At 41.0% G+C, this 288,358-nt stretch overlaps 8 protein-coding genes, 2 long non-coding RNA genes and 9 other non-coding genes across 21 annotated transcripts; 10 read left to right on the top strand and 9 right to left on the bottom strand.

Moving 5' to 3' along the window:
- Positions 1–26,463: 26,463 nt before the first annotated feature.
- PATL1 (PAT1 homolog 1, processing body mRNA decay factor) lies at positions 26,464–59,847 on the top strand. Of its 2 annotated transcripts, none has more exons than XM_033207106.1 (19): positions 26,464–26,765; positions 28,663–28,774; positions 36,438–36,655; positions 36,965–37,045; positions 38,181–38,375; positions 39,307–39,408; positions 39,858–39,947; positions 40,162–40,379; positions 41,745–41,834; positions 42,789–42,969; positions 43,527–43,650; positions 44,453–44,550; positions 45,588–45,647; positions 47,031–47,179; positions 48,719–48,878; positions 53,522–53,677; positions 57,176–57,267; positions 57,359–57,508; positions 58,143–59,847. In XM_033207106.1, exons 1-19 carry the CDS (start codon positions 26,751–26,753, stop codon positions 58,162–58,164), a joined length of 2,313 nt encoding a protein of 770 aa, XP_033062997.1. In that variant the 5' UTR covers positions 26,464–26,750; the 3' UTR covers positions 58,165–59,847. The 2 variants fall into 2 exon arrangements, with proteins under 2 accessions (XP_033062997.1, XP_033062998.1); XM_033207107.1 differs by lacking the exon at positions 26,464–26,765 and adding an exon at positions 28,420–28,586.
- A 1,087-nt stretch (positions 59,848–60,934) lies between these two features.
- LOC117081273 lies at positions 60,935–79,345 on the bottom strand. Its single transcript, XR_004436147.1, has 3 exons — positions 78,884–79,345; positions 76,885–76,942; positions 60,935–61,154 (listed from the first exon to the last, which is right to left on the bottom strand). It is a non-coding gene; the product is annotated as an uncharacterized LOC117081273 (long non-coding RNA).
- A 1,529-nt stretch (positions 79,346–80,874) lies between these two features.
- On the top strand, positions 80,875–121,906 carry OSBP (oxysterol binding protein). The gene is made up of 14 exons (XM_033207108.1): positions 80,875–81,710; positions 86,403–86,611; positions 88,254–88,504; positions 95,547–95,745; positions 95,997–96,099; positions 96,782–96,836; positions 97,031–97,162; positions 104,272–104,517; positions 104,805–104,925; positions 114,792–114,895; positions 116,078–116,173; positions 118,008–118,189; positions 119,271–119,491; positions 119,577–121,906. The coding sequence occupies exons 1-14, from the start codon at positions 81,355–81,357 to the stop codon at positions 119,717–119,719; spliced, it is 2,418 nt and encodes an 805-aa protein (XP_033062999.1). The 5' UTR covers positions 80,875–81,354; the 3' UTR covers positions 119,720–121,906.
- An 8,729-nt stretch (positions 121,907–130,635) lies between these two features.
- Positions 130,636–130,708, top strand: TRNAF-GAA. The gene has a single exon. It is a non-coding gene; the product is annotated as a tRNA-Phe (tRNA).
- A 6,509-nt stretch (positions 130,709–137,217) lies between these two features.
- Positions 137,218–137,290, top strand: TRNAK-UUU. Its single transcript has one exon. It is a non-coding gene; the product is annotated as a tRNA-Lys (tRNA).
- A 1,509-nt stretch (positions 137,291–138,799) lies between these two features.
- Positions 138,800–138,860, bottom strand: LOC117081841. Its single transcript, XR_004436317.1, has one exon. It is a non-coding gene; the product is annotated as a U7 small nuclear RNA (small nuclear RNA).
- Positions 138,861–140,083: 1,223 nt separating this feature from the next.
- Positions 140,084–140,156, top strand: TRNAF-GAA. The gene has a single exon. It is a non-coding gene; the product is annotated as a tRNA-Phe (tRNA).
- A 1,333-nt stretch (positions 140,157–141,489) lies between these two features.
- TRNAK-UUU lies at positions 141,490–141,562 on the bottom strand. The gene has a single exon. It is a non-coding gene; the product is annotated as a tRNA-Lys (tRNA).
- A 4,528-nt stretch (positions 141,563–146,090) lies between these two features.
- On the bottom strand, positions 146,091–146,173 carry TRNAL-UAA. Its single transcript has one exon. It is a non-coding gene; the product is annotated as a tRNA-Leu (tRNA).
- Positions 146,174–146,549: 376 nt separating this feature from the next.
- Positions 146,550–146,635, bottom strand: TRNAR-UCU. Its single transcript is given in 2 exon segments — positions 146,550–146,585; positions 146,599–146,635. It is a non-coding gene; the product is annotated as a tRNA-Arg (tRNA).
- Positions 146,636–146,873: 238 nt separating this feature from the next.
- Positions 146,874–146,946, top strand: TRNAV-UAC. Its single transcript has one exon. It is a non-coding gene; the product is annotated as a tRNA-Val (tRNA).
- A 290-nt stretch (positions 146,947–147,236) lies between these two features.
- Positions 147,237–147,309, top strand: TRNAV-UAC. The gene has a single exon. It is a non-coding gene; the product is annotated as a tRNA-Val (tRNA).
- Positions 147,310–157,171: 9,862 nt separating this feature from the next.
- On the bottom strand, positions 157,172–158,109 carry LOC117081268 (olfactory receptor 4D9). The gene has a single exon (XM_033207098.1). It carries the CDS (start codon positions 158,107–158,109, stop codon positions 157,174–157,176), a length of 936 nt encoding a protein of 311 aa, XP_033062989.1. The 3' UTR covers positions 157,172–157,173.
- An 11,699-nt stretch (positions 158,110–169,808) lies between these two features.
- On the bottom strand, positions 169,809–170,847 carry LOC117081508 (olfactory receptor 5A1). The gene has a single exon (XM_033207561.1). The coding sequence runs from the start codon at positions 170,826–170,828 to the stop codon at positions 169,881–169,883; it is 948 nt and encodes a 315-aa protein (XP_033063452.1). The 5' UTR covers positions 170,829–170,847; the 3' UTR covers positions 169,809–169,880.
- Positions 170,848–191,827: 20,980 nt separating this feature from the next.
- LOC117079806 (olfactory receptor 5A2) lies at positions 191,828–192,847 on the top strand. Its single transcript, XM_033203868.1, has one exon. The coding sequence runs from the start codon at positions 191,843–191,845 to the stop codon at positions 192,815–192,817; it is 975 nt and encodes a 324-aa protein (XP_033059759.1). The 5' UTR covers positions 191,828–191,842; the 3' UTR covers positions 192,818–192,847.
- Positions 192,848–211,624: 18,777 nt separating this feature from the next.
- On the top strand, positions 211,625–212,902 carry LOC117080717 (olfactory receptor 5A1-like). The gene is given in 2 exon segments (XM_033205953.1): positions 211,625–212,195; positions 212,490–212,902. Coding segments are annotated over 2 exon segments (984 nt in total).
- An 11,656-nt stretch (positions 212,903–224,558) lies between these two features.
- On the bottom strand, positions 224,559–233,012 carry LOC117080683. 2 transcript variants are annotated; one of them, XR_004435917.1, is made up of 3 exons: positions 232,966–233,012; positions 227,878–228,085; positions 224,559–224,753 (listed from the first exon to the last, which is right to left on the bottom strand). It is a non-coding gene; the product is annotated as an uncharacterized LOC117080683 (long non-coding RNA). The 2 variants fall into 2 exon arrangements; XR_004435918.1 differs by lacking the exon at positions 232,966–233,012 and adding an exon at positions 231,014–231,084.
- LOC117080682 (olfactory receptor 5AN1) lies at positions 225,325–226,581 on the bottom strand. The gene has a single exon (XM_033205891.1). It carries the CDS (start codon positions 226,538–226,540, stop codon positions 225,605–225,607), a length of 936 nt encoding a protein of 311 aa, XP_033061782.1. The 5' UTR covers positions 226,541–226,581; the 3' UTR covers positions 225,325–225,604.
- Positions 233,013–263,576: 30,564 nt separating the features above from the next.
- LOC117080718 (cytochrome c-like) lies at positions 263,577–272,603 on the top strand. The gene is made up of 2 exons (XM_033205954.1): positions 263,577–263,646; positions 271,971–272,603. Exons 1-2 carry the CDS (start codon positions 263,577–263,579, stop codon positions 272,360–272,362), a joined length of 462 nt encoding a protein of 153 aa, XP_033061845.1. The 3' UTR covers positions 272,363–272,603.
- The last annotated feature ends 15,755 nt before the right edge of the window (positions 272,604–288,358 follow it).

Consider the following 288,358-nt stretch of genomic DNA (forward strand, 5'->3'; position numbering starts at 1 on the left):
AAGTTGTGATTGTCTTTTATGTATGTTATCTATTTCACTGAAGAATTTTCCTTTCATATCCTGAACCATGTACCATGTTTTTGATTTATTTAAATTAGACTTCACTTTTCCCTGCTGCCTCCTAGATTACCTTAATAATTGACCTTCTGAATTCTTTTTCTGGCAATTCAGAGATTTCTTCTTGGTTTGGATCCATTGCTGTTGAGCTGGTATGATCTTTTGGGGGATGTTAAAGAACCTGTTTTGTCATATTAGCAGAATTGTTTTTCTGGCTCCTTCTCATTTGGGTAGACTATGTCAGAGGGAAGATCTGGGATTCAAGGGCTGCTGTTCAGATTTTTTTGTTCCCCGAGGTCCTCCCTTGATATGATGCTTTCCCCTTCCCCTATAAATGGGGCTTTCTGAAAGCTGATCTATAGTAATTGTTTTTGCTCTTCTGGGACTAGCCACCCAGTGGAGCTACCAGGCTCTGGGCTGGTACTGGGGAGTGTCTGCAGAGTCCTGCGATGGGATCCGTCTTTAGGACTTGCAGCCATGGGTACCAGCACCTGCTCCAGTGGAGGTAGCAGGGGAGTGAAGTGGACTCTGTGAGGGTCCTTGGTTGTTTTTGTTTAGTGCGCTGGTTTTGTGTTGGTTGACCTCCAGGCTACACCATGGAATACTACTCAGCCATAAAAAGGAATGAATTAATGGCATTCACAGCAACATGGATGGAATTGGAGACTATTATTCTAAGTGAAGTACCTCAGGAATGGAAAACCAAACATCATATATTCTCACTCGTATATGAGAGTTAAGCTATGAGGGCGCAAAAGCATGAGACTGATGCATTGGACTTTTGGGACTTGGGGGGAAGGGTGTGGGGTGGTGAGGGATAAAAGACTACACATTGGGTACGGTGTACACTGCTTAGGTGATGGGTGCACCAAAATCTCAGAAATCACCGCTAAGGAACTTATTCATGTAACCAAACACCACCTATTCCCCAAAAACTTATTGAAATAAAAACATTTTTTAAAGAAATGAAAACCAATCATGTCCAAATCTTGTACACTAAATGTGAAACTTCTTACTCATTATTATTGCAGAATATAGGTGTTCCCGCTCTTGGGGAGAAACTACAATCAGAAATTTTCTCTTTTCCAATTCCTAACAAGATCCTGGTTGAGTAAAACAGTGTTCATGGAGCATTTCTTGAAATACTTGCTGGCTCATCGGGCTCTAAAAGTTTAGGTTTATTCCCTAAAATCAAGTTAGACAATCAAATAGCTGTATCCTTTTACCGATTGTGATGGCCCATTCCAGAACTGCTCAAAGTGCCTTGTATGTCAATGACACACCATTAGCCTACATTGAGAATTAGTGGTTAAGGTCACAGGCTCTGGAGTGAGGCTGAGCCAGCACTTAGTACCTGTATAATCTTGGGAAATTTGCTTACTCTCTCTGAGCCTCAGTTCTTTACGTGTAAAATGGGAATGATAATTGTACCTACTCCATAAGATTTTGTGGAATCAAATGAGTTAACATGTTAACTAAGCACCTAAAACAACATCTGATACATACTTAAATGCCCAATGAAAGACAGCTAGTGTTATTATCATTGTTAATGTGTTTTAATATATGGTATATTCTCCTTTGAAAACTGTAGGAAAAGACCCTTTTACATCGAAAGGTATGCCAAAAAACTTAGATTTCTTCATATACTTGTATGTTATTATATGACTTTAAAATTCTCAAACTTAATTGTGTTTTATTCTTTCTCTTGGCTACTGGGAAGCTCAGATGCTTATAGATGGCCACTCTCTAAACCACAGAGGAGTGCATGCTTTACCTTTCTGCATAGCAATCTTACTACTGTATTTTTTACAATCCTGACAGATTTTTTTCTTTACCCCAATCTTCTTGACCATGTGTTTTTAACTTTTGGATTAGATGTATCTTTAAGCTGCTTCAAATCTTTTGTGGAAGGATATTGGGAATAGAATAGATTAAAAATAGAGAAGTAATTTATTAAGTTCAACAAATGCCATTGTTATAGATCAAATATTTATCAAATCTTCTCCACATTAGCACCATTAAAAATAATTGTGCTAAGACTATGGTTGATCCTTGTAATCCCAAAAACTCAGGAAGCTGAGGTGGGAGAATCACTTGAGGCCAGGAGCTCAAGCTGCGTGAGCCATGATTAGGCCACTGCCCTCCAGCCTGGGTGACAGAGTGAGACCCCGACTCTAAAAAAATAAAGCAAAATAAATAAAATGCTTGTATGGCCCTGCACTTCTTAATGTCGTTGCCCAGCCAAGGACCCCAAGAATTCTTGCCACTGGGTTTCCATATTGGTTTTCTTCATTTTTTCCCTTTTTTGTATATTGCAGAATCAGATACAGGATAGAGTGGCTTCTATCATCTATTGCGTTGCATTTGCAACATCAAGAAGAGAATGAGGGGCCAGGCATGGTGGCTCACACCTGTAATCCCAGCACTTTGGGATGCCATGGTGGGCGGATCATTCGAGGTCAGGAGTTTGAGACCAGCCTGACCAACATGGTGAAACCCCATCTCTACTAAAAATACAAAAAAAAAAAAATTAGCCATGTGTGGTGGCGCACGCCTGTAGTCCCCGCTACTTGGGAGGCTGAGGCAGGAGAATCACTTGAATTCAGGAGGCAGAGGTTATAATGAGTCAAGATTGCACCACTGCATTCCAGCCTGGGTGACAGAGGGAGACTCCCTATTGAAAGAAAAAAAAAAAAGCAGAAGACAATGTTTTTTTTTTTTATCTTATTAAGGAAGGTATCTTGCAAATATCTTTCCCTACTCCTAATCTTCCATTTGAGCCTCTCCACCAATCTCCGTAACAACTCTGTTCATTGCCTATTGTGGTTTTGGCATTCCCCTGGAAGGATTCCAGGACCCAATATACCGCCATAAGAAGCAGCTGACTCTACTACATATTTTGGGAAGGGCTGATATGACCTTCAGGAAGGTGGGACTTAAACAACTCAGTGAGAGCTATTCGGTTGCAAGTGAGTAAGGACCTTAAAGATACACACACACACACACACACACACACCACACAGCTTATTGTGTACTTTCCTGTTATATTTTTGCATACCCATTATCTCATTTGACTATCATCCCAATCCTTTGAGGTAGGAAAGCTGTCATTATTATTATCCTCTTTTTACATAAAGGAAAGATTAGAGTTCAAATTTGTGCCCTGGACCCTAAGGCTAAGCACTTACTATGTGCCCAGCACTGTGCCAGAAAATACAGAGAAAAAGTAAGCCATGTCTTCTGATCCAAGGGGCCTTATAGGCGTATTATAGAGGCAATACCAAAACCTATGAAACTCAGTTTATAGAAAGAAGTATGATTTAATGAAAAGAGAAAGATCACCAGCAGTAAAGTTGCCAGACAGATTTTCTTGAAGCAGTGGAACTCGAGCAGGCCTTAAAAGACAAAGGGTCAAAAAGACATATGGATATGTAAATCCATTGGGTCTGCAATGCCTTCAGGGATGTAGGCCCTCAAAACAGGAGACAGGAAGGCATCCACTCTACCACCTGCTCCCACCATGCATCCATTCATTCATTCTTTTTTTGTTTGTTTGTTTGAGACAGAGTCTCGCTCTATCGCCCAGGCTGGAGTGCAGTGGTGCAATCTCAGCTCACTGCAAGCTCTGCCTCCCAGGTTCAGGCCATTCGCCTGCCTCAGCCTCCCGAGTAGCTGGGACTACAGGTACCCACCACCAGGCCTGGCTAATTTTTTTGTATTTTTAGTAGAGATGGGGTTTCACCATGTTAGCCACGATGGTCTTGATCTCCTGACATCGTGATCCGCCTGCCTCAGCCTCCCACAGTACTGGGATTACAGGCGTGAGCCACCGTGCCTGGCCACATTCATTCTTTTATTCGTTGACCTTCCTGTGCCAGTCCTTATTCTAAGCCCTATGGTGGGAGAGGAGTTTGGTGGAGGTGGTACTATCAGAGGTGTTTGAATCAGAGCAACACCATCTTGAATAGAGGCTGGGTAAAATAAGGCTGAGACCTACTGGGCTGCATTCCTAGAAGGTTAAGCATTCTAAGACACAGGCTGTGATAGGAGGTCAGCACAAGTTACAGGTCACAAAGACTTTGCTGATAAAACAGCATATGGTAAAGAAGTCAGCCAAATCCCACCAAAATTAAAATGGCAATGCAATGAAAGTGACCTCTGGTCATTCTCACTACTCATTATACACTAGTTATAATGCATTAGCATGCTAGAGGACACTCCTACTGTTCCCACACCAAACTGAGGGTTGAGCTGCTATTTCTCATGGCCCAATAATGAGATGCAGATAAACAGGGAGGAAGAGAGTTTTCATTTCTGTAACCGGAGAAGGGAGAAGGCCTGGAAATTATTACCAGATCAACTCAAAATTATAGTTTTCCAGAGCTTATATACCTTCTAAGCTGTATGTCTATATGTAAGTGTGCATTCCTGTAAAGACACAAGTGATTAACTTTTTTTTTTGAGACGGAGTTTCACTCTTGTTGCCCAGGCTGGAATGCAATGGCACAATCTCAACTCACAGCAACCTCCACCTCCCGGGTTCAAGCAATTCTCCTGCCTCAGCCTCCCAAGTAGCTGGGATTACAAGCACCCACCACCACACCCAGCTAATTTTGTACTTTTAGCAGAGACAGGGTTTCTCCATGTTGGTCAGGTTGGTCTTAAACTCCCGACCTCAGGTGACCTGCCCGCCTCAGCCTCCCCAAGTGCTGGGATTACAGGCATGAGCCACCACACCTGGCCAACTTCTTTTAATCTGTAACTAAGATCTGAGCCTGAAGACCTTTTTCTGGAGCCTCAGTCAGTTTATTTACTCTAAATGGGTCTAGGTGCTGGGGTGATTACCCTTATCATGTCTCCTGCTAAATCGTAAAGGTCTGGGGAGTTCCTTTAGACCCCAGTAAACTTGTTTGTGGAGGCCTGGGGAGTTTCTTCAGACCCCCAATAAAACTTGGTTAATCCTAAAAGGGTCCTGTTAAGAATTCCTTCATTACCCTGCCATGCTTCAAGGCCCAGGAAAAGCCAAGGCAAAACTCTTGGTGGGCTCTTTGTTACATTCCAGCCTTTGTATAAGGGCACTGGCTCGATCAGCTTTTAATGTTTAACCTAGCTACTCAGTCAGTTCTGGGACAGTTGTAATGGAGGCCTGCATTAGTGAGACCTGGCCTGCCATAATACCAGTGCCATGGCAGTTTACAAATGCCATGGCAATGTCAGGAAGTTACCCTATAGGGTCTAATAAGGGGAGGAATCCTCAGTTCTGGGAATCGCCCACCCCTTTCCCAGAAAAGTTATGAATACTTCACTCCTTGTTTAGCATACAATCAAGAAATAACCATAAAAATAGCCAACGAGGCCGGGCGCGGTGGCTCAGCCTGTAATCCCAGCACTTTGGGAGGCTGAGATGGGCGGATCACAGGGTCAGGAGATCGAGACCATCCTGGCTAACATGGTGAAACCCCGTCTCTACCAAAAAATACAAAAAACTAGCCGGGCGAGGTGGCGGGCGCCTGTAGTCCCAGCTACTTGGGAGGCTGAGGCAGGAGAATGGCGTAAACCCGGGAGGTGGAGCTTGTAGTGAGCTGAGATCCGGCCACTGCACTACAGCCCGGGCGACAGAGCAAGACTCCGTCTCAAAACAAAAAATAGCCGACGAGCAGCCCATTCTGCTGCTCTGCCTATGGAGTTGCCATTCTTTCATTCCTTTACTTTCTTAACAAACTTGCTTTCAGTTTACTCTGTGGACTTGCCCTGAATTCTTTCTTGCACAGGATCCAAGAACCCTCTCTTGGGTTCTGGGTCAGGACCCCTTTCCATAATAGCGGGAGCCAATCCAGGGATTCATCATTGGAATCTAATAAAAAGTGGAGAAATTACTGCTGATCAGCATTTCATAGGCCGACAGCCATCAAGGGGTTTGGATCACAATCTCGAACACCATACAGAATCCCAAATGTTGAAATCCTGAAAGATCAAAATGTCTAAACCAAAAATCCCTTATATTTAAATTCCCCAAAATCATAATCATGTGACAGTTGCATCACATTAGGCAGAACTATTACCTTATTATTGTACCTATCTGGAAATTAACTGTGGTTTAAAGAGATGAATATTGGTGCCAAATTGACAAGGGTGGACTTGTGGGCTCAATTTTAGGTGTCAACTTGTCGGGATTAAGGGATGCCTAGAAACCTGTTAAAGCATTATTTTAGGTGTGTCTGTGAGGATGTTTCCAGAGGAGATTAGTGTGTGAGTCGGAGTGGATTAGGTGGGGGAGATCTGCCCTCAGTGTCAGCTGGTACCATTCAATGGGCTGGGGACCTAGAGAGCCCAGAGATACAGAAGGCAGGCTGAGTGTAGTGGCTCATGCCTGTAATCCTAGCACTCTGGGAGGCTGAGGTGGGCAAATTGCTTGAGCCCAGGAGTTCGAGACCAGCCTGGGCGACATGGCAAAAAATCCTCTCTCTACCAAAAAAAAGAAAATAAAAGAAAAAATTAGTCAGGCATGGTGGCTCATGCCTGTAGTCCCAGCTGTGCAGGAGGCTGAGATGGGAGGATTGCTTGAGTCCAGGAGGTGGAGGTTATAGTGAGCCAAGATCATACCACTGCACTCCAGCCTGGGTGACAGAGCAAGATCCTTTCTCAAAAAAACACACACACCCCCCAAAAAACAGAAGCAAATTGGCCTCTCTCTGAGATCTGGGATATACTTTTCTTCAGATGCCTTAGACATCGGAACTCCAGGCCAGCAGCCTTTGGACTCCAGGACTCACTAGCAGTCCCCAGGTTCCTGTCAGCCTCAGACTCCGAGTTACACCAGTTTCCCTAGTTACGACAGATTTGGAATTAGGTGCAATCAAGACTTCTAAAAATGAATTTCAAGGTGTTACCTATAAAAAGTTTTTATAAAAAATTCATCCCAATGCATTTGGTGAAAAATTCAGATGAGTGAATTGGCCACATGATATGACAATGACAACAACTTTAGTGTGAGAATGGATAATTTGCCTGCATTGACATTCCTTTCAGCTGATGACATTCCAGAAACTTTGAACAAATTAAAGTTGCATTTGCCTGAAGAAGTCAGTGAAGTTACTGATTGGTTCAAAAATAATTATGTGCAAGGTAAGATAAGAAGACACACAATGGTGTTGCCGTTTGATCACCAGTATTGTTCCTGCCAAATTTATGGTCTGCATGTAAGTGTATGAATTTCCACATGCCCAAAACAATATAGATGGATGGCACAGAAGATGAAAAAATGTAATAGGGAATGCTCATGTCCATGTATATAGAATCATAGAAGAATTTCCAAAAAAGCAGCACCACATAGAAAATGAATGCGAGCGTATTCTCCAAGAAGAGCCATGTCCTAAAAGAAAAAAAAGCAGCTATTTATTGCAATGCAAGACTTCAAAACGTAGTTAATGATTATGAACTCAGAAAGATCTTATGGACTTCCTTTGTGTAACTGCCCATAATCTACTCCTGAAATACGCATTTTCATATGTCCAACTTTCGTTTTAGTTTTGTTTTGGTTTTGGTTTTTTGTTTTGTTTTGTTTTTTTCAACCTCTAGATACACACTGGCAAACTGCATTAAAAAAACTTACTAACTTCTATTCCCACAAGCTATTTACAAAGTGTTCACCTTATGGTCAACACTGAACTGACTAGCTTGCTTTCTCTCTTTTTCTTTCCTTTTTCCTTTCTTCCTCTCTTCTCTCCCTCCTTCCTACTATTTTTCTCCCTTCCTTCCTCCTTTCCTCCCTTCCTTCCCTCCTTTCCTTCCCCTCCTTCCTTTCTTTCTTTCATTTGTCAATTTGATGGTTTACAATGTCAACTATTTATCTTGTTTACATTTATTAATTAAATTGATCTAATCACATACTTTATAGCCATTTGCAATGTTTGTGTATTTTTCTAAAGTGCTTAAAGAATTTTGAGACTGATTTTGAAGTCTGTATTTTATGCTAACACTCTAAAATGTGTGTAAAAATCATTTTGAAACTTTGTTAATTATTTTTATGTATGTTTTATTATGGAATTCAATAATCAACATTTTGTTCTGTGACTTTTCCAGTGTTATCATACATTCTAAAATTTTATCCTGAAGTCATATAAATATCCATTCATATTTTGTTCCTGCTGCTTTATGATTTAAAATTTTACATGAAACCTATTTATTATTCTGGAATTTATTTTGTTGTATGCTATGGTACAAATCTTGAACTTTTCTACCAGTTGCATTAGCACAATTTTTAAAATTATGTTTCCTTTTTCCATTGAATTGAGGTATCATCTTTATCACATACTAAACACACATTTACCCTAAGGGTTGATTATTGTTGGCTACCTTTTGTGTTCTATAAATTAGTCTGTATCATTCTACAATTGTTCCTACAATTCCACATTGTTTGCATCACTGGTATTTTATAACATTTGTATCATAATGTCATAATCTACTTTTTAGTGTTATTTTATTTTTGGTTGACACATTATGATTGTATGCTTTTATGGAGTACAATGTTATGTTTTGATACATGTATACACAGTGTAATGAGCAAATCAATGTAATTAGCATATCTATTACCTTAAACAATTATGATTTGTGGTGGGAACATTCAAATCCTCTGGTCTAGCTATTTTTAAATATACAATACATTATTGTAAACTATAGTCACCCTACTGTGCAAAAGAACACCAAAACTTATTCCTCCTATCTAACTGAAACCTTGTACCAACTGACCAATCTCTCCTCACCTTCCCTCACCCTCCCCAGCCTCTGATAATCACTATTCTACTCAATTTCTATGAGATCAACTATTTAAAATCAGTATTCTGGCCGGGCGCGGTGGCTCAAGCCTGTAATCCCAGCACTTTGGGAGGCCGAGACGGGCGGATCACAAGGTCAGGAGATCGAGACCATCCTGGCGAACACGGTGAAACCCCGTCTCTATTAAAAATACAAAAACTAGCCGGGCGACGTGGCGGGCGCCTGTAGTCCCAGCTACTCGGGAGGCTGAGGCAGGAGAATGGCGTAAACCCGGGAGGCGGAGCTTGCAGTGAGCTGAGATCCGGCCACTGCACTCCAGCCTGGGCGACAGAGCGAGACTCCGCCTCAAAAAAAAAAAAAAAAAAAATCAGTATTCTACTCTATTTCTATGAGATCAACTTTTTGAAATCACTATTCTACTCCATTTCTATGAGTTCAACTTTTTTGGAGTCCATACATGAGTAAGATAACGTGGTATTTGTCTTTCTGTCTGTGCTTGGCTTATTTCCCTTAACGTAATGTCCCCAGGTTCATACGTGTTGTCACAAATAACTGGATTTTGTCTTTTTTATGACGGAATAATGTTCCATTTTGTATATATACCATATACTCTTTATCCATTCATCCACTGATGGATACTTAGATTGATTCCATAACTTGGCTTTTGTGAGCAGTGCTGCAATAATAACGGGAGTACAGGTATCTCCTCAACACACTGATTTCATTTCCTTTGGAAATATATTCAGTAGTGAAATTGCCGGATCATATGATAGTTCTATTTTTAATTGTTTGAGGAACCTCCATTCTGTTTTCCATAATGGCTATAATAATTTATATTGCCATTATGAGTGTGTAAAGTTTCCTTTTTCTCCACATCTTCATCTTTTTTTTTTTTTTTTTTTAGTAATAGCCATTCTAATGAATGAGGTGATATCTTATTGTAGTTCTGATTTGCATTTCCCTGATGGCTAATGATGTCGAGTATTTTTTTTCATATCTCTGTTGGCCATTTGTATGTCTTCTTTTGAGAAATGTCTATGCAGGTCTTTTGCCCATTTTTAAATTGGGTTGGTTTTTTTCTATTGAGTTATTTAAGTTCCTTATATATTAGATGTATACTTTGCAAATATATTCTCCCATTCTGTACGTTGTCTCTTCACCCTTGATCATTTCATTTGCTGTTTAGATGCTTTTTTCATTTGCTGTGATCCCATTTGTCTATTTTTGCTTTTGTTGCCTGTGCATTTGAGGTTTTCTTTTAAAAAAAAAATATTGCCCAGACAAAGGTCATGAAGCTTTTCCCCTAGGCCTTCTTTTAATAATTTTATATTCTCAGGGCTGACATGGAACTCTTTAATCCATCTTGAGTTGATTTTTTATATATGATAAGAGATAAGGGTCTAATTTCATTCTTCAATATGCAGATATTGAGTTTTCCCAGCACCATTTATTGAAGAGACTATCCTTTGCTCAACGTGTGTTCTTGGCACCTTTGTTGAAAATCAGTTGGCTGCAAATGTGTGGATTTATTTCTGGGTCTCATTCTGTTCCATTGGTTTATATGTCTGTTTATGCCAATACCATGATGTTTTGGTTACTATAGTTTTGTAATATATTTTGAAGTCAGGCAGTATGATGCCTTCACAACTTTGTCCTTTCTGCTCAGGGTTGCTTTGGGTATTTGGAGTCTTTTGTGGTTCCATAAAAATTTTAGAATTTTTTTTCTATTTCCATGAAGAATGTCATTGGTATTTTGATAGGAATTGCACTGAATTGGTAGATTGCTTTCAGTAGCAGAGACATTTTAACAATACTAATTCTTCTAGTCCATAAAAATAAATGGAATATCTTTCCATTCATTTGTGTCTTCTTCAATTTCTTTCATCAGTGTTTTATAGTTTTCATTGTAGAGATACTTCATCTCTTTGGTTAAATTTATTCCTAAGCATCTTATTTTGTGCAGCCATTATAATTAGGATTGTTTTCTAGATTTCTATTTCAGATACTTTTCCATTATCATACAGAAGTGCTACTAATTTTTATATGTTGATTTTGTATCTCACAACTTTGCTGAATTTGTTTATTAGTTCTAGTAGTTTTTTGGTGGAGTCTCTACGGTTTGTATATACAAGATCATGTCATCTGCAAACACATAAAATCTAACTTCTTTATTCCCACTTTGGATGACTTTCTTTCTTTCTCTTGCCAAACTGTTCTGGTTACAACTTCCAGTACTATGTTGAATAGAAGTGGCAAAACTGGACATCCTTGTCTTGTTCCACATCTTAAAGGAAAAGCTTTCAACATTCCCCCATTCAGTATGATGTTAGCTGTGGGTTTGTCAAACATGGCCTTTATTGTGTTGAGTTATATTTTTTCTATATCTAATTTGTTGAGAGTTTTCTATACCTAATTTGTTGACAGTAAGAGACGTTGGATTTTGTTGAATCTTTTTCTGCATCTGTTGAATTGGCCATATGGATTTTTTGTTCATTTTGTTAATGTAATACTTTACATTTATTGATTTTATATAATGAAGCATCCCTACACTCATGGGATGTATCCCACTTGATCATAATGAATATTTTTAATGTGCTGGTGAATTTGTTTACTAGTATTTTGTTGAGGATTTTTGTATCTGTTTTCATCCAGGTTATTGGCCTGTAGTTTTTTTTATCATTGTGTCCTTGTCTGGTTTTGTAATCAGATTAATGTTGGCTTCATAGAACGAATTTGAAAGAATTTCCTCCTCTTCAATTTTTGGAAATGATTTCAGAAGAATTTTATTAGTTCTTTAAATGTTGGTAGAATTCAGCAGTAAAGCCATCAGGTCCTGGACTTGTCTTTAATAGGAGACTTTTTATGACTGATTCAGTCTCCTTATTCAATATTGTTCTATTCAGATTTTCTATTTTTTTATAGTTCAATCTTGGTAAGCTATATGTGCCCAGGAATGTATCCATTTTTCTAGGTTATCTAATTTATTGGCATATAATTATTGATAATATTCTCTTATGATTCTTTTTCTCTGGTATCAGTTGTAATTTCTCCTTTTTCACTTTTGATTTTATTTCAATCTTTTCTCTTTTTCTTAATCTAGATAAAGGTTTGTCAATTTTGTTCATCTTTTCAAAAAACTTTTGTTGATCTTTTGTATTTTTTTAGTCTCTATTTCATTATTTCTGCTCTGATGTTTATTATATCCTTCCTTCTATTCATTTTTTCTTCCCACTCATTTTTGGTTTAGTTTGTTCTCTTATAGTTCCTTGAGGTGCAACATTAGGGTTAGACAGCATGTAGTTTGGATATATATATATATATATATACACACACACACACACATACATACATGTAGATAGATTCAGCAATTTTATGTGTTTTAATTGGAGAATTTAATTCCTTTACATTCAGGTAATTATTGATAGGTAAGAACTTATTACTGTCGTTTTGTTAATTGTTTTCTAGTTTGTATTGCATATCTTTTCTTTCTTCCTCTCTTACTGTCTTCCTTTGTGGTTAAGTGTTTTTCCCTGGCAGTCTGTTTTGATTCCTTTTTATTTTTAGTATATTGATTATACTGCCATTACATTATCAGAATGTTCTGAATTTTACTATATACTTACTTTTACCAGTGAGTTTTGTACTTTTAGATGTTTTCATGTTACTCATTAGCATCCTTTCATTTCAGCTTGAAGAACTCCCTTTATCATTTTTTTGTAAGGCAGGCCTAGTAGTGATGAACTCCCTTAACTTTTGTTTATTTGGGTAAGTTTTTATTTTTCCTTCATTTCTGAAGGACAGCTTTGCTGGGTACACTGTTGTCAGTTGACAGGGTTTTTTTCCTTTAGTACTTTGACTATATCATCCTATTCTCTCCTGGCCTACAAGGTTTCTGCTGAGAAGTCCGCTGCTAAGCGTACTGCAAAAGTCCCTTTTATGTTGTTATTTTCTCTTGCTGATTTCAGCATCCTCTCTTTGACATTTACCTTTGACAATTTAATTATAATATGTCTTAGGGTGGTCTTCTTTGGATTAAATTTGATTGGTGGCCTATGACTTTCTCGTACTTGGATATTTGTATCTTTCTCCAGGTTTGGAAAGTTTTCTGCTATTATTTCTTTAAATAAACTTTCTACTCCTTTACCTTTCTCTACTTCCCCTTGAACCCCAGTGAACCATACATTAGCTCTTTTGATGTTATCCTATAAATCCCATAAGCTTTCTTCATTCCTTTTCATTACTTTTTCGTGTTTCTCCTCTGACAGTATATTTTCAAATAACCTATCTTCAAGTTCACAGATTCTTTCCTCTGCTTGATTAATTCTGCTTTTGATGCTCTCTACTAATATTTTTCAATATTCATTGTTTTTTAGCTCCAAGATTTCTATTTTTTTTCAATTGCAATATCTCTGTTAAATTTCTCTGATAAATTTTTAAATTGTTTCTCTGTGTTTTCTTGAACTTCCCTTTAGGGTCAGTCACTGGCATCTTATTTTGTTTGGTGACGTCAAATGTCCCTGCTTATTCTGGATGCTTGCAGATGTGCATCGATGTCTGTGTATTAGGTATTTATTCTAGTCTTTGCATTTTGGCTTTGTTTGTCCCTGTTTTACTTCAATAGGCCTGTCTAGAAGTTTTAAGCAATCTGACTTTGTGTTTCCTAAGCCTGTGGCTCTTGCAGCCACTTCAACACTAGAGGGGGCCCTAAGCCCAGGTTCACCACAGGTTTTGCAAGGGCTTTGAGGTTGACACAGCACCCCAGCCGGGATGAACCTGAGGAAGATTGAAGGAAGGTACCTAGGCTGTATAGATAAGCTAGCCAGGGACCCAAGCCCAGAAGCCTGTCCCAGTGGCCTGGACAGACACCCCTCCCAGTAGTTCCCTGCACAGGCAGGATAATCCCCACATGTGGAAAGAGGGGCTGGAGCTGAGATTGGGCCCCCTCAGGCACCCCTATAGAACAGAGGTCAGCAAACGCATCCCATTGGTTTAGATGGGTGTGGGGCCAGACTTAAGACTGGGTCTCAGAATCTGCTGTTGGACAGAGACTGGAAAGCCCATTGCAGAGGATCAGATGAACTCCTGTGAGATACGGACAACTTTCCCTTTGGGAAGCAACTTCCCAGCAAGTAGTACTAAGCTGGGACCACAGCTAAGGAGGGGTGGAGCTGAGCCACAAGACAACTTTCAAGTCCAAACTGCCAAAACCAATGTCAGCAGGCAGATGAGCCTTCCCTGCTGAGGCACTGGTGTGCACGATTCTTCCTGCACTCCCTGGCAGACGGTTTTGGTGGCAGCCTCAAGGCCAGTAGGGGCTGTTGCCAAGCCCCTTGGGGAATGAGGCCATTTCCCCAGGCTTGACTCTGGGAGCACAGTTGATGGGTCTGCCAACTGGGTATAGGTTTGCACTCTCAAAATCACCCTCCTAGGTCTTAGGCTCCATCAGGCTTCCACAACCTTCTACCTGAATCCTGAGACTTACACAAAGAGACTTTTGTCTAGATGGGTGAAGAATTCTTATTGTTGGGGCATAAAAGCAGGTGACCTCCTATACCACCATCTTGCTGACATCATTCCAACCCTGGAATCTATTTATCTGCCCAGAAAATTTGCCATGATTAAAAGGTCAGTTGTTCTTCTTCAAGTAGGCTCTGGTGGTTCTATAAAACATGTCCACAAATTCTTTGAAACTCCTCCCGTTACACAGTGGAGCCTAATTCCTCTCCATTTGAGTATGGGCTGTACTTAGTAATTTATTTCTAGTACATAGAATGTGGCAGAAGGAACAGTGTGTGACTTCTGAGGGGGGGGGGTCATAAAAGGTATTGTGGCTTTAGCTTCTACCTCAGATTACTCACTCTGAAAGAAGCTACCATGTCCTGAGGACAATCAAGAAGCCCTATGGAGATGTTAATGTAGCAAGGAACTGAGGTCTCCTATGAACAGCCAGGAAGGAACTGACACCTCTTGCCAACAGCCATGTAAGGGAACCATCTGGAGCACAGATTCTCCAATGCTAGGCAAGACTTCAGGTGTCTGGAGCCCCAGCCAACATTCTGACCGCAATCTTTTGAAACACTCTTAGCCAGAACCACCTAGCTAAGTTGCTCCCAGTTCCTGACCCCTAGAATCTTTGTGAGATAATAAATTATTTTTGGTTCAAGCGCTTGTATTAGTCCATTTTTACACTGCTATAAAGAACTGCCCGGGACCGGGTAATTTATAAAGGAAAGAGGTTTACTTGACTCACAGGTCTGCATGGCTGGGGAGGCCTCAGGAAACTTATAATCATGGCAGAAGGGGAAGGGGAAGCAAGGCACCTCCTTCACAAGGTGGTGGGAAGGAGAATGAATGCAGGAAGAACTATCAAACACATAAACCCATCAGATCTTGTGAGAACTCACTCACTATCACAAGAACAGCATGGAGAAAACCACCCCCATTATTCAATTACCTTCAGCTCTTCTCTCCCTTGACATGTGGGGATTATGGGGATTAAAATTCAAGATAAGATTTTGGGTGGGGACACAACCAAACCATATCACTGCTAAATTTTAGGGTAGTTTTGTATGCAGCAATATATAACTAACAGCATGTTAATGAACATAGCCCCAATTGTCTTGGGAGTTACTGAAATGAACACAGAAACCATTGACATAGTTCACCTAGTGACATCTTCATTTTTCATCTCTAAGTAGCACATAAAACACAAACTTAAACCTTAAAATTTTTTTATCATTATACTACCAGAAATGATTTTTTATACCCCAATGACTCATACATAACACATGCCATAGGCTAAAAAATGGCTCCCCAAATATTTCCATGTCCTAATTCCAAGAACCTGTGAATATATTATTTTACATGGTAAAAGGGATTTGGTAGATATGATTAAATTAAGAAATCTGAGATGGGGAGATTATCCTGTATTATCCAGGTGCACACAATGTTATCACAGGATCTTTATAACAAAGGAGCAGGAGAATGGAAGAGAAAAATATGACAACAAAAGCAGAGAAAGAAACAGTTTGGAAGATCTATGCTGCTGACTTTGAAAACGGAGGATGGGGCCAAAAGCCAAGAAATGCAAGCAGCCTCTGGAAGCTAAAAACAAACAACAAAAAGCAAATTCTCCCCAGTGGCCTCGAGGAAGAAATGTAGTTCTGTAACCCATTTTAAACTTCTGACCTATAGAAATGTAAGTTGGTTACAGAGACAATAACAACCTAACATCTCATTTTATTATACTTCACAGATAATTGTGTTTTTTACAAATCGAAAAATTTTGGCAACCCTACATTGAGCAGGTCTATCAGCACCATTTTCCCAACAGCATGTGTTCACTTCATGTCTCTGTCTCACATTTTGGCAATTCTCACAATATTTCAAACTTTTTTAGTATATCTATTATAGTGATCTGTGATCAGTGATCTTTAATGTTACTATCTTAATTGTTTTGGGGCACCAGGAACTGCACCCTTATAAGACGGTGAACTTACTAAGTGTTGTGTGTGTTCCACTGACTAGCTGTTCCCTCATCTTTCTCCCTCTCTTTGGGCCTCCCTATTCCCCGAGACACAACAATATTGAAATTAGGCCAATTAATAACCTTACAATCACCTTTAAGTATTCAAGTGAAAGAGTCACACATCTCTCACTTCAAATCAAAAACTAGAAATGATTAAGCTTAGTGAGGAAGGCATGTCAAAAGCAAGAAGGGCCAAAAACTAGGCCTTTGGGCCAAGAAGTTAGCCAAGTTGTGAATGCAAAGGAAAAGCTCTTGAAAGGATTTTAAAATACTACTCCAGTGAACACACAAATGGTAGGAAAGTGGAACAGCATTGTTGCTGTTATGGAGAAAGTTTTAGTGGTCTGGATAAAAGATCAAACTAGCCACAACATTCCCTTAAGCCAGAGCCTAATCCAGACACCCTAACTCTCTCAATTCTATGAAGGTGGAGAGGGGTGAGGAAGCTGCAGAAGAAAAGTCTGAAGCTAGCAGAGCTTGGTTCATGAGGTTTAAGTAAAAAAGCTATCTCTATAACATAAAAGTGCATGGTGAATCAGCAAGTGCTGATATAGAAGCTGCAGCAAGTCATCCAGAAGATCTAGCTTCATCATTGATGAAGGTGGCTACATCAAACAACAGATTTTCAATGCAGACAAAATGGCCTTATATTATTGGAAGAAGATGCCATCTAGGACTTCCAATGCCTAGGTTCGAAGTTTCAAAGGGCAGGCTGACTCTTTTGTCAGGGGCTAGTACACCTGGTGACTTTAAGTTGAAGCCAAGGCTTGTCATTCTAAAAAATCTTAGGGCCCTTAAGAATTATACTAAATCTACCCGGCCTGTGCTCTATAAATGAAACAATAAAGCCTGGATAGCAACAGCACATCCATTTACAGCATGATTTACTGAATATTTAAAGTCTACTGCTGAAACCTACTACTCAAAAAAAAAAACTGGTTTATTTTAAAATATTACTGCTCATTGACAATGTAGTTGGTCACCCAAGAACTCTGATGGAAATGTACAAGATTAGTAGTTTTCATGTTTGCTAACACAACGTCTATTCTGCAGTCCACACAGCAATTTCAACTTTCACGTCTATTTCAGAAATACATTCTGTAAGGCTCTAGTTGTCATAGATAATGATTCCTTTGATGGATCTGGGCAAAGGAAATTGAAAACCTCTGGATACTTCTGGATGACTAGATAAAGAAAAAACAAAACAAAACAAAAAACCTGGAAAGGATTCACCATCCTAAATGCCATTAAGAACATTTGTGAGGCCGGGTAGGGGCAGCGTGGCGGGTCGCCCTGTCCCTACAAAAAAATACAAAAATTAGCCAGGTATGATGGTGCCTGCCTATAGCTTCAGCAACTTGGGAGGCTGAGATAGGAGAATGGCTTGAGCCCAGGAGGTGGAGGCTGCAGTGAGTTGAGATCATACCACTGCACTTGTCTGCCCCCTGCCCCCCAAAAGAACATTTGTGAGTCATAGGAAGGGGTCAAAGTATCAACATTGTCATGGAAAAACTCAAACTGCATTTGTCCTCTGCTCTCACACCACGACAATCAACACAGAAGACTTCTGTGACCAAATGCATGGGGGATTTTCCCCACCAACAAGGACTGGAGACCAGCTGGGTATCCTCCAATTTGATTCTGACACTACCTGGAGATAGTGTCAGTTCCCACAGGTTAAAGGCCCAGTCCCCAAGATGACTCCCTCCTCCCTCCAGACACCAGTTGCAAGTCTCTGGAACTTCTGACCAACCAGCTTCAAGTTGAGGTTCCCATGACCCCCTCTTTGGGTTCAATAATTTGCTGGAGTGGCTCACAGAACTAAGGAAACACTTACATTTACCAGTTTATTATAAAGGACATCACAAAGGATCCAGATGAAGAGATGTATAGGGAGAGGTACAAGGAAGGAACATAGAGCTAACAGGCCCTCCCCGGGTGGTCATTCCCCAGAAACCTCCGCTTGTTCAGCTATCAGGAAGTTGTCCTCTTGGATTTTTATGGAAGCTTCATGACATCAGCATTCCTTCTCCCAGGCCATGGGTTGGGACCCTCTCTGAAATGAGTCTTTTTTTTTTTTTTTTTTTGAGACGGAGTCTCGCTCTACCGCCCAGGCTGGAGTGCAGTGGCCGGGTCTCAGCTCACTGCAAGCTCCGCCTCCTGGGTTTACGCCATTCTCCTGCCTCAGCCTCCCAAGCAGCTGGGACTACAGGCGCCCGCCATGTCGCCCGGCTAGTTTTTTGTATTTTTTAGTAGAGACGGGGTTTCACCATGTTAGCCAGGATGGTCTCGATCTCCTGACCTCGTGATCCGCCCGTCTCGGCCTCCCAAAGTGCTGGGATTACAGGCTTGAGCCACCGCGCCCGGCCTGAAATGAGTCTTATGATCCACAATTATAAAAGAATAAGATTAGAGTCCTGCTTTGGAGTAGGTGAAAGGAAGGCAGGTAAAAAGACGGCAGGAGAAGGTCAAAGAGATTCTGTTTCCTGTGTATGAAGACCTATAAATATATATATTTCATAACACTACAAACATTAACAGGACTTTGGAAGAAGTTGATTCCAACCCTCATGGATGACTTTGAGAGGTTCAAGACTTCGGTGGAGGAAGTCACTACAGGTGTGGTGAAAATACCAAGAGAACTAGAATTAGAAGTGGAGCCTGAAGATGTGACTGCATTCCTGCAATCTCATGATTAAACTTTTAACAGGTAAGGAGGTGCTTCTTATCCTGAGAAAAGAGTTTCCTTAAGATAGAATCGGCCGGGCACGGTGGCTCAAGCCTGTAATCCCAGCACTTTGGGAGGCCGAGACGGGCGGATCACAAGGTCAGGAGATTGAGACCATCCTGGCTAACACGGTGAAACCCAATCTCTACTAAAAAATACAAAAAACTAGCCGGGCGCAGTGGCGGGCGCCTGTAGTCCCAGCTACTCGGGAGGCTGAGGCAGGAGAATGGCGTGAACCTGGGAGGCGGAGCTTGCAGTGAGCTGAGATCCGGCCACTGCACTCCAGCCTGGGCGACAGAGCAAGTCTCCGTCTCAAAAAAAAAAAAAAAAGATAGAATCTTCTCCTGGTGAAGATGCTGTGGACATTGCTGAAATGATAATAAAGGATTTAGAGTAGTACACAAGCTTAGTTGATAAAGCAGTGTTTGAGAGAATTGCCTCCAATTTTGAAAGTTCTACTTCATGGGTAAAATGCCAAACAGCATTGCATGCTACAGAGAAATCTTTCATGAAAGCAAAAGTCAATTGAGGTGGCTTACTTCCTTGTCTTATTTTAAGAAATTGCCATAGCCACCCCAACCTTCAGCAACCACTGCCTTTATCAGTAAGTAGCTATCAACATCGAGGCAAGACCCTCCATCAGGAAAAAGATTAAGATTCGCTAAAGGCTCAGATGATCATTAGCATTTTTAGCAATAAAGCATTTTTTAATTAAGGTATGTACATTGGGTTTTTAAAGACATAATGCTATTGTACAGTAGGCTATAGTATAAATATCACTTCTCACCATTTTACATAACAGATTCTCGATAAACATGTATTGAGTTGAATTCCCTGCCAAAAAAGAAAAAAAAGTTTAATAGTTTGCCAAAGCGTAACTTTTTATTTTTTTATTTTTTTATTTATTTTTTTATTATACTTTAAGTTCTAGGGTACATGTGCATGACGTTTATATCATGTATAACTCCCCAATGCAATCCCTCCCTCCTCCCCCCTCCCCATGATAGGCCCCAGTGTGTGATGTTCCCCTTCCCGAGTCCAAGTGATCTCATTGTTCAGTTCCCACCTATGAGTGAGAACATGCGGTGTTTGGTTTTCTCTTCTTGTGATAGTTTGCTAAGAATGATGGTTTCCAGCTGCATCCATGTCCCTACAAAGGACGTAAACTCATCCTTTTTTATGGCTGCATAGTATTCCATGGTGTATATGTGCCACATTTTCTTAATCCAGTCTGTCACAGATGGACATTTGGGTTGATTCCAAGTCTTTGCTATTGTGAATAGTGCCGCAATAAACATACGTGTGCATGTGTCTTTGTAGTAATTTATAATCCTTTGGGTATATACCCAGTAGTGGGATGGCTGGGTCATATGGTACATCTAGTTCTAGATCCTTGAGGAATCGCCATACTATTTTCCATAATGGTTGAACTAGTTTACAATCCCACCAACAGTGTAAAAGTGTTCCTATTTCTCCACATCCTCTCCAACACCTGTTGTTTCCTGACTTCTTAATGATTGCCATTCTAACTGGTGTGAGATGGTATCTCATTGTGGTTTTGATTTGCATTTCTCTGATGGCGAGTGATGATGAGCATTTTTTCATGTGTCTGTTGGCTGTATGGATGTCTTCTTTTGAGAAATGTCTGTTCATATCCTTTCCCCACTTTTTGATGGGGTTGTTTGTTTTTTTCTTGTATATTTGTTTGAGTTCTTTGTAGATTCTGGATATTAGCCCTTTGTCAGATGAGTAGGTTGCAAAAATTTTCTCCCATTCTGTAGGTTGCCTGTTCACTCTGATGGTAGTTTCTTTAGCTGTGCAAAAGCTCTTTAGTTTAATTAGATCCCATGTGTCAATTTTCGCTTTTGCTGCCATTGCTTTTGGTGTTTTAGACATGAAGTCCTTGCCCATGCCTATGTCCTGAATGGTACTACCTAGATTTTCTTCTAGGGTTTTTATGGTATTAGGTCTAACATTTAAGTCTCTAATCCATCTTCAAAGCGTAACTTTCAAAAAGCTAAATAAAAATTATTCTCTTTCAATTATATTATGAGCATGTGTCAAAATATTTATTTATCTTATTAATGAAAAGACACAGCAAGGTGGTGAAGCTGATTCAAAGGAGGATACAAGAAACTATGAACTATATAGAGTGGGGGAAAATGCTGAATTAAGACTCAAAAGTTAAATATAATATTGGTTAATGTTCTGTGTGGCAATAAAACTGTCTCCTTTGAGATGATCTTTCCTACCAAAATGAAATTATCTCCACTGGACAAAAATAATTTGCAACTTGTTAATCTTCTATAAACTAATATCTAACTTTACTGAGTCTGGTCTCATTAATAATAAACACTAAGTCAAACAAGGTTACCTCTCTGTAGAACTTTAAATGACCTTTAGGCAGGCTTGTTAGATAATGCTCTTATTACAACACTGCAAGGCACACAACAATCCTTTTTCCTTATTTCCAAGTTTTGTATAATTTTTCTAAATGGACACATTCCCACTATCTATTAGTGAGCAATAAACTACTCTAAAACTTTGTGGTTGAAATGTACATGTATATATAGCCACATGTGGTGGCACGTGCCTGAAGGCTTGGCTACTGGGGAGGCTGAGGTGGGGGAATGGCTTAAGCCCAGGAGTTTGAGGTGGCTGTGGGCTATGATTGCACCATTGCACTGCAGTCTGTCTCAAAAAACAACAAACAAACAAAATAAACAATACAATTTGTGGCTTAAAACTACAACCGTTTTATTCTATATATGTATACATATATATAAAATACTTCTATGGGCCAGGAATTTGGGAGTAGCTTTACTAAGTGATTCTTCTGCTCTACATGGCATGGAATGGAGTCACAATGTTCGGTTGGTAGCTGAACAGGTGTGAAGAGTCCAAGACGGCTTCATACACATACTTGGTGTCTTGACTGGGATGGTTAATAAGCTAAATACAGCTGGACCCGCCTTCCTCTTTATGTAATTTCAGTAAATGTGATCTCTTCAGCAAAGCAGCCAGATATTTTACATGGACTTACACTGCCAATCTTTTTAAAGGTGACCCAGAACTGGCAGAGCATCTCCACTTCCATATTCCATTAGTTAAAGCAGTTATAGCCCAGTCGAGATTCAAGGAAAAGGGAACATAGATCCTACCTCCCAATGGGAGAAGTAGCAGGGTGCGCTGGTTTGCGCCTGTGAACCCAGCTATGCAGGAGACTGAGGCTAGGAGTTTGAGACCAGCCTAGGCAACATAGTGAGACCCTATCTTTACAAAAATAAAAAATAAATGAGCTGGGTATAGTGGTGTGTGCCTGTAGCCTCAGCTATTCAGAAGGATGAGTCAGGAGAATCTCTTGAGCCCAGGGGTTTGAGGCTGCTGTGAACTATAATCACACCATTGCACTACAGCCTGGGCAACACAGTGAGACCCTACCTCTGAAAAGTAAATAATAAAAACTAATCAGTTAGTTATTAAATGTGAGAACTGTTAAAAGAATTTGTGGCCATGTTTAGTCCGTCACAAATTTTGCCTTGTAAACAGTTATTTTTATTATATGGGTAAATCTTTTCCCCTAAGATCTGTTGCACTAAGGGTTCCCATTACTTTCTGGGAGGTTTGTCATAACTTTTTTCACTACATGAGAAATGACCCTGGGTGCAGCCCACTACTCTTTTCTCCCTCTATAACCCTGCAAGCACTAATGGACAATGTGGGGTTTCAAAGTGTAGTCACAGAACTAGTAGCATCCGCATAATGTGGCAACTTGTTACAAATACAAATTCTCAGGCCTGACTTCCCTCCTACTGAATGTGAAACTCTGGGGATAGTCTATGTTTTAACAAGCCATCTTGGCAATTCTAAATGCATGCTAAAGTTTGAAATCAGTGTTTTAGAGATGTAAGTTACTTGATGAAAATATCTGAAACTAGTCTCACAAGAAAGTAAATTTTATGTCATTTTTTTTTTACATTTAGAAAAGAAACAGGCCAGGTGTGGTGGCTCATGCCTATAATCCCAGCACTTTGGGAGGCCGAGACAGGAGGATGGCATGACACCAGGAGGTCGAACCTCAGTGAGCTGTGATCATGCCACTGTACTCTAGCCCAAGTAACAAGAGTGAGACCTTGCCTGGTTAAAAAAAAAAAAAAAGTAAAAAAGAAACAATGTATAGTCTGTAAATACTATAATGGCTTACAGAACCTCCAGAAAGCACAGATAATGACAAAGAAAGCTGGTGTGGTGGCTTTTCTCTAGCTGATGGTCTTCCTCAGCTGTCAATAACCTTTCCCACATACTTGGCATGCAGGAGACACCTCCCTTCTCCCACCCACTCAAGGGACACTTCCCAGAGGCATCACACCTTATGTCTAAAGAACTACCTGTGAAAAGAACTTGTACCTTCTCCATCTTAATGATGGGCCTATTAAGCAGCTCAAATATATATATATATACACACATACACATTATTCTTTTTTTTTTTTTTTGAGATGGAGTCTCACCCAGGCTGGAATGCAGTGGTGCAATCTCAGCTCACCACAACCTCCACCTCCTGGATTCAAGCAATTCTCCTGCCTCAGCCTCCCGAGTAGCTGGAACTACAGAAACGTGCCACCATGCCAGGCTAATTTTTGTATTTTTAGTAGAGATGGGGTTTCACTATGTTGGCCAGGCTGGTCGAACTCCTGACTCTCGTGATCCACCTGGCTCAGCCTCCCAAAGTGCTGGAATTACAGTCGTGAACCACCAGCGCCCGGCCTAAAAATACATTATTCTTTTAAAGGAACTTTCAGTCTCCCTCACAGACAGGTGTATAAGAGAAAATGGGAAATTTTGTTGATCCTGTCTATGACACTTTGTTTTTCTGCTCCTTTAATTTCTGCTCTACAGTATTTCTTTCCTTGTACTTTGGGTTTATTTTATAGTTAATTTCTATTCAGCCTTCCCTATTTTCGTCCTCAGTCTCCCGAGTAGCTGCTGGGACTACAGGCACAGGTACACACCACTAATACCAGAAATAATGCAGAGTAGCTAATAAAAAAAATTAACCCAGCTAATTTTTATATTTTTTGTAGAGGCGTGGTTTTGCCATGTTACCTAGGCTGGTCTCCAACTCCTGAACTCAAGCAATCCACCCAGCACAGCCTCCCAAAATTCTGGTATTACATGAGTGAGCCATCACACCCATCCCCTATTTTATTATATAAACTGTTTTGTCAGTGTCCTAAAAGTTTTGATATATTAATACATTTATCACTTAGTTGTAAATATTTTCTGCTTTCCATTATTTTCTCTTAAGTAGTCAATGAATTAGAGGGGTTTTTGTTTTGTTTTTGTTTTTGTTCTTTTTGAGAGGAAGTCTGGCTCTGTGGCCCAGGCTGGAGTGCAGTGACCAGATCTCAGCTCACTACAAGCTCCGCCTCCCGGGTTCACGCCATTCTCCTGCCTCAGCCTCCCTAGTAGCTGGGACTACAGGCACCCGCCACCATGCTCACCTCGTTTTATTGTATTTTTAGTAGAGACGGGGTTTCACCATGTTAGCCAGGATGGTCTCGATCTCCTGATCTCGTGATCCACAGGCCTCGGCCTCCCAAAGTGCTGGGATTACAGGTGTGAGCACCACGCCAGGCCTAGACGGGTTTTTTTGTTGAAAATTTAAGACTTTTTTTCCTAATCTGTTGTTACTATTGATACCTTATATAATGATCAGAAAACATTATCTGCAAGATCAGGGATCAGCAAACTCTGTAAAGGGCCAAATAGTAAATATGTTACACTTTACAGGCCACACTGTATCCGTTGTAACGACTCAACTCTGACTTTACAACATTAAAGCAACCAAAGACAATATGTAAATAAATAAGGTTGGCTGTATTCCAACAAAGCTTCCCTTACAAAAACAGGTGGCTGGCCAGATTGGGCTGTGGGCCACAGCCTGCTAACCCTTGATCTACATGGAACCAATTCTTTGGTAATTATTAAGAGGTAATTATTAAGAGGTACTGTTACTTAGTACTTGATATTTTATAATGTTCCATGCATGTTTGAAAACCAATAAATCATCTTGTCCCTAGCCTCCTCCACTTCTTTAAAGTTCAGGCCTGGCCCATGTCAACATTTGCTTTTATCTTGGCACAGTGATTACAACACTGGGCTTTTAACAATCAGACAAATCTCAGCTACTAGCTTTGCCACTCGCCATTGGGTGGTTGGAGGCAAACTACTTAATGTCGCTAATCCTCAGGTTCCTCAACTATAAACTGAGAAAATAACAGTACCTACCTCATGGGGAGCACATAAGGAAGGATTCAATGAGACAATCCATACAAAGCGCCTAGCAGAGTCCCAGGCAGCCTTCAATCGTTAGTAGTAGTGTTAACATCATGAGGCAGGTGTAATTATACCCATTTTACAAGAAACTAAGGCTTAGAGAGGTTTCGGTAAGTCGCCCAAAGTTTCCTAGCCAGTGGCAAAGCACGAGCTCCCACCCAGAACTTTTCTTTACAAATTCAACGTTTCCCGTACTCAAACTGATCCAGATACACTAACATTTAGGAGATTTACTGTATGCCATTCCGAGGAGAGGAGACGCCCAGGGAAGAAACGGATTGCGAAACCCACAAGAATTCACTCGTTGTGGTACAAGTTTTGTCTGAAGGGAAAGGGGCAAGAAGGGCATGGAACGTGCTAGAAGTAACAAACCACCCAACAGAATTCTGGAACCAGGGGTCCGCAGCTTCTAAGCTGGACACATTCCTCTCTGGGCTCGATCCTCTAAGGAAGTGGCGTCACCCAGCTGCGCATCCCGGCCCGAAGACCCTGCTGCTGCGTGGCCCGCTGCCTGCCCATGGCCATGCTGCCCTTCAAGGCTCTGCACCTCCTCGCGCCTGATGAGCCTGGCGCCTAAAAATACCACCCTAGTTAAACCTCCCAGAATCTGTCTTCGGCATTTCAAAAAAAAAAAAGGGCGCCGTCATCGTTTAGAGCCACATAAATCACAGCCCTGACCTGCTGCGGATTCAGCAGGCGACGAGCCGCTGAAAGCGGCGAAGAAGTCTGCCCCTTTCGAAGACCAGCAACTTTCCATTCTTTTTTCCCTGCGCAAGGCGCAGATCGTAACGTGGAGACCCCCGAGCAACCCCAAGAGTGAGTCGGACGTTGGAAAAACAGCTAGGGAATCTCCATGTTTCCCAGCCCAGGCTAAGCCCAGGATTCTTCAGAGCCATACCCTGTGACAATCACAAGGGTTTTCTCCGCCCCGCGGGTGACGGAGAACTCGTGACCTACCCCTCAGCTCCAAGCCGAGCGCCTAGCGGGCGCGGAGAAAGAGGGGGCGGAGCTGCAAGCCCAGATCACCAGGCAGCCGAAGACGGGCAGCGCGTGCGCAGTCTCTCGCCACGGGACCTCCTTCCCGCCGCTGAGCCTAGGAAGCAGGACGCCAAATCTGTCCCTGCGCAGCCGCCGCCGCCGGGCGCCGAGCCGGGTGGCCGCCCTGCCTGAGGCGCGCCTGCGCACGTCCCCACGCACGCTCCGGCGTACGGCGGCGGCCAGGGGTCGCGAGCCGGTTGAGGACCCGCGCGCGGAGGAGCCGGGGAGTCAGCGCTGCTTCCCTCCCTCCCCCTCTCCCCTCCCCGCTCCCTGCCCCCCTCCCCAAGAATGTTCCGCTACGAGGTGAGCTGTTGCGACCGGAAGTGACCCCTCCCTCCCTCCCGCGCCCCTCTCCCTCACTCCCCCTCCGCACGCCGGTCCCGTGTTCCTGCGGGGCAGGGGGCGGGCTGGGGGAGTCGCAGGACTTAGCTGGACGCGACTGGCCTGGGGTCGCAGGTCTAATTCTAGGGCTGGGAGCTGGCTTCAGGGATCGAGACAGTCCCATTAGTTGCCGCTGGGGAAAGTTGGCCTCCGTTTTGGGGTGGGGAGGGCCCGTTAAGTGCTGTAACCAGACCACACCCCCGCCCCCACCCCTAGAGGAGCCATCGAGGGTACAGTATTGCATCTACCCGGGTGCTTTTCTTGAGTAGGAGTCACCCGGGAATTCCCAGAGCCGAGTTTCCCGCCCTGGACCCGGAACCACCCCCCACCCACCTCCACTCGAATTACACTGACACACACCCCATTCACACAGGCTACCTTCAGGTCAAGGGGGCCTGGGCTTGTCGTTGGACTAGGGCCCCAGCCCGTTTACTAAAGAGGGCTCCGAGTTGGGAGGGGGGCGTGTCCAGCAGAAGTTCCTTCTGAGCTAGTGCTGGGAGACGTGGGTTTGGTGACGGTCCCGGGAATGTGGCAATAGCAACAAACAGTGCTGACCCTGTCACCAACTCACTGTGTGACCTTGAGCGACTCCTAATCTCTGGACGTAAACTTTCTGGGTTTGTAGCATGAAAGAACTGATATAAATGATCCTTAAGAATTTTTAATTGAAAAAAGCGGTGATTTGGTAAAGTAGATCTTTGTGATTTGGAAGGGAGTACTGCTGGAAGTTGCCTCTGATAAGGAGGCAGCTGCATGCCTATTTCCATAAGTTTGGAAGGGCTCTGGCATGAGAATAATGCCCTTTTACCTAATCTTTCCTTTGTAAACAGGGTAGCTAAGAGGTAGCCAGGCAAGGTGTATCACAAACGTATCTACTGATGGACTATGGAATTCTGATTCCGAATTTTTGAAAATTGAGGACAGATATACTTGATAGGAATGATCCAAGACCAAACCGAAAGGAAAACTTGGGGAGTAAATCAGTTGAGTAAAATTGAAGTGAAGGGGGGAAAATAGAACATACCTAGGATGTGGTGACCTCTAGCCTTTATTCGATAATCTGTAATGTTTGCCTGCTTTGATCATCACAACTCTCTGCCATGGTTGGTATAGTCCCTGCATTACGATGTAAGAGACTGAGCCTTACAGCCTAGCACAGAGCCTTAGACACAATAGGTTCTTTAAAGATATTTGATGAGCTAATTAGAAATTTTCTGGGTTGCCCATGTTCACATTGACTGTAGAAGTGGAGCCAGAACTTGAACTTGTCATATCACAGCTTTTCCAGAGTTCATTTTATTGTGATTGAAGACCTAACTTTAATCACTAGAGTTTAGGCCTATAGGGAGGATAAAAAAGATGGAAAATGAAGACAGAGCTTTGAAAGGGAATAATAGTTGAAAAGATGACATGAATATAATGAGAAAGATGAGAATTTTGCTAGAAAAGATACATAAAGATACAAGAAAATAAAGGGTTCATTATTAGTTGTCATCACTATTCCAACCAGTGATATAAGGGAAGTTGTGGGCTTAATTTCTTGGTTGCATGAGGAACTGCTGTTAGTGGATTCTTGATAAAATAGAGAAATGGAATGCTGTGAGGTGGGGCGAGAATTAAATAAGGAATAGGAAATAGAAAGTGAAAGAAAGTTGATGAAATCTTCCAGTGTCAGGAAATTGGGAAGTAGAAAATGCCATCTTTACAAAAAGTCCTAATGAAGCAATTATGTTCATTGAGAAGGTAAGATGAACATTTTTAGAACCTTTTTAAAATGAGGGTGTGAATTTCATGAATAATGTCTATCTTCTTTTTTTAGTCTTTGGAGGATTGTCCTCTGGATGAAGATGAAGATGCATTTCAGGGACTGGGAGAAGAAGATGAAGAGATTGATCAATTCAATGATGATACATTTGGGTCAGGTGCAGTTGGTAAGTGACATCTTTCTCTTATAATATCATTTTGGCTTCTTGCTCTTTTCAAGTGCTGTCTTTTAGAAGTGCTGTATCTTATTAGGGGTAACCTCATTCACTAACTTGGCAAGATATTCTTCTATTCCTCATCTTAGTCAGAATGTTTCATTCTTCACTGGAAACAGCACCTATCCTGCTCCTCTGAGTGTCTTTTTGCCTCACCTATAAAATCAGGTGTTCTGTAACCCTTTCCCTTTCCAGCTATATGATCTATGGCTACAGGTTGCCTCTATGAAGGATTCAAATGTTTAGAGAAGTGAACATTTAAGGGAGATTTAAACTAATCCTAGATGAGAGGAATTTTTATTTATATGACATATAACTTAAGGAAAACTAGTGAACTAGTAGAAAAGTATGTGGGTGTATGTGTTTTAAAATTTAGTCTATCACTAGTATATTACATAACTTTGGAACGTATAGTATCTTCAACAAAATGTAAAGCTTTTTATACCAAGAATTTTGGGGGTCAAGAAAGGTCTCGTAAGTTAGAAAAGTATGCACAGATGAAATTTTGTCCCTCCCTGGATATAGATACATATTTTTTATTTATTTATTTATTCTTTTTTTTTTTTTTTTTTTTTTTTTTTTTTTTTTGAGGCGGAGTCTCGCTCTGTCTCCCGGACTGGAGTGCAGTGGCCGGATCTCAGCTCACTGCAAGCTCCGCCTCCCGGGTTTACGCCATTCTCCTGCCTCAGCCTCCCGAGTAGCTGGGACTACAGGCGCCCGCCACCTCGCCCAGCTAGTTTTTGTATTTTTAGTAGAGACGGGGTTTCACCGTGTTAGCCAGGATGGTCTCGATCTCCTGACCTCGTGATCCGCCCGTCTCGGCCTCCCAAAGTGCTGGGATTACAGGCTTGAGCCACCGCGCCCGGCCTATTTATTCTTTTTTGAGATGAAGTCTTGCTCTGTCACCCCGGCTGGAGTGCAGTGGTGTGATCTCGGCTCACTGCAACCTCTGCCTCTCGGGTTCAAGCAATTCTCTTGCCTCAGGCTCCCAAGTAGCTGGGATTATAGGCGCCTGCCACCACACCCAGCTAATTTTTGTATTTTCAGTAGAGACGGAGTTTCACCATGTCGGCCAGGCAGGTCTCGAACCCCTGACCTCGTGATCCACCTGCCTCAGCCTCCCAAAGTGCTGGGATTACAGGCCTGACCACCGCACCCGGCCTATAGATACATATTTTAAGAGTTGGAAAAAGTTTAAAACATAAAGAGCCAAACTAAGCTTACAGACCACAGGGTTATAAATACCGAGATGGAAAATTTAGGAAGCAAGCTTGTATGATAACGTTCGAGAACACATGTTACTTAGAACAGGTGTAGAACAAGTGGATTAATAAGTTAAAATTTAAACTTTTAAACTATATACACATACATATACATATACGTACATTTGATTTGAGACAGAGTCTTGCTCAGTCACCTAGACAAGTGCAGTAGCATGATGTTGGCTCACTGCAGCCTCTGCCTCCCCAGTTCAAGCAGTTCTTCTGCCTCAGCCTCCCAAGTAGCTAAGAATACAGGCGCCCGGCTAATTTTTGTATTTTTTAGTAGAGACAGGGTTTCTCCATTTTTAGCCAGGGTGGTCATGAACTCCTGACCTCAAGTGATCCCTCCTCAGCCTCCCAAAGTGCTGGGATTACAGGTGTGAGCCACCGCGCCTGGCCAAAACTATATATTTTTAAGCAAATGAATAGGTAAGAGTCAATGCAGATATGTTTGCTTAGACTTGGTGCTGGAAAGCAGAAATAACAGTGTTTATCTTCAAATGTATAAATATGTATGATTCTTTGGAGTCGCAACACTTCTGTCTGCAACAAATGCTCCAAGTTAAGTCATAAGGAAGAAGAGAAAATTTAGCAATAGTTGGTAATCCCAAGATGTTGAACATCAAAAACAAATAAGAGACCTTAAAGTATTATAATGGTCACTGGTTTTTCAGTGACCTAATACATTTATTAAAGCTTAGACTGAATTGAATACACGGGCAAAAATGAAGGTGTTTTAATATTGTCAGTTGTTTGTAAAATTCAGTAGAGAACTAAAACTTTGTTGTGATTAGAAGCAGCAAGAAAAGTGTTGAAAGTGGAAGCTAAACTCATGATGGAAGGGTATCAAAGACGTTTTGGATTATAGGCATGGGTTGGCAGATGAGATTGTCCAGGAGGATAACTTGATCCAAGATGCTATTTCTCTCCATGGAGATCACAGGCAAAGAGATGTAGAGTAGAATTACAAAAGCGGGAAACTGATGTGAATTGCAAATTATATTTGGAAGATAGTTTAGTGATAATCAGTAGAACACAATAAGCTATTTGTGGTGGCTCAAGCCCACAGCTCTCAGCACTTTGGGAGGTCAAGGCAGGAGGATCACTTGAGACCAGGAGTTCAAGACGATCCTGGGCAACATAGTGAGACTTTCTCTACAAAATTTTTTTTGAAAAATATCCAGGCATGGTGGTATGTGCCACTTAGGAGGCTGAGGCTGGAGGATCCCTTGAGCCCAAGAGTTCAGGGCTACATCAGCTATGGTGGTGCCACTACATTCCAGCCTGGGTAACAGAGCGAGACCTTGTCTCTAAAAAGTTAATTATCAAATAATTTAAAAATAGAATACCATAGAAGCTACCAACATGTACTTGTTTCTAGAACTCTTTTTCTATTAAAATACTGAACTGAATGTTAACCATTTTTTCAACAAGTTCCTCAGTATTAAAATGAATTAGCTAGAATTGATTTATAGACATTAAAATGAGGCAGCATTGACTTCCAGAGTGCTATGGACGGTCTTTTTTTCCTGAGTTTCTATTTTTTCTCATAAGATGGGAATAATATTGCCTTAAAAGGATGTTAGAGTGTCCAGAACTGTGTTTTATATGACGGAGAAGAAGGAAAGTGCACATGTGCTGAAAAAGCCATTAGGTTTACACAGTAAAAGAACAGGTAGTACAAAGTAAAGGCAATGAAATGGCATATGATTAACCCACTTTGTACCTTAGGGCCAAAGGGTGATTAGAAGGACTTTTTGCCCAAGAAAGTTTATAATGGAGAAAAGATTTCCAAAGGTGAGCCCTTTCTGTTGAGAGTGTAATGTACTTGAATTGTAAGATCTTAATTCCTCATAACAGCTTGGTGTAAATACTATAAAAAGAAAATTGTTTTTCAAGTCAACCTGTGACTTCTTTGATACTCGTCTGCAGGTTGATACAAAGCTGGTATAGAGAGGTTAAATCTAGAGGTGAAATGTCAGACCTTGACATTTGTTTTGATTTTATGATTTTTAATTCATATAGTGGGCATCTTGAATAATACTTGCTAGTACAGTGGACATTTTAGGTCATTGCCTACAAATGGTCACCTTTCCTTAAGAAACTAGTCATTGTCTTTTGCATGAAAAAATGTTTGCATCATCTAAGAGCAATAAATAGTGTTGCAGTAATCCCAACTCCTTCTCTAAAAATAAAAGCTTACACTTAGCATGGTGCTTATTATGACTAGGCACCATTCTAAATGTTTTACATATATTGTTAATCCTCACAGCAACTTTGTGAGATAGGTACTGTTATTATCCTCATTTTAACAAATGAGGAAGAGTGACGGGTTAAGTAACCATAAATACAATTACTGTAAAGTACTAGTTATATTAAATAGTTTTTGGGGAGTCTTTGGAAATCTCCTGCCTCCACTTGGAAGGAATCACCCTCCTTCCTACCTCTCTTTTATTGATAGCTACTGTAGTCTTTAGAGATTAAGATTGCCTTGAAATTAAATCACTTCTACTTCCTTTTTATTTTGTTTTCATTCAAAACTATCCCTGAGACAGGCTTCAGGGGTTGTTATGACAAGTATAAGTTTATAGAAGCAGCCAGAAATTCAGTAACACACATCAGGGTATAGGTTAGTTCATTATTACAGATAGTCTCTTTCCCTTCATTTCTCTGTTACTCTTTTGCCTACCTTTTATCATTTTGACCAATAATGGACTCAGGTCAAGCACTGGCATATCTAAGTAACTATATTTTTAGGTCATTGGAAAAAGATACAGGGTGAAGTATTCTTTTGTAGTAAGGGCATAAGATCTCTAAAATACTACTTCAGATAATTTTTTATAAGAATAAGAAAAATCTAAAATGATGATGATAGTATTTTATGGCATAGATTCCTTTGTTTACATGTGTGAAAATTTAACACTCAATTCACCAGAGATCTATTCTCACAGAATATGGCAACTTAACCAATATTTTAAAAATATTATTATTAAGGGGAAGTAGATTATCCATATTTGATAGGATTTGGTAAAGTTAGCAAGCATGAATATGGGAAGTAGTGACAGAAAAGCATGCAAATTAGAACTCTACCGTATTAGAACAAATCCACTAACAAATTAACTTCTTAAATTTGGGAAATAAATGTTTTTACAAATTCCTCAATTCAAGATGATAGATTCCCACTCTTGTGACATTGCTTAGTAAAGTTACAAAAAACAATTTATCCTATCTCAGCTTACTATTCCTTACCAAGGATGACACAAATATGAATGTCACATTTGGTTTTTAATTACATTCTTCTTTAAATATTTTCTTTCAGATGATTAGTCATTTAAATTAATACTGTAATTTTCATTTAAAGTGGATTTTTCCATTTTTTGGAGCACATCGGGATAGACTTTATCGGAGACCATCATCATAAAATAGCTACCTTAAATTCTTTTTTGTAAGATGACAATTTAGGAGAAGAGTGTCACCTGACTAGTCACTCAGGTAAGAGGAAGCTGTTGGGTAGGCAAAAAATACCACATAATTATAAAGAAGACCCAGGTCCCGGAGGCTTAGGTAAGGATATTTTTATAGCTTTTGCCCGCAGCCTTTATCCCAGTGATGGCAAAGTGATCCATAACTTAAGGAATCCCTTACCACAACTAATACACTCAAATCTACCACAGTGCCCCCAAACTAGGCAGTGGGTCCTATGATACCAAAATTATATATTTGAAAGTCCCACTTTCCTCACTCTGCGGATCACTAGTATTACGTGATACCTTGTTGTATGATAAAAAAATACATATAGCAAATTTTAACTGTTAATATAATCTGATTCTAAAAGGAAGTTAGTCTATTTAAAGTCACATAAAATGTTAAGATATGTATGATGTTCATTACAGAATTATTATATTGGAAAATTGTAAATAATCCAAATCTTTACCAGTAGGGGATAAATTACATTATAGTTTAGCAATAAAATATAATCTTATGTAGGTATTAAAAAGAATGAGATAATATCAGTAGTTATGCCTGTGTGCATGCATGAAAAGATGTCCAAGACATATTGCTTAAGTAAAAAGAAACAAGTTAACTTTATAAACTTAACACAACTTAAAACTATTTAAAACTTAACACAGCTGTGGAATTATGAGGAACTTTCACTTAAGTTACATGTGTTTATGGTGTTTGAATTTTTTAAACATGTATTTTCTTTGAAAGCGGAAAAGAGAAAGTCCCGTTTCTGTGTTATGACCTGTTATCCTTGTCTGTTGAATTATGTAAAACATGTAACTAAAAAAGAATACCATATAACATGTACAAAATAATACTTTTTGTGGGTTAGAAAGTAGTGCATATTGAGATGAGGTAAAGGAAGAAATAAAATGAAAGGATTATTTAGGAGTACGAATGAGGAGGAAGAAGTTTCGCGTTTGAATACCTGAAAAGAAAGGCTGGATGCAGTGGCTCGCGCCTGTGATCCCAGCTCTTTGGAAGGCCGTTGCGGGTGGATTGCTTGAGCCCAGGAGCTCAAGACCAGTCTGGGCAACATGGGGAAACCCTGACTCTACAAAAAATACGAAAATTAGCCTAGTGTGGTGGTACAAACCTGTAGTTCCAGTTACTTGGGAGGCTGAGGTTGGGGGATCACCTGAGCCCGGGAGGTCGAGACTACAGTGAGCCACATCACGCCATTGCACTCAAATCTGGGCGACAGTGAGACCCTGTTTCAAAAAATAGAAATAAAAAAGAATACTAAAAGGAGCAAAACTGTGAGTACAGCTTTCATGATGGAAGCAGAATGGAATAAGATTGGAGAGAACTGGAGTGAAATGTGATGAAAGTAAGGTCTAGCTCCACAGCAGCTGATAGAGGGTTCTGAAGATTGTAATCTGTGCTGTAATGGGATTCAAAAACAGAAAAAATGATGCCAACATACCAAATGCAAAAATAACCTTAGTGTCAGTGCTACAGACTTTATAGTAGTGTGCAGTGATAGCAGACATAGTTAAAAAAGGAAATGCCCCTTCCTCTTTCCCAGCCTGTTTTCAGCACAGCAACCAGAGTGATTCTTTTAAAAGTTAAGCCAAATGAAAATTTTCATTGGCATAGTGGCCCAGAATGAGCCCCCTCCTCATGACTTTTTGACCTCATTTTCTTCTACTCTCCCCACCCTGCTCATTCCATTCCAAACACAGTCCTCCTTGCTCTTTCTCAAAACCATCAATCTCTCACCTTAAGGCCTTTCTTTATACTGACTCTCCCTCTGCCTGGAACCGTCTTCTCCCAGATATCCAAATTGCTAACCCTCTTACTCTTTAGAGTCTTTGCTCAAATATCATCTTCTCAATGAGGCCTACCTCTGACCATCTATTTAAATTTTCAATCTGCCTTTCTTCCTTTATATTCCTATAGCAATTTCATCTTCTGGCATAGTATCTAATTATTATGCTTATTGTCTATCATCTCTCTCTTTCCTGCTTGCATGAAAGTGTTACAAAGGCAGAATCTCTGTCTCTTTGTACACCAGTGTATCCCATGCATCTAAAACAGGGCTTGTCACATAATAGATGCTTACCAAATATTTATTGAATGGAACAAATGGATTCAAAAGCATGTAAAGAATGTGGCACTTATAATCTAAAGGAAAGTTGTGTGCTAATGCTATGAGTTTTAACTTCCCTTTAAAGTTTTTGCTTGAAATGTCATAGAATCTCAAAACCAACTAATAGTACTATACATATCAATCACCAGTTTAGGAAACAGTTTCAGAATATAGTTTGGACATTATTGATATTTTAAGCTATTAATTCACATTTTTGAATTTTATTCCTGGTATAATGTTATTTGCTTTAAATAGTAAAAAGCACGCTTTATGTGTCCCTTAGTTTAAACCTTATATCCTGTTTCTAAGTGGAAACTTAACTTTCTGGCTATCTTCTGGAATTATTCATTTGGTTAACAGAATTGTGTAGGCCGGGCGTGGTGGCTCATGTTTGTAATTCCAGCACTTTGGGAGGCTGAGGTGGGTGAGGTGGGTGGATCATTTGAGGTCAGGAGTTCGAGATCAGCCTGGCCAACAGGGTGAAACCCCACCTCTACTAAAAATACAAAAATTAGCCAAGTGTGGTGGCAGGTTCCTATAGTCCCAGCTACTCCAGCTACTTGGGAGGCTGAGGCAGAGAATCGCTTGAACCCGGGAGGTGGAGGTTGCAGTGAGATGAGATCACACCACTGCACTGCAGCCTGGGCGACAGAGTAAGACTCTGTCTTAAAAAAATAATAATAATAACAGAATAATTGTGTAAAATTTTTTTGTACCACTATGAACTATTTCTTACATCAACTGTGTCATCTTATAGATGATGATTGGCAGGAAGCACATGAGCGCCTGGCTGAATTGGAAGAAAAGCTACCAGTGGCAGTTAATGAACAAACAGGCAATGGAGAGAGAGATGAAATGGACTTGTTGGGTGACCATGAGGAGAATCTGGCAGAAAGGCTCAGTAAGATGGTGATTGAAAATGAACTAGAAGATCCAGCTATCATGAGGGCAGTGCAGACCAGGCCAGTTTTACAAGTAAGTAAGTTACTCTGATTTGAGAACTATAGCAGACTAAAAATTAAAGTGAAGTATTGAACTTTGCCATTTTATTTTATCTATTCTAATGAGAGATTTACATATGCCAGAGAAAATTGATAATATATTTCCTGATGATAGCAGTTCTAGAGATAAAGTTGGGGAATAATGTATATTCTGGAGCCCCATAATTTCTTATTCTAAAGCAGCTTGAGGCTCTTTTGGAACCTTGCTCCCCAACAGCAGATAAGTCACCCAGAGAGTATACAACATTTCAGACTTTGTGTGTATGTTTTCCTTTTTTGTTAGCCCCAACCAGGAAGCCTGAATTCCAGTATCTGGGATGGATCTGAAGTTCTGAGGCGAATCCGAGGACCACTGCTTGCTCAGGTATTAAATACTTTCTCTTTATATAAAATTTCCAATATCCAAAAATTTTAAATGGGTTCCTGTTGTCATCCTTTCCTTACTGAAGGGGTTTATAGGTCTTTCATTTGCTAGAATTATGTCAACTACTGCATCCAGCACTTAGCTATGCCTTTCTTTAGCCTCCAGGGTAAAGGTTGCAAGGGAGCCATTGGAATTTACATTTGTTAGTGTATGATTATGATTTGAATCACTTAAAAAGTCATTTCTGAGCCAGGCATGGTGGCTCACGCATGTAATCCCATCACTTTGAGAGGCTGATGCGGGTGGATCACTTGAGGTGAGGAGTTCGAGACCAGCCTGGCCAACATGGTGAAACCCCATCTCTACTAAAAATACAAAAATTAACCTGGTGTGGTGGTGGGTGCCTGTAATCCCAGCTACTCAGGAGGCTGAGGCAGGATAATCACTTGAACCTGGGAAGTGGAAGTTGTAGTAAGGCAAGATCGCGCCACTGCACTCCAGCCGGGGCAACAGAGTGAGACTCCGTCTCAAAAAAAAAAAAAATCATTTCTATGCAAAACTATAGGGACAGAAAAGTCATCAGTGTTTACTAGTGGTTGGGCATGGCAGGAGGGGTTAACTGCAAAGGAACAATACAGTGGAATTTGTGGGGAGTGATACAGCTATTCTTGCTCGCTCTCTTTTTTTTTTTTTTTTTGAGATCAGGTCTTGCTGTGTCAACCAGGCTGGAGTACACTAGTACAGTCATAGCTCTCTGTAACCTTGAACTCCTGGGCTCAAGTGATCCTCCCACCTCGGCCTCTTGAGCAGCTGAGACTACAGGCACATGCCACCATGCCTGGCTAAGTTTTTTTATTTTTGTACAAACGAAGTCTCACTGTGTTACCCGGCTAGTCTCAAACTCCTGGCTTCAAGTGATCCTCCCACCTCAGCCTCCCAAAGCGCTGGGATTTCAGGCATGAGCCACTTACTTACCAAACTCAGAGAACCATATACCAAAAAGTAAATTTTACCATATGTGAATTAAAAATAAAGTTTAAAAATTTCTTAAGGTGTTTTTTTTGGCATCTGTAGAGATTACTAAAACATATCAAGTTAGTTAATTTCTATTTTATTTTACCACTTCCTCAATTAGGAAATGCCTACAGTGTCTGTATTAGAATATGCCTTGCCTCAGAGGCCCCCCCAGGGTCCAGAAGATGATCGGGACCTTTCTGAACGTGCATTACCAAGGCGGTCAACTTCACCTATCATTGGCAGTCCTCCTGTTAGAGCTGTCCCCATAGGCACCCCACCTAAACAGATGGCTGTACCCAGCTTCACCCAACAGGTACCTCTCATTAACAAGCACACAGCCCAGGATATTGGGAATCTGGGCAAAATTATTTGGAAAATTGGTGATGTTGGGTGGAGGGTGGAAATTTTGGGTAGGCATTAGATTAGAAAGAAAAGTAGCTAGTTAGAGGATAAATTAGTACAAATAAGAGACACATTCCCTGATACCCTTTGCTGCTGCTATTGCTGCTGCCTTTTAATTGGGGGAGAAAAAAGGGTAGTTAGCCACATTTAGCACATGTATCCTTTTTAAAGTGTTTTGCTGGCTGCCCAAAACATTGTCAGAGAGATAACTGAAAGCTGGGGGGAGTGGGAACACACAGCATTGTCCACATCCCTTTTTACCTTTAAGATATCCCTGCTTTCCCTAGAGCCTGTGCAGTCCTGTTCCATAGACTTTCCTCCACCTGAAACCAGCAGCTGAAAAGGAAGGCCAATTTGGAAGGTATGGGGGGAGGGTGGTGTTGGTATGGCCTAGTTAGGCTCAACATCCTATGAAATGGTGGAGTCACAATGTATCACAAAAGTGCTGAGCATGGCGGCCATATCACAGGGGCTTCAGAATAGGACTTAGTTAATCCTCCAGCTTTCTTATCATTCCTTCTCCCTCAGTGCTACCAAAATATATCCTCTTGGAGAGAATTTGCAAGTCAGAATATCTGCTGGTATCTCCCTCAGACAGCATGGAAGGGTGGGGATAACTGGAGAATTAGCTAAATCTTCCTCAGTTAATGCTGACACTGTACTTGATTTGTGAGAGAAAGTGGCCCAAGGTTCTGTATTTGAACCTGTAGCCATAGCAATTTGCTTAGAAGTAGGGCTTTGCATTGAGTTCTGTGTCTCTACCAGTACTTGAGGGGAGGGAGTGTAGGTGGAAGAAAAACTGATTTCATTGAGTGTAGTTGTATATATGTTTGTCCTGATAGATTCTGTGTCCGAAGCCTGTCCATGTTCGGCCCCCAATGCCACCTCGTTATCCTGGTCCCTATGGTGAGAGGATGTCTCCAAACCAGCTCTGCAGTGTCCCGGTATGTCACTTTAAGCCTAACAAAAATGTGCAGTATGTATTTTCTGATTGCTATTTGTGTGATCACTGCCAGTATTTAGGTTTGCTGACATCTCCTAAATTATACCTATTTTTTATAATCTCCTTACTTAAATTTCTGGATCTAATTGTCCCCAGGTCAGAGGACAGTTGTTTCTTACATCAACTCTTTTCTCATCTTTAAAAATCTAAACTGCTTGTGATCATCTAGTTCCTACCGTTTCAGTCCCACATTCTGCTGCTTGCTTTTTCATGTCACATGGTCATGGTGTTTTTGTAATTCCTAGCGTTACTCTTTTTTTATATTCCAGAGCCTGACTCTGTAATTTGAGAGTTATTATACCCATTTATACTGCATTTCTGCTGAGTTTCCTTATTATTATATTGATGTACCCCCTGTTTTATAGCATATTCTTTTTTTTTTTATCTTAGAACTCTTCCCTCCTGGGTCACCCTTTTCCTCCTAGTGTTCCTCCTGTTCTCAGCCCCCTCCAGAGAGCACAGCTTCTTGGAGGAGCACAGGTAAGCCTGTGATTAACCCTACTCATAAAGAACTCTCCTACTTTCCTGATGTTCATTAGATGATAGCCCCTTTTTTGCTGTTAATCACTACTCTTATTTTTGCCTTTACTTTTTCAAACAAAGTTATTGATGGAAACAGTATTCACCTTTCTGTAGACAAAAGCAAAGGGACTTACTTGCTAATTGTCTAAATCTAAGATCTTCCTCTTTGTAGCTACAGCCTGGACGGATGTCTCCCAGCCAGTTTGCACGGGTGCCTGGATTTGTTGGTAGTCCACTTGCTGCCATGAATCCCAAGTTGCTACAAGGGCGAGTTGGGCAGATGCTTCCCCCAGCACCAGGCTTCCGTGCCTTCTTTAGTGCTCCACCCTCTGCTACACCACCTCCACAGCAGCACCCTCCTGGCCCAGGACCCCACCTGCAAAACCTAAGGTATACAAAATCAGTGCCACTATTTATCAATTATCAGCCAAGTCTCTTGATTGTGGATGTGTAGTTTTATAAGTCGCTTGATATTTGCTAACTAATACATTTTAAGATGTTATTGGATCCTCAGGTTGACAAACATGGAAATGTTTGACAATCTCCAGGCTTTCTTGTGAATCACATTTTTCTCACATTACCAGAAGGTATGGAATAGAGCGACAGATGCTGAAAAGTCAGCTAATCTTCACACTAGCTAAGTTGTTTGCTTTTATCCTCTGGTTTTATAACAAAAGGGGTTCAAGTTCCTGTTTTGGTGAAGTTGTGTTTTATTACATATCGTATTGTGGCAGTCAGGATTTTCAAGAGACACCCGAGAACCAGTAGAGGAAAGAGCAAGAATGTTCATGTGAGCGAGTTTTATTTTAAGAAGTCGGCTCATGTGATTGTACAGACTGACAAGTTCGAAATCCGTAAGACAGACCAGCAGGCAAGAAACAGTTTTTAAAAGCTCAAGTTGCAGTCTTGAGTTTGAAATAAGTATAGCAGGTCAGCAGTCAAGACACTCAAGCAGGATTTCTGTGTTCCACTCTTGAGGCAGAATTCCTTCTTCTGGGAAACTTTAGTTTGTTATAAATGTTAATCACATCTTTACAAAATACCCTCACAGCAGCATCTAAGCAGTGTTTGACCAAATAACTGGGTACTAAGGCCTAGTCATATTAACTATCACACATATATCTTTAATGATATTCACACAGTTGAAACTGAGTACGATAAACCTACTTGGAGACTTCTGTTAAAAAGTTAAAAGCAAAAAGAAAAAGAATTATACTGCTTTACTCCTAATCATTCAGATTTCATGATCACCCTTTTAGAACTTGGTCTTTGTGGAAGATATGTAAAAATATGACTATCTTTTGCTTCTAAAAGGTCTCCTTAGAATAGACTTTTTTATTTTTTTATTTTTTTGAGACAGAGTCTCACTCTGTCTCCCAGGCTGGAGTGCAGTGACCCACATGATCTCGGCTTACTGCAAACTGTGCCTCCTAGGCTCAAGCGATTCTACTGCCTCAGCCTTCCAAGTAGCTGGGGGGACTGCAGGTGCCTGCTACCACACTCAGCTAATTTTTGTATTTTTAATAAAGACAGGGTTTCACCATGTTGGCCAGGCTGGTCTCGAGCTCCTGACCTCAAGTGTTCCACCCGCCTTGGCCTCCCAGAGTGCTGGGATTACACACTGCATCCAGTCCAAATAGACTTTTGTAGTGCCTTAAGTTAACCTGTATGAAGTTATCCTGTACTGACAACATTCTTTAAAATTTCAAATCATCAGGATGACCAAACTGAGAACCTCTGTTCCGTTTTTCTTAGATCTCAGGCCCCAATGTTTAGACCAGACACGACTCACCTTCATCCACAGCACCGTCGACTCTTGTATCAGAGACAGCAACAGAATAGAAAGTAAGTACTCATCCAACTCCTTTATGCTTCTTAATTCAGCTTTTAATTTTGACAGTGTAACAACATGCTATTTAGTTGTTTTTTTTTTTTTTGTAAGTTTACTTCATTTCCATAAGCCTGGATGTATTATCAACATGTAAATATGAAAAGCATAATATTGAGTAAAGAAGCAAGGAGTGGAATTACATGTACCATTTATGTAAAACTAAAAGGCACACAGAATAATACTGTGTAATATTTAAACACAGACACACAAGTAATAAACATACAAAAACATTTCAGGGAGGATACATACCAAGGCATGATAGTGGTTCCTCTACGAAGGAAGAGAAGCTGGAAACTGGGTCTAGAGGGGTACAACAGGGCCTCTGTTAGTGTAACACTGTTATTTTAATATTACTTTAAAATATTTGAAGCAAATTCAACCAAATACATTTTTTTCTATTAGGTCTAGGTGATGGGTAAATGGATATTTATTATAATATTTGCTGGGCTTTTTCTCTGCATTTGAAATATTTCGTGATTTTTAATGAGTTTAAAATATTTATGTAGACTTCAGAGCTAAATCGCCTGCGTCAAAATCCCTTAGTCCACCACTAGATGTATGGCTTTGGACAAGTTACTTGAACTCTCTTGGCGTCGGTTTGTTGTCTTAAGTGGGGAAGAGAAAACTACGTACCTCACAGAGTTATTCTAGAGCTTATACAAAAGTCCATAGGTGAATATGCTTAGCATATGGAAAGGTACTCAGGTCTTAGTTTTATTTCTTGATTATGTATTACATAGCTCTTTCCTCTTAAATTCTATTAAGACTTAGTTCTTTTTCACTCCCCTTTTAAGAAAAGCAAGGGGAATCTTTAAAAAAAAAAAAAAAAACTGGCCTGGTTTATTCCTCTGTGTTAAAAAGCGTAATTAATTTGCCCACTTGGAGTGAATGTGGTGTATGTTTTTCAGTCAGCATCGGAATCTCAATGGTGCAGGAGATAGAGGAAGTCACCGGAGCAGTCATCAAGATCATCTCCGAAAGGATCCATATGCCAATCTCATGTTGCAGCGGGAAAAGGATTGGGTCTCCAAAATCCAGATGATGCAACTGCAAAGCACTGATCCCTACCTGGATGATTTTTATTACCAGGTAAATACTCTGTGCTAGTTTTGAGGATAATAGTTTGGTCCCCTCCACTGGTAAGGGTATTCATTTAAATATTGGTACAATTAAATATTTGTAAAAAAAAATTTTTTTTTTTTTGAGATGGAGTCTCGCTCTGTCGCCCAGGCTGGAGTGCAGTGGCCGGATCTCAGCTCATTGCAAGCTCCGCCTCCCGGGTTTATGCCATTCGCCTGCCTCAGCCTCCCGAGTAGCTGGGACTATAGGCGCCCACCACCTTGCCCAGCTAGTTTTTTGTATTTTTTAGTAGAGATGGGGTTTCACCGTGTTAGCCAGGATGGTCTCGATCTCCTAACCTCATGATCCGCCCGTCTCGGCCTCCCAAAGTGCTGGGATTACAGGCTTGAGCCACCGCGTCTGGCCTGTAAAATTTTCTTTTGAGATACTTAGCCTCTTGCACTATTCACTATCAGTACATTTCTAGAACTGAACTTGTGTTACTGTCACTGGCATAAATTATTTGATGGTAAACAACAGTCGTGTTCTGTGCTTGTGTTACAACTGAAATCATCTTTTCATGGTAGAATTACTTTGAAAAACTGGAGAAACTGTCAGCTGCTGAAGAAATACAAGGTGATGGCCCTAAGAAGGAGCGCACCAAGCTTATCACCCCTCAGGTGGCCAAACTGGAGCACGCCTATAAGCCAGGTAAGGTCCTCATAAGAAAAATACCCATAATAAAAGAAATTTGAGAAGCTGCTGATTAAATATAGACAAGTATATATGTGGAAGGATATGTAAAGACATTTCAAAGTGATTTTAAAGTACTATTGTCCTTAATAAATGCAAAACTCAGCCTTTATTCAAGCCTGGACTGAACACTTTGACATGTGCCTTTTCAGGTCCTTTTCTACTTGAGATTTCATGATTTTTAAAATGTATTCTAATTTTCAGTACCCCTAAAATAAAGGGGGAAATACTTTAGATTTTTATCGTGATAATTATTGTAACAAAAAAAGAGAGAAAGGATAGATTTTGGTAAGGGATTGCTTTAAATAATACATTGACTTTTTTTTTTTTTTTTTTTGAGAAAGAGCCTTACTCTGTTGCCCAGGCTGGAGTGCATTGGTGCCATCTCAACTCGCTGCAACCTCCACCTCCTGGGCTCAAGCGACTCTCATGTCTCAGCCTCCTGAGTAGCTGGGATTACAGGCGTGTGCCACGACATCCAACTAATTTTTGTACTTTTAGTAGAGATGGGGTTTCGCCATGTTGGCCAGGCTGGTCTCGGACTCCTGGCCTCAAGTGACCCATCCACCTCGGCCTCCCAAAGTGCTGGGATAATAGGTGTGAGTTACCACACCCGGCCTAAAGAACACATTGACTTTTGCAGTAAATTATTAGACTGTGAGTAAGGCACAGAGGAAAGTAAAAATCTTATTTGAACACTGCCTGCCTGCATTGCTGACTTTTTATTTTGTTGGATTTGTGTGTGTGTGTGTCTTTGCAGTGCAATTTGAGGGCTCTTTGGGAAAGCTTACCGTTTCTAGTGTGAATAATCCCCGAAAAATGATTGATGCTGTTGTGACATCTCGGAGTGAGGATGATGTAAGTGTCAGCACCATTGTCTGTTTAAGAACATCTGATTTGTGACCACTTCTTTTGGGGTCACCATGGAATGAGATCAGGCATGGTAGAGTTGTTTGTAGTCTAACCTGGGACGCCCTACCTTGTCATGCATTCTCGTTTTCCACAGATGTGCTGAAGTATTAACACCTTCATTTCTTTTTTTTTTTTTTTTGAGACGGAGTCTTGCTCTTTCGTCCGGGCTGGAGTGCAGTGGCCGGATCTCAGCTCACTGCAAGCTCCGCCTCCCGGGTTTTACGCCATTCTCCTGCCTCAGCCTCCGGAGTAGCTGGGACTACAGGCGCCCGCCACCTCGCCCGGCTAGTTTTTTGTATTTTTAGTAGAGACGGGGTTTCACCGTGTTAGCCAGGATGGTCTCGATCTCCTGACCTCGTGATCCGCCCGTCTCGGCCTCCCAAAGTGCTGGGATTACAGGCTTGAGCCACCGCGCCCGGCCAACACCTTCATTTCTAAGGCAGCCAGGCAGGGACTAGGATGGCAGGAGTCTTTGGACTGGGTAGCTCTGGCTGCAAACAGCGTGTATTTACTCCAGTTTGATGTTTTAAAAAATTATCATTTTCTATGTGTTTTAAGATTTTCAGAAAGAGGATCGGAAAAAATAATTACAGGGTATGAGGCTTAGTACCTGGGTGATGAAAGAATTTGTACAACCCCCATGACACAAGTTTATCTATGTAACAAACACATGTACCCTATAACCTGCACATGTACTCTTGAACGTAAAATTAAAGTTTAAAAATAAAAAACAAGATTTTCATATTTCATACGATTTCCTTATCCTCTACTAAGATTACCCTTTGCCTATTATGAATGCAATTTAATAGTTTGTGGGTTAAGTCAACTTTGACCTTTGTTCATAGTAAGGTTGTTTTAGATTAACTTTCAGAGACTCAATTATCTTCTCAAAGTATTGTCACAAATGAACCTACAGATGCACACTTGGTAAATTATTTTGACAGAGGTAAAGAATTTGCATTGAATAGTCTTCTCTTTTTTAGGAGACAAAAGAAAAACAAGTTCGAGACAAGAGGAGAAAAACCCTTGTCATAATTGAGAAAGTAAGTTTAGAATTTGTTGCTGTAGTTTGTTTCAAATATGGAACTGTCACATGTATGTATACACTAGAACTGAAACAGTGAGCAATCCATCAGTGTTGTTTGGTTTGAATTCATGAATATATTCTTGGTAAGTGACTGCTGTGTACCAGATAACTCTGGAGAGGATTATGGTATGTTTCACCTGTTGGCATCGTAGATAGAACACTGCAGTTAAAGTTGGAAGTGTACTGGGTTTTTGTCCAAGCTTCTTCAGTTCATAGCTGAGTGTCTTTGGGCAAGTCACCTCTCTAAGCCTGATAAAATGGGAATAAAAATTACATTGTCCTACCTATGGATTAATTTAGTTCACAGATATTTACTGGGCACTATTCTGAGTGCTGAGGAAACTAATGGATATTAATAGTTGATTTGTAAAATGTAAACACCACATTGTAAGGCCATACACCATAGTGGTTAAAAGCATGGACTCTAGAACCAAGCTGCAAATCATGTCTTTTCCATTTCTGAGTCTGTAACTTAAGGCACGTTATTTAACCTTTCTATGCTCAGTTTCTTTATCTGTAAAAATGGAGATGATAGTAGGAGTTTTCTCTTTGGATTGCCCTTTTTTTTTTTTTGAGACAGAGTCTTACTCTGTCGCCAAGGCTGGAGTGCAGTGGTGTGATTTCGGCTCACTGCAACCTCCACCTCCCGGGTTCAAGCGATTCTCCTGCCTTAGCCTCTTAAGTAGTTGGGATTTCAGGTGCAGGCTACCTCACCTGACTAATTTTTTTGTATTTTTAGTAGAGATGGGGTTTTACCATGTTGGCCAGTCTGGTCATGGAAAGTATAATTATTTTACTATCTTTTTTTTTTTTTTTTGAGATGGAGTTTCACTCTTGTTGCCCAGGCTGAAGTGCAATGGCGAGATCTTGGCTCACCACAACCTCCGCCTACTGGGTTCAAGTAATTGTCCTGCCTCAGCCACCCGCATAGCTGGGATTATAGGCATTTGCCACTACGCCTGGCTAATTTTGTATTATTAGTAGAGATGGGGTTTCTCCATGTTGTTCAGGCTGGTCTTGAACTCCCTATCTCAGGTGATCCACCCGTCTCGGCCTCCCAAAGTGCTGGGATTACAGGCATGAGCCACTGTGCCTGGACTATTTTAATATCTTTGCCTGGTAGAATAGAGGTCAGAGAGAGACAAAGAATGGTGGTTTGAGGAACTTTTTAAGTTATTTCATATGGTTTTCTACATTTAAAAAAAAATCTCAGTCTTTCTATAAAAAGTTTGTATTATTTTGTCTTTATCTAGTAGTCAGTCCTAAACAGTGAAATTGTTTAACTAATACTCTGGTTCTGACCCAGCATGCTGTGGCCTGCTTTTGTCTCCCTTCTTAGACCTACAGCTTACTCCTTGATGTGGAGGACTATGAAAGACGTTATCTCCTAAGTCTAGAAGAAGAGCGACCTGCCCTAATGGATGAGAGAAAGCACAAAATTTGTAGCATGTATGACAACTTGAGGGGCAAATTGCCCGGACAAGAGAGGTAAGCATTATGCACTTTGAGGAAAACATTATAACTAACTGGACTCCTTCCTCTGTCATAACTGGACTTCATACATTTCTGCCTTTTAGGTACACTTCCCTACCATCTCTGTAAGCTCAGAATCTATCCTTTTAGCCTAACTCAAATGCCACTTTATTTAAAATATGAATTATCTTTTCCAGTGAGGAAAGAAAAAAAACCTCTTTATCCTGAATTTATTCATTCAACAAATACATAGTCAGTATCTGCCAGGGACAGTGCTAGGCACTAGAGATATAGTGGATAACATTATTGGGTTTTTGTTTTTGTGCTTACAGATTGCACCTGATTTATGATTACTAGCATGTTTAACCTTGTAATCTTTATTATTACTAAGATCAGATGTACAAACATTTATACTTCGTGGGATTTCCGCAAAATATTTATATCCTGTCGAAACCATTCAGTCTTCCAATGGGGAATCCCTCTCCTACCCCATTATCTGCAAAAGAATCTTGCTCATGTTAAATGTTCTATAAATCCTAAATACTTATTTGATGTATTCAAGAGAACTACAACTTCTAATGACTCCCTTTTCTTTTACCCATTCAAGAGAATCGCTGATCCTTCTAAGCCAGGACATACACAAAACCAAACATAAGAATAAGTACTTTCTTTTCAACACATCTTGTCTGGAGTTAGGCTGACAGGGAACTGGTTGAATAAATAGTTTATCCATAGATTGGAATGTTATCTAGCCATTAAGATGTATGTAGTTGAAATATATTTATTGACATGGAAATAAGTTGTTGAGTGAAAAAAGTCAAGGTACAAAACCATCTGCATTCTATGAGCCCATTGTTTTATGAAATAAAAAAATATGTAATACAAAGCAAAATGTTGTTTAAAATGGTAACACTAATTAACTCCGAGTTGATGAATGTTTTTATTTTCTTTTTGGTTTTTTTTTAAAGCTATTGCTCTGTTAACCTATGTTATTTGTACGGTTACTTAAAAGTTAAGAGAGGGAGGCCAAGCACTTTGGGACCCTGAGGGGGTGGATCACTTGAGGTCAGGAGTTCAGAGACCAGCCTGGCCAACATGGTGAAACCCTGTCTCTAGAAAAATACAAAAATCAGCTGGTCGTGGTGGCGGGCATCTATAGTCCCAGCTGCTTGGGAGGCTGAGGCAGGAGAATCACTTGAATCCAAGAGGTGGAGGCTGCAGTGAGCCAAGATAGCGCCACTGCATTCCAGCATGGGTAACAAAGCGAGACATTGTCTCAAAAAAAAAAAAAAAGTTAAGGAAATTAGTGCATACAGTTGGCCAAGTTTTTTTTTAACCGTATAATTTGTGAAATGATGATTTTCTACATTTGTAAAACCTGAAAATTTTACTTTTTATTTGGTTGAGATTTGGAGAAGTAATTCCTACTAATTTATTTTATTGTAGAATGAAAATGAATGCAGTATATTCATTCAGTAACATCTAAGAGGGAAAAAAATGAGGGTTTCTTAAATGTTCTTGCTGACCTAGGTTGGCATTTTTCTTCTGTTGCAGGCCTAGTGATGACCACTTTGTACAGATCATGTGTATCCGAAAAGGGAAGAGAATGGTTGCCCGTATTCTTCCTTTCCTCTCCACAGAGCAAGCAGCTGACATTCTCATGACAACAGCCAGGAACCTCCCTTTCCTTATCAAGAAGGATGCACAAGATGAGGTGACTATGCAAGATGGGACATCTTGCCTTTGAGTCTTTATAACTGATAAGATTTCTAGAATGCAAACTTATTTTCCTCTCCTCTTCCCTTTTGTATTTTTGTCTAATCTTTGGCCGTGTGATTTGATTATTTAAAACAAAACCTTTAGTATTTCAGGCCTATATTTTTAATCCCATATTTGATCAAACAGACTATGTTTCTAAACATGAGAAAAACAACAATTCCCTATTACTTGACATAGTTGTGAAGATGTGGTCTGTATCAGAATTACTTGTGTAGATAAGTCAGTTCCACCCCAAACTGCTGAATCAGAATTTACAGAAGGATTAGGGTTTTTGTATCTTAGTCTCCAGCTGAATCTGATGTTCACTGAAGTTTGAAAACTTTTAGTCTTGGTTACTTTGCTAGATATAAAGTATCATTATTGGTCTGTTATCAGTAGCGTAACATTAGCCTGTAGACTTGGTTAAATGGTATCCCACAGCAGTTGAGCTAGTCCCCTTTTGGTTTCTTTTTTTTTTGAGACAGAGTTTTGCTCTGTCACACAGGCAGGAGTGCAATGGTGTCATCTTGGCTCACTGCAACCTCCGTGTCCCAGGCTCAGGTGATTCTCCCACCTCCTGAGTAGCTGGGACTACAGGCATGCGCCACCATGCTCGGCTAATTTTTTTACCTTTTGTAGAGACGGGGTTTTGCCATGTTTCCCAGACTGGTCTCAAACTCCTGGACTCATGCAATCCTCTTGCCTTGGCCTCCCAAAGTGCTGGGATTACAGGCTTGAGCCACTGCGTCCAACCCGAGCCAGCCCTTTAAATAATTTTTATCATGATCTAAACTGGGCTGAAATTTTAACATGGTTATCACATGTGCAAGTTAATTCTTGGTTAGAGTTTTTCTCTCCTTATCCTTGTCATAGCACACCTGAAAGATGAGCAAAATTTAGAATAGTCTTAAGAAGTTCAAAATAAGAAATTGATAAAAGTAGGACAAAGGATGAATATTAGTGCAAGATTCAGAGTAGTAAAATATATGAGTGAACCTGTTATAGACTACAAGTTGAGTAATAACCATCTAAGTAATGAGTCCCCAGAAAACACAGAACACCAGAATACCTTACAAATGGTATGCTACAAAAGGGAAATTATTGCTTCGTAGATCCTTGAAATGTTAGCATCTGCAGAAGAAATGAAAGAGAAGTTTAGGTCTCATTGAAAGAAGTGAAGTGGGTTGGGACAAGTATATATTTAAAAGATTTGGCTGGGCACAGTGGCTTACAGCTATAATCCCAACACTTTGGGAGGCTGAGGCAAGTGGATCACTTGAGGCCAAGAGTTCAAGACCAGCCTGGGGCAACATGGTGAAAACCTGTCTCTACTAAAACTAGAGAAAAAAAGAAAAAAAACTGAGCCAGACACAGTAGTGTATGCCTGTGGTCCCAGTTACTCAAAAAAAAAAAAATTCCACAAATGAAAAATGAGTTGGGGAAAAGTTCCAGTATTTGAGGTTTATCCTAGAAAATAGAAGACCAGACTGAAAAAGTAACAGCTACCTTAGAGCATGTAAATTGTACGCAGTGTAATGGGCACTTGTAATCCCACTAGAGCTCTTCTGTGGAAACAAGTTTGGGGGATATTTGCTGAATACTTCTATGTGCCACGCACTATTTTACTTCCGAGAAATACAGCACCTAGTTCTAGGTGCTAAAAGATAACAGTACAAAAATGCCTGCTTTTGTAGAGCTTGCTAGGGAGGAAAGTTTGGCTAAATACCAAGGCTGATTTTTACCTGTATGTTTTAAGGAGTAATAAACCATATCTCTAAATACCATTTTCTTGAAGTAATAGCTGGTTCTAGGTCTGAATCATGAAATGTACAAGATATCCTGGAATATGTAGTGCCAGAAAGCAAGGAAGTTAATAGATTACTAGGGTCCTGTCTAAAGAATGTACAGACCAATTTCAAGGGACTCACATTGGCCAAAAGTGGAATAATTTTCATCAGAAAGAACAATTACAGCAGTAGATTGAAATATATCAAATATATTTAATGAGTGAATAATGTTTAAACATATATTGATCTCCTTTGGAGACTACTAGACCATCAACTCACTATTCAGAAAATTGGTAAATAAAGGAAAAGAAAAGCATTTATCTTACCTTTCCATTACAACCAAATGTCATGGTAATCAGACAGTTGATAATACAAAGTTCTTCTTTGTAGAAGAATTTTCGCTAATAAATACAAAAGAAATGATAAAATTAGAAAATAACTGTTTTCATAAACCTCAATGGAAAAGCAGTTAATCTAGACAGCGCTCATTACTGGCTGCTAAAAGCATTAGGTAAAAAGTGGATGGGGAACTTTACAGTGGTTGGAGCAGCCTGGCAACACGTGAACCCATTGATGAACTCTTAACACCTCTAAGAGTGGACAACCAAGCACTGTGCTTTTTTTAAAAAAAAAAAAAAAAAGGAAACAGAGTCTTCCCGTGTTTCCAGGCTTGTCTCAAGCTCCTAGGCTCAAGCAGTCTTCCCATCTCTGCTTCCTAAAATGAAGGGATTACGGGCATGAGCCACCATACCTAGCTCTTCTTGACATAATGCAATGGAAAACACACAGTTCTATCCATGACATTTTCTCACATGTCCCTCCCACACCCTACTGAACCTGAATCAAATAAACCTGTTATTCTAACTATCCGTTTAGGAGGGAAACAAAGGATAGCAGAACCTGCTAAGTGATACTGCCAACATGCAGTTTGCCAAATTCAAGCTACAGAACAAATGACCCAGTTTCTTTAACAGTTAAATAACAAGAGAAAAGGGCCAGTGGCAGAGGACCTGTTAGAGAGATTTTAAAAACCTTACCAGGCAAATGCAATGTGTGGATCTTGTTTGAACCATAATTAGCACAATAATGGTTCTAATACAAAGTTCAGCTGCTAAAAGACATTTTTAAAGGCATTTGGGGGAATTTGAATTTGGAACAGATACTAGATGATATTTTAAAATTATTTCTTGAGAAATGTTCTGTGAAAAAAAATTATTGTTAGGTATGATATTGTGAGAGATTTTGTTAGAAATACAAACTGGTGTATTTTGGGATGAAATTATATGATACAGGAGGAATATGGATTTAATAAGATTGGCAAAATGTTGATAATTTGGTTGACATTGAAATTGGGTGATGAGTACATGAATGTCATTATGCTGCTGTTTATATTTTCGTGTATGTTTTAAAATGACCATAATAAAAGCTTTTTTTATTTATAGTAGTAGACCACAAAAAATATTTTACTCCCCATTTGCGGGTGCCATTTAAAGTAAAACCAACCATCACTTTATACCGTGGGCATTAATTGTCTGGAAGCACTCTTGATTTCCTTTGTTGTGTTATAACCTAGTTATTTATATTAATAGTTCTGTATTTTAACTTTCCAGTTGGCTACATGACAAAAGAAATAAATGACTAGAAGACTGGAATTCAACAGCCTTGGGTTCTGGCTCTAGCTGCTGGCTGTGTAACTCTAAACACTGAGTTTCTCATCACTTTATAGATTCTCTAAAAATCTATAAAAATTGGCTAATTATTTCTCTTCTTCCTCACTGAGCTTTTATAAGAATAAAAGAAAATACAATTAAATCTGAAAACACTTCTTTTGAGACAGGGTGGGTCTTACCCTGTCACCCAAGCTGGAATGTGGTGGTGCATTCATAGTTCAATGTAACCTTGAACTTCTAGACTCAAGCAAACCTACCACCTCAGCCTACTGAGTAGCTGGGGACTACAGGTGAAATTTTTTTTTTTTTTTTTTTTTTTTTTGAGACGGAGTCTCGCTCTGTCACCCAAGCTGGAGTGCACTGGCCAGATCTCAGCTCACTGCAAGCTCCGCCTCCTGGGTTCACGCCATTCTCCTGCCTCAGCCTCCCGAGTAGCTGGGACTACAGGCGCCCGCCACCTTGCCCGGCTAGTTTTTTGTATTTTTTAGTAGAGACGGGGTTTCACTGTATTAGCCAGGATGGTCTCGATCTCCTGACCTTGTGATCTGCCCGCCTCGGCCTCCCAAAGTGCTGGGATTACAGGCTTGAGCCACCGCGCCCGGCCGAAATTTTTTTATTTGTTGTAGAGATGAGGTCTCACTACATTGTCCAGACTAGTCTTGAACTCCTGGCCTGAAGTGCTCTTCTGCTTGGCCTTTAACCTATCTTAGAGTGCTTCTCACAGTATATTGAAATTGCCAATTAACCCATATCTTCTCCGCTGTACTTTAGATCCCTGAGGTTCTGTGTCCTGTTTGCCATTTGTTTTTAGCCCATGGGGCCTGGCACAGTGTAAGCGTTTAAAAATATTTATGGAATGAGTTAAAATATTGATGTTTTAGCATAACTCTCGGTATGTATTTGCGAGTGATTTTTTTTTACACCCTTGGTTCACACAAGTCGTGGTGTTTTCAATGCAAATTGAGATGAAAAAGTTCTCAGTAGATAGCTTAGAATTCCTTGTTAAGACTCTAGTCATATCTGCCAGACTTGTGCCTTAAGTGGTTGGATATGCAAATGAGCATCCTTCCATCCATGCCCGTGATGGAGGGTAACTGAAGTAACACATGCCAGGATATAATGCTTTTATTTATTTTTTGTAGGTGCTGCCATGCTTACTGAGTCCCTTCTCTCTCCTCCTCTATCATCTTCCATCAGTGACTATCACCAGCCTTTTGCAACAGCTAATGAACCTACCTCAAAGTGCAGCTACACCAGCACCCTCCAATCCTCACCTCACTGCTGTGCTCCAGAACAAGGTAATCTTGCCCTCTTCAGTCCTTGAACTTTGTGAAGTGTCTTAATTTGCATTATAGATTAAAATAATGGCTGCTGTATCTCTAGCAACTTGTGAAAAAGGCTTCTTTCTGTCAAGAGTTACATTAAGCTCCTAGTAACAGAGGCTAGAAATAACAGTGGTTTCAACAAAATAGGATTTTATGTGTCTGGTGTGAAATAAATTTCATTTAGTAGCTCCACAGTCATCAGGGATCCAGGCTTTTTCACTTTTTTTCCTCTGCCATTCTTAGCAGTGGCTTCCATGTTCATTATTCCTCATGGTCCAAGATGGCTGTGGAATTCAAGATTCAGCTTTACATCAAGAAGGACAGATGGATTTTGGGGGGCAAAAAGGTGTGGACCAGCTGTCCATCTTCCTTATTGAGACTTTTTCCAGGAGTTCTAACCAAAAACTTCTACTTACTGTTAATAGCCAGGACATTGTCACATGGCCACACCTAAGTGCAGAGAAGGCTGGAAAATACCTTTTAGTTTATGCCATTGTCATGACACATAAGAGTTCTGATAATGGGTAGGAAGGCATATTAGGTAGGCATTTAACAGTCTCTGTCATAGGAGAATCATCCATTTCATACTTTATTTGCATCAGGTTAAAGATTCAGAGATTCCTAGGGGAAGTATAATATGAAGTGAAGAATATGAATTTTTAGTCCTTGCCTGCTACTGTCTAGCTTTGTGACCTTGGACAGATGATATCACATTGCTGAATCAGTTTCCTGGTCTATAAGATGGGGGTGATGATGTAGACTTCAGAGAGTTGTCCTGGTACTTAAATGAGATAACAGTTGTAAGTGCTTCAATATAATACCTGGTACATAGTAGTTACTCATTAAGGGCCATTCTATGTATAGTAGAGGTGAAAAAGTGGTCTCAAGGCCTCTTGCTCCTTTGCACCTGAAAATCTGCCAAAGCATGACACTAAAGGGCAGTATATCAGAGGCAGAAGAAGTGACATTGCCTCTGGGGATACTAAATGGGGTTCTGGAGTGATCAGGAATGCGTCTGTCGGTTATTTGGTCTCTTAGTTTTAATTTTAGTAAAGGCAGTAGTATTTTTTTTTCTGAGAATAACATGAAAAGGGATTTTTTTTTTTTTTTTTTTTTTTTTTAATCAGTGTCTGCTCTGTCACCCAGGCCAGAGTGCAGTGGCAAGATCTTGACTCACTGCAACCTCTGCCTCCTGGGCTCAAGCCATCTTCCCACCTCAGCCTTCCAAGTAGATGGGACCACAGGCACATGCCACCACGCCCAACTAATATGTGTATTTTTTGTAGAGGTGGGGTTTCGCCATGTTGCCCAGGCTGATCTCTATCTTCCTTCCTCGGCCTCCCAAAGTGTTGGGATTACAGGCGTGAGCTACTGTAACTGGCCATGAAGGGAAATTTTGTGGAAAAGTGAGGTTACCTATCCTCTATGAGTGAGCTTAGAAAGTTGGGATGGAATCCCACAGTACTGCCAGCCTTCCTTTTATGATCCATTTATAGCTATGAGTCATATATTTAACCTAGATCTTGTCCCTATTTGTATTTTCTTTTTTGAGACAGGATCTCACTCTGTCACCCAGGCTTCAGTGCAGTGGCACAGTCACAGCTCATTGCAGCCTCAACTTTCTGGACTCAAAGTGATCCTCCCACCTCAGCCTCTTGAGTAGCATGTGCCACCATGCCCAATTGACTTTTTTTTTTTTTTTTGAGACAGAGCCCTGCTCTGTCACCCAGGCCAGAGTGCAGTGGTGATACCTTGGCTCACTGCAACCCCTGCCTCCCAGGTTCAAGCGATTCTCCTGCCTCAGCCCCCCAAGTAGCTGGGACTACAGGTGCCCGCCACCACACCGGGCTAATGTTTGTATTTTTAGCAGAGACGGAGTTTCACCATGTTGGCCAGGCTGGTCCGGAACTCCTGACTTCACATGAGCCTGCCTCAGCCTCCCAAAGGGCTGGGATTACAGGTGTGAGCCACCACACCCAGCCTCTGATTGATTTTTACATTTTTGGCAAAAACGGGGTCTCACTCTGTTGCTCTGGCTGGTCTTGAACTCCTGGACTCAAGTAGTCCTGCCTTCACCTCCCAAAGTGCTGGGACTACAGGCATGAGCCACCATGCCCATGCCCAGTCCCCTGTTCATTTTTTTTTTTTCTTTTGAGATAGAGTCTCCCTCTGTCGCCCAGGCTGGAGTGCAGTGGCATGATATCAGCTCACTGCAAACCCCGCCTCCTGGGTTCACGCCATTCTCCTGCCTCCCGAGTAGCTGGGACTACAGGTGCCCGCCACCACCCCCGGCTAATTTTTTGTGTTGTTTAGTAGAGACGGGGTTTCACCGTGTTAGCCAGGATGATCTCGATCTCCTGGCCTCTTGATCCACCCGCTTTGGCCTCCCAAAGTGCTGGGATTACATGCGTGAGCCACTGCGCCTGGCCCATAATTTTATCCTATACCCCAAATACTATATTTCCTGATTTTACTGTCCACTAAATAAAACACATTTTTATATATTACTTTTTTTTTTTTTTTAAAGATGGAGTTCCACTCGTGTTGCCCAGGCTGGAGTGCAATGGTGCGATCGTGGCTCACTGCAACCTCCACTTTCCGGGTTTGAGCAATTCTCCTGCCTCAGCCTCCCAAGTAGTTGGGATTACAGGCATGTGCCACCATGCCTGTCTAATTTTCTCTTTTTAGTAGAGATGGGGTTTCACCATTTTGGTCAGGCTGGTCTCAAACTCCTGACCTCAGGTGATCCACCCACCTTGGCCTCCCAAAGTGCTGGGATTACAGGCATGAGCCACCACATGTGACCATTTTTATATATTTCATACTCTAAAGCATGTTTCTGAATTTTAATTATAGATATAGTGTATATGTCTGTTTACCCTTTCTCATTTTTTAGATTTTCATTAACATTCTAAGACTTTATATTTCCAGATAGAGATGTGCTTTTTAATGAAAAGTTTCCCTTTATACCATGTTTATTTCAGTTGTCCTTATTTGTATATTTTCCTACAGTTTATACCTTGTTTCTTAATTCAAAATATCTTACTGTATTTAATGCTTTTTCTTTTTTTTTCCTGATTTTAATTTCTGTATCAAAGTTGGTCTTCATTGACTTTCCTTTTTAGCCTATTTCAGTTCTCATAAATAGGAGAAAAGTCAAATTCTGCATTATCCATGGCAAGGAAAAACCATCTTTTAACCTCAGCATGGGGAACAGAGAGGCGTGTTGGACACCATGACTTTCCGTTTCTGTTGGCTGTGCCTGGCCACTGCTATCTGAGAATAAAACCTGGAGAGACACATAGCCTTTCAACTCATGCTTGTCTGATCTTTGTCTGGTTTCACAGAAAAGCACAGTGGTGAGGTCATTTTGATTTAGAGCCGTTCCCCATCCGATGCCAGGATCCCTTCAACAGTGGTGGAGGCTTTCGATGCAGTGTTGAGTTTGATTCCCTCTGTCTTCTCTCGTAGTTTGGCCTGTCACTGCTCCTTATCCTCCTGAGCCGTGGTGAAGACCTTCAGAGTTCAGACCCTGCTACAGAATCAACGCAAAATAATCAGTGGTCAGTGTGGACTGTTTCTTTTATTTTAAGTTATTTGAGGTAATCTTTTAAATTTTTGTCTCATAATATTATTATGGGTCTTCCCTGTCAGGACGGAGGTGATGTTCATGGCAACACGAGAACTTCTACGAATTCCCCCAGCAGCCCTGGCCAAGCCAATCTCTATACCTACAAACCTAGTGTCCCTCTTTTCTCGCTATGTTGACCAGCAGAAACTGAACTTGCTGGAGACAAAACTGCAGTAAGTTTGAAACAGGAGAGTTTCACATCTCACTAAAGCTGGGACTTAAGAAGTTATGGTGGGGAGGCTGGGTGCCGTGGCTCACACCTGTAATCCCAGCACATTAGGATACCCAGGAGGGTGGATCACTTGAGGCCAGGAGTTCCAGACCAGCCTGACCAAAATGGTGAAACCCTGTCTACTAAAAAATACAAAAATTAGCCAGGTGTGGTGGTGCATGCCTGTAATCCCAGCTATTCAGTAGGCTGAGGTATGAAAATCATTTAAACCCAGGAGGCAGAGATTGCAGTGAGCTGAGATCGCGCCACTGCACTACAGCCTGGGTGACAGGGCGAGACCCTGTCTCAAAAAAATAATAAATAAAAAGAAGTTATGATTGGGGTGCAGGGGGGAATAAAACTGAATTTGGTGGAAGAGATTGATTTTTTATTAACTATTTGTGTATCTGTTAGATATAAAACACTGAACTGGGTACAACAGGGCCTTCATAAAAGATGACTAAATGCTAAGGGTAGAGAAATATCTCGGGTGTTTTGTTATGAGAAGTCTTACAAAGATGTAATTGTAATATGAAAGATTGCCTTTTGTTTTAACTCATTTATACAATTTTCCTTTCTCTCCTTTGTACCCCTAGGCTAGTTCAGGGGATACGATAAAAGATCTCCAAATGTGTCCTGTACCTCCTTTTGGCTGCCACCTGCACTGCTGCCATCACCAATGGAGTGTTTTTAATGAGGGAGGGAAGGTAGCTTTTTCCCCAAAGCAAAGTCTTGTGGGATCGATTCCTGTTTACAGGGGTTGCCTCTCTAAATGTCAGATATTTCCCCACTGCTCTATGAAATTTGGCTGGGTGATACTTCTGCTGGTTTCTCCTTTACCTTCTGTGTTACAGTTCTGCATGTCCTACTTTTACTCAGTTCTCAATTTTGCATTTTCTTTGCCCTAGAGACACAAGTGTAATCTCTCCCTTTATCCCATCACTACTCCAGCTCAGAGTAGATTGTAGCCTGCCAAAGGATTCCTTCCCTCATCCTACTGAAGTTGTTTTTTCATTGCCCCATATTAATGACTATAGAAGAGCCAATTAAGTAGAAATCAAGATATACACACACACGTAGATACACACACACACACACACACACACACACCATACATGTATTTATGTGGTCTTCAGAGGGTCCTTAAAGAATGAATTTTAGATTGAAAAATATTTAGTTGTCTCATTACTTCCTCTAAACACAAACCAGCTGATGTATTTTAATCTGTTTCTGTTCTATCTTGTAATTAATTTGGTGGGTTCTACTTGTTTTAACATAAATAAAGAGTATGCAGCACGTTTAATAAAATCAGAACTCTTAATTGGCTTATGCCCAAATCTAGGCTGAGAAGTCCTTTTTCTTCTTCCCACCTTTATTTCCTTAGTTTCTGTCCACCTTAGTGGAAACAGCACATGGTTATGTCTTTTTCCTGCTACAACTACAATGTACTTGAGCCTTTCCCTCAAGTGCATTCGAAGTCACCCAGGATGATCCTCACTAGTAGCCTGCTTTGGCAGTGTGGCTTTTTGCACACTTGCCCTGTCTTCCTGAGACTACTTCAGTAAGCCATGCTTCCTTCTTCCCTACTTTTATTTGGTGTCATGAATAGAAACTTCCAGCTGTAACCATGGAAGCTCAGTTTGGCCTGCTTTACTTTTTAGTCTCCACACCATGGGCAGAACTGCTGTCCTTACTACTTCATCTCACCCAAGTCCCGTTCCCAGGCAGCCAGGGGCCTGGGTTTGAATAATTGCAGGGCCAGCCTGCCATGATCTTTCTCACTTACTCCTATCCCATTCAGCAATCAACCAGACTAAGGAGTTTTGATCCCTAGTGATTACAGCCCTGAAGAAAATTAAATCTGAATTAATTTTACATGGCCTTCCTGATCTTTCTGCTGTTCTTACCTTTTCGAATGTAGTTGGGGGGTGGGGGGGCAGGTTATGATATTTAAAGAGAATAAACATTTTGCACATACATGTATTGTACAACAGTAAGATCCTCTGTTAAAACCAGCTGTCCTTGTTCTCCATCTCCATTTCTTCCCATGCTGTAACCCCAGGCTCCACCAGCTGTTCCCCAGTGACGTTACCTAGCTTCCCTCTACCGTTACCTACTGACCATTTCCACTACACGCCTTTCCTACCTTCCCTTCACAACCAATCAAGTGAATACTTGATTATTATCTCTTCCTTACTGTGCTTTATCTTTTTTGTTTTGTTCTAATTAATGAAAATAAAAGTTTCTAAATTTACATTTTTATAGGGTATTGTAAATAAAAACAAATTGTATACTTAAAAATGAGTGCCTGCATTTCTACTTTGTTACCTCAGAATATGATTTTTATGTTTCTCGCATATTTAGATAGACTGGCAACTTGATGTTGGGGATTAAAGATATTATTACCTATATTTTTACCTTTTTAATTTTGTTGCGAAGAAGACAAATATTTTTATATAGTAACTTTTCTTTAAAAATCTAAGATGCTTTCAGTTTCTCCTCCCCCCATTTTAACTATACGATGAAATTATAAATTGTAGTAGATAAACTGTAGTTTGTCTTCTCCATCCTGCCCATCTCTGGGCATTGAGGAATCTGTCCCCCTTTAAGAGACTCATGTAGCCCAATGAGGCATTCAGCTGCCTTCATGGATAGTATGTACTTAGTTCTGAGTATATTGTATTTCAAAATTCATCTCTTCAAAGGAGATGGGAAAAGGTTGGTCATTCTTTATAGTAAATTTATTTTTATTATTTCCGACTTGAGTATCATTTTTACTCTAAAATGCTCAAGATAAAAGATTGAGCAAACACATAGAAAGGGGCAAAAAAAGTGGGGTTTTGTTTTCAAGGCAGGGTCTCTGTTGCTCAGGCTGGAGTGCAGTGGCACAGTAGCACAATCACCACTCACAGCAGCCTCAATCTCCCAGGCTCAAGCAATCCGCCTCAGCCTCCTGAGTAACTGGGACTACAGGTGTGCACCACCACACCTGGCTAATTTTTATACTTTTTTGTAGAGTCAAGATCTCCCTATGTTGCCCAGGCTGGTCTCAAACTCCCGGGCTCAAGTGATCCTCCCACCTTGGCCCCCCAAAATGCTGGGAGTACAGGTATGAATCACTGCACACAGCCTGAAGGTTTTTTCTTTTTTTGAGATGAGTTTCTCTGTCACCCAGGTTACAGTGCAGTGACACAATCACGGCTCACTGCAGCCTCTACCACCCAGGCTCGAGCAGTTCTCCCACCTCAGCCTCCTAAGTAGCTGGGACTACTATAGGCGGGTGCCATCATGCCCAGCTAATTTTTTTGATTTTTAGTAGAGATGAGGTCTTGCTACATTGCCCAGGCTGGGCTCAAACCCCTAGCTCAAGGGATTCTCCTGCCTTGGCCTCCCAAAATGCTGGATTACAGGAGTGAGCCTCCAAAGTTTTAAATGATAAAGAGACAGGAGATCATTTAACATTATGAGGTGCCTACCTACATAAGGTTTTTTTTTTTTTTTTTTTTTTTTCCTGATGAGGAGATGGGTTCCTTGAGGTTCAGTAGTAGCTTGCGGAGGTAACACAGGTAATGGGCAGCAGAGCAGGAGACTCACACAGCATATTATTGCTATAAGGAAATAAAATTATCTTCCAGTAAAATATTTATTCACACCTTTTAACATGAAACAACACAAGGTGTTAATAGATAGCCCGGCTTTGTTAGAGTGGATAAAGGATGTCCAAGGATGCCCCTACCTTCACAGTAGACTAGATTCCAAAGTCAGATGTGAAGAAATTCCTAGAGATCATGTAGTTCAGTCCTCACAATTTGAGGAAGCCAGATCTCTTGAGAGAGCAGTGACTTGCCCAAGGTGCCACAGCTGGCTAGTAGTAAAGCCAAGAAAAAAAACTCATATGTGAAGCCAGGTGCAGTGGCTCATGCTTGTAATCCCAGCACTTTGGGAGGCCGAGGCAGGCAGATCACCTGAGGTCAGGAGTTTGAGACCAGCCTGGCCAACATGGTGAAAACCCGTCTCTCCTAAAATTACAAAATTAGCTGGGCATAGGGGCACATGCCTATAATCCCAGCTACTCGGGAGGCTGAGGCAGGAGAAGCGCTTGAACCCAGGAGGCGGAGATTGCAATGAGCTGAGATTGTGCCATTGCATTCCAGCCTGGGGAACAAGAGCGAAACTCCATCTCAGTCTCAAAAAAAAAAAGAAAGAAAAGAAAAATTTGAACATGGGACTTTACTGTGTTGCCCAGGCTGGTCTTGAATTACTGGGTTCAAGTGATTCTCCCGCCTTGGCTTCCCAAAGTGTTGGGATTACAGGCATGAGCCACCGTGCCTGGTCACAAATGACTTTTAAAAGTCATGAGCCACCACGCCTGGTTCTGGGCAACATAGTAAAATCCCATGTACATGGCCGGGCGCGGTGGCTCAAGCCTGTAATCCCAGCACTTTGGGAGGCCGAGATGGGCGGATCGCGAGGTCAGGAGATCGAGACCATCCTGGCTAACACGGTGAAACCCCGTCTCTACTAAAAAATACAAAAAACTAGCCGGGCGAGGTGGCGGGCGCCTGTAGTCCCAGCTACTCGGGAGGCTGAGGCAGGAGAATGGCGTAAACCCGGGAGGCAGAGCTTGCAGTGAGCTGAGATCTGACCACTGCACTCCAGCCCGGGCGACAGAGCGAGACTCTGTCTCAAAAAAAAAAAAAAAACCATGTACAATTTTTTTATTATTATTTCTTAAAAAGCCGTTTGTAAACCTCAGAGTAACTAATGAGGACAATATTAACTTCAAAAAAAATTAAGTGATGCACTAAAATAATCTACAAGAATAAGGCACAGAGTTGAAAACTGATACTAATGCAAGTAATATCCTGTGTAAGAAAAAGAAGACCCTGATAAATACATAGGTAATTAACCCTAATGGGTAATAGGTACAACCTTGTGAATAATCATTCATAAAATAAAGTACAAGTGAATAATATTAAGAACCTCACCCCCACTGGTAATCAGAGAAGTAAAAAGTAAATGTTTTTAACCTACCGAGTTAATAAACACTTTAAAAATAATGTTAGTGAGAATTTGGGGCTGCCACTCACTGGCGGGGGTAAATGTCTACCTTTCTGGAAAGTGCTTTCACTGTGTGGAGCACTTCAAAGTATTCTTAGCCTTTGAACAATGACTTTGGCTTTATAAATCTAAGGAAATATAACAAAGCAATGGTACTTACCACAGCTTTACTTATTTTATTTTTTGAAGACAAGATCTCGCTTTGTTGCCCAGGCTTTAGGGCAGTGGCGCAATCATAGCTCACTGCAGCCTTGAACTCCTGGTCTCAAGCAATCCTCCCACCTCAGCCTCACGAGTAGCTGGGACTACAGACACATGCCACCTTGCCCGGCTAATTATTTTAGTTTTTGTAGAGACTCTGTTACCCAGGCTGGTCTCAAACTTGCCTTGGTCTCCCAAATGATTCATTAGAGGCATGAGCCATTTCACCCTGTCAGCTTTACTTATAATAGAAAAATTAGAAATAATCTAAATGTTCTAAACATTACAATAATGATTAAGTAAACAATGATCCATGTGTTGTGGACAATTAGGCAGAATATTGGACTAGGTGCAGTGGCTCATGCTTGTACTCCCAGCACTTTGGGAGGGAAGACTTCGCAAGACTTTGCAAAAAACATTTAAAAATCAGCCAGGCATGGTGGCATGTGCCTGTATTCTCAGCTAACTCAGGAGGCTGAGGCAGGATTGCCTGAGCCCAGGAGTATGAGGCTATAATGAGATTCACCCTGGGAGACCGAGCAAGACTGTCTAGAAAAATTTAAAAAGGCAGAATATTTAATCATGAAAAGTATTTGATACAGTATGGTGAAAAACCATAGATATGCTTTGAATCCAATTGTTAAGAAAAATGCATGTATGAAGAAAATATTGGAAAGATGTTTCTAAAGATTACTGGTATCTGTAGGTGATGGGATTATGGAGAACTTCCTTTTCCTTTTGGCTTCTCGATAATTTTCAAGTTTTCTATAGATAAAATGTATTGCTTATGTTGTTAGAAGAAAAAATGTTTTTCAAGAAAAAGTTGTTTTTGAAGAATTTAGTTACATAGGAAAATGTAAGAATATAATGTTAAGTAAAAAATAGGTTCTGTATATGTACATGACAATCTCTGTGGAGTAAAAAATATATGGGAGGCTGGGCGTGGTGACTCACGCCTGTAATCCTAGCACTTTGGGAAGCCAAGACAGGCAGATCACTTGAGATCAGTAGTTCAAGACCAGCCTGGCCAATATGGCAAAACCTTGTCTCTACTAAAAATACAAAAATTAGCTGGGCGTGGTGGTGTGCACCTTTAATCCCGGCTACTCGGGAGGCTGAGGCTGGATAATTGCTTGAACCCAGGAGGTGGAGGTTGCAGTGAGCCAAGATTGTGCAACTGACCTCCAGCTTGGGCAACAGAGTGATACCCCGTCTCTCTCTCTCTCTCTCTATCTCTCTCTCTATATATATATGTTTTATATTTTTTCATATATATGTCTATATATCTATCTATATATATCTCCATATATATACACACATATATATATATGGGCGAGAAGAGTGAAATCAAAGATGACCAAATAGTGGTTGCCTTTAAGGAAAAGGGCTGTGGAGGATTTTGTGAGTAGATGATTGTTCCTGCTTTTTCATATTTTCCCAATTTGTCTTCAATGAGCATGTATCATAACCTTAAAAGGGGGATATTATCTTAAAACTGCTAAAGATAGGCCGGGCGCAGTGGCTCATGCCTGTAATCCCGGCACTTTGGGAGGCTGAGGCGGGCGGGTGGCCTGAGGTTGGGAGTTTGAGACCAGCTTGGCCAGCATGGTGAAACCCCATCTCTACTAAAAATACAAAAATTAGCCAGGTGTGGTGGCACATGCCTGTAATCCCAGCTACTTGGGAAGCTGAGGCAGGATAATCGCTTGAACCTGAGAGGCAGAGGTTGTGGTGAGCAGAGATCCCGCCATTGCACTCCAGCCTGGGCAACAGAGCGAGACTCTGTCTCAAAAAACAAAAACAAAAACAAAACAAACAAACAAAAAAAACACTGCTAAAGATAGTAGCTATTTCTAGTTAAAAAATAAGTCCTAACTTTTTAATGATCACCATTCTGACTGGCGTGAGATGGTATCTCATTTTAATTTTGATTTGCATTTCTTTAATGATCACTGATGATGAGCTTTTTTTTTTTAGACGGAGTTTCGCTCTTGTTGCCCAGGCTGGAGTGCAATGCACGATCTCAGCTCGCCACAACCTCCACCTCCCGGGTTCAAGCGATTCTCCTGTTTCAGTCTTCTGAGGCATGAGCCACCATGCCCGGCTAATTTTGTATTTTTAGTAGAGACGGGGTTTCGCCATGTTGGCCAGGATATTCTCGATTTCCTGACCTTGTGATCCGCCCGCCTCAGCCTCCCAAAGTGCTGGGATTACAGGCATGAGCCTCCACACCCGACCTCTACTATAAACATTTAAGATGATATACCAAGTGTGGGATCAAAGAACCACTTTAACAAATCCCCAAATATAGCTTCCATATTTAAATTGCATTTTTTCCAAACTGTGGCTGTTAAATCGCCCAAACTGCCCTGCTAAACATTAGGAAGGACAAGACATGACTTTCTGAAATTTTTTTTTTTTTTGAGACAGAATCTCACCCTGCCGCCCAAGCTGGAGTACAGTGGCACGACCTTGGCTCACTCCAACCTCTGTGCCTCCTGGGCTCCAGTGATTCTCCTGCCTCAGCCTCTTGAGTAGCTGGGATTACAGCTACTGAGATTACGCCCAGCTAATTTTTGCATTTTTAGCAGAGATGGGCTTTCACCATGTTGGACAGGCTGACTTCAAATTTCTGACCTCAAGTGATCCGCCCACCTTGGCCTCCCAAAATGCTGGGAATACAGGCATGAGCCAGTGTGCCTGGCCAACTTTCTGAATTTGATAGCCGTCTACTTTTGGGGGGTCGTGAAGTTCATTGTGTGAGAAGCAGAACTGGGAAGACTGAAGGGGTCTTATATTTTTCCTCCTCTCCCAGCTATGCTTAAATACATTTAATATTGTGGTCCCTGAGAACTTAGCATGTGGGTTTTTAGGAAACAAGTCTTGGTCTGGGAAATCAGTATCTTAAAATCACCTAATAGCATTTTGACCTTCTTCCTTCTTGCATCAGAAACACAGTTGTGAATAGATTGCAGGTCTCATGACAGCCTCTGCTTTGCTTCTTATTTTGCAAAGGTTGCACGTAAGGCTGTTCTGAGGAGCTTGTTTGTTATTCAGCATGACTCTCCAAGCTCTCAGTTCAGCCAAGTTCATTCTCCAAAGCAATATTAACCAAAATCAGACTTGAGATCTGTGAAATATCTAGCAGGGAGCGAGGTAATCAGTGACACATGTACTTTGCCAGTTGTGAATATAAAATTTGTTAAATTACTTAGATTGCCCTACTCTAACAAATGAGAAACAAATCTGCATATAACTAACAAAAGGAAGGTTTCTCAAATTTGACCCCCCAGAAAAAACACTGCTAACAGTTTAGTGTATTGTTCTCCAAGTGATGTCTGCATGCACATGCATACATAGATAGAATTACAGTTTTACTTTTTTCTCTCTTAATATATCATGGGCATCTTTCTGTGTTGGCATATAGAGAGCTACCCTGTTCTTTTCTTTTTGATACAGGGTCTTGCTCTGTTGCCCAGGCTGGAGTCCAGTGGTGTGGTCATGTCTCACTAGACCCCCAACCTCCACCTCAGCCTCCTGAATAGCTGGGAAAACAGGTGTGCACCACCATGCCTGGCTAATTATTTTATTTTTTGCAGAGACAAGGTCTTGCTTGTTACCCAGGCTGGTCTCAAACTCCTGGGCTCATTCAGTCCTCCCAACTTGGCCTCCTAAAGTGCTGGGATTACAGGCACGAGCCACTGTACCCAGTCCCCTGTTCTTTTTCATAGTTGTATAGTATTCCACTGTGTACCATTATGCCATCATTTATCTGATTGTTCTCCTGTTAATAGGATTCAACCTTCAAATACTTTTTTTCAGTTACGGTTGTTCATCTAACAGTAACAAAGGTAAACCCACAATGTCACATTTCTATAGTTATTTTATAGTGTACAAAGAACACATTCGTATTCCAATTCAGTCTTCTCTATAACCTTTTGAAATAGGATGGGCAACTATAATTGTACGGTACCAAAACTAGATCAGCAAGACCTTCCAGCTGGTAAGGTCTAAAACTGGGATTTAAACCTTAAGTTTTGAGCTCCATTTCTAGTGTCTTGGCTGCAAGAAGGCTCCTATTCCTGGACCCGTGCTTCAGAGGAGCAGCTGAAAAGCTGCAAGGCTTTAACACTGCATCTGCAAACTCTTCTGACTGGATTTTAATGCCTTCATTTTTGGTAAGCAGAGCAGGCAATTGCCTCTCAGTAATGTCAAAAAGGGAGCAATTCAGGTTGTAATTATCAGGACCAACTGCAATATATAAGGATCAGTGTCACAGCGATGCAGCTGTCATGCATCTTTATGGTCTTTTTTATTTAAACATCATCTAGGGAGGGCAAAAAAAAAAAGACTCCTTGCTTCCACTCTTCCTCATTCCCAGTATTTTAGAATGTACTTTTTACATTCGATATATTGTCACAGCAATTGGTTTTTTCATCAATTCTCTGCATTAATATGGGAGTTTCACAAATACAGAAATAGTCTGTCTTGTTCACAGCTGTACCACAAGCCCAGCACAGAGTCAACACCTAGCAGGCACCCAACACATACCTGGTCATGAAATAGTTTTGTTATTAAGAAACAAAGCTGGCCAGGCCCAGTGGCTCACACCTGTAATCCCATCACCTGTAATCCCAACTTAAAATTCAAAGCTGGGCACAGTGTCTCATATTTGTAATCCCAGCACTCTGGGAGAGTGAGGTGGGCAGATCACTTGAGGTCAGGAGTTTGAGACCACCCTGACCAATGTAGTGAAACCCTGTCTCTACTAAAAATACAAAAATCAGCCAGGTATGGTGGCTTGTGCCTGTAGTCCCAGCTACTTAAGAGACTGAGGCAGGAGAATCGCTTGTACCCGGGAGGCAGAGGTTGCAGTAAGTTGAGATTACGCCACTGCACTCCAGCCTGGGCAACAGAGCAAGACTCCATTTCAAAAAAAAAAAGAAAGAAAGAAAGAAAAAGAAAGCTTAGCTGGGTGCAGTGGCTTACCCTTGTAATCCCAGCACTTTGGGAGGTTGAGGCAGGAGGATCATTTGAGCCCAGGAGCTCAAGACCAGACTGGGAAACATAGCGAGACCCCCATCTCTACAAAATTTTTTAAAAAATTAGCCAGGCATGGTGGCGCATGCCTACAGTCCCAGCTACCTGGGAGGCTGAGGTGGGAGGATCACTTGAGCCCAGGAAGTTGACGCTGCAGTGAGCTGTGATTGCGCCACTGCACTCCAGCTGACAAATGAGACCCTATCTCACAAAAACGAAGGAAGGAATGCAGGGGAGGGGAGAATAAAGGAAGGGAGGGAAAGGGAGGGGAGGAGAGGGGATGGGAGAAGGGAGGAAAAGAGGGGAGGAGAGGGGAAGGGAGAGGAGAAGGCTGGGCATGGTGGCTCACACATGTAATCCCAGCACTTTGGGAGGCTGATGTGGGTGGATCATATGAGGTCAGGATTCGAGACCAGCCTGCCAACATGCTGAAAACCCATCTCTACTAAAAAGATAAAAAATTAGCTGGACATGGTGGCAGCACCTGTAATCCCAGCTACTTGGGAGGCTGAGGCAGGAGAATCGCTTGAGCCTGGGAGGTGGAGGTTATAGTGAGCCGAGATCGCGCCACTGCACTTCAGCCTGGGTGACAGAGTGAGACCCTGTTTCAAAAAAAAAAAAAAAAAAGAAAAAAAGAAAGAAGCAAACAAAGCTTAAAGAGATTATTCAGAGAATAGAGCTCGATGTAATAAATTAGTCTGTGTGTACAAGACTCATTTCAAAATACATTGTCACTCACGTTATCACAACAACCCCTAGATCAGGAACAATTGGATAACATAAGTCAGTTAAGCTCTTGTACGTCCCACATGACTCCAGATACAGTAGTGACAAAGACAAACTAAACCCCTATTCTGGTGCAGTTTGCATTCTCAGGGGGATACTTACAATGATAAGTGCTAAGAAAAGAACAAAGTGATCTGAATGGGGGAGATGTACTTGTACTGTAGACAGAGGAGCCAGGAAGGCCTCGATAAGCAGGTGACATTCAAGCAGACATCTGAATAATGAGAAGAGACAAATATGCAAAGGTCTAGGAAGAGCACCCCAAGCAAAATCAAGAAGGTAGCCAAGCCCCTGAGATGAAAATGAGTTGGAGTTCAAGGAACCACAGAAAGTCAATGTCACTAGAGTGAATGGAGTGGGGCACAGAGTGACCACGCAGGGTCTTGAAGGGATTTATTGTTATTGCAATGGGAAATCTTTGCAGAGTTTTAAGTAAAAAACACAAAATGTCATATAACTTATACTTTTAAAAATCACTCTGCTGTATGGAGATGGAAATAAACAAAAAAAGGGAGCACTTATCAGAGAGCCTCATATTGTCACTGGTGTACAGGATGAATCCGGGCCTTTAAAAGGCAAAGTGGGCCAGGCGCGGTGTCTCAAGCCTGTAATCCCAGCACTTTGGGAGGCCAAGACGGGCGGATCACGAGGTCAGGAGATCGAGACCATCCTGGCTAACATGGTGAAACCCCGTCTCTACTAAAAAATACAAAAAACTAGCCGGGCGAGGTGGCGGGCGCCTGTAGTCCCAGCTACTCGGGAGGCTGAGGCAGGAGAATGGCGGGAACCCGGGAGGTGGAGCTTGCAGTGAGCTGAGATCCGGCCACTACACTCCAGCCTGGGCGACAGAGCGAGACTCCGTCTCAAAAAAAAAAAAAAAAAAAAAAAAAAGGCAAAGTGACTGAGAATAATTTTTTAAACATAGATTTAGCAACAAGCAAAAAACAAATACTCCAATTTAAAAATGGGCAAAGGACGTGAACAGATACTTCTCAAAAGAAGACAGAAAAATGGCCAAAAAATATGAAAAAATGCTCATCATCACTAATCATCAGAGAAATGCAAATCAAAACCACAATGAGGTACCATCTCAAACCAGTCAAAATGACCATTATTTAAAAGTGAAAAAAAATAACAGATGCTGGCGAGGCTGTGGAATGCTTATACACCCTGCTGGTGGGAATGCAAATTAGTTCAGCCACTGTGGACTGCAGTTTGGAGATTTCTCAAAGAACTTAAAATGGAATTACCATCTGACCCAGCAATTCCATTACTGGGTATATACCCAAAGGAATATAAATCATTCTACCAAAATGATACATGCACACATATGTTCATCTCAGCACTATTCACAATAGCAAAGGCATGGAATCAACCTAGGTCCCCATCAACAATGGTGGATTGGATAAATAAAATGTGGTGCATATACACCATGGAATACTACACAGCCATAAAAAAAGAGCAATATGATATCCTTTGCAGGAACATGGATGCAGCTAGAGGCCACTGTCCTAAGTGAGTTAATGCAGAAACAGAAAACCAAATACTGCATGCTCTCACTTACAAGTGGGAGCTAAACAATGAGTATACACGGGCATAAAATTGGAACTATAGACACTGGGGGCTTCCAAAAGTGGGGGGAGGGGTGGACATGGGCTGAAAAACTATTGGATACTATGCTCACTACCTGGATGACAGGATCATCTATACCCCAGACCTCAAAATCACATAATACACCTGTAAAAAACCTGCACATCTGAATCCAAAATGAAAGTTGGAAAAAAATACATTTAAGACAACAGTTACTTTTGGAAGTGTTTAGGGGAGTGGTATTGGGATAGGATGTAGAAAACTGGTCATTTTGTATTTCTTATGCTGAGTGGTGCATTGAGCAGTATTGGTTTGACTATTGTGCTTTGTCACTTTCACGTATCATATGTATCCTGTGTATGTTATGGGCTAAATTGTGTCCACCCCCAAAACTCTTATGTTGAAGTCCTAATCCCCATACCTCAGAATGTCACTCTATTTGAAAACAGGTTCTTTAAAGAGTTAATTAAGTTAAAATGTAATAGGCTTGTGTTTGGAGGAAGGAAGAAAAGAAGGGAGAGAGAACATGTACATGTGTCCAAGATTGCAGTGAGTGAGTGGCAGACAAAGAAAACCTGATGACAATCATTTTCCATCATTTCTCTGTCCCACAAAGAATAAGGAGACATGTTGTGTGTGACTTCCAAAAATTCTCCCTAAGGGGAAGGCACTACACTTTTGTCCTCTTTCCTTCCCTCTTCTTGCTGCTTAGAATGCAGATGTGATGACTGAAGCTCTAGCAGCCACCCTGGGGCAAAAGGTAATAACAGAAACAACATACAACGGGGAGAAAGAAGTCTGTGTCTGGCCGGGCAAAGTGGCTCAGGCCTATAGTCCCAGCACTTTGGGAGGCCAAAGCAGGTGGATCACTGGAGCCCAGGAGTTCAGGACAAGCCTGGGCAACATAGCAAGACCCCATCTCTACTAAAAATAAAAATAAAAATAAAAAAACAGCCATGAGACTGAGGTGGGAGGATCCCTTGAGACTGGGAGGTCAAGGCTGCAGTGAGCCAAGACTGAACCACTGCACTCCAGCCTGAGTGACAGAGTGAGACCCTGGCTCAAAAAAAAAAAAAGAGTCTATGTCTCTGAAGACTTCATTTGAGTCACCATTCCAACCTTGAGCTTCTTATCCTGGGATTTCTTTCCTGTGTGAGAATAAACTATTATGGGTTTAAACCAATGTGAATTGGACCTCTGTTACTTCCAAATAAACCTAATCCCAATTATTATGAAGGACTTTTTCAATCATTTGGTACAGGTTGAGCATCTCTAATCTGAAAATCTGAAATCCAAAATACTCCAAAATCTGAAACTTTTTGAGTGCTGACATGATGCTCAAAAGAAATGCTCGTTGGAGCATTTCAGGTTTAGAATTTTCAGATTTGGGATGCTGAACCAGTAAGCACTTATATATAATGGAAATATTCCAAAATCCAAAACATAAAAATCAGAAATCTGAAATTCTTCTGGTCCCAAGCATTTCGGATAAGGGCTATTCAACCTGTATTAGAGTTCATTAAGTGTAATCAGACAAAATTTTTTTGAATTTAGTTTTATTTTATTTGCTTTATTTTGAGATGGGATCTCACTTTGCCACCCAGGCTGGAGTGCAATGGCGCAATCTCAGCTCACTGCACCCTCCACTTCCCGGGTTCAAGCCATCCTCTCACCTCAGCCTCCCAAGTATCTGAGACCATAGGCACGTGCCACCATGCTTGGCTAATTTTTTTTTTTGAAATGGAGTCTCGCTCTGTTGGCTAGGCTAGAGTGCAATGGCGCGATCTCAGCTCACTGCAACCTCCACCTTCCAGGTTCAAGCAATTCCCCTGCCTCAGCCTCCTGAGTAGCTGGGATTACAGTCACCCGCCATTGTGCCCAGCTAATTTTTATATTTTTAGTAGAGACGGGGTTTCACCATGTTGGCCAGGTTGGTCTTGAACTCCTGACCTCAGGTGATGCGCCTGCCTCAGTCTCCCAAAGTGCTGGATTTACAAAGGTGAGACACTGTGCCCACCCTTGAATTTGAAGTTATTACAAATTCTAGGGAATTCTAGAAGCTCTAGCAGCCACCTTAGGGCAAAAGGCAATAACAGAAACAATATACAAAGGAGGAGAAAGAAGTCTATGTCTGGCCAGGCATGGTGGCTCAGGCCTGTGGTCCTAGCACTTTGGGAGCCTGCATTTTCTCTGTGAAGTGCAAAGCATGATTATCAGTTGTGAAACAGAAGGGTTTCTGTGACATTTTGGTTTAATTTTGATGACAGAAAATATAATACATCTCGACTCCTAACTTATTTGAATTGTTTTGTTTGTTTTGAGACGAGGTCTCACTCTGTCGCCCTGGCTGGAGTGCAGTGGCATGATCTCGGCTCACTGCTGCCTCCATCTCCCAGGCTCAAGAGAGCCTCCTCCAGCCTCCTGAGTAGCTGGGACCACAGGCGTGAGCTACTACACCTGGTTAATGTTTTGTATCTTTGGTATAGACGGGGTTTCACCATGTTGCCCAGGCTGAGCTCAAGTGATCTGCCTACCTCAGCCTCCCAAAATTCTGGGATTACAGGCATGAGACATTGCACCCGGCACCTCAAATTACTGTTGTTTTAAAAACGATTCCAAGGCACACGTAATATTAGGGACTACAGCCCTATTCATATCTGTGTTTGAGTGTTAGCTTCACCTTTGCAAGTTGCTTTATTCATGAATCTCAGTTTCTCTCCCTGTAAAAGGGGAGATAGAACAAGTGGGATTATGACAAAAAATTGATATGTGTGAAAGTGCTTAACACTCAATAAAAGCTGGCATGCCTTCATTATATTAATCCATTTTTACCTCACATAAAGTCCCAGTATTTCCGGGTTTTTCTACGGTACGTCTAATGCCCTCAAGAAAGACATGTGGGTCCCCTTAGGGTTAGTTACATTGTGCTACAAAGATAGTCTTGCATAATTAGTAATTACAGTCAGCATTTATGATTTACCATATGCCAGACACATTTCATGTATTTTTATTTAATCCTTTCCCAAAACCTTGAGAAACAGATGCTGTTAGTATGGTCATAAGGAAACTGATGAGAGGTTAAGTAAACAGTCCAAGATTGCATCACTTAGTCAAAACAGGATTTGAAGTGAGGTGGTCAAGATCAGTGGTACATTTATATAATGCAATACATAGAGGAAACTTAAATGCATACTACTAAGTGAAAGAAGCCTATTTTATTTTATTTTATTTTATTTTATTTATTTTTTAAAATGGAGTCTCGCTGTGTCTCCCAGGCTGGAGTGCAGTGGCACGATCTTGGCTCACTGCAACCTCCCCTTCCCGGGTTCAAGCGATTCTCCTGCCTCAGCCTCCTGAGTAGCTGGGACTACAGGCATGCGCCACCACGCCCAGCTAATTTTTGTATTTTCAGTAGAGATGGGGTTTCACCACGTTGGCCAGGATGGTCTCAATCTCTTCACCTTGTGATCAGCCTGCCTCAGCCTCCCAAAGTGCTGGGATTACAGGCATGAGCCACTGCACCCGGCAAGAAGCCAATTTTTAAAAGGTTTCTTTTCAAACTACAGTCAGCCCTCCATATCTGTGGGTTCTGCATTCATGAATTCAACCAAGGATCAAAAATATTCTCCCAAAAAGAGACGCTTGTGCCTGTACTGAACATGTACAGACTTTTTTCCTGTCATTATTCCCTAAACAATATAGGATAACAACTATTTACATAGCATTTACTTTGTATTGGGTATTAGAAGTAATCTAGAGATAATTTGAAGTATAAGAGAAGATGTGTATAGGTTATATGCAAATACTATACTATTTTGTATAACAGATTTGACCATCTGTGGATTTTGGTATTTGCAGAGAATCTTGGAACCAATTCCCCATGGATACTGAAGGACAACTGTATGTGTGTGATTCAAACTATATGACATTCTGGAAAAGGCATAACTATGAAGACAGTAGAAAGATCACTGGTTGTCAAGAGTTAAGGAAAAAGGAGGAATGAAGAAGTGGAGCAGAGAGGTTTTTTCGGACAATAAAACTAATCTGTATGATATTATAATCCTGGATAAATGTCATTATACATTGTCAAAATCCATAGAACACTAGGCCGGGCGCGGTGGCTCAAGCCTGTAATCCCAGCACTTTGGGAGGCCGAGACGGGCGGATCACGAGGTCAGGAGATCGAGACCATCCTGGCTAACACGGTGAAACCCCGTCTCTACTAAAAAATACAAAAAACTAGCCGGGCGAGGTGGCGGGCGCCTGTAGTCCCAGCTACTCGGGAGGCTGAGGCAGGAGAATGGCGTAAACCCGGAGGCGGAGCTCGCAGTGAGCTGAGATCCGGCCACTGCACTCCAGCCTGGGCGACAGAGCGAGACTCCGTCTCAAAAAAAAAAAAAAAAAAAAAAAAAAATCCATAGAACATACAATGCCAAATAAACACTAATATAAACTATAGGTTTGGGATGGATAATGATGTGTCAGTGTAGATTCATCAATTTTTTTTTTTTTTGAGACGGAGTCTCGCTCTGCCGCCCAGGCTGGAGTGCAATGGCCGGATCTCAGCTCACTGCAAGCCCCGCCTCCCGGGTTCACGCCATTCTCCTGCCTCAGCCTCCCGAGTAGCTGGGACTACAGGCGCCCGCCACGTCGCCCGGCTAGTTTTTTGTATTTTTTAGTAGAGACGGGGTTTCACCATGTTAGCCAGGATGGTCTCGATCTCCTGACCTCGTGATCTGCCCGTCTGGGCCTCCTAAAGTGCTGGAATTACAGGCTTGAGCCACTGCGCCCGGCCAGATTCATCAATTTTAACAGTTATACCACTCTGGATGTTGACAGTAGGAGAGGTTGTGCATGGAATTTTGTAATTTCAGCTCCATTTTGCTGTGAATCTAAAACTGCTCTAAGAAAACATAGAGTCTATGTAAAAAAAATCAGGAAAGCAAAAATGTCCAATATATTGGAGTCTGGCAGGTAAACCAGTATGGACTGAAAAGAGTTATAAAAAGTGGGACAGGAAAGCAAGATTAGGACCTGGTAGGGAAGGGCCTTAGATGGCAAAGTGAGCTATCAGGACTTTATCCTATAGACCAGAGGGGGTCATTGAGGATTACGGAGCAAGAAACTCAGTTAAGAATAGACTATTTTAAGAAAATCCTGACTGGGCATGGTGGCTCATGCCTGTAATGCCAGCACTTTGGGAGGCTGAGGCAGGCAAATCGCTTGAGCTCAGGAATGCAAGATCAGCCTGGGCAACATGGCAAAAACCTGTCTCTACAAAAAATACAAAAATTAGCACAGCGTGGTGGCATGCACTTGTCGTCCCAGCTACCTGGAAGGCTGAGGCACAAGAATCACTTGAACCAAGGAGGCAGAGGTGGCAGTGAGTCAAGATTGTGCCACTGCACTCCAGCCTGGGTGACAGAGAGAGACCCTGTACCAAAAAAAAGAAAGAAAGAAAGAAAGATCCCTTTGGCAGTTGTGAGGAGAATTCTGGAAGATAGGCTAAAGGCAAATAGACGAGTTTAAAAGTGAGAAGAATGCACAAGAATCTAGGCCAGTAAAGAAAGGGGTGCTTAAAAGATCATCCAGTTTTTTGTTACTGACTGGACATAGGGATGAGAACAATGACTTCATGAGAAAAATAAAACACCAATTTTTAAAATGTGTAATTATTTCACACATTAAGCATTAACTGAATCACTATCATGTGCCCGGTCCTATCAGTTGTATCTCCAAATATATCTGGAATGTATCCACTTCTCTCCATCCCTGTTTCCACCACATTCAACCAAGTCATCAATATTTCTCTTCTAAAAGATGGTAGAAGGCCAGGCATGGTGGCTCAGGTCCATAATCCCAGCATTTTGGGAGGCCGAGGCGGGCGGATCACGTGAGGTCAGGAGTTCCAGACCAGCCTGGCCAACATAGTGAAACTCCTTCTCTACTAAAAATACGAAAAAATTAGCCGGGCATGCTGGCGGGTGCCGGTAATCCCAGTTACTTGGGAGGCTGAGGCAGAAGAATCGCTTGAACCTGGGAGGTGGAGGTTGCAGTGAGCTGAGATGGCGCCACTGCACTCCAGCCCAGGCAATAGTGCAAGACTCCATCTCAAAAAAAAAAGATGGTAGAAGTTTCCTAATTGCTGTCCCTCTCCACTCTTGTGACTCCACACATCAGCCAGTGATCATTTTAAACAAGAATTGAGGCCAGGTATGGTGGCTCCACTCCCAACACTGTGAGGCTGAGGTGGGAGGATCACTTGAGGCCAGGAGTTTGAGACCAGCCTGGGTAACACAGCAAGACCTTGTCTCTACAAAAAATAAAAATTATCTAGGCAAAGTGGTGCATGCCTGTAGCCCTAGCTATCTGGGAGGCTGAGGCAGGAGAATTGCTTAAGCCCAGGAGTTCGAGGTTGCAGTGAACTATAATTACACCATTGTACTCTAGCCTAGATGACAGAGCAAGGCCCTGTCAAGAAAAAAGACAGAAAGAACGAAAAGGAGAGAGAAAGAAACAAAGACACAAAGAATGAATGAATTGGGGTCACTTGCCCTAATCCCTTCAATTGCTTCCTGTTGCAATGAGAATAAAACTTGAACTCCTTATGAGGTCTTACAGCCCTTCGGGGTCTTCACTTTCCATGCCTTATGTACCCACCTCAGTTACTGCCTGTCTTTTCTTCCTCAGGCCTTCACAGGAAAATGACTGATTTTAGCTACGGAGGAAAAAAAAAGAAAAGAAAGACTGATTTATTTCCTTTGCTTACTCCTCCCCAGTTCCCAGATGGCAGCTTAAACAGTGTATCCCTTTTTGAAACAGGTTACACCTGTTGTCCTCCATATTACTGTGCATATGTGTATAATTACTGTACATATTTTTTCACTACAAATACTGTGTATATCCCTAAGATCCTTTACGTTTCACGAGGAGCCAGAGCCTATTTGTACATTCACTAGTTTGTCCCTAAGACTTGGCTCAGGCCTGAAGACATATAATAGATACTTGATAAATATTTGTTAAATAGATGAATATGTTAGGTTGTGTGCTGTCACAGGGGAAACAAAGATGAAATAGATACAGGTTATACATTAGAGAAATTGACCCTCTAGTAGGGGAGATATGATTGAAACACAGATAATTATAAGGGAAGACAATTAACATCACAGGAAACTGCAATTCCTGAGGAAGGGGCATTACTTCTAGCCAGGAAAATCGAGGAAATTCTGTGGAGGCAGTTCACTGGGCATTTAATGGAGGGAAAGCACACACAAAGGCATCAGTTTGAGAAAGTGTAGGGTGAATGTAGAAAGACGTGTGGATCAATTTAACTGGACTGCACAGCACACCAGCACAGAAGAGAGAGGCCAGGTGTGAAGCATATATACTTACCACATAGATTTAACAATTAACATTTTGCCATATTTGCTTGATTGATAGGTAGGGAGGGCGGTAGACAGACAGATAGATGTGTGTGTATGCATTTCAAAGCCACCACTGGGTGGCTCACATCTGTAATCCCAGCACTTTCAAAGGCCAAGGCAGGCAGATCACCTGAGGTCAGGAGTTCGAGACCAGCCTGGCCAACATGGTGAAACCCTGTCTCTACAAAAAACATAAAAATTAGCTGGACATGGCGGTGCATGCCTGTAATCCCAGCTACTCTGGAGGCTGAGGCAGGCTAATCACTTGAGATTGTGCCACTGTACTCCAGCCTAGGTGACAGAGTGAGATTCTGTCTAAAAAAAAAAAAAGAACTGGAAAGGAGAGGTGACATCAGATTGTCATGGGTCTCATTTGCCAGGCCAAGAATTCTGCCAGGCCAGAATTCAGGCCAAGAATTCTGGTCTGTATTCTGGAGGCAGTGTTAGGTAACAACAGTTGGTCAAACTAGCCTTTCAAAACCTTTTTCAAAATGATTATTCCAAATATACAATAAAAGTAGAAATAATAGTACAGTAAACACCTATATACTTACCATACAGATTTAACAATTAACATTTTGCCATATTTGCTAGATAGGTAGGAAGGGAAGTAGACAGACAGACAGATAGATGTGTGTGTATGCATTTTAAAGTATATATCTTTCCTTGGCTGTGTGTGTGTGTGTGAGAGAGCGAGCGAGAGATAGGGCCTCACTCTGTCACCCAGGCTGGAGTGCAGTGGCACACTGTAGCCTCGACCTCCTGGGCTCAATCAATCCTCCCACCTCGGTCTCCCAAGTAGCTGGAACTACAGGAAAAGGCCACCATGCCCAGCTAATTTTTTTGTTTTGTTTTGCTTTTGTTTTTGGTAGAGAGAGAGGTTTAACTATGTTGCCCAGACTGGTCTCTTATCTTTCTTTTTTGCTGAACCATTTCAAAGAGAGTTACAGATATCATAACTCTTCACTCCTACGTTTCTCCACGTTGTAAAGATGTTTTCCCCCATCTCCAGCATACCATTATTGCAATGAACAAATGTAATAACTAACAACATCTAATACGAGTCCATTTTCAAATTTCCCCCAATTGTCTCAAAAATGTCTAAAAGGCTGCTTTTTCAGAACCAGAATCCAATTAAGCATTTGATTGTATCTTTTTACGTTTTTTTTCAAATTTAGAACAATCACCCATGACGATTTTTATGACATTGATTTTCCTTGATCTTCATGTCTTACCTTCTATAAAACAGTTGTTTGTAGAATGCTTCACGTTCTTGATTTATCTGATTATCTCCTTGGGGTTATGGTTCAACTGGTTCCTCCAGCCCTGGTAAACTGGAGCTTAGATCCAAAGCCTTGATAAGATTCACTTTCAGTATTTTTGGCAAGAAAACACCATTAAGTGATGCTGTATATTTCATGCTGCAGCACACTGGGAACCTCATAAAAATGTTGGTTGTCCAAGGGTTACTGATACTAAATTGGATAACTGGGTTAAGGTGGGGACTGCCAGATCTCCCCGTTGTAAAAGTATGTTTCTCCTTTGTGATGGCAAGTAACCTGTGAGATGTGTTTGGCAACACAACTCACATGTTTGTAGCTATCTACAGTTTATCAAACACATTCAAACGCACTTAATCACAACAGCATCCCTGTGAGGTTTTATTCCTGTTTAACAGAAGTGAAAACTGAGACTTGGAGTGCTTAAATAACTTTCCCAAAGGCATAGACCCAGTAAGTAGCAAAAGCAGGACTCAAGCCTAAATGGATTAACTCTCCATAAAAAAAATCCCAAATAGCCTACATCTAACAGGAGATTTTATTTTGCTCTACACATTCAGGGAAATTCACTAGTAATGAGCTATAGAAATGATCCCTGATAGTAAAAATTGCAGATTTTTAAGGAGTATTCTCTCTCCAGAATTCAATAAATAATTCTCTTCTTTTGAAACCATTTTCTAAAAAAGGATACTTTAATTTATTGACACTGGGAAGCACATTGGCAAAGAAAGTCAATTTCTTTTACAGTATCTAATAGCTATTTCTATTGCCTGTTCAAACTAGCAAAATGTAACAGATGCCAGATTCCCCAAAGTACAGCGCTTTGGGCTACATTTGCAACAAGAGCTTACATCTAAATGTTACATTAGTTACTGAATTTGTAATCTTCACAAATGTGTGAATAGTCAGTTGATCAAAAATAACAATTTCCTGCTACAAGAGAAGGCATAGCAGAAAATGTTCCCAACACAAAGACAATGTTTGAGATGATGGATATCCCAATTACACCGATTTGATAATTGTACATGGAATACATGTATCAAAATATCAGATGTATCCCTGAAAATATGTACAACTATATCAGTTTAAACATACAAAAAATAATTTTCTGTCCAAAGTTAAATATGTACAACTACGATATATCAGTTTAAAGATACAAAAAAAGTAATAATTTTCTGTCCAAAGTTAAGCATTACATGGCACCTATGATGCTAAGACCAAGGGCCTTTAGGTCTGGAAGAGACACATAAAGTCAGGTCCTCGCGAATCTACTTCTGAAGGGGACAGAATTAGTATAGGCATACGACAGTCTAGAATCAAGACACAAGGGGTGTGGAGCGATAAAGAGCAAACAGGGAAGGGAACTAGGGGGACCATGGATCCAGAAAGCGGCTGGAGAAGCCACTTCTGGGCAGCCCTGGAATCTGGGTGTCCAGCTGCGAGTTAGAAAGGGGTCCTTCAAGGGAGCCTCAGGCGGGGGCTGACTGCCGAGAGTTACTCTGTCCGCCAGGTTCTTCCTAACAAGAAGCTACAAAGGTCTTAATTCAGAAAACGGGAACACGACAACACATCCATGTCAAAAGAACGCTTTTAAGCGGCCGAGTCACTTTCACCTCCCACCAACTTCCCAAAGGCTGAAAGCAGGCGGACACGCCCCCAAGCGCTCTTCTGGGGTTTCGTTGGTTGCCCTGGCCTGCCCCTCTCTCATTAGGTATCTCTCATTGGTCAGCAATGCCGCTTTCACGCCAATTCTCAGAACCAATCATCTCCAACTATTGCCTCGCCTCTCCAGCACGTGAGTGGCATAGGTGCTAACCAATAAAAAAAGAAAATGAGGATGTAAAGACAAGACTCCTTCCCTTTTTCCTCAACTCGTTCAGTAAATGGTAGAAAATGTGGAGCAGCTGATACCAACCACCAATCCATAAGGGCGGAAAAGGATGATGAGAAGAGTGATGGGAGGGGGTGACGTGGCAGTGACAAGAGCATAAACTGAAATGAGTGGCGGAAACACCAGCCAATCGGCGATCAGATTGGCCGGGCACCCCGCATTCCCCGGTCCTCCCTGAGCGCTGGAAACTTCAGGAAAGCACCAATGAACTGCTTCATAGGTCTGATTGGCCTTTATCTGAACCAATCGACGGTGGGCCAGGAAGACGCGTCCCACCCCAAGCTCTCACTGGGCGCTGTAGAATGACAGGCCCGAGAGAAATGCCAATGTCCGCAGGGTCTTCCTCAAGTGACACTCAGCGGCACCAATCGACGTCCTTCTTCCCGGCGGTCGAGCCCTCCTCCCCGCGGCTCGCCTGGCGGGGCGGGGACGCTGCGCGGCGGTGGCTGATGCGGTAGCGTTGTGGGGCGCTCCGGGCGGCGACGGCGGCTCTCGTAGGCGGTTCCGGTCCTGTATCTCCAGGCGGCGGCGGCTCATGGCGGCGACGGAGCTGAGAGGAGTGGTGGGGCCAGGCCCGGCAGCCATTGCAGCACTTGGCGGCGGCGGCGCCGGTCCCCCAGTGGTGGGAGGAGGCGGCGGCCGCGGAGACGCGGGGCCAGGCTCCGGGGCCGCGTCAGGGACAGTGGTCGCGGCGGCGGCGGGAGGCCCGGGGGCCGGGGGAGTGGCGGCGGCTGGCCCGGCCCCTGCGCCGCCGACTGGGGGCTCGGGCGGCTCGGGCGCTGGAGGTTCGGGCTCGGCTCGAGAGGGCTGGCTCTTCAAATGGACCAATTATATCAAAGGCTACCAGCGGCGGTGGTTCGTGCTGAGCAACGGGCTCTTGAGCTACTACAGGTAACTGCTTCCGGGGCGCCGTCGCTCACCTTGCCTCCCATCGCTGCCGACAGTCCCATCGCCGGCATTACCGCCAGCCGGCACAGCAGCCAGGGTTGCCCCAGGCCCCTTTTCGTCATCTGTGCGGATTGACCGCCCGGGGGTCGGAGCCCGCTGTCACGAAAGTGAAAAGCCCCTGGACGTACACCTCACCTTCCCTCGGGTTACCCACTCTTGGTGCCTTATCTTCCCTTCACTCCGGGCCTTTCCGGTCAGCAATTGTTTGGAGAGCGTCTGTTCTTCCATTATATGTCCACCAGCACGTGGGTGCAATTATTAATTCTGCAAGCAAGGCACTGGTGTAGGTACTAAGGGAACACAGCAGAGCAAACCCGAGGCACTCCTCCCAAGGAACTTACATTGAAAGTCCCAAGTTTTAGCTGTCAGTGCCCAGTCTCCAAAACTCAAGGTTATTCGTAGCTCTTGGTGTGCCCGTCCTTGCTCCCTTCACGTCCAGACACAAGGGCATCACTCACACTGGGTGGCTTCGATATTCCGTCCCCTTTCTGCCTTATCTCTCCAAGACTTTGCATACGCTTTCGCCTCTGGACAGCCCAGAATGGAGATGTGCACCCCAGTGCTGCTTTTATTTTTGCTTGCCCCACTTCCTCCCGTGGAAATGATTGTTTTACCCAGTATTTCTGTGATTTTTTGGTTAGTTAGGATTAACATTTATTAAAAGAAGAATCCATGTCTTTGGTATGATTACTTCTGTTCAAGGTATTTTGGACTGTTTAATATATATTTATGGTGACTTATAACTTGGCCATCGCCATCACATAGCATGCTTTGGGGCTAAAAAGGATAGAGAAGTTAAGATAGGTGATTTGGGGCCAGGGCGTAAACATTTCCTGAGGGCTGCACAAGGTGTCTAGGTGTTTTTTGTACAGTATTTCATTACAGTATTTTGTTGACTCCCAGCAACAACCCTAGGAGTTGGGAAATATTCCCATCTTACTGATGAGGGAAACAGACTTAGCATGGGCAACTTTCCCAAGGTTTTGGAGGAGTTGGGATTTGAAACTACTTCTGGTCACACTAATCTAACCTAAAACTCAGGTTAGTGTTAAATGAATCAGTCAGTTACAGAGATAATTGCTTATCAATAGCGAGTAATTTTATGGATCATGCTTACTATGTGTATTTTATGCAAAAAGTATAAAAATCTCCTTTAAGGGATATTTTGCTTAATGACATTCCAATGGAAATTTTTTTTTCCCGGAGACCATTGTCTTTGAGACCGAAAACACTGATGTTGAAGAGCAGTTCACTCTATATTTCTTTTCCTTTGCCAGGAATCATTCTGCCACCTGGAGAGTTAGGCTGAACAAGTCTCTTTTCCATTAACTCCACTATATTGGCTCTTAGAGAATTCTGAGGAGAAATTGAAGGTGGGAGTTGGAGGTAGTTGGCAGGAACACATTCTTCTTACCTGTCCTCTTACAGGGCAAAATGCGTTAGATAGCTCATCCTCACTGCTTCATCAACAGTTGTGAATAATTGTATATTTCATTTGCATTACTGTATTCAGAATTGATTTTAACTGTAACCCTTTCTAACTATCCAGGACCATCCATTTAAACTCAGATTACAAATCTAAAATTTTAATTTCCCCAGATTTTTCTCTCATTCAAGTTCACGTGTTCCTGTTATTATTGACCATCATTTTAATGTTTAATTGCTTTATATCCTGACTTGGGTAGCAAGTCAATATTACTATTTTTGCATTTTCAAAAATTGTATATCACCTCAGGGCCTTCATGTGTGGTCATTTCTCATCCAATTTCTTACCAGATCTACTTTCCAGGCCAGTGGATTCTTTGATCAGTACTTGTGTTGATCAGTAGCGATCTTAGACACTAATAACTTATATGTTGCTGTCTCTTTAAGTATTTTTTACCACTTTTCTCCCTTACAAGAGCTAGTGGTACCTGTCTGAGTACAGATACAACTCCTTCCCAAACATACCAAACCACATATTGGGAAATATGCCATAGGCCTGCCCTAGCCAACTTAGATGGTCCCACCCATAAACAAACCAGCAGGATCCAGAGTTATCAATCTGTGCACTACCCTCAAAATTGCACTGAAATATTTCCTATCAAGTATACTGGCAGTTATTTTTTCCTGCAGGGTTCTTCTGGTCCTCATCTTCCTCCAAGAATTACTTAGACAGGTGTCATTCCTCCTGCTTTTCATACCTCCAAAATCTGCAGTTTCTTATATATGCTGTTTCCAAAATACTGTTTTCCTTTTAAGTGGGATTGTGTACTTCCTAGACCCATCCTCGGATGAGCTGTCCTAATAGGCCTTGGCAAACCATTTCCTTCTTTTTACCTATCCTGGGCTTCCTTACGGACCCAGTTACTTAGATGTCCCATTATTTAAAACCTTATATGGAATCCCAGCCCTCCCAGAAACATCATGACAGGCCACAGTATTAGTTTTCCTGACTGGCTTCTAGAGATTGAATTACTATTTCAGCTAGCCTTTTCAGGGAAGAATTTTCTGGTCAGAAAATACCACCTAATATTGCAGTGCCTGAAGAACCTCTCTTGTACCCTGAGATTCGTGTCTTTCCAGTTTCCACACTAGTCATTTATAATCATAAATGTATCTGCCCAAACCCAAGAGCTCCAAGATCAAGCCTGCCTTACTCCTAGAGTTCCTTGGTATTTTTTAAACTGCTACAGACTTTTTGTAATTTGAGAAACTTCTTTAGTTTACAATGATGACCCAGGCAGAAGAGATTCCTAAGAAGTGGTTTGTGAAAAGCTCCAATAAGGAGGAATGTGGAAGAAGGTCCAAGTAGTATCCTTGGAGTAGAGAACATAGCAAGCTGGCCTGTCAGCTGTGCATCTGTAATTCAGCCTGCATTATTCATAATGTAACTGAAGCTTGGGGGTGGGGAGGTAAGAATAGAAAAAACGGATTCATGTTACAGTGTGGCAGGTGCAGGAGATGGAAAATGGCCCAGTCCATTGAGACCCCTCTGGCCTTCCCATACTACTCATGTGTGCATTTGAGGAAGGAAGAATAGTTCATGTGAGAAAGTGAACAATAACAAACCTGTCTTCCAGACTTTCTCAGACATACCAAATCTTATGGGGTGCGTGCCATTTCTGGCATGCAGAAATTCTGGATATGCCAGGTGTGTTTGGCTGCTTAACTCCACTAAAAGGGAAATGGCTTTGTTTTGTACTGTGGCAGTTGGCAAAGGACTTTGACCTCTGTGTTCCAATTTATACAGGGAAAACTGCAGTCTCAACATGCAGGTTCCTGGGCATAACCAGCGGGTGGTAGGGAAATGACACCGTTTGTGTTAGACACTCGATTGTGCTAGAAGCTTGATATTTTATGTGAAGCTTGGTGTTTTATGTGAAGTGTCTTATAGCTTGTTGTCACCAAGTAATGCTGTAAAGTTCAAAAGTTAGTCTATTAATAGAACTGTCAGTCACTAGAGATCGGGAAAATTTTTACACCCAGGCCTCTGAGAGCAGATCTGCTGAATCTTTCCTAGCTATTAATAGACGGCTTAGGAGTTCCCACCAGTAAAGTATGGTGGGCCTTAGGAATGAACATATTCCAGAAAGATTAAAACACTTGGTGATTCCTTTTTACTTCCCCAGAAAGCTAGTTATTCTTATTTTGTATCATTTGAACCATAGCCAATATTTCATACTCTAAACATTTAAGTGTGCTTTTTTACACTTCTGCAATATAATTCTAAGCATGGTATAACAGTTCTCATTTGGGCTGAGTTACAGTCGGGAGCGAGATGGTTTGGTATATATAAAATGGAGCTATTCTTAGGAAATGAGACTGTTGCATGAGGTTATAGGGCAATTTATAATTATAACTTGCTAAGTGAAAGATAATTCCTGACTGCAAAAGGGCATGAGGGAACTTATTGAGACGATAGAAACGTTCTACATTTTGATTGTGGTGGTGGTTACGCAATTGTGTACATTTGTCAAAACTCATTCAGTTGTACTTTTAAAATTGCTAAATTAACATTGCATGTAGTTATACCTCAGTAAAGCCTCTTTCTGTCTGTCTGTCCTTCCTTCCTTCCTTCCTTCTTTCCTTCTTTCTTTTTTTGAGATGGAGTTTCGCTCTTGTTGCCCAAGCTGGAGTACAATGGTGCGATCTCAGCTCACTGCAACCTCCCCCTCCCGGGTTCAAGCGATTTTCCTGCCTCAGCCTCTTGTGTAGCTGGAATTACAGGTGCACACCCCCATGCCTGGCTAATTTTTTGTATTTTTAGTAGAGATGGGGTTTCACCATGTTAGTCAGGCCGGTCTGGAACTCCTGACCTGAGGTGATCTGCCCATCTCGGCCTCCCAAAGTGCTGGGATTACAAGCGCCTGGCCTGTAAAGCCTATTTCTAAGAAGAAAATGGTAAGAGGGACAGCAAAGCAAAAAAAAAAAAAAAAAAAAAAAAATCTGACTCAGAAACAATACCATAGGCTCTGAAAGGAAATCCCCACTAATTGTTTCTTGAATTTTAGGAACCTATTTGAGGGACCAGACCTTGCTGATTCCTAAGATTAGCGTATTTTCAGGGAGCTCGGAGTTATGAAAAGAAATGGAATGTGATAAAGAATAAACCATCAACTTTCTGTTTAACTTGTCTTTGTCTTGTTATTGCAGATCAAAGGCAGAAATGAGACATACCTGCCGTGGTACCATCAACCTCGCCACAGCCAACATCACCGTGGAGGACTCCTGCAACTTCATCATTTCCAATGGGGGCGCTCAGACCTACCATCTGAAAGCTAGTTCAGAAGTTGAGCGGCAGCGCTGGGTGACGGCCCTGGAACTGGCCAAGGCCAAAGCTGTGAAGATGCTGGCAGAGTCAGGTCAGGAGCAAAGAACACCTACCTGGGGAACTTTTTGTTTGCCCCTTTTATGCACAGATTTTGTTTGTCATCGTTATGCTGTGTCATTTGATTATCACCTATATCCTAGATGTCTCAAGCTTCTCGTCTTCATGCAGTATTTCTGCTGGAATGATGGTTCTCAACCAGGGTTATTCTCCTCCCCAAGGGACATTTGGCAATGTCTGGAGACATTTTTGGTTGTCACAGCTGAAGGGAGGGATGTGCTATGGCATCTAGAAAGTAGAGACCTGGGATGCTGCTGAACCTCCTATACTATGCCAAACAGCCGCCAAAACAAAGAATTATCTGGCCAAGGTTGAAAAATTCTGTCCTAGAGGCATAACAGTTGTTCTTTTGCCTTTTAATTGGCTACCTTAAAATTTTGAGAAGTAATTATTTTTTTGCTGGGTCAGTCTTGGGAGTATTATACCTCACAATTTGGAGCTATTCATGCTTTTTCTCCTGGTATCTTCTTATCTAACTCTTTGTTAGTTAAGTTGAAACAATTTTAGTGGACTGCCAAAAACTGTATATGTGATATTTTCTATGAAAAATCTTCATTTTGCTGCATTAGTTAACTAAAAGGAGCATTCAAGTTATGTTTTGATTATTCTTCAAGGAAAAAGGTAGGATTTTCCCCTGATATGTTGATAGTTTAATCATACTGAGTTTGTTTACCTAGCATCGACCAAGATGGTCACCTGCTGACTTTGTTATCTTATCCCCTGTCATTTCCCGTACTGTGTGTTCATTCATCAGTGAAAGGAGAATTCATTGGTTTGTAAATTTTTGGTAGTAAGTTATATTTTGACTTTGGCCCTGTCTCTCTGTCTAGCATAAAGGACAGGTCTTTTTTTTTTTTTTTCTTGCTTTGATTTTAGTGCTGATGTTAGCTCCTCCAAAGGAAGTGACACTGCTAGAAAACCACTTCGCAGTTATGAAGTGTTGAGTATGAGAGGTACAACATAGCTTCTATACTTGACTTATTATTGGAGAGCTATTTAAAGTGAGTTTTTGCATTATTTTCATGGTGGCTTTAGTCATGAAGTTTCTGAGCTCTCTTTCAGAAGACAAATTGATGACCTTTTTTGTGATGTGGACTTTGTCTACAAAGAGCTAGACTGTGATTCTCAACTCATTTAATACAGGTCCCATCAGTCACCTATCAGATGATAGTGGATTTGCAATAATAGTTAGCTTGGACTAGATAGGAATCCTCAGGCTAGAGTTAAAGAGCTCAGTAATTACTTCCCAATTCCAAGAGCCTTTCAGCTTTTCCATTCTGTCTTGTGGGTCAGTGGTGTTCAAATTTCAGTGTGTATCAGTTACCTGGGCAGCTTATTAGAAAGGCAGGTTCCTGGGCTTTGCCTCACACCAGCTAAATCAAAGTCTCTAGGGGTGGGCCTAGAGACTCTGCCCCTTTGAGAAGGACCTAGGGTGTTTGTGGTATAGGTGATCTGTGGACCACACTATAGAGAAACCATCTGGTAATGGCAAGTTGTCAGTGAGTCAGAATGCACACAGCATGAGGAATGTTGGTTTGTTTCTGGACAGAGTAGGTAGGGTTCCAACTCTTACTCCTGGTTCTGGATTCATGTAACCTTTCTTTTCATTCCTACAGATGAATCAGGAGATGAAGAGTCTGTCTCACAAACTGACAAGACGGAGCTGCAGAATACCCTTCGGACCCTCTCCAGCAAAGTAGAGGACTTGAGCACGTGCAATGACTTGATAGCTAAGCATGGCACAGCTCTGCAGCGTTCCCTCAGTGAGCTAGAGTCCCTGAAGTTGCCTGCTGAGAGCAATGAAAAGATCAAACAGGTCAACGAACGAGCCACACTCTTTAGGATAACATCCAATGCCATGATCAACGTGAGTGCAGATGGTGTCTGTGTTGCTTTTTGATTCATTCCCTCTTTGAAACATAATTCTTCCCAAATGCCTAAAAATTGTAGTTGATAAAGCGCAGAACATTAGGGCCTGCTTCACTGCTCAAGGGCTTTAAGTTACATTGTTTACTGCATGAAATAGAACAGGCTGTACAGATTGAATGACTTTCATGCTCTGCTCCGGTGATCAGGAGGTCTTTGCTTCAGCTGGGAATCAGGAGTTCAGGGTTCCTGCACTGACTGCTCTACAACCACTAGGACATCTGATCAGTATTAGCTGAGTCCCTTAATTTCTCTAGGTCGTGATTTTATGTGTGTATTTATTTATTTATTTGTGTCTCACTTCATCTGTTGGAACTAAAAGATCTCCCTAAGTCCCTTCCATTGTCATGTTCTTTGAGCTTTAAGTTGGAGTCATATCCTTACTTTACTAATGCATTCAGGCATCAAGAGTGGTAAGTGAGGCTAGATCAGGTACTAGTGAGAACCTTATAATACTAGTTATTCCCATCTTTAGTCCTTGAATTCAAGGATAATTTTGGTGATAAGACAAAATATTCAACTTTGGGCACCTTTCTTTAAAAAGAGTGGTAAAACTTCAACCTCCTTATGACTCCTAACTTGGGTGGCTGTTGTTGGTTTGCAGAACATTTTAGCTACTTGGGTGCAAGACTCTGAGTAAACAGAACACCAATGGCATTACCAATGTATTGATATGTATGAAATGAATACATGTTTTAAACAGTGCTGCTTTTCCTCTACTGATTCTCGCCTGGCAGGTTGTTTTGGGTACCTTCTACATAACAACACTCAAAGGCATTTCATAAGTGAGAAGAGTACTCTGTGAGAAATTATGCAGGGTAGATTTTTTTTCCTAATTAAATGGGGTGAAATTACCTCTCTAGTGCCAGACTTTTGTTTTGTTTAGGGTGCTATGATATGTCATAGTAAGATATATCATCTGCTTTGAACTAGTTTAGTTTGTGTCACCCCTAAACGTCAAAGATATTTTCCCATGACCATGGGAAAGTACGTTTTTCTCATTTAACCCCTTTCTTACTTAGAAAGTTGTTATAACCTTTATTTTAACATCATTTTTCTGATGTGTTTAACACTTCATTCAGTGCTGTGATTCACACAAGGTAAAAAGACATATTCTCCACTTAGGGACTGCAGGAAGATTATCTTCTAGGACTGACCAGTCAGCTAGTCAGGGTGCCTGTGTTTCTGATGTCTGGTCGTGTGTTCCTGGAGACTGTGTGTCTGGTTTTCCAGTCCCCTTGTGATCAGGAAAACCTCATTAAGTCATACAGTCAATTAAATAGTAGATATGTATACTTTTTAAATAAAACAACTTGGCACAATGGTCTCCTGAAAGTGAATGCCACCTTTTATCCAAATCAGGTGAACACCCCACTCTATAATTTTTTTTTTACTCTGATGTAAAAATTTTGCTAAGTAAAGCACCCCTTTATAAAACTAAAACTTTAGTTTCAATTTTTCTCTTGAAAATGTACTCATCTTTGTTCCTTGGGGGACATTCTTCCCTAAGTTCTAAGTGTCCAGAGTGTGTGTTAAAGGGGATGATCTCTTAGAAGTCAGAGGTGAGTTCTGTTTTCATTCTTTACTCTCTTGCTGCACTGCCTATGCCCTTTTCCTAGCCAGTTATTGTTTAAAATACACTTTTTTATCCCTGTGTTGTTTCCTTTGTACCTTTTAGATGATACTAGCAAGGCCTTAAGTATAATACACATGTTAAAAATTAACATGCTAGAGCATCACAGCTCCAAACTGGCAAAGTTATATCAAAGGAAGAATATATTTCACTCAACTTCTTCTTTAAAAATTAATTTAATTTTTGATTCAAGGGGCATGTGTGCAGGTTTGTTACATGGGTATACTGCGTGATGCTGAGGTTTGGGCTTCTAATGATCCCGTTGCCCAAGTAGTGAACATAGTACACAACAGGTAGTTTTTCAACCTTTGGTCCTCTTTTGGTCCTCCTCCCCACTTTTGGAATCCCTAGTGTTTATTGTTTCTATCTTTGTGTTGGTGTGTACCCAATGTTTAGCTACCACTTATAAGTGAGAACACGTATTTTTTTTTTTCTGTGTCTGCATTAATTCACTTAGGATGTTAGCCTCCAGCTGCATTCATGTTGCTGCAAAGAACATGATATTGTTCTTTTTTTTTTTTTTTTTTTTTTTTGAGACGGTGTCTCGCTGTGTTGCCCAGGCTGGAGTGCAGTGGCCAGATCTCAGCTCACTGCAAGCTCCGCCTCCTGGGTTTACGCCATTCTCCTGCCTCAGCCTCCCAAGTAGCTGGGACTACAGGCGCCTGTCACCTCGCCCGGCTAGTTTTTTTGTATTTTTTTTTAGTAGAGTTGGGGTTTCACCATGTTAGCCAGGATGGTCTTGATCTCCTGACCTTGTGATCCACCCGTCTTGGCCTCCCAAAGTGCTGGGATTACAGGCTTGAGCCATTGTGCCCGGACAATATTGTTCTTTTTTATGTCAGCTTCAGTTTCTTGACTGCTTAGGACAGAACTTTTCTAACTCTCAAAGTGAATCTAACCAGAGAAGTAAATTTGACACTTTTAATATATTCATCTGTCATCTATTGAGCATGAGCTGTGTTTCACAAACTGTGCTAATGGATATTGCTGAGGGCAGATATGGTCTGTGTCCTAAGGAAGATCACTATTTAGTGAGGGTTGAAGAATTAAAGGGATCATTAGGGACTATGCTAAGTGACTTGATAGAAATGAGCACAGGCCACTGTGGTATAGCACTTCGGAAGTATTTGGCTCAGACTAGGAAATTTCTCTAATTTCCTCAACTAAATTCTGAAGGAGCAGTGAGAGTCTTCCTATGAAGAAAGGCAAACTAGAGCTTGGGGCCTGGAGGCCAGTTGCCTCCATGACCTATCTGTGTAACTTGAGGCAACTTGCATCCTGTCCAACTGCCTCTGTGACCTATCTGTATCACTTAGGGCAACCTGCATCCTCTGTGACATCAATTCCTTATCTGTAAATGGTAATGATACTAGTAGATACTTCAAAGGCTTGTTGAAAGACTTCTGTCAGATAGTTGATGTGAAGTGCTCATCGAAGTGCCTGACATATGATTGTCTCTGGCAAATTTTAATTGCAGTCAGCATTACTAAACGGGAATGAGACCAGGCATGGTGGCTCACACCTGTAATCCCAGCACTTTGTGAGGCCGAGTCAGGTGTATCACCTGAGGTCAGGAGGTCAAGACCAGCTTGGCCAACATGGTGAAACCCCATCTCTACTAAAAGAAATTAAAAAATTTGCCAGACATGGTGACTGAGGCACGAGAATCACTTGAACCCAGGAGGCAGAGGTTACAGTGAGCTGAGATCACACCACTGCACTCTGTAGCCTGGGCAACAGAGCAAGACTCTGTCTCAAAAATTAATTAATTAATTAATTAATTAATTAAAATGAAAGGGAATGAGGGAGAAACTTTCATCCAGGTACTGGTATGGGATATTCAGATCCATCCCTTTCCCCAAAGTCTGGGAACGGCTGGTAATTGACTATTAGTCAAGCAAGGAAGTAGCTAGCATGAGGCTTGGGAGGAGTTAATTGTGGGGGAAAGGAAGGGGTGCAGATCATACTAAACTTGGTAGTAGTGGATTAGAAGATGAGACCAATTTTGATGCAGTCATAACTTTTTTCTTTTTTTTGAGATGGAGTCTCGCTTTGTCACCCAGGCTGGAGTGTAATGGTGTGATCTCAGCTCACTGTAACCTCCACCTCCCGGGTTCAAGCAGTTCTCCTGCCTCAGCCTCTCAAGTAGCTGGGGCTACAGGCTCACACCACCACACCCAGCTAATTTTTTGTATTTTTAGTAGAGATGGGGTTTCACCATCTTGGCCAGGCTGGTCTTGAACTCCTGACCTCATGATCCACCTGCCTAGGCCTCCCAAAGTGCTGGGATTACAGGCATGAGCCACCGTGCTTGGCCTTTGTCTTTTTTTTTCTTTTTTTTTTTTTAGAGACAGAGTATTACTCTCTCACCCAGGCTGGAGTGCAGTGGCACCATCAGAGCTCACTGCAGCCTTAAGCACTCAGGCTCAAGTGAGTCTCACTCCTTAGCCTCCTGAGTAGCTGGGATTATAGGCAGAGCCGCTACACTCAACTTTTTTTTTTTTTTTTTGAGACAGAGTCTCACTTTGTCACCCAGGCTGGAGTGCAGTGCACGATCTTGGTTCACTGTAACCTCCACCTCCCAGATTCGAGCAGTTCTTCTGCCTCATCCTCCCAGGTAGCTGGGACAGGCACACATCACCATGCCTGGCTAATTTTTGTATTTTTAGTAGAGATGAGGTATCACTATGTTGGCAGGCTGGTCTCAAACACCTAACCTTGGTTCATCTGCCTGCCTCAGCCTCCCAAAGTGCTGAGATTAAAGGTGTGAGCCACTCTACCCAGCCTCTTTTTAAAATTTTTGTATCTTTTTTGAATTTTTTTACAGAGATGGGATCTTGCATGTTGTCCAGGCTGGTCTCAAACTCCTGGCCTCAGGTACTCCTTTTGTCTTGGCCTTCCAAAGTGTTTTACATACGTGCGCTACCATGCCCAGCTTATGATGATAATAACTAACACCTTATTGAATGTTTATTGTGAGCCTAATATGGTTATAAGTGCTTACATGTAAAACAACAACTCTATGAGGTACTCTATTGTTATTATTTGTTTATGGAAAAGGAAGATGAGGCACAGAGAGGTTAAATAACTTACCCATGTTTGTACAGCTAGATAGTGGGAAGGATCTGTGATTTGAGCCCCACCAGTCCAACTCCAGAGTATGCACTCTGTACTGTTTCTGAGTATGGAGGATGGAAAGACGTGTACAGATTTTTTGAATATTAAAGAAGAATCAGTAGGACTTGATTACTGGCTGTGAGGAAGGAAACAAAAGTAAGAGAAGAATGCTCCTTTATTTTCTGACTTGGACAACTGGGAGGGCCCTGAAAGTTGGGTTGGGGAACATCAAAGGGAAAAGCAGAGATAACATAGGAAACTGATGAAGCTGGGCATGGTGCCTCACACCTGTAGTCCCAGGTGTGGATCCCTTGAGCCTGGGAGTTGAAAGACTAGCGTGAGCAACATGGCAGAATCCCATCTCTATAGAAACTACAAAAATTAGCTGGGCATTGTGACTCATGCCTGTAGTCCCAACTACTTGGGAGGCTCAGGTAGGAGGATCACTTGAACTTGGGAGGTTGAGGCTGCAGTGAGCCATGATTGTGCCACTGCACTCCAGCCTGGATGACAGAACAAGAACATGTCTAAAAAAACAAAACAAAACAAAAAAAAACAGAAGGTAATGAGTTCACTTTGGGACGCATTAATTTTGAAGTTACTTTGAGCCATTGAATAGGGGGTTGGATATTCTATTCTGAATCTCAGTGAGTGCTGGGCTAGAATTACTGATTTAGTAACCATTAACCTATAGACAATGGTTGAAACCATGGGAGTAAATATCCTGTTTACCTTTTAGCTTCTCTATAACAGAGGATAGACTTTTAAGCTTACGTTGCTTGCCTCGTTCCTTTGTTTATTTATTAAGCAAACTTTATCAGGTCCCTGTTATGTACAGAGCAACTAAATTAGGAGCTGGAGATCTGTATATGAATAAGCTCAAAAATGTGTCTTTAAATTGCATATGATCCATCTGGAGAGATAGAAAACCAGTCACGATACTGCCGTGCATGTGTAAAATAGAAGTTTGTGCAAAATGCAATGGAAATGTAGAGGAGAGACTGGCTGCTTATGAGACTGGTGGGGAGATGTCACAAAGTAGCATTTGCCATAGATCTTAAAGAAATATTTCCCCTTTCTTAGAAACAGGGGATAGGGATGGACGTTCTAGGTAGAGTGAATAGCATATGCTGAAGTAGGCAGGCCTGAAAGAAATCTGTGTCCACGGCCGGGCACGGTGGCTTATGCCTGTAATCCCAACACTTTGGGAGGCCGAGATGGGTAGATCGCTTGAGTCCATAGGTTCGATACCAGTTTGGGTAGCATGGCAAAATCCCATCTCTACAAAATACAAAAATTAGCCGGCCATGGTAGTATATACCTGTAGTCCCAGCTGCTTGGCGGGGCTGAGGTAGGAGGATCACCTGAGCCTGGCGAGGTTGAGGCTGCAGTGAGCTGTGATCTGCGTTCCACTCCAGCCTGTGCCCTGAAATCTGTGTCCACGAAATGGTGAGCAATTCACTGCGGCTGCATTGTAGGGTGCAGTGCTAAGTACACCTGCCTGGCGAGGAGAATACAAGGCAGTATTGTGAAGGTCCCTTTATGTTCATAACCAGTAGTTAGTATTTGATCCTCATGTTAGTGGGGAGCCAGTGGAGGGACTTGGTATAATCATATTTGTGGGTTTTTTCTCTAAATGCCTTCTTTGATTTTTCAAGTAGGCTTCTAATATTTTTCTTTTTAATCCTTCTTCCTGCACACTGGAAGGCTCCTAATTTTTAAGGTCAGTTGTTTCTCTTGGTGACCAAAATAAAAACAAAATGAGTTTCCCTATACTAGACTACCTCAGTGTAGATTCTCTGTTCTTGGTGTCTGAATTCCTTAGCTTTCAGTTACTTGAGTTTAGTCAAGAATTTGTTGAAAGTAGTTATCCTGTGTGTGCTCTCATCCTTCTTTCAGTCAGCAGTTCTCTACTTTTGGTGCAGTTCACATACCTGCTCTTTCTGGTGTTGCCACAAATACTTTGTCTAGGTTTACTGCCCACGTGGCGTTTGTTTGGTTCTTATGACCAGGAAAGTATAAAAGAACTGTGATAACCATATTTACTTTATTTCTGGGTTTGACCTTGAATTCAGCATGGAGCTAGCTGTCCCTGATACCTTGGCATAAAAGGGAAAGTCTTTCATTGTAATTTGTCAAAGTTCACGGAATAAGGTTACTCAATGGGCTTGCAGAAGCTTGCGGGGAAACTCTGACTAGTTGAGGTGACGCAGTTAACGCTTTCTCCATACAGGCCTGCAGAGATTTCCTCATGTTAGCCCAGACCCATAGTAAAAAATGGCAAAAGTCACTACAGTACGAAAGAGACCAGCGTATCCGACTGGAAGAGACCCTTGAGCAGCTGGCGAAGCAGCATAATCACCTGGAGAGGGCCTTCCGAGGAGCCACGGTGCTGCCGGCAAACACTCCTGGCAGTGTGGGTTCTGGTAAAGGTAAGACGCTTAGCTCTCAGGTAGCCTGGTCTAAGGTGAGCCAGATGGTTTTCTGCAGTTGATAGAACTCCAAACTCTCCACAGTCACTGACTCGTGTGAAATGGAATTGGAACCCATTGATTTATTCTGGATTTTCCACTGCTTTCTACCATTTTTTGCTGTGTTTGTGGTTAGTGTTTAAAAGAACTTGCTCTGTCAGACATTTGGTAAAGATAACCAAAGTTAACAAATGGAGCTTTTCTTCTTGTAGATCAGTGCTGCTCTGGCAAAGGGGACATGAGTGATGAAGATGATGAGAATGAATTTTTTGATGCACCTGAGATCATCACCATGCCTGAAAATTTGGGCCACAAGTAAGTGATCCTTGATTGTTGAAGAAAATAAACATATTTGGCCATCTAAAGGTTAAAAACATTTCAGTGAGAGTATTATAATTGTCAATATTCAATTTGGGCTCTTTTCCTTTTTTTTTTTTTTTCTTTGTTGTCTCAAGATCTGTTTGTAGAATGGGCCCTTTTTTTTTTTTTTTTTTTTTTGAGACGGAGTCTCGCTCTGTCGCCCGGGCTGGAGTGCAGTGGCCGGATCTCAGCTCACTGCAAGCTCCACCTCCCGGGTTCACGCCATTCTCCTGCCTCAGCCTCCTGAGTAGCTGGGACTACAGGCGCTGCCACCACGCCCGGCTAGTTTTTTTTGTATTTTTAGTAGAGACGGGGTTTCACCGTGTTAGCCAGTATGGTCTTGATCTCCTGACCTCGTGATCCACCCGTCTCGGCCTCCCAAAGTGCTGGGATTACAGGCTTGAGCCACCGCGCCTGGCCAGAATGGGCCCTTTTTAAGTGAAAAAGTGTCAGCTTTTTTACATAAACAAATTCTCCAGAGATATTTAAATTTATTCCTATTCTAAATGTCATCATTTGATCACCCATCAATAAGTTTATACAGTATACTTGGCATTCTGCTTTGTAAAGAAATGTCCAGGACCAAACTCTAGTTTTGGTTTTTGTTCTCATCCTCCTGTGTTTCCCATCTGTACAGACGTACTGGCAGCAATATCAGTGGAGCCAGCAGTGACATCAGCCTTGATGAACAGGTAACTCTTATATGGGAGTTGTCAGAGGTGAGGGACGTGGGTTGTGATTCCCAAGGATTTTTTTTTTTTTTTTTGTGACATGCTAAGAGAAACTGATTTTTTTTTTCTTTTTTTAGCACGGGGGAAGGGAAGGTTATAAATACCAGGTTTTCTGTTCTTTGTGGGTGGTTGAATGGCTTTGTTTTTTCTCTCAGTACAAGCATCAGCTGGAGGAGACCAAAAAGGAAAAAAGAACCAGAATACCATACAAGCCAAACTATAGCCTCAATTTATGGAGCATCATGAAGAACTGCATTGGAAAAGAACTCTCTAAGATCCCCATGCCGGTAAGGTTCTTGCACACTGGAGCTGCTGCCAGGAGTTCCTCTCAAGCCTCGGTGGGAAGAGTGCTGATATGACAGCCCCACCCACTTGTGCGGCAGTTTGTGGCATGGTCTTTTTTACCTGTACAGTCATAAACTCTTCCTTAAATTCAGCTACTTTAATTTTGGCTCTGGATCTGATATGTTCCCAGATCACCTAGAATCAGATGTGTATTTTCAGTAACAGTTATTTTTGAGCAAATTCCTATGCTAGATGCACTGGGGACATGCATGCAAAGATAAATACATCGTAGTTTTTGTTTTCAAGAAGCATGTAGTTTAAAAGAGACAGACATGAAAACAGGTAGAAAACATTATTTTCTGTGATAGTATTATGGAAAGTACAACACAAACAAAGGCTTAGGGAACACAGAAGCAAAAATCGTTCATTCAAACCAGAAAGATGAGGACCCTCCCCATGGCAAAGATGGTATTTGGGCTGACCTCCCTGTCCCCTGTCATGTCTTCCTCCAATCTGTCTACAGTGTTGTGAAAGTGATTTTTGAAAAATGGCAAATATCAGTCCTCAGCTTAAAATCCTTTACTGGATCTTCATTGCTTTCAGCATAGTCCAGATACCTTAGGGGGCTTGGTAACTCCTCCCCATGGGCAAGGCTCCACCCCACATATCCTGAGTTCTAGTCATTAGGATTACCTTCAGACATCCTGTCCTTTCCCTCAGGGCATTTGTACATACTGCTCTTTCTGCATGGACTCCCGTCAGTTCCCTATCAACACTTGCCACCTCTTTTCTGCTGTGGCTAATACCCATTTCTTCAGGATGCAGCTATAGTGTGTCTTTTTCAGCAAACCTCCTCCAGTGCTTCCTATCAGGATGAAATGTCTCTCCTTTGTGTTCCAACAAGTTCCACTGTTGATGGTGTAAACAGTGTGTATCACTGCATGTTCATTTCACAAGCATTTTCTGGGTGCCTACTGTTTGCCTGATGTTGCCCTAGTTTTCAGTTAGGTATAGAAGATAGAGGTTCGATTTATTAAAGAAACAAATTATTGAGGCCAACTGTGGGGTTGGGGAGGCAAAAAAAAATCAAAATGTATCAGTTTAAGCCAGGGCTCAACAAACAGCATAATAGTTTGTGATGTGGGCCGGGCGCGGTGGCTCAAGCCTGTAATCCTAGCACTTTGGGAGGCCGAGACGGGCGGATCACGAGGTCAGGAGATCGAGACCATCCTGACTAACACGGTGAAACCCCGTCTCTACTAAAAACTACAAAAAAAACTAGCCGGGCGAGGTGGCGGCACCTGTAGTCCCAGCTACTCGGGAGGCTGAGGCAGGAGAATGGCGTGAACCCGGGAGGCGGAGCTTGCAGTGAGCCGAGATCCGGCCACAGCACTCCAGCCTGGGTGACAGCGCGAGACTCCGTCTCAAAAAAAAAAAAAAAAAAAAAAAAAAAAAATAGTTTGTGATGTGAAAATTAGTTGAAATTCAGATGTTAACGTCCATGATGTTTTATAGGAGCAGGGTGATACTCTTTCATTTACATATCATCTGCAGCTGCTTTCATCCTACAACAGCAGTGTTAAGTGATTGTGGCAGAGACCATATGGCCCTCAAAGCCTAAATATTTACTATCCAGCCCTTTACAGAAAAAGCTGTCAACCCTCTGCCTTAAACAAATGTTGGCTTAATTCATTATTGTGTTCAAGCCCAGAAGTAGGTGGTCCAGGGCTAGTGCCATACTCTGTGGTGTCAGGGCCAGGCTTCTTTCTATCCTGGGGCTCTGCTGCCTTTGGCCTCAGTCTGCAGGCCCAAGTGGCTGCTCCAGCTTGAGTCATCAGAGCCTCATTCCAGCCAGCCGGAAAACGGAAAAAGAGGAAAGGCTATACCTCTTAAGGGTGCTTCCTGGCTGGGTGCAGTGGCTAATGCGTGTAATCCCAGCACTTTGAGAGGCCGAGGCAGGTGCATCACTTGAGGTCAGGAGTTAAAGACCAGCCTGGGCAAAATGGTGAAACTCTGTCTCTACTAAAAATACAAAAATTAAACGTGCGTGGTGGTGCAGATACTCGGGAGGGTGACGCAGGAGAATCGCTTGTACCCAGGAGGCAGAGGTTGCCGTGAGCTGAGATCACACCACTGTACTCCAGCCTGGGTGACAGAGCTAGACTCTGTCTCAAAAAACCAAGAAGATGCTTCCTGGAAGTTGCATAAATCACTATCACTTAAATCTGTGTGGCTAAAACTTAGCTATATGGCCAGAGCTAGCTGGAGAGAAGGCTAGAAATGAAGACTTCTGTTCTAGATGACATGGCCTTGTGAAAAATTAAGGGTTCTACCAGTTGTAGAAGAAGGGAAGAATGGATAGTGGGGATGGGCAAGTGGCTACAGATTTTGTCCATAGCCAGCTACTTAGCATACAAAAATACAAAAGCATTCTCCCTACCCTCTTGAAGCTATGGACCAATGTGTAGTTTCTGCCTCTTCGTAGACTGCGTTCCTCATGATCAGGGGCTACATCTTGATAGTCTTTATATCCTTGATGCTTAGCCCTGTGCCTGGCATGTGTAAATCATTCAGCAAATGTCGAAGTAATTAATTAACTGGGTCTTGGAAAACAAATAGGTTTATGTATAAATATGTAGAATTTTTGTTAGGAAAGTGTTGGGCTGGGTGCATGCTAACACTTGGGAGACTAAGGAGGACTGCTTGAGCCCAAGACTTCAAGACCAGTCTGGGCAACATGGGGAGACCCTGTCTCTGCAAATAATAAAAAATTTGGCTGGACATAGTGGCTCATGCCTGTAATCCTAGCACTTTGGGAGGCCAAGGTGGGTGGATTGCCTGAGCTCAGGAGTTCGAGACCAGCCTAGGCAACATGATGAAACCCTGTCTCTACTAAAATACAAAAAATTAGTGGGGCATGGTGGTGTGTGCCTGTAGTCCCAGCTACTCGGGATGCTGAGGCATGAGAATGGCTTGAACTCTGGAGGTAGAGGTTGCAGTGAGTCGAGATGGTGCCACTACATTCCAGCCTTGATGACAAGCGAGACTTTGTCTCAAAAAATATATATATATAATAATAATAAGTTAGCCAGGCATGGTTATGTGTGCCTGTAGTCGCAACTACTTGGGAGGCTGAGGTGGGAGGATCACTTGAGCCCGGGAGGTTGAGGCTACAGTGAGCCATGATCTCACCACTGCATTCCAGCCTGGGTGAGAGCGAGACACTGTCTCAAAAAAGGTTGACCTTCAGATAAGAAAAGGCCATGAGTAGCCTTAGGATAAACCTAAAATAATAATTAGTTTATTGGGGGCTTGAAAAGAAACCCCACTTACCTGGAGTATTAGGTGCCTTGAAAGGAGTAGTGGGAAAGTGGACTGGAAAGGCGTGTCATTGCAGTCTCAGAAATGTAGTTCCTGCTTAGAAACAGCCTCTGGTGCTGGCCGGGCACAGTGGCTTATGCCTGTAATCCCAGCACTTTGGGAGGCCAAGGCAGGTAGATCACGAGGTCAGGAGATCAAGACCATCCTGGCTAACATGGTGAAACCCCATCTCTACTAAAAAATACAAAAATTAGCTGGACGTGGTGGCAGGCACCTGTAGTCCCAGCTGTTCGGGAGGCTGAGGCAGGAGAATGGTGTGAACCCGGGAGGCGGAGCTTGCAGTGAGCTGGGATTGCACCACTGCACTCCAGCCTGGGCAACAGAGTGAGACTCTGTCTCAGAAAAGAAAAAAAAGAGAAAAAAAGCTTCTGGTGCCATGCGTGGTGGCCCACACCTGTATTCCCAGCACTTTGAGAGGCTGAGGCAGGCAGATCACTTGAGGTCAGGAGTTCGAGACCAACCTGGCCGTCATGGTGAAACCCCATCTCTACCAAAAATATAAAAATTAGCCGGGCATGCTGGCGCACGCCTGTAATCTTAGCTACTCGGGAGGCTGAGGCAGGAGAATTGTTTGAATCTGGGAGACGGAGGTTGCAGTGAGCCGAGATCGTGCCACTGCACTCCAGCCTGGGCAACAGAGTGAGACTCTCTCTCAAAAAAAAAAAAAAAAAAAAGAAATAGCTTCTGGGTGTAGGTGACTTCTCTCTCCTCCTTTACCATTAGTTCCTTGTTGATACTGCCTTTAGGAATGTATAATCCTGTACCTGTTTTGCCCACAGATCAAGTCTTCACCCTTCCCCTACTCTGGGCTGTGACACGGGAAAACTGATCCTTCTAGGAAGTGTTTTTTCAGGCTTTCGTGGCTACTGGATTCTGGCTGGGCTTCACTAATGCAAGATACCAGTAGGAGGTTATGGCTATGGGAAGTCTCTCCCTCTATGCCCTCTTGAGTGGTGCTCTGGCTTTCACTGGACAGGCCTCCCCTGCCTTGATGTTTTACATTCTCCTGATCCTCCTCTCTTGGACCTCCACCTCTGAGCTGTAGTAATACTGCTACTTCTCCCCATCTCTCCACCCTACCAATGGTTATAGCTTCCTGCTGCTGCTAATCTCTGGGTTGTCTTTTTTTTAGCTGCCCAATTTTTCATCAACTGTGTAAATCCTTCCTTCCCCTTTAAATACTCAGACTCATTTGTTTCCCTGCTTGGCTTTTGAGTAATAAAATGACTATTATAAGAAGCTTGGCACTTTTGGAGAAACTGGTTGTTGATGGGCAAGGCTGTGTGTGTGTGAAAAGCAGTGATAAAAATGTGCTGATTCTAGTCCCATGCACTGCTGGTATGTCTAGTACCACCAGTGGAGTACACTGCCTGTCCCCAGTTTTCCTCAAAATGTATGGAAATGTTACTTTATGTTGCCTGAAATTCTGCCACTGAGAGATTTTGTTGGGTGTAGTTAATAAATGCCCTCTTTAAAAAGAATTGAGGATTAGGGCTTTCTCAACCCACCACCCCTCAGTGTGTGTTCGTGTCCTCATACTGCTTGTCTGTCAGTGTGGGGAAGAGGGCTCAGGAGTATGGCACACTGTTTTGGTAGGTCCTATTTCTCAAAGGATGAGTGTTGTTGGTCCTGTGGCTCTGTGTTCACTGGAAAATGTTCACAGAGAAACATGTGGGATATTTCTCAGAGAAAAAGCAGGCTGTAGTTTATGAATTTAATTTAATTTAATTTATTTATTATTTTATTATTTTTTTGAGACAGGGTCTCACTCTGTTACGCAGGCTGGAGTGCAGCGGCATGGTCTTGACTCACTGCAACCTCTGCCTCCTGGGCTCAAGCCATCATCCCACCTCAGCCTCCCAATTAACTGGGTCTACAGGTGCACACCACCACACCTTGCTAATTTTTGTATTTTTTATAGAGATGGGGTTTTGCCATGTTTCCCAGGCTGGTCTCAAACTGCTGAGCTCAAGCAATCCACTCGCCTCAGCCTCCCAAAGTGCTAGGATTGTAAGCATGAGCCACCACGCGTGGCCAAGTTTATTACTTTTAAAAGTGTATGAATGTATAGAAACAAACTGAAAATGTTAATGGTGGTGATCTCATTTCAAGAAAATTTTTTCCTTGATACTTTGTTTTCAAAGTTTTTTATAGTTAAAAATTATATGATATTAATTTCACAATTGAGGGGGGATAGCAAGTATTAGGGTAATATGTAGCTCAGAGGTTGGTGAGTAGGAGGGTGAACAAAAATGCTGAAAGAGGTGGAACATCAGAAAGAAAAGTGTTGTGTTTTTTCTGTTTGTTTAACTAAAGTGTTGCTTAAGGCCAGAACCGTTCACTAAAAAGGGAATTTTTTTCTTTTTTCTTCTCTAGACTTAGAACTCAGGCTAATAATATTTAGACTTGTTCATCTATGTTGTTAATTAAATAAGCTTTATGGACTAACTTGGGAACCCGACTTGTTTTATAGTGAATTTTTACATAGTAAAATCCTTTAAAATTTCAAGGAGTTAATTTAGAAGCTGAGTTTTTTGGGGAGTAGATGGGTGGGGAGCATTAACAATGTTTCTCACTCCCTACCCCTCCACTCCCCAAAAAAGTCAGCTTCTCTTGTTCACTTCTCTGTACCCAGTGGGTAGCATAGGGTCTGGCACACATGGGTACTCAATAAACATTTGTGGAATGAGTAAGTGAATAAATGAATGAATGAACATCTCCCGCAACAGAAGCCCCCAACCCCTGCTTCATAGACATATACACACACATGCTTGCTTTATCCAGTACTTGGTTGCCTTAAGCTGGCTTCAAAATTAGAAAAGTAAGAGCATGCACAGCCCCCTTTCAACCCCCATCATGAGCATTTCACTCCCAGAAACACAATTATCCAGCCTCAGAGGAGAAGTCAGAATCCTGGCCTGATGCAGAACTGAACTGAGTCTTAGCAATTGTTTTGTCCAGGATGGAAGCTAACTTTTATAACTAGTCAGGATACAGCTGTACTTATAATTTACTACTGTTTCTTTCATTCTCCAAGAATTTTAAATACCTGACTTCCTCTCTGGGTATACTTGTGCTAAAATACATTACATTTCTTTTTTTAAAAACTTATCCAGGCCGGGCGCGGTGGCTCATGCCTGTAATCCCAGCACTTTGGGAGGCCGAGACGGGCGGATCACGAGGTCGGGAGATCAAGGCCACCCTGGCTAACATGGTGAAACCCCGCTCTACTGAAAATACAAAAATTAACCGGGCGAGGTGGCGGGCGCCTGTAGTCCCGGCTACTCGCAAGGCGGAGGCAAGAGAATGACGTGAACCCGGGAGGCGGAGCTTGTAGCGAGTGGAGATCGCACCACTGCACTCCAGCCTGGGCAACAAAATGAGACTCTGTCTCAAAAAAAACAAAAACAAAAAAAACTTACCCAACACTTATTTGATGATGGTCTTCTGTGGGCCAGGCACTGATGGAGCTTGGATATGTAGTGCTCAACAGAAGAGGCATGGTTCCCATCTCAAAGAGCTTACAGTTAGTGAAATGAAAACAGTGATTTCTGCCACTCACAGACATGAACAGTTGACAAGGAGAATGGGTTGTTTGCGGATTAAATATTAGAGCTGCTCTACTGAGCAAAGCCCTCTTTCCCCAGTGATTTATTTCCTCAACTGCAAAATAAAACTGTCTCGTATAGATGGGTAGGCAGAGTTTTTTTAACTGTTCTTTTCCTTACAGGTAAACTTTAATGAGCCCTTGTCCATGCTTCAGCGCCTTACCGAAGATCTGGAATACCATGAGCTGTTAGACCGAGCTGCAAAATGTGAGAATTCTCTAGAACAGCTCTGTTATGTTGCAGCTTTCACCGTGTCCTCCTACTCCACTACTGTCTTCCGCACCAGTAAGCCATTCAACCCACTGCTTGGAGAGACCTTTGAGCTGGACCGATTAGAGGAGAATGGGTACCGATCACTCTGTGAGCAGGTAAAGGAGCCTCAGGACCATAACGCATTTCCTTTCTGAAGAAAGAGATAATTTTTTGGTTAATCCCCTGGGTCTTAATGTTTGCAGAAATTCTAGTCCCTGTCATCCCAGCTTTTGTTCTTTTTCTTCAGAACTTCAGCATTGGAGACACTGGAGGTTCTGGGATTCACCTACTGTTGTGGGTGTAAAAACATCAAGTGTGAATTTTGGGTGTTTCTCACCAATTTATAGGCAGTATCTTTTTCTTCTCCTTTCTGCCTTCTTAATTTGAACCTGATTTCTTCAAGGTGAGTCATCATCCCCCTGCTGCTGCGCACCATGCTGAGTCCAAAAATGGCTGGACATTGCGTCAGGAAATCAAAATCACCAGCAAGTTTCGAGGCAAATACCTCTCCATTATGCCCCTCGGTAAGGTTCCCATCTTTGTCAGAATTAATGCTCCTGGAATGAAAGGTTTTCTGGCACGATGGAGGAGGACACTGGCTCAAGAGTCAGGAGACAGGAGGTCTGATTCAGGCACTGACCCTCACTGACTGGCTTTGGGCAGGTATTTAACTTTTCAGCTATCAAATGAGTGTGGAGGCTAGAAACTCTTTAAGGACCCATCTAGTCCTAAATTCTTTATCCTCTTAGCTATATTTAATGCATCTCACCTAAGCACTATTTAGAACACAAAATCTAGCATGCATTTTTTTAAAAAATTCTGTCTCTTAACTGGTGGTGTTTTTCTCCTTTCTCTAGCAATCAGGTTCTCTCTGTAAATCAGAACTCATGATTGCAAGGTTAGGTTTCTCAGCTTAATCCCTCCACTTTTCCCTCTCCTTCCTCCCTTTTCTCTTCCTCTACCTGATGGGTTAGGTATCAATTTTGTAATGGCTGAATTCTAAGTCAGTGAAACTTTATTTTAAAAAGATCTTACTTGGGGCTGGGCACAGTGGCTCACACCTGTAATCCTAGCACTTTGGGTGGCCAAGGCCGGCAGATTGTCTGAGCTCTGGACCAGCCTGGGCAACATGGTGAAACCCCCTCTTTACTAAGAATACAAAAAAATTAGCTGTGGTGGTACACGCCTGTTGTCTCAGCTACTCGGAGGCTGAGGCACAAGAATTGCTTAAACCCGGAGGCAGAGGTTGCAGTGAGCCGAGATTGCGCTGTTGCACTCCAGTCTGGGCTACAGAGTGAAACTCTATCTCAAAAACAAAGAGAGAAAGAAAAAAAACCCCAAAAAACAAAAACTCTTATTGGATTACAAGTTAATTTTGTGTCAGAATCAGTCCTGGGAATGGAATCCTAATATACAATGTTAGAGATCCTATACCTTAGAAGAAATCCAATTATTAAAAAAGTGTAGTAGAGCTTCTCAATGCTTTCTTGAACTTCTCAATGCTTTCTTAAACCGTGTTTGGCCAAGTGTGTACTGAAGAGTAAAAGCTGCTCTACAGAAAGAGATCAAAGCATAAAGCAATTAGAGAAACCAAGTAGCTCCCAAGAGACAGAGCTGACCATGACTCCCTGAGCTGCTGGTGGCTTTCCATTTCCAGGTTCTAGTCTTTCACGAAGCATAGCTACAATTCTTAAGTATTGCAATATAGACTGCTTCTTTAATGAATTCACCTTTGCTCAGAAACACAAATGCAGCAAACATAGTGCAAACTAGAAATTAGCCAGAAAAAAATTCATAAATGTTTTGTAACATATGTAAACGGAGAAAAGAAATTGCAGTGTTCCTTCTAATTTCATGATTAATATGCAGAAGATCCCTAAATGAAAAGGAGACTAAGTGATACATCAGTCTTGATCTTTACCGAGGAGCTTTAAAAAGCTTCTACATGCTTAATTGTCTTTGCAGCTAACAATTTCAGAAGTATTAGCTTAAGAGTAGTAAATGCCTGGGATGTTACCATCTTATTTGCAGAATTAGGGTGTCAGTGGCCATATTGCAGTGTGACGTTTTGCCATAGAGAAGAGTTTCAGAGGCCCCTTGAGGATCTCTAAAGGGATGAATTATATTTCATTCCATGGATGGTTAGGTACAGTCAGCTGTCCGTACTTGGGTATTCTGCATTCATGGATACTGAGAGTACTGGGGGCCAGGCGTGGTGGCTCATGCCTGTAATCCCAGCACTTTGGGAGGCCAAGGCAGGCGGATCACCTGAGGTTAGGAGTTCAAGGCCAGTCTGGCCAACATGGTGAAACCCCGTCTCTACTAAAAATACAAAAATTAGCCAGGTGTGGTGTCGGGTGCCTGTAATCTCAGCTACTCGAGAGGCTGAGGCAGGAGAATTGCTTGAACCCAGGAGGCGGAGGTTGCAGTAAGCTGAGATTGTGCCGTTTCACTCTAGCCTGGGTGACAAGAGCAGAACTCCCTCTCAGGGGGAAAAAAAAAAAAGCCTGTAATCCCAGCACTTTGGGAGGCCAAGACGGGCGGATCACAAGGTCAGGAGATGAAGACCATCCTGGCTAACACGGTGAAACCCCATCTCTACTAAAAACTACAAAAAAGTAGCCAGGTTAGGTGGTGGGCCCCTGTAGTCCCAGCTACTCAGGAGGCTGAGGCAGGAGAATGGCATAAACCCGGGAGGCGGAGCTTGCAGTGAGCTGAGATCTGGCCACTGCACTGCAGCCTGGGTGACAGAGCGAGACTCCGTCTCAAAAAAAAAAAAAGAAAAAAGAAAAAATACTGGTGGGAAAGAAATAATAAAAAATAATGATACAAAAAAAGACCAAAAAAAACCTATTTGTGTAGCATTTATATTGTATTATGTATTACAAGTAATCTGAGTATACGAGGGAGAGGATATGTGTAGGTTACGTGCAGATACTCTGCACCATTTTATATGAGTGACTTGACCAAATTGTGGTATCTGCAGGATGTTCTGTAACCAATCCCTCACAAATACCAAGGGAAGAGGATTCATCTAAAAGATAACAATAAACTTAACTAATGAAATATTGTACATTTTCTCTATAATTTGACTAATCTAGATTTCTTTGAGGAATGAATATATGAACATGGTATAGATGGTGGATCTAATTTTTTTTCTAAGTTTTAGTAATTTGTTAAGGATCTAATTTTTTAACGTTAAAACATTTATCCTAGAGAAATTTCATTTTAAAAATAAATTAATGGCCGGGCGCGGTGGCTCAAGCCTGTAATCCCAGCACTTTGGGAGGCCGAGACGGGCGGATCACGAGGTCAGGAGATTGAGACCATCCTGGCTAACACGGTGAAACCCCGTCTCTACTAAAAATACAAAAAAAAAAAAAACTAGCCGGGCGAGGTGGCGGGCGCCTGTAGTCCCAGCTACTCGGGAGGCTGAGGCAGGAGAATGGCGTAAACCTGGGAGACGGAGCTTGCAGTGAGCTGAGATCCGGCCACTGCACTCCAGTCCGGGCGACAGAGCGAGACTCCGCCTCAAAAAAAAAAAATAAATAATAAATAAATAAATTAATTAATTAAATAGGAAAACAATTAATTAAAAAGAAAACAATTTGATAGTATTTGCATTCCTATGGTTATTTAAGATTTGGATCACCAGGATCCTGTTAAATTCCTCCGCATATCAGCTGCTTAACTGAGTACCTGCCATGGGGCGGGCATGGTTCTCAGTGTTTGGAAAGTGTAAGTGAACAAAACAAAAATCCCGGTCTTCATGGGGAGATTGAAGAAAGGATTGACTTTGTGATAGGAAGCTGAATATAGAAATCTAAAGAATGGAATTTCTAGATACCTGCCCTGGGGATGGCTGTATTTAACACTTTTAGGCTCAGTGGCTTGGAAGGCGAATCATGCAGTGAAATTTTTACATTTGCCATGGCACTCAGTTCTCAGAGAGAAAATTATTGTTAAACCAGTAGATATAACTAAAGAAAAATTTATGGACAAGGTTGTGAGTGAGTGAACAGATGGATGACTGGCAGTTTAATACACTGCTCTGGTGTGTTCAGCATAAAGTAATGCATCTCGGGAAAAGTAGTTCAAACTTTTATGTTAATAATTGAAGTAGCATTTGTTGAGTGTTCATTATGGGTCAGCCATTGATAGTAGTGCTTTTCATGTATTAATTCATTCAGGCCCAACAATAATTCCATGAGATAGACACCTTTATTGCCATTTTTTAAACAAAGAAAACTAGGTATAGATAGCTTAGGTTGTCAGGGTCAGCTTAATCAGCTAGTATGGGATCTGAGTTGAGGCAATCTGGCTTCAGGGACCACTGTCTTTATCACTAGGGTGTACTGAAAAGGAGAGACTACAAGCCGTCAGTTACAATTACAGTGCAAAAAGGACACTGAAGACATCAGCCCAGTATTCTCACGGAGGTCTGACAAGATAAGACAGTTTTAAGGTTATTTGGTAGCAGGACAACTTTGTACAAAATTATGGTTCTGTTAACTCCACTGTGAAAAAGTCAGCCAGGACTGAAGAAAATCGAATACAGACCAATGAAAGTGCCTAAAGATACTTGGAGGTAGTGGCAATGAGTTTGAGTTTCCCTATAAAATAGGCTAAAAAGATTAGAACCCTTGACATTTGGAAAAAAGAATGCTTCTAGAAAACATAACTGAAGTTTCCAAATAAGGCTATTGTAAGGGGCAAATATGAATTTCTTTTTTTTTTTTTTGAGACTGAGTCTTACTGTGTCACCCAGGCTAGAGTGCAATGGCGCAGTCTTGGCTCACTGCAACTTCACTGGGTTCAAGCGATTCTCCTGCCTCAGCCTCCTGAGTAGCTGAGATTACAGGTGCCCACCACCGTGCCTGGCTAATTTTTGTATTTTTGGTAGAGATGGGTTTTCACCATTTTGGCCAGGCTGGTCTCAAACTCCTGACCTCATGATCTACCCACCTCGGCCTCCCAAAGTGCTGGGATTACAGCCGTGAGCTACCATGCCCAGTGCAAATAAGAATTTCTTCATCAAGTTCTAGGATATAGAAATTAGCTGATAATGCTTGAAGTTTAAAAAGGTGCATTTATTTTTATTTATGGATTTTTTTTTCTTTTTTTTTTTTTTTTTTTTTTTTGAGACAAAGGCTCGCTGTGTTGCCCAGGCTGGAGTGCGGTGGTGCAATCTCTGCTTGTTGCAACCTCCGCCTCCCAGGCTCAGGCGATTCTCCTGCCTCAGCCTCCCAAGTAGCTGGGATTACAGCTGTCCACCACCATACCCAGCTAATTTTTGTATTTTTGGTAGAAACTGGGTTCCACCATGTTGGCCAGGCTGGTCTCGAACTTCTGATCTCAAGTGATCCACCTGCCTTGGCCCCCCAAAATGCTGGAATTACTGGCATGAGGCACCACCATGCCCGACCAAAAAGATAGATTTAATTAAGACTCTTGGCCCGGATGCAGTGGCTCACGCCTGTAATCCCAACACTTTGGGAGGTCAAGGCAGGAGGATCACTTGGGCCCAAGAGTCTGATAGCAGCCTGGGCAACATAGGGAGACCCCCATCTCTACAAAAAAAAAAAAAAAAGAATGATTGCTTTGACAGTCTTTTCCTTTCAGCATTTTGCTTATATCATCCCATTGCCTTCTGGCCTCTATGACTTATTTTTCTTGTCCTTTTTCCAGTTTTTTTATTTCTTTTTTTTTTTTTTTTTTTTTTTTTTGAGACGGAGTCTTGCTCTGTCGCCCAGGCTGGAGTGCAGTGGCTGGATCTCAGCTCACTGCAAGCTCTGCCTCCCGGGTTTATGCCATTCTCCTGCCTCAGCCTCCCGAGTAGCTGGGACTACAGGCGCCGCCACCTCGCCCGGCTAGTTTTTGTATTTTTTAGTAGAGACGGGATTTCACCGTGTTCACCAGGATGGTCTCGAACTCCTGACCTCGTGATCCGCCCGTCTTGGCCTCCCAAAGTGCTGGGATTACAGGCTTGAGCCACCGCGCCCGGCCATTATTTCATATTTTTTATTTTTATTACTTACTTTATTTTTTATTTATTTTTTTTATTTATTTATTTTTGTTTTTGAGACGGGGTCTCGCTCTGTCGCCCGGGCTGGAGTGCAGTGGCCGGATCTCAGCTCACTGCAAGCTCCGCCTCCCGGGTTTAGGCCATTCTCCTGCCTCAGCCTCCCGAGTAGCTGGGACTACAGGCGCCCGCCACTTTGCCCGGCTAGTTTTTTGTATTTTTTAGTAGAGACGGGGTTTCACCATGTTAGCCAGGATGGTCTCGATCTCCTGACCTCGTGATCCGCCCGTCTCGGCCTCCCAAAGTGCTGGGATTACAGGCTTGAGCCACCGTGCCCGGCCTACTTACTTTATTTTTTTCAGACAGAGTCTTGCTCTGTCTCCCAGACTGGAGTGCAGTGGTATGATCTTGGTTCACTGCAACCTCCCGCTCCCGGGTTCAACTGATTATCCTGCCTCAGCCTTCTGACTAGCTGGGACTACAGGCGTGCACCACCACAACTGGCTAACTTGTATTTTTAGTAGAGACGGGATTTCACCATGTTGGCCTGGCTGGTCTTGAACTACTCACCTCAAGTGATCCACCTGCTTCGGCCTCCCAGAGTGCTGGATTACAGGCATGAGCCACTGTGCCTGGTCTCTAATTTTTTAATTGTAAAATACACGTAACATAAAATTTAGCACCTTACCAATTCTTAAGTGTAGTGGTCAGTGGTATTACATACATAATGTTGTGCAACCATCACCACCCTCCATCTCCAAAACTCTTAATCTTGTAAAATGGGAACTCTATATACATTACAAAATAATTTTCTTTTTTTTTTTTTTTTTTGAGACGGAGTCTCGCTCTGTCGCCCAGGCTGGAGTGCAGTGGCGCCATCTCGGCTCACTGCAAGCTCCGCCTCCTGGGTTCATGCCATTCTCCTGCCTCAGCCTCCTGAGTAGCTGGAACTACAGGCACCCACCACCATGTCCCGCTAATTTTTTGTACTTTTAGTGGAGACGGGGTTTCACCGTGGTCTCGATCTCCTGACCTCGTGATCCACCCACCTCCACCTCCCAAAGTGCGGGGATTACAGGCGTGAGCCGCCATACCCAGCCTCCTTTGCCCATTGTTGACTTGAGTTCTTTAGTGTCAGGGAATGCTGGTCTCATAGAATGAGATGGTAGAGGAGGAGGTATTGGTTAAGAGATTTAGGCCGGGTGCAGTGGATCGTGCCTGTAATCCTAGTATTTTGGGAGGCTGAGGTGGGAGGATCATCTGAGCCCAGAAGCTCAAGACCAGTTTAGGCAACATAGTGGGACCCTGTCTCTACAAAAAATGAAAAACTTTAGCTGGGCGTTGTGGCATATGCCTGTAGTCCCAGCTGCTTGGGAGACTGAGGAGGGAGGATTGCTTGAGCCCAGGAGGTCAAGGTTGCAGTGAACTATGATTTCACCGTTGCATTCCAGTCTGGGTGACAAAGCAAGATCCTGTCTCAAAAAAAAACAAAAAAACAAAAAAACATTGTGTGTGTGGTGGCTCACGCCTGTAATCCCAGCTCTTTGGGAGGCCGAGGTGGGCGGATCACGAGGTCAGTAGTTTGAGACCAGCCTGGCCAATATGGTGAAATCCTGTCTCTACTAAAAATACAAAAATTAGCTGGGTGTGGTGGTGGGCGCCTGTAACCCCAGCCACTCGGGAGGCTGAGGCAGGATTGTTTGAACCCGGAAGGTGGAGGTTGCAGTGAGCTGAGACTGCACCACTGCACTCCAGTCTGGGTGACAAAGCAAAACTCCATCTGGAAAACAAAAGAAAAAGAAAAAGAAACCCAGAGATTTAGAATATGTTTAGGTGGAGCAAATATTTCGAATGTGTTTGTGAAGATTAAATGAAATAATGTGGCCGGGCGCGGTGGCTCAAGCCTGTAATCCCAGCACTTTGGGAGGCCGAGACGGGTGGATCACGAGGTCAGGAGATCGAGACCATCCTGCCTAACACGGTGAAACCCCGTCTCTACTAAAAAAATACAAAAAACTAGCCAGGCGATGTGGCGGGCGCCTGTAGTCCCAGCTACCCGGGAGGCTGAGGCAGGAGAATGGTGTAAACCCGGGAGGCGGAGCTTGCAGTGTTGCAGTGAGCTGAGATCCGGCCACTGCACTCCAGCCTGGGCGACAGAGCGAGACTCCGTCTCAAAAAAAAAAAAAAAAAAATGAAATAATGTATGAGGAGGCAATAGCACGGCGCCTAGTACACAGCAAGTGTTCTCAGTGGAGTTGCTGTTATTATCATTAATGTCATAGCCTTCATTGTTGTTATCCTTATCTGCCAAGGCAGGGCTACTTTAATTTTTTGTATAAGAAACATGTCTAAACCACAACTGGTGAGTTATTTTTATTAGTGCTTACAGAGAGAACTTAGGGTTATACTTTTACTGGAATCGACTTTTTAATTTTTATTCTTTTATTTTATTTTATTTTATTTTATTTTATTTTATTTTTTTGAGATGGAGTCTCACTCTGTTGCCCAGGCTGGAGAGCAGTGGCGTGGTCTCGGCTCACTGCAAGCTCCGCCTCCTGGGTTCACGCCATTCTCCTGCCTCAGCCTCCCGTATTTTTATTTTTTATTTTTGAGACAGTGACTCACTCTGTTGTCCAGGCTGGAGTGCAGTGATGTGATCTTGGCTCACTGCAACCTTTGCCTCCTGGGTTCAAGTGATTCTCCCACCTCAGCCTCCCGAGTAGCTGGGATTACAGGCACACACCACCACACCCAGCTAATTTTTTGTATTTTTAGTAGAGATGGGGTTTCACCATGTTGGCCAGGCTGGTCTTGAACACCTGACGTCAAGTGATCTGCCCACTTTGGCCTTCCAAAGTGCTGGGATTATAGGGGTGAGCCATCCCACCTGGCCTGGAATTGACTATTATTAACTATCTTTTTAAATTTTTGATTTTTTTGAATCCTCAGTTATCTCTCCTGTGAAACCACTGATTTTGTTATTCATTGAAGATTGACTCATAGGAACAGGAGTCAGCTATATGTTGCAAGCATTTTATTAGGCAAATAAACAGACATTTACTGCACAATAGGACGGATTATCCTGAGTTCACAGATGATAAAACCAAGGCACTTGAAACATTCATAGTGCAATACTGTAATGCAATTCTGACACTAACCACCCAGAGTTCCCGCACATTCCCTAAGTTAAGGGCATAGTACCCAGCAAGATTGCCCTTGCTTCAAATGCCAGCAACAAGTTGGAGGCCCTAGGCCACCTGCACTTCTGATAACTGGCTGTAAGTTCAGGAGTTCCCACAACTACCTCAGGTTTGATAATTCATTAGAATGACTCAGAACTCAGGAAAGTGCTCTAGTTGTCATTACCGTTGTATTATTCAGGGTACAAATCAGGGCCAGCCAAACGAAGGGACCCATAGGGTGAGGTCTGGGAGGGTCCTGAACACAGAACTTTGTGTCCTGTCACCATGGAATCAGAGCACATCACCCTCTTGGCACACTGATATATTCATCAACCAGGAAACTCCACTGAGCTTTGGTGTCCAGAGATTTTAGTAGGGCTTCATTATTTAGGTTTGATTGCAGGATTTAATTCAATATCCAGATCCTCTTTCATCACCGGAGGTCAGGAAGTTAACCCAGTATCAGGTGACTCAAAACCCTGTCTCTAATCACATGGTGGAGCCTGGCTTGTTCTCATCCTAAGTTATTAGCATTAGCTCTCTGGGGCCCACCATGAGTCACCTCATTAGTATAAATTGTCAAGGTCCACCATAAATAACAGAGATACTCCTGTCACTTGGGAAATTATAAGGGTTTTATTCTTCATTATATAAGAGAGGGTCATACATCTAATGAGGACTAGAGCCAGGATTTAATCCAGTTCTGTCTGATTTCAAAGCCCCAGCTCTATCCACTATTCCATTTTTACAATTAAGGGGCCTTAGATAAGTGGTTTGTTTAAGGTCACACAGCTAGTAACTAACAATAGAGCCCGGTCCCAGTACAGACTACCAATGTGTGCTCCTTCCATAATGCAGTTACTTCCACGATGCATGTTGGGGCACATTTGACTTGTTTCTGTGAATTTTGCAGTTGTGTTATAGAACACAGCGCCCTGGCTGAGGTATATCAGTTGCCAGGGTTTGTCATCATGTAGTTATGTTTTATTCATAGATTGCTAAAAGTCAAGTGAGAAAAATTCAGTCAACACTTCCAGCATTTAAGAAAGTATAAGTCATTTTTATTGTTTTATTTCTAAAAGTAATAAATATCAATAGAAAGAAATTAATCCATTACTGTTTTGAGGCTGCATGATGCTATTTTTCTGACATTTGGCTTAATTTGGATACCTCTTTCTGCTTCCAGGTACCATTCATTGTATTTTCCATGCAACTGGGCACCACTACACTTGGAAGAAAGTTACCACAACTGTACACAACATTATTGTGGGCAAGTTGTGGATAGATCAGGTGAGGAAAGGTACCTAAAGTGCGTGTGAAGTTTAAAAGAATATCTCTTTAGATATATTTCTGCAGTATTTAGGACATGTGAACTGGTCCCAGAATGTTCCTACTGATTCATCAGTTTCTCCTAAGGAATTTCTCTCAGGCAGTAACCCTACCTCTACCTCCCCAAGTTTCTGTACCACAAATTATTGTTTATAAATGACCAAATTATAACATTCATCAGTGACTATTCTGCTAGGACTGTGTTGGGTGCTACGACAGGTAGAAAAAACAAACGTGGCCCCAACTCTTAATCCTTTCATTATTCATCAAATATTTATTGCCAGGCAGTATGCTAGGTCCTGGAGATACAAAGCCTGATGAGATGTCCCTCAAGAAGTTATTATATCATTAGAGATATATGACCAATGTGTAGGTTGGAAAGTATGCAGCAACATACACTAATATAAAAGATGCCCTACGATAGTATCTGATTAATTGTCAGTTTGCTCTTAAGACAATGGTTGCAGTAAATTTAGAAAAGAGGGAATACTGTCTTCTGAGCAGTCAGGAAAGACCTCACAGTAGATATGGGAATTAAGCTGAATCTTAAAGTGTGGTTTGGGATTCAGAAGATAGAAAGGAAGGGAAAATGGGCCGGGCATGTTGGCTCATGCCTGTAATCCCAACATCTTGGGAGGCCAAACTGGGAGGATCACTTAAGCACAGGAGTTTGAGACTAGCCTGGGCAACATAGTGAGACCTTGTCTCTACAAAAAATTTTTTTAAAAAAAAAGAAGAGGGAAAATGAAATGAATAAAGTATAGAAAGACCCACCATATGTAATTCGAAATTGTGAGTAGAGTATTTTGATTTAAGCAGAAGAGTTCATGAAGGGTACTAGTGAGGGATTGGTTTGGAAAGGTAAATTATCATGTGAATTTCAGTATATGTGCTGAAGGTCAAATCATGCCATCTAACATGTGAGACACAATTCAAAACAAGTGGTCACTTGGTCTTGATCTCAACCTGGAAAAGCAAGGTTACATAGGGATTCTATAGCATTCCCAAGGCTAGCTAAGATCGGAATCTTAAACAAGGGGATTACTAGAATGTAAGATTGAAAAGTAAAGAATTATGAACCATGGATTTGGCAGACATTGAATTTATCCAGTCTTAATAAAACTGAATTTTTTCATTTTACAGTCTGGTGAAATTGATATTGTGAATCACAAGACAGGAGACAAGTGTAATCTTAAATTCGTTCCTTATAGCTACTTCTCTCGGGATGTAGCAAGAAAGGTAAGGGAAGTTTAAATTACATCACTTAGCTTGTATCTCTTAGAAAGCATACTCCTTTAGGACTGGAATGTATATACATGTGGGGAGGTGTGGGGGGGTGTGTACATTATATATAGTGTATGTGTACATATAGTGATTCAAAAAAAGTACAGGTGAAAGGCTGGGCGCGGTGGCTCACAGCTGTAATCCCAGCACTTTGGGAGGCTGAGGCGGGCAGATCGCCTGAGGTCAAGAATTCGAGTCCAACCTGGCCAACATGGTGAAACCTTGTCTCTACTAAAAATACAAAAATTAGCTGGGTGTGGTGGCACGTGCCTGTAATCCCAGCTACTCGGGAGGCTGAGGCAGGAGTATCACTTGAACCTGGGAAGCAGAGGCTGCAGTGAGTCTCGCACCATTGCACTCCAGCCTGGGCGACAGAGTAAGACTCCGTCTCAAAAAAAAAAAGGAAAAGAAAAAGAAAAAAAAGGTAGAGGTGAAGGAGAAAGTCAGCAAGAAATACTATATTGTATTACTAAAACAATTCCTTCTCTTTTCTGGGAATGATAATAAGTGAGGAAGTGAAAGTGTCAAGAGCAATGAGAAATTGAAAATGGGAAACACAGCCGAGGCAGGCGGATCACCTGAGGTCAGGAGTTCAAAACCAGCCTGACCAGCATGGAGAAACCCTATCTCTACAAAAAATACAAAATTAGCCGGGCATGGTGGCGCATGCCTGAAATCCCAGCCGCTTGGGAGGCTGAAGCAGGAGAATTGCTTCAACTGGTGAGGTGGAGGTTGCGGTGAGCCGATCACACCATTGCCCTCCAGCCTGGGCAAAAGAGAGAAACGCCGTCTCAAAAAAAAAAAGAAGAAGAAAAGAAAAAAAGAGAAAGTAAATGGGAAAACACAGAGGAAGGACTAATAAAAGATTTCAGGAAGAAGGGATTTGATCCCTGAGAAGTTTGAGAAGTTTAATGGGGAGTTGTGTGATACCACCATAATGATTTGTGTCATGAGTTTCTGTGGGAGACTGAAGAATAGCTGGGGATTTCAATCTGTTTATGGGTCCCTATGAATTTCTGGAGAGAAGAAAATATAATTCTGAGTACCAGTCAGATGCTTTTTCTGCATGTATCTTTGATACAAAACTCCCTGGGAAGGGTAGTGAGGAGAGGGGACAGAGAGCAGGGAGGAAGTGGGGATAGTTAATGGGTACAAAAAAATAGAATAAAGTCTAGTATTTGCTGGCACAACAGGGTGACTGCAGTCAAAAATAATTTAATTGTACATTTTAGAATAACAAAGAGTATAAAATAAAAATAAAAAGTTTACCAAAAATCCCCATATGACAAAAAATGGTAATGAAATCCCCAAGTCATGGCTCAGTTATTTCAAGTAGCAGAAAAAAAATACAACAAAATAATTTGAGGCCAGGCATGGTGGCTCATGCCTATAATCCTAACACTTTGGGAGGCAGAAATAAGAGGATTGCTTGAGCCAAGGAGTTCAAGACCTGCCTGGGCAACATAGCAAGACCCTTTCTCTAAAAAAATTAAAGAATTAACCAGATGTGGTGGCACATGCCTGTAGTCCTAGCTAGTCGAGTGGCTGAGGTGAGAGATCACTTGAGCCCTAGAGTTGGAGGCCACAGTGAGCTATGATTGCATCAGTGTACTCCAGCCTGGGCAATAGAGCAAGATCCCATCTCTAATAATAATAATAATTTGGATGACTCCCTGGTGTTTGTTATAACAGGATCTAACCAGTAATTATCCTAGGACTTCCAGTATAGTCAGGTAAGCTAATTCACAATGAATTCTATATAGCCAAGCCCTGTTCTCCACCCTTGCAGGTGACAGGGGAAGTGACAGATCCATCAGGAAAAGTCCACTTTGCCCTTCTGGGGACATGGGATGAGAAAATGGAATGTTTCAAAGTACAGCCAGTCATTGGGGAAAATGGGGGTGATGCTCGACAGAGAGGCCATGAAGCAGAGGATAGCAGGGTCATGCTGTGGAAAAGGAATCCTTTACCGTGAGTATCAGCATGCATGCTGCCCAGATACCACTTTGCCCTTGACTGTGGAGCAATATCGAAGGCATTTCTGCCTGCCCTCTCACTTAATTGTGTGAGGAATTGAGCAAGGGAAATTGAGACCTTTGGAGAGATTAATAGAGGGTTGTCATTGTGTGATTTGACTTGCAGGATATGCTTATTTCAAACCAAACTACATCTGACAAAAAATACTTTGTGCTTTGGTCCTTTGGATTGTGATTCAGAAGGATATTTTTCTACTGTTTAGAGCAAAACTGTTCAAAAGTGGCTAGAGGAGGAAGGTGCCTACCACCTGTTAACAGTTTAGCTTAAAGGCCCATCAGCAGCCAGGTGCGGTGGCTCACACCTGTAATCCCAGCACTTTGGGAGGCCAGGGCAGGTGAATCCCTTGTGATTAGGAGTTCAAGACCAGCCTGGCCAATATGGCGAAACACTGTCTCTACTAAAAATACAGAAATTAGCTACATATGATGGTGCGCACCCATAATCCCAGCTACATGAGGATGACTTGAGCCCAGAAGTTTGAGGTTGCAGTGAGCTGAGATCATGCCACTGCACTGCAGCCTAGGTGACAGAGTGAGACTGTCTAAATAAATAAATAATAAAAAGAGAAAAAAGCCTAGCTGAAAAGAACGATCCCTGAGACAATGTGCAGGACTTTGGAAACAAGATGGAGGTCACTTATTTCCTGTCATCATCTAATACAATCAATTTGTAGTGATAGCCAAGATTATCCCAGAGAGAGGTTAAAAAGAAAACTAAGGAAACAGGAGTGAGGAATTTTCTATGTTTCCTTCTTTCTAGTGAATGTAGATAATTTCAGCTGGGCGCCACACAACACCAGAAGACTGTGGAACTGAGTGATGCCGGGGAGGAGATGGGGAGTGATCTCTCCTTTAGTTAGGGCAACGTGACATGGTCCTGGATCCTTTTCACAGACCCTGTTTTTGTAGAACAGCCTTGGTGATGTGGCCTTGGCAGTGTACTTAGTTGTTGTTGCTCCTTAAATAGGGTCTGGGCTCTGGGATTACCATTTCTTTTTCTTATCTTCTACTTTTAGGAAGAATGCAGAAAACATGTATTACTTCTCAGAGCTTGCTCTGACTCTCAATGCTTGGGAAAGTGGCACTGCCCCCACAGACAGCCGGTTACGACCTGACCAGAGACTGATGGAAAATGGGCGCTGGGATGAAGCAAATGCGGAGAAGCAGCGCCTGGAGGAAAAACAAAGACTTTCCAGAAAGAAGAGAGAAGCAGAAGCTATGAAAGCCACAGAGGATGGTAATGAACTTCCCTTCTACTCTTCTTTCTTGATGCATAGAGAATGCCAGCACTAATTTTTTTCTTTCCTCTCTTTTCCTTTTAGGCACACCATATGATCCCTATAAGGCACTGTGGTTTGAGCGGAAGAAGGACCCTGTTACCAAGGAGTTAACCCATATTTATAGGGGAGAATACTGGGAGTGTAAAGAAAAACAGGACTGGAGCTCATGCCCGGACATTTTCTGAAATGGCAGTAACAAAAAAGAGGAGCATCTAATGGAGAAGAGGACAGAGGATGTGTGGGAAAGCTGGCAGTTGTGACTCTCTTGCCAAGTGCTTTCCTCAAGTTTGTCTCTCTTGACCAATCATTTTTTCCAAATCAATCACCAGAAGGAGACATCAGTGGTGGTGATTGGCTGGTTGCCTTAGCCGATTGAAACTGAAATCGACATATGAGATACTATGTCTGTAAGGGAGAGGTTTAGTGGCTGAAGGTTAGTGTATTCCACATCCACAAAGTCAAGTATTCTGGGCTCTTCTTTCTCCCTCTGCCCCCGTTTAAGATGATGTCACTTACCCTCCCCTTGTAGTATCCTGCTCAGCCAAGATCTGCGTGAGATTATGATTCAGGGGCATTTTGGTGCTGTTCAAAGCAAGAACCGAATTTAGAAGTTCCCTTAAAAAGAAACATGTAAGACTTACCAATGGAGGCATCGTGAATGGTTGCAGTGGAGCTTAGGTATAACATCATCAAATGTGTTCACACGTGGGGTCGGTTTCATGGAGTGTCCACGCGGAGATAACTGCGATATTGGAACACCTGTGAGAGAGATTGTTCTATAGGGCTGGAATATTCAGAGTTACATTCTTGGAAGTTTCTGTTTTTACTTGCATCGAACACCCCTCTGTTGTTCTCCATCATCTTTAGTAGCAACTGGAGACCACTTTGGTGGTTGGTAAGAGGGGTGCATTCTCCTCACAAAGGGGTTTTATGGACTTTCTCTGGCGGAGAACTTCTGAGAACACAGGCAGGATGGGAAAAGACTACTAGTCACTTTTGCTTTCCCAGCCCCCCTCAGTGCCATCCTTCATTGTCTTTCTGGCTTCTCTTCTTTCTCCTGGCACAGTACCATTTTGGGTCTGTGCCCCAGTGTGGAGCAAAACATTGCCTGTCCCATTCTGATATACTTCAGAATTTGAGAGGAGAAGTTAATCTGAAACAAAAGTTTTCACCATCTCTCAAGCCCCAAGGACTGGAGCCACCTCTGGAATAATGTGTTAAATATCTGTATATTATATATATGTAGAGAAAAATCTAATTTTTTGGTTTGATTTTCTTCCCATTAAGAATCTTGTTTTTTGATATCCCTTGTCTCCCTGAGACTCTCTCTCGGACACGTGTTGATGTGGATGGCACTCCTCTGCTCTCCATCTTTTATGGGCAGAGAGATTCAAAACCTGAGTAGGATCATGTCTGGCAGTTACTAAACAGGGACTTTGTCCATGGTTTGTATCATGGGGTGCCTACTGCTGTCTAAACTCTGCTCTCCTAATTAGCTGACTCTTGAAAATGAAATCCTAACCTCTTTCCTGCCTCTTTTCTTTCTCTTTTTAGGAAGAGTATGGGTAGAAAGTCCGGAGGGCAACTTCCAGTTTAATTCTGCTCTGTCTGGCACATGGGCTAAACCCCAAAAGAACTTTCTTCCTAGTATATGGGGCTTAAAGCACTGTCATGTGGGGTGGATCAGATAATTGCTCCTGTGGGGCCCTGGCTTCCTTCTCTGTTTGTTCTGTATTTGTTTTCGTTGTCTTGTTGAGAAATATCCCTGTGCAACCCACCCTTGGTTGAGGATCACAAATTGAGGTGCCTTCCTTGTATGCTTTTTGTTAGTATTTTTTGTTTTGTTCCTTAACTGCTGAGCCTCAGCCAGCGTGGGTCCTGGGGGAAAATATCATTCCAAAGGAAGCCATCCCTGCGAGAAAATTGGTTTTACTGGGTAAATTAGTACTTTTATTCCTTCCCCTATCCCTTCCTTCCTAGTTGTGATAAACATGGGAGAGGAGTGACTTTGACTGCTGGGGAATTTCCTCCTAAGAACCTTATTCCCAAAATAAGCCAGGGGTTATGTCAAGGCTTCTTTCAAGGAGGCTCATAAAAGCAGTGACCTCATCTGGGGCTTTGGATAGAGGGAGAATTCCCCAACTAAATTGGACTTCTCTGCTTTATCCCCTTTCCTTCCTTCACCATCTGCACTACATTTCTGGCTTGATCCCCAATCAGATTCCTGCTAATGGAAGAAGTTTAGAATCTTTCAGGTGGAATAAAGTCACATGAAAACAAAACACAACTATATATATTTTCAGTTTTTTTGCCTTATTGCTTTTTTTCCAAAAAAAAAAAAACTACTAAATTAAATAATTTTTTAAAAGTCATATTGTTTGTCTGATTCACTTCTGCTGCTAGGCAGGAAGTGGTGTTGGGGAGGGGAAGGAGAACTGGTCCAATGGTAATTTGTTCTGCTCGAGAATCTGAGAGCCCAGAAGCCCTGGTCTTTATGAGAAATGGAAAGAAAAGCTGTTCACCACCACTCTGGAGGGCCGTGAGCAGAGGAGTCGTTTTAACAGCCCCTGCTGCTTCAATTGACAGTCAACATCCCACCTTGGTACAGGGGAATAGTTTTTAGTGTTTTTGATATTGGGCCTGCTTCACTTCAAAAAAATAAAAATTTTCCCTATAAATTGAATTTATCTTGTCCATTTAGATTCTCAGATTGTTGGCTGTTTTATGTAGGAATTCAAATTCTGTTTTTTGTTTGAGACAGGGTCTCACTCTGTCGCCCAGGCTGGAGGGCAGTGTCATGACAGCTCACTGTAACATCTGCCTCCTGTGCTCAAGTGATTCTTTCCACCTCAGCTCCCCAAGTAGCTGGGACCACAGGTGCATGCCACCAGAACCAGATAATTTTTGAATTTTTAGTAGAGACAGGGGTTTTGCCATGTTGCCCAGGCTGGTCTTGAATTCCTGAGTTCAAGCAATCCACCAGCCTCTGCCTCCCAAAGTGCTGGGATTACAGGTGTGAGCCACTGCACTTGGCCTCAAATTCTGTTTTTGAAACAAGCAATTGAGTTTTGATTTGAAGACCTTTGAGAAAACTAATGCTAGTGAACATGTTTGTACAAGTTTTCACTGGAAAGTTCAGGTTCAGGGAGCGGATAGGCTCCCTATGGTCCTGGCGGAGGCTCAGATCAGAGCAAGCGCAATTCCTGCCCGTGGGAGGGACCTCACATTTGCTGAGCATCTTCCTACATGTACAGGGTGCTGAAACAGGAACTCTGACCATGCTCTGGCTTACGCATGAATAATTTTAAGAGGAAAATATTGCAATCATTTTGAAGATGAAGGAAACCTAATTTAAATAAATTCACTCATGGTCATGTAGCTGGTCAGTTAGTCACAGTGTTGGAATTCAAAGCTGAGTTGAGTTTGTGACCTCTACAGTCCTGTGCTCTGGAAGAAACTCTGGGTTGGAAGGCAGCTGATAAGCACTTTCCTCCTAGATTGTATCACATAATGCATAAATGCACATTCCCATTTCCAGAAGCTAATTAATGTCAATACCACCATTTCTTTTTTTCCTTTTTTCCTTTTTTTTTTTTTTGAGATGGAGTCTCGCACTGTCACCCAGGCTGGAGTACGGTGGTGTGATCTCAGCTCACTGCAACCTTCACCTCCCGGGTTCAAGTGATTATCCTGCCTCAGCCTCCTGAGTAGCTGGGATTACAGGCACCTGCCACCACGCCCAGCTAATTTTTTGTATTTTTAGTAGAGATGGCATGTCACCATGTTGGCCAGGCTGGTCTCGAACTCCTGACCTTGTGATTCACCCGCCTCAGCCTCCCAAAGTGCTGGGATTACAGGCGTGAGCCACCGTGCCCAGCAGCACCATTTCTTTTAAGGCTGTACATGAAGAAAGGAGCATCCCTGCAATTCAGCCTACAGGCTCCTTGATTGATCAAGGCCCTCATGTCTACAAAGTTGGCTCTGATGTCAGGGGTGATTTTCTAGCCTGGTTCTTAGGAAGGCCACCTAAGTTCAAGTCATTTGCCTGATTCCCATTGGCTGGATTTGATATTAAGTTTCAGCAAAGGTTTTTTTTCTGGCAAGCTAAGGAACCACTGCAGTAGACCCCTGACATTTGTGAGAGCTGCATCCTGCAATCTTGAATACTACCATGGCATACAATGTCCTGCATTAAGGACAATCAAATGTAGCTGAAACATTTAATGATCCCTCATTGAATCCTTTATTATTTTTACTTTTTAAGATGGAGGTCTCACTATATTGCCCGGGCTGGTCTTGAACTCCTGGGCTCAAGCGATCCTCCCACCTTGGCCTCTTGAAGTGCTGGGGTTACAGGTGCGAGCCTCCGTGCCCGACCCCTCACTGAATCCTTTAATGTGACATGATGGACTGGGATGTGGATCTTGAGGGGTCTACCATGCTCAGTCAATTATTCAAAATTATGACTCAGCAAAATGATAAATTATTAAATTTGTCAGGGACCTCTGCATTTGCACAAAAATGTTAAACCTATACATTTCTTGCTCTACTTTCAGCAAGATAATTGAGAACCAACCTACAGTATTGTCCTAAAAGGAGGTATAGAAAATCTTTGCAATTCATTCACTATAGTTGTATATTTTGTGCAACTCTAAGATTGTTATCAAAATTTATAACTTGCTTCTAAAAGTTTATAAAACTCTTAGGGCCAGGCAGAGTGGCTCATAATCAACAGCATTTTGGGAGGCCGAGGTGGGAGGATCACTTGAGATCAGGAATTCCAGACCAGCCTGGCCAACATGGTGAAACCCCATCTCTACTAAAAACACAAAAATTAGCTGGGCGTGGTGGCAGGCACCTGTAATCCCAGCTACTGGGGAGGCTGAGGTGAGAGAAGCACTTGAACCTGTGAGGTGGAGGTTGCAGTGAGCTGAGATCGTGCCATTGCACTCCAGCCTGGGCAACAGAGTGCAAAAGAAGAAAAAAAAAAAACTTTTGCCAGTATCTCTACCATACCCAGTGGGAAGCATCCCAAGTCTTTCATGGCGCTCCCTTCCAAAGCTCATAATTTGTGGTTAAATTCTCCCCATAATTTTTCGTTAAACTCTCCTGCTCACTGATCCCTCAGGGGAAGGAGACAGGGTAGCCAGATGAGGCTTCTTTAAAGGAAAGAAATTGAAGGTCTTGGATCTTCTACAAAGAGTATTGCAGAGGTCACATCTAAGTTTGACCAGGTGACGTTAGAGATTGCTAAAGAATGAGTTGGTCCTGAGATATGGCTAGAGATTTTTAAATTAATTATTAATTCCACATTTACTCCAGCCTGTTATGTGACATACATTGGGGATACAAATAGCAAGAAAGAGCGTAAACAGGCAATTGCAATCCAGTTTTTTTTTTTGTTTTTTTTTTTTTTTTGAGATGGAGTCTCGCTCTGTCGCCCAGGCTGGAGTGCAGTGGCCAAATCTCAGCTCACTGCAAGCTCCGTCTCCTGGGTTTACGCCATTCTCCTGCCTCAGCCTCCCGAGTAGCTGGGACTACAGGCGCCCGCCACCTCACCCGGCTAGTTTTTTGTATTTTTTTAGTAGAGACGGGGTTTCACCATGTTAGCCAGGATGGTCTCGATCTCCTGACCTCGTGATCCGCCCGCCTCGGCCTCCCAAAGTGCTGGGATTACAGGCTTGAGCCACCGCGCCCGGCCTGCAATCCAGTTTTATAAGTGGTGTGAAAGCACCGTAGGGACAACTATTCTCTAGTGAATTAGGAGGGAGGGGATAGAGACATGTCTGAGAAGACTTCTAGAACTAGGAGAATGTATGTGAGCTGAGAGTTGCAGGTTACATAGGGATTAGGAGAAGGGCAACGTCAAAAATGCTGCATGGAGGAAGATGAAATGCAAGGCCAAAGCATTCTGAGTTCAGATGACTGCATGAATAGCTTGCGTTTAGGGTCAAAGAGAGAGCACTGAGATATGCTACCGGAGAAAGGTTAGCCCCAAGTTATGGAAGCCTTTACATACCCTATGGAGAAGCCATGTAGCACCTGCCTGCAATTCTAACATTTTGAGAGGCCAAGGCAGGAGGATCCGTTGAGCCCAGGAGTTCGAGATCAGCCTGGGTAACATGGTGAGCCTCTGGTCTCTGTTTATATTTAAAGCGGGGGAAAAAAGCCTGGGGTTTTTTTCTTTGCTTTTTATTTTATTTATTTATTTGTTTGTTTATTTATTTATTTTGAGATGGAGTCTGGCTCTGTCACTCAGGCTCCCAGGCTGGAGTGCAGTGGCGCGATCTAGGCTTGCTGCAACCTGCCCCTTCCAGGTTCAAGCAATTCTCCTGCCTCAGCCTCCTGAGTAGCTGGGATTACAGGCATGGTAATTTTTTGTATTTTTAGCAGAAACAGGGTTTCACCATGTTAGCCAGGCTGGTCTCGAACTCCTGACCTCAGGTGATCCGCCTGCCTCGGCCTCCCAAAGTGCTGGGAATATAAGCCTGAGCCACCGCATTCAGCCCAAGAGCCTGGGTTTTTGTTTTCAACTAGAGAGCTAGTGAAACATTCTTAAGCAGGGTGGAAAATGATTGGAGAGAGGCTGGGTGTGGTGGGCTCATGCCTGTAATCCCAGCACTTCGGAAGGCTGAGGCGGGTGGATCACCTGAAGTCAGGAGTTTCAGACCACCCTAGCCCACATGGCAAAACCCCATCTCTACTAAAAATATTTAAAAAGTAGCCAGGCATGGTGGCAGGTGCCTGTATTCCCAGATACTCGGGAGGCTGGGGCAAGAGAATCACCTGAACCCTGGAGGCAGAGGTTGCAGGGAGCCGAGATGGTGCCACTGCACTCTAGCGTGGGCTACAGAGCGAGACTCCCTCTCAAAAAAAAAAGAAAAAAGAAAAAAGAAAAAAAAGAAGGTTGGAGAGGATACGAAGATGAGAAATGGAGGGATTCCAGAAAGGATGAAGTAGAGTGAAATCATTTCATGGCTTTCCCATAAATGGAGGGCAAAGGGAAGAAGGAATTCTTATCTTTCTGACTTCGGAAACCTAGATGGAAGACGGTGGTAAGATAAGCAAGTTTAGAAGGAAAATTAGGTTCATTTTTTATTTAGAGACAGGGTTTCACTGGGTTGCCTAGGTTGGAGGGTAGTGGCATGATCATAGCTCACTGCACCCTCCAACTCCTGGGCTCAAGCAGTCCTCCTGCCTCAGCCTCTCTAGTAGCTGATTTTTTATTTTTTGGCTAATTTTTTATTTTTTGTAGAAACAGGGTCTCACCATGTTGCCCAAGACGGTCTCAAACTCCTGGCCTCATGCAATTCTCCCACCTCAACCTTCCAAAGCGCTGGGTTACAGGTGTGAGCCACAGTGCTCAACAGGTTCATTTTTAGACATGCTTGTAGGGCATGCCTGTTCAGAGGTCGAGTAAGCAATTTTTAAAAATGGATCTTAACATGTGATAGTGGCATTATATGAGAACTGAGGAATGAGAGACAGAGAGCCTGCACATAAAATCAACTGGCCAAGTTAAAAACACATATAATACCTTGACACCATCTGCAGCGATTCTAATTCAATTAGGGGCTAGGGCAATTTTAGACACACACACACACACACACATACATATTATAATTGATATATATATATCTATCAAACTGGGATATGTATATATATGTATATATACACACATACACCCTGGGATATGTATATATTATATGTTATTTCTATATTATATATCATAGATCATATTGATTATATCAATATATATTAATAATATATAATATATAATTATATATATATATATGTATCACACTGGGACCAGGCGCAGGGGCTCATGCCTGTAATCCCAGCACTTTGGGAGGCCGAGGAGGGTGGAACACCTGAGGTCAGGATTCAAGACCAGCTTGGCCAGTGTGGTGAAACCCCATCTCTACTCAAAATACAAAAATCAGTCCCGGGCAGGGCACAATGGCTCACACCTGTAATCCTAGCACTTTGGGAGGCCAAGGTGGGCAGATCACGAGATCAGGAGTTCGAAACCAGGCTGGCCAATATGGGGAAATCCTGTCTCTAAAAGTACAAAAATTAGCTGGACGTGGTTGCACCCGCCTGTAGTCCCAGCTACTCGGAAGGCTGAGACAGAAGAATCGCTTGAACCCAGGAGGTGGAGGCTGCAGTGGAACCCAGGAGGTGGAGGCTGCAGTGAGCCGAGATCCTGCCACTTCACTCTAGCCCGGGCGGCAGAGCGAGACTCTGTCTCATGAATGAATGAATGAATGAATGAATAAATAAATAAATAAATAAATAAGCAAGCCAGGTGTGGTGGTGGGCGCCTGTAATCCCAGCTACTCAGGAGTCAGGCAGGAGAATTGCTTGAATCCGGGAGGTGGAGGTTGCAGTGAGCCGAGATAGCGCCACTACACTCCAGCCTGAGCGGCAGAGGGAGACTCTCTCTCAAAAAAAAAAAAAAAAAAAAGAAAGAAAAAAAGAAAAGAAAAGAAAAGGAAAAAGAAAAGAAACGGACTTAAGCATAAACAAGTAAGTGACTCAAGAACATAGGCAAGTAAGTGACCAGAAGAGGACTTAAATCCACTTTTTTTCATTAATGTACCTAGAAACCGAGTTAAGCATAGACAAGTAAGTGACTCAAGAACAGGCAAATAAGTGACCACAAAAGTACTTAAATCCACTATTTGTCATTAATATACCTAGCCTATGGCAAGTCTATACGATGGCATTAATTTTCCATAGCTGCATAACTAATTACTATAAACAGTAGCTTAAAACAACACCTGTTTTATCTGTTCACGGTTTATCCGTTCATCTGTAGATGAGAAGTCCCACATGATGTGACTGGGTTCTCTACTCAGGGTGTCACAAGGCTGAAATCAAGGAGTTGACTAGCTTAAGTTCTCATCTGGAGGCACTGGGGAGAAAACTGCTTCCAAGCTCCTTCATGTTCTTGGCTAACTTAGGTTTCCTGCAGTTGTAGAAATGAAGACCAATTTCCTTGCTGACTGTCAGCTGAGACCCACCCTCAACTTCTAGAGACTGCCCACATGTTTTTGCCACATGGTCCCCTCCATCTTCAAGTCTTGTGTTTTCAGTCTCTGACTCCTTTCTGCAACCAGCTAGAGAAAACCCTCTGCTTTTAAAGGGCTCAAGTGATTGGTCAGGCTCACCCAGATAATCACATATTTTAGAGTCATCTGTACTATATAATATCACCTAATAACAGGTTATAAATTAATATGATGAATTTCATAGTCCCAGGGATTACGCAGGGTTTTGTGGGACTGGGAGGGTGTTTTGTGGGTCATTTTAGAATTTTTCCTAATTCAACTACCAAGGGAAACCAAAAGGGTGAAATTTAAGCTAAACAAATGGTAGGCTCTTGAGTCTGAAAAAACCGTAAAGTCACCTACTTTAGGCGTGACAGCCACAAACATCTCATTTCAGATGTACTCTTTTCTTAATCTCTCTTGAGAATGACAGTTTATACTCATCCTCCATTTTAATCCTATTGTTTATAAATTCTAAACTAAGATTATGTTTTTATTTCAAATTATAATGAGCCCATGCTGGCTCCTTATTTATGAAACAAGTGAATATGAAGCGTTGAATTATTCTAACAGCCTTATGGAGTTTATATAAAATCTTTTTTTTTTTTTCCAACAAGAGTTTTGCTCTTGTTGCCCAGGCTGGAGTGCAATGGTGCAATCTCTGCCCACCGCAACCTCCACCTCCTGGGTTCAAGGGATTCTCCTGCTTCAGCCTCCTGAGTAGCTGGGATTACAGGCATGTGCCACCATGCCCGGTTAGTTCTGTATTTTTAGTAGAGACGGGGTTTCTCCATGTTGGTCAGGCTGGTCTTGAACTCCCAACCTCAGGTGATCTGCCCACCTTGGCCTCTCAAAGTGCTGAGATTACAGGCATGAGACAAGGCGCCCAGCTAAAACATTTTTAAGTGAATAAATGCAAGAGATGAAAATTATGAAATGGGAGGTGGGGGAGGAATAAAATCGGCATATTAGAGATATTATTAAACCACAGCTTACTTCTTAGAGTTGGAGGGAAGCCTGAGTGAATTCTATTTTTTGACTATATATATTTAAAAATGAAAAATGCCAAGATGGTATTACAAAAATTGAGGTATATTTTTAATGCTAGGTTTAGTAAATCAATGCTTTTAACAAATACTGTACAGTGACTGTATGTTTACCTCCTGTGGAGGTAGGATTGAAAGTTTACATTTGAAGTCTTTACAAGTGGCCTTCCTTACCTCTTCTATATATCCTGGATTTCAATCTGAAGATATCTGTAAAAATCACAATGTTCATATATATCTACCTTGCAAAATCTGCCTTTGCACAAGAACAACAAATATATATATATATATATTTTTTTTTTTTTTTTTTTTGAGATGGAGTCTCGCTCTGTCACCCGGGCTGGAGTGCAGTGGCCAGATCTCAGCTCACTGCAAGCTCCGCCTCCCGGGTTTACCGCCATTCTCCTGCCTCAGCCTCCGAGTAGCTGGGACTACAGGCGCCCGCCACCTCGCCCGGCTAGTTTTTTCTATTTTTTAGTAGAGACGGGGTTTCACAGTGTTAGCCAGGATGGTCTCGATCTCCTGACCTCGTGATCCGCCCGTCTCGGCCTCCCAAAGTGCTTGAGCCACCGCGCCCGACCAACAACAAATATATTTTAAAAATTAATTGCAGTATTGTTTTTAATAATGAAACATAGAAAAACGTAAAAAAGCTGATAATTGTCAGTTTGATTACACAGATTACATTATAACCATACAATCCAATACTGGTGAACGTGGATTAAAAAGCACAATAGGTCTACAAAACTGCCATGAAACAAGTCCATAATATATTTTTAAATGAAAAAAGCGAATTGCAGGGAACTTAAAAAAACAAACAAACAAAAAACCCTGAGAAAAGTGATTTATCACTTCTAGTTTGTAAACAAGGGCCTTGCCTTATCACCTTTGTAACATTTGTAAAATGCCTACCTCTAGCTGAATCCATATAATCTGTTACCTTGGAACAAATACTATTTTATTATAATTTTGTAGAAAAAAAGAAAAAGTTCTTTTAATACAGCCGAAATAGCTCAGTTGGGAGAGCGTTAGACTGAAGATCTAAAGGTCCCTGGTTCGATCCCGGGTTTCGGCAGGGCTTCCGTTTTAGGCGTTAGTCATCACTACATGTGATTTCTGCACAGTCAACAGGTCACTACATGTGATTTCCGCACAGTCAACAGGGTCAACACCCTGTGGGATTCTCACTTGGGCTGGAGCAGTTAAGGGAAGACTGACTCATCGGCATTTTCCTCTGGGAGGGAGGATACTGGGGACATATGTCCTGCCTGTTAAACTGCCCAGTACGAAGTTTCTGCCCTGACTTGGGGCCTGGTTTGAGACGAGCTCTCCCGGAGCACTGCGCACAGCTCACTTTCTTGAGCAACCCTGGACCCCGCATCCCGCTCCTCTTCTTTTGGGTTATAGGCAGCCGTGGGCGCTGCAACCTTTCTCTCAGTGTCAGAGGGGTGGGAGCTCTCGGCCTGCGCCGCCTCCGTCGCCTGCTTGGTCGCGGGCTCGCCGGGAATGGTAACAGCCCGGCCCCCTCTCGGCCAAAGAAGTTCTCGAAAGCGTTAGGCGCACGGGCTTCCTTCAGCTGTTTAACCACGAGGGCCGGGGCCGGGTGCAGTGGCTCATGCCTGTAATCCCAACACTTTGGGAAGCCGAGATGGACGGATTACTTGAGGTCAGGAGTTCGAGACCAGCCTGGCCAACACGGTGAAACTCCGTCTTTAAAAAAGAAAACAAAAACAATAGCAATGATCCTAGAACAGCTCTTGGGTGGGGTGGGAGACAGGGATTGGAAGCCCTTTCTGGTTTAAATCTACACTAGGGTTAGGAGACCAAATACAGGACGTCCAATTAATTTCTCTCCTTTCTTTCTTTCTTGACGGAGTCTTGCTCCCTGGAATGCAGTGTCGGGATCTCAGCTCATTGTAACCTCCGCTTCCGGTTCAAGTGATTATCCTGCCTCAGCCACCCCGAGTAGCTGGGATTACAGGTGCCTGCCGCTACGCCCGGCTAATTTTTGTATTTTTAGTAGAGACAGGGTTTCACCATGTTGGCCAGGCTGGTCCCGAACTCCTGACCTCAGGTCATCCGCCCGCCTCAGCCTCTCAAAGTGTTGGGATTACAGGCGCGAGCCACTGAACCTGGCCAAAATTTGAATTTCAGAGAAACAACAAATACTTTTGAGTGTAAACATGTCCCAAATATTGCATGGAACATACAAAGTATATACTTGTTTCTGTGAAACTGGATTTAACAGGACGTCCTGTGTTTTTACGTGCCAAATTGCAAGTCACTTGTACATCATATCCTCGCACCCCTCTGAGCTCTATGCACCACCCTCTCCGCCCCAGCAAAGATATCCAGACACTGTACGCAGGAAGAACTGGATTTCAGAGGACACCGTTGGATCTTCAACACCTGGCAGTTTACAAAATGGGTTTGTATCCATTGGCTAATTTGTTATCAACACTAATAGAGAAGCTCCTGGCAGAGATCACTGGGAAACACCCCAGGAATCGGCCATCCCATCTGTCTCTAGGCTTCCAGAGTTGTCCACCCTGGTCCGGCATGGAGGTGGATGTCAGTGGAACTCGGAGGATCTGGATTGAATTCCGGTAGAAAGCCTCATTAAGATGATGAACCACGCCGGGCGCGGTAAACCCAGCACTTTGGGAGGCTGAGACGGGCGGATCACGAGGTCAGGAGATCGAGACCATCCTGGCGAACACGGTGAAACCCCGTCTCTACTAAAAATACAAAAACTAGCCGGGCGAGGCGGCGGGCGCCTGTAGTCCCAGCTACTCGGGAGGCTGAGGCAGGAGAATGGCAAACCCGGGAGGCGGAGCTTGCAGTGAGCTGAGATCTGGCCACTGCACTCCAGCCCGGGCGACAGAGCGAGACTCCGCCTCAAAAAAAAAAAAAAAAAAAAGATGATGAACCACACCTGGGCACAGTGTCGCACTCCTGTATTCCCAGCACTTTGGGAGGCTGAGGTGGGCGGATCACCTGAGGTCGGGAGTTCAAGACCAGCCTGACCAACATGGAGAAACCCCGTCTCTACTAAATATACAAAATTAACCAGGCGCGGTGGCGCATGCTGGTCATCCCACCGACTCAGGAGGCTGAGGTAGGAGAATTGCTTGGACCCAGGAGGCAGAGGTTGCCGTGAGCCAAGATTGCGCCATTGCACTCCAGCCTGGGCAACAAGAGCGAAACTCCGTCTAAAAAAAAAAAAAAAAAGCAGATGAGCCATTGAGCCACTCCACTTAAGGCAAGGCAATGGAATAATACACTTAGGGGGTGCCTTCTTTTTAGCAAGGCTGGACCATGGAGAGAGAGAGGAAGGAGATCCATGTGTCACATTCTAAGAACTCACAGTGTGGTAAAAGGCAAAATGAAACCAGCCATATGGTTTTTAGGCCTATTTATACCCCGTCCCCTTTCTGTTAATGTTTGCCAATATGCTATCTGATATGGGGCTTCACCCCCAAAATCGTTGAGTTCTTGGGTGGAAAGATGTATTTTGATGAGGGGCTCTTGAAAATTCAATGATGGGCCGGGCGCGGTGGCTCAAGCCTGTAATCCCAGCACTTTGGGAGGCCGAGACGGGCGGATCACGAGGTCAGGAGATCGAAACCATCCTGGCTAACACGGTGAAACCCTGTCTCTACTAAAAAATACAAAAAAACTAGCCGGGCGAGGTGGCGGGCGCCTGTAGTCCCAGCTACTCCGGAGGCTGAGGCAGGAGAATAGCGTGAACCCGGGAGGCGGAGCTTGCAGTGAGCTGAAATCCGGCCACTGCACTCCAGCCTGGGCGACAGAGCAAGACTCCGTCTCAAAAAAAAAAAAAAAAAAAAAAAAAATTTCAATGATGATCAATAAGAAGAAACCCCAAGTGATCATCTATTAGACTAGAGAATTAAACTTTTCATGAGGTTTGGTCGAACACCATTCTAGATGTTACTAGGAAGGTGTTTTCGGTTTGTTTGTTTGTTTCTTTTGAGACAGGTTCTTGTTCTGTTGCTCAGGGGTGGGGGTGCAGTGGTGCCATCACAGTTCACTGCAGCCTCGACCTCCTGGGCCTCAAGTCATTCTTTGGCCTCAGCCTCTCGAGTAGCTGGGACTACAGGTACGCACCATCACGTCCAGTTAATTTTTTGTATTTTTGGTATTGAGACGAGGTTTTGCCATGTTGCCCAGGCTGGTCTCGAACTCGGGAGCTCAAGTGATACACCTGCCCTCGGCATTCCAAAGTGCTGAGACTACAGGTATGAGTCACAGCCCCTGGCAATGAAGGTGTTTTTTAAATGTGATTAACATTTAAATCAGTAGACTCCAGGTAAAGAAGATTACCCTTGGTAATGTGCCTTGTTAAATCAGCTGAAGCCTTTAAAGAACAAAGACTGGAGTTTTTGAAGAAGAAGGAATTCTCCTAAAAACTTGGCTATAGGCTGGGCACGGTGGTTCATGCCTGTAATCCCAGCATTTTGGGAGGCCAAGGCAGGCTGATCACCTGAGGTCAGGAGTTCGAGACCAGCCTGGCCAACATGGTGAAATCCCATCTCTACTAAAAATACAAAAATTAGCCCGGCATGGTGACGCATGCCTGTAATCCTAGCTACTTGGGAGGCTGAGGCAGAATAATCGCTTGAACCTGAGAGGTGGAGGTTACAGTGAGCCGAGATTATGCCACTGCACTCCAGCCTGGGCAACAGAGCAAGATTCCATGTCAAACAGAAACAAACAAAAAAAACTCTGGTATAGAAAACCTGCTTTCCTGAGTGTCCAGCTTACTGCCCTGCTGAATTTATTTATTTATTTACTTTTTGTGAGAGGGAGTCCTGCTCTGTCACCCAGGCTGGAGTGCAGTGGTGTGATCTGGGCTTACTGCAACCTCTGCCTCCTGGGTTCCAGAGATTCTCCTGCCTCAGCCTCCCAAGTAGCTGGGACTACAAGTGTGTGCCACCATGCCCAGCTAATTTTTGTATTTTTAGTAGAGACGGGGTTTTACCATTTTGGCCGGGCTGGTCTGGAAATCCTGACCTCAGGTCATCCACTCGCCTCCGTCTCCCAAAGTGTGGGGATTACAGGCACGAGCCACCGCACCTGGCCTGCCCTGCTGAATTTAAACTCAAGATGGCAACCTTAACTCTTATCTAAATTTTCAAACCGTTAGTCTGCCCTACAGGTTTTGGGTTTGCTGACCCCCACAATGTGTGAACCAAGCTCTTAAAATAATCTGTCTCTACCTCTGTTTCTATCTGTCTCTGTCCTATTGGTTCCATTTATTTGGAGAACCTGACAACATGCTTTAAAGTGTTATTTACACACCCGTAAGAGTGAAGAATGAGATTGTTACTATTGCTCTGAGCAAAAGCCAACCGCCTTGGGACCAAAAGTGGGAGGCATATTCCTAGGAAATGTTGGGCCTAGCCTTTGCCCTAAAAAGGCAAGCCCTGTCTGGTTTTCAGCCTGAATCCTGGTGAGAAGTATTTGGAATTCAAGCTCAGAGAAGAAGACTCGGTATCTCTGGCTGAATCACATTTCCTGCATGTCTGCACACTCCTACTCACCTTTCAAGGCACAGTTCTAATGCCTTTTCCACCCCTGCAAGGTGCTACTCTGCCTTCCTTCTAGTCATTCCTCTGGGTTACCAAAGGTCTTGTATATTTCTCTATTAAAGCATTGATTAAAGGCCATCTCGGCTCACTGCAACCTCCATTTCCCGGGTTCAAGTGATTCTCCTGCCTCAGCCTCCCGAGTAGCTGGGACTACAGGCGGGCGCCACTGCACTCTGCTAATTTTTGTATTTTTTGATAAAGACCAGGTTTCACCATGTTGGCCAGGCTAATCTCAAACTCCTGACCTCAAGTGATTGGCCCGCCTCGGCCTCCAAAGCGCTGGGATTACAGGCATGAACCACTGCTTTGGCCAAGCTGCATTCTCAAAGGTGTAAAAGGTAGCAGTATATACCACCCCAAAATATGCCACTCCGGCCTAAAGATTATTTTGCGCTAAAGGCAATTGGTAAGAAGCTGATTGAAATAAAGCTCCGTAGCCTCCCCCTATCTGCCTAAAAGCAGGATATACATTTACAAAGGCGTTCTTCCTCCCTTCTCTACCAGGAAGGACAAAGGTTGATAACCTAAGATAACTTTAGACCCTTAACAGCTTGGACACGGGACCAGCGGAGTATATTTAACAAGCTTTAGGAACCTGCATTTATCTACCTAAAATTAATTTCCCACATATTTGCTTTCCCACAGTTTGCTGTCCCTAGAGGCCCGAGGTCCTTTTCTTTTTTCTTTTCTTTTTTTCTTTGAGACAGAGTCTCGCTCTGTCTCAAAGCGTGCAGGCTGGAGTGCAGTGGCACAATCTGCCTCCCAGGTTCAAGCGATTCTCTTTCCTCAGCCTCCTGCGTAGCTGGGATTACAAGCGCGCGCCACCACGCCCGGCTAATTTTTGTATTTTTAGTAGAGACGGGGTTGCACCACATGTTGGTCAGGCTGGTCTCGAACTCCTGACCTCAGGTCATCCGCCCGCCTCGGCCTCCCAAAGTGCTGGGATTACAGGTGTGAGCCACGGCGCCCGCCCTTTAAGGTCCTTTTCCTTTGTGTTGTCACTTCTCCAAAAACGTATTGTTCTTTGTTGACGATGCTGTATAAAATGGAGTTCTCAGCCACACCTTTGCAATTACTCATTTCCTGGGTATGTCCCACACATTAATACACTTCTGTTTTGTTTTTGTCTTCATTCTGTCTGTTGTTACAGGAGTCCGGCTGAGAACTCAAACTGGTAGAGGGAAGATTATTTTTCCTTCTCTACAGGTGCTTGGAGTCAACGAGGGGAAAGGAGTTCAAAGGAAGGTGACATTTCAGTTAGCGATGGGACAGCACGTGCGAGGCCTAGAGGACTGAAAGTTCTTGATGTCTGTCGGCAGAAAATAGCTGCGTGTAGAGGGAAGAAGTGGGAGGGGCGGGCCGGCTCGCGAGCTGCGACAGAGCTGCGCGTGCGTCGAGGCCGGGGCCGTGGGGGCGGGGTGAGCCCGGAGCGCGTTCACCAGATCGCCGGAGGGCTGTGGCTACCACCCGTCATCTCTTTTCAGCTAATCTGCTTCGCGCTACATTTTGGAGGTGGGCACCTGGGATGGGGGCAAGGAATCACGAAGTGGCGTCTTCTCGGAAGGGGCAGCCCGATGTCGTTAAGCACTGAACTGTGGTCTCTGATCAGATGCGCTTTGGGTTCAGGGCTAAGACACGCGTAGGCGGTGCAGACAGTTCAATTCGTGGGCGGCTTTTTCTCTCCCCTGCTCGGTTTTGCAGAACTGAGGGTTCGCGTTTGCCGAGCAGTCTCTAAATATAAGGAGAGCGTGCTTTATTTAACAAATCTGTGTTCAGCTGCCAAAGAACAAGCTAATCACCCTTCGTCCCCACGCCCGACTTCGCCTCCTTCCAGTCCTCGCAGGATTTCTGCATCGGAATTGGATTGGATCACACACAAAAGAACCCAGTAACTCGTTCATCGTCGTGCCCATTAGTTCGCGGCATAATGATAACACAGTCTTCATTAATGGAAGCACTGTCTTTCTCGCGAGCCCGGATAGCTCAGTCGGTAGAGCATCAGACTTTTAATCTGAGGGTCCAGGGTTCAAGTCCCTGTTCGGGCGGCCTTCGTTTTTCTTCATTAAAAAGAATGAGAACCAATTTTAGGGTCTTTTGTTTGTTAACCCACTGCAAAAGAAGGCAATGAAGTCCTGAATTGTGTGAACTGCGACCCCAATCGCTTATAGGATGGTAAACCTGGGGCCACTATGGGGATAGGCCTTTGTGCAGAGGTGTACAGGAAACTTCCAGTCCATCGCTTTGGGGGCTGAAATAGGCAGATTATTCTGTAGCCAGCCGCCGAGCTGCTGTATCCCAACAGCGGATATATCAAGGACCGCCCCCTCCCCCCCCCCCCCCCCCCCGCCCCGCCAGTGACAGCCTCTCTTCGCTCCCCTGTGACGGCTCCTGCTGACCTTCCCTCTTGGGTTCTCTCTGATTGGGTGCCTGAGGAATATGGTTGGGATCCTGCACCTTTCCAGCCCTCCTTACTACCTTAGGAAAGAGTTTTATGTACCATAAAAAGGAAGAGATGATCTAGAAACTGAAGCCCCAGACAGAGCCATTCCTCTCGTTAAAACAGGTCAAATCCACCCCCGACTCCCCTCTCAAAAATGTGATCTGAACACAGGAAGAAGTTGAGGTGGAGACAGCAGCTTCTGGTGGGAGAAAGAGGGTGCATATTAAGAGACAGTGTATTCAAGGGACTGAAATGGGAAAAATGAAACGTTACTTCTCCCCTACTACAAATTATAAAGGGAAACAGGTAATCCCAGCACTTTGGGAGACCGAGGCGGGCGAATCACAAGGTCAGGAGTTCGAGACCAGCCTGGTCAATATGGTGACGCTCCGTCTGCAGTAAAAATACAAAAAAATTAGCTGGGTGTGGTAGCCGGCGCCTGTAACCCCAGCTACTCGGAAGGCTGAGGCAGGATAATCACTTGAACACGGGAGGCGGAGGTTGCAGTGAGCCGAGATCATGCCACTGTACTCCAGCCGGGCGACAGTGCGAGACTCTGTTTCAAAAAAAAAAAAAAAAAAAAAAAGGTGGGGTGTGGGAGAAACACCCGGCTCCTGCAGAGGTTTTTGGAATGTAAGGTAATCAAGGTGAGTTAATTTTCCCTGTGAGGTGAAAGGACCGGTTGCATCCCTTGCTTGGCTAATAATGGAGCCTTCCTGGCTTCAGCCAGGCAACAGAAGAAAGTCGGTCTTGATCTCCTCATTGACAGGATGGGGATGTGGGCTGAACGTGTAAGGGGCTGCCCTCTTAGCTGGTGGACTATGGTGCCCAGTGAGTCCTCATTAGTGGAGAAAGGCCAGGATGGAGACAGCACCCTATTGTGAGGCAGCGCCTTCACCCTGCCCACAGGAATGCTCTACTGTGGTGCACACAGATCCCAGCATTACCTCCCCCTTCTCTAGAGCTCAGCTTCCCCTGCAGAAAGGGAATAATAATAGCTTCCATCTCATAAGCTTGTGATAATTAAATGGGATAACAATGCATGTACTGTGCTTAATAGCCTACAAGCAAGCATTCAAAACACGGTAGCCATTATTATAATTATTGTTTTTATTTTATTTTCCTCTGAAAACCAGAAAACCTGCTAAACAAATTCTAAAAGAGCTTTAACACTGTTACCATAATTCTTAAAGGGTTTTCTATCTAGGGATGAAACAACAGATACATATTGTAACAGGAGAGGAACCATTACAAAGAAATGTGTGCCCAATATGCCCATATTCAGGTGACTTGAGTTGATTGGTATGTGCTGGAGGGACAGCGATCCTCGCTGCTCGTAGGAAGAGTGGGCTGGGTGGGCGAGGCGAGTTTCTTTATTGCGGAAAGTTAATCACGGGGGTCAGAAGGCATTCCAGGGAGAGAAACAGGTAAGTTTCTCGAATTTTTCTCCTTCTTCCTGAGGGAGTCCCTTCGAAAGCGATCAGTTCCACTTTTGGCTGTCTTGAAAAGAGGAATCTCTTTACTCCAACAAATTTCTGAATGAGCAAGAACGGACCAGGCTGGGGCGTGAGGACAAGGGTGGAGAGCTCTGGGCTCCCCCAGTCTTTCCTCCTTTCCCTCCTCCAGTTCATTCCTTCTCCAGCCATGGTGTTCCTCCTTTGATGCTTTGGAGCCTCCCAAATAGTTCTGGGTGATTGGTGGCACATTAGTAACTCATTTAAAAATTTGTATATTATATCAATTAAAGGCAGGCGTGGGGGAGGACGGGATAGAATGCAACGCTGTAGATTCCTGCTGGACACACAGTAGGTTCTTAGAAAGCGGCGGTTCTTAACTCTTATTAGGGCTCTGGGAAGAGAGAAAGCATGAGAAAGACAATACAATGTGGCCTAGAAAAAGGTAGAACGCGAAAGTTTCCTCACATGAAAGGAATTAATTTTCTCACTGATTGTTCTTAAAACCTCAGGGCTAAAAATAATACAGTTTGGAAGGTGAAATGAAGAACTAAAAGGCTGGAAGTGGGAGGAAACAGGATTTTTTTTGTTTGTTTTTGAGACGGAGTGTCGCTCTTGTCGCCCAGGCTGGAGTGCAATGGCGCCATCCTGGCTCACAGCAACCTCCGCCTCTCTGGTTCAAGCGATGCTCCTGCCTCAGCCTCCTGAGTAGCTGGGATTACAGGCTCGTGCGACCACGCCCGGCTAATTTTTTTTGCATTTTTAGTAGCGACAGGGTTTCACCATGTTGGCCAGTCTGGTCTCGAACTTCTGAGTTCAGGTGATCCACCCACTTCAACCTCCCAAAGCGCCGGCATTACAGACATGAGCCACTGCGCCCGGTTTCATCTTCTTTTTTTTTCCTTTTAAATTTCCTTGACAGGGCGGGATGTTCTCATGTCTTTGCCGAAATAGCTCAGTTGGGAGAGCGTTAGACTGAAGATCTAAAGGTCCCTGGTTCGATCCCGGGTTTCGGCAGAGCTTTTTGTTGGCTTAACCGCTTTGAACACACAGGGTTATAGTCCACTTCTTAGCCTCTCTGGAGGCTCGCATCCCTCCCCAGTCCCCGTGCACGTTTACCCTACGCCATACACAACCAGAGACAGCTGTTCTCCTTGTCTCCTAAGCGGGCACCAACTAATGAGACGATAGTATTTAGTAAGGTATAAGGATGCAAAGAATCAGCTTCTCAAGAAATCAGAAGTCAAAAGTCATTATGAGGATGCATAATGAGCTTAAGCCTCTCAAAGGAATCAGAAGTCGTAGAGCGATTTCTTCCCAATTCCGTAATCGCCCTATTTATATTGTTGGATGTTAAATGGCAATACGTGGCACAAGATTTTTTATTGAGGTGGCCAACACTCTTGTTCCACAGGAGGAAGGTCTTGGGTTTGATCACCAGTGTAGTCAGCTCTCTGGGGCTGCACGTTTTTTTAATCTACTACAGACATGAGGGCAGTGTCCAAAAGCAAAAGCATTAGTCTTTACCGCAAGAGACACAAGTCAGGGACCCACCGGAGCATGAAGAATCTGGTGAAGGACTTTGTCGAGTTGGAGATATAGGAATCTTGTGTCTTCACTTGTGTTCATTTGAAATATTTCTTTTCTTTTCTTTCTTTTTTTTTTTTGAGACGGAGTCTCGCTCTGTGGCCCCGGGCTGGAGTGCAGTGGCCGGATCTCAGCTCACTGCAAGCTCCGCTTCTCGGGTTCCCGCCATTCTCCTGCCTCAGCCTCCCGAGTAGCTGGGACTACAGGCGCCCGCCACCTCGCCCGGCTAGTTTTTTGTATGTTTTAGTAGAGACGGGGGTTTCACCATGTTAGCCAGGATGGTCTCGATCTCCTGACCTCGTGATCCGCCCGTCTCGGCCTCCCAAAGTGCTGGGATTACAGGCTTGAGCCACCGCGCCCGGCCTGAAATATTTCTTGAATCTCAGTTTCCTCATCGCACTTTCAACAAAAAGTGCCTGAAAACATTCCTCGGTGCCAAAAACTGCACAATTCTTGCCAAGAATATTACTATTGTGACTCTGACGACAAGTGTGTTTATTGATCTGTTTTGAATATAAAATAAACGCAATTTAAAAGAAAAAATATCCTAAGACAAAGCAACGTATAAAGGTTGGAAAAGAAAAGCCTGAGGCTGGAAGAGAAAGTTTCTTGGCACTTTCCACATGTTTCACTTTTTCCGGCAAAAACCCACTAGCAAGTTTTAGTTTCCCTCAAGGAGGGGGCAACCCAAACGAGTTTTGCATAACGTTCCTTTTGCTCAACCTCGCCCAAATCCATTTAGGTTGGAAACCAAAATAGCATCCGCCCGAACAGGGACTTGAACCCTGGACCCTCAGATTAAAAGTCTGATGCTCTACCGACTGAGCTATCCGGGCCCCTGAAGAAACGCGCTTGCCTAATTTATCCACGGGAAAATAGGCCACGTAGCCGCATTCTTTCCGCGATTACAATTCTGAGTCTTTTTGCTGATTTCTTGAGAGGTGAACCTGCAAAATTGACATTGAGCAGGGGTTCAGCAAAATCGAGTCTTCATTTCTCCTTTTCTCCCATCACAGACAATAAGACCCAAAGAGTAAACCGCCTGCCTGACCTGCCTCGCGCCCTAAGGGGAATTTCCCACGAGGAATCCCCCCAGATTTAAGACATTTGAGCGGGCCTCCGGGTAAACAGCGGGATTTCTAATTCCAGTTTTGTCTTTGAGGAGTCAGTCCTAGAGCTTCTTGTGGGAGAAGCAGTGATGAAAAATTAGGTTTCCAAGAATCGATTAGACATTTATTGAGTGCATACCGCACTCTCGGAACTAAGCAAGTACTGGGGCCGCAAAGACCAAGTCTCGGCCCTCAGTGGAACTGGAAGACGCGCAAAACAGAAGCCCCCAGTCACGCGCTTTGGTGGTGGGAGGCCAGCCTTTTCGGACACCGGAGGACTTGGTCGGCACCCGAAGTAAAAGCCAAGTTTTCCAGGGGGTGATCATGCCTGAACCGAGCTGTGGATAGCTACTGGGCACCTGAAGACTTGGAAAAAGAATTTCTAGCCGAGGGAATAGCAAATGGAAAATGACAATATTTACTAACCTTGGGCATCTGACCATTTAGCTGAAGCGTCCATTGAAAGATTTTGATCAGGCAAGCTACAGGATGGATTTTATCTTTTTAGGGAGTCTGTTACCTTGGTAGCTGGGTCTCAGACGTACCTAATCAGTCAATTCTATAATTCGACCTGCTTCTTCATAAATTCTTTGCCTTCTCATTTCTTAAGGTATTGGATCCCTTCAAAGAGAATTCAGCCGGACGCGGTGGTTCATGCCCGTAATCCCAGCACTTTGGGAGGCCGAGCCGGCGGATCACGAAGTCAGGAGTTCGAGACCAGCCTAGCTAACAAGGTGAAACCCCGTCTCTACTAAAAATATAAAATTAGCTGGGTGTGGTGGCACACACCTGTAGTCCCAGCTACTGGGGAGGCTGAGGCAGGACAATCGCTTGTACCCGAGAGGCGGAGGCTACAGTGAGCCGGGATTGCCCCACTGCACTCCAGCCTGGGTGACAGTCCACCATGTGGGGGAAACGATAAGGTTCCGATTTTTAAATAAAGAAATACATCAGGAGAACAATCGAGAAAGATTAAAAAAGAGCCATATGGGAAGAGGTTATGTTAAGGAAAAAAACAAAAACAAAAACAAAACCAATGGGCCAAACAATGTGAATGGCATAATACTTGTGAAGAAATTGAAATATTTATGTATTATGTATATGAGAGTATATAAACATGTATCCTTTAATCCTACATATAATTATATATAAATGTTGCTTGCATATACATAGAAGGTCTATAAAGATAGAAAACAACCTGTTAAAATGGCTACATCTTGAGGAATGGCAATGAAACCTGTGAGAGGATGTTCTGATTTTTTTCTTTTCTTTTCTTTTTGTCGCCCAGGCTGGAGTGCAATGGCGCGACCTCGGCTCACTGCAACCTCCTCCTCTCGGGTTCAAGTGATTCTCCTGCCTCAGCCTCCCCAGTAGCTGGGACTACAGGCGCCCGCCACCATGACCGGCTAATTTTTGTATTTTTAGTAGAGACGGGGTTCCACCATGTTGGCCAGGCTGGTCTGGAACTCCTGACCTCACGTGATCCGCCTGCCACGGCCTAGCAAAGTGCAGGGAAAAATATGATTTGTTATTAATAAAATATTCCATGCTTCTGGGATGGCATAGGTGGCACCTTAGATCAAAGCTTCCTTTGAAGTTTCTCTACAAAGAGTCAGAAGAGAAGGGTTAAATCACACACTTCCTCCTCTGGGGGACTCCCTCCATGCCTCATTGCTTTGGATGGGAGTTGCTGGTATTGAAAAATCACAAATTTGACAGGTACGGTTTTCACAAATGAAGATGTGGATCCCTACGCATCAGATGGCCAGTCTCGGCTCAAGGAAGAAAACTAAAACCAGATCCCTTGGAAAGGAGCTGCCTGTGCCTCGTGAGGTCAGTCCCACGGATTATTAGCCTTTGGTCTGTTTCTTTCCAAACCTCTGAACCTCCACTTTTTTTTTGAGACGGGAGTCTCGCTCTGTCGCTTAGGCTGGAGTGCAGTGGCGCGATCTCACCTCACTGCAACCTCCGCCTCCCGGGGTCAAGCGATTCTCTTTCCTCGGCCTCCTGAGTAGCTACGATTAAAGGCACACGCCACCACGCCCGGTTAATTTTTGTTTTTTTAGTAGAGACGGGGTTTCACCATGCTGGCCAGGCTTGTCTCGAACTCCTGACCTCACGATCCACCCGCCTCGGCCTCGCAAAGTGCTGGGATTATAGGCGTGAGCCACCGCGCCCGGTGAACCTCCAATTCTCACAAAAGTGCCAGGTACACTGAGTTACTGAGTACAGTAACTGAGTAACACTGGTTACTGAGTACAGCTTTGAATGAATAAGAGCATGAAGATGCGTTTCCTGTTCTAGGACAGACCAGCTTGAGAGGCACCAAACACAGACCAAAAGTCTCAAACTCTTAACTGTATCAAGTGTTAATTGTGTGGTAATGGACGGCTTAACACAGGGAAGTAGGCCGGGTGCGGTGACTCACAACTGTAATCCCCGCACTTTTGTAGGCTGAGGCGGGCGGATCGCCTGAGGCCACGAATTCGAGAGAAGCCTGACCAACATGGCGAAATCCCACCTCTACAAAAAATACAAAAATTAGCCGAGCGTGGTGGCACGCGCCGGTAATCCCATCTACTCGGGAGGCTGGGACAAGAGAATCGCTTGAACCCGGCTGGCAGAGGTTGTAGTAAGCTGAAGGGTGCAGTGAGTAGAGATGGCGCCACTGCATTTCAGCCTGGGCGGCAGAGCAAGACTCTGTGTCAAAACAAACGAACAACAACAAAGAGAACTGTGAGTATTTCATTTAGCACTCCATAGTGGTTTTTTTTTTTTTTTGGAAGGTTCTGGCTGATCTTTACAAACAGGGTTCAGGAGTTGCCCCAGATATCCCTGCTTGATCCTTTCCAGACAGGGTGAGGAACTGGGCTCTGAGCCTGTCTCTGTTGCTGTGCCCACTGAACCTACATTAAACACCTGTTTAATCAATCTGTTTTCCTCCTAGAAAGTTTCTGCTGTGAGGACAGGTACTCTCTGTATATCTGCAATCCCTGGGTCAGTGCCTCACGGAAAGCTCTCAGAAACTGTCCTTGAATGAAAGAATGGAGAGTTAGAAAGAGGGTGATGGGTCAGGAAAGGCTTTTAGTGGAGGAGGAAGGTCAGAATTAGTCCTTGGAAGTTTTTGTTGGGTAGAGAGAGAGAGGAAGAACATTTTCTGTCAAGCACAATGATTTTCATAGTCAAATGGAATAAGTTTGTTCTGCCATTCTGTTGGGCTGCCTTGTTTTATTTTCTCTATAGTACACATCGCTGTCTCTCAAATTCTCCAATTTGTCCACTTGTTTTTATTTATTTTTAATTAATTTTAACTTTAATTATTATTATTTTTAATAGAGACAGTGTTCCACGTTCTTGCCCAAGCTGATCTCAAACCCCTGGCCTCTAGCAATCCTCCTGCCTTGGCCTCCCAAAGCCCTGGGATTGCAGGCGTGAGCCAGGCACCAAGCCCTGTCTGCTTTTTTTTTGTTTTGTTTTGTTTTTTGAGACGAAGTCTCTCTCTGTTACCCAGGTTGGAGTGCAGTGGCACCATCTCAGCTCACTGCAACCTCCGCTTCCCAGGTTTAAGCGATCTTCCTGCCTCAGCCTCCCTAGTAGCTGGGATTACAGGCACGCACCACCATGCCTGGCTAATTTTTGTATTTTAGTAGAGATGGGGTTTCACCATGTTGGCTAGGCTGGTCTCAAACTCCTGACCTCTGGTGATCTACCCGCCTGGTCCTCCCAAAGTGCTGTGATTACAGGCGTGAGCCACCGGGCCCAGCTGTCTGCTTGTTTTTAAACCATATTTTTCTTCTGTCACGCATGTAAGTGATATTGGGCAGTGGTCTTGATTGTGAGGCTCTTGTATTTTTTGTTGTTTTGCTTAAAAAAAAGAAAAGAAAAGAAAAGAAAAGAAAACATGCCTGCATCACCACAACCCCACTGTTTAGAACAGTACGTGGCACGTAATAGGATCTCAAGTAATAACTGTCGACTCGGAGTGAACGTTTTTGCAGCACATTGTATCTCTCTCTGTGTGCTCCCTCACCCCCATGTAGTGTAGCTGGACCCAGACGTTTTCTTTTATTTCTTTCTTTTTTTCAGACGTTTTCTTTCTACTTTTCAAACCATAAACTATGAAGCTGTCGCCATGTTTAAGGTTTCTGGCAAAATGATATTAACTATAGTTATTATTATCTGGACGCCTAAGTTTGCAAAATGGATTGCCAAGGATTAGGAAAAAAGGTTTTTGCTCAGAAAAACAACTAACCTTTACCAGAAGTGGGGTTCGAACCCACGCGGATATGAATCCATTGGATCTTAAGTCCAACGCCTTAACCACTCGGCCATTCTGGTAACTGCGGAAACAACGCTTTATTTTAAGGCAACTCGGGTAACACTAGGCGACTAAAGTTTCAGAACAATTTAAAATTACTTTTATTCCTGATATGAAAGAATAGTATGGAGGAAAAAACTTGGTAACTTTGATTACATTTCCCTAATTTCTTTATCTCGTCACCAGAAACTGGGGCCACATAAAAGTGAAGGAGAAAATGTTCGATAGAGGAGTGGGATTCTTAACGCCTTCTAGTGAAGGGACATAACCAGGAACTGCAATTAGCTGCAATTCACATCCTTCTGGAAATTTTGAATGGTAGATAGTTTTCGTTTCATCTATTTTATAACCATTCCCTCTGCCTAACTTTCCGTTTGCCCTCCTTCAAACAAAAAGCGACTCTGGTGGGACTCGAACCCACAACCTTTGAATTTCTCTAACTATCTAGAAGTCCAATGCGCTATCCATTGCGCCACAGAGCCAGACGTGTATGACCTCTCCGCGATGAACACATCAGGGGAGGCACTTTCTTTCCACGAGTAAGTGTGGAACCTTTGTCTTTAAGGAGAGCGTGGGTAGGAATTACACTGGAAAAGCTGTAATCCTAGTGTAAGTTTGTCTCTCTGTTCACGATCGCTGAGCAGTAAATCCCTTTCGGCTCACGTTGCTAACATGGCTTTATGCAGAATTACTAAATCCAGACATCACAACTTTGCACGCGGTTCCATAGTGTAGCGGTTATCACGTCTGCTTTACACGCAGAAGGTCCTGGGTTCGAGCCCCAGTGGAACCATGGTATGGTCCTCGACTACCTTTTTTCTTTTCTTTCCTTTCTCTAAAATGTTTAGTATTAACATTTTGCGAGCCCAATCTTGGGTTTTGCTTCAGGAAGCTGGAGACGCAGACATTTCTACAATGTTTCTGCGCGGTCGTCTTCCTCTGAACACTGGAATACGAGGAATCCTCTTGAAAGTTTTTCTCTGTGCACAATCGCCGGATGTCAAGTCTACATAACCATTTCCCGGTGCTAAAATGTCTTTTGGAACAATTATTAAATCGTGGAGAAGCTTGTAACTCATGTAAGGTTCCATAGTGTAGTGGTTATCACGTCTGCTTTACACGCAGAAGGTCCTGGGTTCGAGCCCCAGTGGAACCACGGGGTATTTGTATTTTGTGAGCCAGGTGTTGGGTTTTGCACCAGGAAGCTGGCGACGCACCCCAGTTTCACGGGTTTTCTGCGGCTTGCTCCCCGCCTCCTGCACCAGCCGGGTTCCTCTTAGCGTTCGGCGCGGAGCCGGCCTCCGAGGCTGCCCCCGTGTGGCGCCTCTCTGGAGGTGCAGGCGGCTCCGCTCCACGGAGGCATAGCGCACCCCTGGGCCTGCGCCTTTCCACCGCCTGGCCAGCCGGCTTCTGGGTTCCTGGGTGTTGCACCTTGGCTCACCTGCCTTCTTCTAAGCCTTGCTTGGGCCATCTCAAAAAATTGCTACCACTAAGTCGAAGGACATCACGAAGGCTGCGCCCTCTTTGCTGATTAACTCCAAGTTCACTGCCCTCATACTGCATTTATTTAAATTAAAAATGCTTTTTGAGGCCGAGCGCAGTGGCTCACGCCTGTAATCGCAGCACTTTGGGAGGCCGAGGCGGGCGGATCACGAGGTCAGGAGATGGTGTCCATCTTGGCTAACACGGTGAAACCCCGTCTCTACTAAAAATACAAAAAAATTAGCCGGGCGAGGTGGCGGGCGCCTGTAGTCCCAGCTACTCTACTCGGGAGGCTGAGGCAGGAGAATGGTGTGAACCCGGGAGGCGGAGCTTGCAGTGAGCCGAGATAGTGCCACTGCACTCCAGCCTGGACGACAGAGCGAGGCTCTGTCTCAAAAAAAAAAAAAAAAAAAGCTTGTGAAAAAATTGATTTCATGCACAGAATTCAGAATTCCCCACGTATTTCACAGTGATGTTTCCGTCCCATCTTTCAACGGTTAGCTGTTTCTTTTGTGACCTTTCAGAAAATGGCTATGCATTCACCAGTATACATGTACATTTACTTTATAAGCCACTTGACACTTTTTGTACAAAGGTAACACACATAGGTACCGCTCCCATTTCCTCAACAATATTCTGAAAATCTTCCTATTTCGTTCATACATCTTGGCTTATCCTTTTACTTCCTGTGTTTGGATATATCACAATTCTTTATGCCTTTTGATGAACACTTAAATGGTATCTAGTCTTAGGAACAATGCTGAGCAGATTTCCTTGTTCCTTGGTTTTAGATAGGGCAATATGTAAAATAATCCTAGCAAAACCTTGAACAGGCACTTACATGGGTAGCTAATTTAATGTTTACAATGACTCTATTATTATTTATCCCGTTTTACAGACGAGGAAGACGAAGCAGTGTGAGATTAAGAAATGGCCCAGGGTTACACCCCTGGTCAGGGACAGAACACAGTACCAACTCAAGCAAGAAGAGGGTTGCCTTTTTGTCTTAGAAATTTAATTGATGGCTGGGCGCTGTGGCGCACACCTGTAATCCCAGCACTTTGGCAGGCCGACGTGGAAGTATGGCTTGAACCCAGAATTTCAAAACCAGATTGGGCGAAGAAGCGAGACGCCCTCCGCAAACCCGTCCCACCAACCTCCCTGCTGTCCCCACCAAACCCGCCACAGCTGCTTTCAAAACAGTTTGTATCAAATGACACTCACACCAATAGGAAAGCCCTTGTTCTTCCTGTCTCTCTCAAATGAAAGTAATTGAATTTTGAGTCAGCTAGAAATGGTATGTGTGTTTTATTGTGAGTTAGGTTGAACGTTTTTCATGTAGTTAAAAGCTTCCTTTCTTCCATCTGTTCACCTCTTTTGTTCAATTTTCTAATATATATATTCTGTTAATTTGTGTTTAAATTGGTTTTTAGGCCTGGCGCGGTGGCTCACGCCTGTAATCCCAGCACTTTGGGAGGTCGAGGAAGGTGGATCATGAGGTCAAGAGATCGAGACCATCCTGGCCAACATGGTGAAACCCTGTCTCTACTAAAAATACAAAAATTAACTGGGTGTGGTGGCCACGCACCTGTAGTCCCAGCTACTCAGGAGGCTGAGGCAGGAGAATCGCTTGAACCTGGGAGGTGGAGGTTGCTGTGAGCCGAGATCGCTCCGCTGTACTCCAGCCTGGTGACACAGCGAGACTCCATCTCTAAATAAATAAATAAATAAATAGGTTTTTAGGTGCTCTTTGTAAATTCAGATTTAGGATATATTTTGCAAATGTATCCAGACTTGCCATTTGTCTTTTGATTCTATTTTTGATATTCTGTGCGATGCAGAAAGTAAACATTTTTATGAAGTCAATTTCATCATCCTTTTGGGGGTGGGTGCGGGAGAGGGGCTTTTAACATTTCCTGCCTAGAAAATACTTCCTCACTTTGAAATTATATTTCAAAAATTATGCTATATTTTCTCCTGATTGTTGTATAGTTAAACATTTTCTAACGTTTCAACCTTTTGTCAGAGGCCTTGGAACCAGAGCAACTCCATCTTGAATAGGGGCTGGGTAAAATAGGGCTGAGACCTACTGGGCTGTATTCCTCGAGATGAAAGCATTCTAAGTCATGGGATGAGATAGGAGGTTGGCACAAGATACAGGTCAAAAAGACCTTTCTGATAAAACAGGTTGTGGTAAAGAAGCTGGCCAAAACCCACCAAACCAGGATGGTAAGGAGAGTGACCTCTGGTGTCCTCACTGCTCATTATATGCTAATTATACTGCATTAACATGTTAAAAGACACTCCCACCAGCACCATGACAGTTTACAGATGCCATGGCAATGTCAGGAAGTTATCCTATATGGTCTAAAAAGATGAGGAACTCTCAGTTCTGGGAACTGTCCCCGACTTTCCCAGAAAACTCATGAATAATCCACCCCTCGTTTAGCATATAATCAGGAAGTGACCATAAAGATGGACAGCCAGCAGCCCTAGTGGGCTGCTCTGCCTATGGAGTAGTGATTCTTTATTCCTTTGCTTTTTTTTCTTTTTTTTTTTTGGTTACGGAGTCTTGCTTTGTTGCCCAGGCTGGAGTGCAATGGCACAATCTCCACTCACTGTAACCTCCACCTCCTGAGTTCAAGTGATTCTCCTGCCTCAGCCCCCTCAGTAGCTGAGACTACAGGCAGGTGCCACCACACCAGGCTAATTTTTGTATTTTTAGTAGAGACAAGGTTTCACCACGTTGGTCAGGCCGGTCTCGAACTCCTAACCTCGTGATCCACCCGCCTCGGCCTCCCAAAATGCTGGGGTTACAGGTGTAAGCCACTGTGCCTGGCCAACGCCCAGCTAATTTTTAAAAATTTTTATAGAGACAGAGTCTCTCTATGTTGCCCACCGTGGTCTCAACTTCTGGGCTCAGGCAATCCTCCTGCCTCAGCTTCTCAGAGTGCTGGGATTACAGCCATGAGCCACCACGCTTGGTTTGTTATTTATTTTTATTTATTTCTCCTACTCCCAGGTATTCTTTTTTTTTTTTTTTTTTTTTTTTTTTTTTTTTGAGACGGAGTCTTGCTCTGCCACCCAGGCTGGAGTGCAGTGGCCGGATCTCAGCTCACTGCAAGCTCCGCCTCCCGGGTTTACGCCATTCTCCTGCCTCACCTCCCGAGTAGCTGGGACTACAGGCGCCCGCCTCGTCGCCCGGCTAGTTTTTGTATTTTTAAGTAGAGACAGGGTTTCACCGTATTAGCCAGATGGTCTCGATCTCCTGACCTTGTGATCCGCCCGTCTCGGCCTCCCAAAGTGCTGGGATTACAGGCTTGAGCCACCGCGCCCGGCAAATATTTTAGGTGGTTTTTCTTTTTTTTTTTTTTTTTTTTTTTTTTTTTTTTTTTTTTTTTTTTTTTTTTTTTGAGGCGGAGTCTCACTCTGTCGCCCGGACTGGAGTGCAGTGGCCGATCTCAGCTCACTGCAAGCTCCGCCTCCCGGGTTTATGCCATTCTCCTGCCTCAGCCTCCCGAGTAGCTGGGACTACAGGCGCCCGCCACCTCGCCCGCTAGTTTTTGTATTTTTAGTAGAGACGGGTTTCACCGTGTTCGCCAGGATGGTCTCGATCTCCTGACCTCGTGATCCGCCCGTCTCGGCCTCCCAAGTGCTGGGATTACAGGCTTGAGCCACCGCGCCCGGCAAATATTTTAGGTGGTTTTTCTTTTTTTTTTTTTTTTTTTTTTTTTTTTTTTTTTTTTTTTTTTTTTTTTTTTTTTTTGAGGCGGAGTCTCACTCTGTCGCCCGGACTGGAGTGCAGTGGCCGGATCTCAGCTCACTGCAAGCTCCGCCTCCCGGGTTTATGCCATTCTCCTGCCTCAGCCTCCCGAGTAGCTGGGACTACAGGCGCCCGCCACCTCGCCCGCTAGTTTTTGTATTTTTAAGTAGAGACAGGGTTTCACCGTATTAGCCAGATGGTCTCGATCTCCTGACCTCGTGATCCGCCCGTCTCGGCCTCCCAAAGTGCTGGGATTACAGGCTTGAGCCACCGCGCCCGGCCAGTGTTATTTATTTTTATTTATTTCTCCTACTCCCAGGTATTCTTAAACAAAAGATTATTACAAGAGAAGAGACAGATTGGGCTTAACTCCAAATGTGGTAGAGACAGCTGGGAATTTACAGCCAAGGAGCAGAATTGGGGTGGGGTGGGGTCAATGGATGGTAAATTAGGAACAGGAGACATCCAGGTTAAGGGGATTCTGGGTACACTGAATTAACAGGATTCTTGCTGAGGGTGGACCAGGGTGATCAGATATCAAGGGTCAGAGGGATTCTTGATACATTGAATTAGCAGGATACTTAATAAACCTGGACTATCTGCAAGCTGAGGATGGAACTGAGGCCAAGGTCTAGGCCTAGTAGAGAAGAGGGCTCAGAGAAGCCTGACTGGTGTTTGGTTAAGGACGGAATTTGTCAGTGCCCCAGCTGGTTCCCATTCTGTGATTGGCATGTGGTTCATGCATATCCAATTAAATGTGTTTCTGAGACAAAGACCTTTTTAATATTTAAGAAACTGGTCTTTCTTGTGAAGTAAATTTAATTCAACCTCTTTTGTAATTGATTTTTTTTTTGTTTTTGTTTTTTTGAGATAGAGTTCTTGCTCTGTCATCCAGGCTGGAGTGCAGTGATGCAATCTTGGCTCACTGCAACTTCTGCCTCCCGGGTTCAAGCAATTCTCTGCCTCAGCCTCCCAAGTAGTAGGAGTTCCAGACCAGCTTGGGCAACATGATGAAACCCCGTCTCTACTAAAATACAAAAAATTAGCTGGGTGTGGTGGTGTGCACCTGTAGCTCCAGCTACTCAGGAAGCTGAAGAACAAGAATTGCTTGTACCTGGGAGGCGGAGGTTGCACTGAGCCGAGATTGTGCCGCTGCCCTCCAGCCCGGGTGACAGAGTGAGACCATTGTCTCAAAAAAAAAAAAAAAAAGATATTAACTTTTAAAAAGTAGATAAGTCAAAGGATAAAACAGAGTACAAAGTAAAGAAACACTCTTTTTAACTTTTGTTGCCAAACATCACTTCTTGTAAATCCTAATTTAACTCCTCCTGCTTTTCACTCTGTTTTAAAAAGAACGTTTAAAATAAATACCACTTTGGGTACTGACAGGCTTACTGGATGTCTTTTGTGTTTTGCAGACTGCCTAAAATAAAATTGCCCCCTGCTTTGTTAAAGTATAACTTACACACTGTAAACTGCACATATTGAAAGGATATAACTTGATGAGTTTTGACACAGACGCACTTACACACACACACCTGTGAAACTGACACTACAATTAGGGTAATGAGTATCTCCATTATCCCCTAAACTTCATGCTCCTGAGAACTGCAGAACTCTTGGCATATAGCTCCATCCAAACCCCTGAACTAGACCAAACTCTCACATGGCTTCTAGCAGCAAAAGGCTGTGTCCTTAGAATGACCCCAGCCCCCCATTAAATGCCTGCCTGAGTAAGCTCAATACCGCCAGGAGAATTTACGGTTTGTTTTACCCAAACCCTGATGATAGGCCCCTGACCTCCCTTACTTAGAGCATTTACAAAAGAGGGCTTATGATTGTGAGCATGTATCTCTTAGAACTCAGAAATGTCTTTCTTAAGGACCTGGGAGCCATTCCTTTGAAACGTAATCATCAAAAAGGATGAAACCTCTGTCTTCCAGTCTCTATGGGAGGGTGGAATCCTAACTTGGATAATTGCCAGCTAGCAGACACAGCTGGCCTCATCGCATTGATACTGACCAACCGTTTGCAATTTTTCACTTCTCTGACTCTACTGAGACCTCACACTCGCCCATTCTTCATTCATTCTCCCTGTAAAATGCTCGAACCACCTCTGCACAAATCACAGTGGAGCCCAGCTCATTCCTCTACTGTCAGTAGTTACTGAATAAAATCTGTTTTTGCCGCTTTAACTAATGTCCCGCTGTGTGTATCTCTGATGTGCCTTTGTACACCTTCCCTCCATGTTCTGCCCATACTGAGGCCAATGTCTGGTCCTGCTGCTGACCGCTGACCTCTCTGGATTTCACAGTACTTTAGCTCTACTGTTTCATCAGAGCACAACTCCTACTCAGTTAACTTACCTCCTATGCTCTTCCCTTTGAAGTTCAAGCAACACAAAGCGAATTTTCTAGGCTGACTCCCAATTAACTATGAATCCATCAGTAACTCAGCAAATGTCATCATTTTCAAACATTTTTAGTTTTTAAAAGGCCAGGTATTTTCTTCAGAGTAATATTTAAAGTATTATTTAAATATTTATTCAGAGTAAATATTTAAAAGTATTAAGAAAAATCAGAACACAAGATAATACAAGTTTTTTTTTTTGCTTTTGTGTTGAACTATAATTAGAAGTAATAGGGTATAGAGAAAAGACACTTGGAGGTCATGAATTTTAGATGCCAATCTTGCTACCTTCATAGAGCAATGGTAGAATATTTATTTTTTCAAACTCCTGCCTCAGCCTTCCAAAGTGGTGGGATTACAGGCATGAGCCACTGTACCTAGTCACGAGAAAGATTTTTAACAAAATGTGGAAAGAAGGGACGTCTTTGTTAGCTTGGAGTTAGCTATAACATTCAAAGATTCAGAAATTCCCAAATGTAAAAGAAGGAGCAAGCAGGTTGAAATAGTCAGTTTTTCGCACCTTAAATCACAGTGGAGGGCTCCTGTCCGCAGGGACTTCTGTTAGAAGGAAGCAAAGGGTTAGTACCCCTGAGGCTCAAGGGCCTCTTCTTGCCATTCCAGGATCCAGTGGAAAAGTCCATCTCACCCCTGCAGATGCCATTTTGAATGTAAATGTGGTTTGTTTGTTAAACAGATTACTTGGCACCAATATATTCACAGGTCCGATTTGTCTAGAAATAAAACCTTAGTTTTGAATGTGGTTTATGCAGCACTTCACTGATACCTATATTATGAAATTCTAAAAAGATGAAATCTATGATAGACCCATATTAGTACATTTGACTCAGGCCCAGAGGTGCCAGTTCTGAGAAGATCTTGGTCTGGCTGGAGGATTAAAATTGGATTTCTCGTGAGGCTAACGGAGCTTAAGCCTTGTAGCCCCTTATTTGTGGAGCCCAAGGCCTTGGGAAGACCCCTAGCAATATGCCAGCTGCTATGGCTTGAGCTTTATCATAGTGGGGAACACAGTACAGTGAAGTCAATAGATCTTAGCAGAATATCAGTTGGATTGTCGGAGAAATCTCCTAGCATTATCCCTGTCTCTTTCACAACAGAGACTGGCAGATTCTCAGGTTCACTGATTAAACGATCATGCTTTTTTTTTTTTTTTTTTTTTTTTGAGACGGAGTCTCGCTCTGTCCACCAGGCTGGAGTGCGGTGGCGCTATCTCGGCTCACTGCAAGCTCCACCTCCCGGGTTTACGCCATTCTCCTGCCTCAGCCTCCCGAGTAGCTGGGACTACAGGCACCCGCCACGGCGCCCGGCTAACTTTTTTTTGTATTTTTAGTAGAGACGGGGTTTCACCGTGGTCTCTATCTCCTGACCTTGTGACCCGCCTGCCTCGGCCTCCCAAAGTGCTGGGATTACAGGCGTGAGCCACCGTGCCCGGCCGATCATGCTTTTTATACCCTTTCTCTACCTTCTAATAGATTGAGTGGCACAGGTAAAAGGAGTGATGAGATCCCTATGTACAGAAACAATGGGAAATTTGGGTCTGGCTAATCCTGCTATATAACGGGCAGTCAGTTGCTTCCCACGTGAGAACTTGGCATCTGCCTTTGCTCATTTTTTTCCCCGCACAATCAAAGGAGCTGTCCACAGCCTCAACAGTGATTCTTCTTTATGAACACTCTCACTAACAGCATTATCTCCTTCTCCTAGGAGGAAATTATGTCCTTGAAGTGAATTGGGGATTCTCTCTCTTCAACAGAAACCATGGCCTTGCATTGTTCAGGTGGTCATAAATGGAGTTATTCTTCCCAACTTTTCTTTTAAAGGTCCAGTACCGGTATTCACCTCACGAGTGTATTACACCATGGCTGCCCTGAGTTCATTGTTGCACAAATGTGGCACAATCTCGCTTCATTTTCTTCCTTTGCACATGCTGGTTTCTTTTTGTCTTTTCTTTTCTTTTTTTTTTTTGACAGGGTCTTGATCTGTCGCCCAGGCTAGAGTGCAGTAAAGTGAACATGGCTCACTGCAGTCTCAACCTCTTCTGCCTCAGTCTCTCGAGTAGCTGGGACTACAGGCGTGCACCATTATGTCTGGCTAATTTTTATTTATTATTATTATTATTATTATTTTTGAGATAGAGTCTTGCTCTGTCGCCCAGGCTGGAGTGCAGTGGTGCGATCTCGGCTCACTGCAAGCTCGGCCTCCCAGGTTCATGCCATTCTCCCACTTCAGCCTCCCCAGTAGTTGGGACTACAGGCGCCCATCACCATGCCTGGCTAATTTTATTTTTGTATTTTCAGTAGAGACAGGGCTTCACTGTGTTAGCCAGGATGGTCTCGATCTCCTGACCTCATGATCCGCCTGCCTCGATCTCCCAAAGTGCTGGGATTACAGGCATAAGCCACCGCGCCGGGCCTATTATTATGATTTTTTTGTAGAGATGAAGTTTCACTAAGTTGCCCAGGCTGGTCTTGAACTCTTGGGCTCAAGCATCCCTCCACCTCAGCCTCCCAAAGTGCTAGGATTACAGGCATAAGACACCTCATATGGACATGTACGTGTTGTTTTCTTTGCTTGGATTGTTCTTTTCTGATATTTTCCCCCTTGAAAATGTCTGTCTACTGGCTGTTAAATGTCTTTGGAAACTCTCGAGTAACATTGTGGCGACAGTTTCCCTAGCACTTTATTTATTTTTTATTTTTAAAATATCTTTTGAGATGGAGTTTCACTCTTGTTGCCCAGGCTGGAGTGCAATGGCGCGATCTCAGCTCACTGCAACCTCTGCCTCCTGGGTTCAAGTGAGTCTTGTGCCTCAGCCTACTGAGTAGCTGGGATTACAGGCATGCGCCACCACGCCTGGCCTATTTTTCTTTGTATTTTCAGTAGGGACTGAGTTTCTCCATGTTGGTCAGGCTGGTCTCGAACTCCCGACCTCAGGTGATCTGCCTGCCTCGGCCTCCCAAAGTGCTGGGATTACAGGCATGAGCCACCAGGCCCGGCCTGTTTATATTTTTTAAGAAGTATTTTGGGTTATGCCTCCAGGAAGGTGACTACATGTAATCTTTTTGCAACAATCTGAATCCCAGTACTTTCAGGCATATAGTGTATGTTCTGTAAAAATTTGTGGAATGAATAATTGAAAGTGAGTAGGGAAAGACTTGAACGCATTTTGTCTTAAAGCAGTATCATCCACGTGGTCCCCAGTACATACTATCGAACAACTTCTTTTAGGACTCGATGGTAGCCATAGGTATCTCTTGATTTTGGGCATGAACATGCTCTTTTCCCATTTTGAGAAAGTGAAATTTAATGTCTATTTTTAAATATGGGTACTCTCTTATCCTTGTTGAATTAAAGCCTTTCTGATTGTCCTAGCCGTTTCTTTAGTTTCCTCATGGCCAACTTCATTTCCTGATTCCTCAGCGTGTAGATTATAGGATTGAGCAAAGGGGAGATGACGGTGAAGGTGACAGAGATGGCGGTGTCTGTGGGGAGGGCAGTGAAGGGCCGGGCATAGACATAGATGCAGGGCACGAAATGCAGGGTCACCACAGTGATGTGGGAGGTACAGGTGGAGATGGCTTTCCTCCTGCCTTCTCCAGTGTGGGACCTCAGCATTATCAAGATGACCGTGTAAGATACGAGGAGAAAGAAGAATATAAACCAACTGACTAGCCCATTATTTGAAATCATCAGGAGCTCCAGAGTGAAGGTGTCAGTGCAGGCAAGTTTGAGGACCTGGGGAACATCGCAGTAGAAAGTGTCAAGAACATTGGGTCCACAGAAAGGGAGTGGGAGCAATAGAGAAATCTGCACTATGGAGTGGACAAAGCCCCCCACCCAGGAAGCCACGATGAGGGCTGTGCACCGTTCCCTACTCATGATGGTCATATAGTGCAGGGGCTTGGAGATGGCTATGTAGCGGTCAAATGCCATCACGGAGAGAGAAAAAACGTCTGCTCCCCCAAGAAGGTGGAAGAAGAACATCTGAGTGACACAGCCACTGAAGGAGATGGTTTTTCTCTCTGATAGAATATCAATCAGGACCTTAGGAGCTGTGATGGAGGAAAAGCAGATGTCGAGAACAGACAGGTTGCGGAGCAGGAAGTACATGGGTGTGTGAAGGTGAGATTCACAGGTAACTGTAACCATGATGAGGAGGTTTCCCATCAGAGTTGTCAGGTACACCAAAAACAGGAAGGTAAATAAGACCCAGCTCAGTTCTCGGGACTGAGTAATTCCCAGAAAGATAAATTCTTTCACTCTGGTGTCATTTCCCTGATCCATTGAATCACAGACCCTTTATCAGGTTCATCTCTGGAAGAAATAATAGTGCAGTTAAATTATATTAATATGTCCTAAAATCTAGTGTGGTCTTTTCTTTTAAGTTTTGGCTTAGAATTAGGAGGAAGTTCTTTTCTCTGTGCACTCACTGTGTCTGCAAGTCAGTATGCCACCACTGGATGAAAGATTACCCAAGTTTTTGATTCAGTCATCCAAAGAGACAAGGTTCTCTCACGGCTGCTGCTGAAACAGAGGTTGCAAGTCTGTGAATCTATTCAATTGTACTTTCACTATAAAATCTGACACCTAAAGTAATAAATAATAGGAAGAAATCTGAATATATTAAGAATTTCTGTTCATAAAGGCATCATTATGAGAATTCAAAGGTAACCTGCAAAAGGAGCAAGATATTTACAATACGTTTATCTGAGAAATGACTCACATTCAGAATATACAAAGAGCTTCTACAAATCAGTAAAAAAGCTGGATGACCCAACCTCAAAATGGCAAAAGTTGAAACCAGTACTTCGCAAAAGGGATATCCAAATGCCAATTTAACTTCATTAGTTAGAGCAATAAGCCACAATATACACACCAGAATGGCTAAATTGAAAAAGATAAACACTGAAAAGATGAAAAAGTGGTGGTGAAGATGTGGAACAATTGGAGCTCTAATACACTGCTAGTGAGTGTGTAAAATTGGTATAACCACTTTGCTATTTGAATATCTCTGCTAAGACTGTATATAGATATAGTTTTATATACACATAGGAGGATATCTATATATCTACATGTATGATGATATATCTCTTTTAAAGGATCTATCTGTATATCATTACCTATATATCTCCTAAGTACATATTTCTACTTCTAGAAAATATGTTCATATGTTCATCAAAAGACATGCCTTAGAATATTCATAGCAGCACTGCTATTTTTTATTTTTATTTTTTGAGACTCTGTCACGCAGGCTGGAGTGCAGTGGTGAGCTTATAGCTCACTGTAGCCTGTAACTCCTGGGCTCAAGTGATCCTCCCACCTCAGCCTCCCTAGTTGCTGGGACTTACAGGTGCCTGTCACCACACCTGAATAACATTTTTCTTTTTTTCTTTTTCTTTTTTTTATGCTGGAATAATTTTTAACTTTTTTTTTATAGAGTTGGGGTCTCCCTATATTACCCAGGCTGGTCTCAAACTCCTGGCCTCAGGTGATCTTCCTACTTTGTCCTCTTAAGGTGCTGAGATTACAAGCGTGAGCCACCACACCTGACCAGTAGCACTGATTATAATTTCTTCAAACTGGAAAATGACTCAGAAACCCATCAACAGTAGAAAAGATAAATAAATTGTGTTACATTCACACAATACTATACAGCAATGAGAATGATTTACACTATACATAATAATGTAAGTGAATCCCAGAAACATAATGTCATGCTAAATAATCCAGCAACCAAAGAGTATGCACTCTTCCATTTTATTCATATGTACAAAACTGAAGGGAGCCTAAGGGAGGCTTCTGGGTGCTGGTAATATTCCGTTTCTTGATCTGGGTGCTGGTTTACACCAGTAGGCATATTCCGCTGGTGTAAAAACATTCATTGAGTTGGCGGGGCGTGGTGACTCATGTAATCCCAGCACTTTGGGAGGCCGAGGCGGGTGGAGGCCTGGCCAACATGGTAAAACCTTGTCTCTACTAAAAATACAAAAATTAGCTGGGCGTGGTGGCACGTGCCTGTAGTTCTAGCTACTTGGGAGGCTGAGGCAGGAGAATCACTTGAACACAGGAGGTGGAAGTTGCAGTGAGCTGAGATCATGTCACTGCACTCCAGCCTGGTGACAGAGCAAGACTCTGTCTCAAAAAAAAAAAAAAAAATTCATTGAACTGTACATGTATGTGCATTTTTCTGTATGTTAGCATATTATACTTCAGTATAAAGTTTTAAATAGCAAACATATAACATTTATCATTTATAACACTTTAATCTCATGGTTAAAGAATGAATTACATTTAAAGCAAAATTTAATGGACAACTCACTTTTATAACAGTTATTTTTATAGTTACGTGGTTATAGTCTTCACCAGCTATCATCTGAGAGTAACCTTTTTGTTGTGTTGTTTTTTTGAGACAGGATTTCACTTCCATTGCCCAGGCTGGAGTGCAGTGGTGCAATCGTGGCTCACTGCAACCTCCGCTTCCTGGGCTCAATTGATTCTCCCACCTCAGCCTCCCCAGTAGCTGGGACTACAGGTTGTGCCACCATGCCTGGCTAATTTTTTTGTATTTTTATAAAAAGACTGGGTTTCACCATGTTGCTCAGGCTGGTCTCGAACTCCTGGGCTCAAGTGATCCACCTGTCTGGACCTCCCAAAGTGCTGAGATTACAGGCAGGAGCCCCTGTGACCATCCCGAGAGTTCCCATTTTATTTTTTACTCACGTATGGATTTTAGGTGTTCTTAAACTTTTGTGTTATGTAGGTGACCCTGGTGTCCATACGTAGTTCTTTCTCTGATTCTGGCTTCTCTATTTTTTTTTTCCATTTTACTCTTCTAAACTTAGGGAAAAAAGTCCTTAAAAGGCTATGCTTCCCTAAGCAGCACTCTTTCTTTTACTCACGTGGAAAAATAAGAGCTGTCTTTCCCATTCCCTTGGTATTTATTCAGATTCTCTCAATCACCCCCTAAGGTGGTTATGTCAACAACATGGGGTGGCAAGAATAAGTGTTCAGAATAATCACCACAGATTTCAAGTCTCCAGAATCCTTGAAGGAAGAACTGCCTACACTGTACTAACCAGGGCTGGAAAGTGAAGCAATCATCTAAGAAGGCACCTTTGGTTAATCTGGAATGCAGACACGTATTTTAGTAAATGACAGCAGCCCACTCTAGGAACTTTCTTTTGGATATTGCAATGATCAGTTGATAGTTTTCTTTTTTTTTTTTTTTTTTTTTTTGAGACGGAGTCTCGCTCTGTCGCCCAGGCTGGAGTGCAGTGGCCGGCTCAGCTCACTGCAAGCTCCGCCTCCCAGATTTACGCCATTCTCTCGCCTCAGCCTCCCGAGTAGCTGGGACTACAGGCGCCCGCCATCTCGCCCAGCTAATTTTTTGTATATTTTAGTAGAGACGGGGTTTCACCGTGTTAGCCAGGATGGTCTCGATCTCCTGACCTCGTGATCCGCCCGTCTCGGCCTCCCAAAGTGCTGGGATTACAGGCTTGAGCCACCGCGCCCGGCCAGTTGATAGTTTTCAAATCTTCTCCTCAGGAAACCACTGTGACAAGCCTAAGAGTGTCCTGTATCACCCGTCCTCTCCTTCCCTCCCCTCTTTCTTTCTCCTGTTCTTTACTTTTTTCTATATTCTTTCTTATTTCCTTCCTCTATGTATGATTTCCATAACACTAAGGTGGTTTTTTTGAGGGAAAGGTGACTCAAATTAGATTCTTTCCTTAAGAAGTTTACAGTTAAGATAGAAAGAGTGGGCTGAGCGCAGTGGCTCATGCCTGTAATCCTAGCACTTTGGGAGGCCAAGGCAGGAGGATCATCTGAGGTCAGGAGTTCGAGACCAACCTGGCCAACATGGTGAAACCCCGTCTCTACTAAAAATACAAAAATTAGCTGGGCTTGATGGCGTGTGCCTGTAATCCCACCTACTCTGGAGGCTGAGGCAGTAGAATCACCTGAATCTGGGAGGTGGAGGTTGGAGTGAGCTGAGATCATGCCACTGCACTGCAGCCTGGGCAGCAGAGCAAGACTCCACCTCAAACAAAACAAAACAAAACAAAAATGTAAATTAAATTAATTTTTGTGTGCAGTTGTAAATATAGATATTTATATTATAAACCTATACTGCAAGAATATACACCATAATCCTCAATAAGAAATCCAGTCATCCAAGCATCAGACCCCACAGATTCCATGCAATTTTCAAGGTCTCAGCATTATGGAAATGTGGGCAGAACGATGGAGCTCTGCTTTGCTAATTTTTTGTTTACTTTCAGAGAACACTTATGGGGTGATTCTCATGTGTTATACCAACTGCTTCATTTTATTTTATTTTATTATTACTATTTTTGAGATGGAATCTTGCTCTTGTTGCCCAGGCTGGAGTGCAGTAGCGTGATCTCAGCTCACTGCAACCTCCATGTCCCAGGTTCAAGCATTTCTCCTGCCTCAGCCTCCCAAGTAGTTGGGATTACAGGCGCCTGCCACCACACTCGGCTAATTTTTGTATTTTTAGTAGAGACGGGGTTTCACGATGTTAGCCAGGCTGGTCTCGAACTCCTGACCTCAGTTGATCCGCCCACCTCGGCCTCCTAAAGTGCTGGGGTTACAGGAGTGAGCCACCGTGCCTGGCCTCCAACTGCTTCATTGCATCTGTTTCAGAATGTGTAATATTCAGGTGAAATAGATATTATTATCCTGATTTTATAGATGAGGAAACTGAGGCACAGAAAGATTAAGTAACTTGCTTAAGGTCTCACAATTAGTAGAACTTTGTCTCAAATCAATATGTGTCTTATTCCAAAGACTGACGCTCTTATCTACTTCAACTACACTTCTTCCCGATGTTGATCAGTCCTTCCCAGAAGATGCTGCAAAAGAAATAGTTCACAAAAATTTTTAGCAAATCAAGTGAAAGTAGTATGAGTATAAGGTGGAGCTGTTAGAAACCTGCATATGGCAAGCGAGAGGTATGGCTGGGAGTGACTTAGCATGAGGGGATGTCAGAGGTGACTTTGAAAAAAATAAAGCAGAGTATGAAGAATCAGACTTTGCGATATTTAGATACATTTTCACAAAGAACCTGCATCAACCACATAGTGTTCCAATGGCAAGGTACAGAAATGAGTTGTGAGCAACATTATCTCAAACGTGAACTCCCCTTAAAAATAATAGACTGAGGCCGGGCGCGGTGGCTCAAGCCTGTAATCCCAGCACTTTGGGAGGCCGAGACGGGCGGATCACGAGGTCAGGAGATCGAGACCATCCTGGCTAACACGGTGAAACCCCGTCTCTACTAAAAATACAAAAACTAGCCGGGCGAGGTGGCGGGCGCCTGTAGTCCCAGCTACTCGGGAGGCTGAGGCAGGAGAATGGCGTAAACCCGGGAGGCGGAGCTTGCAGTGAGCTGAGATCTGGCCACTGCACTCCAGTCCGGGCGACAGAGCGAGACTCCGCCTCAAAAAAAAAAAAAAAAAAAAAATAGACTGGGCCGGGCATAGTGGCTCAAGCCTGTAATCCCAGCACTTTGGGAGGCCGAGACGGGCGGATCACGAGGTCAGGAGATCGAGACCATCCTGGCTAACACGGTGAAACCCCGTCTCTACTAAAAAATACAAAAAAAAACCTAGCCGGGCGAGGTAGCGGGCGCCTGTAGTCCCAGCTACTTGGGAGGCTGAGGCAGGAGAATGGCGTGAACCCGGGAGGCGGAGCTTGCAGTGAGCTGAGATCCGGCCACTGCACTCCAGCCTGGTGGACAGAGCGAGACTCCGTCTCAAAAAAAAAAAAAAAAAAAAATAGACTGATAGGTTCCTATAGAGTGTGTGTGTGTGTGTATGTGTGTGTGTGTGTGTGTGTGTGTGTGTGTTTGAGACAAGGTCTTGCTCTGTCACCCAGGCTAGAGTGCAGTGGCATGATCATGACTCACTGCAGCCATGAACTCCTGAGATCAAGCAATCCTTCTGCCTCATCCTCCCAAAATGCTGATATTACAGGTGTTAGCCACTATGTCCCCCAGAGGGTGTCTTTTACAGAGGGGGAAGGATACCTTGAAAGTATAGAATTATGCACACTGCATTGAAACACATGCACAATAAAGAGTGGGTGGGGGCCGGGCGCGGTGGCTCACACCTGTAATCCCAGCACTTTAGGAGGCCGAGGCTGGTGGATCACTTGAGGTCATGAGTTCGAGACCAGCCTGGCCAACATGGTGAAACCCTGTCTCTATTAAAATACAAAAATTAGCTAGGCATGGTGCTGCGTGCCTGTAATCCCAGCTACTTGGGAGGCTGAAGCAGGAGAATCACTTGAACTTGGGAGGCAGAGGTTGAAGTGAGCCGAGATCACACCATGGCACTCCAGCCTGGGCAACATAGAGGCTCCGTCTCAAAAAAAAAAAAAAAAAAAAAAAAAAGCGGGTGGGGAAATGAATAAAAATACAGTTTCATGTGTTTTTGCAAGGTCACAATAAAGATACTGAGGATTTCTTAAAAATCACCTCAAAGGGGACCCTTCTTTGGAAACAAGCTTATCAAGTATCTCGGACAAAGTCTGCAAACTGAGGGATCCCCCCCATACCCCAGCATCCCACTGAGCAAATTCTTCCTCATTCTCTACATTAAGTTGACTTTCTAGGATGCCCCACGTCATGGTTTTCTCTTTTCCAATTTTGAAAATCCCTTACTCTTGATTGAATCCCTGAAACTTTTATTAGAAGCATTCATACTCAGTGGCACATTAAGGCACAGATAATCCAGTCATGAAAACATCTTACTCAAAGCCTCTAAAATTTCATTCCCAGCCAAGAGGCAAAACTACATGTACTAAACTCAGGAATTATTGCCTTTAAAAGCTGTTTTTCCGATTCAGTCATCCTCCTGAGAACTGGTGATGTCAGCACCTTCTCAAATACCTTTAATGAACTTTGAACCTCAATATCCCAACAAGTAAAATATAGCCACATTTCCTGAAGGCAACTGACCGTCTTCCTATATTTTGCAAGCCATACTTTCCCTCTTTCTAATAGTGAAACACAACCTCTTTTCTTTGCTTCTTGAGAGTCTTGGCTTCTACAGGAACATTCTACACATTTGCAGCATTTCTCAAAATTCAGCATGAACAACTTTTCAGTTTCAGAAGTTCATAGGCACTAATACTAACTGCTGGTTTATTCTTCAAGTGAGAAATTGATCCTCTTATGATGCTGCAGCTGCATTTTAGAAGAAATAGGTACTGGGGAAATTCTCTGTTTAATGTAAAGCCTACCTCAAGGTGAGTGATTTCGTTATCTTCTTTCCTCAGATGGGAAAAGGCAACCTCAGGTAATTACAGTATTCTGACTCTTTTCTGCCTTATTACATTTTGGCCACCTGTATTAGTCTCTCAGCGACAAGCCCAAGATAGGAATTAGCAAAAGGGAATATTGTTAGGCAGGAATGTGGAAGCTCAGTGGCCAATACAATACACTACAATACAACTCAGGAGTTCCTGTGGGAGTCATTAAAGTGTTACCAAGCGCTCTCTCTCTTTTGTTCTCTCTCCCTCTTTCTCATTTTTTCTCTGTTCCCTCTCATACATACATGCAGAGGCCCCAGTGCACTCAGGACCATACCCTTTCCTCTAGAGGAAACACATGAGACAGTGCATTTTCCCATTTGGCCCAGGAAGAAAGTGTTTTGTTAAACCACACCAATGACTGTGCAGTCTTCCTCTTGACCAAAGTCACTTTGCCTGCAATCAGCTAGGAAATGAAACTTAAAAAAATAAAAGAGTAGCGATGAAAAATTCCAAACTCTGTGGCTACTGTCAGAGCAGCTCTCAGAGACTGTATAGATTTATGTATGCATTTTCTATTTAATTAATTAATTAATTTAGTTTTTGAGATGGAGTTTTGCTCTTGTTGCCCAGGCTGGAGTTCAATGGTGTGATCTTGGCTCACTGCAACCTCTGCCTCCCAGGTTCAAGTGATTCTCCTGCCTCAGCCTCCCAAGTGGCTGGGATTACAGACACCTGCCACCACACCCGGCCAACTTTGTATTTATAGTGGAAATGGGGCTTCACCATGTTGGTCAGGCTGTTCCTGACCTCAGGTGCTGCAACTGCCTTTGCCTCCCAAAGTGCTAGGATTACGAGCTTGAGCCATGGCGCCTGGCCATATTTTCTGTTTAAAGTAACATGTACCTTGTCCCAGGACAGTTTTTTTTTTTTTTTTTTTAAATATACAGTGTTTCACTCTGTTGTCCAGGCTGGAGTTGTACTGTGGCATGATCCCAACTCACTGCAATCTCTGCCTCCTGGGTTCAAGTGATCCTCCTGTCTCAGCCTCCCAAGTAGCTGGGATTACAGGCACAAGCCACTATGCCCAGTTAATTTTTGTATTTTTAGTAGAGATGCGATTTCACCATGTTGGCCAGGCTGGTCTTGAACTCTTGGCCTCAAATGATCCTCCTGCTTCGGCCTCCCAAAGTGCTGAGATTACAGGCATGAGCCACAGCGCCTGTCAGCCCCTACAGTTATTTCAACCTACATCTCTGAAATGTATAGCTCACTTCACATCTAGGGACAGCTCTTGATATTCATCAACTCAGTTACTTCATAATTATTTTATGTTATTTTTTCACGCTTACCCAGAGATATTCATTATGAAAACATTTGATTTGGGGAGCACATAAACAAAAGAGCAGTTTGAAAGCCACGTGTGTCTCCAGAGTCAGTTGACTTTTCTATAGTTCTTAGCAGCAGAGCTTAAAAAATAGTGAAAGCGTGAAAGTATACAACAATTTCACAATGTATATGTATAATAAAACATCACATTGTACTGTGCACTGTAAATATATATAATTTTTATTTATCTATGACAGCTGCTTGGGAGACTGAGGCAGGAGAATTGCTTGAACCCGCGAGGCAGAGGTTGCAGTGAGCCAAGATTGCGCCACTGTTCTCCAGTCTAGGTGACAGAGCAAGACTCCATCTCAAAAACAAAACAAAACAAAACAAAAAAGTAAAAACTAGGCCGAGTGAGGTGGCTCACGCCTGTAATCCTAACACTTTGGGAGCCTGAGGTGGGCAGATCACCTGAGGTCAGGAGTTTGAGGCCAGCCTGGCCAACATGGTGAAACCTCATCTCTATTAAAAATACAAAAATTAGCTGAGTGTGGTGGCGGGTGCCCGTAATCCCAGCTACCTAGGAGGCTGAGACAGGGAGGCTAAGACAGGAGAATTGTTGGAACCCGGGACGCGAAGCCTGCAGTGAACCGAGATCACACCACTGTCTCCAGCTTAGGTGACAGAGCGAGACTGCATCTCAAAAAACAAACAACAAAACAAACAAACAAAAACTAGTAAAAACTAGTTTAAGTGGGAAAAATGCTACTCAACTTGTGATTTTATGTCACTGTAGATACTTGTCTGTGTGATCAGATGCAATTGCTTTTTCTGTCCTGACTTATCGAATCAGGTTATGTTGCATGTTTAGACACGGTCATGAGGAAGTCAACAGGGACAATGATATGCCAAGAGTTCCTGGGTTCTTGATCTCTTGGGATTATGCTTCTGAGTCAGGCCCTACAGATCTGTGGTGTCATCTGATTCCGATATAAAGATAAAAACTTGATCTGAGTGAGTCACAAGAGTTAGGAAGGAAAGAAAACGGCAAAGGACAGATTGGCATGAAATGGGCTATTAAGTGGCTTGTAGTGTGTATTTTTTCATAGGCAATTTCATAAAGAAAAGCCTAGGGACTCTTGAGACCAAACCTACTTGGGCAAATGTAGCAGGACCCTATGAATAGTGATTTGGCAAGTGTGACTTTTTATTAGGATCTGTTTTCTTGCAGAAGTAAGTTAATATTGTAAGAGGTTAGATTTTGTCGATCAGGTGACAGGAAGTGGCAAACATTTGAGCCAGTTAGTTCATGAATGCTTATAGGGCCAGGCAGGATCCAATGAGGGACTTAAGTAAAGTTTGTCTTCAACATTCACTATCCTTCAGCATTCGTTATCCTTTGGCTAATTTACTCTCCTTGGGCTCTCTGTTCCGTCCCATGGGGCCTGTCCTCTTGGCTACTCTGTAAGCCAGGGTTTATTTTTGACCCCTTATTTTCTTTTGATATTAAATTCTCCTGTACTGTTTCTCTCATCAGCTTCAGGGTGACTTTTTTTTTTTTTTCTTTTTTTCTTGAGACAGAGTCTCACTCTGTTGCCCAGGCTGGAGTGCAGTGGCACAATCTTGGCTCACTGCAACCTCCGCCTACCAGGTTCAAATGATTCTCCCACTTCAGCCTCCTGAGTAGCTGGGATTACAGGTGCCCACCACCACGCCCGGCTATTCTTTGTGTGTGTGTTTTTAGTAGAGATGGGATTTCACCATGTTGGGCAGGCTGGTCTTGAACTCCCGACCTCAGGTGATTCGCCTGCCTCAGTCTCCCAAAGTGCTGGGATTACTGGCATGAGCCACTGCACCCACCCAGGGTGACTCTTTAAGCCTTATAAATAACAAGCAAACCTACTGTCATGTTTTAATAATAGCTAGACATTTTAACATGATAGATGTTTTGAACTCAATATACATTTTCATGTTTTCTACTCAACCAGTTTTTATCTAAAAATGAGGAGTATGGGTCATATAGGGGAAGGGTGTGACAGACCAATGGGAAACAGAAGGTGTGTTAGGTAAACCAATAAAGGTGATATTAATAATGACATTTATCTTTCATTGCACATTTATTCTCTGCCAGGTATCATATGTTTCATGTATACCATCTCATTTTGTCCTTTACAACAACCTCATGAGATGGATATTATAACGGGAATATTTGTGTAGGTGAACTGTGACCTTTGGAGAGAGAGGTGAAATAACTTGCTCAGGATCACACAGCTGGTGAATGGCAGAAATAGGATTCATACCTGGGTCTGTATGATTCTGAAATTAGAACTTTCATCCACCATGCTTTACTGCTGTCTCTCACTAGCCTACACCTATACTGCCTCTTCACGAGCACTAGAAGTTTGAAAAAATAGACCAGGTAGAGTTTTCCCTTCTTTAACTCTCCCATCCTCTCTCTTTCCAGTGAAAAGAAATGTGAATTCTCAATGGCAAGGCCAAGTCAAAACTGACCCTTGTAAGGCTACAACTGGAAAATCAGTCCTTTGATGGTAGAGCTAGATTGCTTCATGTGTGTGGTTCCTGAAGTCTTGCCTTTATCCAAACTCATCAGGAGAATGTCTGGCATGTCTAGTTCTGCATTAAGATACATACATACCTTTAGGCCATGATGAGAAATCTTCCCAAGCCTCATCAATCTTGATAGGAATCCAGGAGGATAACTGTTATGTACCTATGAAGTTCTCAGTAGCTCATGAGCCTATTTTAGTTTAACTCAGGAGAGGCCAATTTCTCAATCTGTAGTAGGCCATACATACCCACATATATGTACACCAGAGGCATTGATCATGAGATCCTTCTGGAAGAGGATTATAGTTTGGTGTAGACAAGTCCAACAATGTAATATATTACATTCATGTGGTGGAAGAACAATGGGTTGGGCATCTGAAGATGTCTCTGTAATTAACTTAATATAAGACCTTGAACACATCACTTTATCTCTCTGGGCTTTTATTTCCTTATCTTCTGAAAAAAAATCAGAGTTCTGCCCCTTCCTTGGTGACCCTGAGCAAGTTAGTTTTCCTTGCTGACACATCGTTTCCTTATTTTGTAACATAGGGGATAGTTCAATGTGTATTTTACTACTGCAATGAGTATTTAATTAAATAACTTTTGTGCCTGGTACATACTAAGTGCTCAATAAATGTTAGTTATTGTGATTATTGTGGAGGTTCTTTTTTTTTTTTTGAAGAAATTCCTTTTCCTTTTTGGCTATCTATGGCACAGTCAGTAGACAAGTGACCATGAGGAAGGGTGAGAGGAATCTGGAGAGAAGAGTTTCCACGTTCAAGTAAGAGCACCAAATGTCTCCCTTGCCTGAGGCAGAGGTGGAGGTGAAGGCTTGGATCATTTAATTCTCCAGCAATGTGGATAAATAAGTTTCTACACATGACCTAAGAAAACACTTTCTTCCTTTCCAACACCTTCCACAGGGCATCCTTGATCTCTTTGTTCCTCAAACTATAAATGAGAGGGTTCAGCATGGGGATCACCAGTGAATAGAAAATGGACACCACCTTGTCCCTGCCTAGCGAGTAGGTGGAGCTGGGTCGCAGGTACATGAAAAGAGCTGTCCCAAACAGCAGAGTCACCACCATCAGATGCGAGGCACATGTGTTGAAGGCTTTCCATCGGCCCTCTGCTGAAGGGATCTTCAGGACAGCAGACACTATGTAACCGTAGGAGATAAGGAGTTGGAGGAATGATGTTCCTCCTACAGTGACCACCATGAGGAAATTCACCACTTGACTGAGGAAGGTGTCAGAGCAAGACAGAGCCAGGACTGGTGGGAGGTCACAGAAGAAGTGGTTAATGATGTTGGGTCCACAAAAGTGAAGCTGAAATATGGAGCTGGTCTGGATCAGGGAGCTCAGGAAGCCACCAACATATGTCCCAGCCACCATGCGTGTACAGAGGCCCTGGGTCATGACAGTGGGGTAGAGAAGGAGGCGGGAGATGGCTGCATATCGGTCATACGCCATAGCAGTCAGGAGGAGGCACTCAGACAGTCCCATACCGACAAAGAAAAAAAACTGAGCAGCGCAGCCCACAAATGATATGGTCTTCTGCTCCCAGAAGAAGTCAGTGAGCATCTTGGGAGCCACAGCAGAAGAGTAGCAGATGTCAATGAAAGACAAGTTGCTTAGGAAGAAGTACATGGGTGTGTGCAGATGGGTGTCACCCCTGATCAGAAAAATGAGGGCCAGGTTCCAGGCCAGGGTCGTAAGATAGATGCCCAGGAAGGTCACAAAGAGGAGCGCCTGGAGTTCTGGATGGTCTGTGAATCCCAGGAGGATGAACATGGTCACTGATGAGCTGTTCCAGGGTTTGGTTATGGACATGCTTCCTGTGGACCACAAGGACAAGATGCAGACCTGAGATAGTAATGACAGTCCGCATTACAGGTGGTATTAGCAAATAATTACAAAACACATGAGAGGGAAGGCAGAGGATTACAGGTTACAGCTTTATGCAAAGACTGTTTCTCTTTTTTGGTCTCAGTCTCTCTCTCTCTCTCGAAGGCAATTGCAGTCAATATCTTAAATATTAAGGCAGTATAGTGTAGCTGATATGAGTTTGAACTTTGGATCCCAAATCCCTAGGATCAACTCCTGCCTCGACCATTTACTAGTTGTGTTACTTCAGGTAAGATAGCTAACATCTCTGGCTTCAACTTATCCTTAAAACTGGATGGTAGCAATTACTTTATAGATTTGTTTTAAGTGCCTGACACATAACAAGTGACCAGTGAGTAGTTATTAGGACAGTCCTGTGTGCCTCAGGTGAGTCAGGTCATGCCTTGGAATAACTATTCATCTCCTTTACCTAAGTTTCCACATTAGGAGGGAAAGATCAATGGAACTAGGTTCAGCTATGTAGTTGTGAGATGATTAATGAGATAGAATGTTTTTAAAGGAAAAGGATTAGGCCACATGTATATAAAAATGTTCTTAATTGTCAAATATTGGGTCCAAGTATACTAATGTAGGTTGAATTTCAAATTTATCTCAGTCTGAGCTTTCTGAGTTATTTTATTTATTTATTTATTTTTTAATTAATTTATTTTTTTTTGAGACGGAGTTTCACTCTTGTTGCTGAGGCTGGAGTGCAATGGCACGATCTTGGCTCACTGCAACCTCTACCTCCCGGGTTAAGCGATTCTCCTGCTTCAGCCTCCTGAGTAGCTGGGATTACAGGTATGCATCACCATGCCCAGCTAATTTTGTATTTTAAGTAGAGATGGGGTTTCTCCATGTTGGTCAGGCTGGTCTCGAACTCCTGACCTCAGGTGATCCACCTGCCTCAGCCTCCCAAAGTGCTGGGATTACAGGCGTGAGGCACTGCTCCTGGCCTGAGTTGTTTAATTGTTGAGTGTGGGCTCTGGATCTAGACTGCCTGGATTCAATTCTCAGCCTCACTTAGTAGATGTGCGATGTTGACCAGGCCTCTGTAAAATTAGAGATAATAATAGCATTTACGTTGTTATAGGATCTGTCTAATTATCTGTCATCTATCTATCTGTCTGTCTATCGTCTATCTATCATCTATCATCATCGTCACGTATCTTCTAATCTTCTTAAAATATGCCTGGCCCATAGTAACTGTTCTATAAGTATTTGTTGTTGTTGCTGTTGTTATTTTAAACCTAAGTTACAAAGTATCCTCAATCAAATTATTTGAATTTTCAGTGCATGAAGCATCTTTCAAGATCAGGGACTTGATTTTATTAAATCCACACCAGTAAGGACTCCCATTGCTCCCTCACACATCCACACTGAGTCTCAATGCACATTAATCAGAAGCTAACTGCAGTCATTGGGTCTCTGAATCTGGGTCCCTAATCCTACAGAAAGTATCGGGAAAAATGTGGTCAGATGTGGCTCATGGTGAATGACCCTTAAAAGTTTGGAATATATCTTGATCCTTCTTCAATTCTTTTTTTTTTTTTTTTTTTTTTTTGTTGAGACGGAGTCTCGCTCTGTCGCCCAGGCTGGAGTGCAGTGGCCGGATCTCAGCTCACTGCAAGCTCCGTCTCCCGGGTTTACGCCATTCTCCTGCCTCAGCCTCCCAAGTAGCTGGGACTACAGGCGCCCGCCACGTCGCCCGGCTAGTTTTTTGTATTTTTTAGTAGAGACGGGGTTTCACCAGGTTAGCCGGGATGGTCTCGATCTCCTGACCTCGTGATCCGCCCGCCTCGGCCTCCCAAAGTGCTGGGATTACAGGCTTGAGCCACCGCGCCCGGCCCCTTCTTCAATTCTTAACCCAAATAATTTGGAAATCAATGAAATTATTTTAACTGGCTTTTAAACTAAAGAACTGTGAGATATTTTGATTAATATGATCAATATACAAATGTGAACTATTGAAACAAAAAATGATGTTCCTGATTAATAAAAAAAGGAAACTGAGCATTATGATCTATCTCCTGAAATAATAACTCTTAACATTTTGGTGTATAGTTTTTATGTACAAGTATATGTTTATGTGCATAGGTGTTTGTATCACAGTATGCAAACCTTTGTAACTTGTATACATTATAGAAATCATTGCAAGTCAATAACTTCACAATTTGGGAAGTAATACTCTATTTGTGCCGAATTTTTCTTGCTCAGTTTAGGAGAGCCACTTTATTTTGACATCCTCAATTTTCACAAATCAGTCCACATCTACTCATTGCCGGTTAAGGTCTCATTAACATTCTTAATGTTTTTTTCCTGAACTTGCTCAGACAGATGCCCTTGAAATTGGGGCTCATTTGCTCCCCTCTCAGTAGTTCCTTCTATATATTTGAGGGATATATTATCCCTCAAATTTGGATAATGGGAGAATGTGAAGCTCCTTTTAGCTATCATCATGCTGTCATTTGTGCAGAGTTTTAGATATTCATCACATTAGTCACAATATTGTCGGTATGACTTTAAGCTTCGTCCTATATTCTAAGGTTTTGCTCCTGTTTGTGAAAGGTTTGTGAACTTTCTAGAGTCAAGAGAGGATTCTTTATCCTTTGAGGAAATAAAAGAGGAATGTGCAACAAACTTTGGCATAATCGAGAGCAGATGTAGAGCCACATGGAGAAATTGGGAGCTAAAACAAAAACAGCTCTGCGAGAAGGTAGTGGTTTGATCCCGGGTAGGCTTTAGAAAAAGCCTGGTTCTAATTCTGACTCTGCCACTTGCCAGCTGTGGGATATTGGGCAACTCATTTAGCCTTTCTGAGTTTCAATTTCCTCATTTGTAAAATGGGAATAACAGCGACTACTGGCCAGGTGTGGTGAATTATACTCATAATCCTAGCACTTTGGGAAGCACAGGCGGGAGGATTGCTTGAGGCCAGGAACTCCAGACCAGCCTGAGCAACATGGTGAGACCTCATCTCTACAAACAAAAATAAACATGAAAAAAATTAGTCGGGAATGATGGCATATACCTGTGGTCCCAGCTACTTGGGAGGCTGAGGTGGGAGGATTGCTTGAACCCACGAGGCTGAGGCTGCAGTTAGCTGTGATTGTGCCACTGCATTCCAGACTAGGTGACAAAGGGAGACCTTGTCTCAAAACAACAACAAAACCAACAGTAACAACAGAGCTTGAAAATTGCTTAAGATAATATATAGAGGGCTCATGATGGGTCTTGAGATAGGATGTTTGCTTAATAAACTGGGACTGTGACTGTTAGCAGCAGCAACTATTCCTTAAAGTATTATTGATAGAACCGACCATCAGTTTTGAAACATTTCCTCCTTACGTAATAGGTTGAAGTACACTTATGTTAGAGAAATAAGAAGTTCACTAATGGACCATGCAAATTTGTAAGAAGTGTTTACGAGTGAGGTTGAGGAACTTAATGACTGGAGGTCTGATGGGTTAATTGAAAGTCTGTTTTGAATGTTGTCATCAGGAGGGAGAAATTTTGTATTTAAGGATGAGATTTCCCAGCCCCAGAAACAGAAAGTGGAGCTGGACAAATTGAAACAAAAGGAAAAGCATATGTAGAGTTTTATTCCCACGTATGGATGCCCTGGAACTTATTTTAGAACATTAGAGAGAAGGTATCTTAAGGGTCTTATGGAGTGCTTTATGGCACGGAACCCCACTCACGAAGAGGTGCTTCTTCCCTTGAGAGGGAAAGGAGGTTTTATTCACTCTTGCAGCAAACTTGGGGAGCCTGGACTCCCTACAATTCTATGATACAGGTGTAATCAACAGCAGGTCTATTTTACAGAGCTGAAGGGGAAGAGTCTGAGAGGCTCAGTGACCTCATTAGACTTGTAGATGCAGTTCCAGGATCTTCATGAACTACACTATCCTTGATAGACACGGGAAGATAATAATACAGTAAAACCAAGCACCTAGCACAGTCCTTTGCACATAGAAAATACTGGGTAATTTATGGGGACTTGTAGAGTTGATTTATGATTCTGTTCATTTTCCATCAAATATATCTGGAAGAAGTGCTAAACTTTATAACCAAGTTTGCCGCATTTGAGCTTCACAGACACAGTTGGTGATGGAGGAAAAAATTGAATGATGAGAAGGACCTCAGTCAGCCAAATTGTGGAGTTGGAGGTGTTCTGTGATTTTCCCATCAATCCTGATCTGAGCTGCATGTCCTTCACTTCATGATGCCATTTCCTCTCACTCCTGCCGGTGCCTGGTGCCCTCAAGATACTGCTCTTCCAGGTCTTTCTTTCATCTGAATGTACAAATGATTGATGAAATGAAGAGCTCCTCTCAATGTAAGGTGATAATGCTAAAGGGGTCAAGACTTTAATTCAAGGATTAAGATTCAGATGGTATGATTCACAGCATTAGGAAGAAAAGAGAAGGAGGGTTTTGGAGTTTAGAGGGCTCTGCAGTGTTTAGAAAACCTGCTATGTAAAGTGTGTCTGGATTACAGGCCTTCTAAATTACTTTGTGGATTACTTGCTAATAATTGAGGCTCTGTTTAAGGGCATAGAGGTTCCTTCAGAAATGTCATTCCCTTTTAATCATCTTGGTAGTTGCAAGGGCTCAAATGTACTTCAGGAAGCCCATCACAGGAGCAGTAGAGAAGAACCAAGATTGGGCTGTGATTTCAGAATCAGGCTCTTAAATGCCTTACTCAGATTATCATGGTGAGCAAATTTCCCTCCTTAGAGTAACCTTGGTATTTGAAAAGACTGGTTTCATATTGGTTTTACCGTAGCATCTAATAGTATGCTGGGTTTACTGTTCACAAAATTTGTAATGAACAATTAATGCATTTATAAAGCTAATAATTCATCATGGTTTTCTGAAGACTTAAAAAGTACTACTGAATATTTAGTAGTCAACTGCTTACCAGTTAAAGAGACCATGTGTTTCTTTCAGCTCTCTTTTAGTAATAGGTCCCTTTTAAGACAATATAGAATAGTGTATTAGGCCCTTTTTCAGGACTACCTGAGGCTGGATAATTTATAAAGAAAAGAGGTTTGGCGACAGAGCGAGACTCCATCTCAAAAAAAAAAAAAAGAAGAAAATAGGTTTAATTGGCTCACAGTTCAGCAGATCGTACAAGAAGTGTGGTGCTGGCATCTGCTTCTGATGAGGCCTGCAGGAAGCTTATAATCATGGCGGAAGTTAAAGGGGGAGCAGACGTCTCATATGGTAAGAGCAGAAGCAAGAGAGAGAGAGCAACAGAAAAGGGCCAGGCTCTTTTAAACAACCCGCTGTTGCCTGAACTCACTCATCACCAAGGGGATAGCACTACCCTATTCATGAGGGATCCGCCCCATCATCTCCTACCAGGCCCCACCTCCAACAATGGGGATTACATTTCAACATGAGATTTGGAAGGAACAAACACTCAAACTATTAGAGTCCAGCTTATCGTATACAACAATTAATAAAACACTGCACTGGGAAATCTATTCAACTGATAAATCAAGAGCATAGAATTATCTGAGACAGACAACAAAATTGAATGTAAATCCTAAATTTCTGCATATTATCTGGAATTTCAATTTTGAATTGGAGAAAGCTCAAATATGAAAAGAATAATGTACATTTAAAAAACGGTGGCAAAAAAAATCTGTAAATTCAAATTTTCCATATTCTACTTAAGTACTTAAATGACAGCAGAGAATGCTTGAAAACAAAAAAGTATACAGCAGACACCTTGAAAAGTACAGTACTGAAAAGAAATGAACTCTCAAGCCATGAAAAGACATGGAGGAACCTTACTTGCATATTACCAAGTGAAAGAAATCAACCTGAAAAGGCTACATAGTGTGTAATTCCACCTATAAGATATTTTGGAAAAAGCAAAACTATGGAGACAGTAAAAAGATCAGTAGTTGCTAGGGGTCAGAGAGGGAAGGGTGAACAGGCAGGGCACAGAGGGATTTTAGGACAGTGAAGCTACTATGGGTGATCCTGTAACAGTGGATACATGTCATTATACATTTGTGCAAACCCACAGAATGCACAACACCAAGAATGAACCCAAATGTCAACTATGGATAATGTGCGGATGTAGGTTCATTGATTGTAACAATGTACCACTGTGGTGGGGGAGGTTGATCATGGAGGAGGCTATGCATGTGTAGCAGTAAAAGGATAAATAGGAAATCTCGGGTCAATATTGCCTTGACCCTATAATTGCTCTAAAAAAGAAGGTCTATTTTTTAAAAAGTACAAAAAAAGTATAAAAAAAAGTACAAAAAGATTTGACTGAATCTGAGGAAAGACAAATCGCATTGAGAGGCGCAGGGAGAAAAACTAAAAGTCAAAGAACTTCTTGGTTACCTAAATGGGCTTGTGGATATAGGGAATTCTATCATGTGAGATTAATATGGGAATGAAGACAAAGAGTAAACTGCACTTACCCTGTTGCTCCTGCTCTGCCTGCCCTTTAGCTGATACCTGTTTTGAGTTGTCCTGCTTTGGAAGGAGTTTAATCGGGTTTCAGTGGCTGCTTCCAATTCCCAAAGTGCTAATGAGTTTGGAGAGAGCTTGAGGCTGGTTTTTTCATCAAGGATCAAAATATCCTCTTGGTGCATGGAAGGTGTGTTTTGGGGCAGAGTAAAGGAGGAAAAAGATATGTACAGAAAGGATGGAGGTTGCAGTCTTTAAGAAGCTCTTCTGGTATCAGCTAATATCTGCATTTAGGGTCGTTTTGGGAAAACGTTCAAAGTTGGGGTTGGGGGTAAATTGGGGAGAGGTTTTTTCTTCTCTCCTTGGAGATGTTTCATTACATTTGCCCCTGAGGGTCTTTTTGAAAGGGAGGAATGTATCACCTGAACTTCACGGCTTTATGGTTAATTGCTCTCTGGGGTTGTCTAGAATATTAACTCTAAAAGCTCCAAAACTGATGCTTATTAAACTCCATCCCAGTGGCCAGGGCCTCCAATCTCCCAAGGCCAATCAAGACATTTTCTGGTAGTACATGACGAAAAACCTCAAGATAGCAGTGGAGCATAAGGATAGGTTAAACACCATTCCACAAAAGAAAGCAACATTGCCTATCTATACATATATATTTATTGACCCTTTTCCATTTCTTAGTATAACCTATTTGGCCAGAAGTATGTTAAAAGGGTGGGAACTTAACCTTCCTGAGCTCCTACTACGTACTAAGCGCTATACTATGTGCCTTATGTGTGTTAGCTCAGTAAGTTCTCCCAAATTCCCCTTGCAGAGGAGGAAACCGAAATTGAGAGAAGCTAAATAAATTGCTTGAAATTTTATGCTAGTAAGGGATTGATCCAATATTTGAACCTGTGTAATACCAAACATTGCATATAAACATATGGCACATGCATTTATTTTGAAACTCACATAAATGTGTTGATATGGTCAATCATACCCCTCAATTCATAAATCCATTTTCTTTCCACAGAAACCTACTATCTTCTTCTAGGAAAGAGACATTAGGAATAGGGCATTTTGTTTTTCTGAAAACATTTTAAAAAACTTACTCTGCTATGGCATATAAAGGTGTAATATAAAGATGTAGGACTTTTATTCTATGGAGAGCTATATACAAATAAAAAGTAATATTGGTCCACACATTTAACAAAAGGCAAGCCATTAGTACATGTGCTTGCAGGTGGAGGGGAAAAAGTAAAATATTTGATTCTCTTGTTTCTTAAGCTGAGAACATGGAACTTAGGTCTTTTCAAAGTAGCTACGATAAACAGTGGATGATTGATCTCAATTCCATGGCTAATTAAAGGAGAGAAAGTTATCCAGCCAGGCAGAGAAAAAAATGGACGGAGATACAGCCGGGATAGACTGAGTAGAATTCAAAGAAAAATATAGCTAAGGGAGAAATTATTCATTTGTGCATTCCTTAAGTATGTATGTATTTATTTATTGAGAGTTAGGTCTCTTCATTTATTTATTTAAATTGACAAATGATGAATTATATATATTTATGATACATAACATAATGTTTTGATATATGTGTACATAGAAGAATTATTAAATCAAGCAATGAACATCCATCAGCTCACCTACTTATCATTTTTCTGATGAGAACATTTTAAAATCTACTTTTTCAATGATTTTCAAGTATACTACACACATTATCATTAACTATAGTCACCATGCTGTACAACAAATCTCCAAGATTTATTTCTCCTGTCTAACTGAAACTTTGTACCTTTTAAGTGACATCTCCCTGCCCCTTCAGCCCCTGCCCCTGGTAGCCACCATTCTACTCTCTGCTTCTATGAGTTCAATTTTTTTTAGATTGCACATAATTGAGGGCATACAGTATTTGTCTTTCTGTGCCAGGTTCATTTCACTTACCATAATGCCCTCCAGGTTTATTCATGTTGTTGCAAATGACAAGATGTTCTTCTCTTTGAAGGCAGAATAGTGTATATATACTACATTTTCTTTACCCATTCATCCATTGATGGACACTTAGCTTGATTCCATATTATGGCTATGGTGAATAGTACTGCAATAAATGTGAGAGTGCAGTTATCTCTTTGACATATTGATTTCATTATCTTTGAATATATACCAGGAAGTGGGATTGCTGGGTCATATAGCAGTTCTATGTTTAGTTTTTTGAGGAATATCTATATTGTTTTCTAGAATGGCTATACTTACTATATGCTACTTGTTTTTTATTTTTATTTTTTGCCATTCTAATAGATATTAGTGGGGTTTAGTTTTGATTTTAATTTCTTTTTTGTTAATGAATAGTGGCATTGAGTATCATATGTCCATCCATATATCTATTTTGCTGAATTATACGTTCACATATATTTTGCCCATTTAAAAAGTTTCTAAAATGTAATACTTAGTTTTGAAAGTTCTTTATATATGCTACATACAATTTCTTTATCAAATATATAATTTGACCTTTTTTTTCCAATCTGTAACTTGTCTTTTCATGCCATTAATAATATTTTTTGAGAGCAGAATCCTCAATTTTTGCATATCTGATTTATCATTTTTCCTTTTTTTAATTGTGCTTTTGGTGTAACATCTAGGAAATCTTTGCATAACGCTGTCATAATGACTTTTTTCTATTTTTTCTTCTAGAAATTTTATAATTTATATTTTACATTTAGTTGTATGATTTAATTACTTGTGTATGGTGAGAAGTATGAACTGTTTCATATTTTGGCACAATGATATCCAATTGTCCCAGCACTATTCATGGAAAAGTATATTCTTTCTCATTTGAGCTGTTTTTTGCATATTGATGAAAGTCATTTGATTGTAAGTATGTGGATGTATTTCTGTTCTTCAGAACAGAACTGTCTATTCTGTTTCATTGATTTATGTATTCTTTTCTTTCTCCAATGTCATACTTTCTTAATTATTGTAGATGTATGCGTATCTTTTCAAAGCAAGTAATGTGTGTCCCTCAACTTTGTTCTTCTATATAAAAATTATTTTGATTCTTCTAGTTCCTTTATCTTTCCATAAATATTTTATTATTTTTATTTTTTCAAAGTGATCATCATCAACATAAAAATTTTAGAATCAACTTGAAAATATCTACAGAAAATCCTGTTGATATTTGATTTAAAATGTATTGAGTACAGAGATCTATTCTGAGGGAATTGATATTTATTATGATACTACATTGAGTCCTTTAATCCATACACATGGTATATATCTCCATATGTTTAGATATTTGATTTCTTTCATCAGTGTTTTATAGTTTGCTGCACACAGATCTTTTATTTATTTCATTAGGTTTATACCTATTTCATGTTTTTAAAAAGTTATTGTATTGTAAATGATACATTTGAAAATTTCAATTACCAATTATTTACTAATAGTGTTCAATTACTAATTGTTCATTACTAGCTCAATTACCATTGTTCACTACAGTTAATTTTTATAATTTGACTGTTTATTGGGGGCACTGTTTAACTTATTAGTTCTTGAACCTATGCTATAGATTCTTTGGGATTTTCTACAATCATATTATTTAAGGATGATATGGTTAGGCTTTGTGTCCCCACCCAAATCTCATCTTGAATTGTAATCCCCAAGTGTTGAGGGAAAGACCTGATGGGAGGTAATTGAATCATTGAGGTAGTTTCCCCCATTCTGGTCTCATGATAGCAAGTGAGCTCTCATGAGATCTGACGGTTTTATCAGGGGCTCTTCCTGCTTCACTGTTTCACTCTCTCTCTCCTGCTGCCATGTGAAGAAGGTCCTTGCTTCCCCTTCACCTTTCACCATGATTGTAAGTTTCCTGAGGCCTCCCCAGCCATGGAGAACTGAGTCAATTAAACCTTTTTCCTTTATAAATTATCCAGTCTTCGGAAGTTCTTTATAGCTATTGAAAACAGACTACTACAGTATATAAAGGAAGTTTTATATTTTTCGTTTCAATCTATGTAACTTTTACTTATTTTTCCTGCCTTATTGATAGGAACTTCAGTACAATGTATAAAATGAATGGTGAAGGCAGACATCATTGCCTTTTTCCTGATCTTAGGAGAAAAACATTTAGTCTTTAACTACTAAGTGTAATAATAGCTGTAGGGTATTTTTGTTATTGATCTATGAACTATATCAGTTTGCAAATGTTCTTTCTAGTCCTAGTTTGCCAAGAGTCTTTATCATAAATGGATATTGGATTTTGTAAAAGACATATATCAAATTGATTGATTTTATACATTTTCTTCTTGATTTTTACTTTATTGATAAAGAGAGATTCACTGACTGATTTTTAAAATGTCGAACCAGACTTACATATTTTTGGGGATAAATCCAACTTGGAAATATATGTATATATAATATATATCCCTAACCAGGTATTTGGATTTGAGAGAAGGTAATTCCCAAAGAACCTAATTCTAAGAGAGATAACAGAACAAGAGCCACACAGTCGATCTTCAGGAGTGGAATCCTAAAGCAGAAGCAGTTGCAATTTTCAATTCTGAAAGCCAAGGTAGCCATGGGTGGCAGTTCAATAAAGACATAGCCAGGAGTTACTCTGGTACTACGGAGGAGTCACCAGCTGCATTTGTTTATTGTTTTCTTGCCTTCAGCCCTCACAATTTCTCTACTTGATAAGTAGAGAAACTTGTGCTTTATTTTTTGCATTAACATTATTTTAAATCTTCACTGCAACTTTCACTATATCAATGATTAAGCACATTTTCATTTGATTTGGAATTAACACTTAAAATTTTCTAATGATTCATTTTTTAGTTTAAGTCTTACCTGGCAATTGCATGAGAGTTTAATACTTTCAAGTGTTTTTTAGGAGCATAAAATTTACATTATTTACAAATAATTAGGGCTGTGATAATATTAAGTACACGATTAATAAAAAATGACCCTGATAGCTAAGGTACTTTTTTATTAAAAAGTACTGTGACAAGATTGGCTAAAAATGAAAGTTTTTAAAAACCATATCCAAATTAGATGACATTTTAATGAAAACATATAGCTAACTGGTATTTAACAAAAACATATAGTTAGCCAGGGACAACAATAATATAGATTATCATGCTATTTCTAATAAACTAATTATCAGAATATTACAGCTGGAGATGTTTCTTCTGAGACAAATGGGCAATTTAAAAATCAAAATGATAACCCCTCATGATTGAATAGATTATATAATGGTTTTCATATAGATTGTATATTATATGCTCTTCACACAAACATACATGTTGATATACTTGGTGCACTTTCAAGTAGGTGAAAATATGTTGTGTGTGTGTGTGTGTGTGTGTGTGTGTTGGGGTAACAGAATGGACATGAGACATGGTAGGCTCATTGTAATCATCAAAGATTCTCTCTCCCTCTATATCCTTACATGTGGGAATAATCCTCAAAGTCTTGTCTGTGGGCTGTTTTTCATCTTCTACACATTTTACCTAGGCTATTTTCTCTTATCTCAGATTTTAAATTAATAATGCTATGTATAACCACTGTTCTTGCCCACATCAGCTGAAAGACTGAAACATGATCACAATAATAGTTATCAAAACAAAGTTTCCAGGGTGTCTTACTACCCCAGATTCCTTTGAATTCCTTCTATACCCACACAGTCCTCAACATTCCTCCTCATTCTGGAAGCCATCAGGGAGTGGCTCACATACTCTTTGTATAATAATCTCCTATTGTGTTATCTATTGTTTTACTTCTTTCCTGTTATGGATCAGGATGGTATTTCCTGCAGTCACCATGTCACTAGCTCTGATAGTCACCATGTCACTAGCTCTGATGCACAACAGTATCTCATGGCTGAGGTGCTGGCATTGAAGATACAGGTATCTGCACTGAGAGCATCATACCCAGCTACTACCCAAACTGCTGGCATTAGTACTACTTGTACTTTATTTTTTATTTTATTTTATTTTATTTTATTTTTTTTTGAGGCGGAGTCTCGCTCTGTCGCCCCGGCTGGAGTGCAGTGGCCGGATCTCAGCTCACTGCAAGCTCCGCCTCCCGGGTTCACGCCATTCTCCTGCCTCAGCCTCCCGAGTAGCTGGGACTACAGGCGCCCGCCACCTCGCCCGGCTAGTTTTTGTATTTTTAGTAGAGACGGGGTTTCACCGTGTTAGCCAGGAGGGTCTCGATCTCCTGACCTCATGATCCGCCCGTCTCGGCCTCCCAAAGTGCTGGGATTACAGGCTTGAGCCACCGCGCCCGGCCTACTTGTACTTTAATACTCTTTTCAGTTTCTTTTTTCCAGCATTCTTTCCCCAGTCCCTTTGGGCCAGGACTCAGGAATGTGTCTTTGGGCTGGGCTGAAGGATAATTTAAGTGATAGAAAACTGCTTCTTTCCAGAACCTCCTTTCTCTTCTGAGCTCAGGTCATTGTTCTGAAACTAGATGAGTACCTTGTGATTCTTTTCTTTTGAGATGCTCCCTTTGAGAGTTCCTGAGGGAATTCATTTCAATGAATGTTTAGTCAGAGCAATGTTCAAAGTCTTCTTGGAAAATTTATACTCATGATGTTGTCAATTCATATGAGTCCTCAAATACCTTGATAAGTAGAGAAACTTGTGCTTTATTTTTTGCATTAACATTATTTTAAATCTTCACTGCAACTTTCACTATATCAATGATTAAGCACATTTTCATTTGATTTGGAATTAACACTTAAAATTTTCTAATGATTCATTTTTTAGTTTAAGTCTTACCTGGCAATTGCATGAGAGTTTAATACTTTCAAGTGTTTTTTAGGAGCATAAAATTTACATTATTTACAAATAATTAGGGCTGTGATAATATTAAGTACACGATTAATAAAAAATGACCCTGATAGCTAAGGTACTTTTTTATTAAAAAGTACTGTGACAAGATTGGCTAAAAATGAAAGTTTTTAAAAACCATATCCAAATTAGATGACATTTTAATGAAAACATATAGCTAACTGGTATTTAACAAAAACATATAGTTAGCCAGGGACAACAATAATATAGATTATCATGCTATTTCTAATAAACTAATTATCAGAATATTACAGCTGGAGATGTTTCTTCTGAGACAAATGGGCAATTTAAAAATCAAAATGATAACCCCTCATGATTGAATAGATTATATAATGGTTTTCATATAGATTGTATATTATATGCTCTTCACACAAACATACAATGTTGATATACTTGGTGCACTTTCAGAGATAAAGGAAAAGCTTATGTAAGATCAACTGAGGCATCCAAGACCACACACTGGCAATAGGATGGATTTCAACCCATGACGTGTGGTGCCACTACCAATTATTTTTACTTCTGATGCCTGCTCTTCTCATTTGCTCTCCTGTTATGTCATTGCATCTCTTTTTAAATATTTAAAAGCTGATTACAAAAAAAAATACAATGAATGTAAATTTATGACTTACCTGTTATCAGTTACATCACCCTTATCTAAATGTATTTGCGTATTATTATTATTTACCATTTACATTATGCTCAGTATGTTGCCCCTCTCCCTGATCTGGTTTATTTCTCAGAATTGAACTTCATGATAATATTGAGTTCAGGTGCTTGAGAAGCACATGGTTCAGTGCTTGGATTACAGTGAGGATGTAATGTGTTTGAAGATGATCAGTCACTACTGCAACTGACCCTACAATTTAGGCATGTTTCCACTAGGTGGCAGCAACATTCCATACGGATAAAAACCAATAGGCGCTTGGTTTTGACAGACAATGGTTTAGTAATAAAGTTAGCTGTAATCATGCTGTTTGAGTTTTTAGAGGTTTTCTATTTTAGCTCTTTGGTTTCAGAATAAAAAAATTGAGGTCCAGAGAGGGGTCAGGAGAGATCAACAGCCCAATCTGCCATAGTAGAATGGGAATTAGAATTCAGTTCCTGTGATGTCTTTGTGCTTTCCTTCTTGTATAAATTGTTAAAGACCTCTAGAGCTTTTAAATATACCTTCACTTTGGGTTTGTTAGGGGTGTCCTGTGAAAACACTTTGGATCCGTATCAGGTTGAAATTTTTACTAGTCGCTAGTGGAAGAAATGCACCCCGTGATAACGTTCCAAATTCCAATTTGAGAGTTAAGATGTTTTACTACTAAGCATATTTGGATTTTTCTCCGGGGTTTCTTTGAAACGATTCAAGTAAACTCATCAAAATAGCTATGCTAAAATGTTAAGCTAAAACGAAAGTAAATAATATTTCAGGAGATGCTGTCAGAGAACAGCTCTAAGATGCATAGGATCCTAGGAAGATACGTTTTGAGTTGAACCTCAAAGCACTTCCAATTGTAAACATTTATAATTCTGTGTGGAGTTTATTTGCCTTTATGTGCTATTTGCTTTCATACTTTTTTATTGTGGTAAAAAGCATATGACATTAAATGTACCATATTTATTAGTTGGGGTTTTCTAGAGAGACAGAACCAGGAGGATGTATTAATAGATAGATAGACAGATAGATGAATAGATGGACAGATATTAACAGATGGATAGGTGAGAGTGGGTTTATCAGGAGAACTATGAGATTATGGAGGCTGAGAAGTCCCATAATGTAACATCTGGAAGCTGAAGAATCACAGAATCCTGACTTCCTGAGCGTGGTTCAGCCTCTAAGTTCAAAGGCCCCTAAACCAAGAAAGCCAACGGTGTAACTCTCAACATGAGGCCAAATGCCTGATAACCTGAGGGGCTACTAATGCAAATCCCAGACTCCAGAGGAGACTCTGGAGATATGATGTCACAGGATGAGAGAAAGGTATCTCAGCTTCAGAGGAGAGAAGGGGAATTTACTTTTTCACTGCTTTTTTGTTCTTTCCAGACCCTCAACCGATTGGAGGGTGCCCATCAACATTAAGTGAGGGCGGATATTCCTTACTCAGTCCACTGATTCAAAACATCCTCTGTCTTACAGACATACCCAGAAATAGTGCTTTACCAGCTATCTGGATATCTCTTAATCTAGTCCGATTGACACCTAAAATTAGCCATCACATCATCTTAATTATTTTTTAAGTGTACACTTGACTAATATTAAATATATTCATATTGTTCTGTAGCATATTTCCTTGAATACTTTCTGATGTTCACTTAAACTTCTGCTATTTTGATTAAATTTGATTTTTTAAAGTAAGGTCATGAAGAGTTTATGGTTTTATCCAGATGGATTTAATAGGATGACCTTCTTCCTCATTCTCAGATTTCTTATAGACTAGGTTAATAAATACATTCTGAGTCCTCATTCTGCATTTTTCTGTCCAATGCAGACATTGTTAATTTATAATTTGTTCTTTTTTTATTTCAATAGCTTTTGGGGTACAAGTGGTTTTTGATTACATGGATGAATTCTATTAGTGGTGAATTCTGAGATTTTAGCGTTCCTGTCACTCAAACAGTGTACGCTATAACCAATATGTAGTCTTTCATTCCTCATCCCACTTCCACCTTTCCCCCTGAGGCCCCAAAGTCCATGTCACTCTGTATGTCTCTGTGTTCTCATAGCTTAGCTCCTACTTTTAAGTGAGAACATACAGTATTTAGTTTTCCATTCCTGAGTTACTTCATGTAGAATAATGGCCTCCAGCTCCTTCCAAATTGGTACAAAAGACATTATTGGTCTTTATTCTTAAGATTCTCAGTCTTACTTTGTAGATAGTCATTATCACTATAATCAGAGTTGCCATGTATCTTATCAGCCTTTTCTAATCCTAGAAAAATGTATCGATCATAAGTGTGTGATTTACCTTTTAAATTCCCCAGATCTTAACTCAGTATCAAAAACTCATTCATAATTAGTTGGGGTTTACTCTTTCAGCACAGAATTTCCTAGGACAGTTTATCTTCAACCTTAGATAAGAATGTTTCTCTTGATGAAGAACTTCCTTGCCTTTTCATCTTCACAGTTGATTCTTGAAGCCATTTACCTTCCTTTCTTTCAACAATCTTAGTTACTAAATTTCTTCCCTAAATAAAGCCTATTACCTTGTAAGTCAAGAGTCTCAGTAATTATATCTCTTATATAGAAGACATTTCTCTCATTTAATTTTATTTCTTTTGAGACTGAGGATTGCTAACTTGGTCTCCATGAAATAGATTAATTCATTTTTTATGAACTTTATCCCTAAAGAAAACATTTCAAAAAACAGGAAATCAATGTTTTAAAACATCAGACTTTCAGGGCTGGATGAATTCCTGGAGAGTGAGTCCAGTTCACTCAGGCTGGAGGGGTTAATTGGACTTGCCCACAGTGGCACATCCAGGTAGTGGCATTGCTGGCAGTAGCAGCCAAAATATTAAAAAGAGAAAAGAAGAGCCCCATCAAGCCCTTCATCCCATCCAGCCTCATTAAAAAAAAAAAAAAAAAGAGAAAAGACATCTTTTTATTGTGGTGCAAATAAGTCACAAGAAAAAGACAGAAAGGAGAGACACATTTTTGGCCATGACCCAAGAAACAGAGTTAATGACATCATTAGTTTACATTCATTGAGTGATTTCTGTTTGTTAGGCACTGTGCTATGCCTTCCTTATTCACAGCTTATTTAATTATCACAACTCTTTTGAGGTAGATATTCTTGTTACACCAGTTTTACAAATGAGGGAGTTGATAAGTTGAAGACATTAAACAACGTTGAACATGTTTATATTGATAAAAGGGCAGAGCCAGAATTTAAACCCAATTCTCTGCGTTGGGAACATGTGTTTCTAACCAGTATATTTCAGTACAAGGCCTGGTGTGTTTATGTGTGGTTTACTTCTGATGAAATTTCTCTTAAACAAAAGGCATCTACTAACCCAGCAGGGAGTTTTCCTGGACTCAAATCAGAGAAAGCTCAGAGAAGAATAGGAAGGGGGATGGAAAGAGGCTCCTGTGATGAGTGGTTGGCCCTTTTCACCACCACTCCAGGGAACAATTAGTGCTCAGAAATGTTTAGCTCTAATGATTGCTGGGCTTTTTATGTTGGACCCTGGAGTGAGTGGCAGAGGGCAGCCTCTTGGAGAAAGAATGTGGCTACCTCTTCCCATTAAAATAATGAACTCCCACAGCCCATTTATTTGGAAGACTTGTTAACAAAGGCGCGGGGATTCCAGAAGCATGGTTTACTATTTACAGGAGGCCAAAGCATAAGAAATTGACAGAACCAGAAACCAGCCACATGGAGCAGTGGGAAATGCAGATGACCTGGTTTGCAAAAGATGTTATGGCAGCAAAGCAATCAATATTTCTTGTCTTGTAGCACAAGATTGAATGATCCTTCTGCCCAGTATAATCCAGTAAGTCCAGCTCATTCCCTCCTACCTCATCCATCCAGCGGCAAATCACAACTATACATTTACAGCCTATTCTGTGTTTTATTTGTAAAAGGGGCCGAGTAACGCTGCCACTTCTTGAGTCTATTAAGATAATTAAATGGGTTTATAGAAATCAAGCCTTTCAAACAGTATCTGGCACACAATAAGCACTAAATAAGTGTTTGATTATATTGTTATATTATGATTGTTATATGATTATTGTTTGTGATTAATTATATATTACATGTTTTGTTATTATAATAATAACAGGCCAAATATAGTAAGTCATAGGCCAAACCCTTCTGCCAAACTTTGAGGATAAGTGGTGGAAAAAAATCTATTTATTCAGCAAAATATTTACTGGGCACCTATGTCCCAGGCCCTATTCTTTGTACTTACGATAAAACTGCCTTTGCAAAATTATAACTGAGGAAATTATGACAGTCAAAGAAATCATACCTACCTGACTCCGTCTTGCTTCTAACCTTTAAGCTGTCTTTGTCCATTCTTGGGCATAGGCTGAAGTAATGTTGGGAAGGAATTCAGTTCATGGTTTGACTCTGAAACAAAATTAATAGCAACTCTTCCTTGAAGAGACCCCCTTTTTGCCTGGGGACCAGTCTGTCTTTGCAGGACTAACAAATTAGCTGCAAGACTAGAAATTACAGTTTAGGGGTCATGCAGCCTCTGGCTCCAAGAGTCTGAATCTTCCCAAATTGGTGCTAGGGGTAACATCACTATTGGAAAACCTAAGATCAGTGCTTGAGATATTTGGCAGACCCTGCACTAGATGGATCAGCTGACACCACCCAGACCCGTAAACTGGCTCAGCCAGTTCTGCCATCCCACCCAGGAACCGAAGAAAGCAAGAAAAACTCAATTCGATCCGTTTGATTCCATCTCCAACCTAACCAATCAGCACTCCCCACTTCCGAAGCCCCTACTCGCCAAATTATCTTTAGAAACTCTGATCCCTGAATGCTCAGGGAGACTAATTTGAGTAATAATAAAGCTCCACTCTCCTGCACAACCAGCTCTGCATGAATTACTCTTTCTCCATTGCAATTTGCCTGTCTTGATAAATGAACTCTGTCTAGGCAGTGGGCAAGGTGAACCCATTGGGTAGTTACAAGGATAGATCAGTAAACAGAATGGGCAAAACTCTCTGCCTGTCTTTGAGTAACTTAAATTCTGGTAGGGAAGATTTCACCAAGATAAGAGATACCAAATTCATCTTACTTCCTTTTTGATAGGATTAAATAGATTGATGTTTTAGTGAAGATCAATCTATGCTCTTCTTGGTTTTGACTGCTTGACCAGTGACTTGCAGGGAGATTAGAAATTTGTAAAAAACACAAAGTTGGAGAAGTTTTTAATATGATGAATGACAGAGAACCACAGTTACCATTGGGTGCAAACATGCATGGGCAAACAAATTCCATACAGATAATAAAATACAGTTTAACCTTAATTTCACCACTGAGTCTTTCTCAGGGCATTTCTGCCTCTTTATACCCATTTGTATTTCCTAATTTTTTAAAAAAAATTCCTTTTTTTTGAGACAGGGTCTCACTCTGTCATCCAGGCTTGAGTGCAGTGGCGCAGTCATGGCTCACTGCAGCCTAGACCTCCTGGGCTCAGGTGATCCTCCCACCTCAGCCTTCCAAGTAACTGGGACTACAGGTGTGTGCCACCACAGCCCACTAATTTTTGTGTTATTATTATTATCATTATCTGAGATGGAGTCTCGCTCGGTCACCAGGCTGGAGGGCAGTGGCATGCAATCTCAGCTCACTGCATCTTCCGCCTCCTGGGTTCAAGCGATTCTCCTATCTCAGCCTCCCCAGTAGCTGAAACTACAGGAGCATGCCACCACGCCCAGGTAATTTTTGTATTTTTAGTAGAGACAGGGTTTTGCCATGTTGTCCAGGCTGGTCTCAAATTCTTGAGCTCAAGCAGGCGGGCTGCCTCCACCTCTCAAGTGCTGGGATTACAGGAGTGAGCCACTGCGCCTGGCCTGTTTCCTCAGTTTGATCTTACATCAGTGCCAGTCTGTTTTTCTTAACTGCCAGATATGTATGGGCTTACCTCTTGTCTTCATAGTGATCATCTGATCTGGCCTGATGACATCAAAGCTGTCCCTTGCTTATCACTGTCTTTAAATATTGAATGAACCCTCTTCTCCCTGCTGCTTTTCTTGCCCAGGAAATATTGATTGCTGTTGGTTCTTGACCACAATGGCTCAGCCCATCTCAGTCAGCTTAGGTAATGCTCCCCTTTCCCCTTCAATGGAGACCTGTTCATATCCCTTCTTTCCTATAATTGTGCCGACTGTGCTAGTTGAAATTATCATCATTCTATGAATTTTGTGCAATGACTTTTATTAAGAACATTATATAATTAGAATAAATGTTCTGGTCTTAAACATGATAAGTGTGTGTGTATATATATGCACAAACATACACATATATACAGTTATTCCTGCACACATATGTATAACATATATATATCTATATATACACACATAAGTATACATATACACACAAATATGTATACACACACACATATTTTTTTCCCACTTAGTTTTACTACCTAGAAGAATAGATTGTTAGACTGTTGCCTGGATTTCCTCCTGCGAAATGGAATATGTCAAAAATTGTAGCCCATTGTATTCAGTTCCCTTCTTCTGAGTTCTTATACTAAAGATCTATAATGCATAAAAATGCCTAACTTTATTATACTTTATTTATTTATACTTTATTTTCAAGTCAGAAAGTCTAAAAAAGCCATAGTGAACCTAAGTCCAAAGGGACACTTCAAACTCATCTGATTCAACCCTCTCATTTCCCATTTGGGAAAATGAGAATCTGGAGAAATGACTTTTCCAAAGTTCCCAGGAAATTATGAATGGAGCTGAAGACAAAACTTGGGCTTCTGACTCCCAATCAGTTTCTACTTTATTATTAGATGGATTCTCTTTTGGTCAACAAACATAGAGCATATGGATTATCCTAGGCTGACTTCCTCTGAAAAGTCTTTGCCTGGCAGGTGGCTGGGCTTTAACTGGGTGTTGTTTAACTGGGTGCTGACTGTACGATCTTCCAGGAAATACCCACTCTTACAATAACAAACAAAATTTAACTGACCACAGGATTCTGCTTTCCTTTATGCAGGAAGCAGGCCTATGGCTGCAGGAAGGAACAACACAACTGTGACAAAATTCATCCTCCTGGGACTTTCAGACCATCCTCAAATGAATATTTTCCTTTTCATGTTATTTCTGGGACTCTACCTGCTGACGTTGACCTGGAACTTAAGCCTCATGGCTCTCATCAGGATGGACTCTCACCTGCACACGCCCATGTACTTCTTCCTCTGTAACCTGTCCTTCCTGGACATCTGCTATGTGTCCTCCACTGCCCCCAAGATCCTCTCTGACATTATCACAGAGCAGAAAACCATTTCGTTTGTTGGCTGTGCCACTCAGTACTTTGTCTTCTGTGGGATGGGGCTGACTGAATGCTTTCTCCTGGCAGCTATGGCCTACGATCGGTATGCTGCAATCTGCCACCCCTTGCTTTACACAGTCCTCATATCCCATACCCTTTGTTTAAAGATGGTGGTTTGCGCCTATGTGGGTGGATTCCTTAGCTCTTTCATTGAAACATACTCTGTCTATCAGCATGATTTCTGTGGGCCCAATATGATCGACCACTTTTTCTGTGACCTCCCTCCAGTCCTGGCTCTGTCCTGCTCTGATACCTTCACCAGCGAGGTGGTAACCTTCATAGTGGGTGTTCTCGTTGGAATAGTGTCTGTGCTAGTGGTCCTCATCTCTTATGGCTACATTGTTGCCTCTGTTCTGAAGCTCAGCTCAGCTACAGGTAGGACCAAGGCCTTCAGCACTTGTGCCTCTCACCTGACTGCTGTGATCCTCTTCTATGGTTCCGGATTCTTCATGTACATGCGACCCAGTTCCAGCTACTCCCTAAACAGGGACAAGGTGGTGTCCATATTCTACGCCTTGGTGATCCCTGTGGTGAATCCCATCATCTACAGTTTTAGGAACAAGGAGATTAAAAATGCCATGAGAAAAGCCATGGAAAGGGACCTCGGGATTTCTCATGGTGGACCATTCATTTTTATGACCTTGGGCTAATGTTTACAATGAAGCTGTGAGCTGGGTCAATTATGCAGGCATTTATGTAATTTTAAACTAGTTGACCTATAGAATGAATTGTGTGAATCAGGCTTTTTTCCCTCCTTAAGATTTCACTAATAGTTTGCCTGTCGGCTATTAGAAAACATTTTGGCCATTGTTGCTTTGTAAAATGAATAGCATTGTATAGTTTGAGATTTTAAATGCTCTGCCTAGCAGAAAACTTCACCATGACAAAACACATCCTGGAATGTCAAAACAGAGTTTGTATGTATAGGAAGAAAATCATCGAAAAAATGTTAGTCCAGCATTTAGTGTGGTGATTTTTAAGGTACAACATGGTATAATGACCTGAAGAGGATGATGCTTTTTCTAAACACAGTTGCCTTTCCCTCTTCTGAGATTCTCAAATGGTTTGCTTTAGAGCCCATGAAAATCACAGGGCAGACATTTTCCCGTGTTTTAGAATCATGGCCGTAGGAGGCCCTGTGACTGATGGGGGAGTTTTAATACTCTTTAGATGCATTAAAGCAAGAATTCTGATTTGGGCCTTGATGTAATTTGGATATTTGTCCCCACTCACATTTCATGTCTAATTACAGTCTCCAGTTCTGGAGGTGGGCCCTGGTGGGAGGTATTTGAATCCTGGGGGTGGATCCCTCATGGGTTGGTGCTGTATTCATGATAGTGAGTTCTTGTGAGATCTGGTCATTTAAAAGTGTGTAGCACTCCCCCCTACCCCCTGTCACTCTCTCTCTCCTCTCACTCTGCCTCGCTCTCTCTTGCTCCTGCTTTTGTCATGTGATGTGCCTGCTCCTGCTTTGCCTTCTGCCATGATTGTAAGCTTCCTGAGGCCTTCCTAGAAGCTAAGCTGATGCCAGCACTGTGCTTCCTGTAAAGCCTGAAGAACTGTGAACCAATTAAATCTTTATGAATTACTTAGCCTAAGGAATATTTTTATAACAGTGCAAGAACAGTAGTCCTTAATGACTGAACAAACAACCTCTTGGCCAATTCAATCAACTACAAAAAGAGGCCACTAGAACAATTTAAATAAAACCAAAGAATTATTGCTTAGGCCCAAAGTGATAGCTTTCTAACCAAAAATTAAAGTTTTTTAGGAATCTAAAGAGAAGCATACGCTCATTTGGGATGAAAAGTTCTCTATTTTTACCAGGGTTGTGATTAATTCTAGAAGATAACTTAGCCAAGGAATTGAAGAAAATGATTTTTCTCCTCTACATTTTCTCAGAACTTGTTGTGTATCCTTGAACTGGCAGTAAAGAACTGGAATAAATTCATTCAGCTGTGGCCTTTCTTGGGTAGGCTATAAATAAGTGAGTAAATGATATCTGCCTGTGTGGCTTTAGGCAAGTTGCTTGGACTCCAGGTGCCTCAGATCCTCATCATAAAATGGAAATTATAATAGTAATTTTATCCTAGGATTATTGTGAAGAATTAAATGAGTCAGTACATGTAAATACTTAGAATACTGCATTGTGAATAGAAAATGTCCAAAAGGTGCTATTACTGTTATTATTATATAATGCTTAATCATTATCTAAATAGCAGAAATAGAAGAGATTTCCTTAGTTTGGTAGGAAATGTTATTTTTGCAATGGCTTTATTGCATTAGAAAGAGGATCTGGAGGGACTTTTGCAAAGAGGGTTAAGAATATTCACTTTTAAGTAATTGAACCTGAGATTATTAACTTCATCTCCGCCATTTTGTAGGTTCATAGCCTGATCCAAGTTATTTAGAAACTCTATTTTCCTCATCTGTGAAATGAGGATAGTATGCAGCTACCTGAGGACTAAGCTCTGATTTTTTTCTCTTGCTCAAATTCCTTTCTAAGGAGTCTGGGGAGTCATGCCCTACAAACCATAAATTCTCATCAGATGGGTTTTATTTAACCCTGGATATAGTGACTTACTTTACAATCTGACTCTAGCATAACAAGGAAGAAAATCAAAATGTTTTATACCAAAAACGATTTCCTTGCCACACCTTGAAACTGCCCTGCAAAGTCTCTGGTGGGAAAAATCCACATGCTATAGAGAATCTCCTCTCCCCTTTGTTTTCCTTCCTTTATTCCCTGATGTAGGAGATAATCAACTAAAGAGCCGGGCACCCTTTTAAGTCCGGTAAGAAGCAATTTACAACCTACTCTCTCTGAAGTTTGTTATCTGAGAGCTTCTTCTGCACAATAGAACTTGGTCTCCACAATCCTTTACCTGAATCTGAACATTTCTTTCCATTAATCCCAGGTCTTCAGATGAACTCAACCAATTGTCTGCCAGAAAATGTTTAAATTTACCTAGAGCCTGGAAGTCTCCACTTTGAGTTGTCCCTCCCTTCTGAATGAAACCAATGTCTTTCTTAAATGTATTTGATTGATGTATCATGCCTCCCTAAAATATATAAAACCAAGCTGTACCCCGATCACCTTGGCCAGATGTTCTCAGGACCTCCTGATGGCTGTGTTGCAGGCCATGGTTACTCATATTTGGCTCAAAATATATCTCTTCAAATATTTTACAGAGTTTGACTCTTTTTGTCAACATACTCCATAAAATTGATGCAACAATTCAGTGAGAATACACATAAAGAGGGCTTAGCCCAGTGCCTGGCATATGGTAATACTTAGTACAAGTTAGCTTAGATTATTAGTCAATATCTTTACTCAGTTTTATATAAATCGAGAAAAATCCAGGGTAATGTGTTAAAAAGAGACCAAAGAAATAGGTTTAGGGTATCCACTCCAATTGAGACATATTAGTCTCAGCCAACAGGCACACCCATGTTACTATCTCTATGATTTCTCTTGTATATCAGAAGCAGTTCTTAGGGAATTAGAGTGAGCTCAGGTTCACAGCTGCGACCATTTTGCCAACTCTATCAGCTACCTGGATGCCTCTCTCCCTTTTTCTTATAGCTTTTTTCCCCTCCACCTTTCTTGACCTGTACTCCAACTCACCAAGCTCCTATCCTTCAGTTTGTCAGTTTTCAAAATGGTAGTTAATCTTAAGTTCTCCTAATGTCAAAAGTCATTGAAATGACACGATTAGCTAATGAAAATGTCTCATGCTTTGGATTTACATGAAGCTATTATCAATCTTTACCATATCCAAACTTTTTTGATGAACAGAGATTCTGAATAAAAAGTCTTCATAAAATTTTTTCTTGTTCAATCACATATATATCTACCAGTAATGGTAATTTTCTCATTGCACTGAGAAGATATAAGGTACTTTTGCAGCTTGCGAAACTACCAAGAAGAATGTAAGTCTTATTAGTAGTGATTAATTCTATTGCATAAGATGGAGATTGCCGGTAAGACTTGAATGTTTTGGGGTTTACAGTAAGCTACATGTTAAATGTTTCCTAAACAAGTGTATTTATTATGAGGCTTATAATCAGAAATACATTAAACAGAATATTTTGGGCCCTTAAGGAATCAGGCATTTTATAGCCATTTGAAGGAGGAGGAGGAGGTAAAACTCTTTCCTAGGAGGGCTAGTCAGCTGGAGATAGAATTCACTTTAGTAAAATTACCATCATCCAGGGTGTGGCACTCATGTTTGCGACTTCCAAAAATCTTTTCCAGATGGACTGAAGTTAACAAAGCTCAGAACAGCTAGCTGCATAAGCCAGAATGACAGATTTAATTTTCAGTGGAGAACAAAGCTGCCAAGCTTGAACTTGTGCCAGTGGCACAATTCTCCATCTGTCAGGAAGCCATATAGAAAGACAAATTACAATGAAAAGTCTATTTGGAGAGAAAGGGATCACAGCAAAGCGGATAAAGTGGATCAGTTCCTGATACACCCAGCTAGAGGGTCCAGATCAGCTGAGGCCCTGGGCAAGGGCACTACCAAATTTTCTCCCCAAGCATTCCTTTTCCTCTCTTCCAAGATGACTATCCTCCCTTCTAATCAATACTTATAGATTGATGAACTTACAACTTTTCCTACTTTTAGTCTAAGAAATACATATTTTTTCTGTTAAATGCTTCTGTTACACAATTTACACATAGAGAGTGCATAGTGAAACCACAGGCTGATTTTATGGTTTAAGTTTTAGAGTTTTGTAGACCCCTTGTTGTTGTCCTAGGCACCAACAGCATTCACCTACTTTTTTTTTGATTTGTAGGTACATACAATTATGCACACCCATGAATTAACGACTGATGCATTAAAGGAGCTCTGATGAGATGCTTAACATTTTTCTAAAGATGAATAGTCTTTTGTCTCTAGTCTTAAACCTTCACAAACCTAGAGCTTGCCTATTCTGTGATCATCCACAGAAATGAGGAATCATTTGCATTTCACTTGCTTGTGTCCAGATAATGAATCTGGATCTCCCTGACATAAAAGTAAGCAGGGGCAACCTGACTATCTTGCATGTAGGGAGATATGCCATGTATACCAGCACGTTCTCCCACCAGCTTGATCTGTGACTACCTCCCTGATTTCCTGGTGACTTGTCCTCACGTTTGTAACATTTTCAAACCCACTGGGATGATAAGCCAGCTGTTTATATCAACCTTCGCTGACTTTGTTCCACCCTCTCTCTTCTTGTGCTTCTTTCTCCCCTTATGCTGGTTAAGACCTCCTATATGCAATAATGCTGATGGGCCTGGCCAGGGATGAGAGTTCACTGTTTCCTACAAGCAAAGAAATAGTGACACTAACCTCTTGCGTGCATGGCTTGGAACTTTTACAAACTAGATCTAGCAGCACCTCTCTTCCGAGTTGCCAGACCAAATGGCTGGCACTGTCTAGTTGAAGAGACTAACCACACACTTTGGGTGGGACCACATTCTATAAATAAACCAGCAGCTGGGACCCAGGGAGGCCTCACAGAAAAACAGAGAATTCATCTTGTGCTCAAAGCCAAGTTCTTCTGAAAGAGAACTATGATGTCAAACTAGACTGAAATGTCAGCATGCATAGAAAAACTGGCATGCATAAAGTATCGCTTTGATATTGTATGGTATATTCTTGTTTGTTCTAATAAAACATCTTTCTTATGCAAAAAGAGGCTGGGTTGCTTTGATCTTAAGAAATTCTTAAGAAGCAAAATTGCTCCGCGTGGTTTAGAAGGAGAAAAGCCTATAAGTCAGACACAACACTGAAACTCATAGCTCATTTCCTAACAACTGAAAGCTATGTATGTAGCCTGGCAGGATTGGCAGTGAGACTCCATCTGGGGCTGAGCTGCAGGGGGAGGTGTCCTGGGAGAGTCATCAAGAAGATGTGGGTTCTGAGAAGTCCTGCACCAATCTAGTCTTCCCTCTCCACATTTCATGTGCCCTGTGAGAGATACTACTGACAATTGCCTGTATTGTCTGTGCTACTTGTATAAATGTCACTTTTTTTTCTTGCAGACACTTCTGGTTTTCTTGCAGACACCAGAAGGCAAAGCAGGTATTCCTTCTCTGTTTAACACCTTCAATGTCTGTGGCCTTCAGATCTTGAAAGGCTCTGGAATTGTTTTTCATCATACATGCCATCCCTGGTAGTTTTCCAACAGCAGGTGATGCATGAGATTTTCTTGCTTTAGCAACTTAAGCATCTTTTTATTAGGACTTTGGCCTTCTTTATTCATTTGATTTACCATTTTTAAAAAACTCTTCCTATGTTTTAACATTACAAACTATTTGTAATAACAGTTCAAAAACAAATAACTTTATCATGTGGTTTTATGTTTCTTTTTTTAAACTTTACATACATTTTATTTTTGTGGTTGATTTCATTCCTCCCCCTTCAGCTCCTCCCCCACCTCCCCCCCGCCAAGCAGCAGGAATAACCTGAAGGTACCCAAGAACCCTCTCCCATTGAGTCCTACCTGGAAAGTAGTTACCTACTTGGAGAGTCCTCCTCATCACTTTTTTTTTTCAGCTTTTATTTTAAGTTCCAGGATACATGTGCAGGTTTTACATAGGTAAACATGTGCCATGGTGGCTTGCTGCACAGATCATCCCATCCCCTAGGTATTAAGCCCAGCATCCATTAGTTATTCTTCCTGATGCTCTCCCTCCCAACCCCGACAGGCCCCAGTGTGTGTTGTTTCCCTCCATGTGTTCATGTCTTCTCATCATTCAGCTCCCATTTGTAAGTGAGAACATGCAGTGTTCTCCATAGCCCAGTCCCTAAGTGTTCTTCCCATAGAATGTCCAGTGTGTTCTGAAAGAAAAGTCAGACTTTGAAGAGCAAATGACATAGGCTTAATCCCTGTTAGTGTCTTGGGCTGGAAAACAAGGATTTCTTCTCTTCCTATTCAATCTGGAGAGAGAAGATAAAGAGCTAGTAAGGCAGGGAGGAAGGAGGTGAAAGTGTTCATGCTTGGCAGGTGGGGGTGGCTGAATATTATTTATCTTTTCAAACTTTCCTGCCCACTTTACTCTTTGACTCCTGATAAAACAAAAACTTCAGCCAAATTAAATTTAAAACAGTTTAATTGAGCAATGAACAATTCATTAATTGGGCTGCTTCTTGAGCCAGAGTAGGCTCAGAGACTTCAGCATAGTCATGTGGCGGTAGAAGATTTATGAACAGAGAAAGGAAAGTGACCTACAGAAAACAAAAGTGAGATACAGAAACAACTAGATTGGTTACATATCAGCGTTTGCCTTATTTGAACATGGTTTGAACAGTTGGCTATACTTGATTGGCCAAAACTCAGTGATTGGCACAAGTGTAGGCTACAGTCTATTTACACCTCCACTCTTCATAGTTCACAATTTACAGAAAAACCTTTAGGCTGAACTTAAAATATGTAAGGAGGCAGCTTTAGGCTAAAATTGATTTAACAATTCCCCCCTTTTGGTTATCTTCTCAATTTTGAAAGATTGACTGAAACTTTAGTCATTGATGTCACTATCACCATTGTAAATGTACTTATTTGGTATTGAAACCCACTGGGAAACAATAAAAGAGTAGGTTTTACAAATTAGGAATAAGGACTCAGTAGAGGGTTCCTCCTTATGCTGGAATGTCCTGTTTACATGAAAAAACAAAACAAAACAGCAACAAAACCTTGTCTGTAGTAGGATCTATGTGTTTCCTTAAAGTCTTAGTTTGATTATGTCACATTTAGCACGAGTGACTCCATTTTGGTTTGGTCTGGTTTCTTGGGGCCTACTACATGAGCTCACTCCAAAACAATGGCCTCCCATAATTTTGTTTAAAAAGTCCCCCTTTTTGGTCAGGTTCTCATGTAAGTGAGAGTGTGACAAAACTTAGGGCCTTAGCTCCACTCTCAGTTACCATCAGTTTTGGTTTCTGGTCTCAGCATGTCATTCATAGGTTACAGTGTCCTCATGGTCACACATTTCTGTCAGCTCTTATCATTCCAGTTGAAGAGACATTCCAGAGATGGCTGCATGCAAACACTGAAAACTTTTGAGAGAACATAGCCCACCAGGGAGACTGCTATTATGACTATCAGGAGGATAATACCAAGATTTTGGAGTATGCTTATTTCTCAGAGTCCCCATAAACCAAACTACCTGGAATCAAGTAGATCAAAGAATTAGCTAGAGTTCACTCACTTAAGCGAGCAGTCTCTTCATTAATCCCCTACAGCTGAATCTCTATCATCTACATTTGGTGTATTTCTCCATAGACCACAAATGCCAGCAGCTGCACAGATACTTCTGTTTAGCCAGTAAGTAATCTAGAGCAATTCTATTACTTAGCATAACTTTCACAAGAGAATGTAAAGTCTGTTGTGTAGTGATAGCCTTTACAGTAGAATCTTCTATAGAGCTTATCATGAGGGATACATTTCTAACCATTTCCTTTTTTACTTCAAACCATGGGAAAAAGGACTTAACAATTGGTACCCTTCTAGAAGAGTGAAGGCCTCCTGGCAATGTTCCCTTTAGCCCATGATGTAGGTTAGGAGGATTGAACCAATGTTCCATTTCTGACTGATTATGGGGCAATGTATGTACCATGAAAATTTCTCACCTACATTGGGGCCTTTATCTTTTATCTGTCAAGGTATAAAGTTATCCATGTAAAAGACTGGCTGCAAAAATACTTCACAAATAAAAATATACCCCATGAACGCACACAACCGACCCCCTATTCACTTCTATTGTTCATGGAGGCATAAGCAAGGGAAAATATTCAAAAATAAGTATCATTATAGTACAGATGTCTTGATCCATGATCTCAGGAGAAGCTGTTCACATCAAGGATGCCATCTTCTGAGGAGAAGCTTCCCAGTTAGTGTTACTTTAAGGGTTCCAATGCATGTAAAGCTCCAAGAGTGTGGGGGACCTTTCTCAGTTGTGAGATTATTAACCCAAGGTTCAAGGTTTCAAAGTTTGCTGCTGTGTGGATGGCAAGGGCAGTCTTTTTCTGATGTTTTCAGAAGATCCAATCTTCAGGTTCTAGATTGTGAAGAGGTTGATTGTTCCCAGTCAGTAAACCATAAAAATCTTTCTTTACCTGGTGACAATATACTGTGACATAATAATATACTGTTATAACATCAGACCTCCTGCATGGGAAAGCTTTTATTCAACTGGAAAACATGCATTGAAAATGACAATCGAGTGAAGTCTTTCTATACATGTTTAAATGGGCCATCAGGCAGCCAAATGTACCTTAAGCTTTGATTATCTTCCAAGGAATATGGGTTTGACAAACCAAACACTGGTCATAAAATATTTTAGCAATTTAGAAGTCACCACACCAATATGTATTTAATTTGGATTATTTTATCATTTTCAGGATGAGTCATGGAATGCAGAACTCTTAATAACAAAAGCTTTAAGGACTCAGGAAGGACAAGGTGACATCCTTGTTCTCCATAAGTCCAAGATTATCATTGAATTTAGTCCTCTTGAATACTAGTTTTTTCTCAAATGTAGGTGCATAGCACTAATAACTGATGGGTTATTGTAGGTAATTTGACATAGATCATGGAGTTTGTTCAAATCGCATATCTAAACAATTTCAGTACTGGCTGATTTATCTGGCAAAGTACTTTCTTGGTATTCAATTAATTTTTGTTCACTTGGGTTAGCAGCCAGAAACCTGTATTCAATAGTGCTTTTCAGGGTCTTTTCCATCCTTTCGTGAACCTCCTAAAAGACACCATATTCTAGGGTTTTGCACACTTGTGAAGTCTTCAAAAATGGCATCAGCATCAAGCAATTAACTATGGAAATGACCTTAAATAGTCACAGTGAAAGACACAATTGACAAAGAAATTAGGTTATTTCTGTGGTCTTCAATAACTACACATAATAACCATAATTGTGATTAATAGCATATACTCAGACACATTAGAATTTTAGAAATACCATACAATTTTGGAACATATATTAATATCATTCACTAAATATAACCCAAAGGAAGTTAAACATTATTTTTTATTTTGACAATGCTTCCCATGTAACTTAACATGTCAGATAATTCTGTTTATCTTTCTTTTGGATTCTTCAGGGGCCCTCTATAACATCACAAAGTTAGAGGTAAAAAAAAAACTTAATTTTGAAGCAGAAATTTGATTTTGGGACATTTATCAAATATATTAAAGGTTTACAATATTTGATATTATGAAATAGAATTACAGATCACCATAAGTCATTCATTTTTGAGTTAGCAAAATCATAACTCAAAAATTTTAAAAAGGCAAAAACCATTACTCATTGATAGAAGCAAGATTTAGCTTTCAAAACAATCTGTTTCTTGTCATTTCCATCTTTTTCCTGTAGTTTACTCAAAAGGCAAACAAAAATCTTTCATTATTCTTTTAACATTACATGAAATTTTGTTTAAGAGAGAAAGTCAAATTTCACCCTTGCATTAGTGTACTGTTAATGTCAACCTCAATTTTTAATAAAAGTTTATAAACAAATCTATTTAATCTTAATTAGTTTGACCATAAGGTGAGATTCTGATAAATACTTTATGACTGTTTACAAATTGGTTAAAAAGCAGCTCAGTGCTCTAAGAAAAGCTGGTTGTGCTTTTATTCCAATGTTCAATTTACAAAAAAACTGAATAATACCCCTTTAATTTTAGCCAATATGTTCACACACAGAATCTCTTTTACGATTAATTTTTTATAAACCTTTCACAACTTCTTCAAACCTTTAGGTTTTTCCTATCTCACTTAAAACGATCTTTCACCCTCTAAACTTAGGCAAGAAATCCATATTCCCATGCCTTGTTATAATCTTTTACCAAAAGCATATTCTACTTTCGTTTCACCCCTTGTGTATAGAATTGTTTGTTCAGTAATCTCAAATATATGCTATATTGTTAACTCTTAGCAACTTTTACTTGTGGTGAAAAGCCTTGTTAGTAAGCAGTTTTAATTATGCAGTGGGTGTGAAGCCTGGGACACCAGTCAGAAATGCAGATAAAGTCTGACTCTTTCCAGCATAGCTAGGGGGCACAGCTAACACCACATGTCCCCAGGCCTTACTTAGCTGTAAAGCAAGAAAGTTGTATAGTTAAGAGTCATAGCGGTATTTTATGAAGCATCTAGGAGGCCTAATAAACTGTAAATTGTACATTTCTGGAATAAATTCCTTTTCATGACTTATACAGACCATCTACGACATGCTTGGACTTTCTGACTTGTCCTAAACATTCCTTCTTTTAAAGAAACAGTCATTTTACTTTAGGACAATAACTTACCATACAAGATCCTTTCTTACCTGAAATCTCTTTTGTTTATAACCTTCTTTGCATAACTAAGCAGCATGGCTAATTGCACACATCCCCAGGTCTTATCCAGAATCTAATGGCTCCAAGGTAGGTAAATTAAACAATTTCCAAATGTCAGAGAAGCAGTTTATGACCTTAAAGCATTTAGCAAACCTAATACCTGATCTACTTTAGATCAAATGTCTAAATTTTGAAGATATTTTTATTTTACCAATAATCTTTAAAACTGTGTTTATTTCCCAAAGATTACTAAAGTCACATGAACTAAAGGCATTCGTTTTAATTTTTCTGACAGAATATTTGATTTAAGTGCCTTTTTTCTTTAAGTCAATTAATTTGAGCTCTTCTGCATAAAAATCACACACACAACACATATAAATAGAGAGAAAGAAATACAAAGAAAGAAAGTAGTTGTAAGATTTTTCATTTGCCAGTATTTAAGTTTCTTAGTTGGATTACAGGCTTCAGGGTGGACTCCATGGAGGAAAATGGCTAGGAAAATATGCAATTTCCAAGGCCTAATAAGCAGGCACAGCTGGAAGGCAAAAACAGATTCCCAAAATTAAGAGTCTCATTTTTATATCAGATCCTTGATCCCAAAAAAGAGGGAATCAGCCCATCTCCCATGGGAGTCTTATTGCTCAGTGTGAGGTAGGGATAGTTCTATACCTTGTAGGTGACCAAAAGCATGCTTCTCTAACCCAAACATGCAAAGAGTTGAGTATCTCCCCCATACCTATCATTAAACATCCCTAAAAGTATATTTCCTACTTAATTATTACACATCAATGTTCTCTCATAATGCAAAGTAATACCTGATATCCCAAAAGTAAAAAAAAGTCAGGTAACATAATGTAAAATCAAACAGAGCCTTAGATTTTGAGAGACATCTATCTGCTTTCAATTCCCACGACTCCATGAGGAAAAGAGAGGTTTTTTCCCAGAATGGAAACTTAGAAACTATCTGAAGCTTTCTTGTGTGGGCATCAAGAACAGCAAGAAGGCAAAATGTAGAAATAATTCAGTCAACTGAGAAGAAAAAAACCATTTTTCCAGGAAAACAAGATTCAAAAAGAGAAAAAACATAAAGACTTTTTAAGTGTATGTATAGCCTGGATATCTGCATTTAATTAAGCTGATTTTAACCACAGTGTTCTTAAAAATAAAAGTCCTTTTATGTTTCTTGTTATCCTACTTTAGCTAGGCCAAATGGCCAATATTTCTGGCTTTTAAACTTTACCAAAAGTGACTTAACAGGTGAAACAGAATTATAACAAACTGTCTCTCAGACCACAGTGCAATCAAACTAGAACTCAGGATTAAGAAACTCACTCAAAACCACTCAACTACATGGAAACTGAGCAACCTGCTCCTGAATGACTACTGGGTACATAACGAAATGAAGGCAGAAATAAAGATGTTCTTTGAAACCAATGAGAACAAAGACACAACATAGCAGAATCTCTGGGACACATTTAAAGCAGTGTGTAGAGGGACATTTATAGCACTAAATGCCCACAAGAGAAAGAAGGAAAGATCTAAAACTGACACCCTAACATCACAATGAAAAGAACTAGAGAAGCAAGGGCAAACACATTCGAAAGCTAGAAGAAGGCAAGAAATAACTAAGGTCACAGCAGAACTGAAGGAGATAGAGACACAAAAAACCCTTCAAAAAATCAATGAATCCAGGAGCTGTTTTTTTAAAAAGAGCAACAAAATTGATTGACCACTAGCAAGACTAATAAAGAAGACAAGACAGAAGAACAAATAGATGCAATAAAAAATGATAAATGGGATATCACCACCGATCCCACAGAAATACAAAGTACCATCAGAGAATACTATAAACACCTCTACACAAATAAACTAGAAAACCTAGAAGAAATGGATAAATTCCTGGACACATACACCCTTCCAAGTCTAAACCAGGAAGAAGTTGAATCGCTGAATAGACCAATAATGGCCTCTGAAATTGAGGCAATAAATAATAGCCTACCAACCAAAAAAAGTCCAGGACCAGACAGATTCACAGCCAAATTTTACCAGAGGTAAAAAGAGGAGCTGATACCATTCCATCTGAAACCATTCCAATCAATAGAAAAAGAGGGAATCCTCCCTAACTCATTTTATGAGGTCAACATCATCCTGATACCAAAGTCTGACAGAGACACAACAAAAAAAGAGAATTTTAGACCAATATCCCTGATGAACACCGATGCAAATATCCTCAATAAAACACAGGCAAACTGAATCCAGCAGCACATCAAAAAGCTTATCCACCATGATCAAGTGGGCTTCATCCCTGGGATGCAAGGCTGGTTCAACATATGCAAATCAATTAATGTAATCCATATAAACAGAACCAAAGACAAAACCCACATGATTATCTCAATAGATGCAGAAAAGGCCTTTGACAAAATTCAACAGCCGTTCATGCTAAAGACTCTCAATAAATTTGATGGGATGTATCTCAAAATAATAAGAGCTATTTATGAGAAGCCCACAGCCAATATCATACTGAATGGGCAAAAACTGGAAGCTTTCCCTTTGAAAACTGGCACAAGACAGGGATGCCCTCTCTCACCACTCCTATTCAACATAGTGTTGGAAGTTCTGGCTAGGGCAATCAGGCAAGAGAAAGAAATAAAGGGTATTCAATTAAGAAAAGAGGAAGTCAAATTGTCCCTGTTTGCAGATGACATGATTGTATATTTAGAAAACCCCATCATCTCAGCCCCAAATCTCCTTAAGTTGATAAGCAACCTCAGCAAAGTCTCAGGATACAAAATCAATGTGTGAAAATCACAAGCATTCTTACACACCAATAGCAGACAAACAGAGAGCCAAATCATGAGTGAACTCCCATTCACAATTGCTTCAAAGAGAATAAAATACCTAGGAATCCAATTTACAAGGATGTAAAGGACCTCTTCAAGGAGAACTACGAACCACTGCTCAATGAAATATAAGAGGACACACACAAATGGAAGAACATACCATGCTCATGGATAGGAAGAATCAATATTGTGAAAATGGCCATACTGCCCAAGTTAATTTATAGATTCAATGCCATCCCCATCAAGCTACCAATGACTTTCTTCACATAATTGGAAAAAACTACTTTAAAATTCATATGGAACCAAGAAAGAGCCTGCATTGCCAAGACAATTCTAAGCCAAAAGAACAAAGCTGGAGGCGTCACGCTACCTGACTTCAAACTATACTACAAGGCTACAGTAACCAAAGCAGAATGGTACTGGTACCAAAACAGAGATATGAACCAATGGAACAGAACAGAGCCTTCAGAAATAATACCACACATCTACAACCATCTGATCTTTGACAAACCTGACAAAAACAAGAAATGGAGAAGAATTCCTTATTTAATAAATGGTGCTGGGAAAACTGGCTAGCCATATGTAGAAAGCTGAAACTGGATACCTTCCTTACACCTTATAAAAAAATTAATTCAAGATGGATTAAAGACTTAAACGTTAGACTTAAAATCATAAAAACCCAGAAGAAAACCTAGACAATACCATTCAGAACATATGCATGGGCAAGGACTTCATGTCTAAAACACCAAAAGCAATGGCAACAGAAGCCAAAATTGACAAATGGGATCTAATTACACTAAAGAGCTTCTGCACAGCAAAAGAAACTACCATCAGAGTGAACAGGCAACCTACAGAATGGGAGAAAAGTTTTTTAATCTACTCATCTGACAAAGGCCTAATATTCAGAATCTACAAAGAACTCAAGTTTACAAGAAAAAAACAAACAACCCCATCAAAAAGTGGGCAAAGAATATGAACAGACGCTTCTCAAAAGAAGACATTTATGCAGCCAAAAGACACAAGAAAAAATGCTCATCATCACTGGCCTTCAGAGAAATGCAAATCAAAACCATAATGAGATATCATCTCACACCAGTTAGAATGGCGATCATTAAAAAATTAGGAAACAACTGGTGCTGGAGAGAATGTGGAGAAATAGGAACACTTTTACACTGTTGGTGGGACTGTAAACCAGTTCAACCATTGTGGAAAACAGTGTGGTGATTCCTCAAGGATCTAGAACTAGAAATACCATTTGACCCAGCCATCCCATTACTGGATATATATCCAAAGGATTATAAATCCTGCTGCTATAGAGACACATGCACACGTATGTTTATTGCAGCACTATTCACAATAGCAAAGACATGGAACCAACCCAAATGTCCATCAGTGATACACTGGATTAAGAAAATGTGACACATATACACCATGGAATACTATGCAGCTATCAAAAAGGATGAGTTCATGTCCTTTGTAGGGACATGGATGAAGCTGGAAACCATCGTTTTGAGCAAACTACCATAAGGACAGAAAACCAAACACCACATGTTCTGACTTATAGGTGGGAATTGAACAATGAGAACACTTGGATACAGGAATGGGAACATCACACACTGGGGCCTATTGTGGGGTTGGGGGAGGGGGGAGGGGGGAGGGACAGCATTAGGAGATATACCTAATGTAAATGACGAGTTAATGGGTGCAGCACACCAACATGGCACATGTTTACATATGTAACAAACCTGCACGTTGTGTTCATGTACCCTAGAACTTAAAGTATATATATACATATATATAAAAGAAACTTAAAAACTGGCAAAAAAAAAAGTACTTCATTCTACACATGAGGCCCAGGATGATCCAAGGTCTTCTTGAAGCACTGGGTGAATAGTGGAGTCATGCTTGAGCAGAGTCATCCTATTTCACCGTACAGTTCACCTTTGAAAAATGCAAGGGCTAGGGGCACTGACTCCCTGTGCAGTCAAAAATTTGCACATGACTTTAGATTGCCACAAAACTTGTATTATAATAGCCTACTGTTAACTGGAAGCCTTACCAAGAATATAAATAGTCAATTGACACATTTTTTAATGTTACATGTATTTTATACTGTATTTTTACAACAAAGTAAGCTAGAGGAAAACGTTATTAAGAATGTTATAAGGCAAATAAAGTGTTTACTATTCATTCAAAATAAAGTATTTACTATGATGAAATAGATCATCATAATGACCTTTATCTCCATTGTCTTCGTGTTGCATAGGGGTTTTTAGAAATACTGACTTGTGCAGGCTGAGAAGGAAGAGTAAGAGGAGAGATTGGTCTTGCTGTCTCAGGGGTAGCAGAAGTAGAAGAGGAGGAGGAAATGGAGGGGAAGACAGGAGTGGCAGGCTCACTCAGTGTAACTTTATGAAAATAAATCATAATTTCTGCCTGACTTTTTCCCCTTTTCATTTATCTAAAAATGTTTCTATATGGTGTCAAACCCTATACCATTTGCTTTAGGTTAAGGGTCGTATCATAGAAGGGTCCGTGTCATAAACGAAGTCAAAAGCAGTCTTGAGTAACTGGAATCCTTCTCCCCGATTGTCTAATGTCAGTAGGTCTTCTAGCAATGCTTCTTCTATGTCTTCTTCTTCATTATCTGGCACTTGTCTGGAAGCACTCATCTCCATCAAGCTGTTTTCTGTTAATTCCTCTGATGTTTGTGTTCACTAGCTTTTGAATTTCTCTGAGATTCATATCTTGAAATCCCCCTCACTATCATTAGATGTCCACAGTCTCTTTCATGATTTTCTTGGTTGGCTCTGTCATAAATCCTGTGAAGTAAAGCTCAACGGCTGTACACCGTTTTCTCCAGCAGGAACGTATTGGTTGGGACTGGATGGCTTCCAGTTTTTTCTGTAACGACAGCATCTTCAGTGATGTAATTCTTCCAGACTTTCATAATGTCCTCTCTGTTAGGGCTCTTTTCTATAGTGTTGACAATCTTTTCATAGAGTATCGTATGTAATGAGACTTAAAGGTCACTGTGACTCCCTGATCTAGAGGCTAAATTAGAGACATTGTTTTTGAGTGCAAGTTGACCACTTTGATGCCGTTGGTGTTGAACTCACGGGGTTCTGAGTTGTCAGGGGCATTGTCCAATATCAAAATATTTTTTTTTAAAGGAAGTCCCTTACTGGCAAGGTACTTCCTGACTTCACAAAGCATCCATTTTGGAACTAGTCCAGAAAAAATATTCTCATTATCCACACCTTCTTGTTGTACAACTGAAAGACTGGCAGCTGGTGTTTATCCTTTCCCTTCAAGGCTCGGGAGTTAGCAGCTTTATAGATAAGGGCAATCCTCATCATAAACTGAACTACATTTGCACAAAACAGTCAAGTTAGCCTGTCCTGATACTTGCTTCTCTTCTTCATTAATAAATGTCCTTTGTGGCATTTTCCAACCCCCCAGAATAGGGCACTTTTGTCTTCATCAAAAATCTCTTCAGGCAGATATCTCTTCTGTTTAATGACTTTTTTCTTAATGGTGTCTGGAAATTCATCTGCTTCTCTTGCTCAGCAGAAGTTGCTTTTCCTGTTATCTTGACATTTTAAAAGCCAAAACCTCTTTTGAAAATTATCCAGTTATCTTTACCAGCATTAAATTCTCCAGCTTTAGATTCTTCACCCTTTTTTGGCTTTAAGCTGTCATGTAATGACTTCACTTTTTCTGAAATCATTTTAGAGTCTATAGTATGCCTTCTGTATAGCAATCCTGTACCCACATAAAAGTTGCATTTTCAGTATGAGATAAAAAGGTGTTTCACAAAAAGTACAAGGGTTTTCTACCCGCCAGAGTAGCTGCAGTGATAGCTTCATGAATTTCCTTTTCTTTGGTCACAATGGTCCTTGCACTGGATTCATTTATCTTATAATGGCAGGCAATTGTAGCTGCAGACCTCAATCTGTGATATATATCAAACAATTCAATTTTTTCTTGTGATGTCGTGACTATTTTTCTGCTTCTTGGGAGCACTTCCAGCATCACTAGTAGCACTTTGTATTGCTTCCATGGTGTTATTCAAGGTTTATGATACTGTACTAAGCACAATGAAAAATATCTGAGAACCATGTGAGATAACTTTTTACTGCTATACACACTTTTTTGGAGAGATGAAGTTCCCACGTGAGGATAACTAGCCTCACAAAGCACTTTAAGCAGATACTTTTGACACTTGAGCTCACTGCAATAGCAACAGGAGGTAGTTTCAAAATTATTACAGCAGTACAGTATGTACCACAGTTAATTATATGCAGTTATGATTTAATACTGAATCTTTATGTTTGTTTATATTTCTCTCATTTGTGAATGGCACCATGAATGGTTAAGTGTCTGTGTATGTAAGTTTTGATAAATTTTAACTTTTTACAACAATGTTAGGAGATGAGGCCCAATGAAATGTGATTAGGCCATGAAGGTGGAGAGAATGGATTAATGCCATTATCAAGGGAGAGAGTTCATTATAAAAGGGGAAACTTGGCCATCTTTTACTCTCTTTCTTTCCCTCTCTTTGTTCTTCTGTCATGGTATGACACAGCAAGAAGGCCCTTGACAGATGTTAGCCCCTTGATCTTAGAATTCCCAGCCTCCAGAACTGTGAGTCAATACATTTCTGTTCATTACACATTTTTTAAAATTAACTTTTTATAATCGATCTTTGTATATTTTAAGATAACAAATGATAAAATAGACTAATATCTGTATCTATTTTATGTGGTTGTGACATACCTAACTTTGTCTTAATATTTTTGATATTTCTAGGTTATGTAGTTTATTTGTGAAGTTTTTTCAAATTGTTACAGATCTCTAAAATATTTTCCACTGTACTTATTGAAAAGAAATTCATGTATAAGTGGGGCTGCATAGTTCAAATCCATGTTGTTCCAGGGTCAACTGTATAGAGAAATGACAGCATTTTCTTAATTTAGCATATCTTCAAAGTCTCATGTGTTTGTAAAACAGGAACACAGAAATTAAGACATTTTAGGTGGTATCATGCTAATTATGCTTATTTACTGTCTTTGTCCCCAAAGACAGCATGATAGTTATCTAAAAAATTTTCAGTAAAGTTTCATGATTGTATATATGAAAGACAAAAATTAACTCAACATTGATGATTCAAGGTTTTATATTTAGCCAGCTTCATGACTGAAAAAAAGTGTTTCTTTTTCTTTTCTGGGAATAAACCCATTTCCTTCTCATTCCTCTTTCTCAGCAGATGGCACCAAGCAGAACCATGTAAGTCAGTGGAAACCACACCTCTGTGGCCATGTTTGTTCTGCTGGGACTCTCAGATGAAAAAGAGCTGCAGCTCATCCTCTTTCCAGTCTTCCTGGTGATTTACCGTGTGACCCTGATTTGGAACATGGTTCTTATCATCCTCATCAGAATAGACTGTCACCTGCACACACCCATGTACTTTTTTCTCAGTTTCCTGTCATTTATAGACATCTGCTATTCTTCTACCATCAGCCCAAGGATACTTTCAGACATCTTGAAAGACAAGAAGACAATTTCCTTCCTTGCCTGTGCCACTCAGTATTTTGTTGGGGCCTGGATGAGTCTGGCTGAGTGCTGCCTCTTGGTCTTCATGGCCTGTGACAGACATGTGACCATTGGCAGCCCCCTGCAGTACTCAGCAATCATGGTCCCTGGTATCTGTTGGAAAATGGTAGCTGGAATCTATGGGGGTGGATTCCTTAGTAGCTTAATTCATACAATCCCTTGCTTTGATCTCTACTACTGTGGGCCAAATGGGACATGGATGCAGCTGGAAACCATTATTCTCAGCAAACTATCGCAAGAACAGAAAACCAAACACCGCATGTTCTCACTCATAGGTGGGAACTGAACAATGAGATCACCTGGACTCGGGAAGGGGAACGTCACACACTGGGGCCTATCACGGGGAGGGGGGAGGGGGGAGGGATTGCATTGGGAATTATACCTGATGTAAATGACGAGTTGATGGGTGCTGACGAGTTGATGGGTGCAGCACACCAACATGGCACAAGTATACATATATAACAAACCTGGACGTTATGCACATGTACCCTCGAACTTAAAGTATAAAAAAAAAAAAGATTTCTTCTGTAACATACTTCAGATTATTTCCTTGTCTTGCTCCAACCCCTTTATCAGCCAAATGATTCTTTTTCTGGTAGCTACTTTTGTTGGGTTGGGCTCTTTGGTTGTTATCCTTTTGTCCTATGGTTTCATTGTAGCTTCCATGCTGAAAATATCGTCAACCAAAGGTCGTGCCAAGGCCTTCAATACCTGTGCCTCCCACCTGGCAGCTGTGGCTCTCTTCTATGGCACAACCATTTCTGTATACATGCATCCTAGCTCTAGCCACTCCATGAAGCAGGACAAGGTGTTCTCAGTATTCTATGTTATCCTTATCCCCATGTTAAACCCTCTGATCTATAGTTTGAGGAACAAGGAAATCAAAGAGGCCCTCAAGAGGGTGATAAATGAGGCAACACATTTACATTAGTAAGAACAACATTTGGGTAGATATTGCTATTTCTGTAAGGAAGATAGAAACAAGAATATGTAAGTGACTCTTTGTATGTCACAAGAATAGCTAGGTAGAGAGAAGAAGTACAAACTTTACTTCCTGGATTTCTGGTGCCATTATAGTCAGACCAAGTGATCTGTTTGAGACAGTGTCACTGACATTGAATACAGTTTAAAAAGTCAGTTTCCATGATGAGAACTCAGATAGATTAAACTTTAAAAGATGATCATGTTTTTGAGAGCAAAGGGCTGGTAAATATTATGTGTAGAGAAATGACAAGAACTTAGGATGCCATACTGTGTTTTCTTCCTTTATTTTCTTTTTTTAAACTTTTATTTTAGGTTCAGAGGTACATGTGCAGGTTTGTTATATAGGTAAACTCATGTTTCAGAAGTTTGTTGTATAGATTATTTTGTCACCCAGATACTAAGCCTGGTACCCAGTAGTTATTTTTTTCTGTTCCTCTCCTGCCTCTCACCCTATACCCTCTTTAGGTCCCAGTGTCTGTTGTTCCCTTGTTAGTGTTCATGAGTTCTCATCATTTAGCTCCCACTTACAGGTGAGAACATGTGGTATTTGGTTTTCTGTTTCTGTTTTACTTTGCTAAGTATAATGGCCTCCAGCTTCATCCATGTTCCCACAAAAGCCATAATCTCATTCTTTTTTCATGGTTACATAGTATTCCATGGTGTATATGTACCACATTTTCTTTATCCAGTCTGTCTTTGATGGGTGTTTAGATTTCATGTCTTTGCTGTTGTGAGTAGTGCTGCAATGAACATTCGTGTGCATGTGTCTTCATGGTAGAATGATTTATGTTCCTCTAAGGATATGCTCAGTAATGGGATTGGTGGGTCAAATGGTAGTTCTGTTTTCAGCTCTTTGGGGAATCACCATACTGCTTTCCATAATGGTTAAACTAATTTATGCTCCCACCAACAGTGTATAAGTGCTCCATTTGCTCTGCAACCTTGCCAGCATCTGTTATTTTTTTTCACTTTTTACTAGTAGCCATTCTGACTGGTGTGAGATGGTATATCATTGTGATTTTGATTTGCATTTCTCTGATGATCAGTGATGATGAACACCTCTTCGTATACCTATTGGCCATTTTTATTTTCTCTTTGGATAAATGTATATTCAGGTCCTATGCCCATTTTAAAAATCAGATTGTAATTTTTTTTGCTATTAAATATTATGACTTAAGAAATAAATGTTAGGTATTAACTCTTATCTGATATATAGTTTACAACATTTTCCCCCAATTTATGGGTTGCTTTTTAATTTTGTTGATTGCTTCTTTTGCTGTGCAGAAGCTTTTTAGTTTGATGTAGTTCCATTTATTTCTTTTTGCTTTTGTATTTTGAGCTTTTGGTGTGATACATTGCAAAGGCTAATGTCAAAGAGCTTTTCCCCTATATTTTCTTATATGAGTTTCAGGTCTTACATCTAGGTGTTTAATCCGTTTTCAGTTGATTTTTGTATGTAATGTAACATAAAGGTCCAGATTCATTTTTTGCATGAGAAAATCTAGTTTTCTCAGCACTATTTATTAAAGAGACTATCATTTCCTCATTGTGTCTTTTGGTGCCCTTAGAAAAAGTTAGACGGCCATAGAGTCAATGAGGAGGCAGCTAGTAAGCATTTCAGCCCCACAGAATCTAAACTTGATCTTTGAATTTAAGTGAAATAATAAGATTATTTGAGAGACATCTAAAAGGCATTAACACAAAGAAAACACCTGTGCATACATCCTTATGTACATGTATAATCATCTTCATATAGAGTCTCGGAAGAGAAATTCTTGGGTCAAACGATGGCTTATAAGAAGCACTTTCGGCATGCCTCACCTACCTTGAAGAATCAAAACAACAATGACAACGTAAATATATTATCCAAGAAGTAACATGGGAGTTTAACAGAACAAGTAAAACAGGCAGCCTGCATGACCAGGACTGGTCAAAAAATTCACTCTCAGATTCACTGAGAGTGAATCTCAGGTATGGGAGAGAGTGAGTGAATGTTTTTCTGTGGGTCTATTTTCCCACTGATGAAACGATACAATTCAGGACCTTGGTGTTCCCAATCCTTGAATCTAACTTAGGCAGCAGCTGGGATATTGTGAGAAGGAACTACTCCAGGGAGTGTGTCTCTCTTTCTCAGACTTACGCAGCCACAGTAAGGCACCATTTTTGATCCTATCTCTTAAAAAACTGTGCATGATCCTAGGAACCAACACCAGCAGTCTTAGGCATTAGGGAGACTTGGGCTGCATCTTGCAGAACCATGACTTGAGTGGGAAAGTGCTCTCACAACCAGAACTGAGAAGCAAGCATGGCAAGAACTCCAGCTGCTGGTTCTGGAACTGGGCAACCATCTCAGACATGAGCAGGATAAGAATTGCTGTAGAGACTTGGTACTGAGCTTGACAGCAGCTCCTATGGCTGGGGGCTGAATTACAGGGTGGGTAAGAACTGCTGGGACTGACTAAACAGCTGGGTCAGCTACCACAGCCAGGACAGAGGAGGAAGCCCTTTTGGGACTGGGGCATGAGAGGGGCATAAGCCCTCAACTCACTGGTCAAAGCAGTAATTACAGGGACCAGCACCATCCCCCCAGTGGCAGAACATCAACACAGCAGTGATCATCTTTCAGCCAAGCGTTTCACCAGAGGACTGAGGACCATCCCACTCCTTAGTCACAGCAGGTGCATGCATACCCTGTTAGGGAACCTGACAGCAAGATTGCCTGGTCTGGGTCCACCCAGTTTTAATAACCCCTGAGATTGTAGGATCTAGGCTTCTGGATGTTTCACAGCTCAATCCACCACCTGGGACACCTGAGCACTTCTCCCAGGGCACAAAGCTTAGAATACTGCTCCCAGCTTGGCTAGCTCCAACCTGCAAGTGTCATCTACTGGCTGGAGGCTGGCTTGAGCAGTCCATTTCAACCACTTCCAACAAAAAAGTACAGTGTGTAGAAACTAGAAGGACATCTTACTACCACTGCCACCACCATCACCCACTACACCCAAGCAACCCAGGAGCAAAATAACCTACTCACTTACCCAGTATGCTGCTATTACAACCAGCATCCAGAAACATCATTCAGAGGCCACAGAACTGATCTTCCTGGATTCACCAACACAGGTGTCAGCATTTGCTTCCTCAGGTCACAAGGATAGACATGTTTAATTCACCATCACTTAATCTGAAGATGGATGTATCTGGCATTCAAACTGGAGCACAAGTTTACCACTGCCTCTATTAAATAACTGTACCCTAACACACTGAGTCTAGCCAAAATAATCATACAACATCTTCACTATTGCATACACCCAGGAGTAAAGCCAGAAGGCTATACCCAATCAACAGAGTTGTCACATCTTTAAGAAAAAAATTCTCCCCTAAGTAAAGTAAATTAAAAAATAAAAAGAACTGTTACACCATGTGTGCAGAAACCAACCTAAAGACACAGGATACATGAAAAAGCTAGGTAACCCTCACATCCTCAAAACCACACCCTCAAAAAACCACAATGATTCTCCAGCAATAAATGCTAAACACAAATAAATTCTAAAAGTTGCAGATAAAAATTCAAAATATTGATTTTAAATAAGCTCAATGAACTTCAAAAGAAATTTGAACATTGATACAAACAAATCACAAAATCATTTTAAGATATGAATGAGAAATTTACCAAGAAGATAGATATCTTAAAAAAGCAGTAATTCTGGAACTGAAAACTTTATTGCAAGAATACATTTGAAAGCTTCAACAACAGACTAGGTTAAACAGAAGGAAGAATCAGAACTTGAAGATAGGTTTTAAAAATATAATACAGTAAGACAAAAATATAAAAGAATAAACAAAGCCTTCAAGACTTTTGAGACTATCTAAAATGACTGAAATAATAAATTATCGGTATTCCTGAGGAAAAAAGTTCAGGAAACCTATTAATGAAACAATGTATAAAAGCCTCCCAAGTCTATCAAGAAATTCAGACATCTGAACAAAAGAGGCTCAGTGATCCCCAGAAAAGTCAATACCTAAATGAGTTTGCCATAGCATATTATTATTAGACTATCTAAAATCAAATGAATGAACAAATTCTAAAATTGGCAAGAGAAAAACATCTAGTCATCTACAAAGGAAACTACTTCAGAATTAACAGCAGACTTATCAGCAGAGACTTTGCCAGTAAGAAGGTAGTGAAATGACATATTCCAAGTGTTGAAAGAAAAAAAGCAAACTAGTAGCCAAGAATTCTATACACAGCAAGAATTAAGCTTCAGGAGAAATGCTCTTTCCCAGAGAAGCAAATGCTGGTAGAATTTGCCACGACTAGATAGGAAACAGAAGAAATGATGAGAGGATTCCTAAACTTGAAAGCAAAAGAATGGTATTTACCATCATGAAAACACACAAACATAAAACTCATTGTTAATGCAACAATACAAAGGAGGGAGTGAAAGGAATCAAATGACAACACTACAGAATTCCACAAAACCAGGAACGAACAGTGAAAAAAATAGAGAAAAGAGAATGTATAAAATAACTAGACAACAATTAATAAGATGACAGGAACAAAACCTCACCTATAAATACTAACCTTGAACATAAAAGAACTAAACACCACATTTAAAAGGTATACATTGGTAAGATGGGTTAAAAAAACGTGACTTAACCATAAGCTGTCTACAAGAAACTCATCTTATCTGTAAAGACATGTACAGACTGAAAGTAAAGCAGCAGAAAAAGATATTTCACACAAACGGAAACCAAGAGCAAGCAGAATTAGCTATAATTAGATAAAACAGGCTTTAAATTAAAAACAATAAAAAGGATAAAGAAGGCAATTATATAATGATAAAGGTATCAACTCAGCAAGGGAAAATAACAATTCTAAATAAGGAACTAGAAAAGCAAGATCAAACCAAATTCAAAATTAGCAGAAATAAAGAAATAACAATGATTATAGCAGAACTAAATGAAATAGAGACCAAAAACAATATAAAGGATAAATGAAACAAAAATATCAACTCAGTAAGAGAAAATAACAACTCTAAATAAGGAACTGGAAAAGCAAGATCAAATCAAATTCAAAATTAGCAGTAATAAAGAAATAACAACGATTATAGCAGAACTAAATGAAATAGAGACCCAAAAACAATACAAAGGATAAATGAAATAAAAATTTGGTTTTAAAAATAATAAACAAAAATTGATAAACCATTAGTGAGACTAACCAAGAAAAGAAGACAGAAGACCCAAATAAAGACAATCAGAAATGAAAAAGGAGATATTATAAGTGATACCACAGAAATACAAATATGTACATGTATTTAACTTATTGTTATCAAGCTGTATTACCAGCAAGCTATGCTATCTTGGGACAATTCCTTAGTTTCTCTGGCCTCAGGTTCTCCACCTGAAATTGAGGCTTTGCTGAAATTGCTGCCTTTTGTTCAGCTATGCCCTGCCCCCAAGGTGGAGTCAACCTAGGCAGCTGGCCTGGGTGAGCTGTGGTTGGCTCCACCCAGTTTGAGCTTCCCCAGCTGCTTTGTTTACCTACCCCAGCTGCATTGTTTACCTACTCAAGCCTCAGCAATGATGGACGCCCCTCCTCCAGCCAGGCTGCTGCCTCGCAGGTCAATCTCAGACTGCTGCATTAGCAGTGAGCAAGGCTCCTTGGGCATGGACCCACCAAGTCAGGTGCGGGATATAATCTCCTGATATGCCGTTTGCTAAGACCATTGGAAAGTGCAGTATTTAGGTGGGAGTTTCCCATTTTTCCAGGTACAGTTGATCATGGCTTCCCTTGGCTAGGAAAGGGAAATCCCACAACCCCTTGCACTTCCCAGGCAAGGTGATGCCCTGCCCTGGGTTGGCTCACCCTCCATGGGCTGCACCCACTGTCTAACCATTCCCAATGAGATGAACCAGGTACCTCAGTTGGAAATGCAGAAATCACCCATCTTGTGCATCAATCACGCTGGGAGCTGCAGACCAGAGCTGTTTCTATTCAGCCATCTTGGAATGGAAGTCCACCATGCTTTTTTATTCCGTGGAGTTCAACCTTCTTTTCTGTTTGGTCAGAACAAGGCATGTAGGCTAGAGGTGGATCACAGGGACAGAGGCTCGAGAATGGCAGCAATATTCATTTATGCCTTCTTTAGAAAGTGATTGCAAGAAACACATTCACCCATCGAAACTCAAAGAATGGACTTGGAGACACAAAGAACAGTGGAAGCAAGACTTTTAATGTCAGTCTTGCAAGATTGGGTGTCTGGTAGGCAGGCACACCCAGGGCAGTTACTAGTATTGCTCTTTAATATGTTGCTCAAATTCTTTCCTTTATGACTTCATACCTTTATCTGTTGCCTATCCTATAATTTTTTCCAAATTTTTCCCTGGACCTTCCCTCAAGATGGGCTTAGCTAGACTACATGTGGCCTTGCCTTGTATTATGATTTATTTTACATCCTTTATTTGTAGGTTGTTGTTTTCTCTATTATTTTAATATCTCTGGCATAGGGAGGAGTCCTGGAAGCTGGAGCATAGATGCAGGATAGCCTTAGCTGCATCAGTAACTCCTTCTGCACAAATTGTACTTTTAGCTTTGGTGGTAACAAATTTAAACATTCTGCAGTTTACCAATCCTTATTTTGTCTTTTTTTCCCTAAGGTGGTGACCTATAGAGGTTCCTCTGAATTCCTCACTTTCACATATCCTGTTTCTCCTAACTTGCCATAACACAATCTTTCTGTCGAAATCAGTGAACATTTTTTGCACTCATACTATGTTTTTGAGTACTGATTAAATAATTATGACCCAGTGACTCTATGTAATATTAAGCAGGGATACTATGCAAACATTAAAAATGTTTATAGTTATGTGCTGATCTGGAAGGCCATCTTTAGTGGGAAAAAAACTAGTTGCAAAATAGCGTATTCAGAGAAAGTCTAGTCTTACCTTTGTTTAAAAGAACAAAGAATACTCAACATACACACAAATATTAAAACAAAAGAACCAAACTCTGTGTAGATAACACATAGACACGTGAAAAGGAAAAGCCTACAAGAGGACAGCCTAGAGCTATCACAGTGGTTATCTCATGGTCCTTCTTGTGAATCCAAATGATGTAAACCATTCATCAAAAAAGATGTATATATATAGAATATTTCCCAACAATTTTAAGGAGTTCAGGAACTCCTCTGATGTATCCTACTGGTTTTGTCTCTCTGGAGAACTCTGACTAACACGTTCACTCTCTTGTCATCACTGTGTTGCTGCAGCTTCTTAACTGGACTCCAGAACTTTCCTAGAGCAATTTTCATGCACAAATAGCCGTCCAATTGTTTTCTGTGGGTGATGAGGGTTGAGATCCCTGACTCGCCATCTTGCTTATGTCACTTATATAGCTTCTGAATACATTGATATTTGTAAGGGCAAGAATACCTTGGATATACTTTGCTCTTTTCTGTATTAATTTCATAATCAACTTTTAGTTTCCAAAAGCAAGTATGTTGTGATTTTGATTGGTATTTCACGTAGTTCATACATTAATTGGTTAGAATAGAAATTTTTCACAATTTTGGTTCTTTCAATCTGTGACATTTGGCAACAGCAGTAACAAATCAGCCATGGAAGTTTCCCCTTCCCTTTATTTTGAGCCTATGTGTGTCTTACATGTGAGATGGGTCTGTTGAAGACAGCATACCATTGGGTCTTGCTTTTTAATCCCACTTGCCACTCTGTGCCTTTTTAGTGGGGGATTTAGCCCCTCTACATTCACAGTTAATATTGATATGTGTGCATTTGATTCTGTCATTGTGCCATCGGCTGGTTATTATTTTTACTTGTTTGTGTGGTTGCTTTATAGTGACACTGGTCTCTGTGTTTAACTGTGTTTTTGTATTAGCTGGTAGCAGTTTTTCCTCTCCATATTTACTGCTGCTTTCAAGATCTTGTAAGTCAGGTCCGGTGGTAATGAAGTCCTTCAACATTTGCTTATCTGATAAGGATTTTATTATTCCTTCATTTAGGAGCTTAGTGTGGCTGGATATGAAATTCTTGGTTGAAGATTATTTTCTTTAAGAATGTTGAAGATAAAATCCCAATCTGTTCTGGCTTGTAGAGTACCAGTGGAGAGGTCTGCTGTCAGCCTGATGGGGATCCCTTTGTAGATGACTCACCCTTTCTTTCTAGCTGCCTTTAACATTCTTTTATTTTGACCTTGGAAAATATAATGATTATGTGTCTTGGTGATTATCTTCTTGTGTAGAATCTTACAGGACTTCTCTGTATTTACTGAATTTGACTGTTGTCCTCTCTAGCGAGTTTGGGGATATTTTCATGGACAATATTCTGAAATATATTTTCCAAGTTATTTTCTTTCTTCCCCTCCCTTTCAGGGATGCCAATTACTTGTAGATTTGGCCTCTTTACATGACCTATACTTCTTGGAGGCTTTGTTCATTTCTTTTTTTTTTTCTCTTTGTGTCTGACTGTCTTATTTCAGAGAATCAGCATCAAGTTCTGAGATTCTTTCTTCAGCTTGGTTTATTCTGCTCTTAATACTTGTGATTGCATTGTGGAATTCTTGCATTGTGTTATTCAGCTCTGTCAGACCCACTAAGTTCTTTTTTATACTGGCTATTTTTCTTTCAGCTTCTGTGTCACTTTATTGTGATTCTTATTTTTCTTGGATTGGATTTTGCTCTCCTCCTGAATTTCTATGATTTTTTTTTCTATATATATTCTGAATTCTATTTCTGTACATATTCTGCATTCTATACATATTCTGAATTCTATTCCTGCCAGTTTGGCTTGGTTAAGAACCTTTGTTGGAGAACTGCTGTGATCATTTGGAAGACATATGATACTTTGGCCATTTGAGTTACCAGAGTTCTTACATTGGTTTTTTCTCATCTCTGTATGTGGGTGTTTCTTTAACTGCAGAGTAGTTTGAATAGAGTCAATCAACTTATTTTCTAGATGTTTTCACTGGACCAAGCCTTGTGTAGGGTCTTTATTTGAAGCTCACTTCTTATCTCTGGTTTCAGAAGGGGACGTGTTAGTGAGATATTTTTGGTGTTGAAGCTTTGAGGTGTGATTCAGCAGGTGATATCTAGGCTTACAGGCCAGCTGGAAGACTCTTGCTCTGTTGTGTGGCTCCCCTATGTTTCCTTACAGTTGCAGCTGTGTACCCTGTCAGTGCTCTGAAAGTGTGGGTTCCTCTCCCACTGAGTGCTGGCTGTAGTTCCTGATTCAGCACTCCTGGGCTGCCCACTTCAGCTCTGGGAATATCTCTGTGTTTATGTTCCTTCCCCAGCTTAAAGACAGCAGAGGAAGAGATCTTAGTAATGGTTGTGGCTAATGGTCACTTGTTTGACTCCTGGGGGCTCCACCCCAGAAAGATGCAGGTCAGCAATCACTCAGTGCAGCCAGTCCAAAACGGAGTGTATGTGTTGTGGGCCCAAGCCAGGGGTTCTCTGTCTGGTGATGAGTGGTGGGGGGTGTGTGGGACCCGTGGGAGACAGACCAGCCTCTTCTCTTTGGGTTGACTGCAGATTGTTAGAGGTGTGGATAAAGAACTTAGTGTCTTTGCTCCTTCATTAGTCTGAGGGTGTCCAGGGCGGTTCTGCTGCAGAGGCAGTGGCATAGAAGCTTTCAGTTGACTCTGGAAGCTCTGTCTAGGGAGTTGCTGATTTGGTACTGGCTTGATAGCTCTGCTGGGGGTGGCTGGAGGCCGAGGCCTGAGGATCTTCCTGGTGAGAAGATATGGAAATGGAAGCCTACGTAACATTCTGGCCACTTTTCCATAGATAGGGCTGCTGTTATATGCTTGGGGCCTGCTCCAGTACCTAGTCACCTCAGATTTCCCAGAACCTGGAGGTGTCACCAGTGAAGGCTATGAAACAGCAAAGATAGTGGCCTGTCCCTTCCTCTGAGAGCTTTTTCTGAGGGAGGTATGCACATTTTTCTGGTCCCAAAGCAGCTGTAGGAAGTGGCTGGAGACCTTAGTTGAGAGGTTCCACCCAGTGAGGAGGAACAGGATCAGGAACCACTTACAAAAGTAGTCTGGCCACATTTTGGTAGAACAGCTGTGCTGTGTTGGGGGTCTACTTCAGTCTCCAGTCGCCTCAGACACTTTGAAGCCCAAAGGCTGGAGTTGCTAAATCACCAAAACAGCAAAGATGGTAACCCTCTTCTCCCTTTGGGAGTGCCATCTCAGGGATAATTCAAATCTTTGCCAACTGGAGAGCTCGGTGGGGGTGGCTGCAGGCCCCAGTTGGGAAGTCCTGCCCAGTGAGGAGGAATGGGATTGGACACCGACCTAAAGCATAGTCTGGCTATATTTGGGTAGAGCAGCTGTGCTGTGCTAGGCTGGGGGTTCTCTTCCACCCTGGGTCAGCTCGGATTCTTCAAAGCCCAAAGTCCGGAACAGTTAAGGCATCTGAACAAGCAAAGACGACAGCCCAGCTCTTCCCTTTGAGCTCCTTCTTAGGGAGGTGCAAGGCCACTACTGGTAGCTGGCTGGAATTCCAAGCCAGTGGATCTTATCTTGTGAGGTGCCATGGAAGGGGGGCCTGTGGGTAGTTGCTGCTAAGCTCCCTGGATTCAGCCTCTTTCCTAGGGGTATACACAGGAGTCTAACCTCCAACTTTGCTGGAGCTGCAGCTACTTTTACCAGAAAGCCCAAGTATCTAAGGCTCTGAAGTCTCCATGCATGACTGAGTGGCTGCTCTGCCAAGACTCGACATAGCTCTGTGTGGTAGACTTAAGACTGAAAGCCCTGGTGGAGTGGGTTCACAAGGAGATCTCTTGACTTGAGGGTTGCAAAGAACTAATGCTCACCCCTTGTGTTCCTTTCCATGACAGCTACACACACCAGCTGCTTCTGGTCAGCCATCTTGCCCACTGCTCCCCTAGTTTTCTTAAGGTTTGAATTGGCATTCTTTTTTCAATTTTTTTTCCCAATTAACACCTTTGTTACTTTATCGTATTGCTTTTCAAAAGATTGTTACTTCTGATATTAGCATTGGCTGCATCTCACAAATAATGCTTTATTTTATTCATGTTTACCTTGTATATTAATAAGCAATTTGGCACCTTACACATTAAGGGGTATTGAAGAAGGGAGGAGGCTTTGATACCTGCAGTGTTAGTTTGGATTCCCACCCTTCACTTACTAGCTGTGTTTCTTAATTCCTCTGGCTTCAGTTTATTCATCTATGAAGTTGGTATAACAATAAAACGTAGCTCAACTGAAGCCATTTAAATTCTTTGAACATAGAAAGCACTCAATAAATAATAATACATGACTCATGAATAGCGTTTATTATATGCTGGGGTCCCTATTCTGAGTTTTCAAAAAGTATCAGTTCAATCATCCTAAACAACTCCAAAATAGATATATAATATCTCAATTTTACAAATGAGAAAGCTGAGGCACAAAAGATTATGTGGCTTGCCCAGCATCACACAGCTTGGGAGTGGAAGAGCCTGAATTTGAAGCCAGGCAGTTTGGTCTAGGAGAAAATTTTTAATTTTAAATTACGAAGTATATTGGTTAACTACTGCTGTATAACAAATCACAAAATCCAGTGCTGACTGCGACATTCATTTATTGTCATTCACATCTCCTCAGATCACCTGGAGATCAGCTGGGACTCGCTAGTGTAGAGTAGGCTTAAATGCATGACTTCTCCGAACATGACTGCAGGTTAGCTTGTCTAGGTTGAGCTTGACTGTGATACTTTTGACCCATGTTTCTTTCATCTCTCCTGGATTCAATAGTTACCCAGTCAAGAGTAAATTTTCTAAATTTAATGGGGGAGAAAAAGGAAGGTTTGAGTCCCACAGTGTCAGATATTACTATTGGCTGTGAACGTTGAATATCATCTCCATTATAATTTCCCACTATACTCTAGATACAAGAAATCAAATCATCAGACTCAAAAGTACATGTCATTGGAGGGACCATATCCTTGTTTCTATCCCACTTCATGATTAAAATCACCTCCTTCCTTATGCTACAGCTGGTGTAGGCAAGGAAATTGCCAAAAATGTATTAGATGATTAGTGCTGAGAGAGGTCTTAGGCAATCTGCAGCTATCTCAGGCTGCTCTTTCTTAAAGACACAACTAGGCCAATATATTGCTTTTTTTCCCTTTCCAGTGGCAGAACCCCTCTGTCTGTTTATTCTCTCCTGTCCAGAAACAGAATAATCAATAGTTACCACCATGTCTTTATTATGCTGTATCAGCATATATGGGAGATGATGTTTCTAAACTCCTGGGGGTCTGTGCCAGGCCTCATTTCTCTAGTGGCAAAGTCCTAACATTGAACCATCTTTGATCTGAGAAGCCAAAAGAAACAAAAGATTTCTAAATCTTGTTGTTTCACAAATACTTTTGGATAGATTAATAAATGATGAGGCCACACCTGATGTAGGATAAAAATAATGAACCTCCAGGACCTAAAGATCCTGATGTCTGTGGCATCAAGTCACCTGTTGGTCCATATTGGCATATTTTCTGCATCAAATCAAGCCTTCTTTGTCCAAAGGCAGTAGGGAGTATGATTTTTGTTAGTCCATTCATGATGATGTTTTGTGGGCGAAGGGGATTCTGATGGGACATATCTGGCAGAAGTCTCAGAATCTGTAAATTCAGCAGCACCTTCTCTTTTGCAACCTCTTCAAGGCATCTTTAATTTCTTTGTTCCTCAAACTGTAAATCAAGGGATTTAACATGGGAATGACCACGGTGTAGAAAACTGATGCAAATCTGTCAAAGCTGGAAGAACCTCCAGAGCTGGAACTCAAATAGACAAAGATTCCTGATGTATAGAAGAGGGAAACAGCTGTTAGATGAGAAGCACAGGTGTTGAATGCCTTAGACCTGCCTTTAGCTGAAGTGATCTTCATGATGGAGATGCTAATATAGCCATAGGAGATCATGATAACTAGGGCACTTGCTATCCCAAAGAACATGGTTAATATAGCAGTCATGACCTGTACAAAGAAAGTGTCAGTACAGGACAAGATTAACAGTTGGGGCATATCACAGAAGAAATGTCTGATGACATTAGACCTACAGAAGTGGAGTTGAAGCAAAGCACCAATTTGGGATAAAGAAGCAGTGAGGCCACTCATGTAGGCTCCCAGTACTATCCAAACACAGAGGGTGGGTGACATGATGGATGAATAGAGCAGGGGATTACAAATGGCGGCATAACGATCATAAGCCATGGCCATCATGAGACAAGACTCACTCAGTCCCATTGTTGAAAAGATAAAGTACTGAATAATACAACCAACAAAAGTGATAGTTTGCTCTTCCTGTAAGAAGTTGGAGAGCATCTTGGGGACTGTGGAGCTGATGTAGCAGACATCTATGAAGGACAGGTTACTGAGGAAGAAATACATGGGTGTATGGAGGTGAGAATCCATCCTTATTAAAACAATGAGGGACAGGTTCCAGGCCAGAGATGTAATGTAGATCACCAGGAATGTAGTGAAGAGCACTGTTATGATCCTGGGAAAATCTGAGAATCCCAGCAGGACGAAATATGTGATTTCTGTAATATTTCCTCCCCTAGTCATTGGCTCGGTGCTCCTAATACCAGAAAGGAGACAAGAGAATGGATTGCTAACTCAGGTGAAGTGATAACATTACCATCTTCATATGTGTACATCTGTTCCGCCAACAAGCACTGGAAAAAGAGAAATGTTTCACTCTTCTGATGGAAAGACCCCAACTTTTCTTCTTGAATTGTCAGCATGTACCTGCACAATGCTTCAGGTTCTTGATTAATTCATGGAGTATCATGATAATTAAAAAATATATTTAAAAAGTTGACTGGTAATTAAAAAAAAAAAGCTATAGAAATGGTGAGAGTATTATGTATAAGGTAAAGATCACTAATTAAGGTAATCGTTTTTCTTAAAAAATACCTCTGATGATTAATTATATAACTGTTGCTTTAAAATTATGAAAGCTTAGGTCAGGTGCGGTGGCTCATGCCTGTAATTCTAGCACTTTGGGAGGCTGAGGTGGGCAGATCACCTGAGGTCAGGAGTTTGAGACCAGCCTCGCCAACGTGGAGAAACCCCATCTCTACTAATACAAAAATTAGCCGGGCGTGGTTGTGCAGGCCTGTAATCCCAGCTACTTGGGAGGTAGGAGAATCACTTGAACCTAGGAGGCTGAGGTTACAGTGAACTGAGATTGTGCCACTGCTCCCCAGCCTGGACAACAGAACGAGACTCCATCTCAAAAGAAAAAAGATTATGAAAGCTTAAATGGTCTCCTTCCAAAATATGTCTGATGGACAGCAGTCCTGTCCTGGATTGTTATCTAAGTGGATTTAAAATACTTTTTATTTTATCCTTTAGAAAAATTACTTCCCCTGTTTATAATAACTTCTCCTACTTTAATAAAAATGTATTCAATATAACATATCTAAACTGGCCTTAATAATATAAATTCTGAAAATATTTTCAGGCAGACAGAACATGGGTGTTCAATAAGGTTATGGAATAAATCTCCTTAGGGAAGCCTTCATGCAAAGCATTCCAGAAGGAGCTAGTGCAGCTCACTCTTGGCCTCAACAGTTGCCTCGATTTTAGGGTATTTGGCAAACAGCATAGTAATGTGGCTAAGGGTTCAGACTTTGGAGTTTTAGTTCCAATACTTCTTCTATTAACTTGTACCAGTGACATAAAAACATTAAGCTTAATTTACTGCTGAGGCACAAAAGGACAATGATATAATAATGTAAGGATAATAAAAGCTTCTGACTTCCCAAGTTACTGGGAAGGTTATTAGTGAAAATTCTTGCAAAAGCTAAGCACGCAATTAGGTATACAACAATGGTTCAACAGAGGTTGGCTATTGTTATCATGGATTGCTTACAAATAACCATCAGCGACAGGTGTACCTGTGGGTAGGAATGTGAAAAGTAATATTTTCATGGGTTAATTTGAGGAGATTCATGAGCCAGCATCAGCTTTGTAGATGGCCAGGCATCATTGCCTCTCAGCAGGTAGATTCAGACCTAGTGTCCATCCTGGTCAAACCACCAAGCGCCATGATGATATAAGCCACATAAGCCATTGTTTTCTTCAGTTTGCTTGACTTTGGGTACACTAGGTCAATGGAAAACCAGTATCAAATTATGATGGATCTTAAACTAGAGGAAAGGTCAAAGTAAATATTTCAATTCTCTAATAATACAGAGATATTTCTTTTTTTTTTGGTAGATACAATCAGCAAGTTAGAGCTTACCAACAGACTTATGGTACTAGGTTGATGCAAAAGTAATTGCACCAACCAAAGGTATGCGTGGATTATGTACATTCACTCTGTTCCACACTCAGACTGTCATTTCTTGAGGTCAAAGGGCAAACCAATGCTAATAGCCAAGATTATTTCGAAAAAGATGAATAATTAGAAAGGATTTTAACTTCCAGATATTAAAAAGTATTATGAACATTGATAATTCATTATTCTTATAATAACAGCCATGTACCAGAGAACAAATAAAAATTTCACAAATCAATGTAAGTGTTGGTAAGAATTTTATATATGAAAAAGTATTTTCAATTGATAGTGAAAGAACAAACTCTTCTATAAATGGTCTGTGAGACCTGCCTCACTATAGGTAAAAGAGTATTTGAGGAATAAATAGATGTGCAGTTATATAATCTTGGGATGGAAGTGATATTCCTGAAAAGTAACACCAAAACAGAAATTATAAGAGAAAAAATATGGCAAAGCAATTTAAAAGTTGGTCATGGCAGAAAACCCCTTATATAAAGCATATTTGCAAGACAGTTGATGAATGGGGGAAAACAGTGATAAAACAGAAAAAGAGAATATAATCATTATCTTAATATATAAGATATTGTATAAATCAGTAAGGAAGGAGCACTCATATGTACCATTGATGAGTGTACAAGGTAGTTCTACTTTTATGTAAGAAAATTATTTGCTTTTTACGAACTACTTTGCGTGCATGATGAGCTCTCTCTCCCTCCCCCCACTCTCCCCTCTCTCTCTGTCTCTCACAAACACAGACACACACACACACACCCCTTAAAAACCATTTATAATATCAAACATGAAAAGTAATGGATAGAATCATTTTGATTTTTTTCTTTATCCTTATCTGTATTATCTTGTTTTTCTACAGCTTCTACATTTATGATAAAAATATTATTAAATGTAAAAATCACCAATAGGGTGGAGAAAGGGGGAGGAGGGCGGAAGAGAGAGAGGGGTGGGGAGAGGAGATAGAATGTGGAGAATAGACTTTCCTGAATCTTACTTGCTGGCTGTGTGATGTTTAGCACGTGATTAACCTCTTTGTAGCTCAGTTGTCTCATCTACAAAGGAAGCTGATAATCATTACTATCTCATAGGGTTGTTGCAAGGATGGAGTGACACAAAGGGCTTAAAACAATAAGGCCTCGGCCGAGCACGGTGGCTCAGGCCTGTAATCCCAGCACTTTGGGAGGCTGAGGTAAGCGAATTGACTGAGGTCAGGAGTTCAAGACCAGCCTGGCTAACATAGAGAAGCCCCGCCTTTACTAAAAATACAAAAATTAGCCAGGCGTGGTGGCACATGCCTGTAGTCTCAGTTACTCGGGAGGCTGAAGCAGGAGAATCACTTGAACCCAGGAGGCGGAGGTTGCAGTGAGCTGAGATATCATGCCGCTGCACTCCATCCTGGGTGACAGAGTGAGATTCCGTCTCAAAATAGAACAAAGCAAAACAAACAAAAGCAATAAGACCTCAGAAACGTTAGCAAGGATCATTCCCATCATCACATCTCTCTTAAAGGGGAATAAAGAAAGAACTAGTACTGAAGTATTAAGAAGCTCTCAATAAAATTATTTCTTAAATTAGATGATTTCTAAACCAGACTAAAGAATATTGTTGACGAATGATTGTGTTTCTTTCTATCCTGTAGTATTGTGTTATCTCCCATGCAGCTGGATTGTCAATTCCTGATGCTGCTTTTTCTTCCATTACCACCAAGTACCCTCAAGCTGAGAACGCTGACTGTATACAGGACACAGATTAGTAGAGATGTTTGGTTACTTAGCATTAAGCATTGTGTATACTAATATTTGCAGAACTCAACAAATTTCTCTTTAACACATTCGTTATTAAATGGTTCTTTCATTCAGGTTTGAATGCCAAACTAAGAAAATCTTATTTTTGTTTTATTTCTGTTATGAGTTTATTAACTTGGAAATCTTTCTGTTTACTCTTAGAATAGCCATAAAAAGAATGGGATCATGTCCTTTGCCGGGACATGGATAGAGCTGGAAGCCATTATCCTCAGTAAACTAATGCAGAGTCATTATCCTCAGCAAATTAGTGCAGGAACAGAAAACCAAACACCGTATCTTCTCACTTATAAGTGGGAGCTGAACTGTGAGAACACATGGACACAGGGAGGGGAACAACACACACTGGGGCCTGTCAGAGGGTGGACTGGCAGGAGGGAGAGCCTTAGGAAAAATAGCTAATGCATGCTGGGCTTAATACCTAGGTGATGGGTTGATAGGCGCAGCAAACCACCATGGCACACGTTTACCTTTGCAGCACAAAGGTTCAGATTTGTAGCAAATCTGAATATCGTGCACTTGTACCCCAGAACTTAAAATAAAAATTAAAATTAAAAAAAGATTTAAAAATAAAAAAAACCCTCTAATACAATTTCTCAGATATGTTACCCAAGGTGAGTTAGATTTAATGGAAATATTTTCAAAATATAAGCTCTTACAGATAGTATCCCCCAGACACCAATATAACTGATGAATTCAGTGAAAATAAGTCAAATTGTTGATCAATTGGTTGCACTAAAACTCTTTACTTTTGTATTACCTTCTGGTGACACAGGCAGACATAATTAAATGTACTCTATGTAATCTACCATTTCCAGGAAAGAACAAGGAGTTGTGGATTGCTTTTCTTATTCATGATAAAATTTATCCTGAAAACTTACCTTGTTGACATTTGATAAGCTAGAGAAAAAGAGAAAAAACTCTGGATACATTCATTACCTTTGATTCATTTCTTACATATGTTCATCATCTCCTGAGGCAATTTGCAGAGGAAAAGGTAATTGATGTGAATATTGGTTAAAGATTTTACTAGATGAATGTAGGTGATCAATATCCTATCCAGTGCTAATCTAATAAGGACATGGTCAGTTTGCAAAGTTGTGCAGGGTACAAAATCAGGTAAAGCCAGAAACATTGCTAAATAAAGAATCATATATGTACAAGAAGGTTACAAGGAATATTTAAACCAACCCTTCTTGTGCTTGGAGTGGGTATTTCTGATATCTGTGTTGCCCAGGATGGTGTCTTCAGATCCCAGGGTCTCCAAAAATTACAACAGGGAGCAATGTTGAAGTATTTCAGAAGTTCTGATTGCATGATATATGAGTACTCTGGCATATCATTAAGACTCAATGTGTCTCTGGCTATTCAGAGATCATAAATCAAAGCTATGTATTTCAACAGAATCAAGATAGTTATTAGCATTTTGAAAACAGAATCCTGAAGGGCAAAAATTAAATTAAAAGTGCCCTTGGGGTGGAGAAAACTGGGATACATACCCAAGCAGGTTTTGATCTTAGGAAATTCCTCTGAAACTCAATAAATTATCATTTTTGATTCCTCTTTCAGGCTTTATAGACAACATATATTTGACTATATAGATCATCCCAACATCCCCATTTTACAGGTGAAAAAAAAGAAGATAGCAATGTTCAGGGTCCCATCCTTAAGAATTCAATACCCATCCCTCACCCCAGAATAATACCTGAAATTTTGTGTTTGAGGTTTTTCTTTTTACAGAAGTTTGAGTAAGAAGAAAGAGGGTCCAACGAGGAACTTTAGGTAAAGAATGTGGAGTGAGGAAGAGGGAAGAGTTAAAGATTGAGAGAGACTGAGGACCATAAACTCTGTTCCATGTGTGTCCTTACTGGAAGAATTACATGGATATTGAGGTGATACAGAATCCACTGTTCCAAGTCTTGTCCTGTGACCTTGACCCAGGTCCCCCAAGAAGACAGAGTTCTTGCCAAAGGTGGAAATTGCCTATTTCTTTTCCAACGGAATTTTTCAGGTGGGCACATCACACTCCAAGATGGGCATGTTTGACCACAAAATTGGCTGTCCACTCACAGCAAGAGAGATGGTCTCACGTGGGGATCCTCTTAAATGTGCCGCCGAGAGCAGAGATGAAAGGAGAAAAGCCAATTAGAGACAGAAAGCATGCCAGGTACTTGCTCTCTGGTGCCATGGTGGTCATGGAGTTTTTGTCCCTGCTGATCTCATGCCCCAGTTTGCTGTGTGGGTCAATTCCCTGTTTCCCTATCATGATGTCAGTATTGCAACTTTTTACTCAACTTGAAGTCATTGGAGCTGGAAAGAAGATAGGGATCTTCTAGTCCAAAACTCTCAATTTCTGGGTGAAAAATCTGAGACCAGAGTGCTAAAGGGTTTGCCCAAGATGACACCCTAGCCAGTAATATAGCTTGATAGCAATAAATTTGATAGGTGTATGCTTCTCTGCTTACAAAACGCTTTCATTCTAGGTAATTACATACATAGTTCCTCAAATACTTGACTTGAGTCAATTATCACAGCAGTTCTGCAAGGCAGACGTGTTATTATTTCCCATGCATAAGTGAGGAAATTGAGGCACTAAGGAATACAATAAGATTAATTCATAACAAAGCCATGGCTTCTCATGTTTATGACCATGGGTATTGATATAATACAATTTGGGTTGAATTTTGGCTTGGCCACTTGCTACTTGTGTGATCTTGAGCAAATTAACCTCTCTAAGCCTCAGTGTTTTCACCTATAAAGTGGGGCTAACAGTAATAGCTACTTCACAGAGTAGCTTTTCATTGAGAATTAAAATGGATAAAGACTATAAAGCACCTATCAGAGTGTGTAGTATAAATCATGCCTTCTGTTTAATAGCAGATAAAACTCACGTTGTTTTGATTTGGAGATCTTTCGAGATGTATCGTTACCTACAATGAGAAGAGCATGATAGGCCTCAGTATGCCATCTGCAATTGGGATAATTTCTCACCTGCCAAAGCTCATATGGGTATAGGAAAAATCAAATCTATGTGATGTAAATACATGAAGTGTAAAATGTTGTATAAATGCTAATGTAATATAAATGAAATTTAGTACATAAACTCTAGACTAGAGAAATATCTCTTACACATTAAAAAAAATTATCTTGGTCTGTCTCTGAGCCACCATGATACCCCTAGGTCTGGTGCTTCTGCTGCTCCCTGGTCAAACTTAAGGCCCTGGAATCCCTGGGAGGCTCAGGCCTCAGGTACTTGGGTCCAGCCTCCCTAGACATGCGATGATAGCCATCATTTCTGAGGTCTTGCACCGTCTCTGGGAGGCTACAATGAAGCATGCTCCAGGTGCACCTATGCCAAGAAATTGCTGGCTTTGACTTCCTTGCACCTCTAGGAATCTTCTCAACTCTTCACCTTGACAGTAGCCCTTTCCACCTACCATTTTTTTCTTGCCTACTTCCTTTTTAAAAAATTTACGTCCTTCTGTAGGCTCAAAGGGTAAGGTGGAAGGAACAGGGTTATTTGGGAATAAACCCAAACAAATATTGCCGTCCTGCACCATGCCCCCCTCCTCTCCCCTTCCCTTTCCTCCCCTCCCCTCCCTTCCTCTTCCCTCTCCTCCTCTCTCCTCCCCTTCCCTCCCCTCGCCTCTCCTCTCCTCGCTTCTCTGCTCCCCTTTCATGCGCTCTTCTCCTCTTCTCTATTTCTCTCTTTCATTCACTTACTCTCTTTCTGTCTTTGCTCGGATCTAAATATTTTATTTATACATTATGTTATTTTATTTTTATTGGAATATAAATACATGCTTAACAACCAGAAATAAAACAAATGAACAGATTCAGAGTAATGTTAGCAAGATGGTCAATTACAGGTGGCTACTGTTCATCACCCCTATAAAAAAGTACCAAAACAACAAGCAGCCACAATTTGACCAGAGTGACTAAAAGAGAATGCTGGAGCACAGCAAGGGAGTGGTGGAAATTTTATGGTGCACAGTAACTCAGGATGGCCACCTAGAGCAGGAAGAAACCACCTTGCTTCTGCCATCCATTCCCTCCAGCGGGGATCAGCTTGGAACCAGGAGTAGGTTTCTCCCTGTGAGGAAAAGGTAAGCAGGAGGCCACAGCAGCCCCTGTCACTGTCATGGACACCTACAGTTTTCACTACTTATGAGGCCCACAGACCTCATAGGCCCTGTGCCCAGCTTAGGAGGCTGCCTGGAGTTCCAAAGGCTGCACGACTCCAGAGATGGAGCCCATCTCATATGCACTCTCTGTGGTCCAAGCTGCCACTGTGCAACCTTGAAACTGGAGCTACTGTTCCAGGGGCCCATAGCCACTGTACCCCTTCATCCCTCAGCTTCTGCCATTATTGCATCATGCTCACACACGGCAGTGTACCATTTACCAGCTGAGCTGCTGCAGCTACCTGTCACCTAAGAACAAGCTGCTTAATCTTCCTATGCTCTAAGAACAATCTGCTGCAGCTTCATACTGTTTGGGAAGAAGCTGACAATCTCCCCCATCTCATTTGCTGCTGCATCTCATCCCTTGGCTACTCAAAGCCTATTCCCAGCAGAGAAGCCACATGCCCCAGGTGCCCCAGTTGATGTGGCATGTTGCCTGCCAGGAACCAGAAGTTCAGGCCCAGTGGAGCAATCACAGGCCTGCACCTCTGCCTAGTGGCTCCTGCTCCTTCAGGAATCTGACCTTCTGCTCCTATAGCTGAGCAACTATACCCCGGCAACTAAGCTCATGTGTTGCCTGTCTCTTGGCCACCCAGAGTCCAGTATAACAGAGCCACCCTGCCTGAGTCAAGACAGAATCCTGTCCTTTGGGGACGAGCAATCCCAGCCCTGTGGATTAGTCACACATCCAGCCCTGTGGGGTCCCCGGCCTAGGGCCCAGTGAAGCAGCCGCCTTCCAGGCACCTGAGCTGATGTGGTGTCCCAGTCTCCAGGGAAACAGAGTCTTGGCTGAGCTGTGACTGCTGCCCTCTGGGTCAAACAGCCACAGATATCCACCTGCCTGAATCTGGATTTCCTTGTAGAATCTGACATGCTGAGGCTCCCTGCCTCTCTAGGGAGTAGGACCATCGTTGCCCTGTTCTCCAAGCCCCAGAGAACAAACCACAGCTCCACCCCATCATTCCTGAGTTCTTGCTGCTGCTGTACCCAGCCTTATGGAGCCCAGGCTACTGCCTTTTCCTACTTCCAGAGTCATCACTACAAGATACCTACTCCCCTGGTGCCCAAGTTGATACCCTGCCCCATTAGTGTGGGGAGTGACAGTTGTGCCCTGCTAGCCAGGGCTTGAGCCTCTGGAACACCCCTTCTTCCTTAGAGCTGTGTCAATGCTGTACCCTGATTCCCAGGATCAGAGTCACAGCTACATCTCTGCTTTTTGGAACTGGGCTATTGGGGAATGCCTCAGTGTCACAGCCCCTAGATTTGTTGGAGAGTTGTGTTTACCTATGTTCCAGAGAGGGAATCTGAGCCCACATTACAGGAGCCACAGTAGTTCAGCAGGACACTGAGCACAGAATCCCAGGTCCACAGCCATTTCAAAACCATTTTGAGCCCTGGAACACAGTTTCACTGAGTCTGCTTGTGACCCATTTTATGCAAATAGTAATCTAAAGAGAACAGAAGTGGCTATGCTTACATAAGGTAAAATAAACTTCAAATCAAAAATTGTCACAAGAGACAAAGAAGGTCATTATTTAGTAATTAGGCAGTCAATTCATTGAGGAAACATAACAATTGTAACTATATATGAACCCAACATTGGAGTACCTACATATATAGAGCAAATATTAACGGACATAAAGAAAGAAATGGATAGCAATGCAATAATAGTAGGGAACTCCAATACTCCACTTTCAACAACGGATAGGTCAACCAGACAAAAAATAAACAAGGAAATATTGGACTTGAATTGCGCTTCAGACCAAATGGGTCTAACAGACACATGCAAAACTTTCCATTAAACAGCAGCATAATAAATATTCTCTAGTGCATGTGAAACATTCTTCAGGATAGACCAAATGTTAGACCACAAGACAAGTCTTAATAATTTCAATAAGATTGAAATTATATTTAGTATTGTTTCTGACCACAACAGTATGAAACTAGAAATCATTAACAGGAGAAATTTTGGAAAATTCACAAATACATGAAAATTAAGCAACATGATCCCGAACAACCAATAGCTCACAGAAGAAATCAGAAGAGAATTTAATAATTTGAGACAAACAACAATGGAAGTATGACATGACAGAACCTGTGGGATACAGCAAAAACAGTTCTAAGAGAGATGCTTATACCAATAAATGACTACATTAAAAAAGATCCCAAATACATAGCCTAATATTATGCTTCAAGGAACTAAATAAGAGAACAAACTAAAATCAAAGTCAGCAGAAGAAAGGATATAATAAAGATTAGAACAGAAATAAATCAAATAAATAAAAACCAGAAAAAAATTGATAGAAAAAATTTGATAAAACAAAGAAATAAACAAATAAATAAAAACCAGAAAAAATTGATAGAAAAAAATTGATAAAACAAAGGTTGTTTCATTGAAATAAACAAAATTGACAAACCCTTAACTAGATTAACAGAAAAAAAGAGAAAACTCAAATAAATAAAATCATAAATGAAAATGGAGACATTACATCAGACATCTCAGAAATAAAAGGAACTATTATGAACTATTATGTGCTAACAAGTTGGATAACACTAGAGGAATAAAATCCTGGAAAAGTAAAACTTACCAAGATGGAATCAGGGAGAAATAGAAAGCCTAAACAGTCCAATGACAAATAAACTGAAGTAGTAATTAAAAACCCTCCAACAAAGAAAAGCCCAGGTCTAGATGGCTTCATAGCTGAATTCTACCAAATATTCAGAGAAGAATTATTACCAATACTTCTCAAACTCTTCTAAAAAATAAAGCCAGAGAAAATACTTCCAGACACATTTTATGAGGTCAGCATTACCTGGATACATAAGTCAGAAAAAGACACTGCATGAAAAGAAAGCTTTGGCCAAATATCTCAGATGCAAATAGACTTTTGATACAAAAATCCTCAGTGAAATAATAGCAAACTGGAGAGAGGACAAGAAGGCCAACTAGACACAGTCAGGTGGAACAGCTTCCACTGAGAGACCAAGATGACTGGCACACTCCTAACAGATCTTCAGAAGGAAGGCACTGAGAGTGGACAGAGGGAAGACCCAGAAGCTGGCTTGAAGCAGGAGGAAGCTGGGAACCCTGAACCAGGCTACCATGCACCAGGACTTGTTTCTGGCTCCCAGTGATCCAAGCAGAATGGGCAAGTTGAACTGGCGAGGAGCAACCCACTCACACAATGGGCCTTGGGAATCCCAATAGGAGGAGACCCCTTGACCACTACAGATGCTTGAGTTGTCTGTGAGAGATGTTTAGAGAAGTGGTAGGGGCAGCACACCAGCTGAGGCAGAGCCCAGAGGATATAATGTGGAAGCATCTGTAGTGGAGCAGGGTGAGAGAAGCTCATCTCCCTTGGCTGCTTCCACAAGAGAATTTAGCACTAGCAGAACTCTTGGATCTGAACTCTGCAGTGTGGTTGTGCCCATTAGGTGGGTCTGGTTTGACCTGAGCACCCTTGGTCTGCTGGCCTCTTGCAGAACCCCTGCCTGGCTTGCAGGGCAGCTTTGGGTGCCCTCAGGGTTCACATTACAGTTCCTGTGCTGGCAGATCATGCTCAACCAAAGGAGAACTCAAGAGAGGCAGCCCCTACTGCCATCTACCAGTCTGCCTGCTCCCTCCCCAAACTGCAGCTTCCCCTGTGCTCATGGCAACCCCCAACATCACTTTTTCAGTGTGGGTGTGCCTAGTGGGTTTTGCCTTCCTTGCCTCACCAGCACACCTATGTGTGTGCACTTTGCCCTACCACTGCTGTGGTGGGAGTCCACTCCTCCCCTTTCCCCCTACCTGACCACTATTGCAATAGGAGCCTTGGCAGACACAGAGCCAGCCAACCTTACCCCACCAGGACCCTGCCCTTGCACCAGCACTTCCATGGGAGTGAAACGAGGCACAGAGAACAGTGGACACTCCATTGCCCAGAGTGACCACTGCTGCCTGCAGCACACAGCTAATGTACACAAACCTGTACCCACCAATGCCCTGCCCCTGTTCTAACACCACCAGCAGCATGACCATGTGCATGGTAACCATTCAGGTGCCCCAATGCCTCCAGAGTCATTCTGCCTCTGCCACTGTAGGTAATACCCATATGAAGGCAGGTAACCTGGCACCTGCTAGTACCCTGCCACAGCCAATGAGTGTGTACCCTATTGCAGTGTTGTTGCTGTTGCTGCTGACATGTGAGAATGAGGACAGATCCCACTGCCAATGCACTATGAAATGCTTTGTCTGGCACCATACATCAGAGTGTAGTGACCAATAGTCTGGAAGCACATCAGTCCCCTCAGCGTAGGGGATTCTTAACTTCAAGGAGCCAGAGAACAAAGTCAGGGCCCAATACAAGTTCCCAAGAGTTAGAGCATGCAGTCCAGGAATTGGTAGCTGACTGCTGGCCCACTAAAATCTTTCAAAAATGAAGCCAGTTGGTTGAATCCACCTTATACTACAATGAAACCCTCAAGGCATCAAATAGGATAAAAAAAAATCCAAAAGTCAGCAACATCAAAGATTGAAGGAACATCAGCCCACAAAGAGGAGAAAGGACAAGCAGAAGACTTCTGACAATCAAAAAGTCAGAGTACCTTTTCTTCTCCTAATGACTACACTACCTCTCCAGCAAGGGTTATGAACAGGGTTGAGATAGCTGAAATGAGTGAACTAGAATTCAAAATACGGATAGGAACAAAGGTCGTTGAGATGCAGGGGTATGTTGAAACCCAAACCAAGGAAGCTAAGAATCACCATAAAATGATGCAAGAGCTAACAGACAAAATAGCCAGCATAGAAAAGCAGGTAATTGACATGATAGAGCTAAGAACACACTACAAGAATTTCATAATGCAATCACAAATATTAATATCAGAATAGGTGAAGCAGAAGGAAGGATCTCAGAGCTTGAAGACTGGCTTTCTGAAATAAGACAGTCAGACAAGAATAGAGAAAGCAAAACCTTGAAGAAATACAGGATTATGTAAAGAGACTACATCTATGATTCATTGGTGTCCTTTAAAGAGATGGGGAGAGTGTAAGCAAGTTGAAAACATTTCAGGATATAATCTATGATAACTTCCCAAACCTAGCTAGAGAGCCCAACATTGAAATTCAGGAAATGAGAGAACCACAGTAAGATATATAACAAGAAGATCACCTCCAAGACACATAATTATTAGATTTTCCAAGTTCAAAGTGTAAGAAAAAATGTGAAAAGAAAGCTAGAGAGAAAGGTCAGGTTATCTACAAATGGAAGCCCATTAGACTAACAATGGACCTCTCAGCAGAAACCTTATAAGCCAAAAGATATTAGGGGCCAATATTTAACATTCTTAAAGAAAATAAATTCCAACCCAGAATTTCATATCCAGCCAAACCAAACTTCATAAACAAAAGAGAAATAAGATCCTTTTCAGACAAGCAATGCTGAGGGAATTTGCTACCACCAGACGTACCTTATAAGAGCTCCTGAAGGAAGCACTAAATATGGAAAGGAAAGACCATTACCAGTCACTACAAAAACATACTGAAGTTCACAGACCAGTGACACTGTAAAACAACCACACAACCAAATCAGCATAATAACCAGCTAACAGCACAATGAAAGGATCAAATTCACACATATCAATACTAACTTTGAATGTAGATGAGCTAAATGTCCCAATTAAAAGGCATAGAATGGCAAACTGTATGAAGAATCTAGGTCCATTGGTATGCTATCTTCAAGACACCCATCTCATATACAGTGACACTCATAGGCTCAAAATAAAGGGATGGACAAAAATCTACCAAGCAAATGGAGAACAGAAAAAAGCAGGGGCTGCAGTCCCAGTTTCAGACAAAATAGACTTTAAACTAACAAATATCAAAAAAGACAAAGAAGGACATTACATAATGGTAAAGGGTTCAATTAAACAAGAAGATCTAACAATCTTAAATATATATATATATAATATATATGTGTATGTGTATATATATATATATATATACACACACACCCAATAGAGGAGCACCCAGATTCGAAAAGGAAGTTCTTACAGACTGTCAAAGATACTTAGACTCCCAGATAATAATAGTGGGAGACTTTGACATCCCACTAACATTTTACTGAAAGTGTTAGACAGATCATCAAGACAGTAAATTAAAAAAGATACTTAGAATCTGAACTCAGCGCTTCATCAAATGGACCCAATAGTCATCTAGAGAACTCTTGACCCCAAAACAACAGAATGTACATTCTTCTCACCACCAAATGGCACATACTCTAAAATTGACCACAATTGGACACAAAAAATTTCTCAGTAAATGCAAAAGAACTGAAATAATAACAACCGCTGTCTCAGATAACAGCACAAATTAGAAATCAAGACTAATAAATTTGCTCAAAATCATAAAATTACTTGGAAATTGAATAACCTTACTCCTGAATGACTTTTGGGTAGATAATGAAATTAAGACAGAAACCAAGAAGTTCTTTGAAAGAAATGCAAAAAAAAAAAAAAAAGAAAAAGAAAAAAGAACATAACAAACTGGAATCTCAGGGACACAACTATGGCAGCGTTAAGAGGAAAATTTATAGCACACAATGCCAAAATAAAAAATTTATAAAGATCTCTATTTAACAACCTAACATCACAACTAAAAGACCCAGAAAACTAAGAACAAACCAAACCTAAAGCTAGCAGAAGACACGAAATAACCAAAATCAGAGCTGAACAGAAGGAGATTGAGACATGAAAAACCATTCAAAAGATCAATGAATCCAACAGTTTTTTTTAAAAAAAATTAATAAAGTAGATAGACTGCCAGCTACATTAATAAAGAAGAAAATAGAGAAGATCCAAATAAACACAATTAGAAATGACAAAGGGGATATGACCACTGACCCCACAGAAATACAAGTAACCATCAGAGAATATAATGAACACATCTATGCAGATAAACTAGAAAATCTAGAAGAAACGGACACATTCCTGCACACATACACCCTCCCAAGACTGAACCAGGAAGAAACCGAATCCCTAAATAGACCAAGAATGAGCTCTGAAATTGAGTCAGTAATAAATAGTCTACCAACCAAAAAAAAAGCCCAGGACCAGATGGATTCATAGCTGAATTCTACCACATACACAAAGAATAACTGGTACCATTTATACAGAAACTATGCCAATAAATTGAGGAGGAAGAGCTCCTCCTAAACTCGTTCTATCAGGCCAACATTATCCTGAAACCAAAGCCTGGCAGAGACACAACAAAAGAGAAAACATCAGGCCAATATCCTTGATGAACATGGATTCAAAAATCCTCAACAAAATACTGGCAAACCAAACCCAGGAACACATCAAAAAGCTTATCTACCATGATCAAATAGGCTTTATTCCTGGAATGTAAGCTTGGCTCAACATAGGCTAATCAATAAATGTGACTCATCACAAAAACAGAACTAAAGACAAAGAACACATGATTATCTCAATAGATGCAGAAGAGGCTTTTGATAAAATTCAACATACATTCATGTTAAAAACTCTCAACTAACTACGTATTGAAGGAACATACCTCAAAATAAGAAGAGCCATCTATCAAAAATTTACAGCTTGGGTGCAGCACACCAACATGGCACAAGTATATATATGTAACAAACCTGAACATTATGCACATGTACCCTAGAGCTTAAAGTATAATAATAATAAAAAACCTCAATAAATCATCCCTGATATTTTAATGGAGATGAAACAACAACAACAACAACAACAAACAAACCAAAAAAACCCCCAAAAATTTACAGCTAGCATCATACTGAACGGGCAAAAACTGCAAGTATTCTTCTTGAAAACCTGCACAAGACAAGGAGGCCCTCTCTCACCACTTCTACTCAACATAGTATTGGAAGTCCTGGTCAGAGCAGCCACACAAGAGAAAGAAATAAGGGACATCCAAATAGGAAGAGAGGAAGTCAGAATAGCCATGTTTGCAAATGATGTGATCCTATATCTAGAAAACCCCATAGTCTTTGCCCCAAAGCTTCTTAAGCTGACAAAAAACTTCAGCAAAGTCTCAGGATAAAAATTAATGTACAAAAATCACTAGCACTTCTATGTAGTAGTAACAATCAGGCCCAGGGAATGCAACCTCATTCACAATTGTTACAAAAAGAATAAAATACCTAGACATACAGCTAATCATGGAGGTGAAAGATCTCTGTAAGAACTATAAAACATTGCTCAAAGAAATCAGAGATGACACAAACAAATGCAAAAAACTTTTCATGCTCATGGATAAGAAGAATCAGTATGATTAAAATGGCATATTGCCCAAAGCAATTTGTAGATTCAATACTATTCCTATAAATTTTCCAATAACATTCTTTACAGAACTAGGAAAAATTACTTTAAAATTTAAATGGAACCAAAAAAGAATGAATAGCCAAGACAATCCTAAGCAAAATGAACAAAGCTGGAGACATTATGCTTCCTGGCTTCAAACTATACTACAGGGCTATGGTAACTAAAACAGCATGGTACTGGTACAAAACAGATACATAGACTAATGGAACAAAATAGAAAACACAAGAAATAAGGCCACACACCTACAACTATATGGTCTTTGACAAAGTTAACAAAAACAAGCAACAAGGAAAGAACTTTCTATTTAATAAATGGTGCTGGAATAACTTGCTAATTACATGCAGAAGATTGAAACTGGACCCCTTCTTTAAATCATATATAAAAATTAACTCAAGATGGATTAAAGACTTGAATGTGAAACCCAAAACTGTAAAAACCCTGGAAGACAACATAGACGATACTATTCTGGACATAGGCATGGGCAAACATTTCATGACAAAGATGCCAAAAGCAATTGGAACAAAAGTAAAAATTGACAAATGGGATCTAATTAAACTAAAGAGCTTTGCATAACAAAAGAAACTATCAACAGAGTAATCTGACAACCTACAGAATGGAAGAAGATATTTGCAAATTGCATCTGACAAAGGTCTAATACTCAGCATCTACAAGGGACTTGTAGATTAACAACTCCTTTAAAACTGGGCAAAGCACATGAACACTTTTTGAAAGAATAAATACATGCAGCCAACAATCATATTTTTAAAAGCTCAATATTACTGATCATTAGAGAAATGCAAATTAAAACCACAATGAGATGCAATCTCACACCAGTCAGAATGGTTATTAGTTAAAAAGTCAAAAAATAACAGATGCTAGTGAGGTTTCAGAGAAAAAGGAGTGCTTATACATTGTTTGTGGGAGTGTAAATTAGTTCAACCATTGTGGAAAACAGTGCAGCGATTCCTCAAAGACCTTAAAACAGAACTACCATTCGATCCAACAATCCCATTTGGGAACATACCCAAAGGAATATAAATCTTTCTATCATAAAGACATATGCATACATATGTTCATTGCAGCACTATTCACAATAGCAATGATCATCAATGGTAGACTGGATAAAGAAAATGTGATACATATACACCATGTAATACAGCCATAAAAATAATAGGATCATGTTTTTTGTAGGAACATGGATAAAGCTGGAGGTCATTATCCTTAGCAAACTAAAGCAGGAATAGAAAACCAAATACCACCTGTTCACACTTCTAAGTGGGAACTCAATGAGGAGAACACATGGACACATAGAGGGGAACAGCAGACACTGGGGCCTACTGGAGGGTGTAGAGTATGGAGGAGAGAGAGGATCAGGAAAAATAACTAATGGGTACTAGGCTTAATACCTGCCTGATGAAATAATCTGTATAACAAACTCTTGTGACATGAGTTTACCTACATAACAAACCTGCACATGTACCCCTGAACTTAAAATAAAAGTTAAAAAAGTAAGCAAACTGCATTCAACAGCTTATCAAAAAAGATTATACATCATTACCAAGTGGAATTTATCCCTGGCATGGAAGACTGGTTTAACATATGGAAATCAATCAATGTGATATGTCACATTAAAAAAATAGCACATGATTATCTTAGTTGACTCAGGAAAAACACTTGACAAAGTTCAACACCGTTTCTTGATAAAAACTCTTAACAGTTTAGGTATAGCAGGAAAATTCCTCAACATAATAAAGGCCATTTATGCATAATCCACAGCTAATATTATAATCAACAGGGAAAAGCAGGAAGTTTTCCATTAAGATTGAGTACAAGGCAGGGATGCTTATTCTTGCCAAATCTACTCAAAGTGGTGCTTCCAGTACTAGCCAGAGATATCAGAAATAAAATCAATGTACAAAAATCACTAGCATTGCTATATAATAATAACAGTCAGGCCCACGGAATACAACCTCATTCACAATAAAAGGCATCCTAATCAGACAGGTAGAAGTAAAATTATCTCTAATTACAAATGACATAATACTATACGTAGAAAACCCCAGAGTCTGCACAAACCCCGGAGATTGCAGTGTTGGAATTAATAAATGAATTTAGAGAGTTGTAGGATATAAAGTAAACATACAAAAGTCAGTAGGTATTTTTGTTGTTGTTGTTTGTTTGTTTGTTTGTTTTTTGAGACAGTGTTTCCATCTGTCACCTAGGTGGAGGTTGCTCACTGCATACATGCATGTGTACGTGCAATCATGCAATTTTTTTTTCTGTGTCTGGTTTGGTTAAATTTCTCTCTAAGTGTTTTTTTTAATGTCATAAATGGAATTGTTTTCTTCATTTGCTCACTGCAACCTCCACCTCCCAGGTTCAAGCGATTCTTCTGCCTCAGCCTCCTGAGTATCTGGGACTACAGGTATATGCCACCATGCCCAGCTAATTTTTGTGTTTTTAGTAGAGACAGGGTTTTACCATGTTGGCCAGGCTGGTCTGAAACTCCTGACCTCAGGTGATCTGCCCACCTCGGCCTCCCAAAGTGCTGGGAATACAGATGTGAGCCACCACGCCCAAACCTCAGGAGCATTTTTATACACAAATAATAACCTGGCTGAAAATAAATGAAGAAAACAATTCCATTTATGACATTAAAAAAAAACTTAGAAAAATTTAACCAAGCCAGACACAGAAAAAAATCATTGCATGATTGCACATATATATGTATTTTGTGAGAAAAGATCAAATATATAGACATAGAAAATAAAACTGGTTATGAGGGGCAGAGGTAGGTGGAGGGGAGGAGGCAAAATGGAGAGATATAAGCTAAAGGATATGAAGTAGCAGATTATGCAGGATGGAAAGGTTTGGAGATATCATGTACACAGAAGACAATGGTCAGGAAAATTGTATTAGGAATTTTTGTAAAATAAGTAGATTTTAGTTGCTCTTGTACCCAAAATAACTATGCAAAATGATATATGTGTTGATTTACATCACTATATTAACTGTTTTGCTATATATGTATTCTACATCTTATTATAAATCTCAAATATACATATTATAATTTATTTAAAAACAACTAAAAAACCGATGAAGAAAAGAACAGTCTGTCTGGTTTCCTACGTTCTTGTCATTTCTCTACATATAATATCTATCAGCACATGTGTTATCAAAACATAGGGTTCAATCTACCTAGATTCTATTGCAGAAACTAGATTTTAAATTATATTTTAATATCAGTGACACTGCCTCAGACAAATCACTTGGTGGTAGCTGAACACAATGGCACAAGGAATCCAGGATGCCAGGTTCACAACTCTCTCTACCTATGTATTCTTGTGACCTACAAAACGTCCCTTACATATTTTTACTCATATCTTCCTTTTAATAATATTAATACTTGCCCAAATGGTATTCTTGCAGAGGTAAACATGTTGCTTTTTATCACCCTCTTGAAGGTCTCTTTATCTCTTTGTTTTATAGATCAGTGGCTTTGTCATGAGGATAAGGATCACACAGAACACGGACAGCACCTTGTCCTGCTTCATGCAGTGGCTAGAGCTGGGATGCACGTACACAGGCAGGACTGTGCCACAGAAGAGGGCACAGCTGACGGGTGGGAGGCAAAGGTATTAAAGGCCTTGGTAGAACCTGTGGTTGAGAATATTTTCAGAACGAAAGCTGTGACAAAATCATAAGACAAGAGAATATCAAGCTAAAACTGTACCCAACAAAAATAGCTACTGAAAGAAGAATCATCTGGCTGATGAGAGGATTGGAACAAGACAAGGGAATAATCTGAGGTACCTCACAGAAGAAATGTTGAACAATGTTTGGCTCACAGTAGCAAAGATGCAAACAAGAGATTGCTTGAATAGATGGAAAACAGAAAGAAGCAGGAATTGCTCTTTTAATTTCAGTAAAAATAGACTTTAAATCAACAATGATAAGAAAAGTCAGAGAAGGGCATTACATAATGATAAACTGTTCAATGCAAGAAGAAGAACTAAATATTTTAAATATATATACACCCAAGACAGGAGACCCAGCCATCCCATTACTGGGTATATACCCAAAGGATTATAAATCATGCTGCTGTAAAGACACATGCACATGTGTGTTTATTGCGACACTATTCACAATAGCAAAGACTTGGAACCAACCCAAATGTCCATCAGTGATAGACTGATTAAGAAAATGTGGCACATATACACCATGAAATACTATGCAGCCATCAAAAAGGATGAATTCATGTTCTTTGTAGGGACATGGATGAAGCTGAAAACCATCATTCTGAGCAAACTATCACAAGGACAGAAAACCAAGCATCACATATTCTCACTCATAGGTGGGAATTGAACAATGAGAACACTTGGACACAGGGTGGGGAACATCACACACTGGGGCCTGTCGTGGGGTAGGGTGGGATAGCATTAGGAGACATACCTAATGTAAATGACGAGTTAATGGGTGCAGCGCACCCACATGGCACATGCATACATATGTAACAAACCTGCACGTTGTGCACATATACCCTAGAACTTGAAGTATAATTAAAAAAAAAAAATAGGGATTTCAAAAATTACACCAAAATAGAACCTTCTTAAAGCATAAATCTAACCGGACTTATATAACAATCACACAATGAAAAAAAACAAGGTATTCAGGCAACTAATAGCATGATAAATAGAATAATACCTTACATCTCAATGCTAACATTGAATGTAAATGTCCTAAATGTTCCACTTAAAAGATACAGAATGGATAAGAATTCACCAACCAAGTTTCTGAGGTCTTCAGGAGACCTACCTAACACATAAGGACTCACATAAACTTAGGGGAAAATGGTGGAAAAAGATATTCCATGCAAATGGACAGGAATAGTGAGCAGGAGTAGCTATTTTTATATCACCAAAACAAACTTTAAAGTAACAACAGTTAGAAAAGATGAAGAGGGACATTATATAATGATAAAAGGACTAATCCAACAGGAATATATCACAATTCTAAATATATATGCACCTAACACTGAGCTCCCAAATTTATAAAACAATTACTACTAGACCCAATAAATGAGATAGAGAGCAACATGATAACAGTGGGGAACTTTAATACTTCACTGACAGCACTAGACAGGTCAAGACAGAAAGTCAACAAAGAAACAATGAACTTACACTATACCCTAGAACAAATGAACTTAACAGATATTTACAGAACATTTTACCCAGCAACCACAGAATATACATTCTATTCATCAGCACATGGAACATTCTCCAAGATGGATCATATAATAGGCCACAAAATAAGTCTCAATAAATGTAAGAAAATGGAAATTATATCAAATACTTGTTTGCACCACAGTGGAATAAAATTGGAAATCAGCTCCAGTAGGAATCCTCAAAAGCACACAACTACATATAAATTAAATAACCTACTTCTGAATAATCATTGATCAATAATGAAATCAAGATGGAAATTAAAAAATTATTTGAACTGAATGATAATACTGACACACCCCATCAAAACCTGTGGGATACAGCAAAAGCAGTGCTAAGAGGAAAATTCATAGCACTAAATGCCTACATCAAGGAGTCCAAAAGAGCACAAATAGACGACATAAGGTCACAACTCAAGGAACTAGAGAAATAGGAACAAAGCAAACCCAAACCCAGCAGAAAAAAAAGAAATAACAAAGATCAGAGCAGAACTAAATGAAATAGAAACAAACAAAAGAAATACAAAAGATAAATGAAATGAAAAGCTGGTTCTTTGAAAAGATAAATAAATTTGGTGGACCATTGGTGAGATTAACCAAAAAAAAAAAAAAAAAAAAAAAGAGAGAATATCCAAATAAACTCAATTAGAAATGAAATGGGGGGGGGCGGAGCAAGATGGCCGAATAGGAACAGCTCCAGTCTCCAACTCCCAGCGCCAGCGACACAGAAGACCGGTGATTTCTGCATTTTCAACTGAGGTACTGGGGTCATCTCTCTAGGGAGTGCCGGACAATCGGTGCTGGTCAGCTGCTGCAGCCTGACCAGCGTGAGCTGAAGCAGGGCGAGGCATCGCCTCACCTGGAAGCGCAAGGGGGAAGGGAATCCCTTTTCCTAGCCAGGGGAACTGAGACACACAACACCTGGAAAATCGGGTAACTCCCACCCCAATACTGCGCTTTAAGGAAACAGGCACACCAGGAGAATATATCCCACACCTGGCCGGGAGGGTCCCACACCCACTGAGCCTCCCTCACTGCTAACACAGCCGTCTGCGGCGATCTATCCGCAAGGCAGCAGTGAGGCTGGGGGAGGGGCGCCCGCCATTGCTGAGGCTTAAGTAGGTAAACAAAGCCGCTGGGAAGCTCGAACTGGGTGGAGCTCACAGCAGCTCAAGGAAGCCTGCCTGTCTCTGTAGACTCTACCTCTGCGGACAGCGCACAGCTGCAGTCCATTAGGGGAAAGAGCGGGGGCAGTGCAGACGCGAACGACTCTGTCTGACAGCTTTGGGGAGAGCCGTGGATCTCCTAACGCGGAGGTTGAGATCTGAGAACGGACAGACTGCCTGCTCAGGTGGGTCCTGACCCCTGAGTAGCCTAGCTGGGAGAAATCCCCCACTAGGGCAGGCTGACACCCCACACCTCACAGGGTGGCATCACCCCTGAGAGGAAACTTCCAAAGAAAGAATCAGACAGGTACACTCGCTGTTCAGCAATATTCTATCTTCGGCAACCTCTGCTGCTGATACCCAGGCAAACAGGGTCTGGAGTGGACCTCAAGCAATCTCCAACAGACCAACAGACAGTCCTTCTGACTGTCAGACGGAAAACTATCAAACAGGAAGGACACCTATACCAAAACCCCATCAGTACGTCACCATCATCAAAGTCCAGAGACAGATAAAACCACAAAGATGGGGAAGAAGCAGGGCAGAAAAGCTGGAAATTCAAAAAATAAGAGCGCATCTCCCCCTGGAAAGGAGCGCAGCCCACCGCCAGGAACGGATCAAAGCTGGTCAGAGAATGACTTTGACGAGATGAGAGAAGAAGGCTTCAGTCCATCAAACCTCTCAGAGCTAAAGGAGGAATTACGTTCCCAGCGCAAAGAAACTAAAAATCTTGTAAAAAAGTGGAAGAATTGACAGCTAGATAATTAATGCAGAGAAGATCATAAACGAAATGACAGAGATGAAAACCATGACACGAGAAATACATGACAAATGCACAAGCTTCAGTAACCGACTCGATCAACTGGAAGAAAGAGTATCAGCGATTGAGGATCAAATGAATGAAATGAAGCGAGAAGAGAAACCAAAAGAAAAAAGAAGAAGAAAAAGAATGAACAAAGCCTGCAAGAAGTATGGGATTATGTAAAAGACCAAATCTACGTCTGATTGGGGTGCCTGAAAGGAGGGGGAAAATGGAACCAAGTTGGAAAACACTCTTCAGGATATCATCCAGGAGAACTTCCCCAACCTAGTAGGGCAGGCCAACATTCAAATTCAGGAAATACAGAGAACGCCACAAAGATACTCCTCCAGAAGAGCAACTCCAAGACACATAATTGCCAGATTCACCAAAGTGGAAATGAAGGAAAAAATCTTAAGGGCAGCCGGAGAGAAAGGTCGGGTTACCCACAAAGGGAAGCCCATCAGAATAACAGCAGACCTCTCTGCAGAAACTCTACAAGCCAGAAGAGAGTGGGGGCCAATATTCAACGTTCTTAAGAAAAGAATTTTCAACCCAGAATTTCATATCCAGCCAAACTAAGCTTCATCAGTGAAGGAGAAATAAAATCCTTTACAGATAAGCAAATGCTTAGAGATTTTGTCACCACCAGGCCTGCCTTACAAGAGACCTGAAGGAAGCCCTAAACATGGAAAGGAACAACCGGTACCAGCCATTGCAAAAACATGCCAAAATGTAAAGACCATCGAGGCTGGAGAAAAACTGCATCAACTAACGAGTAAAATAACCAGTTAATATCATAAGACAGGATCAAGTTCACACATAACAATATTAACCTTAAATGTCAATGGACTAAATGCTCCATTAAAAGACACAGACTGGCAAACTGGATAAAGAGTCAAGACCCATCAGTCTGCTGTATTCAGGAGACCCATCTCACATGCAGAGACATACATAGGCTCAAAATAAAGGGATGGAGGAAGATCTACCAAGCAAATGGAGAACAAAAAAAAGCAGGGGTTGCAATCCTAGTCTCTGATAAAACAGACTTTAAACCATCAAAGATCAAAAGAGACAAAGAAGGCCATTACATAATGGTAAAGGGATCAATTCAACAGGAAGAGCTAACTCTCCTAAATATCTATGCACCCAATACAGGAGCACCCAGATTCATCAAGCAAGTCCTTAGAGACCTACAAAGAGACTTAGACTCCCATACAATAATAATGGGAGACTTCAACACTCCACTGTCAACATTAGACAGATCAACGAGACAGAAAGTTCACAAGGATATCCAGGAATTGAACTCATCTCTGCACCAAGCGGACCTAATAGACATCTATAGAACTCTCCACCCCAAATCAACAGAATATACATTCTTCTCAGCACCACATCACACTTATTCCAAAATTGACCACATAATTGGAAGTAAAGCACTCCTCAGCAAATGTACAAGAACAGAAATTATAACAAACTGTCTCTCAGACCACAGTGCAATCAAACCAGAACTCAGGACTAAGAAACTCAATCCAAACCGCTCAACTACATGGAAACTGAACAACCTGCTCCTGAATGACTACGGGTACATAACGAAATGAAAGCAGAAATAAGATGTTCTTTGAAACCAATGAGAACAAAGATACAACATACCAGAATCTCTGGGACACATTTAAAGCAGTGTGTAGAGGCAAATTTATAGCACTAAATGCCCACAAGAGAAAGCAGGAGAGATCTAAAATTGACACTCTAACATCACAATTAAAAGAACTAGAGAGGTAAGAGCAAACACATTCAAAAGCTAGCAGAAGGCAAGAAATAACTAAGATCAGAGCAGAACGAAGGAGATAGAGACACAAAAAACCCTCCAAAAAATCAATGAATCCAGGAGTTGGTTTTTTGAAAAGATCAACAAAATTGACAGACCGCTAGCTAGACTAATAAAGAAGAAAAGAGAGAGGAATCAAATAGACGCAATAAAAAATGATAAAGGGGATATCACCACCGACCCCACAGAAATACAAACAACCATCAGAGAATACTATAAATGCCTCTATGCAAATCAACTAGAAAATCTAGAAGAAATGGATAATTTCCTGGACACTTACACTCTCCCAAGACTAAACCAGGAAGAAGTTGAATCCCTGAATAGACCAATAGCAGGCTCTGAAATTGAGGCAAATAATAGCCTACCCACCAAAAAAAGTCCAGGACCAGATGGATTCACAGGCGAATTCTACCAGAGGTACAAGGAGGAGGGTACCATTCCTTCTGAAACTATTTCAATCAATAGAAAAAGAGGGAATCCTCCCTAACTCTTTTTATGAGGCCAACATCATCCTGATACCAAAGCCTGGCAGAGACACAACAAAAAAAGAGAATTTTAGACCAATATCCTGATGAACATCCATGCAAAAATCCTCAATAAAATACTGGCAAACCGGATTCAGCAGCACATCAAAAAGCTTATCCACCATGATCAAGTGGGCTTCATCCTGGGATGCAAGGGGTCAACATTCGCAAATCAATAAAACATAATCCAGCATATAAACAGAACCAAGACAAGAACCACATAATTATCTCAATAGATGCAGAAAAGGCTTTTGACAAAATTCAACAGCCCTTTATGCTAAAAACGCTCAATAAATTTGGTATTGATGGAACGTACCTCAAAATAATAAGAGCTATTTATGACAAACCCACAGCTAATATCATACTGAATGGGCAAAAACTGGAAAAATTCCCTTTGAAAACTGGCACAAGACAGGGATGCCCTCTCTCACCACTCCTATTCAACATAGTGTTGGAAGTTCTGGCTAGGGCAATCAGGCAAGAGAAAGAAATCAAGGGTATCCAGTTAGGAAAAGAAGAAGTCAAATTGTCCCTGTTTGCAGATGACATGATTGTATATTTAGAAAACCCCATTGTCTCAGCCCAAAATCTCCTAAGCTGATAAGCAACCTCAGCAAAGTCTCAGGATACAAAATTAATGTGCAAAATCACAAGCATTCTTATACACCAGTAACAGACAAACAGAGAGCCAAATCAGGAATGAACTTCCATTCACAATTGCTTCAAAGAGAATAAAATACCTAGGAATCCAGCTTACAAGGGATGTAAAGGACCTCTTCAAGGAGAACTACAAACCACTGCTCAGTGAAATCAAAGAGGACACAAACAAATGGAAGAACATACCATGCTCATGGATAGGAAGAATCAATATCATGAAAATGGCCATACTGCCCAAGGTGATTTATAGATTCAATGCCATCCCCATCAAGCTACCAATGACTTTCTTCACAGAATTGGAAAAAACGGCTTTAAAGTTCATATGGAACCAAAAAAGAGCCCGCATTGCCAAGACAATCCTAAGTCAAAAGGACAAAGCTGGAGGCGTCACGCTACCTGACTTCAAACTATACTACAAGGCTACAGTAACCAAAACAGCATGGTACTGGTACCACAACAGAGATATAGACCAATGGAACAGAACAGAGTCCTCAGAAATAATACCACACATCTACAGCCATCTGATCTTTGACAAACCTGAGACAAACAAGAAATGGGGAAAGGATTCCCTATTTAATAAATGGTGCTGGGAAAATGGCTAGCCATAAGTAGAAAGCTGAAACTGGATCCTTTCCTTACCCCTTATACGAAAATTAATTCAAGATGGATTAGAGACTTAAATGTTAGACCTAATACCATAAAAACCCTAGAAGAAAATCTAGGTAGTACCATTCAGGACATAGGCATGGGCAAGGACTTCATGTCTAAAACACCAAAAGCAACGGCAGCAAAAGCAAAAATTGACACATGGGATCTAATTAAACTAAAGAGCTTTTGCACAGCTAAAGAAACTACCATCAGAGTGAACAGGCAACCTACAGAATGGGAAAAAATTTTTGCAACCTACTCATCTGACAAAGGGCTAATATCCAGAATCTACAAAGAACTCAAACAAATATACAAGAAAAAAACAAACAACCCTATCAAAAAGTGGGGAAAGGATATGAACAGACATTTCTCAAAAGAAGACATCCATACAGCCAACAGACACATGAAAAAATGCTCATCATCACTCGCCATCAGAGAAATGCAAATCAAAACTACAATGAGATACCATCTCACACCAGTTAGAATGGCAATCATTAAGAAGTCAGGAAACAACAGGTGTTGGAGAGGATGGGAGAAATAGGAACACTTTTACACTGTTGGTGGGATTGTAAACTAGTTCAACCATTATGGAAAACAGTATGGCGATTCCTCAAGGATCTAGAACTAGATGTACCATACGACCCAGCCATCCCACTACTGGGTATATACCCAAAGGATTATAAATACTCTACTACAAAGACACATGCACACGTATGTTTATTGCGGCACTATTCACAATAGCAAAGACTTGGAATCAACCCAAATGGCACCTGTGACAGACTGGATTAAGAAAAGTGGCACATATACACCATGGAATACTATGCAGCCATAAAAAAGGATGAGTTTGCGTCCTTTGTAGGGACATGGATGCAGCTGGAAACCATCATTCTTAGCAAACTATCACAAGAGAGAAAACCAAACACCGCATGTTCTCACTCATAGGTGGGAACTGAACAATGAGATCACTTGGACTCGGGAAGGGGAACATCACACACTGGGGCCTATCATGGGGAGGGGGGAGGGGGGGGAGGGATTGCATTGGGGAGTTATACATGATATAAACGTCATGCACATGTATCCTAGAACTTAAAGTATAATAAAAAAAAAATAAATAAATAAATAAAAAAAAAAAAAAAGAAATGAAATGGGAGGTATTACAACTGATACCTAGAAATACAAAAGGACCGGCCTGGGCCGGTGGCAAGCCTGTAATCCCAGCACTTGGGAGGCCGAGACGGCGGGGATCAGAGGTCAGGAGATCGAGACCATCCTGGCTAACATGGTGAAATAGTCATCTACTATAAATAAGACAAAAAACTAGCCGGGCGACATGGCGGGGCGCTGTAGTCAGCTGCTTGGGAGGCTGAGGCAGGAGAATGGCGTAAACCCAGGAGGCGGAGCTTGCAGTGAGCTGAGACCCGGCCACTGCACTCCAGCCTGGGCGGCAGAGCGAGACTCCGTCTCAAAAAAAAAAAAAAAAAAAAAAAAAAAAAAAGAAATACAAAAGACCATTGAAGGCTACTATTAACACATTATGCACAAAACCTGAGGAGATGGATAATTCCTGAAAATATACAACCCTCCTAGATTAAACCAGGAATAAATAGAAACTTCGAACAGATCAATAACAAGCAGTGTGGTTGAAATGGTAATTAAAAAAATGTCAACAAAAAAGTCCAGGACCACATGGATTCACAGCTGAATTCTAGCAGATATTCAAAGAAAAATTGGTACCAATCCTATTGACAATATTCCACAAGATAGAGAAAGAGGGAATTCTCCCTAAATTTTTCCTTAAAGCCAGTATCACCTTAATATCAAAACCAGGAAAAGATATAATAAAAAAGAAAACTACAGACAAATATCCTTGATGTATATATGATATGGTTTTGCTGTGTCCCCACCCAAATCTCATCTTGAATTGTAGTTCCTGTAATCCCCACGTGTCATGGGAGGGACCCGGTGGGAGGTAATTGAATCATGGGGATGGTTACCCTCATGCTCGTTTTGTGATAGTGAGTTCTCATGAGATCTGATGTTTTTAGAAGCGGCTTTTACCACTTTTCTTGGCACTTTTCTCTTCTGCCACCGTTTGAAGGAGGACATGTTTTCTTCCCCTTCTGCCACGATTTTAAGTTTCCTGAGGTTTCCCCAGCCATCCAGAACTGTGAGTCAATTAAACTTTCCTTTATAAATTAACCAATCTTGAATATTTCATCATAGTAGCATGAGAATGAACTAATAGATGCAAAAGTCCTCAATGAAATACTAGCTAACCAAATCCAGTAGCATATAGAAGAGATAATTCACCATGACCCAGTAGGCTTCATACCAGGGATTCAGGGATGGTTTAACATATACATGATATGTCACTAAACATGATACACCACATAAACATTATTAATGACAAAAATCATATGATCATCTAAATAAATGCAGAAAAAGCATTTGGCAAAATCCAGCATCTCTTTATGATTAAAATCCCCAGCAAAATTGGCATAGAAGGGACATATCTTAAGGTAATAAAAGCCATCTGTTGCAAACCCACAGCCAACACTACACTGAACAGGAAAAAGTTGAAAGCATTCCCCCTGAGAAATGTAACAAGACAAGGACACCCACTCTTACCACTTCTATTTAACATAGTACTGGAAGTCCTAGCCAGAGCAATCAGACAAGAGAAAGAAGTAAAGGACATCCAAATCAGTAAAGAGGATGTCAAACTGTCACTGTTTGCTGATGATATAATCGTATACCTAGAAAGTCCTAAAGCTTCATCCAAAAAGCTCCTAGAACTGGTAAATGAATTCAGCAAAGTTTCAGGATACAAAATTAATGTACACAAATCAGAAGCTCTACCATACACCAACAGTGGCCAAGCTGAGAATCAAATCAAGAACTCAATTGCTTTTACAATAGCTGCAAAAACAAACAAACAAACAAAAAACTTAGGAATATACCTAACCAAGGAGTTGAAAGACCTTTATAAGGAAAACTACAAAGCATTACTAGAAGAAATCATAGACAACACAAACAAATGGAAACACATCGCATGCTCATGGATGGGTATATTTAATATTGTAAAAATGACCATATGGCCAAAAGCAATCTACAAATTCAATGCAATTCCAATCAAAATACCACCATCAGTCTTCACAGAACTGAAAAAACAATCCCAAAATTCATAAGGAATGGAAAAAGAGCCTGCATAGCCAAAGCAAGACTAAGCATATAGAAAAAATCTGGAGGCATCACATTACCTACTTCAAACTATATTCTAAGGCCATAGTCACCAAAATAGCATGGTACTGGTACAAAAATAGGCTCATAGACCAATGGAACAGAATAGAGAATCCAGAAATAAAGCCAAATACTAACAGCCAACTAATCTTTGACAAAGCAAACAAAACCATAAAGTGGCAAAATGACACCCTATTCAACAAATGGTGCTGGGATAGCTGGCAAGCCACATGTAGAAGAATAAAACTGGATCCTCATATCTCATCTTACACAAAAATCAACACAAGATGGATTAAAGACTTAAATCTAAGACTTGAAACCATAAAAATTCTAGAAGATAACATTGGAAAAACCCTTCTAGACGTTGGCTGAGGCAAAGACTTCATGACCAAAAACTCAAAAGCAAGTGCAAAAAGCAAAAACAAATAGATGGGACTTAACTAAACAAAAAAGCCTCTGTACAGAAAAAGGAATAATCAACAGAGTAAACAGACAACCCACAGAATGGGAGAAAATCTTCACAATCTATACATCTCACATAGGACTAATATCCAGAATACATAAAGAACTCAAACAAATCAGAAAGAAAAAAACAAACAATCTCATAAAAAAGTGGCCTATACACTGCTTTTGTTGGTGGGATTGTAAACTAGTTCAACCATTATGGAAAACAGGATGGCAATTCCTCAAGGATCTAGAACTAGATGTACCATATGACCCAGCCATCCCACTACTGGGTATATACCCAAAGGATTATAAATTACTCTACTACACATGCACACGTATGTTTATTGCGGCACTATTCACAATAGCAAAGACTTGGAATCAACCCAAATGTCCATCTGTGACAGACTGGATTAAGAAAATGTGGCACATATACACCATGGAATACTATGCAGCCATAAAAAAGGATGAGTTTGCGTCCTTTGTAGGGACATGGATGCAGCTGGAAACCATCATTCTTAGCAAACTATCACAAGAAGAGAAAACCAAACACCGCATGTTCTCACTCATAGGTGGGAACTGAACAATGAGATCACTTGGACTCGGGAAGGGGAACATCACACGCTGGGGCCTATCATGGGGAGGGGGGAGGGGGGAGGGATTGCATTGGGAGTTATACATGATATAAATGATGAATTGATGGGTGCTGACGAGTTGATGGGTGCAGCACACCAACATGGCATAAGTATACATATGTAACAAACCTGCACGTTATGCACATGTACCCTAGAACATAAAGTATAATAAAAAAAAAAAAAGAAAGAAGATACTAAAAAAAAAAAAAAAAAAAAGTGGCCTAAGGACATGAATAGACAATTCTCAAAAGAAGATACACAAGTGGCCAACAAGCGTATGAAAAAATGCTCAACATCACTAATTATTAGGGAAATGCAAGTCAAAACCACAATGCAATACCACTTTGCACCTGCAAGAATAGCCATGATAAAAAAAAATTAAAAAAAAATAGTTGTTGGCACAAATGGGTTGAAAAGGGAACACTTTTACACCATTGGTGGAAATGTAAGCTAGTACAACCGCTGTGAAATACAGTGTGGAGAGTCCTTAAAGAACTAAAAGTAGATCTAGCATTTGATCTCTCAGTTCCATTGCTATGTATCTACCCAATATGCTTCACAACTCTCTTTTTTTTTTTTTTTTTTTTTTTTTTTTTTTTTTTTGGAGACCGAGTCTCACTCTGTTGCCCAAGCTGGAGTGCAGTTAGTGTGATCTTGGCTCACTGCAGCCTGCACCTCCTGGCTTCAAGTGATTCTCCTGCCTTAGCCTCCCAAGTAACTGGTACTACAGGCATGTGCTACCATGTCTAGCTAATTTTTTGTATTTTTAGTAGAGATAGGGTTTCACCGTGTTATCCAGGATGGTCTTGATCGCCTGACCTTGTGATCTTCCCTCCTCAGCCTCCCAAAGTGCTGGGATTACAGTCATGAGCCCCCGCGCCTGGCCCACAACTCTTAATTGGTTCACAAAGGATGGTGAATGAGATGGATGGGACCAGCTGAGAACATTTCCCACTCATTTTCCTTATCCAATACTCCTGAGAATAATTAATGGAAAATACTGTCTTCTGATAATTGCTTCTTCTTTTGTGTTTTTGTTTCCCTAAGGAAACATTTAAGAGAATCTCTAGTGGAAGGCATGTCTCCTGAAAAATAACTCTATGCTATTCTGAGGACCAAGGGCAAGGCTGAGGTATAGGACCAAGACAAACCAGCAGTGTTAGCCATATTCCCAGGTTCCACACAGGCACAGAATTGTGAAGGATATCTTTGTAAGTAATGTTGGCAGAGGCATCCAAGAACAATTTGTCTTCGGTGTCTCCAGTTCACCATCAACACTTGCTCCACACTGTTCTTTGTTTTTCCCTTTCCTCTTTTGTCTTGCTCTCCTAACCCATGAGTGGGCTTCAAGTAACAATGTTTGCTCCTCCCTCTTATTACCTATCTTCCCTTTTCCAATACCTATTATTTGTTGTTTTGTCATATTACCTTCACTTACCCAAAGTAGTTACTTATGTTTTAATAGACACCACTCTTAGCTAAAAGTGAAACCTCTTGTGTGGAATGTTAAGCATTACCCAGGATGTGGAGTGGTAATGGAGAGTAGAGATTTCCTGAGACCACACCAGGTAGGACCATGGTTCCAAATTCCACATTACCAGATGATTCCCCTTTTTGCTATTATTAACCCCAGCCATGAAAGATTTACCCTCAAAACAACCATTTAAGTAATAATAATTATTAACAATAATAGTACAATAATAAACTCTTACTGTAACAACTATTAATCAAGAGTCTGCTCTTGTATTAGGTTCTATTTCCTATCTTAACTAAGAGCTTTAAACGACCCTGTGAGGTAGGCATTATTATCATTTTATATAAGATTAAAATAAAGCTCAGAGGAATTAAGTAATCTAAAAGTCATAGCATAAACAAATATTGAAATTTAACTTTCCTCTTAATAATAAATTTCTCTATTTTTATTCATCAAAAACAATAAAATATTCCTAGTGTGACATAGAGAAACCACAGTAAAGTGCTGTTATTCTCATAGAAAGCAAAGGAATTTAATGGTTTAATTTCTCTGTATAGTGTACATTAGAATAAATGTACATATTTCTATTAGCATTTGAAATATTGATAATGGCTTGCTGCTATTTTTGTAGGCTCTGGCAATTAATAAATATAGTAATTATTGATATAGGAGGTGACTTACCAATAATTGATATTGGGCCTGCATATCTCTTTTGACCTCTTACATTATTTTTTAACTTTAAAAAGCCAAAACCTAACATATTATTGGATCCCCAAAATGTCTAATATGTATATTTTTCCAGAAAAATCTCGGATGGTGTTAATTTAAGCCTGTTCAAAGGCAGGAAGATGAACAAAACAACATCTGAAAATTCCCATTAATACCAGGAAGGTGATAGTATTTTCCAGCAATAAGAAAATCCAACATTGTTCTTTCCATTTGTTTAGATTGGAATGGTTCAACCTAAACAAAGCTTTGTAGGTCCTGACAGAGTCTGTTGATTCTTGCAAAAACTCATCTCCTCTGCTCTAGAGTATTTGGACTATTGGAAGTGTTCACAGAAATTTACAGGAATGAACGTGGGTCCCTTTTGGAATGAGGTGAATTATTTTCCTTTATTCTGTTGGAATTTTTTATTTCAAAACTGGCCTTTATGCAATGAGGACATTTACTTAAATCATTTATTTTTTAAATTTTTCTCGTTTTTGCTTTTTATTGTAAAATTTCTACACACATACAAAATACATAAAGTATAAATGTACACTGCAATGGTATTAAAAGACACTAGTGTAACCACAACTAACATCAGGAAATACAGCACACCATCATCCCAGAGGCTCTCTGTGTCTTTCTGAATCACAAAAGCCCCTTTCCACATCTGATGTAACCATTTATTGCTTTACGTTATAATTTCACTATGTATGTATCACTAACCAAAGTAGTTTAGTTTTGCTTCTTCCTAAGTTTTAAATTTTTGCAATCCTATTTAAACATCCTTTTGTGTTTTGCTTCTCTTACTTAACGTTATAGTTACAACTTTCTTCCATGTAATCCTGCAACTACAGTTTCTTTCATTTTTATACAGCATTTCAGTGTATAGACCAAAATTTACATATCCATTCCACATGGATGGGTATTTGAGGCGAATACAACGTTGTTCTGGAGAAGTAGAATTACTGAGTCATGAGGAATAAGCATGTGTGAATTTTCAGCTTTCCTGTTTTGAAAAGCCGTTGTCCAAGGTTGGAACTCCAGAAAACAAGCTGTGAAGCCAAAATTTGCCTCCAGGAGATTTATTGCGGAATATTCTCAGAATCAATGCTTGAAATGAAGTGGCTTTCCATGTACATTTTAGAATCAGTTGCCAACAATTGGTCACTTTGTGTATTAGTCCGTTCTCATACTGCTATAAAGAAATACCGGAGACTGGGTAATCTAGAAAGAAAGGAGGTTTAATTGGCTCACAATTCCACAGGCTGTATAGGAAGCATGACTGGGGAGGCCTCAAGGGACTTACAGTCACGGCAGAAGGAGAAGTAAGGCACATCTGACATGGTGGCAGGAGAGAGAGCAAGCCAGAGGAGGTGACGCACCTTAAAATGTCAACTCTCGTGAGAACTTGCTCTCTATCAGGAGAATAGCAGAGGAAAAATCTACCCCCATGACCCAGTCATCTCCCACAAGGTCCCTCCTCTGACATGTGGGGATTACAATTCAAGTTGAAATTTGGGTATGGACACAGAGTTAAACCATATCAGTGGCTCCACTGCTGGGGGCATCAGGGTCGCTACCAATGGCTCACACTTTGACCCGGTGGCAGCAGCTAGCAGAGGCAGAGACTGGGGATGGAGTATGTCCATAGGGTTCCAGGGATGTGGAGATACGTGGGCTGTTGTGTCCCAGGGCAGGATGCAATCTGTGAGGGGCTGGGCTTTTAAGGTGGCACTGTGCTGTAGCTGCTTAGGACTCAGGGAGTATGTGGGATCCAGTGTGAGCTCCCTCTCCAGAGCAATGCCATCAAATGGTCTTCAGGCAGCTCTCTAGGTTAGTCTAGGACTCACATAGATTGATGGTTCTCTTGTGGTTAAGATTACAGGAGTTCTCGGTGGAAATGTGAACCACTGGGGTTCTCTCACTTATGCTTTGCTCACACTGGGGAGCCTCTGCAGGCTCCCAGCAGATCCCTTGCTTCCCTCTCCTTCCTTGCCATAGGTATTTCCTGTTACTTCTCTGTAGAATTCCAGTGTTCTTTCTTAGACAATCTTCTTGAAGTGTGATTATCTACTTGCTATTTTGGTTCTTCTTTGTGGTGGAGGAGAGTAACAGATGCCTCTAGTCAGCCATCTTAAAGCTCCTCCTCCTCTTTCCCTCTATTTTTAAAAGCTCCTTTTTCTTTCCAAATTTCATTTTTCTCACTTTTCTTGAAGCCTATTTTCTACATCATTTGCTGTTTTTAGTAGCTTATTTTTGTCCTCATTGCTACTCCCACACAGATTTCATTTTTGCGTTTCTGTGGTGTAATTTTTTCTCCTTCATAGCTGAGTTATGCCAATGCATTTTTCATCCTCTTCTGTTATCTTTTCATTTCTGTCTTAAGCTTTCGTATCTCTGTTTTAACTTTTTGTATTACAGGTTTTAAAAAATTAACTGTTTGGATTTCATGGCCATATGTAGAAATCTTGTTTTCATCACCTATTGGACAATAGTTTTTAGGTGTATTTCCTTCATATGCAATTTGTTTCAGTTGTTCCCTTATTTTTATTTGGTTATTTTTGATGAATTTTATAAAGATTTATTTTGTTTTTATTTTCATTATTTCTTGGCCTTGTTGGATAGATTAGAATTATTTTTACATTTTCTCCTCTACTTGTTGAATGTGCACATTCTATTTCTATTACTTTCATGATTACCCCAGAAACTTAATTATGTGTATATCTTATCAAATTTTAACTTTAATCAATATTTTTATCATTTTCCTGTGTGATTCAAGGACTTTTGATATTTTTAATTCTAATTATCCCTTAATTTGTGCACGATTTTTATTTGTATTTTAATTTCATATAATTTTCTCGCCACATAAAATATGTTATTACCAGTTTTATATAATGTGTATTTTTGGACTTTATTATATATTTCTACTTCCTATGCTTTTCACTCTTACTATGTCTCATCACCTTCCATTTAAAATCACTTTCCTTTTGCCCAAAGTACAAACTTCTTCAAGAATGCCTTTTATCAGTGTCTCTGTTTGGCCTGTCCAAAAACATGTTGTATTTCCCTTCATTCTTCAAGTTACTTTCACTGGGCTGAGACTTTTAGTTTGACTGATTTGTTAACGTGTGTTGGTGGGGAGCACTAATCAGGGCTATTTCCTCTAACTTGGTTCAGTATTTCACTTGGTTCTGTGTTCATTTTGGATACATGGTGGTTTATTTCAACAGAAATTGGAGTAACAACTGACTTAGAGATTTATACAGATTCTAGAATCACCAGTGCAATGACTGTGGAAAGGAGTAGTACGACAATTACAAAGTTCATTCTCTTGGGATTCTCTGAATATCCAAAGACCACTATTTTTCTCTTTTCAATGTTCCTAGGGATCTACCTCCTGACCATGTCCTGAAATGTGAGTCTCATCACCCTTATCAGGAGGAACTCCCATCTACATGCACCTGTGTACTTTTTCCTTAGTAATCTGTCTTTTCTGGACATCTGCTGTGTTTCCACTATAGCCTCCAATATGCCCTCAGACTTTTTCAAGAAGCAAAAATTCATCTCCTTTATGGGGTGCACCATGCAGTGCTTCTCTAGGCCGAATCTGACTGAGTGCTGTCTTCTTGCAGCCATGGCTTATGATCGATGTGCTGCCATTTGTGATCCTCTGCTCTACATGGCCATCGTGTCGCCCACTCTATGTATGCCAGTGGTGGCAGGATCTTGTACAACTGGTTCTTTGGCTCATTTATTCAACTATGTGCCTAGCTTCTGCTCCATTTCTGTGAGACAAATAGCAGCCATTTCTTTTGTGACCTGCCCCAATTGCTGATTCTATCCTGTTCTCGTACTGTTTTGTTTTTATTCTCAAGTCATGACCTCTATGCTCAAGTAATCTTTGTACTCACGTCTGTCTTGGTTATCATGATATCTTATGGTTATATCATCGCCAACATTCATCTCCTTTATGGGGTGCACCATGCAATACTTCTTCTCTAGCCTGGGTCTGACTGAGTGCTGTCTTCTGGAAGCTATGGCTTGTAATTGATATGCTGCCATTTGTAACCCTCAGCTCTACATGGCCATCCATGTCCCCAACCTCTGTGTGCACATAGTGGTTGGAACCTGTATAACTATTATCCTTGGCTCATTTATCCAACTATGTGCTGTGCTTCAGCTCCATTTCTGTGGGCCAAATAGCAACCATTTCTTCTGTGACCTGCCCCAACTGTTGATCCTATCTTGCTCTGACACCTTTTTCTGTCAAGTCATGACCTCCATGCTTACGGTGGTATTTGGACTCACTTCTGTCTTGGTTATCATGATATTTTATGGTTATGTCGTTGCTACCATTCTGAAGATCATCTCAGTTGAAGGCAGGTCTAAGGTCTTCAACATTGGTGTTCTCCCCTGATAGCAGTGACTCTCTTCTACTTCTCAGGAATCTTTGTCTATTTGTGCTCTCACTCTGATGCTTCTCTGAGTGGAAACAAGGTGGATTCTATTGTATACACTGTGATGATCCCCAAGTTGAATCCATTGATCTACAGCCTGAGTGACAAGTAAATCAAAGATGCCCTGAAGAGATGGAGGAAGAGAATATTCTCCTGGCCTTATTGATTATGGGGTGCCTTTTGGAGCTGTGGACATAACACATGGAGAACAGTGAATGAAAAATGGAAATAAGACTTATGAAACCCAGAATAGACTATGTAGCTCTGCATCAAAATCTGCTTCCCTTACACTCCCTGAGATTGTACTGTAGTTCTTCATACCTTTGAAGTCCATGTGACTTGCTCTAGAAAAAGAAATGTGAGAAGATGTGACACGTCTCATTTCCAGGCAGAGGCTTTTTGTGTATGTGTTTTATACCTTCTCCTTTCTTGAGGCTTCCATTCGTAACTGACTCACAAGGAACATGATGATGCAGGAGAAGCTCTCCCAGAGGACCCAAGATGGGCGTGTAGTGTTAGCAAGAAATAAATCTATTTTGGATTGTTTTCTACTATAGCGTACTCAGTCTATTATAACTGTTAAGGAAATTTGTATAAGTAGTAGTGTGCTATCGTAAAAAAAAGTGTTAACATTTGTAAGTTTATTTAGGGGCAAGCAGTAGGTATCAAAGAATCTGTTATTGCCAACTGGAAACACAGCAATTCATCTTTGGTACAGTAAAACGTTTGGTACAACTGTTACCTGTGATAACTTGGAAGGGAGATTATGTAAGAAAACAGAATGCTTGTAGCATTAAGTGGTTCTTAGATGCATATAACAAGGTTCTACAAAAGGCAGACAAACACACAAAACAACTGGTCAGTTTGTAAGCAAGAATGAAAGAAAATATAGAAGGAGTTGAGAAATGTGGGGACTTTTAGAGTTAGAAGAGAAAACTGATTTTCATTTCCACCCAGTCGAAGTAAAAAAGGCCAATAAAACTCAGACTTGCAGCAAGGAGCAAAGCAAGATTATGGTCATCAGAGTCCTCTGCCAAAAGCTCTAAATGGTTGAAGATGATGTAAAGAAGTAAATATTTTAAGTTTGACAAAATGGCTTACAGAAAATAAGTTTAAGTAGAGTGGCTCTCCCAGAGAAGGCTGATAGCCTTGGGGTATTTGAAATTAAAAGAAGATAGAGAGCTATAGATAGATATAGAGATGATGATGGAGACAGAGATAGGCATAGAGGTAGAGGTAGAGAGGGAGAGAGAAAGAGAGATAGGTCTGGAAAAAAATTATGAATGTGGCTGGCTATTGCTTTATGCAGTTGACTTGAATAAGTAGATAAGAAGTACACTATTAATCTGGACTAATAAAAATTTCACTATTTGAAAATTGAAAGAATCCTTGGGCCATCAGCTTTCAATGGCCAAGAAGCAGACTGAGGCAGCTAACCAGGCTTTCTAAAAGAAATGGATAAATTCCTGGACACATACACCCTCCCAACACTAAACCAGGAAGAAGTTGAATCGCTGAATAGACCAATAATGGCTCTGAAATTGCAGCAATAATTAATAGCCTACCAACCAAAAAAAGTCCAGGACCAGATGGATTCACAGCCTAATTCTACCAGAGGTACAAAGAGGAGATGGTACCATTCCTTCTGAAACTATTCTAATCAACAGAAAAAGAGGGAATCCACCCTAACTCATTTCATGAGGCCAGCATCATCCTGATACCAAAGCCTAGCAGAGCCACAACAATAAAAGAGAATTTTAGACCAATATCCCTGATGAACATCCTTGCGAAAATCCTCAGTAAAATACTGGCAAACCAAATTCAGCAGCACATCAAAAAGCTTATCCACCATGATCAAGTTGGCTTCATCCCTGGGATGCAAGAGTGGTCCAACATACGTTAATCAATAAAGGTAATCCATCACATAAACAGAACCAAAATAAAAAACCACATAATTATCTGAATAGTTGCAGAAAATGCCTTCAACATAATTCAACAGGCCTTCATGCTAAAAACTCTCAATAAACTAGGCATTGATGGAACGTATCTCAAAATAATAAGTGCTATTTATGACAAACCCACAGCCAGTGTCATACTGAATGGGCAAAAACTGGAAGCATTCCCTTTGAAAACTGGCACAAGACAGGGATGCCCTCTCTCACCACTCCTATTCAACATAGTGTTGGAAGTTCTAGCCAGGGCAATCAGGCAAGAGAAAGGAATATAGGGTATTCAGTTAGGAAAAGAGAAAGTCAAATTGTCCCTGTTTGCAGATAACATGATTGTATATTTAGAAAACCCCATCATCTCAGCCCCAAACCTCCTTAAGCTGATAAGCAAATTCAGCCAAAATCAATGTGCAAAAATCACAAGCATTCTTACACACCAATAACAGACAGAGAGCCAAATCAGGAGTGAACTCCCATTCACAATTGTAAGAGAATGAAATATCTAGGAATCCAACTTACAAGGGCTGTGAAGGACCTCTTCATGGAGAACTACAAACTATACTCAGTGAAATAAAAGAGGACGCAAACAAATGGAAGAACATTCTATGCTCATGGATAGGAAGAATCAATATTGTGAAAATGGCCATACTGCTCAAGGTAATTTATAGATTCAATGCCATCCCCTTCAAGCTACCAATGACTTTCTTCACAGAACTGGAAAAAATCTATTTGAAAGTTCATATAGAACCAAAAAGAATAAAAGCCCGCATTGCCAAGACAATCCTAAGCCAAAACAACACAGCTGGAGGCATCACGCTACCTGACTTCAAACTATCCTACAAGGCTACAGTAACCAAAACAGCATGGTACTGGTACCAAAACAGAGATATCGACCAATGGAACAGAACAGAATCCTCAGAAATAACACCAGACATCTACAACCATGTGATCTTTGACAAACATGACAAAAACAAGCAATGGGGAAAGGATTCCCTATTTAATAAATGGTGCTGGGAAAACTGGCTAGCCATATGTAGAAAGCTGAAACTGGATCCCTTCCTTAAACCTTATAAAAAATTAATTCAAGATGGATTAAAGACTTAAATATTAGACTTAAAACCATAAAAACTCTAGAAGAAAACCTAGGCAATACCATTCAGGACATAGGCATGTGCAAGGACTTCATGTCTAAAACACCAAAAGCAATTGCAACAGAAGCCAAAATAGACAAATGGGATCTAATTAAACTAAAGAGCTTCTGCACAGCAAAAGAAACTACCGTCAGAGTGAACAGGCAACCTACAGAATGGGAGAAAATTTTTTTAATCTACCCATCTGACAAAGGGCTAATATCCAGAATCTACAAAGAACTTGAACAAATTTACAAGAAAAAAATAAAATAACCCCATCAAAAAGTGGACAAAGGATATAAACAGACTCTTTTCGAAAGAAGACATTCATACAGCCAACAGACACATGAAAAAATGCTCATCATCACTGGCCATCAGAGAAATGCAAATCAAAACCACAATGAGATACCATCTCACACCAGTTAGAATGGCGATCATTAAAAAGTCAGGAGACAACAGGTGCTGGAGAGGATGTGGAGAAACAGGAATGCTTTTACACTGTTGGTGGGAGTGTAAACTAGTTTAACCATTGTGGAAGGCAGTGTGGTGATTCCTCAAGGATCTAGAGCTAGATCCTTGACCCAGCGATTCCATTACTGGGTATATACCCAAAGGATTATAAATCATGCTACTATAAAGACACATGCACGTGTATGTTTACTTTGGCACTATTCACAATAGCAAAGACTTGGAACCAACACAAACGTCCATCAATGATAGACTGGATTAAGAAAATACGGCACATGTACACCATGGAATACTAGGCAGCCATCAAAAAGGATGAGTTCATGTCCTTTGTAGGGACATGGATGAAGCTGGAAACCATCATTCTGAGCAAACTATCGCAAGGACAGAAAAACAAACACCGCATATTCTCACTCATAGGTGGGAATTGAACAATGAGAACACTCGGACACAGGGCAGGGAACATCACACACCGGGGCTTGTCGTGGGGTGGGGGGATGGGGGAGGGATAGCATTAGTAGAAATACCTAATGTAAATGACAAGTTAATGTGTGCAGCAAACCAACATGACACATGTATACACATATAACAAACCTGCACGTTGTGCACATACACCCTAGAACTTAAAGTATAATAAAAAGAAAAAGAAAAAAAAGTTATAAATAAAAAGCTAATATGACATGATATTACAGTTAAGGTTAATGAGACCAGGAACATCTGGGTTGCATTAATGTTATTAACAAGACAAAATACAAGAGTTCAAGAGTAAAATAACTATTAAATTTTGAAGTAGAATTTACAAAGTTTTAAAAACTTACAATGTCATATAACAAAAGCTGAATTTAAAAAACTATACCTATAAAATGAGCACAGTTTTTTATAGAAATATGAACAGAAAATGGAGAAATTAAAACAATAATATCATTAACAAAAACAAAATGCTAACATTTATTGAGTACGTCAAGGTACTTTCCAGGTATCTCATTTGAATTCATCACAACCCTATAAGATAACCCTCTTATGTCCTACCTTTTACTGATTAATAAACTGAGGCATAGTGAGATTAAGAAAGATGATCGAGGGCCCATATCTCATAAGCAACAAAGTCAAAATTCAACCCCAAGCAAGTCTGTTCAGAGCCAGAGCACATAATCACAAAAGACACAATAAATAGCAGGTTTTGGCTTAAAATGTTGGTGACCAAACAATCATCTGCCTGAAACAATCTCTGTTTATGTTTGCTGTCCTGACAAGATTATTAATAACTCCCTTTTTCAAGTTTTCCAGTTTAGGTAATATATGTAATGGTCACCCTACCTTGAAAGTCCCTCCCAGATATCATGATTCTAAAAGTATGAAAAGAAAAATTAGAACTTGATTCAATTAGGTGATGAGGGGCACACTGTTGTGTAAAGAAATGGGATCAACTGGGAATATTTATCTGTGTTTTCTCTAGTGTTTCTCATCATTCTAGAGAATAATTAATGGTGCTTTCTGTTAATTGCCTCTTCTCTCCCCACACCCAAAGGAAACATTTAAGAGATTCTTTAGTTGTAAACACCTTTCTTGCAGCAATGGCCAAAGCACAGAGCCATGGCCAAAGCACGGAGCCTAGGGGAAGCTGAACACTTGTATTATGATGCTTGTGGCCTCTAATTTTTGAAAGAACACGACATTCATCTGGGGAGGAGAGCACACTTCAGTGGAAGGCAGCGTGGCAGCAGTACCTCCCAGAATTTCACCAAGATACACCTGTCAGGAGCCAAACACCTGCATGAACATTTGGGTGGGTGAAATCAGAATGGGGGAAACTTGGCTTCCATGCTTGAAACCCTTTCCTTTTTTCTTCTTTCTGCTGTAACCCTGCTCTTATATGCACTTGACAAAGACCTCATGCATCAAGGCTCAACATCTGTTTTTGTTTGTTTTTGGAAAACTCATGATCCCTCTTCCCCACTCTCATAGAATAATATTAATTTTAACAGAAACCAAGGTATTGGAGCTGAAAAAAATAACCTTACAGTGCTTCAAGCCAGTGAGTAAAGTGGAATGGGGGGGCGTGGAGTTTTCCTGATAGCTTATCATCTGGACCATGGAACCTAATATTTTTACCACCAAATATCCCATTCTACCTATAAAAATGTATTTTAGTTAGCAAACTACCTTTAGATATAGTTATTATTATTCAGTATTAGTATAACAACTCTCATTTTTGACAGCCTAGTTGTTATTTTACATATCATAGTTAAGTCCTTGCAAAAGCATATGAAGTGATGATGATTCTTCCTTTAGAGATGAAGAAATGAAGGCACATAAAGGTGAATTACTTTGCCCCAAATCACAAAGTTGATTAATGGTGACACCAAATGTACTCTGCTTTTCAATAGTTAATTTCCCAAGTTTATTTGTCAGAGATAATTAAAACTTTCGCTGAGTCTAAAATAGAGTAGCCAAAGGGGGTTAATGTAATTTTATGCTAAAGCAACTTGATAGTGTTGTTTTGTATAAATATATAATTTTAATAACTTTGTGAAATATTAAAAATGGTCATTTATGGCCATCTTTGCATGCCAAAGGGATATTAATCATTGCAATAGTTGATGCAGGGGGCGATTTTCCATAGCTACAATTTATGTTGGGCCAGTGTGACCTTTAGACTCCACCTACTTTTATTTTATTTATGATTTCAAATGAATCCTCAAAGCTCTAACAACTTATTCATTAATTTAATTAAATGGTGCAATGCTAATAGTGACTAGGAAAATAAAGATGAAAGAGAGACAAACTGTATGTATATTAGTAGTGTAGTGTAATTGTTCATTGCGGGACCCTGGTATCAGTCTATCTAAGAGGGTTCCCAGCTGTATCACTTATTAATACTGAGATCATGGGAAAGATCCCTGACTTCCTGTGCTTTATATTAAAATGAGATTGTTGTGAAGACTAAATAAATATATTAGAAGAATGGCTGGGACAGTAAGTGCTGAATAACTGTTACGTATTATTATTATTGAAGTACTCTAAAAATTATAGTTGATTTATATTTTTGATATTCAAAATCCATTAGTATGCAAGCTTATTAAGAGATTTAAGCCACTTATCACTTACTGGTTCTGTTCTGCTTATTTTCTTCACTCACTATATATTAATTATTCCTAGTGTTCCATTATTGGAACGCTAAGCATGTGGGAGTCATTTATTTTATTTATTTTTTATTTATTTTTATTTTTTTCCCTGTGCTTACTTTAAGGTAGTAATATTTTTTAAAAATTATTATACTTTAAGTTCTAGGGTACATGTGCACAATGTGAAGGTTTGTTACATATGTATACATGTGCCATGTTGGTGTGCTGCACCCACTAACTCGTCATTTACATTAGGTATTCCTCCTAATGCTATCCCTCCCCCATCCCCTCACCCCACGACAGGCCCTGATGTGTGATGTTCTCCACCCTGCGTCCAAGTGTTCTCATTGTTCAATTCCCACCTATGAGTGAGAACATGCATTGTTTGTTTTTCTGTCCTTGCGATAGTTTGCTCAGAATGATGGTTTCCAGCTTCATCCATGTCCCTACAGAGGACATGAACTCATCCTTTTTGATGGCTGCCTAGTATTCCATGGTGTACATGTGCCATATTTTCTTAATCCAGTCTATCAGTGATGGGCATTTGTGTTGGTTCCAAGTCTTTGCTATTGTGAATAGCGCCACATTAAACATACATGTGCATGTGTCTTTATAGTAGGATAATTTATAATCCTTTGGGTATATACCCAGTAATGGGATGGCTGGGTCAAATGGCATTTCTAGTTCTAGATCCTTGAGGAATCACCACACCACACTGTCTTCCACAATGGTTGAACTAGTTTACACTGCATGTGGGAGTCATTTATATCCTACTGCTCAAGGTCATCGCAAAGGTCTGATTTTTCAGATTAAAAAAATTGCAACCTCAGGCATAAATGGGTTAATGTGATTAAAATATTTTAATAAAATTATCTATCTATAATTATCCAAAACAAAAATAGCTTGTAGAGAGTGGGGACGTCCTGCTTCGGAGCGGGAATCTTTGTTGCGCCAGCGACTAAAAAGAGAATTAAATATAGGTGATGTTGAGAAAGGCAAGAAGATTTTTATTATGAAGTGTTCCCAGTGCCACACCGTTGAAAAGGGAGGCAAGCACAAGACTGGGCCAAATCTCCATGGTCTCTTCGGGCGGAAGACAGGTCAGGCCCCTGGATACTCTTACACAGCCGCCAATAAGAACAAAGGCATCACCTGGGGAGAGGATACACTGATGGAGTATTTGGAGAATCCCAAGAAGTACATCCCTGGAACAAAAATGATCTTTGTCGGCATTAAGAAGAAGGAAGAAAGGGCAGACTTGATAGCTTATCTCAAAAAAGCTACTAATGAATAATAATTGGCTGCTGCCTTATTTATTACAAAACAAATGTCTCATGACTTTTTTATGTGTACCATACTTTAATAGATCTCATACACCAGAATTCAGATCATGAATGACTGACAGAATATTTTTTTGGGCAGTCCTGATTTAAAACTAAGACTGGGTTGTGGTTAAATGAATATGTTCAGTTTTTGAATTTTAATAGTAATTCCAATTCAGTAAATGCCATCACTGTTTACCCCTTCTAAAGATATGATTAGACTTTGTTAGTAATGTTCAACTTTTCGCAAAGATGGTGAGTGCCATCTTAAAACTTACTGGAGATTGGTTTTATATTTAGATTTATATAGCTGGTTATGTGAATATATTTAAATACTGGGGAAATTCCTTCACTGTCTCAGAACCAAGCAAGATTCACCTGTGTTTTGTGTTCATTTGCCTCTTAAAGGCAAGGGTTGAAGATAAATAAGGTAGCAATGTCTAGAATTTCAGCCTTAACGATGCCAATCTAATTATAATTCCCTGTATTTAAAATGGTTCCTTTTACTTATTGAAAAGCATTTTAGTATGGTTTATGTGTAATATTAAAGATTATTCAACACTTCTAAAAAAAATAGCTTGTGAGGAGTAGCATTGTTCTACAGTTTTGAAAATGTCATAAAAGTCTGTTTCATAGAAGACAGCTGGATTCTTATATTTGTTTCTCTTTTAATCTGTTGCAATATACAGTTTTGGTTGAGGTAGATTAGGAAATCTGGTCTCACATAGATATGTAATTCAAAAAAGAAGGAGTATTTTAACAGTCTTTTCAGAGAGTCGTGTATAAACTTCTTTAATACTATACCAAAACTCTGCAGGTGGCAGTTTCTTAAAGGCTAGTTGTCAAATTGAAGACTATATCAATGAACTTAGCACACATAGTTACATCCACTAGTCTATCTTGCCTTTGAATGGATTTTTTTACCCAGGCAGAAAGTTGATCTTTCAGACCACCTTTGAAAGGGTTTCAGTGGCCTCAAAATAGAGCACCACACTTGGACTCAACTCTCTATTAGCCCTTGTATCTATTATTTGAGTTTTTGTTTTATAGAGGATTTTGTTTTCTAGAGAATACACTTAGCATTGGAATTTGAGGGTTATATTGTGTTTATATATTCTTCCATATTAAAGGTTACTGGCCTGCTTTCCAAAGCCATCATAGTAGTTTGCACTTCCAATAACAGGGGATGAGGATTCCATTTATTTTATGTTCTAGTCAACGCTTGATATTGCCCCACTTCTTAATTTTTGTCAAAATGGCAAGTGTGAAATTGTATCCACTGTTTTAATTTGCATTTCCATAATTATTCATTAGATTTAACGTTATTTAATATTAATAATGTTCATGAATAATTTCAAAATATGTAAGTTTTCAATTATGACGTTTCTCTAATTATCAATTTGCTACTGATATTTAACTTAATAACACTGTAGTCAGAGAATGTTACCTATATGACCCCATTAAACATTTAAATTTAAGTTTTTCACAAATCAAAAGAGTGCTTCAAAATTATACTAGAAAGATATCCCCTAATGACACCACTTTCATACTATTCTTGCTATGTGCATGACAGATACCATACATAACCTCAGTTAAAACCTGAGACAGGTTTACTATCCCTGTTTTACTGACGAAATAACAAGCACAAAGATACACAGTTTGTAGGTAGCAGAACCACAATCCAAAAACAGCAGTGTGACATCTAAGTCCATGCTCTTAGTCAGTGACTTATGCACAGGATTGTAATTCCATTAGCGATATGCTAACGTTTCCAAAGTGTCTTTTAAATAAAAGTCCCTTCCAAATGTTCTTATACTTTCTTTTGTTCTCGTAAGAGCCTGATACACAATGAAAAGTGTAGTCATCCTCTTTTACATGTGGAAAAACTGATGCACAGAACCATTGTAGTTCTTTTTTTTTTTTTTTTTTGCTTATGCATTTTTTTAAAAAACATTTTTTGTTATACTTTAAGTTCTAGGGTAAGGGCCAAGGTTAATCAGGGTTATTTCCTCTAAATTGGATCAATATTTTGCTTGGCTCTATGTTCAGTGTGGATACAAGGTAGTTTATTTCAATAGAAATTGGGATAACAACTGACTTAGAGATTTATGCTCTTTTTCCTACAGATACTAGAATCACCAGTGCAATGACTGAGGAAAGGAACAATACAACAATTACAAAGTTCATTCTCTTGGGATTCTCTGAATTTCCAAAGCTCGCTATTTTCCTCTTTCCAATATTCCTAGGGATCTACCTCCTGACAGTGTCCTGGAACATGAGCCTCATCACCCTTATCAGGATGGACTCCCATCTGCATACACCTATGTACTTTTTCCTTAGTAATCTGTCATTTCTGGACATCTGCTATGTTTCCACTATAGCCCCCAAGATGCTCTCAGACTTCTTCAAGAAGCATAAATTCATCTCCTTTATGGGGTGCAGTATGCAGTACTTTTTCTTTTCTAGCCTAGGTCTAACTGAGTGCTGTCTTCTGGCAGCCATGGCTTATGATCGATGTGCTGCCATTTGTGAACCTCTGCTCTACAGGGCCATCATGTCTCCCACCCTCTGCATGCAGATGGTGGCAGGATCTTGTATAACTGGATTCTTAGGCTCATTTATCCAACTCTGTGCTTTGCTTCAGCTCCATTTCTGTGGGCCAAACGTCATCAACCATTTCTTCTGTGATCTGCCCCAGCTGCTGATTCTATCCTGTTCTGACACCTTTTTCTTTCAAGTCATGACCTCTGTTCTCACAGTGATCTTTGGACTCATGTCAGTTTTAGTTATCATGATATCTTATGGTTATATCATTGCCACCATTCTGAAGATCACCTCAGCTGAAGGCAGAGCCAAAGCTTTCAACACTTGTGCTTCTCACTTGACAGCAGTGATCCTTTTCTTTGGCTCAGGTATCTTTGTTTATATATATCCTAATGCTGGTGATTCCCTGAGCCAAAACAAGTTGGCATCAGTCTTATATACAGTTATAATCCCCATGTTAAATCCAGTGATCTACAGCTTGAGGAACAAGGAAATCAAAGACGCCCTAAACAGATGGAAGAAGAGAATCTTCTCCTGGTGTTATGGAATGAAATAATGGAATTTGTTTCAGATGTGTAAATAGTGTGGGAAGAATAGCTAAACATTTATTTTCAACTCTCCTAATTGTTGGCAGAATTGCAGTTGCTCCTTATATAATCTCAGGGCTGGCACAAAATCAGGCAAATGCATAAAAGGTATCTTCAAATTTAATAACCATTCTTTATTAGTTGTACTCTAATAAATCAATAGGCCAGGCAAACCACAAGTATTTTTTGTAGCTAGTTGTGGCAATGGGACAGTTCACCTTGAATATTCAATTTCTATCTAACATGGCACTACCTCAAGAACCAGAGATGCTATTACTGGTCAGGGCTTCCAGGAGACTAGCAAGTCTTCTCATAGTATCTTATTTTAGGTAGAAGAAGGATTACTATTAATACAGAGAGATCTTTTTAAAAATAATTTCCCAATTAAGCGAAAACTCACATTTAACCTATTCTTTCACCTTTGGAAATTTTGGATTAATTTCTTCATTTATGCATTTGTCCGAAGCCAAATATTCATATCAGGTTAAAGGCTTGCTAAAGTCACACAGATGAAATTTGTTGTAACAGGAATGCTTAACATGTCTGCTAAGTTAAGATTTGGTTGACCAGTTTTCTAGCTAGGTATTCCTAGACAATTCCTTGTATGCTATTCCTATAGTGTCTTTGTTTTTCCATCTTATCTCTACCATGACACCAGAAAAGAGAATCAGAAACTGGCCCACTGTTGGTGACATAATCTAGTCCCTGATTTTTGCATTTCCAACTGTCTTACTATTAACATTTTTGGCTTGTTTAATAGGCCAAGTCCCTGTTACAAAGTTGTTTTTCCAATAATTAACAAATAGGAAGTGGTTGGTAAAATCATCCATAAAGAATGGAACCTCTGGGGCCACAAGAAAGTCTGAATTTGGCTGTTTCCCTTATAACTTACTACAAGATACAGAGGAATACTAGAGGATTCAGATTTAAAATACCAAACAAGGAAAGGAAGCTGAGGCAGAAAGCACACTTCTGTTGTTTAATCTTCTGGTAGGATTCTGACTTCCATAATCTTAGGCCTGAAATCATGGGAATTTTCAAGAGATTATATCCAGTAAAAGGCATTTTGTATATTCCCCCCACCTCCCTCTGTATTCAGAAGGGAAAATTTCAAATCCCCATGAGTGTTCAGTTGCTAAAAATCTTACAGCAAACCTTTTAGATAACTGTAGGCACTACAATGTGAGGAGTTCTGCTTCTAATAAATACTCCATATCCCTGTGAGTAGAATCCAACTTCAGGGAGCTTGGAGATGAAAGGGAAAGTTATTTCGGAAGACAACTGATTTACAGTTATCGGATAGGATTTTGTTGAGAAGTTTGAGATGGGGTTGCAAGCCTGGGTTTCATGTAAAGTTTTTTGTTGTTTTTGTTTTTTGTTTTGTTTTTAGCTAACTCTTTTTAGTGACCCCATTGAGACCTCTCTTGGCTTCAGTTTAAAACAAAGGATATTAGCTGATGACTATACTGACATTGAGAGAGAAGTAACTTCCTAAGTGCCATTCATTTCATTTGGTTGGGTGTTTAATGCTTTTATGGTCACTGATTATTAGAATCTTTGAAGAGAAATACTACTTGGAGTTGATATCACAATGAGCAGAAATGCTTTATTATATAATATTCAAAAGCTCCTTAATTATGAAAAACATAATCTTCAGAAAAGAATGTTGTAGCCTTTAAGTCAGAAAGCCCTATCTCTACAGAAGACCAGAATACCTTTTATTTTGATATTCAAATCATCTGTAGGATATGGGTGTATAAGATGCATATCCCCGTACAAAATTTCTTATGAACAACAAAGGTTCAGAGATTAATTGGTCATAACAGAGGTTCATAAATTAAAGACAAATTCTTGGGCAATATCACATATTTCTCTTTTTGTAACTACTCGTGATTAACATTTTTGTATTGGTGATGTATTTTTTAAACAAAAAAATGTACTTTATGTGGTGTACTATGGGAAAATTGTCTGCATATTTCAATTATATTCTATAATATTTTATCGGTCTCTAGCCTGCTGCAGAAGCTTAGCACCATGGCTGGGAATGAAAGGCCCTGGATATGCAACAGTAAATTCTGTGTTTTAAGAAGTTGCATTTTCCTTGCTGTGTTAGTAGAAGAGGATGGGGTTTAATATACTCTAGGACTCTGGGCATAGGCTAAACACTCCTGACTCAGCACTGATTGCTGATTGGCAGTTCTGTTTATCACTATATATCTTGATTAATTTATATGCAAAATTTGGAAAATGATTTTATATATGCCTATATCACATTTTGCATTAAGTGCTCTAATAATTTAATTTTGGCACATGAAGGTGGAAAAGTGAAGATAATAGTGGAACTTTCAACAGGTCCCTAAGTTTTCTAGGTTGAGCCACATCCAGGGAAGTAGATCAATGGATGGCTATACCTATGCAAAGGCTATACCCATGCTTGAGCAGGGTTAGCACCTAGTACACAGGGAATCAGTATACCTGTTTTTATCTGAGGACATGATGACTATGCCCACTGTAAAAACAAGATCTGACTTGTTTTACAAGATATTCTTTCTACAAGAAACTCGTTTCACATATAAAGACACATATAGACTGAAAATGAAGGCATGGAAAAAGATAGTTCATAAAAATGGAAAACAAAAAAGAGCAGGAGTAGCTATACTTATATCAGATAAAATAGATTTTAAGACAAAACCTGTAAAAAAAAAAACCAAAGAAGGTCACTATATAATGATAGAGGAGTCAATTCAGCAAGAGGACATAACAGTTGTAAATATGTGTGCACCCAATGCTGAAGCACTCAAATGTCTAAAGCAAATATTATTAGAGCTAAATAGAGAGACAGACCCCAGTGCAGTAATAGTTGGGAGTTCAACACCCCACTTTCACCATGGTACAGATTATCTAGACTACAAATGAAGAAAGAAAAATTAGACTAAATCTGCACTATAGACCAAATTGACCTAAACTATAAAATACACAGAAATTAAACAATCTGCTCATGAATGACCATTGAGTCAATAAATAAGAAGTAAATTTAAAAATGTATTGAAACAAATGAAAATGGAAGCACAATGTACAAAATCTATAGGACATAGCAAAAGCAGTACGAAGAGGGAAGTTTATATCAAAATAAACATCTACATTAAAATTGTAAAAGACTTTGAATAAATAATCTAACAATGCATCTCAAGAAACTAGAAAAGCAAGAGTAAAATGAATCCAAAGTTAGTAGAAGAAAAGAAGTAATAAAGATCAGAGGAGAAATAGTTAATTGAAACTAAGAAAACAGCACAAAATGTAAAAGGAAAAGTTTGTGTTTTAAAAGATAAACTAAATTGACAAAACTTTATCTGGACTAAGAAAAAGGTGAGAAGACACAAATAAGTAAAATCAGAGATGAAAACAGAGGTATTATAAATGATATCACAGAAATTTAAAGGATCATTAGAGACGATCATCAGCAACTATGTGCCAATGAATTGGAAAACATAGAAAAGACAGATCAATTTCTAGACTCATACAACCTACTGAGATTGAACCATGAAGAAATACAGAACCTCAATAGACCAATAACAAGTAATGAGATAGAAGGAATAATAGAAAGTCTCCCATCAAAGGAAAGAACAGGACCTGATGGCTTGCATTTTCTTTGCTGTGTTAGTAGAAGAGGATGGAGTTTAGTAGCTTCTATTCGTTGCTAAATTCCACTAAGCACTTAAAAAAGAAGTAATACCAATCCTACCCAAACTATTAAAAAAAAAAAATCAAACATGAGGGAATACTTCCAAACTCATTCTATAAGGCTAGGATAATCCTGATACCAAAACAAGACAAAGACACAACACGCAAAGGAAACTCTAGGCCAATATCACTGATGAACATAGATGGAAAAATTCTCAGCAAAATACTAGCACACCAAATTCAACAGCACATTAAAAAGATACTTTATCATGATCAATAGGATTCATCCCAGGGATGCAAGTATGGGTTAACATATGCAAATCAATAAATGTGATACATCACATCAGACAAATAAAGGACAAAAAACATACGATAATTTCAATAGAGAGTGAAAATCATTCCATAAAATTCAACATATCTCTTCATGATAAAAGTTCTCAACAAACTGGGTATAGAAGGAACCTACTTCAACATAATAAGGTCCATATACAACAAACTCATAGCTAGTATCATACCAAATAAGAAAAAAATGAAAGCCTTTCCTCTAAGATGTGGAACAAGAAGAGAATGCCCACTTTCACCACTTTTATTCAACATAGTACTGAAAGTTCTAGCCAGAGCAATTAAACAAGAGAAATATAAGGCATAAAAATTGTGAACAAAGAAGTCAAATTATTCCTGTTTGTAGGTATATAATCTTATATTTAGAAAAACCTAGACTCCACCAAAAGCTATTCAAACTGATAAATTTAGTAAAATTGCAGGATACATAATCAACATATAAAAATTAGTAGCATTTTTACATGCCAACATTGAAAAATCTGAAAAAGAAGCCAAGAAAGCAATCCCATTTATAATAGCTATGAATAAAATAAAATACCTGTAAATAAACTTAACTGAAGAAGTGAAAGATCTCTACAATGAAAAATGTAAAACACTGATGAAAAAAATTGAAGGAGGACTCAAATAATGGAAAGATATCCTATGTTCATGGATTGGAAGAATCAATATTGTTAAAATGTCAATACTACCCAAAACTATCTACAGATTCCATGCAAACCCTATCAAATTATCAATAACATTCTTCATAGAAATAGAAAAATACTAAAATTTATATGGAATCACAAAATACCCAGAATAGTCAAAGTGATCCTAATCAAGAAAAACAAAGTTGGAGGCATCACATTACCTGACTCAAATTATACTACAAAGCTATAGTACCAAAACAGCATGGCACTGGCATAACAACAGACATATAGACCAATAGAACAGAATAAAAAACCCAGAAATAAATACATATATTTATAGTAAATTTATTTTTGACAAAGCTACCAAGAACATACATTAGGGAAAGAACTATCTCTTCAATAAATGATGCTGGGAAAACTAGACATCTATATGCAGAATAATGAAACTAGACCCCTCTCTTACCACATCCAAAAATTTAAAAAAATGGATAAAAGACTTAAGTGTAAGATCTGAAACTATAAAACTACTAGAAGAAAATATTGAAAAAATGCTTCAGGACTGGTTTGGACAAAGATTTTTTTTTTTTAGTAAGAACTCAGGAGCATAGGCAACCAAAGCAATAAATGGGCAAATGTAATAACTTTAAGCTGGAAACCTTCTGCACAGAAAAGTAAACAATCGATAAAGTGAAGAGACAACCTCTTGAATGTTATAAAATATCTGCAAACTATTTGAAGAGAAAATATCTTACAACTAAGAGTGCCACATATCATGTGGAGAATTAATAAAACCAGTTTAAAGTAGATTCAAATATTAAATAAAGTCTAATTGTTCTGTAAGACTCTTAAGCAATATTTTATTTTTTTAAGCCGAAGACCACCAACTTTATAAAACCATTTTTGCTCTGAAGACAAAGAGAGGAAATTGACAATTGTGAAAAAATGAATTTTACCAAGATCATTTTGTCCATTTTACAGAAAATCACTTTCATCTCATAACAAAATGACTGTGTAATGATTAATACATCTCTATCCAAAAAAGCCAGGATAGTAGAAATAAACATCTCCTATTAATAAATGGGTAAGAAGGCATTCTTTGGCATTCCCAGCCAGGCGTGACTGCTTTTAAATCGATTGTCTGAACTTATTGATGAGCAACTTAAGAAGAGTGATGTCTTGAAACTTCGATCAAAGATATAATGTAGGCAGTGCACAGAGAGAACATGTTGTTTTCTCTGTCTTCCTGCCTCATCTGGCAGAGACAATTTCTAGACTAATTTCAGATTTTCAGTACTAATTAATGATTCAGTAAAATAAACAGATACTTCATGACCTATAGCTCTTCCTCCTCTTTGCCCCTTTTCCCTTCCCCAAACCTTCAACATCCACATAGACTGAAGTGTCCTTTATTTGTCTGGATTTTTAAGACCTCCCATAGATGAGGTATTTCCCACCATCTGGGATGCATCTGGGCAGCCCTTTCCAGTGAATATCCATCAACCTAACTGCCTGGCTCCAAGCCATATCTGCCTCTCTTCCTTGAGATTGAGCCCAGCCAACAAAATGCCACTTTCAAGATCAAGCAAGTTCAGGGTGACTTATTTTTCCCAAGTCACATCACCTCTGGATAATTTTCAGAGCTATTTTCAGGGATAACTCGATGTCGCAATGCACATCAAGTTAATTGAGTCAATTGGATGCATGATTCCCAATGACTCCATGCTTGCCCATATTCCTGGTCTCAGAAAGCTTTTTAAAGAAAAGCTCAGGGTGAGCCCTCTCAGCAGGGAATACCACAGCATTGTGGCTTCCCAGAAGTGGGTTTACCCCTCCCATCACTCCAAGCAGGATCAAAGAATCAGTCTCTTCAAAGAACAGACAGACAGCAGGCACTATGGGTGGAAGGCCACAGATGCCCTACAGATGTGGTTGGGCAACTATTTTCTAGGTTTTACCAGGCTGGTTTATAAGTCTATTTGAAGACTGAGAATGATTTTAGAGAACACCTTCTTCTGTTTACACTGGAGACAGTAAAATAAATAAATGAATGTTTACATTATTTTCAATGAGCGAAAACAGCTACTTACAAAGACAGACAAGACCTGCTTTAAGCAAAAGTATAAAATTCTACAACTTTGTCCTCTGTGCCACTGCCTCCCTCTTTAAGCCCCTCTCATCCTGATTCTGGATTCTTTGTTCTTTCTTTTGTTCTTCTTTTGTTCTTCTTTTGCCTGTGTTCTCATGCAGCTGTCTTTTCCTGTGACTGATGGCGTCAGCTAAATTCTGGCCCTACCAATGACTGGCTGTGATCTAGTGAGCAGCCAAGGCAGAAAACAACTGCCTCAGAGAATCCCTCTCTGAAAAACATTGAAGTGTTTGCTTCAGTCTCAAAATCTGGTCCACTTTCCCTAATTTTGAGGATTCCTTTGCTTGACATTGCCAGCTACTCTTCCTACTTTTCCATTTTCTTCTCTCCTTTCACTGCTACACTGGCATAACTTTTTTTAATACCTGACCTTGCTGTAATCCCCTCTGAGCCCCTGTCTGAGACTGATGAGTTCCGCCCTTACAAATCTGTTGAAACTGTGCTGGTAAGACCACACCTTCCCTCGTTCTTGCCAAATCAATAGCCCTCTGTTCATATTTTTCCCCCTTGAATTCCGTGTCATGTTCGCTAAGTATCACCGGGTGGTGACAGACTTGAGGATCAGGATAAGGAATTTGGATGTCATCAGGCCGTGAATGAACAAAAAAACAATGAAGGCTCTTGAGCAAAGAATGACATGATTGGATTTGTACTTTAGGGAGGTTCACTTGCAGGTTAAGGAGGAAGGATTGAATTGGAGAGAGTGAAGGCAAATTATTAACAATCACTTTAAAATTGAGTGAATCCCCACTGACCCCAAAAAATTGCCTGGAGATAGAGACGGCATGAAAGAAGGATTCTATTGATTCTATAGATAATTAGATCTGTGGATAAGTAGTATCAAAGAACAGGAGAATTCATGCTGAAGGTGGGAGCAAGGGAGGGAGGAATTGTAAAACACCACAGTCTTTTCTTCTAGTTTGCTATCCTTACACCCTTCAGTCCACAATAAGAAGTGAAGAAAACAGAGGTTTCTTTAGGTTTCCAGGATTTTTTTTTTTCATAGAAAAGATTTAATTACAAACTACTGCATTGGCCATAGTAATCACTTCCCCAGTATCTAGCCTTAGAGAGAGACCCCAAGAATGCAGGCATGATGCCCAGAGCTGGGAACGTGAGGAGGGGGTATAATTTGTTTAACTTCACAGTAGGAGACTCTGGCCCTGGCAGAGGAGAAATTGATGGAGTTTTGGGTGGAGAAGGGGAGCTGTAACATATTTTTCTTGTCTGGATGCAAGTTGAAGAGCTGCCAACATCAGCAGGGTGTGGCCACCATCTTTCACAAATCCTTGAAAGAAGCTGCAGTGTCCTGTGGGTTTACACAATGCCCACTTCTTTCTGTTTCTTGTGTGTTCCTCCCCAAATCGAGCCCCAAATTATTTTTGTAGATAAAGACTTACTGGAACAAATTCATGCGCATGCATTTTCTTATCACCTACTTCTGTGCTATAATGGCAGAGTTAGGTAGTTACTGTAGAAACCACTTAGTTGCAAAGCCTAAAATATTTACTAGCTGATCATTTAAAGAAAATGCTTGTCAATCGCATTCTAAAAAAGTCCTAAAATGAATTTTTTGACAAAGCAACTAATTACTTCTTTTTGTTGTTTTGGTGGGGGGAGGAGTCTCTCTTTGTCATCCAGCCTGGAGTGCAGTGGCTCAATCTCAGCTCACTGCAACCTCCACCTCCCGGGTTCAAGCAATTCCCCTGCCTCAACTTCCCTAGTTGAGGGAAGGGATTACAGGTGTGTGCCACCAAGCCCAGCTAATTTTTGTAGAGATGGGGTTTCACCATGTTGGCCATGCTGGTCTTCAACTCCTGACCTCAGGTGATCCACTCGCCTCAGCCTCCCAAAGTTCTGGGATTACAGGTATGAGCCACCGTGCCTGGCTGCAACCAATCACTTCTTATTAATTATTAATTATTAATAACCTGTGTCATTAATCCAGATGACAATGCAATCAGATTGTCTTCCTTAGAGAGATTCATGGCTTTGTTTAGGATATGAGTAAACAATATTCAGGTGGTCTTTCTGAGTCAATACGATGTCCCATACCATCAAATAGGTAACCAGGGAGAAAGTCAAGTTCCTTAGACTCTCTAACATGCCTCTTCCCCCACTCCCATCCTGAAGACTGCACAGCAAGCTCAGCAAAGCTGAGAGCTGATACACATTGAGCTCCTGTCTGACCTTGTAGAGCTTTACATGGAGGATTGCAGCCAATCCACTTAGCAACTGCATCTACTGTATAGAGGAAGCTCCTATTTGTGTTTCACAGTTGGTAAGATGAGGACTTGGGGAAACTTCAGGACTTGTGCAAAGTTACCTACTGGGCTAGAATGTTGTCTATATTTCAGTTCTGAAATCTCTATTTCCCATCCATATTTGTCATTCTAGCAGTTGAGATATTTGAGTGACTAGCAAAGCAAAAACAAAGTCTAGAGACTGAATAGACTCACAATCCAGGCTTTGCTCTTAATCTTATATTGAGATTACCAACAAATAGAAGACGCAATAGGAATATTTCAATAGAGGACCCAAAGCTCTCAACTCTACACAATTCTGTGATGGAAGAACCACTTAAAGTGCTTCTTTCATCTTAACTTACTCATGGTTATTTCAGGTGGAAAGAAAAATGGTGGCAATTTTTACTTTGCTTTAGCTCAAAGTTTATCTGAATATCGCATGGTAAAAGGAAAAGATTGAATGTGAGATTGGTTTTATGTTACCGAATAATGTAACAAATTTAGAAATATGAAATCTGCCAGTAGTTAACCTAGAGAGACCAAGCGCAGTTCAGTCTTTTGTTCAAATCTTCCTCAAGAAGGAAGTCACATGACGGGAAGATGTGGAGACTGAGAAATGAGGACATAAGAGAAATTCCACTGTGTGTGTTTCCAGTCTTGTGTGTGCAAAGCTCTTTATGTTAAACCATTTTCAGCTGAAGGAAAATGTAAGGGGAACTTTTTAGGTTAGGCTGATGTCATTTGGAAGCCTGAAGGCAGATGGGCAGGGGAAGTGAGTTGGTCCTAACGCTCAATCCTTGTAGAGCTTAGCTTGGAGGGCAGATGGAGAGGGAACAATAGCGCTGAGGGGTCAGTCTGTCTCCTAGACTCTTCAAATGATGAATAACAGATGCTCAAGGAGTATTTATTTAATGATTGATGAATAAGGCTTTCACCAGAATGTCCTGGAGAACTGTGTTGAGAATAATGGCAAGGCAACTTCAGAATAAAGTGAAAATCAAGGGTATGACTGCTCAGTTATGTCTGCCCATGACATGGAATACGAGTGTGGAAGCCTAAAGGCTAAGATTTTGCCACATCAGGGTATCCCCTTTCTCTTCTCTTCTCGTCTCGTCTCGTCTCTCCTCTCCTCTCCTCTCCTCTCCCCTCCCCTCCCCTCCTCCCTCTCTCTGTCCCTCCCTCCCTCTCTCTTTCTTCTTCCTCTTATTTCTTTATTTCTCTCTCTCCCCCCTCCCTCCTTCCTTCCTTCCTGTCTTTCTCTTTCTTTCTTTCTTTCTTTCTTTCTTTCTTTCTTTCTTTCTCTCTCTTTCTTTCTTTCTCCCTCCTTTCTTCATTCCTTCCTTTCTTCTTCCTTCCTTCCTTCCTTCATCTGTCCATCCATTCATTTGTTCTTTGTTTCTTTCCTTCCTTCCTTCTTTTGAGACGGGGTTTCAGTATTTTTTCCAGGCTCACCTTGAACTCTTGTGCTAAAGGGATCTCCTGTTTCAGCCTCTTGAGTAGCTGGGATGACAGGCTCACACCATCACACCATCACACACCATCACACCAGCTCTCTGTAGTCCAGTCCACCTCAAATCACTAGCATGTGTCCTCCAAATCTAAATTTGCAAAAGGCAAAGAAAAAAAAGGAGCAGAAAGGGAATAAGTGATGATGAGAAAATGGATCAGGGAAAGTGAAAGAGAGAGGAAGAAAAAGAGTGCTAATACAGAACAAAAATGAAATGGCATGGGCCACCAAATTCTGGCCTAGCTTTTAATGGGAATATGCAACATTTCACATGGGCCTTCTGTTTTCACCCTCCAGATTAAAAGGAATCATAAAATCACTATGTTCTTATTTCTATGCTCAGTACCCAAACAATGCTCGTGGAAAGAACAGCCTCTGAGGGGAAGGAGCTGGCAAGGCAGCCCTTAACACATCAGGTTAGGAGTCAACTGTTCAGAAAAGAAAATACTGGCAGGTTGTTCACTGATACCTTCCATATTTGTTATAACAAAGTTTATTCCAAAGTTTATAAAACCCATAGTTCTCTGATCCACTTAGTGATTCTTTGACTATCAGTTTTCACACTGGTCTCCTAGATTCCTGCTGGAAGGGAATTGTCCCAGCAAATGTAACTAGACATTTCTCCCCATTTTAAACCACAGGTGACAGACAGAAATAGGAAACACCTGGATGGACTAGTTCCAAGTCCACACAGGACTGAACCTCAGACATGAATCATGGTTTGACTGTATGAGATGGTGTCAGAAGGTTGTATGTGATCAACCTGAGAAAGAAAGCAGGTGTGGCACTTCCCTCTGGCCTCTTTTACGAGGAAGAAAAATGGCTCTTTTGCAATGTAAACGCATAATTTTTGTAGACAAGATGCCTCTTTATTTTAGAGACCAAAGTTCAGTTTTAGTCTTAGGCTGTTACTGCTCAAGTGTGGCCATCTAGGGAAGTTACATATGCATCCTAGTACAAGAAAAAGCAGAGGAAATTGCTGGTGAACATAGTAAAACAGGAAAGGCATGGGTGAAACGCACTGGTCACCAGTACTCGCACCTGACTGTTACAAACAGTTCTTCTGTTTCTGGCATGCAAAATTAAGTTAAAGAAAATTCTCATCATTTGCACTTCTCCTTTCCCTGTTTTCCAGTGAATTGAAAAGAGAACATCCTTGAACACAGCAGTCACAGAATCCATAGGCTTTGGGTCATTTCACGCATATTAACATTCCAGAAATATTTGTTTCTTTTGATTTTAAAATGGGTGTGTCTTTGTTTTTTTCCTGAGCACAAAATTGACAATTACCCAATACCCATCATTGTTTGGTACTTAGTACGTTCTCAAAAAAAAATCTCTCAAGTGAATAAAGACATGCTTATTGTTGAAAACTCAAAAAACATGGAAAAGAGGAAACAATTAAAATAATTCAGAAAAACCTCCTGTTTGAAGTGCTTGTTCTCTGGTGCCATAAAGAAACGGCACTTGAACATAAATTTAATTTCCTCAGCAAGGCCATTTTTTTACTTTATTGCCGAAAGGGTACACTCGCCAGCAGTTTTGCCAAGAGAGTACACCGAACAAAGGAGACAGGGTCATTTATAATCTGACGTTGTCTATTCTTGCTTGGACCAGTATAAACACGCCAGTGCAAATATTTAGGCTAAATTGTAGGAGCTAAAAACATAAACTACATTGATTTCTTTATTATGGCTAGCAGATATTTAAGAATGTTAGTACAGGTCTTTGAATACATTTTGCTTCTAAGAGAAGTTACTATTTATTCCTAATTAGATGGGGAGGAAAGTCTTTGAAGAGGAACGTCTACTTTACTTTTTACAATTCCCCCTCTTTTTATTTCATAATTCCTCTTCAAACCTGTTTAACATAGTTTTGACTTAATTGCTTTGTTTGTCCTTCTAAGAGAAGTAATTTTTCCGAATAGGGTGGAGGAGAGTTAGGAGTTAACTCTGTAAGAGTGGCAGAGAGAAGTTTTTGTATAAAACTTTGAAGGCAGGGAATAATATAACAGCCTACAAGAATAAGTACACCATTAACAAGAGTGAGTGAGGTGAGAATTGAAGTTAAAATTTCTTTTTATCCACTGAACCAATGTTTTATTATTTCAGAAAAAGGGTTATTTATTTTAGAATTTTTGGCAAGTTTATCAGATAAGGCTGTTAATCCTTGCAGCGCCTTTGTTATCGTTCTGGCAGGGGCAGTATTGTCAGGAACAAAGGTACAACATTGAGTTTTAATTATGACACAAACATCTCCTTTTTCTGCTAGTATTACATTTAGAGCTTT

Source organism: Trachypithecus francoisi, unplaced genomic scaffold (genome assembly GCF_009764315.1).
Source record: "Trachypithecus francoisi isolate TF-2019V2 unplaced genomic scaffold, Tfra_2.0 Lachesis_group8, whole genome shotgun sequence".
Taxonomy (NCBI): Eukaryota; Metazoa; Chordata; class Mammalia; order Primates; family Cercopithecidae; genus Trachypithecus; species Trachypithecus francoisi.

Coding starts and splice junctions, on each gene's coding strand:
- OSBP (XM_033207108.1), top strand. CDS start 81,355: ATGGCGGCGACGGAGCTGAGAGGAGTGGTGGGGCCAGGCCCGGCAGCC. Junction 81,711..86,402: donor GGGCTCTTGAGCTACTACAG/GTAACTGCTTCC, acceptor TTGTTATTGCAG/ATCAAAGGCAGAAATGAGAC. Junction 96,100..96,781: donor CCTGAAAATTTGGGCCACAA/GTAAGTGATCCT, acceptor CCATCTGTACAG/ACGTACTGGCAGCAATATCA.
- PATL1 (XM_033207106.1), top strand. Junction 42,970..43,526: donor TGGATGATTTTTATTACCAG/GTAAATACTCTG, acceptor TTTTCATGGTAG/AATTACTTTGAAAAACTGGA. Junction 53,678..57,175: donor CTGCTGTGCTCCAGAACAAG/GTAATCTTGCCC, acceptor CTTCTCTCGTAG/TTTGGCCTGTCACTGCTCCT.
- LOC117081268 (XM_033207098.1), bottom strand. CDS start 158,109: ATGGATCAGGGAAATGACACCAGAGTGAAAGAATTTATCTTTCTGGGA.
- LOC117081508 (XM_033207561.1), bottom strand. CDS start 170,828: ATGTCCATAACCAAACCCTGGAACAGCTCATCAGTGACCATGTTCATC.
- LOC117079806 (XM_033203868.1), top strand. CDS start 191,843: ATGGCTGCAGGAAGGAACAACACAACTGTGACAAAATTCATCCTCCTG.
- LOC117080718 (XM_033205954.1), top strand. CDS start 263,577: ATGGCTTATGATCGATGTGCTGCCATTTGTGATCCTCTGCTCTACATG. Junction 263,647..271,970: donor CATCGTGTCGCCCACTCTAT/GTATGCCAGTGG, acceptor AAACAAAAATAG/CTTGTAGAGAGTGGGGACGT.
- LOC117080682 (XM_033205891.1), bottom strand. CDS start 226,540: ATGACTAGGGGAGGAAATATTACAGAAATCACATATTTCGTCCTGCTG.